We start from the raw sequence: 286,710 nt of genomic DNA on the forward strand, positions 1-286,710 counted from the left end.
GATAGGTACAAACAGTTTGTTTTTATCTAGAGTTACTTAGCTTGGCCAAAGGAAATAAGAATTAAAAAATGTCCATGCCTTCTCTTTTACCTGAATTTATCTGCTAAATATTTCTGCTGTTGTGCCAATCCAGATTCTGGTCCAAGCCATGAAGATATTCAAGCACTTTCTAGGGGCCTTAGAGCAGATTTCAGTGGAGGAAAGGGAAGGAAATGTGTGAGGAAAAGAGTGATGATGAAGGTTGGCACAATGTTTTGAATGTAAGTTCATGCTTCTGTATGACTGGCCTTTGGTGGAAGTGTCCTGGAGCCTTAAACTTCTCCTTTCCACCCCCTTTGTTCCATCATTCCAGACTCAGATTGCATGTGAGGTACCTCAGTCTGGAGCACCCTCAGCTTCCTTAGGCATGAGCTTTTCCAAATGGCACAGATTCCTTTGCATATGTCCTCTTCTTTTGGTGTCTCAGGTACATGCTGGTAGTTAGGTGAGCCATGTGCTGGCTGCTGAGACCAGCTGCTGCCAGATGTGCAATGTCGTAGTTCAGCTTTCTGAGGAAAACATCTTTTAGCTTTAGTCCATGAAAATGAAATCAAAATGTGTATTTGTGCTTAAAAAAGCAGGAAAATGGTTCACTGAGTTTCCTGCAGATGCAACCCTGGTAAGTGGTAGGGTAAAAATAGTGAAGTGTTGCTATAAGAAAAAGCAGCTGCTGAATGTGATTTGGGGTATTTATGTACCATTTTAAAAGACTAGAATGTCCTGTCACCTGGTTAGAATTGAAGAATGGAATCAGAGAAGTTCCATAAAAGTGTCTCACACAGATATGATGGCATAAAGCAGCAGTTCAGAGACACTGTGACTGAGATATCACCTTGCCTTGCCTCATGCTGCCCCTCTTTTTCATCATCTAAAGCCTGGGACTGAGTAGCTCTGACCACTCCTTTGCAGGATGTTTCAGGAAAACAGGTTGCACAGGATGCCAGGCCGGCCTCCTGCCCAAAGCAGGGCTTAGCACCAGCCCAGGAGCAGAGCAGTGGTTTTCACTTTTTGGAAGCCACTTCTGTTGCAGTTCCCACTGGTTCACTGCCAGTGTGAGGGTCATGGGTGTAAACAAGGCTCCAGTGTGTGAGCTGACACTCCAAGCACTGTCACAAACAATTTTTAAACTTTTTTTGACAAAAACATGATATTTGAGACAAAAACATCCCCACAACCCCAAATGAAGTTCTAGTTTCAGCTGGCAGTCCTTCAGTAAGTGTGAACTTCTCTCAGCACAACCCCCTGGCTTTGTTGCTTCATACCATGGCCAAGCCTCTTGTCTGTCCATGTGAAGCAGCTCAACTCCTTTGCCTCTGCTTTTTCTGGGACTACAGCCTCCCTATTTTTCACATGCAGTGAATAGACTACTTTTCTTTTTTTTTTCCCTACAGTTGATTTTAAGATAAAAATAAAGCATTTTATTTCCTGAATGCTAAGTAATTTTGTGCAGGTCCAGTTTTAATCTGGCTTTTGAATGTACACCTGATCAAGGAGATCCATATACCTTCCTATTGCTAGGAGCAGTAAGTGACACAGTGAGGGAGGAAAGAAATAAATGTCCCCGTGACAATACCTTTGAAGTTATGCAGTTGCTTGTCTTTCATGGGAAGTTTAATTTCTTCATGTTTTTAGTTAAAAGCTTCTAATAATTTTAACTGCAGCAAATACACTCCTATACTTTGCTATTCAAATAAATCCTTTTTCAGCTCCAAGTCCTTGGAGTTTGAATCCTGTCCAGCCATATTCTGCTATCTGCCAATTCCTTGCTAAGTGCAAACCTGACACACTTGCCAATAAATCCACCTCTGTGCCATTTAAAGTCATCTGCTCTCTTTTCTCTGGAGCTAATCAAAGTTTGCAAGAAGACTTTTTTTAAGGGAAACCAGCTCTAGGATTCAATCAATTTAAATTGCAAGGTAATTAAAAGAAATTGCAGTGAACTATAAAATAGAGAAATGGTACAGACTGTTTGAAAGCTCACTTATTTTCAATCTCTTTTATGAATATTTGGATACAAAGTTTTCTAGGGTAGAATTTTGGGGGTTTATGCTGTTTTACGTGCTACTTTCCTAATCCACTTTTTAGACTCCCAAGCCCAGTACAGCAGAGTCCAGCCCTGCTCCCTAAGTTGATTGCAACCTGTTAAACTGAAAGCCCCATTTTTGGGACACCAGCACTCCAGGAGACAACTGCAATGTCTGCACAGGTTAATAGTCTCATGTCTTTCAAGAGCAGCATTTCCAGTGTCTATACAGGCATGCACACACAATCACACACAAAATTATAAAAGGATTAAATCTATGGAACACTTCTAACCTGTGTGTTAATGTCACACTGGACAGGATATTCTAATTATTTTTATTAAGATGCAGTAGCAGTGTTATTATTGTATTGCTAATATATGTATGGCTGATCTGAACCCTGAAAGAGACAGAGGTCACACAAGTTCTTCCAGGAAATTGGATTAATTGTTGCATTGTTGGAATTTCTTCTTAAAAATGTGCCACTCCTGCTGGTTAACACCACTTGTAAGGTTGAAATGATATTTCTGAGAGTGATTTACTGGTCCAGCAGAAAAGCCTGGTGCTAAACCTTTCCACTGGGATTTGCTTACATTAGGAAGCAATGCAGGTGGCAGTCAATTTCAACACGGAATGGATTTTTCCTTCTTTCTTTCTGATAAATGAAGTGCTTATGTAAGGTGAGAGATTGAAAAAAATGAGAAAGCTGCAGGCCTTGGAGGATCCATCTGAAAGCTCCCCATGCAGGCAGAGGACACAGGGAAAGTCTGCTGCAATTCCTGTTCCTGCTCCCCTCAGGTGTGATGGAAGCCCTGGGTGAGGCTTGGCCAGTCTGGAAATGCTGCTCAACAAAAACTCCTCCTTGCAGCCAAGGGTTTGGGTTTGGAAACACTGAGCACTGTGTGCAGCAGGAGAGGGTTTGCTGACAACAAACTCATTTCATCCATCACTTGGTAATAAACTGTTCCCACACCTTCATGGTAGGAACTCTTCACCTTTTGAGCTTTTGTCTTGTGTTCATTTTGTGCATAATAGATAGGATCTGGGTTTGAGGTAGTGCTCAGCAAATTCCCTATTCTGAAGCCTCATTGTATGCCAGACTGCTGCCTTGGCTCCTGCTGGTGCCATCTTCCAAATGATTCATTTGGTGTCAATGACAAACATTTGATGGTTTTTACTGTCAAGTATCATATGCAGATTTCCTAACAGTGCCATATTCTTAAGTTATTGTAGCATTTGATCAAATTAGCCCTTTTAAAAGGGATCTGAGTACACTGATAGTGGTTGCTCTAGTACACATCTCTGGGGAAAACTTGAGATCTGACTTTAATAGTCAGAACCAATTAGGCTCATCCTTTTTTCTGCCTTCTCTCTGCATTGTTCAGATGAATTGCATTTTTCAGGCATTTTTCAGGCAGTTCAAGAAGACTGTCAGGTCTCTGGGGCTCTCTGACTCCTGGCTCTGCATTCCCACTGTCAGCTGTGAAAAATAATTCCACTTTTGCAGTTGTGTCCAAGGAAAGTAAGATGATAAATCAACAGGTTAGATTTAAGAGGGGAAGTACATTATTGTTTACTCAGCACTGAATAAGGTTTTGTTCTAGGAGATATGGTTGACATGAGGCATAGGGGAAGCATTTTCTGTTTTAAAGCTTTCCAGCTCATGAAGGTTTTTAGGATTCATTCTCATTCAAAAGAAAATTTAGGGGTTCTTTACTCAATATCTTTTCAGGGTCCCTGAAATATGGTAGTGATTTTGAAAAACACCAGGCTGAAAAAATTAAGACAGGAAAAAGAAAGTAAACTGTAAGCAGAGAGAAACAAAGGTTCAAGAAAAACTCAACAGAAATCCCCAACTCATGCAGGGCCTCTGAGTGCGAGTAACTACTTTCAGATAAAATTCATTGTGGAGTGGTCTTGCTGTTCAGCCACTCTCATGAAATTGCAATATAATTGAGAACAACTTTTGAACCAAAAAGAAAACATTAGATCTTTTTGTGTTAAGGGGAGCTGAGAAGTTCTCCCTGAGGCAAGGGAGAGGTGCAGGTATGAAGTTAACTTGGAACCACTGTTCAGTTCTCTGTGCAGTGTCTGATTGCAACCTCCTTTCTTTGCCATAATGCCATAGTAGTACTTTTCCATGGAGAATAGATGGTAGAACTTTAATCACTTCTAAGTCTGAAAATTGATTGAACTTTCAGTGTTTGGCAACAGGAGTCTTCAGTAAAAGAAAAGGCATTATAATGAAGCTCCAAGACTCTCATCATTCACCTTTTCCCCTTTCAAGATTTCTGCCTGTTATATCACTCATATATATGATGTTACCCAGCATCCTGCTCTGAACAGGCAAACCCTATTCTAATAAACCTCTAAATGTCTCCAAATGCTGCAGAAGACTCAGACAACAGAGCAGATAGTGCCTTGTTTGCTGTCAAGTGATTTGTTTGTTTCTAAACACCAAGCTTCTGAGAAATAGTGTGGCAAATCCAGCCCCTTTCCCTCTTTGACTTGGCTTTAATAACCTGCTGCATTAATGGCCAGAGCTGTAATTGGGTGGCAGAACTTTGAGCTGCTCCATAACTCAACTGGTGGAATATTAATAAAATACATTGGAAACATTTTCACAGCCTCAAAGGCAGATGTGTCTCAAGAGCAAGATCCACTCAGGAGGGGCCAAGGCCACCGTGCCTGTGGGCTTGCCAGCTCCAGGTAAGCCAGGCACAGCCTCCCTGTGCAGCCCTTGCCTTTGCCTGGTTCGGGCTGCTGTGGCTGCCCAGGGCTGGGTTTGCTCTGCTGTTCAGCTGGCACGGGGTGCAGCGTGAGCAGGGACTGGTGCTGCCCCAGCCAGGGCTGCCTGAGAGGGGAGCCGTGCAGCAGGGGCCCGGGAGGCAGCAGATCCTGCAAACACTAGAAGTTAGATATTTTGGGAATTTCTGGCAGCTAATAGTATTCTAACTGCAAGCCTCTGCAGGACAGACACTCGTGATGTGACATGTGACAACCAGCCCCTGCTGGCACGGGTTGTTGCCTGCTGGCCAACAGCCACAGCACTGGGCAAGGTTATGGGAGGATATGATGAGAAGGGAGAATTAAGTGAATTATGGAGAGACGTATCTTATCTCTTCTAATTAATTCATGAGAAAATTGAGTGTGAACCAAAAAAAGTCCTGTTCCTCGTGCTGATTACAGCAATCAAAACAAAAGACAAATATCAGTACAAGACCCTTGCTTGGATTTCAGTGAATGTCCTCACTGGCAGGTTATAAGTAATTATGGGACAAAGAGTGAGTCTGACAGGAAGGCTAAAATGAGGAAATACAAAGAACAGTTTTATTTACTTAGTTATGGAGAAAGATGTTAATTGCTGTATACAATTACAATATAAGCTGGAATAGACTGGTCTGAACTTACCCACCAAATTGCATTTTGTAGAAGGTACCAAACCAGGGCAATAAAAGTATGAGAGGACCTGAAGAAATTTAAAAATATTTCTAGAGCTAGATATTAATTAAGAGTGAAGGCAAGATAATTAAAAAGGTATTTTACAAATAATTTTTAAATGTATTTTTAAAATCACTGTAAGGGATTAAAAGGAAAAGAGTATTTTAGAAGGAAATTTAAAGGAAAGTGTTTAAAATTACTTTAACCCTATTTCAGGTTAAAGTCAGTGAGAAGCTTTCCACCCTTGCTGTGTTCTCTTTCAGACATGGCACCATCCCCTCATCAAGACCCTCACCAAGAGCAGGTTCACTGTGCTCCCTGGGCTCCTGTTGACTGCAGTGGGGGTTGGCTGCTCAGGCAGAGGGCAGAAAAATTTCCTTATTATCATTTGTGTAAAAAATCTCAGTCTCGGCAAAGAACAGCAGCATCTAATGCCAAATAGAAATTAATAAGTGAAAACTGACTAGCCACGGGTGGCCCCAGTGATTTCTCTCTTTGAAACTCAAGGACCACATGGTTTGCTTCAGTTTTTCCTCCCTCACACAGAGTTTCTCATCTGTAGCACTGGTTATTGATTGATGTTTTATAGACAGTGTAAGAAAATTAATGAAGACAAGCAGGTCTGGAGGTGTTTTCGGGGATTTCAAAAAGAATAGGATTGTAATGTACTTTCAGAAATAGCCATGAAAATGTAACAGCAGTTTGGTACTCTCAGGTGGGCTGTGTTAAGCAGTATTTTTTGTTGTCCTTCTATCTGTACCCTCCTCTTCTGTGCATATAGAAGTCCTTTCCAGCAAAATCCCTTCTAGTCATTCATTGTGTAAGAAACTTTCAAAAGGTATTAGAAATTAACAAAAACCTGTATATTTTTTTACCAAGTGGTGAGCATCACAGTTGAGTGAAGTGCAGCCATGGACAAAGAGTGGAATTCCTTTTCCTTTGGGGAGATATGTGTCTAGGGAAGGGGAGAGGTACAAGCACACTGAGCCTCTCACTCTTGCTTCAGCACTTCCATCACAGGCTCTATCAGTGCCCAAATAAGAAAAACATGACTCAGTGCTGGAAACAGAATATTTGTGTCTCACATGAAATGCTTTGCTAGTGAAATCTGGTACAGGCTTCATGTTAAAATAATTGATGTGAAGCTCAGCTTGGTGCATTGTGATACTTCAACCCTCGAGCAGTGGGGCTGAGGAGCAGGAGCAAGGAGCACACAGATCTCTCCTTCTCCACTGAGCCTTGGGCCAGCTGCAGCAGGGAGGAAGGATTCTGCAGAGGGTGGCAAGCTAGGAAGAGCAGAGTATCTCTTTCACTGCCCAGCTGCAAGGATGGCTTACAGTCTTGGCCAAGTTCTGGAGACAGTCCCAGGGTTCACATTATTTCATTTCTCTGTCTCCGTTCACCATGTTAGGTGTGAGTGCCCTGAGCTGGCACTCAAGGAGAGAGTGGCTGCCCCTGCAAACATCCCTGGGAGCTCTGCCATGCTGGGAGGGCTATGGCAGCTCCCACAGGAGCTGCAGGCAGCAGGGAACTATGAGGCTTTTCCAGCCCCTTGCAGAAGAAAGCATGAGTGGCTGTGCATGAAATCCAGAGCAATAGGAATAAACCTTTCAGGTCCTAGAGTTTGATCTCCTTCCATACTGCCTCACTGTGCTGGTAGCTCTTAATCCTCTTGTGAGCTAAAGCTCTCCCCTTTTGATGTCAAACCAAGTAAGTCCCCATGTGAAAGCTTCAGTTCCACTTAGGAATCTCCAGGTGTGTATAACAGTTGGTGCAGTCAAGTTTTATCTGTTTCTAATACTCGAACACACAAAGTCATCTAGGTCTCATGCATGGTATTCCAATCTCCCTTATTAAACCAATTAACTTCTTATTAAACCAATTAACTTCTGTCAGATCCACAGATTTCACTGGGATTCTCCTACCTCATTAATAAAAGGTATTAAATAAAATAATTTGAAATTCTGATCCTTCAGAAATGGTGGTACCTTGTCTTTCCTGGTGGCTCCTCTCTCAGCACAGCCCAAGGCTGTTTTCCTCTGGGCCTGTTCCTGCCCACGACAGAAGTGCCTGGTTCAGTGCCCTGTTCCTGTATGGCACCTCTTCATGAGGTGCAGGTTGTTTACACCCAGTGCACCCCACTCACAAAAGATCACTCATCTCACTGAGGAATGGTGGGAGATGAGGTTGAGGGTTGACAGCTTTGGGGTGTATATACCAACCTTCATGTCTTTTTTTTTCTTTTGACTTCATAAATGCTTTCAAATCACAGTTCAATATTGAGAATGGACCAAACCAGCTATAATCATGGAGATTATAGCTTGGGTTTCCCTCTGTATGATGTAGTTCTGGCTCACATATCGATGCTCTTCGTTTGATAGATGTTTGGAAGCAGAAACAAGGGGGTCATTCCCAGTTTCTGTGCAACAAAATCTTTTCCAGGTGGTTTTTCAGGCACTTACAGTTTTGCATTGCCATTCCCATTTCTCAGTTTTCTTTTCATGGCCCAGCTGGGTTTGTTCACATTCCTGCACTTTCTTTCCTGTACCAGTGAACTTTGCATTTTCGATCAGTTTTGTTTTCAGTAACTCATTCAGTGTTTACTCTTGCTGAGGTGACAGGATGAGGCATTTTCCCTATAAGTTGCTTCTCCTTGTTTGGGGTGCTGTTTTTTTTAAACAGCATTTTTATGTTTATGGAGAGAAATATTAAACTTGTCCCACACTCAAGTTCTTCAGTTCAGAGCTGATGCCATTAAACTGTTCCACCAGTATCTTAAAGCCTGGCATTAGAAACTGAAAATCTGATTCAAGTACTTACCTCAATTGCTTCTTTTCCCAGACTAATTTAAAATAAATCATATTATAAGGAAGTGGGTTCAATGTCTTATCTAGACAGGCATCAGCTAAGACAATTTAGCTCCATTCCACAACAGTTTTTGGCATATGGAGCAAAACTCTTCCAGGCTCAGTATCAGGTGGGTGCAGAGATCCCACTGCGGGCAGTGAAACCACAGAGCAGAAGGAAAACATTAAATGTTTTGAAACAGTTGTGAGAGACCCTGCAGGATTTATGGCCTTCGGGGGCCTGTGAGAGGTTTATGAGGCTGGAAGGTTTCTGGGGAGCATTTTTGTGTGGGCTTTTGCAGGTGGCTCCCCGAGATCACACAGCTCTGCTGGCTGGAACTAACGTGCTGCTGGAACAGGTGCTGCTGTGGGTCTCTGAATGGCAGCTCACATCTTTCTGGGGCACTGGGCAATTCTGCTGCAGGGCAGCAACCACGTCCTGTGATCCTCTGCACCGCCAGAGGACAGGCAGGGCCCTGGCACACAGTGTCAGTGTTGCTGAAGATGGATACACTGTTGTGGAAAACAACTGTTTGCAAAATGTCTGTGCAAGGCCAGAAAGGAAAAAAACCCCTTTTATTCTGGTCAGCCTCAAGTGAACAAATTTATTCCTCCAGGTGGTTTTATTTTTCAGTAGAGCTACTTGCAGCGGTACAGAAGGCAGTGAGTGATGTGCTGCAAAAGTCTTGTTTCATGTATGATCTCTTTGATTCTTCAGGCCTGTTGGATTTTTTCTGATGATCAGTTGTTACAAATGTTTAAATACCAACCACCTAATTTTAAGTGGTTTATTTAGCATAAGGCACAAAGACTGTAATGAGCCAGAAACATCTGCAGGAATGGTGGCCATGACAGAGCCTCCTTTACTGAGATGATCTTTGCAGTCCTTAGGAGCTTGCTAAAGCTATTGAGCACAGCTGCAAACAAGTGTCCTTGCCAATATTTTGTGTGCTTTTCACCCATTGCCCACAAAGGCTACAACTGCCCATCTGCCCTGCCTCTCCCTGTGATTCCAGTGGGAAAGCAGCACGTGAGCCTGCAGCTCCACACTTGCTGCCCACAGGTGACTGCAGAGTCACCCCATGTGTGACCTGTGCCACACAGGAGAAGATGCAGCCACACAGGCACCTGACTGCTGTAACAAACCAGGGACAGGTCAGTTCTTCTCACAGACTGCTGGGTCTCCCCCTCACAGGACTGGAGGCACCACTTCCAGGGAGAGTGAATCTCCTGGTGTCTCTCCCCAGCCTGCCTTGGCAGCACCAGGTCCCTGTGCTTTGTCTCTGCCCAGGCTGGAGAAGTTGGGAAATTCCCACCCTGGTCCTGGAGGATGGAGGTAGCTCTGATATCTCCAGGCTTGCTTCATTGGCCACCCCTGCCTCTCAGACACTTTGATCTTCTGTCTTCTTGGTCTATATTTAATATGTGCTAGCTTAAAACCCATTTTAATAGCATTGGCTGCAAAGGAAAATGAAGGAGAGCGAAGCCTCAGCTGATATGCTACAGGCCATGGAGGGTTCCCCAATGCTTCTCAGACAAAAGCATCTCCTAATGCATGCTCCACCTGCAAGATGCCTGCTGGTGAGGTGAGCCCAAACATTTTCTCTGCTTCCAAAAAATCCCTGCTGAGGCTGAGTCATGAGGATCTATAGCATTTCACAGACTCCTTTATTTACACAATTGGTGCAAGTATAAGAGAAAGACTACTGCAGAGGCGTGGATGAGGATTTTCTGAAGTGGATTTCAGAAAGAATATAGAAATTGATAATTCAGCTTTCTGAACCACAAGAACCTGGCAGCTAAAACTTAAACAAAGAGCTATTTGGTCACTTGTAGCATAACCTGCCCTCCTATAAAGGTATCCATCCTTGGAGAGGTTGTGCTACCTGTGTTTTAAGGGATATCCCTGAACATGGCTATTTCTTGGGTTTTGTTCCCCATATAGTGTTAGCAGCTGGAGAGCATGATTTATGATCATATTTTGGTCTTATTTCTAATTCATTTCCTCCACCTTAAAGTATTTATCAGCTGCCGTAACCTGTTGTTTCAGACAGCTGCTGGATCCTAGCTGATGGAGTTTATTGATTTCTGACTCTGATCCTGCAAATCTCATTTCAGATTCATGGCCTGGCAGAGCCGTGCCGGGAGCCGCAGTTCTGGATCAGGGCGCTCCCCGGTGCCAGCTGCTGTAAGGCCGCTCTGCCTGCCCGCCCCGGAGCAGCCCTGCCCAAAGCTCGGAGAGGTCCCGGAGCAGCCCGAGGGCGAGCCCCGGCCCTGCCCCGCCTGCAGCCCGGCCGTGGCTGTGCTGACAGCCCGGGCTCCGGACCGGCCGTGTGCGCCTCGCTGCCCGGGCAGGGAGCCCCGAGGGGCTGGCACAGCGCAGGTCAGCAGCGCGCTGGTGGCCCAGCTCGATAGGTGGCGAACCCCCCTCCCCGTCCCAGCCACCTCCAGCCCGGCTCTCCTCACACACGAATTATGATCCCGTCCTCCCCACCGCAACGGAAAGGCTGAAAACCTGAACCAGATGCGCGGCTTCACCTGAGTCTGCAGGCAGGCTGGAAGCAGTAACTCTGGGAGGTATAAACTGCGCCTTTCATCCTAATAAGATGTTAATGGGGGGAAAGCCCTGCTGCTCCAGGCAGTCGTCTGTTAACGCTGCCGCAGCAGCTGGGAAAATTGGATCTTCTGGATCGGTTTCAGCAATGCCCACACCTGTGCATCCCCCATGCCCGTTGCTCAGGGCATTGCAAATGTCCCCACGATGTGGTCCCCATCCCAGAGGCAGAGGGTGCCTGCTCGTGTCTTCCCACCCAGCTCAGGTGGGTCCCCAGGTGTTTGGTGAGGGCTGTGGGCAGCAGCACACAGGGCTCCTCCTCAGGGGGCTCAGCTAAACATCTGTTTGCCATTGCTTTGCGTTGTTAATAGCATTTTGATGCTCTCTTCTGCAACATTTTATTTTAAAGGGCCTTGTGATGCTCCCACGCAGAGTGCATTGGAAGTGCAGCTTGCTCCTGGTTTATCCATTTCATCTTAGGTCATCTACAATTTGGGATCTTCCCTGGGCATGTGCCCCTCTGATGCAAGACCACATACAAGAGCATCACTCACAGCTCTCACAAACTGGGATGCTCTGCTTTCCCCTTGTTTTCCATGGGAAGGAATGTTTGGGCCAAACCAAACTTCCCCTTCTTTGATTTAAAGTGACAAATGACTTTGGAAGTCAGGCTGCAATTTCTCAGCATGCAGCATGGGATTGAAGAAGGAAATCCAGCCAGTGCCACCCTCTGCAGTGCTCTGTACTTGTTTTTTGATCATGGGAAGTCCACAAACACAGCACAGGGCTCAGGTTGTGTTGAGGTGAGGAGGAACAGAGGGGTGATGTGTTTTTTGCTGGGCATCCTCATCTGCTCTGATTGGCTGGATTTTCAGCTGAGGGGAGCTGTGAAGGATAATTACCATCATGGGTTACCTGAGATTACAGGGCTGCTTTCCAGCTAATGACACTAGGAGAACCAAGCTGTTGTTAATATTTAATCAGACTCCTGGCTTAACAATTGGATAAATGAGCTGTGTAATTACACAATTATAGAAGACATTTCAGGTAGGAACTGCGCTGTTATTAATAGTGAAGGTGAAAGCTGGTGAACACGCACCGTTCAGTCCCGTCAAGCATGTCATTAAAAAAGGTCTTCAGCACGAGACTGTAACAACATGTCCTGTGAGATGGTAAACAAAGGTTTCAGCTGCTTTTGAGATAAAGATTCCAACTGGCCAAGAGGTTTCAATGTAAGAAAAATATCAGACCAGGTGTTTTGTTGATGTGGCAAGCTGTAATCAGGGGTAACGAGGGAACATTTAAATACATACACAGAGTATATAATGCCTTTATGACTTTGCTTTATGTATCATTTCTCAGCAGTCAGGCAATTATTCTCCCTAGGTTATTAATTTTAAATCATATAGGAAATGAGAGGCACCTTTTAATTCAATGTAGCGCTTACCTGCTCAGTGGAACTTTTCTTTAAAATTGTGTTGTCACATACCGCACACAAGGTGTTGTGTTTGACTGCAAAATGCTGGTCAGAATGAAAATGCAGATCCTGTCTATAATAATTTTATTAGCCTGTTCCTTTAATCTTGTGCTTTATCTCAGCTCCTTAAAGCCTTTTTTTTAAAAGGTTGAAACAGTTGTGATTTTTCATTGTTCCACTACACTGACCAGTAACTGTAATTCTCTCCACTGAGTTAATTAGTGGGACACTGGCAGTTAACATCAGAATCAAAGAACTCATTGACCAGCATGATTGCAGTAGTGATATGAATCAGAATAATGAAATTGAGTCTTAGAAATGCTTTCCACAATGAGATATTGTGAGGTGTTAATGTGTTTTCCAAACGTGAGATGGCAAAAATAAGAAGCAGGTTTGTTGGCAGGTGCTATGGGCAACAATCTTTTGATTCCCTCCTCTTCCCATCTAACATTCCTGAAAAGATTGCAGTGATTCAGTTCTGGATGGACAGACATTGCTGAATTTCTGTGTCCAGTTCTAACTGTGACTAGATACCACCACCTCCGGAGAGCATTTTGAAACCAGGGGAAGAAATGTCCTGTTGAAGGCACTTTTTTTCCCCCAGAGATATTGGCATTAAGAAGTCATGTAATGAGAAGTGGTGTGCGTGCTCCCTGCTCCCTGAGAGCTGGTTCTGTGCCAGTGGCTGCGCTGCCCCACGCGCTGTCAGGTCCTCCCAGCGTGTGCTCACACATCAGCTCCTCTGGAAGAGCAATTTGTTCTCGGTGAGCTCATGCTGAGAGAAGAGCAGAACCCTTTAATTATAATGATGCAGAGCCAGCAGGAATAATTGGGAAAATAAGATTTACCTATATGATACGCTGGCATAGAATTATAAAGGAGACATAAAGAAATGCACAAGCAGAATAATTTCTTGTAGAATGTTACCTCGTGATCCAGTTTAGTACAACCTGTTTCTCCATCTTCTTTCTTCTCTGCCTCACCTTGAGTCTGCCAATCCTCTAACCAAAACTGGTCCCACTGAAAATAATTTTCCTCTGCTCTGACTTTGTCATGCACCTTTCTATGGATGCACCTCTGTGGCTCCCAGTCTCACTCCTGAGTTTTGAACAGCCACAGACTCTGCCCTCCCTCATTGTTGGCAGACCTCTCTTGCTTGCATGTGATACCCATGTCTTTGTGGGTGAGCAACTGGCCTGTGGGTTGGGCACAAGGGATAACAGAGAATGGGGTGACATCAGGCCAGTGACCTGTCACTAGTGGGGTTCCACAGGGCTCCATCCTTGTTGTGCTCTTGAACATCTTCATAAATGACTTGGACACAGGACTGGAAGTTTGCAGTTTACACAAAACTGGGAGGAGCTGTTGACTCCCTTTAGGCAGGGAGGCCCTGCAGAGAGAACTCCACAGATCAGAGGTTTGGGCACTCACAAACCACATGAAGGTCAGCAAGGCAAAGTTCTGGATTCTGTTCCTGGGATGGAGCAACCCTGGATTGCCTAGAGACTGGGCAAGGAGAGGCTGGAAAGCAGCTCCTTGGCAAGGACCTGGAGGTCCTGGTGGACAGAAAGTTGAACCTGAGCCAGCAGTGCCCTGGCACCAGGAGGGCCAACCCTGCCCTGGGGGGCATCAGGCACAGCATGGCCAGCAGGGCAAGGGAGAGCACTGTCCTGCTCTGCTCTGCACTGGGGTGGCCTCACCTCGAGTGCTGGGGGCAGTTCTGGGTGCCACAGTGTAAGAAAGATATAAAGCTGTGAGAAAGCATCCAGAGGAGGGCAATGAAGATGGTGCAAAGCCTTGAGGGCAAGCCGTGTGAGGAGAGCTGAGATCACTTGGTCTGTTCAGCCTGGGGGAGAGGAGACTGAGGGGAGCCCTCACTGCAGTTACAACTTCCTTGTGAGGGGAAGAGAAGGAACAGACACTGCTCTCTTCTCTTTCCTCTCTGGTGACCAGTGACAGGATCAAAGGGAATGGCCTGAAGTTTCACAGGAGGTTTAGGTTGGATATTATAAAAAAGTCCTTTACTCAGATGGTGGTTGAGCATTGGAACAGCTCCCCAGAGAAGTTGTCACAGCACTGAGCCTGCCATAGCTCAAGAAGCTTTTGGACAATTCTCTCAGGCACATTGAGAGGGTGTCATTCTTGGGGCTGTTCTGTGCAAGGCCAGGAGTTGGACTTTGATGATCCTTCTGGGTCTCTTCCAACTCAGCTTATTCTGTGATTTTGATTCCTTCTAGTCTTTCATTACATTTTCACCAAGAATATCTTTGATAAATAAGGTATTTAAAGCTCTCATTTCTTTTCAAGACATGATTCCTGTACTTTGCTGTCCCCATAGGATACCTCAGAATTACTGAAGAAGCATAGAGACCGAGGAACTGGGAGCTGTTGCATTAGAGCATTGCACAGACAAGCTGAAATACATTGAACCTGTTTGTTTGAGAACCCCCTTCACAGCAGCTCCATCCCATGAATTTTCCAGGCTGTATATTCCCCAAGCAAAGACCACCTATGGCACTTGGCTGTGAAGCACTCCAAGCCTTTATATCCTTGGGTAAGCAGATTCAGGGTATGGAAATCAGCAGCGTGCAAGGCTTTCAACTCCCACCCTGCAGGCCCATGCCAGCAACCCACTGAGGAGCAGGAGCCCACATGGTGAAATCCCTTTGGGATTTTTCAGTGGGCAGCATGGAAGCTGCCTGGGTTTGTGCAGAAAGCTGCCTGTGAGGTGCTGCCTGCTGGAAGCATGGGCTAGGTCATGCATAACTTCCCTAACAGTGTCCAGTCTCCTCTCAATGGACTGCTTTAGGGAGATGGTTTCATTATCTATAAAGCTTTTTATTGCATCATGTCCCCTTAGCACTGTGCCCAGTGCTGCTGCAGCAGTTATGATAAAGGCCTTTGCTGTTGGCTTTGGGGGAAAGTCCAAGACTGACAGGGGACATTTCTAGCTAAGGCAAGCAAAATTCACTTGTTAATTAACATTTGTGGCACCTTGAAAACAGAAAATGCTGCATATGTACCTAAGTATTTTTCTAATGCCAAAGTGGCTTACATTTAAACTTTTTGAAGCCATAATGACTTGGTCTGTCAATTCCTGATCAATTCTATCTATAAAACGAAAAATAAACCAGAAAAATATTGAGTCCTGTCATCTGAAGAAGACTCTCCTTCTCCTGTATGTGGGGTGTTCCCTTTTCTACATTTTTGAGGTCTGAAGTCCAGAAGACTGCAGAGTCAGTGATCACAAAGTACTTACAGCATGAATACATAAAACATCTACTAAATTAAAATGTTAAAATATCAGCAACGTTTCAAGCACGCTGCTTTGAAGGTTTCTGCAGATTCGGCTCTTCAGTAATTGTAATTTATGCACTGTCTGGCTTTGCATGTTGCACTGGGCTACCTCCCCTTGTCCTCACCTGAAGCATGGACCATGGCAGCCTTTCCACCCTGTGCCTACCCTGGTGAGACAGGACCCTCTGCAAAGGGAACACAAGTGCTGCAGAGATACACATGGACAAGCAATTCCCAAAGAAATTTTAGTTGCTGTCATTGTGGAGCTTGGGAGTAAATTTAGCTTTCTGCCAAACTGGTACCTCTGTTTCTCCAGTCATCGTCTGCAAAGGCAGCTTTCATGGAATTTGTAAAATCATTTTGTTTCTGTCTTTTCCTTTGAAGAAAGTCAGCGTCACCCAGACCTCACAGAGCTCACAGCTGGATGCACATGCTGGCTGCCCTGTTGGATCCCACTGAGTTAAATGTGTTTGTTTGCATTTAACCTACTTTGAAGGGAGAGAGAGCCTCGCAGTGTACAATCTCACTGCACAGCCAGGGGAACCCTTCCATGGGTTCATCCCACAGCCCTCAGAAGTGGTATTCAGGGCACTTAATAAAAAGTTAGAGTCACCAGCTATTCCTCTGTTTAACAACTCCCAAAAGAAAGAAATAGACAGAGGCTGCACAGAATATGGATAAAATTCAGGGCACATCCTAGCTTTTAACAAAACTCTAAATATCAAAAGTAAATCTGCTAATGTGGGTGACACAGTCAGTGGAGAGTGACCAAAAGGCTTACTGAACTTGCTTTGAAGGTTGCTTTGAATAAAGAAGGATTTCTTTGGATGCTTCTGGTCAATGGGCATGTTAAGTCAAATGCAGTCATTGAGTGCAGAGAAGCAGGATGGCTGAGGAAGCCCAGGCACAGGGAAGATGAGCAACAAGCTTGTATTTTGGCAGGGAGGTGACTGCAAGCCTGAACTCATTTCAGCATAAAGAGACAAGTGATATAAGGCAGTGTTGGGTTCTGCATGATCCACTTACCTTTTATCTGTAGATTTTAATTTCTGTTTGTAAAAGAATAGATGGATGCTTGTGGTTATGCAACATTTTTCTAATACTCCAGCTGTGGAAAACAAACCACATCTGGCACATAAAGTAACAATGAAGTTATCTGAAAGCTGTACTGTTCTCAAAACCAGCTACAAGTATGTGTTCAAATAACTTGGTGGAAAAGAACAGATCCAATTTGTCAGATGATAATTCATAAGCTTAGAAGGAGGGAAAAATTAAGCCAAGAGAAATATTGCACTTCAGAGAGTTCAAATAAAGAAGTTCCTTTCCACCAAACTTCTGTGGGCTTGCAAGGCATAAATTACACAAACAGCATTTAAAAACAGGAATGCAAAAATCAAAGAGCAAAATTAAAAGCTCTGTTCATGTTCCAGCCATGTAACAAGTGTGCAGCAGATGTCAGAGGCCTATGGTTAAGAAATCCTCTGGCCTGGATGCACAATTTCCAGTATGTCCTGCTGGCACACATCTGAAGGTAGGCTGTAACAAATGCACTGTCAGCTGTGTAAAATACACAGTCTGTGAGAGAGGGAAATAGTGCAAACCTGGCAATAATACTTTCCCTTGTATTTCACTAGCAAAGCTGTTATTTCATAGAACAGGGAGGCACCAGTGGCCTGAGGGCTGTCACAATCCATCTCTGTGAAGAACCACCTCCTTTCCCAGTTCCTCTCTCCCACTAGTGCTGAGGTTTCCAGTGAAGCACAAGGTAACTCACTGCACCTTAGAATGAAGCAGTTCACTTTAACTGCTGCTGACATTTGGGTTCTGAGGATGTATCCTGCTTTCATGGTCCATTATAACCTATCTGGTTGAAAAGACCTGTGCTGCCAAAGGCTGAAGGAAATAATAAAAGTAAAAATAGCATATTGGAATAGTTTAGCTGAGGGAAATTGTCAAAAGACTATAGATTTATTTCTTTGTTTTTGTTATGTGTAAAGTGATAAAGTCTCTAAAGCTGCAGTTTGATCATGTTCTTAAAATATGTCAGACTTTACATGTTAAGTGGCAGAAAACTACCCTGCCTCCTACACTCACAGCAGCAGCAGAAGCATGTTGTGATGACTATATAAAACCCTTCCCACAACTAGTTGTTCTTAAGTTAAGTATTTTTATCTACCAAACAGTAATAAAACATCAATCAATACCATACACAGATCCCAGATGAATGCAAGACTGAATGCACATTAAAGGCTTTGCTGACAGCCCAGACCAGGGTTTTCCCATGCAGGTCTGCAGGCTTAACACTGTTTAAACAAACTCTCCTTTACATCACCTCCACAACTGCAATGGACCTCACTGTGGGAGTAAATTACATGCCTGCTTAATCTGAGAGGGTTTAGATTAAACCTGAAGTGTCATCTGGGGGGTGGAGGGGATGGGCTGGCTGGGGAGAGGGAGGTGGCACGGGGAGATGCTGCATTTGAGCCCAACATGGAATCAAATTAACAAGTTCTGCTCTGTGTACATTTTATTCCCCAGAATAGCTGTGAGTCTGAGCTGAATCCTGTGATGGGAAATGATGTTTGTCAGCACCCTCCTCTTCCTACTACTGAACAGATTAGGAAAAAGTATGTTCACATTCAAGTTTCCAATATGTTTATTATAAGAAAAGCACAGAGGTTTTGGAGTTTTGCACTGCAAGAGCAAAGCACAGGAAGGCAGGTGTAAAATGTACTGTTTCATGTTGGCAGCTGCAGTTTAATTTTTGTGGCAGAGTGATAAATGACAGAAATTCACAACCTTCTCCCGACTCCCTTGAGGATGTATTCTATAGAATGAAAATAGAAGCCCTGAATTATTAAGAATCATCCCATTTACATATGAAAATGGTATGGTGTCATGTTAAATACACCACATTAAGAGGTCAATTAGAGACCTATTTTGAGTTAATGGAATTAGTTCTTATTTTTATTTTACATTTTAAATGCAATATTTCAAGGTGTAGTGGAGATCAAAGGTGTAGTGGGATAGAAAGAAGAGTAATCCAGTAAAAGGCTGTTAATGCTTGTGGAGTGACTGAGAGCAATGCCAGCAGGTGAAATGGTGCAATGGGGCAAGGGCTGAGCAGGCAGTGACCTTTTCTTCCCACCTACGCTGTCTCCCCTGTGCATGGGAGTGAGAAATTCTATTTTTTCAAGTGTGTTCCCTATATCTGAATAGACCGTAAAAGAAGGGAAAACACTTGAGCCCTGGCTCCAAACACAATCCTCATTTCACTAAATCTTACAGCACTTCTTTAAATCCTATTTGGTTCAGTGAAAACAGAATATAAAAAATTCCTGAGTGCAATATTGCAAGTGGTCAAGGTACAATTCCTGCATTAGTCGCTGAACAGTTGTTCAGATGCAGATTTGCGTTGGAATTGGTTCCAAAGGGAAATAGCTAGAAAGAGCTTCTCTACCCTTCAAAGGATTTGCTGCTCCTGTGATGCCCCTGGAATGTTAATGCATGTGGAAATTGGCCCTCTCTATGTTAGAAGTGAGAAGATGGCTGCAAAAGGGGAAGCCTCTGGACTGAACAAGTCAATAAATGAGGTACTAGGAGCCTTTGGACGCCCAAAGACAGTTCTTGCCCACAACACCCAGGACCCTTGCTAACACACTCCTTCCACAGTGCCCAAGCATACATCTATTAGCAATTGCACTGGTGACCTGGATTCAGCTGGAGTGGAAAGTGGAAAAAGCCAATAGGATGGCTTTCCTACAACTGGCATATTCTTGCCCATGTGGCATAAATTGCTGCCCAAATATACTATACTCTTCTTTTTGCCTGTTCTCTAGATAAAGTGCAGACTTAAATATTCGGCATGGTGTTTATGGTACATGCACGCAGGAAGACAGTTCTGTCCCCAGAGGTGCTACTATGCTAAAGAAATGACACATCCAGTGCACAAAAGAGGACACATCATGCTGTCCAGAAGAGCCTGGTGGCAGTTTAGCTCACACACATCCCCATGCACAGACACAGCACTGCTGTACCAGTGAGGGGTCACGGCTTCATTTCTGTAGCAGACCAGGCACAAATTCCTCTTGATTCATCTTGTCTGGTCACAGTTCCAAAAAGTTTCCAAAAGTCTCAAAAATAGTTTGGGTCAAGAGTTTTTTTAATTTGAGTGATTTGCTCCCTGCAGAGCTGATTATTGGTACCCACCAGAGAAAACCACCATATCCTAAGGACTCCAATGCTTGTATAATGATAATTTGGAAATTGTATTGGGTGTAAGATTAAGAAGGTTGGATTTCCAGTTGGTTGAACCATGTAACTGGGTAGAACTCTTCTCTCTGCACCTATGGGACTAAAGGGTGGATGTCAATTTTAACATTAGGAGGAAACTTTTCATCCAGTGCTTTGCCACAGAGCCCACATCGCTACCTCCTTCTACTGCAGCAGCCAGATCCTGGCACTAGAAAGATGTCAGCAACCAAGGCAGCTATCCCAGCTTGGGAATATGAGCCACTCACTTTCCTGTAAGCTGGGCCACAAGACCACTCATTTCCTGGCACTTTATGACTCTTGATCTTGTTCCACAGATCTTTCCTTTACAAACAACAGGGGGAAAGCTGTGGAAAACAGAAAGGAGAAATAGGTCACACTAGAAATTCTGAAACCTCAGCAAATCTCTTGTTTAAAGTGATTAATTCAGTGACCTCTGACCACAAGGCAGACCTTCAATTTGCCAGCAGAGGATAAAAGAATCAAGATCTGAATGAGTAAAGAGGGAATGAAGGGTGAGTTAATCCAGTAACTGTGAAGGAACACTGGAAATAAAAATACTTAACATATATGCTTCTTCACTTTAGTCCTTCTATTGCATGCAGTTTATTTCTGGATATGATGGAACATCAAGTACATTTATATTCTTTTTGATCTCTACTGTTTGATCCAGATCCAGCCAGTAGAGCAGACTGATGCTGTTAATGCTATTAAGTAGCACAGTCTGCATGTATTTATTTTTTGGAATAGGAACTGCAAAGGTGCTTGCAAAACAATACAAGGTTAAAAGAAAATTAGGTACTCCAGTAGATGTTAAAATTTCCAGCTTTCTTTGCTGATGTTTTGTGTACTAAAATATATTTTTTTTTTTTGTACTGGAAAGAAGCAAACTGGCTAGTGACATTGAACACTTTTGCCTGAGTTCCCTGTAAAACTCCCACACAGAATATAATCTTTCATCTATAGTTATAATCCTGTAAGCTGCTTATACTATTTTTAGTCTAAATTCACCTTCCATTTGGTTAGTCTCCAGAAATCCAGACCAAATTTGCACTTGGAAATTTCCTAGTCATTTCCAGTTAACACCATTAAAAAGTGAGAAAGGAGTCTTGCAGTAAATTGTCTCAGCAATGCACATATTTTTGCAGCTGTATAGTAAGCAGCCACCTCACCTTTGTATGACAGCTTTAATTGTACTGTTTTCTCCCAAGTAGAAAGGAAGACTTGTGGGAAGCTCATTTTGAAAATGCTACTGTCCAGCAATGCCAATGGCATGAAGACTTCCCCATAATTGTTTATGCCAGTAGCTAGCACTTTAAAATGAGAGAAAGAGTCCTTGGAGTAAGATAAAATGCCCAAGGGGCACCTCCTGTAGTCCATTACTTGGTTAAGGCTCAATCACTGAAGGTTCACATATCGCTTGAATGATTCTCCATTTCTGTGTGTGGTTTAGGTTCCATTTGACACCAAAATATCAGCTTATTACTGATGACTTGATTTTATTGTAAGAATAAATAAAGAGGTGAAGATGAAATGTATAATAAAACCCTGTCTTCCCATCATCATAAATGTTTTAAGATTCAGCCAATAATGTATTAGACTTCAGTCATTTCCTCAACTAGATAAACACTTCTTAAAATGTGTATTAACTCTTATTTCTTAAGTGTTGGGATTTTATGGTTCTCAAAAAGGAGTCCTGAGAGAACCATTAACTCTGTTTATGTCCTCACAGCAAAACTGCCATTTGAGTTGTCTTTGATTAAATCATTATCTTCTTTTTTTTATGCTTTGTTCTTTCTGGAGACATAAGAAGCCATTAGTGGCAGAGATAAAGCCGTTGAAAGTCTAAGAGACAAAAATGGGAGATTATTTATATTCAGCTGTCCGGTAAAAGATTAGAAATATGAATCATTATTTTATAATATTATAATAAAGGATGAGGTAAAGTTTTGGCTTTTGACAGGTACAGTGTGATAAAACCAGAACTGCCTATAATTAATATTTATTATTATTTACTGACCGTGCTAAAGTGCATACTGATTTACAGGAAAATACACAGATAGAGCTCTCCAGACAGGAAATTTATGCAACAAAATTAATTGTGACAAAGCTGATGATGACAAGGGGGGTCCACATGCCTACCTCACTTCCCAAGCACGAGTCTTGCAACTTCAGGGAGGGTAAAATTTTCTCACCTTGTAGTAATTAAGCCTATTGGTGATTTAGTGTTTGCTCTGCTAGATCATCAGCTACATTTTAATGCTACTGCATTACACCTGCAAAAAATAATCTACTTAGATTGAGAAAAAAGACACCAATATTAAGTGTAACATACAACATTCTCCAGATGCAGTAGCAGGAATTACACTGACAATAGCTGCAAATTTGAGTAACAGAAAAACATTGACTCTATCAATCACAACAGAGCCACGGTGGCAGTTAAAATTTATGATGTCAACCTTCTAATATAGACCTGTTACTGAAAATCAAAGATTGAAACAATACTGATTTATTGGGGAAGGCTCATGAAGGCTTTAATGAGAGCATCTTCCTTATTGAATGGCTACTTGGAACAATACTGTTCCAGTGTTACAGGACCTTCAGTAGTTACAGCCCTTGCACATTGCCACTGCTAGAATTTTAAACGGAATTTTGAAAAGTTTTGGTTTTCCTCCACAAAGGATATGAGACTGGTGATCTTATAATATTAGTTTTGTGGTCCTAAAATTAATAGAAAAAATTACAGATAAGAGGCATAGAAGGTCCATTAATGTCTAAAATGTGTGGTGTTTAGGACCAAATTTAGCATGAAAAAAACTGGGGGGAAAATTAATCTAACAATAAAGAAGCATTTACTTGTTTTTGCCAGTGACAGAATCACTAATGTCTGTCATTGCATGGGGCTCTATTCCCCTCCATACCCTTAATGAAGGAACAAAAGTCAAAATTCCAAAGCCAAAATATGAAAATGTCCTTTTCTTTCCTTAAAAACTGTCCATCTCCTGGAAGCTCATGACCAGTTAAGACCACTGCCTGCCATGCAGGTCACTTTTCCCTGGCCATCTCCCAGACTGCCTATTTGAATCCACAGGTGGCTTCTGGCCAGCTCACACCTTGGCAGCTCAGGTACCCTCAGCCACTGCCAAGGACCAAGGAACAGCCTACAGGAAGGGCAGGCGACTGTAGGAGGGTATCACACACCCCCAAGCCTTGTGCTTGAAAGATTGTTTTTAAAGGAAAGTCTACCTGGATCAAGGACTGAAATCTTTCACCATTCCTCCCATTTGTTACGGGCACTGCAATCATGTGCCAGCAGACTGGACCCTGTTATGGTTGGCACATAAAAAGAGATATATTTCCCCAATTCCTGGTCCCCATCTCAGATTTGAAATATTTCTTCATGATTCCTCTCGTACCTTTAAAAGGGTTGTGGCCAATCCCATTTTCTGGATGTTGGCTGTAGCTCTACATGAAATGTGATGCTACCTTTGTAAGTAGATGCACCACAGTTAATGACTCCTCACAAAACTGGTGCAACATGCAGGTGTCAGTGGTATGATCTGCATTTAACAGCTACAGGGTCAGAGCTGCAAGGGAAACTGGAAGGGCACATGTGAAGGACATGGAGAAACAGTAGATGGGATTAAACTTCAGGAATTCCTTCTTTCCCAGCCTTAAAATTAGTTGTTGGATCAGGCACTACTCTCCAACATGGCTTTCAATTTCTTCATAAATACACAAATTTTCCAACTGATAAGCCAATAATTCATCCTCTAAGATGTGAGCCCAAGTTTAGGCTGTGCGACTTGGGGATTGAGGTGGATTGATTCCTCCTTGTCAGCAGTATTTACAAAACTGACTTTGGTTTCAAGGCACACACCTAGTAACAGCAAAGTCAAAGGGTGGTCATAGCTAGGAAAAAAGTGTTTCACATTTCAGGGCTGTAAGTACTTCTATTTTAGTTATATTATACCTTAGTTTGTTTTTTCAAATTCCCTTTATGTTAATATAAAAAGGAATTCAAGCTGAAATAGTTACCATCTGTCTGAAAGAGGGCAGGAAAACATGGTTACTAAAGAATGTTTAAAGTGTGGAGCAAAATACAGTCCTGCTGATGGTAAAATTTCTGTCGTTAACATTAAAGATTAAAGGCTGTAATTTACAGGAAAATATATTGCATGGCTTATCACATTTTTAATGAAGGGTTCAGAATTATAGGAGGCAAGTGCTGAGAAGAAAAATGTACCTCTTGGATTTTATTTGCTCTCTTGGGACACTATCCTATCATGATTGTAGCCCGTAAGATCAGCCAAATGAACATTAGGCAGTCAGTCAGTCAGCAGCCCCCAAAAGGTTACCAGAGCTTCTTCCTAATGTTACAGCAATGATTTGAAAAATTAGCTCACATTAACGTTTCACCTTTCGGTGGATGGTTCAAACCCAGTATGGGTTGGTAGGGACTGAGGACGGTTCCTATGAGTTTAATGGTGTTTTGGTGGTTTATGCAATGCGAGTGGGTGGTCCCATGCTGTGCCCCAGGGGAGGTGAGTCTGCACAAAGAAAACCCCCAATAACTTGCCTCAATTGGTGCTAATTGGAAACCTCCCTGACAATTTCAGCAGGGACTTCCCACCCTGTGGGCATAGGCACTGAACAAGCTGCTACAGACCATGGCTGCAGCAGAGGCTGCTCTTAGACACTTTGGCTTCATCAGCAAGACTCTGAATATCTTAATTAACTTTAATAAAGCAGTTTTGCTCATCTTTTGTGCTGAGTCTTCCAGGACCTGCTCTAGCTTTAGCCCCTTCACCCCTTTCCTTCCCCACATTTCCCAGGGAAGATCCTCTCAAGGGTGCTTCCTAACTCCTAATTCCCTCACCATAGAACTGACTAGACTTACATGTGTGTGTCTTTACTGGACTAAGTCCAGGGACAAGGCCCTGTTAAATTAGGGTCTGCTCTCTTCAGGTAATGTAATTTAGGGTGTAGGTGACTTTTGCCCTAGAGTCATTGGCAATTAATCCATTCACCCCCTGCCTTTGTGTACTTGATCCACCTCCAGACTGTGCCCCTTGCCCACTGCCCCAAACCAAGATCTACATAGTGAGTATCTGAGGTGAGAGACTGCAAACAAGTGCTTGCCATAAGGCATGGTGTCATGGTTTAGGAATGGTATTCTCCAATTTATTCCTCTCTCTTAAAAGATCATGAGCCATTCCCCTTGTACCCTCTGATGGGAAGTCTAAAAGGCAGAGATTACAGGTTGAGATAAGAACAATTTACTGGAAACAGCAATGAGGTAAGAAAACCAACAACGGTGGACAACACTGCCATGTTCTTATGACCAGAAACCACCCCTTTCTTTTTGGAAGCCAGAGTTCCTTTCCCCCAATCCTGGCAAGGGTGTGAGGTGATGATCCAAACTAGGACACACAGAATGGCCCAAGAGCATGGAGGTCTGGCCAAGTGATGTGGGCTCAGAAACACAAGGTCCAGTGCACTCCCTAAGGTTCACCATGATGACTATGACAACATCAGCACAACCCCAGGATGTCCTGGTTTCCTGTGTGCCTTCAAACCTTGTACCAATGGTAAACATTTGTCACATGCACAAACACAGCTTTCTGCAAATCCTGCTTGTTTTCTGTGAAAAATCCTTTACCTGGTCTAACAAACTACTCCCCTTCCCACTCTGTGGTATTTTGCAGCTCGAAAAAATTGTCAGGCTCTGGCTGTGTGTATTTCTTGGGTGAGAGAGAAAGCAATCAGCACTCATGATTTTTTTTTCTTTCTTGGGTAAATAGTTCTGGTTAAATCAACCTAAGTAAGGTGATTTGCAGTATGGATTTTTCCCATCTAAGTTATTAGAATAAGTTCAGTCAGCACATTCAACCCTAGTCTCTAGTGGTCCATAAATTTACTGCAACACTCAACTCTCCTTCAGTGTTTTTGGTGTATACTTGAGTTTTTCTTGGCACAGAAAGAAGTGGCAGGTGGAGTGATCAGAGACTTTTTTTCCCGTCAAAGTGAGATTAGGGGTTTTTTTAAGTTCCTTTGTTCTGTAAAAGCCCTGGTATAATTCACTACAAGCTATCTACAACTGAGAATGCTATTTCTTTACTAATTTATATGTTTGGTTTAAAGCTGTTCACCAATCTCAGTGGATTTTCTCTACTTATAGTATGCTTCTAAGAATTTTTTACCAAAGGGTTTTATGGACAAGAAGGGAAGGTTTTACAGGGATTTCTTTATTTTTGCATTACACTATCAAAGGCAAACAGTTTCTTCTTTCTTTGCCTTAATAACTTATCTCAGCAAGAGAAAGTGGGACACCCAGGCTACCTTGAGGCAATGGAAACCCACTGGCATCTGCTCAGGACAACACTGATTGACTTGAGCCAGGGCTAAGCTGGGTATGTAAAAGTTAAAATCCCTGGAGTGAGTGAGCAAGTGTGCTTGGGAAGGAGAAACAGGAGAAAGAGGATTTGCAATGAGCTGTCTTCTCCAGGAATATACCAAATAGAATTCACCTAGCAAAGAAAATCAGAGAAGGCATGCAGCTTTCTTGGCAGGTGCAGAGGCAGCCTGTGACATGATTTAATGGTATTTTAAAAGGCAAGCACTAGAAACAAATGGGAGTGCACTGGGATGAATTAGATGGATTAAGATTCAATGCGATAACCTAATGACCTCAGGAATAACTAATGACCCATCCTAACAGAAATGTCTGCTGGGTAGGGAACAAGGCAAACCTGTTCACTTTAATGATTTTGCTGGCACTGAAACCCCTCATTTGGGACATTCAGCAGGAACAGCTTATAAAAAGTATTGGCTGAAGTCCTCAATTTGTGCAAATTGTCTTGGTGCCTTTGGCATTGGATATGTGACCCTCTGCCCTGCTGAAGCATCTGCCTTATTCTGGTAACAAGACAGAAATCAATGCAAGCCTAAATGTGAATGATATATTGATGGCTGCTGAGACACTCTGGTTTATAGAAATGCTTTCATAGTACCAGGAACAGGACGGCTTTAATTTACACCCAGAGGTGCTAGGGACTACCCCAAATGTTTTATGTGTGAAGAAGTGACAGCAATGGTTAAAACATCTAAAAGGGTTACTGTGGTGTACAGGCATCGGTCTGGCACCCAGCAAGACTCCCTTCCCCAGAAAAAGTGAAGCTTTGCTCCTGTGACCTTTGAAATAAGAAATGAATGATAGTCTACCCAAAACTCTCCTTAAAATTAGTACTTTGCCTCAACTTCTTTTCAGTCTGATAATTATTTTCACTGCATCAGTTCAATAGGAAAATTATCATGATCTTGGCTGAACAAACTAAAAAATCTCCTGGTGAATCAATTAAGAGATTGTGTAGAACATTGCAATTAATTTGTTTAATTGAAGTCCCTATTTCTTAGCAGTGTCAGGCTGATTTAGTGCCTTGAAGGACACAGACACTCTTCAGAAATGAAGAGAATGCGCTGGTCACTGGAATGGAAATCCCCTTTCTGCAGTCATTTATGAGATGAGAACACTGAGACAAGTGTCCATAAATCTCAGCTTAGCCACTTGACTTGTCAGCAAGTGAGAGCTACAGAGAGCCACCTGAAGGCTTCAGTCTGTTAACTCTGCAGTGCATTCAGTGCAGCTTGGAGGGGCGGCGGGTGCCCTGTCTAGGGAAAACACACATCTGCACATCCACACTGCCTGGTGTATGTCACAATGGATGACATGGCCTAACTCTCAGCTTTCCATGGGATTAGAGCAGCTCTGAGAAGGCTTTGAGAAGCAGTAGACACCACTCCCAAAGGACCATGCACATAATTCCAAATTCAGGTGGGATGAGTTGAGATCAGTTCCTCTTGTCTTATGTTCTTGCCATGTATATGTTTTGTATCAGCACTGGCTCGTATTCCCTTGCACAACTCGTTCTTTCTCATGGGAAAAGGTGTTACTGAGCAAAAAAGAGCTGCACAGCCATGAAGCCCTTGAGGGTGAAACAGTGCATACATGTGGGTGTGGGTGTGTGGCCAGCTGACTGCAAAGTGTTACTGTGTGCAGCTCAGGGAATTTAACCCAGTTGGAAGTTCAGAGCCTGACCTTCACAATGGCTACATAAAAATGCTTCCCTTGATCAAACTCAGCTCATGATTTCATCTGTGGCACCTCTGGGGCACTGCCCTGGGTGTGGAAGATGTCTCTGTCCCACCACAAGGCCCTGGGGGACGTTGCACTCCAACAGCTGTTATCAGCTCCTTTAATTACTAACAGGTATGTTAGAAAGCATCCAAATTGTAATCAGACTGAAATAGAGTTACAACAATATCTGATCTGGGAATTGAGTCCAAAGCTTTCCTTTTCCATGATGGTTTTCATTTCCTGTAATTTAGAGCTGGAAGCATTTATGGAATATCACATGGTTTTAGTTTACACAGGAAATCAGCTGCAGTTGTGGGAAGATACTGACTTAGGGGTTTTAAGGTTTGTTTTGTTGGTTTTTTTAAGAAACAAAGATTGCTTCAGAAGAAAACATTGCAGACTTCTACCTCTGCTGTTTGAAGCCTGTGTTCTGCAAAGCTATCTATGATTATATAGGAACAAGCAGTTTATTTCTGTTACATGATGATCACTTAATATGAATGGAGCAATAAATGCCTTTCCTTTTTAGAGTGAAGAGATAAACCAAATGCAGGACAAGATATGGAGGAGGGTGAGGGAAAAGGATGCTAGGCAGCTGCAGCAAGAAAAACCTTTGAAGAAGGAAGTATCAAATAGAATGTGCTTGAAAAGCCCAAGATGACCAAAACACAATAAAATGGGAAAAGGTGGCTACGTTTCCTGAGTCACAGCCTGCCCATTTAATTACTGTCTGTGTGACTCCTGAGGAGGGGATGTGGAATAACACTGCATGATGCTGCACCACCCAGACCATGCCACAAAAGCTTTCTCTACTCCTAGTTGAGAAAAACTAGGAGTTCTCCCAATGGTGCTGGACATGCTTCTCTTTTGGACTGAGGCACAAGTGCGGAATTTTCAGTGTAGGAAGGGAGAAATCTCTTTTGAACTGCATTTCCACTGGTAACACTTCTTCTCAACAAACTACTCCTCTGAAAGTGCCAGCAGAGCAGCTTGGTGTGCTCTGGCTAGAAGGTCTGGACAGGGTGGGCTGACATCCCTCAGGAGGCAGGCTGTGAAATGCCAGCTGGGAAATATCAAAGTGTAAGAAAGATGTCAGGAAGGGGGGTGGAAGCCAGCAAACTGCAATAAAAATTCATTCCTTCCCAAAGGCAGCCCCGTCTGCTCCATGGGTCCCTATGGTGCCAGAGCAGAGGGAGAGGGCAGACTGTGAGAAGAAAGAGATGGACCGTGTAAGTCAATAGTGACTAATGAACCATGTTGGAAACACTGTCACAAGCAAAGGGCTGGATTTGCAGGACAGCAAGAGCAGAGCAGCGCTGGCTGCTTGCTTTTAGCACACAGAGGTACAGTACGATTTTAAATGAATCCAGAACAGCTGAGGCATTTGTGGACTAAAAGCCAACATAACCATGACCATCTTAATCATCCTCTTGTAAAACGAGCAGCCATATGCATGAAATCAGCCCGTACATTTTATGGAATATCTGTTGTATGCTGGACAAGTACTTGGACTGAGGTTTATTTTCTCAGGACTTCAACTTCTGAAATATACACTATGTAACCTTTCTCTTCATAAAACCAGAATTCAGAGAGGGGAGGGGGAATTCCCCTAAGCTGTGCACCGTATGGCACTGCCTCTCACGTTGCTACATTTGAGTGTGCTATTGTGGATGCTACAAACAAGGATTCCTTTACCATCTTGCATGAACAGCCCTTGCCATGACAAAGGAAGGCATTTAAACAAAGGTGACATGGCTTACAATATTTGTTAGTGAGATATCAAAACATTCATGGGGACAGTATTTCTTTGCTACACTTCTCAAAAGTCTGAGGTTAGTCAAAAGGAACCTGTTCCTTGTCTTAAGCAAAATCCTATCCCAAGATTTCTGCTCCTTAATCCCCAGAAAGGAATATTGTATTTCCTTACTGATTGCTTTGCAGCCAATTCAACGAGAGGCATTGTTATGCTGTGTTAGGACTCCTCAGGGCAGAAAAGATCCTCCTTGACCATACCTGTCCTGGGCTCTGGCTTTGCAAGGTTTTGTGTAAGTGTTCAGCCATCTGCACCAGAGTAATTCCTCAGCCCTCAGCACGACCATCCATGTACCTAGTCTTGCACATGCATTGGTCTTTGCAGGACTGTGGTCTCATTGTATTTTATGTTGCATCATATCCTGTAAAGTATTACATTGTCACTGGCTTACATTTTACACCTTTCTTCAGCTCCTGGAGCAAACAGGATGGTTCATGATGGCCAGAGAGCATTACTTGTGCTCATGGTCTCATTTTGGACTTTTCCACTCATTCCTCTTTAATCTTGTTCTATTCTGATTTTTCAGTATTTCTGAAGGCTTCAGGCTCATTTTGCTCTCTTCTCCTCTCTGAGATCTGTATAAAAGGAAAGGGGAGAATTCCACATTGTCTTAGTTGCTGTGTTTATAGCTTCCAGCTATAAGCAAGACAGACCTAGAGGTCTGCACAAGGTGGAGGCCAGGGTGGTGTGTGGGAGGTCATAGTGAGGTGGGGTCAGTCTCTTCTTCCAGGTAAGAAGTGACAGAATAAGAAATGTCCTCAAGTTGTCCCAGAGAAGGTTCACGTTAGATATTAGGAACTTTTTTTTTTCACAGGAAGTGTTGTAACACATTGGAACAGACTGCTTAGAGAAGTGGTGGAACACATCCAAGGCAGTGTTCAAACAACATACAGATATGGCACTTAAGGATGTGGTTCAGTAGTGAGCCTGGTGGTGGTGCCAGGTTGATGGTTGGATGTAATGGTCTTATAGTTCTTTTCCAACCTTACTGATTCCATGATTCAGTGCTTCAGATGTGGGAAAAGAAAAGAAAAGAAAAGAAAAGAAAAGAAAAGAAAAGAAAAGAAAAGAAAAGAAAAGAAAAGAAAAGAAAAGAAAAGAAAAGAAAAGAAAAGAAAAGAAAAGAAAAGAAAGAAAGAAAGAAAGAAAGAAAGAAAGAAAGAAAGAAAGAAAGAAAAAGAAAGAAAGAAAGAAAGAAGAGAAAGAAAGAGAGAAAGAGAGAAAGAAAGAAAAAGAAAGGAAATAATATTTAGGCAGGAAAGTCAGTCTGTCTTCTTGATGGTTTTGGCTGAAAACCCAGAGGACTCCTCAGTGCTCCAGTTTTGCTAAGTTGTCTTCTGGAGCACATAAAAATCTCTGCTTCCAGTTGTATGGAACCATAGGCTATTTTCCCATGACTGCAAAGGATGAAGTGAAGGAGGTTGGAGTTTTCACAACACTTTCCTGACCTGCCTGTGAAGTGGTCTAAAAGCATGTACAGCCCAGAGCTGGGACAAGCAGGATTCTCTCACTGTGTGAAGGAAGGTCAGCCCAGCAAGCATGGTCCTGTGGGAGGAATGAGGCAAAATGCAGTCTACACCATCCCATGAATTGTACTGGAAGGGAAATGTAGCCAGAGTGGACCTCACACTGCATGTGTGGGAGAAGATGGGATTCAGCATCAGTTATTTGGAGAAAGGGTTGTTTTTCCACAGAAGCTATGAGCAGCTGTCTACATGGGAACAGGACTTGGGGAGCAGGCTGATTTAGGAGAACAGGTGCTGACTTTGGTTATCAGGAGAGGAATGATTTCAAACTTGTGGATGGTGCAGGCAGGCAGCCAGAAGGGCAAGGAAGCCACTGACAGACCCACCTGCCTCTTCCAGAGAAGAGATCTTTCCTCTTAGGGACGTCAGCAAGAAAAATCCCGCTGAAATAAAGATTTGCTTTTGGGCAACAAGCAAAAAATGATTTGATCAAGAGAGAGAAGAGCTGACCCAGATATTATGTAACTTAACTATTGGGGGATTTTTGATGTTGGGGATGTTGGGGCTTCCAGAGAATCCCTCACTGAACTTTTGCACTGGATATGTGCTTGCAGCAGCTGCTGCCTGTAGCACTGGGTATTCCTTGTCTGCAACAGCCCAGTGAAGAGCCTGGGGACAGAGGCTCCTGCACAAACAGTTATGCTGGGGAACAGGTCATGGACCTAGGATGGAGATCAATATTCTTTTGTGGCTGTTCTCAATTTCAGTTTTTCTTCATCTAAGGGAGATTTCCTGGATGCTGCAAATAAAAATAGACTCATTGGAAGTTTAATCACACTTCTAAAACATGAATTAGCTCCCAGTTTGGTCCTCTCTTCCTCTCCTCTTGGGATCAACCTGAAAGCTGGAGCCAGGAGTACAGGCAGGACCTCTGTGCTCTTGCCTCTTCAGGTCCTTTCAGAGCACCTTATCTTGAAATAGTCTGCGTGCAAACAGTGTCTGTTGGAACATGATGAATTTGTGCAGATGTATTTACCATCCTGAACTAGATTTTAAACAAATTGACATTTTAATATGCATTTATTCCTGTCGCATTAGAAGAACCTGCTGGTATTATGCCAGAATGTGATATATAATGATGCTGTTTAGCAGCAACTCTGTCATTTGCTGTTGTTGACAGTAAAATAAATTAACATAATAAACATAATTTGTTCAAAAACAGCTAAGTAAAAACAGATGGTTAAAATATTTTGGCAGGACCCGTTAGCCCAGGTTTGCATGTGTGTTTAGACATTAGTTCTGTTTGCAACATATGTTACATATTTTCTTGATCCCATTTAATATGCAAATACACACCCTCTTCCACAGTTGTGTAAACAGGTCCTTTACAGTGTGAGTGATGGGGACGGTGGGGGGAATGAGAGGGTTTTCTTTTTTTTCTGTGTCAGGACCAATTCTCAGCTACGTCAGTGGGAGAGGAAAGTAGCCATAGTACTGTAAGAAACAAACAGGACAGAAGGTGGAGCATAGCAACATATTTGTGTACTGACACAATGGCTCTATTAGTGGCTCCTGAGACCTCCTTGTGTAAGATGCTGCTTTGTTGCTTGTGCTCCTGACCCCGCCAGAACGTGCTGTCCCCACTAGGCTCCACAGCCTCCTGCTTACCTAATTCTCACTGCACTGGCCTGAACCCCAGCAGGATTAATGGTCACATCTAGTCCCGTCCTTCCCTCCCTCCTGTTTGTGAGAGCAAATGTGGAAAAAAAAAAAAAAAGAAAGAGAAAGCAAGCTGCTCTTTTAAAGAGAAACTGGCATTGGAATGGAACAAGCTGGGATGAAGTTCATCTTTTTAACTAATTTTTTTTCTAAGCTGTGGCTAGACTCATATAGGAATGTGAATACTAAGAAATTCTTGTTAAGAATTGTTGTTGTTAGTGTTCATGTTTAACATTTGTATTACTGTTAATGTTTACCCCTAAAGGTTGCATGTCTGTGAGTCATTTTCAAGGTATAGGGACATGGTTTAGTGGTCGACTCGGCAGTGTTGAATTAACAGTTGGACTCAGTGAGGTTTTTTCAACCTAAATGATTCTATGATTCTATAGAAATTAAAGTAATCTTGTGTTACAAGAGAAACTAAGGACATCATACCTGTAACCAGCTGTATATTTTATATAAATTGTATTTACATGTACATGTGCACTTAATATGCCTGTAAGATGCACCTTTTAAATCACAGCTCCAGAACAGAAGCAGCATGGACACACATGAAAAACAGGGACCATGAGTGCCTCTCAGTGCACAGCTGCTTCTAGAGAGCCTCGAGCCAGAAGGCAAAGGTTACCTTCAGTGCCCTCCTGAGAGGGCCCAGCATGTGCTCATACCAGATTGCACCAACCACACGAGGTGAGCTTTGTTAATACACGGACTAGAGAAAGAGATGGCAGGGCAGGAAGTGCCAGTGGTGTGAGCTCTCTCCTTGAAGCCAGTAGAAAACTATGCACACTTTGGGGTTAAGTGCATATGCACACCTCAATGCTAAGTGGCCTCAAGTTGTCCATTTCCCCAGTTCAGTAACCCTCTTTCTCACACACCTCACACTTCCAGAGGGAGAATGGCTGTTCATATCCCCTTCTCTGCTCATCGTCCCCGATCTGCTTCTGTACCCCTCTGGAGATCTTCCTCTCCAAACTCCAGTAAATGTTGGTGTCTGTTTCTCTCTCCCCACACTGGCAGCTATCCCCTCCTGCCCCACATTCCTGCCTGCTGCAGCACTACCCAGCACCCTGGAGGGGAATGCTGGGGAGGGCCTGGGACAGCTTTCTGCCCCTAGAGCAGAAGGGCACGAGGGAGAGTGCGAATAATGCCATTACCTCACATACTGTTCATGCTGCGCCTTAAAGCAGTGAATTACAGCATCTACATCATAACTGCCCAGGGCCTCATCATGCAGGGATGTCCAGGAAGCAAGGGATGCTCTCCAGGGAGGTATGCAGTCCATTATTGCAGAAATACGTGGCACAAGGGAGCATTTCCAGAAGGTCCTCAAAATGTCACTGTCCCTTCCTTGCCTGGCTCTACAACATATCTAATATAAAATATTATTTGTGAAACTTCCTTTTAATTGCTGTTTAATGGCTCCTAATATATTTTGAATAGGCATCTGCAAGTTCATTTTGACATTTATTAGAAGCCGTTAGATATCCATTTAATGGTGATTTTATGACAAATGTCTGACATAGTTAAAAATGTGATGGTTGATAAATTATAACGTGTTGTGCTTTTGAGCATCAGGAAATTAGACTATTTCCAAATGTGACTGTTTTTGATGTTGTAAATTAAATTTCATTTCTAACTGAATTATGTTTGTGGCCTCTGAAAGTGAAGATAATCAGAAGTTGAAGAGGTAGTGGGGAAGCAGATTCTGATGACAGAAAGTGTGGTCAGTCAGTGACCAGTGTAAGTCCTGATCCTTGATTTGGGTAAAGGAAGTTGATATTTGGAATAACTTGCTTTTTAGAGGAATTACTTGATCTTTCTTACCAGGATTCTAGCAAGGACTTCCCCCTGCATTAGTCTGTTTATTTGTTTATCACTTTTATTATTGTCTCACAGAACATCACTCATTCTGGACCACCATCCCCTTGCGCCAAAGACAGAACAAGTGTTTGTCTTGTCCAGGCACTTTACAGCACAGGCAGGCCTGGGTCTGAGGGAACTGATAGAGAATTAGCATTATAAACAGCAAAGAGTACTTTTTAGAAGGCTTCTCCTTGGCACCATGGCAGAAGAGGTATTTAGACCCAAATGACAAACGTTTATGGGAGGATGAGATGGTGAGTGGTAGAGGAAAGATCTGTGCAAATGAACAATGAGTGATACAGGCTGCCAGGAGAACACTAAGCTACAGGGTTAAGGCAGATCATGGCTGTGGTTACCAAAGGAAATCTCTGTCTCAAGCTGTATGGAATTCCCACATTCATATTAATATGTGCACAAAGCAGAGGAGCAGAACTCATTTCAAAGTGAGTACAAAACATGCAGATGTGGGACGAGATGCTTTCTCACAGACAGCCTCTGGCTATAAGGAGAGAAAAAATAGCTAAAACCATGCATGGCCTGATAGAAAGCAGGACTTTTTGGAGATGAAGATACAAGTCAAATGACATGATGTCAGGCAAGGTCACCTCAATCCCCAGAGGCAATAAAAAGTCTGGTTATGGTGGAGGAGAGGGTGTCTTTGGAATTTGTGGTGTTTGGGATCAAAAAGATGAAGCAGACCTGGGCTCTGATGCAACTCTGGGGTCTCCTGGCCTCCCCCACCTCCTAAAGTAGAGTCAAATGCTGACAATCCTGAACTACTCTGCTGCTGGAGGGCTGAACCATCTCTGTCTGATGGCCTTGTGCTTAAAGCACTCATCCTGGCTGTCTAGTGACTGTGCCCATTGCCAAGTTCATTACACTCTCATGCAGTGGCACAGGTACCATGAAGAGCTGCCTAAAAGAAGTACCTGGGAGCTGACAGATTACATTTCACAGTCTGTGTTTGGGAGGAATGAAGAATGCCCTGAAAAGACACCCATTTGGGGGCCAAACTCCTTGGAGAGCCTAATTTTTGTCTGGCATGATCCAATAGCTTGAGAGCCTGGTAGGACTGCCAGGCATATCTGAGTGAGTAAAAATGCTGATGGTGTGACAGCATCTGGTTTGTCACCTGTGTCTGCAGCCACCTGGGGATGCTGGGTATGGTCTTGGGGGGGGGAGCTTTGCCTTGTTGAAGGCCATGGCACATCTTCAGTGGTCCCTGTCTGTGTCTGCCAGATGAAGGCAGCTTTTCACAATGCCACCATCACACCATGGTCTATCTGACAGCTCTGCACAGAGCATACCATGGCTTCCATCAGGACATCAGGCGTGGCTTCATTTTATTCCTCAAGTGTGGCTGAAGGCAGTGGTCACAACACTTTGCAAGGCAGACAGGAAGACGAGCAGAGTGTGACATCCACAGTTCCTAAATCCAGTATGCTGCCTGCTCCTGCACAGGCTTACTGCTCCTAGAGGATGCAGCCCTGCAGCAATTTGGGGTGAGGGGGCTCATCAGGTCCTTCCCTGCACTGTGGAGGCAGTCATTTTCCAAGCCTGGAATGTGAGCTCTGCTCAGCTATCCCACAGCACAGTGCACGCTGTACTTGCATTTTAGTGCTTCTTACACAGGTCTGGAGTAATAAAACAGTGTCCTCAGTAAAACTGTGCATCTTCCCAGCTCTAATATTTGGCCACTGGCTGCAAGCATGAACGAGAAGAGCTCTGTGAAGTAAATATACAGGGTCAAAAGCTCTCCTAATTTTTTTCAAATCTTCCCAGGTGGTTTTTTTCTAACACACTGAATGGGATCTATTTTTCAAGTCTTCAAAGTTTTTAAAGTATTTCTATTACTAAATGTCATTTTGCCATTGCTATAAGGGCCAGTGTACTTAATACAGGTCATTCTGGAATTACAAAGGCTTGAAAAAAGAATACTTTGCATTTCTGCCACCCCAGTGCATGTGAGGGTCTTCAGGTTTAATAAAGCTGAGCTTTGCTCCTCTTGCCTAAGGGCTTATGTCTGTAAGGACCATTGTATGCAGTACTAAGGTGGGACTTCACAGCATATTCATCATAACACATATGGATGGAAAGCTGGACATGAGACAACAGTGTGCACCTGCAGGCCAGAATGCCAATCCTGAGCTGCATTAAAAGAAGTGTGGCCAGCAGGTCAATGGGGGTGTTCTCCCCCTCTACTTGCCCTTGTGTACCTGGATATACTGGAGCACATGGAGTACTGCACCCAGGTTTGGGGATGGATCCAGCTCCTCAACAGAAGAAAGATGTGGACCTATTAGAGCAGGTCCAGGGGAAGGCCATAAAGGCCATAAAGATGGTCAGAGGGCTGGAGCACTGTCCTGGTTACAGGTAGGGTACAATTAGTTTCTTCTCAGTAGCTGTTACAGTGCTCTTTGCACTGTGTTTTGGACTCAGAATGAGAATGGCATTGATCAGTCACTGATGTTTTGGTTTTTGTTAAGTCCTGTTTATCCTAGGTCAAAAACTCTTTTTTCCTCCATGTCTCATGCTCTGCCAGTGAGGAGGTATGCAAAAGAAACTGGGAAGGAGCACAGCTGGGACAGGTGATCTGAACTGACCTAAGGGGTATTCCACTCTAGGAGCACAGCTGGGACAGGTGATCTGAACAGACCTAAGGGGTATTCCACTCTACAGAACATCATGCCCAGTATTTGAACTGTGGGGAGCTACCTGGAAGTGGGGTTAATCTGGAATCAGGAAGGGGGTCTGGCACTGGTCAGCGAGCGGTGAGCAGTTGCACTGAGCATCACTTGTTACTTCCTTTTTATTACCATTATTTACCATTATATTGTATTTTATTTAATTTTCAATTCTTGAACTATTCTTATCTCAACATATCAGTTTTACTTCAGTCCTCTTTGTTCCACTGGGGCAGGATGCAGAGAGAAGGGAGGGCTGAATAAGTGTCTGAGTGGTGCTTAATTTTCATCTGGGCTTAAACCATGACAAAGCATCTCTCCTACAAAGAAGAGACTGACAAAGTTGGAACTTTTCAGCCTGAAGAAGGGAAAGCTTCAGGAAGACCTTATACAACTTCTAGTACCTAAAGAGGGTTTCTAAAAGGGAGGGAGAGGGACATTTATATGGGCAGATTGTGCCAAGACAAGGGACAAACAAAATTCAGTTTTAAATTAAAGAAGGCATGTTTAGATCAAATGTAAGGAAAAAATTCCTTACTCACAGGATGGTGAAGCACTGGAACAGGATCCCAAAGAGGTCATGGATGCCCCATCCCTCCATCTCTGAAAGTGTTCCATGCCAGGTTGGATGATGCTCCAAGCAACCTGATCTAGTGAGTGGCATTCCTGCCCATGGCAGGGGGTTTGGAAAGTGCCTTACAACTCAAACAATTCTATAATTCTATGTATTCATGATACTGTCACAAACTACCTGTAAGCAAGAGGTCTAAGAGCACCTTTGGAATAGCCACTCATGAGTGTTCTGCCTTGCATTTGGACTGACCTGGGAGTTAGCTCAAGGCAGCTGGCATATGTTTAACTTGCATTGTAAAACATCCTGCCAAAGTTCCCCCCAGTCTGGTAGACAAGCCCTTAAGTGTTAAATGGCTTACTGCAGAACAGAGAAAAAGAAGAAACAGACCCAAGCTGACCCCAAATTCCATCACCAAGCCCTCTTAGCATGTGGTTGGGTGAAGCCCAGCCCCATGCTGCCAGCCTGCTGGTCTGCCTGCTGTTCCACCAGGCACAGAGCACCTCACAGTCCTCTACAGGCTCCTGTGCCTCTTCCTTGCCTTGTATGGAGATCCTCTGCACAAGGGAACCTGCCTTGGCTGTGCTTCTCTGGTCTTTTTCTCCTTCTCTCTATCTGACTTCTGAGAGAGAGATGCTGGCCAAAGTCGAACACACCATTCCAGGAGAGGAAATACCATTATACTGGCATCATGAGTGAGAGGGATCCTAGTGCTGTATTAAAATGAAGCATGAGCCTGGGTACATCTGAGTTCTGTTCTCAGTCATGCTCCAGGTTTTCTCTGAAGTTTGGCCTACTTAATCAAAGGCTCTATGCTACAGCCTCTCTCCCTGTGAAAATGGCTGTAATATTTTCCCTGCATCTTAAAACTGTTGGGGTTGTGAAAGACTTGGCTATTTAAGTGCAGACATAATTAAAAATGCAAGATAAGGTGGATTAATTATACCCCAAGCAAGCCAAATATCTTGTTCTACGTTTTTATAAGGAAGAAATATGTGTTTGAACCATGCTGTGTATCAGACTCTGCTCCCCAGTGCTGATACAAGGGGGCTGAAGCAGGGCTAGAGCTGAGAAAGTCATGCTGGGGAGAGCAGGGACGGGAGCTCCCCCCAGCCTGTGCTGGGGTTGCTGGTGCTGCTGCTGTGCTTTAGTTAAACACGGGGGTCTGATTTGTCAAGTTGCTGAATGTTGGAGCTGCTGAGAGAGCAGGGTGGTGATTCCAGTCTGGCTTTAGAACCAGCTCAGCACCAAACACCCTGCTCTGGTGTATGGGGCAGGTTTGGATTTTTTGTTATATAGCCATACACAGCAATCATGTTCTCTCACACATGGATGAGTCTGCATGACTGCAACATGCATGCCCTTCTTGGCCTTGGGGGGAAGGATGAAGCCTGTTGCAGATTTGATATGTTGGGGTTAACCTCTGACTCACTGGCAGCTGATGCAGCTCCAGCCCTATTTCTTGTTTTGAGTAAAGAGAACAGAAAAAAAAATCAGCCCTGTTTGATTTGTTTCTGTAGTAGCAGCTGATCTGGATTGGATTTTATCCAAGTCTTCACATTATTATACAGGCCAATCCCCACAAAGCTATTAAAAAAAGATGAGACCCTTTAAAATATTGTAAAAACACGGTATGAAGGCCTGCTTAAAATGTAAGAAATATTGAACTTCTGCCAGGGATTTTGGTATTTGAGCAAAAATTCAGGTCCCATTACAAGATTTGTTACATAATTGAGCAATTAAAGTATCCTTAGTTAAATGACTGAAAATTCCCCAGTTTTACTGTTTTGATAGTGAGTTTTCAAGCAAAAATAAAACAAAATATGCCAGTATATGAGCAGTTGAGCAGAGTTCCTGCAGGAGGGAAAAGCCCACAAGCAGACTGATGGTGGTGGTGTATCTCTCTCTCATAGTAACGTGACAATGTAAGGAAAGGAGAGGATAGGGGAGCTCACTAGTGGTGTGTGTAAGAATTGGCTAAGCAGCAAAGCCCTTATTTTCTCTGGATAATTTTTTCCTAAGTGAGCAAATGCCTGCTATAGAAATGTCAAATATTTTCCAAGCAAGGTTCCAGGTAGAGAGTGTTTGCTTGCATATCTGAGAAATCACTTAAACTTCAAACTTCACAAACAGATGTCAGTGTTTTGAAGCTGCTTGGCATTATTAAAGATGCAGGTGGCCCATTGGCACTACTGACCTAACTTTGGGCAGTGATGGGTGTTGCCTGGAGGTGCAGTATCTCATCACTCTTCCCAAAACTCTAGTCACGCTCAATGAGAAGAACGAGGCTAAGATGAACTATAAATCTTAAAATACATATTTTTAGTAAAAATTATGTGTGAAGTCCGATTAAAAAAATTATAATAATATTGATGTTACTGGAGTGTATGTCATTTTTCATGTTTAACAGGAAACACAGCAGATCTTTCATATCAACTTAGGCCAAATCCAGCAGACTGTGAAACTCTAGAGAAGAAAGGGATTTAAAAATTGCAGTTTTGTCTCCAGCCTCCTGTTTTCCTGCTGCTCTCAGATTTCCCCAGGTGTCTTCTCATTTTCATCAGCTTCCAGCCGCCAGGACCTTGACATCTAATACGTTTTTAGAGTGCATTGCATCCAAATGACCAGCACTCAATGACCAAAACATGCCTGATCAAGACTGCCTTGCAGGGTCTTGTCTCTATGTCTGGTCCAATCCTGCAATGTGTCCAGCACCCTCAGTTCCCCTCTCACTGGCACTCTGATGCAGTGGCTGTAAGAATCACAGCACAGTTTAAGTTGGAAGGACCTTTGGAAATCAACTAGTCCAACCCTCCTGCCATGCCATGGGCAAGGACATCTTTCTCTAGATCAGGTTGCTCAAAGCCTCATCCAACCTGACCTTGTACACTCCCAGGGACAGAGCATCTACAACTACTCTGGACAACCTGTTCCACCCTCATCATAAAAATTTTCATCCTGATGTCCAGCCTAAACCCTCCCTCTCACTGTTCAAAACTGCTGCCCCTTGTGTTGTCACTATAGGTCCCTGTTCTTTGTTTTTGGCTGCCACTCCACAATACTGGGAAAGGGAGCATGATGGAACATAAAGTCCAAAGGAGCATTAATTCCCTTCCCCTGGGCCTCTGGAGCACCTACCCATGAGGATGCCCTCCTGCTCCCCCAATCAGTGATGCTCTGACAGACTGCTGGCGGAGAAGGTCTTTACAATTCCTACACCCATGGTTACACTTAACTCCTGGTGGGTCTAAAACCAGACTTGGTGGGGTGAGGGGTTTGTTTGAATTTTTTTGGTTTTCTTGTGTTTTGTTTTTTTTTTCAAGTGTGAGTCCTTTATGTCCCAGCCACAAATGCTTGTAGGGCAGCAGAAGCTGCAGTGGCACCATGCCTGTGTCTAGCTGATATAAGGTGAGGTAGATACCTGCTTGCCCTCTGCTGCCTGCACAGGACATTGCTGCTTGGCCTGCAAGTAAAGGTGGCCCAAAAGAGAGAAATAAGCGGGTGTGTGCTGGGCCAGCTTCACACCAGGTGACAGCTAAGGGGCTGGAACTTAATGTGACTACGGAGGCACTTTCCTTAGAATTTATTTTGTTAGGCTTTTGGGCCAATGGAACTGGAAGGGATTGTTACAGGAATAATGCCAGGAGAAGCTCTGGAAAGCACAGTCAGGTCCCATAGATTTAATGTGAACTTTCTCAAACTGTGCGAATTTGGCAAGTTGGGTTTCCAAGTTCATCTGGCTGAGTTGCTGACAAATCAAAGAGAGAAATCTCTGTTTCACTTGGGTCCAGGTGAAGCAAGGGAACTTGTTCTGGCAGAATTCAGTGTCCCAGAAATCTGCAATGATGCATGCTGAAGTGTGTGCCCCTACCCTGCGGGCAGAGTGCAGTATCTGCAATAAACTTGTATAGGCTAAACCATGCCCAGAACAAGACAGTGCTTTTCAAAAGAAGCTGGCAAGTTCATACCATGGCCTTCAGCAGTTGCAGTATAGCCAGCTGATTTAATAAAGGACTTCAATGTATGTTCTGCTTCCAAAAAAACCAGATTTCCCTTTACTGTCCAAAAAACAACAGTCAGCTTAGGGGGAAAAAAAAAGTTTGCAAATATGAGTGTTTCCTTCAAACTGTGTGTTGGCTGCTCAGCTGGCACTGCTTTGAAACACACATGTGATTATTTAACATGCTAATTAAATGTCTTATGTCACACATGCACTACCCCTTTTACCACTTATTTGACAGCTCTCTAAGGATCCTGTGTCCATGCCTGCACTGAAGCAGCACTGCTGCCCATGCCAGCCCCAACCTCAGATATGTCTGCTGCAGCAGAAAATGAGAAATGAAGCAGAAACATTGCCACTTTGCTTTTCTTCTGGGAAAACGCAGCTCCTCGGCAGTACCCTGGAAAAGTAGTTTATGTTTGGGATACACAGAAATGCTGAGCAGCTCTTTCACACACAATAAAATATTATAAGGATTTATTACATGAGAAACCTTTTGACTGTATTTCATGAGCTTCTATTATATTGGTTTATTAGAAGAGAGACAGTCCTCCTGAAAAGAATTTCCAGAATTAAACTAGAAACATTATTAGACATATTTGGGGCCATAAAAGTTTCATCTACAGGCAAGGCATGTATTGTTCCAAATGTGAATGTACAAAAATCCTTTTAAATGTGAGGAAGGTGACAGACCATAGTAAAATTTTCCAAACTGTAATTTAGCTCTTATCAAATCTTATTTTCAGGCTGTGCATTATTTCTGTGAGCAGTCTTACATATAAGAAGTATCTTAGATAAGGTTTGGAAGCAACTAGGTAAAAGACAACTGAGTTTGGAGTAGCTGCCTGCTCAATTCTGCAGTCTGAAAATAAGGGAAGGAAGGGTTTTATCTTGGAGAAGCTGAGTGACAGCTTTGTTGTGCTTGGCTTTCAGATCACCTCAGGCTTCTCTCAGAACGATTTATTTTCCACTTTACTCTGTATTTATTAAATGGTTTGTGTGATGCATTATGAAACCTGGAAACACAGCAGCAAAATGCATTTTCCTCATGTTTTACCCATCACCAACAACACAAAAGCTTTGGCACAGCTCGTCAGCAGAGCACAGGTGACTGTCAGACACATTTTCTTCCCAAGTCACACAAGAAAACTTCCTGAAATGTTGTGTACTTGTGTTAGACTGGACAGCCCGACAACTCTGCTTAATGACACTAGAGTTTAACATAATTTAAAGCTACTTTCATCACTAATCTCACCATAAAGAAAGTTGTGGGTTTTTTCTACTTCCCCAACTCCCACTGATTTCATTGTCTATTGATGTCAATAGGAATGAGCATCCTGGGTATGCAGTGGCAAGTCTGACATTTTAATGAGCCAAAATACAGCACTGAATACCCTGGCCTCTATAGATTACACAGATTTAGAGAAATGGGAGAGGAAGAGAGTGACAGAGTGGGAAAAAAAGGCCCTTTTCTGCCTACCTTTCTACTGACTGGAATGGAGAGAGCAATTGGAAGGTGATAGGATTGCATCCAAGTCCTGATTTTTTTCCTTTAAAATGCCTGTACAAGAGAGAGCCTCCAAAGGTTCTGAATAAACATGAGGTAAAAAATTATGCCTCACTTCTACTGTGAAGAAAAATTAACTGTAGAACAGGAGTGACCCTTCCCTGGTTTGATTTTCACTGCAATCCCAGGAAGTAATTACAGCTTGGTCACCAGGTACCTGGCCAACAAACACTCCCAGTATGTTGTAGGTTAATTTCCATGAAGAATGCGATGTGGGATGAAGTCACCTCAGCACTGCCAGCATGCTGCCAGTGACATAGGTGACAGCTGACTGCAGTTAACTATCCCTTTTTATGTCCTCTGGGCCATCCTCCACAAAACCCACACAAAGCAGGATGTCACACCTCCTTCGTTGTGCAAGCAAAGAAAGTTCCAGACTATGATGAGCAATGTTCTTCACCACTTCAGAAAAAGAGTCCTGATACCTATTTTTGTACTCAGCTCGGTTCTGGTAGGGATTTTAAGCAACATGATGAATATAAGTTTTTCTTTTCTACAGAACAACCAGCCTCACAGCAAAAGAACCTGAAGGTAAAGGCTACTTTATCCCCTTCTTCTTTGCTGAACTATCCCAGCAGCACATGGCCTTGTTTCCTTTTTCTACCTGGAGCAGTTTTGTGTACACCAATCAGATTTCTCCTTTGGGAAACCACCTTCTATTAATTTGTGCCTCTGTCCTTGCATAAAACACATTTTACCCTGCTCACACATTTATCCCATTACATCTAATCTCACATGAGCCTCACTTGGTGTTCATAGCCTTCAAATACTTGCAGAGGGTTATTAGATCCTCCTCCTTTACACACTATTTAGAAAAGTTGTTTATGCCAAATTCTTTCAGGCTTTCCTCATCCAGCTGTTCCCTCCCACCTTTCATCTGATGTGGTGCTCTCTGAAAGCCTTCAGCCTGTCTGCATCACCCCGGTGTGGGGTGTACAGTAACGACGGCAGCAGCCCTGCTGCAGCCCCAGCACACCCCACTCTGCACTAAGATACCTCAGTGGGCAGCCCCAAATCACATGGACCTCCCCTGGGCCATAGTGCAGCAGTGTCTGCTTCTTGATGTTCCTGCTTTCCAGACTTCTCTGTCCTATTGAGCAGTAGTGTTTCAGTGTCCCAGAAATCTGCAATTTTCCCAAATATATCAACTTTGGTTTTCCCAGGCACAGTCTAATTCGATTACTTCCTGCACATATTTCCAACATCTCCAGCTTCCCCCATATCATTGCTACATCCTCCCTCATTTGCTTTTCACTGCTTGGGCCAAATTACAGTGAAAGCAGATATGAGCCAGGATGAGTATCCAGGCTCTCTGCCAGCTATTTTGCAAAGAAATCACCCGGGCCACCAGATCTCGCCTCTCACAAGTCACAGTGACAAACCGTGAGTTAGCAAATAGCTTCATTTTTTCCAGCTCACCTGGTTATGTGGGCAGAACCAGCAGCAGTCGCCAGCTGACCCATGCAGTCACAGGGGCTTGAAGGTTTCCATCTCCTACAGTGACTTGCAAGGTGCCCTTAGGTCCTCAGGGGAGATCATCAGGTATTATTTCCAAACAATTATTTGAGGTTAGACACAAAAATGGACACGTCTTGATTTTCAGATGCCAAGCATTTATAGTTTCAATTAGGGGTTTTGGCCACTGTGCTACCTAAGGAATGAAGTTCTTTGCATGATGTGACCAAGAGTGGAAAGGTCCACCACCTTTGAAATTGCTTTTGTGTTGGTGAATGAATCTTAGCAATTTGGGAATTGTTTGCACGTGTGTGTGTATTTTAGCTTTGGAAGCAGAGATCAAGCAGAGGATCATTAGTATTCCCAGAGAGCACAGGGCCTGAAGGAGTGACGACACGTCACTGAAAGTCTGTGGCCTTACTTGGGAGTGGGGTGGCCTGTGCTTTAGCCAGGAAGCTGTTGCATATTTTCCCTCTTCAGAAATAGCCTGAATCATCTCACACCTCTATAAGCTGCTTTCCAGGAGGTGACCTGCTTTCCTGAATCCAACCATTTAATCAAACCGGGCTTTATTTCTGTTTTAGTTCTTTATGTAAAGTTACTCCTGGTTCATGAACACTTTCAGCAGCTGTTCATGGCCTTTTATCATTGCACTGCTCAAATTCCTTGGGACTTTTTCCCACTTAATGACTGAGGCATTGTGTCTGCTGGGGCAAAGTGAGTGTTCCTAACTTCACCACCCCAGCTTTTAGAAAAGGGGCTCTTAGCAGGAAACTGCTTACATTTCACTAGATCACACATGACGCTGAAAACTAATATTTACTAAGTCAGACTCCATCCATGCAGCATTCCTGGTACCCAGCTGCCTGATACTGGGCAGGCAGGGCCAGCTCCATGGAGTGGCTGATGGGATGTGGCTCACAGACCCAGCACTGAAGTGCCTGGTAAGTGACACAGGAGTCACCTGCCCAACTTCCCCTGCATGAGCCTGGTTCCCTCCAGTCTCCCCCTGCACCAGCAGACTGACATCAGATGGTCAGGAAGATGGCTGGAAGGTAAATACTCCATAGCCTGTCAGTTCAGACATCACCCATAAATCTCTCCTTAGCTGCAATAACGGTGTTAAAGGGCAAAGGCAAGACAGTGCTGCCTCCACCAGTCTAATCACGGCCAGATCTGATGCTACTAGTGCAGAAGACATTAGTGGGGACCCCTGTGCCTTGGGGTCCCTCAGGGAGGGCAGGAGGACATCCTGCACAGCTCTAGGCAAGAATCTGAGGAGTCCTGCTGCAATGGCAAGGGCTTAGGGTAGACATCCAGTGCAGAGCCCTGGGTTACTGAGAAAACTTAAACACCTGTGGATTCCAATGATGGCATTCCTCTTTCCTCACTCTCAAGTGGAGCCACGGGCTCCTTTATTTAGTGGTGTAAGGGAAAAACCTTTTGGATACAATTCACCTGATGATATGCCTGCTGTCTTTTGGATGAGGTGACTCCAGTCCTGGAATCCAGCAGGTGAAACAAACAGAGTTAGATCTGCTGACATTTCATGTGTGATCTGAGCAGAGGTGATTGATTTCCCAGACCTTCCCTTAGCTGCTGTGTGGAGCCTTGAGATGGACTCAGGTGCAAGATGCTCTGCAAGTCTGATGGCTGAAAATGGATAAAAGGAAGAATGGGCACGCAGGGCACTGCAGTGGGCACAGAGACAAAGTCATTTATAGTTGCTCCCATGCCCTCCCTTAGCTTCCTCATTCCTGTCCATCTCCTCTTGAGATGGAGGCAAGAGCAAAAGCTGAAGAACTGCTGGGGCTTCAGCTTTACTAAGTATTGGAAAAAGTAAGGAAGGGGGACTTTGAATGATGTAACTTTCTTGGCCCTTTAATTGTCTGTGCTTACCCAGCACCAGAATCAGGAAAAACAGCCCAGAGGCATCCCAGCTGGTGGGCTGGGGCCCAGTGCAGGTCCCCTGATGTCAGTGCAGTGCTGTGCCCAAGCTAACAAACCCAAGGCTTATTAGCTCAGGTGTAATGCCAGGCAGGTGTAATGTCAGTACTGCCATCAGACCCACTGCTAAGCCTGTGTGACACCAGGCTGCACCTTGTGCTGTTACCAGCTCTCTGCACACGGGCAGCCCTTGGCTGCTGCCTGGCTTGGGGTGTGCACGGCTCATAACCATTACCTTGCTTCAGGCCAAATGTGCTGGACCCACCACTCTCCCTATGAAAAAGTCATAGAAGTGAGAGGGAGGAAAGTTCAAGTTTGTTTTGGTCACTCATTTGGATCTATGCTTTGGAAGTGAGCAAGGAAACTGACAACAACTATCTGACACAAGTAGTTCACCCTCACTCCATTAGTTCCCATGCCTTGGAAAAATGTCCTTTCCTTCCCACTTGATGTTAGAGACCGCCTGACTCCACCTAGGTATCCAAATGCGTCTTACAAGTTGAAATTTTGTGGTCCCAAAATGCTTTCAAGAGACACGATGTATGCAGGTAACTAACACGTGCTGTCACTGTGCAGTGGGGCAAGAAGTCTGCTGTTGGTTATTCCATTTAGCCCATCCTAACAGTGTTCCACTTGTAGGGTAAAAGACACTTGAGCACTCAGCACATAAAGTGCTTAAAAATAACAGGGTTTTTTGGAACAGTGGTGGTGTGAGGATGGGAGAGGTGGTCTCTGCAAACTGCTGCACTGGGATCTGGCTGAACATTTCAGCAGCTGAAGAAAAGCCCCCCTCCAACTCTTCTCCATCTGAGCACGCAAATAACGGTGTATGTATTCAGCACAAGCACAGCTCTAAACTCAAGCCCCAAACATGAGCAGGTGCTTCTGCCTCTCTTTTCATCATCTGAGCATAGCTGATGTCTCCAACCAATTTCAAAGGCAAGTGAATACAATGGTGATGGGGGCGAAGCAGCTGGGGGGTGGCAGGAAGGGGGCATGGAGGGTGCCCTGCTTGGCAAGGTGAGTGGTGTCCGCTGGGGTGGTGGGCAGTCCTGCCAGCTCTCTTTGTGCAGCTCTGTGAGAAAAGGGGGGAAGGAAGAGGTGACAACAAATGAGCAAGTTCAAAGTCACTGAGGCCAGCGAGTCATGGCTGATCTGTGCCAGCTGCAAGCTGCTGCTTCTCTAGTCAGTGCGCCAACTATTTTGCTGGAGTAGGGAAGAACCACTGAAAGTGTGTGGGTTTGTGGTTGGTGGAGCTGGAGGAGGAGTGATGAGGATCTTCCTTGCTGACACATAGCAATCACAAATTCCCTAGCACCTGGCATTTCGGATGTGCCTCGGTGCACAGCCACAGCCTAGTTGGCCTAAACAACTGGGTCCTGAGGGAGAAGGAAAGAGCAGCTATGCTTTTCACAATTACTCCAGAGCAAGGAATGCCACAAAACCCCGGATATGCCAGGAAGTCATTCCTAGAGCTGTCACATGAAACAGGACCTCAGTGCCGGCTTGCTTAGACCATCTACCAGATATTCAGCCGCCAGGAAAAATGCTTGTCTTTAAAACTGCCCCTGCTGAAGTGCTGGTGACAGCCCGGATTCAGGCTTCTTCCCTCTCCTTTGTGCCCTGTGCCACGGCCCCCAAAGGGCCACTACAGCTCTCACGGCCAAAATACAGTTTTGCTTTTTCACGAGCTTCTGGATGGAGCAATGTGGTTCATGCCAGCCACAGCTCTCCTCCCCAGGCTGGGATACGCATGCATGGGGAGAAAGTTTGGTCAAGGTAGGTCTGACACCCCGGTGGAATGTCAGAGGGGCCAATGTCGCTGCTGACATTGCAGCCATTTCGTAGTGCAGTGCCAGGGTCACACGGCGGCCAAAGCCGGGCAGTGGCACTGCCCTGCCACCCCGCCGGCCTGGGGGCGAGCCAGGCACGGAGCCCCGGGCACGCAGCCGTGACCGGGTACGGGAGAAGGGCCCTTGGGAAGGCAGGGGCAGCCGGCAGCCCCTGTTTGTGTCGCTGCTGCGAGCCCCTCCGCAGGGCAGAGCTGTGACCGGGGCTGGTCATACCAAGCTCTTCCCGGGCCGTGTGGCAATGGCCGGGGCTGGTCACACCAAGCTCTCCCGAGGCCTTGTGCCGATGGCCGGGGCTGGTCACACCAAGCTCTCCCAGGGCCGTGTGGCAATGGCCGGGGCTGGCCACACCAAGCTCTTCCAGGGCCGTGTGCCGATGGCCGGGGCTGGCCACACCAAACTCTCCCCGGGCCGTGTGGCGTGGCCGGGGCTGCCGGGCCCGCCGGGCCCCGGAGCACACAGCCAGGGCAGCCCAGGCCCGCGAGCGGCGGTGCGGCGCCCCCTGCCGCCCGCGGGGCCACATGGCGGCGGCGCCCGGGACGGAAGGAGGACAGCGGGAGAAGGGGAGAGCGGCGGCCAGGCGGAGGCGGCGTGCGGGGCGTAACGCCGACGCAGAAGTTACTTCGAGGGCCCACGGGGCGGCCTGAGGGGAAAAAGCGGCCGGCAGCGCAGAGCCCGAGCGATCGGCTGCAACACGGACCCCTCGCTGCGGCGAGAGGCGCTCGGTCCGCCAGAGGAGCGGGCGGCTGCGTGTTCCCGTCCCAGCCCCGCACCGGCGCTTGGAAACGCCTGGCCAGATGGGGGGCACCCGGTGCAGTGCCCCGCGGCAACACAACAACCTGTGTCCAGCTCAGGCTCGGCCAGAGGAGGGGGAGAGCCCCGCCGGGGGTGATGCTCTCTCAGCAGTCAGGCACCAGGCAGCCCCGAGCGGGCAGAGGTGGGAGCGGGGCAGCAGCACAGCGTCCTGCCTGCCTCCCTGCCTTACCTGGGCGGCACAGGAGGCACCGTGTGCCCGCTGCGTGCGGGGCAGCAGCCGCTCATCCGCCCAGCAGGCACCTGCTCTCGCAGGACCCGACGGCTGTGGCTCATGTGACGCAGCATGAACGCGGGTCAAGGACAAGCTCCCATTAAGATCAAACAAGGCTGGCAGCCTTCAGCCACTTCGTAATATAAAGTGAAAGGACTTTTAATCACTCTTTTCTGGCACTTTTCCAATGGTTTTTCCTCTTCTCTTCCCTCCTAAGAAGGCTCAATCATTATCCCATCTATCAGGACAGTTTACTCATTAGCATGCATCCTCTGACCAGCCTTTCCTGAGCTCTGGCTGCTTTCCCACACATGGTTCAGTCCCTTCTTTGGAAAATGGTGTTTTAAAGATTTTGCTAACTCTTCTGGAAGAGTTTGGCTAAAAACAGGGAGGGCTTCAGAACGAACCAACCTGTAAGAGATCCTTCATAACAGAGTGGGGAGGCCACATGTGCATGTGCTTCCAGAAGCTCCACATCCACACTTGGTGTTTGATAAGGACCATCTCGTTCTAGAGACAGAACATGGAAGCAAATCTGCTGCTACCAAGCTTTCACAGACCACTGCCTCTTTTGTGTCATCAGAAATGAGGCAGATGTGGTAAGATCCCTAAAATACAAAACCACATATTCTTCTAGCACTTGGTCCTATGGTGTATGAACATCAACAAGCGAGGTGTGTTGGGACAGGTGGTATCTTGTTTGTCCAACCAATATGGACTCTTCATAAACCTCACCTTATGAAGTCTTTGCATATATTTTAAAGACAAACTGTAGATATTCTACAGTGGCATCTGTCCAAACTGGTACCAAGACTGGCAGTGGTTCCAGAGGATCTCATCTTCACAGGTCATTCCTGAAGGGCACCAGGTTGTCCCTCTATTGCTCTGACTCAGGATTTTCAAAGTTCATTCCTGTTGCTGCCCTGAGTAATTTTCGTTGGACCTTCTATGCTTCATGTCACTTCCAGCCTTCAGTCCTGTATCTGCTGTTGCAGAGACTGTCCTGGAAGACTTTGCTCATCCAGCAACCATGTCTTGGCAGAATGCATAGCTCTATTGAAAATAAAAAGCATTGCAAAAATTAAGTCTCTTTTGCTGGAAATTTTAGTTGTAAACCAGAGGCTTCTGGATGAAGTCAAAACGTCAAACTCTTTCTGGTAGTTTTCCTTTTGTGAAATGTTCAACCTTCCTTAGTATTTATTGCCCTGGTGCGGTGCAGTATGGTTCTGTTTCTGGTTTGCAGGCAAATTTTGAAAATCTTTTCTGAAATAGAGAATCATATTACGAACATTAATAAACCACTTGGAAAGAACTGGGGTGGTGGCGGTGGGGTGGGGTGTAGGGCGAAATACACCGTCTACAACTATACAGAAAGGTACCAGCAATCATATTCCTCAAATATGAAAGTTAGAATTGTTTAAAAAAACAGCCATATATTTAAAGTGTAAAACTTCGATGAAATGAGGGTAACAGTCAGGGTTGGAAAAAGAAAAAGCAAGAGAACCAGCCGAGATTTTACTTGGAAATGACTTACATAAATGACTTGAGTTCAAAAACAACTTTCAAAGTGGAGTGATAAAATATTGCCTGGGCCCCTGTAGATAAACCAAGCCAAATCAATTACTATTCTCTCTATAAGTCATGACCACTTTATAAAGTATAGAGTGAGCAAACAGAGGCACTAATCATAAAGTGTTACCACTTCAACAACATTATTATATACAGCATCTGATTTGGGGAGTAGGAAGCAGGTGCCTTTCCTCACTAACTGCCTAGTTGCCATGACCAAGGGTAGGGATTGTATTGAGATTACATGTTTACTGGCTGCTTAAAGACAATTAATAGTCACATGTGCAAGCAGTTAACAGTTTATATAGCACATTTCTAAATTAAAGGAATTAAACATCAGTGTTCTGCTATGATGCACAAGTGGCTCAGCAATTGCCAGTGTAAAATGAATGTGCTGGTTAGCACAGCCTGGAACACAGGCTGCAGAGGGAGATAGGGGAGCGTAAAATTGAGGCTGAGCAGGTATCAATTAGTAAAATAGCAAATGGGGTCACTACAAATTGCTTTCTCCTGACTTCCCTTGCTCTTTCAGCAGTGCATGCATGCGCTCTAAGGCTTTTCTCTGGTTGAGTAACTTGGGAATTCCATGGGCAGGTACCTGCAGAGGAGAGAGCAGAACTTTGGGGTGGTTTAGGTAACATTTGCAGCTGTGGTGCAGGCAGCCCCTCATGGCCCTGTCCAGCTTGGCTGACTTGGTAGAGCCAGAAGTGTAGAAATGCACAACTGCAAGGGTTTGCCAGCACAGGGCCTGGATTGTGTAGGCAGCATATGTAGCAGAGCCAAGGATCTCAGGTGCACAATCACTACCTTTTACCATGAATCTCTACAACTGACTCTGTCTTCTGTTTGAATAGATAAAGGAGAGTTTTATTCACATACCCCAGTTCCTTACTGCAATGAGAAACCAGAAAATGAATGTTTCTTTTACATAAATATTGTATATTTTAGCAACAGAATGTAAGAAATTTGCCCAGGGTCTGGTCCTTGCTGTGAAAATATATTCTGTGCTAGTCCAAGAGGCTACACTGAGCAGGAGTGATTTACAAAGCTTTATAAAAGTGGGACTCTGTTGTCAAGAGGGAATTGTCAGTGGAACAGGACTGCATGTGAACATGTCATAGGGCTGCCCTTGTGACAGTGGCTGTAGAAACAGGATGGGGACAGCTTTGCCCCTTAGGTTGTATATCCTTGTGAAGAACACAAGATTTGACATGAAAATGTGGAGATGCAGTCCCTGTTGCTGATCTCCTGTGCCTGCTGCCCGGGCACTTGGGCATACTGCACCAATTCTCCAAGGAATAAAGGACAGGGAGCACCCAAAGGCAAAGTACCAGCAGCAGAAAACATGGTGGTGAGTCAAGTGTATGGTACTGCCTCTTTTTCACCATTTCTATGAAATATGCTGCACTTTAGGCAGAACACAAACAGAGATGATTATTTACTTAGCTTCAGCTCTAGAGCATGCAGCATTATGGCTGTTTGGGTTTGCTTCTTCGGGGGCTTTCCAGCTCTTGGAATAATCTCCACATGACTGGCTCCCAGCCCACACTGCTCTCAGTGACCCCAGAGCACAGAAGCACGTGGAAGAGGACTGTCCTACCCATGGGAAAGGGCTGCCAGGTGAAACCCTGCCATATAGCTGTGCATTTCCTACATATACCCCTGAGTCTCACAAACTGGAAAATCCCACATGAAACATTCTTAATACAGAGCAGGGCTTGGGGCTGCTAAACAGAGTTTAGGATGACCTGTGAGTCACAAAACAAGTGGCTGCATCTCTTTTCTGCTGGGATTGGTTGTACTTACCACTCAGTTATTTGGGCTGTGCCTTTGCTCACGGACAGGTTTTGCTCTTGTTCATCTCCAAGATCAGAAATCAGTGCCCAGAAAAATATTGCTAGCAAGAAGCCAGTACAACACACACAGAGCTTATTGTGAAAAAAGAAATATTATTAAAATATTTTATTATTATTATAGGATCAGGGTTGTTGAATTAAGATAGAGGAAAACTAACACTGTGACAGCACCATCTCGCAGTCACAGGTTTCAACAAAGCTTACCCACAGAGCCAGTATGAATGAGGAAACTGCACTGATTCTCTAGACTGTTCTTTGGGCAGTTTCAGCTACTACCTCACCTTGATAGCAGCAGGAGTTACAATTAGCTGTTACTCTCAGATAAGCTGTTCTTCCAGGTTCTCCTCTTACTCCACCAATCAAATCGCATGAAAACAACATATCAGCCTTAATCTTACAGGGTATATACATATGAGAGAGAGGAGAGAAAACAAACCTGGCATTTCAAGCACTGCAGCCCAAATCCCTTCATCCCCATCAATTCACCAGTCCAGTTTCAGGAGGAAAGCTAAAACTGTTCGTCTACCTGGGGCAGCATCTCCCATGCTGCTGCCCTGTGAGAAGGAAAGTGTCCTTAGAGCCAGCACTGCCTGGCTGAGCACAGTCCTTACTTACCCTGTGCCCAAAAGGGAATTCCCTGCAGCATCAGGTGTTGGCATCACATCATACTGAGAGAGAACTGGAGCCTCAGTGGAAAGCAGGCCCTTTGGAGAATTTTATTGAGCTATTTCTCCTCATCTACTACTTGATCCAAAAGGGAAACATTGACTGGAAGTTAGGAGCAGACTGGTCTAACTGTTCTTCCCCATAGTGCAGCCAAGCAGGGCTGATGCTGTGAGGAGCCTGTCCCACCAGCAGATACCTCTATCCCAGCAGGGCTGGACAAACAGTGGGACTCACCACATCAACCTGCCACTGCCCCTTTCCACAAAAGCACCACAGGCTTTCAGAGAAGCTCAGAATCACCTTTCACCAGTTCTGCCCAACTCCTCCTGAGCCAAGTACCTATTTGGGAGTCTGTTGGGACAGTGGCAGAAAGAAGAAAGTTCTCCCAAATGATTAAAGATTAGTTTTGTTTTTTTCTCCTTTTACCTATCTCCCATTTTCTCTCCTCTTCTGGCTGCTGCATACAGATAGCAGATTTTTCATACATAATATTTTGTTTTCTGTTTTGGCATACTAATGTATTCACATTTTCAGCCCATTTCACTGCTAACAAAACCTTATGTGGGCAGGAATAATTGTGTAATCAAAGAACAATACTTTTAAGAGTCAGGATGGTACAGTTTAAAACCATAGGAAATAAAATCATGACTCAATGCCTGAAAGCTATGGAATTTACAGAAAACACAGAATACCATGTTTAATGTACTACCCTTTTAATGTGCAGACTTCCTCCACCAGAAACTTTGCCTAAACATGGAGTTCTTGGGTGTCTATTTAAAACAAGCAAGAGAACACCAGGTAACTCAGGCAAGAAACCAAACTAACCCTGTCCCCCTAGCCATACAGGACATGTGTCAGCTCTGTTTCCCAAGCAGGGCTCTAAAACCAGTTCAAGAATATTTTAATGCCCTTTGTAATTTCCAACCATAAATGGCATCCCTATAGTGGAGAGGGAAGGTAGCAGAAAGTTAAAGCACAATCTACAGGTCTGTCTAAAGCCTTACACTGATTTGCTTTCTGTTGTCAGTTTCACATTTCAGGAAAGCATTTTGATAAGTAACAAGTATATAATGGATAATAAAGTATTTTCTGCAAAACCTTAAAGTTTTCCTAGGCAATGTTATGGTCAAAGCACCCAGGTAGAAAGTTGGGTTCTGTGTCCTGGTTCATGGAACAGGGCCATTAGATACAAAATAGTGTAAAATTTACAGGAACCCTGAGCAAATTGTTTCAGTGTCTGTGGCCCCCTTGCTGGCTCTTCTTGTCTTTCAGCTGAGATTCTAAAGGCTTTAGAGATGGGTGAATGTTGCCCTTCAGCAGCACTTGAAGGACTGACAATGCTTTCAAGAAACAAAAGCAAATGATACTACCCTGCCAGAGGGAAAAACAAGGTCAATCACACTATGCAAATCAGCTCTCTGTTGGAGAGAAAAATCAAAACAGAAGAACCTGCTACCTTCATGGTACAGACTGAACATGAATAATCAAAACCTAATTCCTGCTTGATTTTATCACCAGGGAGGGTGAAAGAGGAAAATATATGGGTGCAAAAATGCTTAGATTAATACAGCAGTGCCTTTAGAAACCTCTCAGTGATTGAAAAATAAACTTGTCGCTATAAAGCCCTGCATTTTCAAACTAACAGTGTATCACATGCAGCTGAGGACCTCTGAGGAACTGGCATGTAAACAGCTTTTTGTTGGCATGTATGTAAGGAGCATTCTGGCTCTGAATACTGCTCCTAACATTTTCTTGGGTTATTTAATTTCAGTTCTTGACAAAAACCCATACATGAAAGGAAATACTCCACTGCTGAAAATTCACCTGTAATGTCTCATGTCAGGTGAATAGTACTTGCATATTTCTACATTTTTAATTTATTTACTTAAAGGCTTGGTTACAACTTACCAGTCCATCTGTCAAAACAAGATTCACTTTAACTATGAAGCAATATTTATTGCAGATCTTGCAGAAATCCACATCTCACACATTCAAAAATCCCACTTCAAGTCCCTTGGCCTAGAAGAATGACAAGAGCAGCAACAAGCACCACCCAAAGAAAAGCTAAAACCTGAGATATCACCATGAGCAGCTCTAAATGGTTGCAGGGTAGAAGGAAAGCTATGCAGACAGGAATGAAAATGTGAAACCCACTAGGATACAGAGGAGAACCACGCAGCTTATTATAGAAATGCCAAATGCCTGAAAAACATTTCAAACCATAAGCAAATATTTACTCGAAGATTCTATTCAATGTCCTAATTAATTGAGTAAAAACAATTTTATCTTCAGTGCTTATTGAAAGAATAGACACAACACTCATTTTCAATTCAAATTTTACTCCCAATTGCACAAAGGTTGAAAAGATTTTTTCAAATTTTGAAAACCAGCATAATAATTTCGGTTTCGTATATAAAACAGGGAAACCCAAAGAATACAGAGTTGTGTGACTGACAGGATTCAACATTCAGCATTAAAGTTTTGCCCAACTTTATCTCATACATTGATTATTTTCTACATTATCTGCTTCTCAAATTATAACTCTGTACAATACCCACAGACATCAAAGGTTAAAATATTTTGAGAAAATACTATGTTAGGGAAGGTTTCAATGCTAGTACAGATTACAGATTACAGTACAAATTAATGACAAGTCAGAGCATCACTAAGAGTTTATTCAGAAGCTTTTACTTTTGGTTCTTATATCACAAAAGACATGTTTAATGTTTACAACAAGGATTAGAAACTGAGATGTTTTTATTTCTACTATTATAAAAGTAACATAGGAGACCGTTCTAAGCCATCTTCAAAATTCAGACCAATCTTTTTTTTTTTGTATATAAACTGTACACAAAAAACAAGGCACTATACATTTTTGGATAATAAAGTATAAAGGTTGATTCGCATAGTTTCTCAAGAAATCCATGCTATAAATACAAACGCTTTGTTCAGTTTAGCACCTGAAGCAGCACTGAGAACAATTCATTAACTATTGCAAAGAGAAACTTTTCAGAATGCAAAGGAGATACATATTGGTGGTATAGCTAATTCAGTACAAGCAACTGCCATCCAGCTACTTTTCTGTAGTTTTGACATGGATGTCTTGAAAGTGAATACATATTGCATTGTTAAATACATACTTGTTCTATGTGTTTATATAAATATAAATTCTTTGTAATCCACAAACTAACAAAATAACACTTTACAAAGAGAACTTCTTTAAAAACAAAAATGGCAAGTATTGGATATAGCCAAAGGACACCTGCAGCAGTAGCTCAAGAAACTACTGTTTAAGTGCATAGAAGAATGGAGCTTAAAAACATTACCTTTAAGAGTCAAAACTGAATTCCATTTTCAAGAGTTCTCTTGGCCTTTTATTATAATATTACACACCTCCAGATAGGTAGTCACTAATAACTTTGGATTATTTTTATTTGTTCTGTAAATGTAGGGTACAATTCTTCTAAAGGACATAGAAAGTGAGAGTGGACATCCCTTTAGTGCTCACTTCCATAAACACAGCTTAGAAAAGTCCTTTTGCCTTTTTCAGGTTAACTTGCTTCCAAGATGGCAGTGCATTGTACTCCTCTCTTGTCATCTCTAATGCAACCTGCATTTAAAATGAAAGGATGTACTATTAGCAAAAACAACTGATGAGTAGCACAACCAGCAAATTACTTTCTTGCATGGTTAGGCATAGATGCACAGAGTAACAGTGCACCTATTCTCTCCTTACCTCAAAGTCCTCATCTGAAAGGTAAATTTCAAGCTTCAGTGGATCAACTCCCTCAGGCAGAGGCCTAGCTAAGAGATCTGCTAATGGATACACTGTTTTGCACAGCTTGGCCAGCACGTCCTCCACAAGTATTATCTGATTAGAAACGTCAGCGTCCTGAAAGGAGAAAACAGAGAACAGGATCACAATGCTGAAAGCATCAGCTGTGCCCATGGCCATCTGCAGATGGCATGGGATAAACTGCCTGCCTGAGCACAAAGCTGTACGTCCAGGTGTGCACACAGGCAGCAGACCTGTCCTACAACAATTTCACAGCCAAAAACAGGTCTGCACTTAGCAGAACTATATCCTGTATTCCCAGAATCTCAGTTTAAGACTGAAATCTGTGTTTAGTCATGAAGCCAGCATTTTCTGCTAAAGGATGTCTGCAGAAGACTTACAAAACAGAAAATGTCATTGGTGTTGAGATGCCCTTTGACTGAAAGATTTTAAAGCAGCCACATGTAATTTGGCTGTGATTCTGAATCCCAGGTGAGGAAGTCAGTAACAAAGCCCTTGGAGCCGGCTGATCCTTTGAAAGGTGATTTGTTCCCCTGCACTTCAAATCTGGGGAACAGACCAGAGCTGCATATTGCTGCATGACTGAAACAGCCATTCTGTTAAGCTCAAACTCCAGCACATCTCTTTCTAAGAGATGATTCAGGTAACACTTTCCTTCTGTTTTTAACAAAAAAAGAATATGAGAAGTTACATGAAAAATAAAAAAAGCAGTGCCTCTGATATACACATTCGCAGTCAGAATTTAACTGTGATGTTGGGTTTTTTTCCCCTGAGCAGACTCCTGAACTGTGCTTTCTAAGTTTCTCTTCTGGATCTTGGGGCTTGACAGTGGAAACAACCAATGTTGCTGACAACACAAGGCACAATTACTAGCAATAGGAAACAGATGATGCAATGAAAAGATTTACCATTTCTGTGATCTCTGCGATGTCTTCCCTGTGCTCCCAACTTGGGAACATATTAGTGAATGTCAGAGGCTCTAGGCCAGCATGAATTAGATAGGATTTGGGGGGCTTCTTTATATTTTTTCCTAAAAACAGTCAAAATACAAAAAAAGGAGGGAGAAATGACAAAAGGTACAGTATTTTGCAATCTCACACACTATTCAAAGTTACCTCCTAAGGGTATTTCATTTTTCCTGAAAAGCTGAAGCAGCTCAAGGCAGAAAGAATAAATTTTCCAGAATTTCTTTTTAATTAATATGGGACCTTTTAACATGCTTTTCAGTATTTTTACACCCATCTTTTACTGTATCTGACTGCAAAGATTAAAACATATATGCTGAAAATCCCCAACAGCTACTTCTAACTCAATGCCTTTTCTATCTTACAAAAACAGACTTGGAATAGAGTAAGCAGAGTGCGATGTTCTGAAATAAGCCAAATTCAGGTAAACAAAACCTTCTGGTATGCTCAGCAGAAGAGTCCTGCCAAGAATCAACTTAGCTTAAGCTTGGAGGCTTAAGTGAGAATGTTTAAACTGGTAACTTGTGATTCTGAGGTGTAACACAATAAATAAAGCCTTTCCACTGAGAGCGGAGTCAGTAGAGTATCTTGGCAATTTGGAACAACGCTGTTACTAGACAAATGGTTTGCTAAGCAAGAGTGGGGAATGTATCTTCAAATGAACTGATGTTTATTGATAACATTGGGGGAGCACCTTTCAGCTCAGGATAGAAGGGCAGGTGTGACACACTCAGAGCAGGCACAGCAGTCTGTTACCTTTGCAGTACCGGAGCACCGTCTCCATGGCACATTTCCTGTCTGTAGCCCACCTGATTCGAGCTGATCCAGTGATTTTGTTCTCCACAGGCCACCAGCCTTGCCACAGGTACACTTCATGGTGATTGTCAACAAGGAAGAGGGCTACACAGTCAGAAAAAATCAAATCCATCATTAGCCACTTACTAGTTTTTGTAATCCCCTAAACAACCCCAGTCTTATGTGCTTGCCAGCATCACAACAGGATCACTTCAAATCTTACCAATTCCTTTGTTAATTATCCAGCTAAACTTCAACTGGACTTTGATTCTCTGATATAAACAATGTATTTTTACAGCAAGCTTCTGGGATACATACATACACTTGATTATTTCTCAGAATCTTCATCATGAAAGAATTACTGTTATTGCTTAGTACTGTATAAGCATCATGTGCACACATTTTCCTGTGATATATGAGGTTAAAAGTGCTTACGGAGAGTGCCCGATGCAGGATACAGTCATCTGGTTTTTTGTTACTTAAGTATTTTAAAGCACATACCTGGCTGTGGGGCAGTGTAAAGATCCTCTTGCAAGAATGGCATGGAATTGATGACAGCGGGGTCTCTTGAAGGGTAAACATACTCAGTGGCCGAGAATTCTCCTGATGAACTACTGAGGCTGAACAGGCGGGGTGTGAAATTAAACTTTCCAGGATCTTTAAAGAAAAACAATTAAGAAGAGTCAAAACAAAAAATGTTAGACTTAATTGTAAAAACTAATATACTTTAAAAGTGACTGTAATTTTCTGGGTTTTGAAAAATCAGGAAAGACAACCAGATGTCTTGAGGGACTAGCAACAGCTGTAAAGAAGTCGAGCTGAGCGGCTGGCTGCCATCAGTCTGAATCTGATCCTGGTTAGTCACTATCAGCCATTTCATAACCCGCTGTTCTGCAGCTTAAGTGAAGCAAGCCCATCGCAGAGTTAGCTGAGAAATTTTCCACTTGGTAAATCAATTCCCCTGCTACCTTTGTTGGCAGTTTCAAAGCAAAGGCTGGACTGGAATGTGAGCAGAACTGCCTCTTAAATCCCTTTAGAAGAGAAGCAAAATATATTTGTAACAGTGTTAACTATTGCTCTGTGCTGCATAAATACAGAGGGGCAGAAGAAGTGGGAGAGAACAAAATGAAACACTTGGTTTTCCAGTACTTTCCTTCTAGAACAGTATTACTTAACTCAGTAAGATTTTTGAAAGCATTTCTCTACTCAACTACCAAAAAATTCTTCAAACACTTTACATTAAATCTGACAACACTGTAGACTAGTAGAGTAAAATGTGAATGCCAGATCCAGGAAGGCAGATGTACCTTGCAACATGCAGTCATAGGCCTTCCGATCTCTCCTCCCCAAGGCGTCCCAGAATCCCAAGGGCTCTGACCCTTCATCACATTCATGAATCGTCACCTTGCTGCTGCTGTGCAGCCCTGCCTCCAGTGGACACCTATAACACACAAAGAAAGAGAGGACTCATGTTGTTTGTGCCGCAAACACAGCTAACACAAACCCGCTGGCCACTCGCATTAGTGGACCCCAAAAGTACCCTACAGGCTTGTTGCACACTTCAGGCCAACACAAGCACTTTGAAAAATTATCCTAGAACAAGACAGGGAGTTTCAACAGCTATTCTTGTAGCATTTGGATCCCATTTCCAGAGTGAAAGAGATGCTCACAGGAGTTCTCAGTACGGATTGCCACTGCCTGCTTTTGTAATGGCTGCTGTCCTCCTTGCACGCTTTCCCAAGTTAATTTCCTCTTCCTTACTCACAAGGCTGGATTCTAATCCTCCTATCAAATACACATTAATTTGCTATTCAGATGTTTAGCATCTCACTCAAAATGGAAAATTACTTTGTTTTAACTGTAATTAGTACAGTAGGAAGAATTTGAGTGCCCAATCCCTGGAAAGGCTCAAGGCTAGGCTGCATGGGGCTTTGAGCAATCTGGTCTAGTGGGAGGTATCTCTGCCCATGGCAGGGCGATTGGAGTTAGATGATTTTTAAGGTCCCTTCCAACCATTCTTGGGGTTTATTAATAAATGCATTTGACCTCCAGTGAAAGCAATTACAGGATTCGAGTTTTCTCCACTCTACCAAACCAACTTCACTCCTCCTCCTGACGAAGCATGTACATGCTGCATTTATACTTAGAGGACAGCTTTATTTATTTCAAATTTTCTTTGAGTAAGACTACTTCAAGTAAATTGGCAGTCTATATAGTCATCTCCAAAATATAGACCAGACACTCACTGTTCTTTTATTTTATTGGCTGCTGTTCTTCCTACATCCTTGGTGTGAGCCTGTGCTTTGCAGCCATGCCACAGGTAGATGAGAGCTTTGTTGATATTGAGGACAATCATGGATGTCCTGGACCGCAGGCTGCTGCAGTGGCACGCTACTTCAAGTAAGTTTCCTTCATTGGGAACTTCTCCTCGCACGCAATAAAGCCTCCAATCACCTGGAGCAGACAGGAAGAGAACAGCACTATTATAAAATCACATGGGACTGAAAATGCAAAACCTCTGCTCTTGAACAGCTGTTCTCATACTGGATGAATTTCACCTACTGCATGCCTACGTTGTGACAGAATGAACTAGCTAAGCACCAGGTTTGGCTAACATTACTTCAGAAACCCTGTGCAGAAGAGATGCCTTCTAAAACCTTGCTACGAGAGCACAAGTATTGAGATCTGAAGAACTTAACAGAGCAGAAGAGTCAAGTTCTGCTGTTTCATATGGTGAAGAAGGGAAACAAACACAGTATTCCTCTTATTCAGCTCCTCTTCCCCTCTGCACCTTAGGAACATAAGGTCACAGTCAAGTGAAAACTTGAAAACAACTCCAAGCTATACTTCCATTGAAATTCTCCTACCGCATTCAAGGAATATGTTACAAAAAGCAATGATTGGGTAATAAAAGCTTAGAGCTTTCTTTGGAGCAGAAGAACTGCTCATAAAAACACTCTTCCTCTCCAGACTGTGTAGAAAAGAACATACTTTAAAGCAAATGGGCACTAGGCTTAAGTAAAATCCAACTAAAAAAAATTATATGTGCATCAATACAATCAAGTCAGCATGCTCTAGGGTGACAAAATCCATTCTCTGCTCAAAGAAGAAAAAGGCTACCTTGAAACAAAGTATTGCAAAGCTGTCTCAAGAGTTTCTTGGCATTCATTTTTCTTTTCTACAGAGTAGGGTAGTTGAGACTGAATACAAAGCTGTCCACAACAGCTAAAAAAGGATTTTGGGGCAGAAACTCTTAACTAACAATAATTTACTTTGTGCATTTTCTTCTTCCTCTTCCCTTCTTCCAGCATGCACAATCATTCCTCCTTGGAAACACTGCAAGAAGCATGGTGGTTCTTTCCCTTGAAGCACTTGTACCTGGAAATTGAAAGCACCACTCTTCATTAAAAAAAACAAAGGAAGTATACAGACTCAGTAAAACTGGTCTCTATGGATTTTTAAAAATTATATAGTTATGGCCACCCACAAAGATGGCTTTCCTTCTACTTTACAACTGCTGACTATTGTTTAAATTACCATATATCAGCATGCAATGGGTTCCATATGTGGCCTGCATATTAAAAAAAAACTCTAGCTAGAATCCAACAATTGAGTTTCAGAGGATAATAGAATACCAAATGAACTTTAATTTAAATTGGTTTAAACTAGCCATTTTTTGAATTTTATGAATATTTACAGAATCTGTCCACCTTGACCGATTTTGACTGAAACCATTATGGAGATAACATAGGAACTGAAGTAGGTTCAAAATTTGCTATAAAACTGGTTTCTATGATAACATGCATGCTCTTTCTTCACTAAACATTGCATTTGGAGTATGAAACTGATATAGCCAATTCCTAAATCAGCTATGTTGCAGAGACTCTTGATCAAGGGCCCTTATATTTCTTCTCTATGAACTCCTGTCTTTATGCTGCTGTTAAAAAACTAATTAAAGCAGGATCAAGGTACAGAAACTAACTTTAAACTATCCATCTTGTATGCTGGTAACAGTGAAGCCACAGCAAAGCCCAAGTCTGCCTAAAGACAAAGCAAATTAGCTGGTCCTCTCAGCTTCAAACAGCATTTGCTAGAATCTCTCCAAACAATGCAATTAGTATGTAATTACAGAGTAAGCAAATTCAAAATTACCAATGTATTTTTTTGCCTTGGCCTGCAAAAAGTGCTTCTCCTTAGCACTAGGTAGACAGTCCTGCTATCTGAACATGCACTTGAAAGAATGGCATGAATCTGTGCAACTGTGCTTCACCTATTCCTGCAGGGAAGGGAGAAAAGACCTTCTCCTTCAGCCTTTTTCAGAAATATCCTTAGAAACAGCATTTGGAATGACAATCCATAAAGGAGCTTATGTGTCTCTGGCAATTGAAATAATATCAAAAGCAATTTTGAGGTCTGACTATTTGTAATGGCAAGAACACATTTACAGAAAGGGTGTAGGCAAAGAAGATAATTTCTATTTACTGTTCATGGCTACCCAGACAGGCAGATCTTACCAGGTCTGCCATCTAGGAAGCTCACCTGTGCTCCTCTCTCTTCATCAAGTTCCACTGTCATGAGTGCTGATGTTCCTTTCTCACTCACTGTGGAGTGCCTTCCTTGCCAAAAGAAATACACACATTTCTCTTTTCCAACAGCCCGTACTTGTTGCTCTCCTTTTTGTCTGCTTCCAACTGTGAAACAGAGAGCACATGCTGAAGAAAGTATTCTGGCTATAGGTTTAAACAGCACATGGTTTCATCTCATCTGCCAGCTCAGCACTATCCCATCCAGAACAGGAAAGAAAAAATGTGCAATTGGAGGAACATTAGGTCTCCAAGCCAGAGCGTCCCCATGCAGAGCTGGCATTGTCTCCTCAGGTGGATGTAAGCCCACAGGCAGAGATGCCTGTGTTGGCTGGAGAAAGAGATGTAGAAAGACCTGTTACTATCTGGAGAAAAATAACTGACAGCATTTGAGCCAATTTGCATGTGAAATGGCATGTCCAGTAATGTTACCAGAAGAGTGCATTATGGCTGATTTTCCACATTACACCCTGTTCTTTGGCAGCAGGAGAGGAGCTGCTTTTTTTCTTTTCCTTAAGAATCGGCATTTACTTGTTATGAAAAGCAAATAATGCTTACAGCAAGTGAAATTCACAACACAACCACTTACAGAATATTGCAGTCTTTACAGTAAATAGAGAATAAACAGTTAGAATGAAATCAAAGCTTTTAAAAAACCCAAGAGTTTTAAAACAGGTTTGAAAAAAAATAGTTAAAACATCTGCCTTGATTCCAGCAGTGCTGAGCAGCATCCAAGTGAAACACTTAGGAGAAAGCATCCTGTTTTTTTTCAAGTTGAGAATACTCAAAAAACTACTTACTTTAAAATTTATGGGTTTTATTCTTATCTGTACATTCAGCCCATAAAAGTACTGCCTCCTACATAAAAATTTATTCTGTTTTGGAGTGATGGAATATGTTTTCATCCATTTGGATCAGAAGTCTGTTTACAGTTCAGTACTAGTGTTACCCACTTCTCCCAAGACTTACAAGCTTTTGTATTTTTCTTGGATTTGCCAGTATCTGATCTCAGCGATCCTGACTAAGACCTACCTATATTTTTTTGGCTAAAAGCATGAAGCTGTATAACTGTTATGGTGCTTTCAACCGACTTTATAAACTCTATTTGGAACAATCAGTTTTAGACTATTTGTTTTTAACCTACCACAAAAACCACCTATTCTTAGTTTAGTGCCAGAAGGGAGAGTTCCAATGGGCTTATGGAGCTGACTCGTTCTCAGGCTTTACCTGCTGCTCTCAGGCTCTTTGTCAGAACACTGCTGAGCCTCAAATTCAGATCAAAGGGTTTCCAGCAACAGCAGAAATGAGGGCAATGAGCTGGCAAGGGCTTTTCCTGTCATTGTTATTGATCTCCATAACCAGCAAAGGTTTTCCTTGTTGCTAAGCCTACCTCTTTTGCGAGGCATGCAGACCACTGCCATTAGTCCAGCTGCCTAATTATTTTGGTGTTAAGCTGTGGGCATACTTCTGGCCTAATGAACTGTCCTGTGAACATGTACACCACCAATGGTGGGTAAAAGCAGAGATGGACAGCATTACATCTCATATATCAAAAATAACAACTTCTTTATTTTCTACTGCTTTCTTTTGAACAAAATATGAAACTTTACATTTTAATGACCTAGAAAGGCGAAATTAGCATCCCAAACCTTTCAAACTGTCTCACATCCATGGAAATCTGGGTCTGGATCTCACCACTAACAGTAGGAGTTTTAGCTGCACTTCTGCTTGTTTCAGCAGGATGAAATGGAATTGTTCACTAACCTGTAGTGCTCACCATGTACTTCCACTTCACCACATATGTGTCTCCCTCATGGAACTGCCCTATGCTTTGCTTAGGCAGTCTACTATAATCGAATTCCAGGATATGCCAGACATCCACCGAGGCAGTGATAATTTCAAACTGCCTTCCATCTTCTCCTTCCACCAGTCCATAACCCCGGCCAATATTCATTCCATCCAAGACCGTGCCCACAGTTGTTTGAGGCACAGCTACCATTAGCATGACATCATATGGTTTAGAGTCAGATCTGGATTCTTCCTGTCAGAAAACACAGAGAAGGGATTTCTTTGAGCACAGCAATTTTTTTTCCTTTCCCCACAATTCCAGTCAAACATTTTGACTCCTGCATATTTCAGTACTTTAGTATCTTGTCATTGTTTGAAGCCTTGTCAAAGCCGCCTCAGCAGTATTCATTGAGCTTCCTGGCTCATATATTAATAATAATAACAACAATATATAGATATAGATATATATATAATATAAAATATATAGACAACATATAAGCTATAATTATATTATAATATATAAATAATAATAATATTAATTATATAAACCAACTCTGTGGGTTCACTGTAGGAGGTGATGTTCTGACCCATAGGTCAAAGCCCACAAGATAAAAAACACGCTCTTGATCATTGAGCACAAGCTTCCCTGGCTGCCATCCCAACTAAGTCATCTAGTTTGAAATACCTAGCATGCTTATTATATGCACCTTCTGGTGAAGGGATTCACTAGAATTCTTCTCATTGAGTTTCTTCAGTTCTGTCCAATCAAGAAATTTTTCTTTGAACAGTATCGTCTCATTATGTTCTGTGAGTCTGCCAAATACAGCCCAGTCTGGGCGTCCTTGTCCCTTTCTGTGCAAGGGAAGAAAAGATATAGAATCAAATTAAACACTGTGAAAAGAGGGCAAGAAAACTATGTATCTGCAATGAGACTAATTTGAGTTACAATACCTGGGTATGAGGGGATTACATTCTCCGGGATCCAGAGGATTTATATCGCAATTGGAGTAGTCAAAGGTGCCATTCCACAAGTGTTTTGCCAGCTGGAATGCTACTTTTCTTTGTGCTAAAGTAACTTCTTTTCCATGCCATACATATACTTCACTGCCAAAATCAAACACCAGCACCTAAAATCAAAACCAAACAACAAAAAATTCAAAACCAAACAACAAAAAAATCAGGGTATCACCTAACTATTAGGTTAGGTGATACCCTGATCCTCTAGTTTCCTTGTGCTGAACAGAAAATCCTCCAAATACGAGTTTCTGCAGTGACAGTAACAAGGACCACTGCAATGCAACTAAGGACAGGCCAGTGGTCTGCATTGTGATGTCCAGTTTTTGAGGATGACTGGAAGCAAGTAGGGCGAATGCTGTGAGGCGCATTAGGTGGCTGAAGTCACTAGCAGATTAGAGAGCTCTTACTGCTAAAAGTCTGTTTGTGTTGCATGACTGATAGCTGTCCAGTTTCAGCAGCTTTCTCTGACATTTAGACCTATGCCTTGTTCTACAGCCAGGGAAGGCTGACAGAGCACACAATATAGGCAAAAAGGCAGTGACTTCAATGCTTTCAAGAAAATGCATCATATCCTCATTTTAGAAACCTGCTCTCATTCTGACTTAGATGAGTGAAATGGTTGTTGGAAGAGGAAAAGTCAGCTAGGGATAAAAATAAAAGCAGGGTTTGTTTTTTTTTTTTCCCCAAAGTGCTTCTTGTTTTGCAATTCATGACTCTGGGGTAAGCCACTATTGACAAAAAATATTTACACTTCCTAAAATGGTATTTTATTTTGACGATAATGTGAACTAATTTCTTGAGACCTTGCAGCACACTCTGGACAGCAAAATGTGCAGAAGCCTTTCAGAAACACAGTGGACCCAGCTTTCAGCAGTCCTCTCCACGAGCATTTGCAGTTACTGCAAGTCATTACCAGCTGCATGTTCCTGCACTTACCACAGGAGCAGTTAGTGGCACAATACCTCTTTTGGTTGTAGCAGGGTACATTTTGGCACCTTTCCCCAGTAGTCATCCTCAGGAATGAGTTTATCCTCTACAAGGCGGTAAATGCAATTTGTTTCTATTATTGCAGCTTCGTACATTTCGTCTTCTTCGGGACTTCCAGCGGCTTAAGGGAAAGATTGTCAAAAACAACAAAAAAAAAATTAACTCCAACTACCTTTACTAAAGAGAACCAACTCTACTATTTTATTGTGGTAGAGCATCAGATACTGTAACTATAACAATGCTTACACTGGTAATTTGTCTGTCCACCAAGGAGTTTCCAGAAGTCTTTGGCTGCGTGGGTATGGGTATTTATTCCTTCTTCTATAGTCTGTATATAAGAAGCTCTACAGCCAAGTTCCCTCTTTGTCTGAATTAAAGTTGCAAGTTCTGAAGCCTAAGAGATTAACAGTTATCTGAACAGGATTGCTTAAGTCTTTGGAATACTTGTGCAATATTCTTGCTCAGTGAGAAGGCAAATGAGATATAATACAGCAAATAGCAGAAGAAATTGTTATTATTTACTGCACTAAATAAACAGACACTAGAAAAAATGTTACATAAATGCATTCATTCTTTCATTTGCCTTAAAGCAAGACAGATCTCAGTGGACATGGGATGAAAAGGACATCCTGCAATTCAGACTATTTTTTTTTTTTAGTTTAGTCTGTATCCTGAGGATATCCTTTTTTCTCTTGCAGCTTCACAAACTACACGCTCCTTCACAAATGCCAGCTTTCATTCAGTGCATGACCTAAAACATATTTTCAGGAATCCTGCGTATCTCCCTGTCGCAGACTATCAGTTACATGCCACTTTTTGAGAGAACTGGCACTAAGGCTCAATTTTATCAGACATATACTGCAAAGATTCTAAAAATAAATAATAAATAAAACCTTACAACAGTACTGACCTTTGCTTTTTCTATGACATTTGCAAACTCTCCTACCCACAAGAAACACAAATGTGGAGTTAACAACAGGAAACAGTCTCCGCTGTTCAGTGATGAGGCCCTTGGTTCAACTAATCTTGTTTGAACATGTCTTCTTCCTAAAGAGAAAACAAAGCTAATTATATTCCTTCAACTACTACTATCAAATGCCACAATCTAATTTCTTTTGAATGAAACACAAACAATCTCAGCGCATTTAGCAAAATATGTGGAAACAGACTGTTTAAGAATAATTAAAAGACTACTACTGTGGAAAAAGAGTTTACTCACAGGAAACAAAATAAATGTTGTCTCCTATCAACTAATATTTCTATTATTTCCTGTTCTTGCTTTAACAACTCTGTGTCCTTCTGGAAAGAAATGAATTAAGTAAATGGCAGACAGCAGCAAAATTCCAGAACCTTGTACGTTTGCTTAAGTGAAGTCTTAGCACAATTTCTGTAGGCAATAAAAAGTTTTAAGAATTTAAGAATTTTAAGAATTTTGCTTTCCAAAACCTAGCTATTTGCAGAATCAGCTATGTTACTATGCACTGTAGGGAAGTGGAGCAAGAACACTGTCACATCATTTCCAAACTATATTGAGCACTGGAAGAATGGGAGAGTTAAAAAATTTCCACAGGGGATAGCCAGAATTTGTGAAATATTCTGTTTTCTCTTTGGGAAACTCACACCAGTGGACCAATGCAAATCTATTTGTAAGGTTTAACTTTTTTTGCACAATTACTTATTTTTTTCAGGTTTTGGGATCCTGAAGATTTAGAACAAGCTAAGCATCTAGATGTGGTAGCAACTCCCACATGTTACATTCAGCCCATTATTTATGGAAAGTAAAAGCAGTTCCAGCATACCTTTAATTTGCAGGAGCATTAGCTTCTTGTATGGCACAGCACTGTTGTTAGAGTTTTGCTCTGTTAGATTAACACTCCGCAGGCTAATGTTGCTGAAGTTCTCTTTGCTTGCCAGGCCAGCAAGTGCTACTTCTGAGAAATTTGAATTTGTAGACACTTGTATATAAAAAGAAATTGGAGGAAAGACAGACAGATGAAAAAAAAAAAAATTGTTATTGCATTAAGAAAATAATTTCTGGCCATTATTTCCAGTTTTTCTTCTTCTCCATAGCAACAGTAAAGGCAGATTAACCACTACCCCAAAAGATTTGTGGGTTTAGGATTATCTCAATTTCTAGATATCCAAGAGTACACTGTCAGTGTCAGAATTATGCTATGTGGCATGAATACCAGCTTTGCTAGGAACTATCCTACCCAATGTTTTGTGAAGTACTGCGCAGATCTTCAATGCCTTTTAAGTAATTAATAATAAAAGACAGCACAGAGACAAGGCTAATTCCCTTAAAATTTGGCTGAGAAAGCAACACCCATTTACATTTCAAAGTCTTAGCCATGTTTTACTGTAAACTTACAGCCCAGATTCTTGGTTACTTTTGTTTATTGCTCAACCAAAGACAAGACACTTTATGAATTTATAACTCAGGGAAATCCTTCTCAAGAGATGGCAAGAAAGTATTACATATATAGTTAGTGTTTTCGTCAATACAATCAGTAGTTAAAGATGATCTTTTCTTTACTCAAGTTTAGTAAGGAAAACTTGTACCCCAAAATGTAAGAGTGGTTGGATAAATCTTTGAATAAATTTTACAATGATGTCTTTGCTGTCTGTCTGGTTGTCAGGAAAAAGCAAATTCACAAGTGAAACTCCTTGTCAGCCCTGCCACAAAGCACTGATCCTTTATGGAAATTAACCAGAAGGAGTCAAGAAGGCTAATTCCACTTTCTGAGAGAAAATTAGGACCCAAAATTGAGGACAGTGTATCTGAACAAAAATTAATCTACTCTTGCCAGCTCTCACCCCAGCATGACGAGGTTGGATGTGCTTTCCTTGATCTCCTGTCCTCACCCTGCCCACCCTGCAGGCATCGTGGCTCTCTCTCTCTCTCTCTCTGCTCAAGGTGACTGTGCTAAAAATAAATAAATAAATCTGTGTACAGGAGGTGGCTGTAGGTAGCTTTCCCTGAGGAAATCACACATGCCCTTCTCTCCAGGTCTCCTACACAGTCTACATTTCACCTTATACCTCAATCAATTTATTGCCACTCAGAGAATACATTCCATTCCCTCAGTTTAGTTTTTTGCATTGGGATTTTTTTTTCTTTTTTAATTACAAAGGCAAGATGGTGTCTTGTACAAATCATCCTGCTAACTTACTTTTTTCTACTTTCATTCGCTTTGACTCCATGAAGGCAACATTCAGTCTTTGTTCAGTATATTCATGAAGAATATCTTGTCTTGCTGCAAGCATTTTCAGGGGGTTTCTTGAGGACTGGACTCTGCGCGTGGGCCTAACTGCACGTTTGTGCTCTGCTACAGAAGATGTCAACCTGAAAAACAAGTAGTGTTTATAATCATCAGGTAATTTTTCTAGTCAGAATCATCTAGTGACAAGAAATCAGGCTCAGTTCCTCAATTCAGGCAGAGGCACAATTTCAGAAGAGATGGATGTGCCCAGTACTAAGATACCTACAGGATGACTTAGAACTGAACATTGAACACTGCCCTTGTGTCAGCATTCAAAACAATGGGGAAAAAATAATTCTTACTTTGGTGCATAAGGATCAAAGATGGCATCAAAGTCCTCATCAAGGTCCAAAGGCACTGAGGAGGAAGGGAAATCCACATGGCGATAAAATTTGGAAAATGTTTCATCATCATCCAGCTTCATCACTTCTTTCACAGATCTTCCTGTAACTGTCAGCACTGTCTCTTGCATCCCAGCAACTGCAGGAAGAAAACACCTCACCCAGTAAATAACCATACTAGAGTTTCTAGCTCTAGAAAAGGTACACATGGCTTGTTTGGTAGTTGCCTGGGTAATTTTTATTTTTTTTTGGTGTGGTGGTAGTATTTTGGTTTTTGTTGGGGTTTTTTTGTGTTAGATTTTTTTTAATTGACAGTAGAAAAGTGTGTTGATAAAGAATATTCAAACAGTGTAACTGCAACTCATATGCAATAATCATTATACAAAATGGTAGAGAAATAAGGCTAAATGAAAACTTGGACACTATAAATAAGTTGCTATAGTATGATGATGTAAGCATTTTAGGGGTTTGTATATTCCCTCTTGCCTCCAACTGTGTAATTCCTGCCTTTGAAAAGATCTAGAATCACAAGGGGAAAAGTCACTACTTCAGACTAGTGTGTGTGGCACAGTCATTATCCTATGCTAGTGCCTCCTATACTGAAATGTGAATACATTTGTTTATGGTATTACACTACAAATTACATAAAGATGCAATACAGATTTTTGTCTTACAAATGGAGGACAGACATATGAGATGAAAACACCAGACAGCTCTAGAAAGCTCCAAAAATAGCCAACAGGTTGTACAGGGATGTGTACATCCCTGTTTCCAGAGAATTTAGAAAGTTATTTAGGCATCTGTGATTTATTCTACTGTACACTTGTAATACATTTGTGAAAGGCTTTTCTTAAAATTTAGCAAAGACTGAATGACAAAAATAAAATTATCAGTAACTGCAGTCTGAGCAAAGAAATATTCACTTTCTGCTACCAGATATTTTAACTAAGGGGCACTTTAATCAATTTACTAAAGTCAGAGGGTGGATACACTGCCACGCTTTGTAATTCTACCAACCTTTGTTATTCAGCCTTCCCAAAAATGACTCCAACTTGTCAAGCTTCATATCTGATTCCAACTGCATATCAGGCCTGGCTTCAATTTCTAAGCAAACCAGAAAGTGAAACCTGTTAATTGACAGGAAGTAAACAAGCCTGAACATATTTCAGCCATTCTTATTCCTTACCTTCCAAGGGCTTTGTAACTGGAGTGGTAGACTTCTGCCGGAAAGGGGATGCTGCTGGTGTTAGTGCACTCGGAGAAGCCAGGCCTGCACAGGGACACAGAACATAGGAAATGCAGCCATGGGTCAGCTTGTGTTTCCAACAGTGATGACAGAGAAGCTATTTGGGGAAAGCAGATGAGCCTGGCAACTTCCTACAGGTCAGCACACTTCCCCAGCCATTGTATTAGAGATGGCAAAGGGCCCTGCCTGCTCCTTTAATCAACAGTAGCCTCAGAAACCACCCCATTCACAAGAACAAAGCTTCATTTCCAAGTGTCTCTCAGCAAGCTAACACACGATATAGGCTGTCTCTGGATTATATTAATTTTGCTCCTTTTCAAGGTAGCAGCAGTTCATTTGTTCTACCTTTTGGGCTCCAGCTGTACCACAAGCTACAATGTAAAAATATGGAAGTGTTCTGAAAAAAAAAAAGTTTAGCAGGGAAGTTGCCATGATCTTGCTAGGCACCTTCACCTCTACCACCCTCTTACTCCCTTTTTTAAATTTAAGCACATCTCTATTAATACATGACGCATCTGACTTGTGAACGCTGTCCCTGGATTTCACAGTAATTCTTCGGCCCTGTTGGGTTTTCAAGTACACATGGAAATTGAAGTAGAAATATCAAGCACTACCCTCTCCTTTTGTTGTACTGTCCTCCATCCTTTTCAGTAACTATCATAAAGCAATTCATTCTGGACCCAGTGGGTAAAATAAGGATGGATTTTTTAGTTTTAGTTTTCATGTGAATCTACACTGCTCTAGTAAGAGAACTGCACTCTATGGGAGTCATGGGTTTTATTAGGTAGAAAAGCATACTGAGGCAAAGAATTGCACCTATTAACTTTTGCTGCCTAGACTTTCAGTAAATGGACAAACAGACATTTACACTGTTCTCTATTTTCCACTTAGCCACAGTTTACTAATTACTGAGCCATGTAAGTTTAAGCCTTTAGTTATTTCGATCAGATTAAACCAATATTGTGCTGGGAGAACATATACTAAACATGTTTCCACCATCTTTACTGCAAGTCGTAGCAATATAATTGTCATAATCGTTAAACTCCAAGTTAAATTTGGAATATAACTAGGCAGCTTTTCCACAAGCAATTTTTCCCCTGCTACTGAAGATACTCAAAATTCCAGCAGGTTTTAAGTCAATGGGTAAAGCCTTCCTCAAGACACACTCAAAAGGACACAACTCTTAAGAAGCTCTACCAGCACATAATCCACAAGACCACACTGAGAACTGCTTAGGAAAGGATCACCTTCCAATTAGGACTGGATAATTTTCAGCCATAAGAAGCAATTAAAATACAGCATCTGTGCATATGCATATAACAAAGATGTTATTTTGCATTGCTTTCTCATAATCTCTTAAATTAAAAACTCATAATGATAGTTTATTCTTTCAGGATATAAATCAGTACACATCTAACTAAAATCCCACTTGGGCTACTTTTATTGATTGCACCCTCATTGCATTACCTTGCTTCTTCAAAAGAATCATCATAGCACCTAAAGAGATCCTTGCAAGATAATTTTTTTTCTTATTCAGAAGAGCAAATGCTCTTCTTTTCCTTCTTTTCCTTTCCAAAGACCAATCTCTTTGCAAAAAAAAAAAAAAAAAAACAACCAAAGCCCAAAACTCAAAGAGCAGGTCTGTGGACAACTAAACAGTTTTTTTTGTGACCCTCCAAAAAGGGTTACTCTTTAAGTAGTGACCAGCTGTCATTTTTAGCAGCAAAACTATGTAAAATGTAAGCAGCAGGTAAAATATGTTACTAACAGAGGTAATTCCTAATACGGTTTATCTGTTTGTCTGCCAACAGATTGTGTCTTGGATTGCAAGCATTTACTCCTGTTGCAGTATTGCCCTTGCCCTACAATGATTTTTTTTCATGGTTGAAATTTAATTCAAAGTTCATTGTTGTTGTGTTTAATAGCCAAGTCCTTGTAACAACCCAAAACCTAGTAGTCATTAAGCACAAAAGATCAGTTTAGGTGCCTTCTTCCCAATGCTGTCATCTTCCCAGGCATATTGTGTGAACAGCTGCATTCCTACCATGTACAGCCTTCAGAGACTCCTGTCCACTTTAGAAGAATTATTAGATCTGGAAACAGTGACTGAATTCAAGAGATCCCAAAAAAGTCAACATTGCTCCCTTGTCATTTCTACTTTGTGGTTTTATGCAGAACCAGGGAATCTTCAGCCAAACATAACACTTCAAGCTGTTGTCCAAGACAGCATCCACAAAAACAATACTTGTTTGCTAAATATTCCCAGCGATCCTAGGAGTGGGGGAAATGCCAGCAACAGAAACAACTCGATTTCACAACTATTCTCTAGATAGTGCAGCTGGGTTTTCAAAGGATGAATAAGTAAAAAAGAATAATCTATGTCCTGTGGGTTGTATTAGAAGGAAAACCAGAACATATATCCCTATTCAAATGGAAGATTTCCACCAGCCAGACAGAGTCCGGTGATAAGTGGATGGCAGTGCAACAGTGCAGAATAAAATGGATCAATACCACGCCCACAAGAAACTAAAGCGAACAGCCTCACGACACAATTATTCAGTTGAAGATAAACAGTCTTCCTCTAGCTAAATACAGATGCTGTTTCTGCATTGCTTTAGTTTGACTTTATTTTGACTAGACAGATAAGGGGTGTCTTATTTATATTGGGATCATTTCATCACTGACCTTTTTTTACCATTCGGCCAGCCACAGTGAACTGTGTGGAGTCATTGGCTGCTCCTTTACCCTTGGACTTCCAGGCTTCTTCTCGAGCTGTAATCAGGTGTTTCCTCTCCTCGATGGTCATCTGACTCTCTTGGTTCTCTGCCATTCTTTGCTTTTTGGGGGAAAGAAAGAAAGAAAGAGAGGTTAAAAAAAAACCTGCTAGAGACATAGGTAAAGACTGGTGGAACACTTCAGCTGCCAGATGCAGAGGGAAGGGAGCAGGGAACAAGCTACTGCAGTGAAGTCACACACAGCTTAGTGACCCTGCAGTGCTTCATTGTCTTGCTGCCCATTACACCGTGAGCACAAGGTGTTGGTCTGTGCTCTTTGACCTTCTCTTGAGACTACCAGCCAGGGCAGATGGCACTCCTCTATGCAAAGCAAACTATCCACTCTGTGTAAGAAATAATTTTCCAGGCCTTGTTCTTTTGAACCATGACTTGCTACACAGGTGACATCCCTACTGACTATGAGCAGATGTTTCCAAGTGTGCAAACCTGCAGGTGGCACAGGGAAAAACAGAGAAGTGGTGTAACTTCAGTGGGTGATTCCTAATCAGTCTCTCACAGTAACTCAGCTCCCCAGGCAGGATTAGCAGTGTCTCCAGAGGCTGCTTGTTTTAGTTCTTAAGTCAGCTTGCTCTACTAAATATTTTTCCAAGGACTGATCATGTCTACCACTCCCTCTTCCTCCCCCCACTCCAGGTCATCCTTAGCTTTCTTTTCTTGCTTTAGAGGTTGCTAGCCAACAGCTGGAGAGATTAGAAGCAGAAGGTGTACTATCTCAGTGCCCTTCTCACACAGACAGATTGATGATGGTACTTTAAGTAGCAGAAAAACTGAATTTACATACTCTGCTGTAGCTAGGTCAGGCCAAAGGACTGTTACTTTAATATAGTTATCTCTAAAAACTATCAACATTTCAGGGATTACACTGCATAGAAGTCAAACATAGAAGTATTTTTAGTGCATGGGACTGTCAGCTCTAGAATTACTTCCAAGTTGTGCTATTCATCATTTTTCTTCACAACCTAGCTGCTAGAATTGAAAAAAACAAATTAAAATCTCAAGCTTTAATACCACTCTAGGTCAGAGAACCACAGAAGGAAAATGCAAAAGTATGCACCAGCTTGTGAACATAAACATTCTTCTCTTTTCAAGATACAAAGAAGATATTGTTATTTTTTATTTTCTTAAAAATCAATCAGACTAAATAAATTAGTTATTTTATACAAAAACTATTGTCACTGCAGGGGACACTCTAATATAGGGACTTTGTAGCTTTCAGCATTTACCAGGATCAGCAGACATCAGCCAGAAGAATGAAGATAAACCAAGAAAAGGTTTGTACAAGGACTAGGACCATGAGAGCTTCCCACTACTTCCCTCTAGTTCCATATATTTCTGCAGCCTTCTGCAGAAATATTTATCAGGGAAGAGGGCTGAACAGCCAGACAATAGGACTACAAGCCATGATAATCAAGATTAAATACTCTCATCTTCCCCTAGAACTCCAAAATGTTCAATAGAAATAACAACATACAAGTCTATTCAGTACCATTTCCTCATCTGTCAAAGCCTTTGAATGCTGTAAAGAAAAACACAGAAGAAGTCTCTTTCATTTCTTCTGGTCTCTACCCATTCCAGGGTCAGCACAGCCACCTCTGGGACAAAAAGTTGGTAGAAAATACCACAACAATGTATTAAAGGAGACCTGGGCAGGAAATTAATAAAGACCTAATGAAGCTACAAGTAAAATTTAATAAAAAAACCAAATATTTTAAACTTAATAAGGATGCTGACTTCCATTATGATATGAGGGAAGTGAGGGAGAGGCAGAAAGAAGTAAAATAATGTGGATTTGGTTTTGGGTTTTTAACCTTACAGGAATCTTAATTTTGGATTTTGTCTCCAGCAAATACCTGGAGCTTCAGAGCCTACAAAGCTACTGAAAATTCTGAAAATGCAGACCTAGATAGTATGTGAGTTAATCACTACACACATGAATTGCCAGAAAGATTGTCAGTCATTCTGGAGCTGTGTCAAAGGATAAAAGAAAACAGCTGTCAGACAGGAGAAACAGACTTTTTTTTTTTTTTGAATGGAAGAATTCAAGCTGTTCCATTGGGCAAAACATCTTTGGAGTTCCTAACAAAAAAAAAAAAAAACAAACTAGATTGGGTACATATGTTACACAATTTGGAGAAATTCCATACTAGATCTCTTCCTAATGCATGAAGACTCCTACCTTAATCTATTAATGAACAAATGAACTAAAAAATTATAAACTAAATAGACACCAAGAAATTCTCCATCAACTTAATTTCCCTTAACAGTTCTGCTGAAAGCCAGAAGTCTATTCCATGATTAAATAAATAATAATTTTATATTGCTAGAAAGCTAATATGAGCCAATGCAACTGTCAAAAGAAACTTCAGAAAAAATCCACCTGCTAGCTGGGAACAGTTTAGAAAGCTTTCAGAATTGTCACATGGAGCATTTGTGGAGGAATTAACTGGTCAAAGCACATTCTAATTGGGAGAAAATATGTTAAGAAAGCTAAAACTCAAGAAGCTTCTAAGTTTAAAAACCCAGATTATGATATGAAATAAGAACATCAAATTTGCAACTGTAAAAATGTCAAATCAAAAATTAGTATATCAAGAATAAATAAAAATAACATATAAAAACTTGGGAATAAAACAGCTCCAATCCATTTTTTTTCATTAAAAAAGTGGCTACTTTCAATGAAATATTCTAATTTATTGTGTAAAATAGATGGATGTGTTCATTGATACCTTATACAAAAAACAAATGGAAAAAGAGATGCCCCAAAACACAAGAACAGATTTTAAAAAGGCCTTTGAAAATGGGAAAATACATAGGATAAAAGCTCAGATGTGGACAATATTTAGAAGTAAAACTAAAGCATGTCACACAAGCTGTTGGTTCTTCCAGATACCCATGGAAAGGCTGCTCCAAAGACAATCAATGAAGATTCAAATCACCAGCATGTAATAATTGCCATTCCACATGGCATTATGGAAAACAGGTTTAATCAAAAGGGTAAGTTTGATGAGCTGAAGTGTGATTAAATATATTAACACTGTTACCTCTGATTTCTTTAATATATTTGAGTTAATCACAGATGACATTCTGGGGCAGGTTTTTTTGAGTAACATAAAAATATCAGAGCAGCTTACAGGCTGTAAACTGGTTAACTGACCAAACAGGGAAGAGCCATGCAGTGAACTGATTCATCCCAAATTTAATCAAAATGTTTTCATGAACATGGAAAACAAAGGATGCAGTCTCATCCCCTGAGAAGACCCTCATGGTGACACCAAAATTAAGGAGAATGATGAAGGTAAAGAAGAGATAATCACATAGATGGTTGGGGAAAAAAAAAAAAAAAAGGACACCAGAAAAGTCTGGTAAACCAGGCTTTTAAGAGAAATGTTATTAAAAAAACCCCAACCCAGTCAATTAGGAAGACAGAAAAAGGAGACAAAAACTCTTATGGAAAGTTGTTTGGAACAGATAATCTGTACTGGAATAACTCATCCATTTCCAGGCTCCATGCTTTTACCCAGGGTGCTGACAATTTTGAAAGGTTTGAAATATTTATTTTCTTTTTAAATTAACATTAGATTATATCAGATAAGTATGTATTTTCACTGAAGAAAGGGTTAAGAGTTACATTTAACACAGCAAGAAAAATAACATATGAAGAATTACTTAATATTGCCAAGAATTTTCTGTAGGCTGACAGTTTAGAATTAAGACTGTGTGTTTTTCTAAAAGATCCTGTTTTTAGTCTGGGAAGGATTTACAGACTCAATGCAAGAACAGTTGGAAACAGGGATTACTTTCTCCCACAGCTTGGCTAGGTTGGATGATGGAATTGGTAATTTCTAGCACATTTCTTGAGGGTATGGCAGGCACTGCCCTGTTTATGCTAAGGAAAGGGCCACATCTAGGCAATGCTCCTACAATTTTGCAGTCCAAGAAGTGTCCCCTTTAGGTCACAAGTACTGAGAAAGAGTGGTCTGCTAGCATGCTGGTGTGCTGTTTGGTTTTGTTGCCTTTGTTGGTGGTTTTTTAATACAAGAAATAAGATAATTCAAGTTTTTCTATGTAGAAGATCAAGACTGCCCCTGCCTGGGGGAGCCCAAACCAAGAATGAACACAAAAACCCATCTGTTTTGCAAAAGGGGGTTCTATTAAAACAAATACTATAAATTACATAAAAGAAGAATTCAAAAAGTGTCTGTTTGTTTTTTAATACAAGTAACTTCTCTAGTGTAAGCTCCTAAGACAAAAAAGCATAAAGAATCCAACAGTTGTACAAGTATGGTAAAAAGTCTCTGTGTTGTTTTGCTCTGCAACTTTATATGGGCCTTCATGTAAGAGAACATGGAGGGAAAACTCCATGCAAATGTATGCCTTTCTGTTCAGAACTGCTTTGAGGAAAACAGAACACACTCAACTCATGTTTGGTGCAAATAACAAAGTGATTAACTGTGCCAGAAAAAAAACCCCAAGCAAATCTGCATGTACCTTGACAGTGTGCTAGAAGGAAGCAGCTTGCTAAGGGAGAAGGATGTAGCTCACTAGAGTCAATGGAAAGATGAACACTATTTTTGCTGTTACCCTTTTAAGACAGATGGAATGAACAACTCATTAAAGGGCCTCCTGTCATTACTGGAGGGTTATTAATGATTTAGAATATGTTGTTCTCTTCTAGATACATAAAGCTGGTGAACTCTGTCACAACTGAAGTAAATAAGCTATATTAAATCCACAGCTTATAGGAAAGAGGTAACCCTAACACATTTCAAAACAATCCATAATTTAATGTTTAATTTAAAAAACTCACAGTAAAAGATCATATTCAAAACCAGCTACGAAAGTGAATGTGGAAATGGTAAATATCAGTTGCCTAAATGTTTGTAATATATCCAGTAGCCTCTTCTGTATTCATCATCCCAACCCAGCAGTATCTGCTCCTTGAATTCACTGCCATAACCCATGCTGGTCAGAAAGCTCCCTGCATGCAGCACAGACTGTGGGAATGAAGAACCCAATGGATTCCTTGTTGCATAGGAGCCACAAGAGTGAGCTGGGAGGCAAGGGACTAGGAAGCATAATATAGCAGAATTTGATTTACATAGATCTGTTGAGACCTTCCAGTGAGCTCTCCTTGTTTTCTTGTGGTTTTCTGCAGCTTGTTTCTTTGCCCACTTCTGCCTTTGCATTTTTTACCTCTAATCATGTGAACCAGGTATGATTTGCTCAGATCAAGGTCTAGTACTCTATTGCTCAAAGATAACTTTGCTATGTTGCTCTGGGTGTAGGAAGTTTATTATTCTCATTATCTATTAATTCTTCAAATTGTCTGTGATGGAATTGCAGAGGTACAGACATGATGTCGAGGAACATTTTACATGAAGCTTCTCTAACATTTACTGGAGCAGCAGCAGAACTCTGTTCCCAAGCAAACACAAATTAGGAATGTGCATCATCAATCTGAGTGTAATTTTCTGTCTCACTCCTCCCTCCAAAAATGAAATAGAAATTTTATATAGCATTTCACCTTCCATCTCCAAGGATGACGGTCATCAGAAATCAGAGAGCTTGATTCTTTCAAACTAGTACTACAGACCTTAAAGGAAGAAAGAAAGAGAAGCAGGAAGATGGGATAGTCAGAGAATAGAAGCAGGATGTGCAAGACAAAAATCCTTTACACAGGGACTAGGGAAAAGCACTATGGGAAAGTCACCTCTCAACAAAAGCAGTTTTTTTACAGTCAGTAAGTTAGATGATGTTATGTCTTACATTGTACATGCACATTACTTACAAGGAGGTCAGAGTACACAGAATTTTATTCTAAAATAAATGCTGTGTAGTTCCATACCACTCTTTTTATACACCCTTTTTAGCAACTTACAAGTTTTCAGTATTATAATGAATGCAATAATGTTTTCTTCCTTTACTTTCTCACCTATACAGTCTAAAACAGATACAGAACTTTCAGAAAAGCAACAATAAGAGAAACAGTAGCACAATGTATATTGAAGAAGAGTACACAGGATAGTGGCATAACATTATGTTCCTTTAAAGCTACATTTACTAGGCTGGTTAATCAGTTAAGAGGATTATTAATTTTGTACGTTAAAAAACACTGGTAAAATGTCCTTACTTGAAATTGTTGAGCATTTAAATTGTGCAGACTTTTGCTCACCTGATTAATAGGTAGAAAAGGATGGAATTTATGGAGAGCAGGTATAACAGGAGAGTAAGTAGAAGCATATACAGGTTCCTATGACAAGGACAGAATCAGAGCAAAGGAATTAGAAAAGAACTGGACTACCAGAAATAGAAATGGGGGAGAAATAACTCCTCTTTCCCTTATTTCTTACTAAATCTTTTGATCTTCTAGAAATGTTTTCCCTATTGGAAAGCAGAGATCAAAAAATGCTGTCGTAATACAACAGCATGTTTACCAAAGGCATTAAATGCAGGAATTATCCAAGTTAGTAACAATATCACTACAACCCAGCACGGAACAAAACAGCACAGCTGGAAGATACACTTTTTGTATGCTGATAATTTTTATATGTCTCTGGTTTCATGCACCATTAAATTGATGAACCATGTCAACCATAATGGGAATAATTCTGCTGCAAGTTTAATCAGACCCTGCTAAACAGCAAATCATCTATTCTCTGGATGAAAGGAAAGAATGCTTGCTGAAACTGGGAGACTCAAAAGCCATCTGGAAGGATTTGCTAAGCCCAGAGTACTCAGTGAAGGTGAGTTCACCATTCCAAACACAGCCTACAAATAAACCCTGCACCAGAGCTGGGCTTACCCAAAGCTGATTAGACATGGCTTTATCAGCTTTAATTCTTCTCCTTTTCTGTAGGTTAAAGCAAATGGGGAATATGGCACAGTGGATGGATAAATGCAGTTTATTAGAGTGGCTCAAAATGAAGCCTAATAATGAGTTTCAGCTTTGATGAGAATGTGATACAAGCACTTGGTGGATGCCATATATGAAATGGATAAAACTCTTACCACAGCAAAAGACTAATACTTTAGTGTCTAGAAGTCACTTTTCAAGGGCTTACCCTCTCTAAGATTTTTACACACTTCATCTCTGAGTAATTTTGAAATGACTGCTCAGCCCTAGCCTTTAACACCAGTGCTGAGCTGCAATTTAAACATAGTGTAAGAATTAAGTGTTTCAAATGTCAGTCACTGCTTTAATGCAACTGCAATGCAGCTGGTAATCACATTAATCAGGGACTGTTAAAAGAGGTTCACTATAAACCAGAAATTTTTATTCCAGTAAATCTTCCTGTTTTGATATTATGGAAAGATTTTGAAGTTAATTAATTTTTCTACTCATGAAGAAATCCAACAAACTGCAAGTGTTCCATCCAGCCTAAGATGATGAAAACAAAGATACTGAATCCAAAATATTTTTCCTAAATAAGAGATTTTTTTTCCAGTAGACATTCATCCAGTAAGACAGTTGTTCCCCTGATGTTAGAGCTATTATTTGACTTGCCCAAATTTGTTTTACCATCTATATAAATAATTTAAGAAGTCTCACAGCTTCCAAAAATTTTTTCTCCTGTGTGCAGCAATCATCAAAACAGACGCTGGACCTCCAAGTAATTTCAGCTTCCCCCCTCATCTGTATCTGCTTGTGTTAATTCCTTAGTTTCTTTTTTTTTTTTCCCATTTGAGGTTGCTCTGTCAGATTTTCCATGAATTTTATGGTGTTTTTCTACAGTTTAGTCTACACACAAATGACTGTAACAACGTTTGGATAAATATTTCACCATGTAGACATCACGAAGAAGCATTTTGACTAGAAGTGATCAAACAGCACTATTTAATGTAGCTGTTTTGTTAAGAGTATGAATCTTTCCACTTTTGTTGTTTATATGAAATCTAAATGTACTCTAATAACTTCTAATTTCTGCAGGTATGCTTCAATAATCAAATCTCCACAATCATTTAGGTAACCTTTTAAGAGAGTGACGCACACAGACACACAAAAAAACCCTGAAAAGGTATCTGACTACATTAATAGGAGCACCATACTGCAATCAAAAACATCAGGCATTGTTTTGAAGCAGCAGGGCATGACAGGAGTTTACACACCCTTGCTGTTGATGCCATGGTGTTGATGACTGCCATGATGTTGATGACTGCCATGTGTGGAAATTGTCTAACTAGCTCAAAATTCAGTAATCAATACAATTCCTGCATTTTTACTGTAATCCAGCAAGAGAAAACACTTAAAATTCTCAAGTACAGCAGAGTCTCAAAGTTCTACAAACAGACCTCAATTGCACAGTGCTTCGCGGTCCTCAAAGGATAACAGCCACCACACTGATTGCTTATCAAAACCAGTACTTCTAGATTTAAGGGCAGCTGACATGGTGTCTTTTAAGTAGAGCACCCTCAGTAAGGGTTTACATATTTCTCATGTATCACATGAGAATCAGCATCCCAAACATCACTATAGATCATGGAATTGTGTATCTTTCACACCCAAGTCTTCATCCGTAGGCAGACATGAAAATCCTTTGATTTAGGCTCTAAATAGCCAAGAGCTAACATGAACTATCAGAGTGGGTGACCCAGTGTCACAGAAACTTCCCCTGCTAGCACTGTCACTTCAAAGCTTGTATCCCTCCAGCACTTCATGCTCCCTTACTTGCTTTAAAAGCCTGACTCGTGCTTGCTGCGCATGGTAACGCAGCAGGGAGGGTATGGGTGCTGAGGGGTGAGAAGAGAGAACAAAGGGTTTGTCTCTGCCTAAATCTTGGCAGCTGTTTAAAGCTTTTTCTCAACCCCACTGTCTTTAGCTAGAGTACATTTGTTATCTGATCTCAACAGTTGTCATTTTGGAGACTAGCCTGTTAAAAATGTGACCACAATTCTGCTTTCCTCCCTGGAACTATTTTTGCTTTAGGACGTCTTTCAAACTAGCAGCTGGATTTTTGAACAAGTCCACAGGGCAAAACCAAAACAAACCCCATAAACCAAACTGCAAAAATCAGCTTTTTTCTTCTCTGTCCAGTTAACACAACTGATGACTCCCACGTTCAAGCACAGATTTATCCTCAATAATGATAAACTATGTCCTTACTTGTAATGCACTGAAGGAACAGGAGACTTTTTGTTACTGTTTACCTATACCATTTAGGAGAAGTAAAGAACTAAATAATTGGATCCAAAGATTACCATCCCCACTAGCAAATTTTGTAACACAAATTTTATTTTCACCTGTCCTCTGTGAAGTACTCCTACAGAAATTAAAGGCTTTTGAGACAGCCTATTTCATCTGACTGAGAAGGGAAACAAGTCTCCACTGGTGTGGTACTTTGAGCCAGGGGACAGTCCATTTTGAAGCAAATCTCCCCCTCACTTTCTGCATTTTTGTTCACACTACAGACTGCAATGACTTTTGCATGAAACCAAGCCCTGAAGTGCACTCCAAGATCCTCATGTAGCATACTGCTGCTAAAGGCAGTCAGGACACAGGTCCAAGCTAAATTTAGTCTGAAACAAAATTTCACTGAACCAAAAAAGCAAGTATGGCACAGGTAGCACATCCTCAGTGGTAACTATTCCGATTTATAGATCCACTCTTGCTGGGCAACCTAATTTACTCATGTATAGACATAATCAGAGTGCTAACAATGTGTATCTCCCTTTCCTCCACACCTTTCTACCCATCTCCCTCTCCGTTCACTACCTGTTGTAAGACAGATAAAATCTTGGTCCTGCCAGTTCTGGCTATTCACAAACAGCAAAGATCATGTGAGATAACCAAAAGCCAAACGGCTCATGAATGCTCTAGTACATGCATTACCTCAGTAGCTCTAGGATCCAAAATTACCGGTTAAAAACCCAGTGTATGCACAGAAACAACATGGTGTTAGGAATGTGACATTTTTACAAACTCACCCGTACATAAGAAAACATCAGAACTAAGTATTAAGGCAATTTCAGTGTGGGGGCGTGGAAGGGGGAGAGGGAAGAGGGCAGGAGAAAGGGTTTAAATCCTTATATCTGTACATGCTGCAGGAGCCTTACAGACCCACTTACTAGTTCATTATCTTCTGATGTGAAGACACTGTAAGCACTATTACACATCCCAGGACAGTGAAGACCTCCTCATTAAATAATCTCTCCCTTTGGGAGAATCGGTTTTTAAACAAACCTGACAACAAGAGGAGCAGCAGGAGCTAGCAGCTAATATTAGGCATGCCTGTCTAGCTGGATGGATGTTCAAAAAGCAAAAGCATTTCAAGCAAGATGTTTTTCCCAAATAGGGACAGAGTTACCTTCTTCAACAGCTGCTCAACTTCTTGCATCTGCGCACTGCGATCAGCAACAGGCACCTTTGCATACTCCTGCTTTTTGCTGAGCCTGCTCTTCCAATCTTCTTCACCACTCTTCTTCAGCAATGCCAACCTACCAGGAAAAGCACGCCAACAGGCAGCTTTAAGCACTGTACTTCCCATTATCTTCAAAAGATAACCTTATTGTTTCACTAATGCTGCATTCAAGATAATCTGAAATTAGGTTTTCTAGCATTAACTTAATTATTCACATTTCATACACATATACAAGGCTCACAAACAAACACCAAGCCTTATACTGTACATGTTGAATGACAATCATCTGTCAAAACACAGACATCCAGACCTGAGACAGACACTCCAATTAATTTGTACCATCACTGGAAGTTGCCAATACAGTCAAGTGAGACCAAGGTACAACACAGATCCTCCTACAGTAGGTGTATAAAAAGGTCTGATTAATAACTGCTTTTTTTCTCTCCACTGTCACTAAGGCACAGCATTTGAGTAGCTTGGCTATGGATACTTATCCTGTAGATGTGCAAAGTTAAGAATATGTATCCTACCTTCAGTCTTCATTGCACTCATTAAAAAATACTTAAAAATTTATTTCCTTTAAAGCCTAAGAAGAAAGAGGTCTGTTCAGCAGGCACACACCAATTAGGTCTCATCGGGCACATCAAAGGACAACTTTGCAGTTCCTGCTTTCACTCCAACTCCAGGGGCTGAGGTTACTTATCAGACTCCCTGGGATCACTTTGTATCTGCTTGCTTAGCCCAGGCATTGCTGTGACACAAATCAGCAGCACCAATGCACTAATAACCTGGCGCTAACTACCCTGCAGCTGTGAAATCTATCAGCAAGATTCAACTTGTTTAAAGGAGGACTTATATTTAAAATGTGGATTACCATTAATCTCAGTAAGTGGGATCTTTTCACAGCACAGTTTTCTAATCAGGAGCAAAATTCTGAAAGTAGTACAAAGTGCTGACTGGCTGCAGTGGGGACAACATGTAGATTAGTTTTGCTAGAATTATACTTGTCCATACAAACCCTGAGGTGACTCCTTTTGGGGACAGGGGAAGTCAGTCAGGAATATGAGGTCTATAGTAGCATGATGATCTTCAGTTTACCTTCCTCAGAAATCAACATTTATATGAGTTTTCTATCCTTCAGAAATCATCCTTAGTAATCCATAAAATGTGTATCTGCAGCACTTTTGCAAACAGTTGCATTGACCTAATAAATTTTTTAGTTTAATTAGGTCTTATGACATACCTTTCTCAAATCTACAGCATTTCAGTAAGAATTATACAAAACCCTTAACCCTATCAATGTTTGAACAGGTTGAGTAGTTAAACCTATTCTGACCACAAGATATGGAAATTCTTTTTCAGAGATGTGATTATTGTTACCCGCACAGCAAATCTTGTCTGGAAACTCTGAGGAGAAGGAAAGGCTAGAACCAAAGAGGTCTAGCCAGAAGCCAAGTTTCAGGCAGCTGCCTCCTGCAAAAATCCAGGGGATGCAGCCATGCTACTGACCTATTTGGGGATGATCAAATGGGCCTAAGGCAGTCACTTGAGAAAAACTAAGAATGCAGAAAACAGTAAATCTAAAGAATACAATGGCAGCAAGAATGTTAGTATTCAAGAAAGCAGTTATTTCCTCTCTTCCTGCCCAGGCAGGCAGTGCTGGCAGGCTTCACATTGCCTGGTTGCTTCATACCTCACAGCACGGGATGAGTAGGGGTGAGAAGGACTCACAATAAGGAGTTGAGGTCATGGTCATTGTTTGCAGAAAGGACACAAGATTTCACTGCCCAGAACTAATCTTCTGGAGTGCATCCATGCATGTGTAAAACTGTGGAGGAGACCAAGATGGGACTGAATTGCCACCATGCAAAGAGTTACCTTCAGTAGCTATGTTCTCTCAAGTCAGTTTTGCTTAGAAATGATCTGTGATAATTGAAGCTGGAAGGCATATTGATCAGCTTTGGTCTAAGCTGGGTTTGTTTTAAAAATGTTTACAGCTACTCAGCACAGCAGGCAGGGGAAAAAAAGTGGGTTTTTTATTTCTTGGGTTTTGGGGTTTTTTAAGCTAACATTACTGCAGGATATTTGCTCTAGACCTTTGACCCAACCAGCCTGCTTGATCAGGAGGAGAAAAATCTATAATTCTAAGAATACTTCTGTGTCTTTGGAGATTTTGTTTTCTTCTCTGCCATAAGGATGGTTTCATAGCAGCCCTCCATCCTTCACTGGTATGCGTAATGAAACAACTGACTCCTACAAGTGAGAACACACATTTGCCTGTTTTGAGCAATGAAATCACCACCTAAAAGAAACAAGTATGCTCTGTATGCCAAGAAAAACTTCACTGCTGTCTAAAACCTAAAGCCATGCATTTCTTCTGGACAATGAAAGTGGCAGTAATGTCAGACTGCCCTGACTCAGCAACAACAGAATGGAGGACACCCTTTTGGATGAACACAGATGCAAGAACTACTGAATTGGTTCTTAAAAGTAAACCCACAAGCTCAGCACTACAGAGCAGCTTATTCTTTGGAAAGTCTTAGAAAATAAGGCAAATATTAGGTCTAACCCTTACATTTGTTTAAGGCCTGCTGCTTACTAGTTTCATTGAATACCTCTAGTTTTCCACTTTTTATAAATAATGAATAATCATTCATTAGTGACTTTCACAGCGACTAATGAATGATTATTCATTATTTATTCACTTTATATGAATGCATTAATATATTCACTTTATATGAATTATTCATTTATTTATTCACTTTCACAGTAGACACACAACCTTTGCCTCCAAAAGCTCCTTTTCCAATATGAAGAAAATAAGTTCTACTCTTTTCTTGAAAGAAAAAGCTTTTAGTATGTCTGCCCATCTTTGACAGCTTGTTCTGCAAACTTCTTTCACCTGCTACTGAGATAGACTATGTGACATCAAGACAGAATGATCCTCATCCCAGAGGTGTCAGGGTGGCCTCAAAGCAAAAGCTTTCAGAGCTGAAAGCAAAATGCTGGATAGTGAATACTGAAGGAAAACAGAAATGAGATCTGAACAATGGTTTTGCCTAAACAAAGAGAGTTGCATGGAAGGCCTTGGCAAAAAATGTCCTAAATGACACGTCTTTCTTCTGTGGCAATATTTTAGTATCTTAGTTGCTAGCTGTCTCCTTGAGCTAGAATAAACTGGACATAGGCTTGGTTTTCACATGTTCTCCCTTGGCTGCACTTGACCAGCTCTTTTTGGATAAATCGTAAATCCTGGAGGGCAATATGAGATATATAGCTACAGAAAGGAAGTTGACTGCTAAAAGAGTGCATAAATTCAGTATAGTGGGAACCAGACTATCTAAAAAAGTATTGCTCAGGCATCCACACATCAAAAAAGGTTGAAAACTAAGTTTAGGCTAGATTTTTCCTGAGAAAGTGAGAATGATGGCAAGAGGTTCACCAGAAATTAATCAGATGTAGCTTTTTAAAATGGTGATCATGGCATGCAGCTGACTTCTACAGTTGAGCTGACAGGGCAGCCTTTGGTCTCAATAAATGCACAGAGACAGGAGAAGAGAGTATAGGTGTCTTTCCTCCTTAAAAAATCATTATTTTCATTCTTCTATATAATATAGGCAATTCTGAAAACGCCAGCCATACATTCACTCTGCGAGGATGGTATTAGTTCAGTGAAGCAAGCCGTTGTGGAAAATCACTTTCATCCAGACCAGCATTCATGAATCCTGCCCAAATACTATTTCATGTGTGGAAAAGTTGTTCTTCCATAAGGTGAAAGAATGTCTGACACAGCCAGAAAAATCCACTGGATGGGAAGATGAAGTTAGTGAATGTAAGAGGAAAAAGAAATCCAAGTGTAATGGTTAATCTTTAGCAGAAATGTTCTTTGATGTTTATGAATACTTGGCATGACCTGCAGCCAAGCAAAAGAAACTTAGTGGTTGTAGTCTTTTTATTCTGGGACAAGAAGTAGACTACTGTGGTATTTTGGTAGGCTAAAACATTTTGATACAAGCTCAGTCATTTACAGATGCTTGTGGAATCAGGGTATACAAACTCCTGACAAGACAGCAAGTATTTCTTTTTGTCAGCTCTGGGACTGAGTACACAGTCTTGGAGTTCTAACAAAAGTGGTTCCTGATTGTGTGACTGATAGGCTTCAGTTCCTCCAGAGATCAACTCAGCTGAGGCATTGAAGTTAGGACTGAAACAGCAACTAAAACTTGGATCTTCCCTCCAACCTCTTTCACTCCACCAGGATCAGGGATGGTAGATCATTTACCACCTATAAACCAGAAGTTATTGGTCTTAAACCTCATCTGCCAAGACAATTGACATATTTATAGGAGGGGGATGGGGAAAGGGGATGAAAGTTGCTTTAAACAAAACAATAGTAAACTGAAAAAGGTAAGTACAGCCTTCAGAAAGGGCACTAAGAGTGCACAGCTGCTGTAGCTGCCCCTGCAGCCCCTTGTTTAAAGGGGTTGACAGGGAGTGGGGATCCTTGTAAGCCAGAATGACTCACATACCTCCTAGAAACACATGAATTTGAGAAGCAAACTTTGGAATTACATTTAAAAAAAAAGGTTCAGAATGCCCAATATCACACTCCCCTCATTAAGAGAGGGAATACTTTTACACAGTGAAAGTTTAATCAGGCAGTTATTTTCATTAATTGGCTCTGCTTTCAGCAGGAAAGCTGAAGCAAAGATAGGCCAAATAATCGTAATTCACTCACTGGACTGCTACCAGTTTGGGACTGAGTTTATACTCTCAAAGTTTTAACTAAGTTAGGAAAACTTTTACAAGTACTACAGCAGCTATTGGCACTTCAATCCTGGACTCCCACTCTCTGCACAAGTGCAGGACTTAACATTTTGCTTCAGATCAGAATGATCTTGGGTTGGAAAAAGTATTTCTAGTACTCCTATAAACCTGTCCAACTTACTATCCTTTTAAAATCCCTACAGTAAATTCCAAGAAGTCAAAATGGCAACCAGGCACTTCTGAAGTAGTGGGGCAATATCAGAGTCTATCTGTGACTCCCTCTAGTCAGCTTATTTAAGGGACTCCTGTAGACTCCAAGAAGAAAGAGTTATTAAAATAAAACAGAATCACACTATATCTGTTGTGTAGCTGAAAGCAGAACCTGGAGAAGTATATGGAGTATATAAGTGTAGTTAGAACATGTATACTTTACAACTTTAATTTTCTGAAATATTCATTGATTATTCAGGTAGCTCTTCCAAAATCAGGTTATTATGTTCTCTTGAATGGTAATTCTCATTCACCATCATCTGCTTTATAAGCATGTCAGGCAGATTAGCTGCATGTTTCTGCTGTTAGTAATAATAAAGCCTAGTAATTACTACTTAGCTTTTTTAGAAACATTTTTAAAACTTTTTATACCATTATCAATATAATAACTGAATTTAGAGGGATCATTAAAAAAAGAAAGAGAAATGTAAGTACCTTTCCTTAATTGACATCGTTTTGCTGGCATTATCGAGGACATCCTCAGCTGTTTGTGCTTTGCTCTCTCCCATGGAATACATCTCACAGGAATTCTTATAAAATTTGCCTTCCAATTGTTCAGAGAGCTCCTGCAGTCTACAGGATGCTGCAGCTGCTGTTTGTGAAACTGTCCTCATGGCTGATGTGCTGGTGAGTTCAGAGGAAGGCTCAGCGTGGTCTGACCATTCAAAAGAGAAGTGCTGAATTAGTTCTATTCTCAAAGACACTTTACATTACTAACATGAAGAAGCAAATCTGTATTTTAAACATTCATATCACATACTATTCTTACAGGGAGAGCTAGAGCACAAAGATTAATTGGCTGAGCTAGAGCACAAAGATTAATTGTGCAGCATTACTTGCTACAGGGACTAGCCATTTGTGACTGAAGTTCACATGAAGCCACAGAACATCATGTTCAATACACAATTCTGAACTTCACGTGGGTGAGGCACAAACTGCTGCTCGCCTCATCACACCAACAGGAAAACGAACACATGAAAGTGACTGGGAACAAAGAGCAGGGGGAAGAGAAGCAGACAAAATTTAAACAAGAAAATGAACTATTTGGTAAAGCAGTTTAATGCTTGAGTAGCATACTAGGACATTTAATAGCTTAATAGAGGTATTATTTTCTAGGAGGGTGTTGGGGGGTCTTTTGGGTTTTGTTTTTTCAAGTAGCAATTAGACCACAGCAAAAAACTGCCTTGAAGAAAGATAAATGCACTATTACAGTTATCTTTAAAGAAATAGAAGTGATCTCCATTTTTCTTTTTGAAATGTTATAAGCACAACACCCCTCTGATATATGACTGCTCCTATTATATCCCAGTCTCCATCTCCCCTGCAGTCATCAAAGGCTAATTGGACAGAATGGATACTGCTTTAGAGGCATACAGGCAGAACTGTACCTTCCTTTCTAGGCCTGTGTGAAGACCATTAAATTCAAAATATATTAACTTCATAGGATGAACACAGAAATGCTTTAAGTGCTACAGGGTAGTGTGATGCTGTCACCCATCACAATAAAACAGAAAAGGAACACAAAATCCTTCTAAATTCAGCAGAATAGAACTTATGAAATGACCAAATTCACAGTTTATTTCCTAAGTACTTTACTTAAAGATAGGCAAGTTTATTTTTTAAGTTTAAATTATGCTGTGCATATAAAGATGTAATTGCTCTGAGAATTTCCTGGTTTGTATTTCATCACCATATCAAAGAGAAAATAATACTACTTTTGCAAAATTAATTATCTGAAAATTATCCACTCCTAGTTATGTATGCACTTGTGTAAGTAATTCATAACTCTATATGCACAGTAAGGCAAAAATTAAGGGCAGATAATTGACTCAGAGCAGCAAGTTTAGTCTGCTCTGAATTTTGGAGGGCAGGAGAAAGGGCAAAACCAGAAAGAATAAATCTTAGCTTCAGCATATAATACCACTTCTTTTAAAGTAAATACATCTGAGTAAAACTGAGCCATCTTTAAAGACTGAAAAATTGAAAGAATTAAAAAAACAAACCTCTATTTTTAAAATTTAACACTTCACAGATATTTCTGTACTTCTAAGCAGTTTTAGAAAAAGGAAACAACCAGCCTTGATAAAGCTTGAAACACCATTTGCTGAATGAGACTACACCAACAGCAAGCAATTACCACACCTCTTTGCCAAGTCTTGCTTTTCATAACACTTTCCAAATCCACCTTTTCTTCAAAGGACTGGCCTTTTTTGTCTTCCCATTTACCTTGCATGCCAGTATCGATTTCCTTCTGTTCCAGAGGCTGAAAAAGTGCTTGTGAACCAAACAGTTCCAAGCTGCCCTTCCTCAGGAAGCTGTATGTTGTCTCTTTATGGTGGTCTCCTGTTTTTTCAGGAACAGGATGTGTGGTTTCATCCTCAAAGGAGCTGTACTTTTTAATTTCATTAGCTTCATGTGCTAGAAACCTCTTTCTTTCTTCTTCATGTTTCTTTGATGCTTTTCTGCTTTCTAGTGCTTTCATTGAGGGTTGCCACTGCTCTGACTTGTGTGTGTGTTTTCCTGATGAATCCAAGTTTTCTGCTGCAGGGTGGAACCTGGTGGCAGCACTGCCTCTACCATCAGTGCCCGGCTTCCCGGGCAGGTCCCCAAACAAGGGAGCCAGGGCAGAGGCCATGGCTGAAATCGATGTTGCAACTGCAGATGACAGGGGAGCGATCTTTCCACTTTCACTCTGTACCTATGAAGGGAAAAAACAAACAAACCAAAATCCACAAAAGCCAAATAGGACTTACAAGCTCTGAAATTATCAATTTCAAAACCCAGCCTTATCACAGCAGTTCATCCAAGGAATGTTTTCATGTAAGTCTTGTAATCTATCAGTACAGACTAGAACAGGTAAGGAAAGCAACAATGTCCCTGTAATTTGTCTGCAGATGGGTTATTCCACTCAAGGTAAAAACAACTGCATGTGAACAGCAACATCTTTAGTAACAAGAGGCGTGTGTGGAACATGCAACCTGATGTTGTGTTGGAGCTCAGGACCTGCAGCAGCGCAGGAAGGAATTAGTTCAGGTTCCAGATGCCAGCTGACATGCCATGTGCCCAGGCTAATCACCTCTGCATCTCAGCAGGACTCATTAGCTTTGGCACAGCTCCGCTCTTACACAGCTCTGCAGCTCCCAGCTCTGGTGACCACTGAGTGCCAGGGAGAGACTTTTCCGTGCTTTCCTAACCCAGAGCAGACATTCCTGATGCTCCCTCCACATAAATCACCTTCATGCAGGACTTTTTCAAATATAAACATTGGCTGTCATGAGCAAAGTATTTGAGCCTAAGAAGCACATTAAAAACACTTCCAAGCTTATTCTGCCAGCCCTCATGATGGGACAACTATCTTTTCTACTCTTCTAACATAATAATTTTGTAAAATTTTCCTAGATGCAGTTAAGATGCATTTTTTTTCTGACATGCAGAGCTTTATCTTCTCCAAAGGAGAAGCTAGGAAAGCTATGAAAGAGAGTGACAAACACATATCTATCTGGAGAGGGTTTTTTTTGTTGTTTACTTAAACTGCAGAGTTAGCGAACAGTGTGTAAAAGGACAGACAAGATCACACCAGTAGGAAAAGATCAGCTCAGAACCTAAAAAGTGCATGCAGATTCCATAAAACACAGACAACAGCCATTCACTAAGAAAACTGGGAAACAGAGCAAAGACTATGTTAGCTCAAAGATTTCAAACAAGATTAAGAAAATATTTACCAGTTTATTTTTTTTCCATTGCATCTATCAGAATTAGAAATTTAGAGGAGATCAGAAAAGTGAATTCAGCTTTAACAACAAGACATTTACATTTTCAAATATGCATTTTGGGAATATAACCTCTAGTTATCTATTTCGAGAGCTCTCTTTTGCTTCTTCCTAGAAAAAACATAGCTGCATCTCAAAACCCCCCAACATACCAATGAACAGTTCACTGTTGAAAGTCTTTTTGAAAATACATTCCCATTGAGCTTGCTTCAGAGTCAACCCTGATTTCATTTGCTAGGTTCAGAAAGATGACACAACATGCTTCCCTTGATTTTCCTTGCTTGAAAAGCATGTTTGCTCTGTAAGGCTGACAAAGTAACGTGACTGTCACTTCTTCCCCATCTGCTTCAGCCCTTTTCCATTCACCACGGCACTGGCCCCAAACAAGTTGGTGACACAACCATGAAAGAGGCCATGCTGTGACAGTGATTGGCACAGGGAGAGTGAATGGAAAAAGGACTATGTAAGGTCTGGAAACCTTTCTTAAATAAATCTGTCAAGCATTTATTACGACTTCACGGGCAAACGAAGTAGGCATAAAGTACAATTATAATCTGTACAGCCTTGCACCAATATCTTTAGAGAAATCCTGATTCCTCACTATCCTGTTATTATAAAATGTGGAAAATGTATAATCATGAATGAAGCATATAGAAAGAAAAGGGTAGGAACTTTCTAACACTCAGATTTATCCAAACACATAGAAATATGACAAGCACAGGAGCTGTGCTTCACTGTTAAAGTGATTTCTTTCAAAGCTGTAATGCAAAGGGACTGCTGTTTCTGCTATTGTGAAGACATCTAAAAGACGACTTCTGGGCCACCTTATGCTGAGGCTTTACTAAAAAGGCATTCCTTTGCAATTCCAATTACATGAAGTATTCCAGAACAGGAAGCCAAATTTCACTGCAGATTAAATAATTTCTCTTTGACTTCCTGAATTTCAAAAGTATTCTGCTTTTAGGGAAAAAAAATACAGATAAAAATCAATGCCTCCTCCCCGAGGAAAATGACAGACTATGTCCTTACTAATAACAGAAATATATTGTGCTTTCAGGAAAGAGCCTGAAAACTGCATATGACAAAGCTCAAAAATGCCCTGAAAATACACCTAAAGCAAAATGATGCGTGTCTCAGTTTTTTACACCTTTGATCAGGAATTTACTTTTAGACAACATGTAATACTCTTGTGGAAGTGACACAGACTGTGAAAGGTACAGCTTGCACTAGGCAGGAAGTTGATATTTGCTCAAATTACTTAAAAAAGAAAACCATACCAAAAAATTTGAACACTTCAGGAAATGTTCGATGTCAGAAGGCAGCTTCCTGACAAACCTTTTCCTCTGTGTGTAGCTCAGAGCAAAGGAAAGGCCAGCCTTTATGGTATCTTACACTGAAGCTGTTTTCTCCAATAAAAAGAAATGCAAAGGAGCTACGATGGCACTTACCTGCTCAACTTCTCCAAGAGTGACTGGCTGAGTCTGGTAACGAGCATTCATTCTCCTGTGCCTCAGATCTCCCCGACTCCTTGTGGTGATGGCCCTGGATACTGGCTGAGACAGTTTGTTAAACAAAGCCATCTTTTCTGCCAAGCTTAAGGTAGAAGAATCTGGCTCCTCAGACTGATCTTGCCCCATCGCCTCTTTGGCTGCTCTTATCTCCTCTTTAGCTAAAATTTTTTGGTGTGCTGATGCCTGCAAGCTGAAGAAGCAGAACTGGAAATTAGTTTTGAAGAAGACATCGTGCAGTTTTAAAATCTCAACCTGACAGAAGCAGAAGATCTGCACGTGAAGCACAATAGCCAATGTAATGTAGCAGCCTAAGTGGGTATGCAGTGGTTCAACATTGGCATGATGAATTCTAATTCAACAGCTGAAGATTTAAAAAAAAGTTACATTTTCATTAATGAATTCATTTGATTAGGACACAACATTTTTTACGAGGGAACTCAAGATTGAAGAGAGATTTTCCAGACAATCTCTTTATACAGAGCATAGAGCTATGGAGAAACATTTAAGATGCCATTAAGGTCCTTCAGTGCAATTTATATAAAGTTCAATTTTATTGAAAGCAATTTGTGGACCGTATATGATAAAAAACATTTAAAAGACAGACTTAAACTCCAAGTTTGTGCTGCTTTTAAGTTAGAATAAATTGCAATGACTCTTCTAATCTGAAATGCAACAGATTTCAGACTGTCTTTTGTTTTGAATTATCTGGGATAAATCAACAATAAAAATTGCTTTTGAAACACAGTCCATTGATTTTGAAAATTGACCAATGCTGAAGGCAGACATATTGATCCATAAAAGCTGTAATTGCTTTTGTCTCTACAAAAATGTATTTTATTCACCTTTACTATGAAAGATTTTATTGTTCAACTTCTTTCACATTTATGGAATTAGTAGTATTCTCTAATTATTTTTTTTTTTCTGTCATGGTCTCTGCTAAAATTCTCTCATTCAGAACAGTATTCTGCAACTTTACCTATAGGTGGTGCAATTTCTTATATTTCCTTTAATTTTGTAAGCTAAAAAAATACATGTAGAGACAGACAAAGGACATGTACTGCTTGTGAAATCAAGCACTCAGCTGTGCTATTTTCATCTCAGGATGATATTACCATACAAAAAATTACAAGAGCAAAGAGGGTTCTGCAATGTTTGCTCACATGCAAATTAATTTCTTTCAGAAGAAGAATAAGCTTCTACAACAGGTTAAGTGTGGTTAGAAGGGTCCTGAAAACAGACACTTGACAAAAAAAAGCTGCATTGCTTTATCATGCAAACATAAATGAAGTTGATGAATGTTTTAAATATTCTTGAAACAAGTATTCACTTGACACATTGAAAAGGCATTCAAGACTTTAAAGATGCATCTGCTATTGAGGAATCTTGTGCTCCATGTAACATGCATGTTTACCCCCCAAGTACCTGGTAGGTTGTACAGTGCTCTTAACTACAGTGGGACTAGGTACTCTTGTCACTACTGTGTGGGTATTCACAGAACGTGAAGCAGGGGTAGTTTCACTTTAAAGAATTGCCAAGGAGGGAAAATTCACAGGGAGAGAGAAGAAAAAAGCATTAAGAAAAGCAATACATTAAGTGTTAACTACAGAAAAGACCAAACCAAAACAAAACAGAAAAAAACCAAACAGCAACCATTTTTAATTAACTGAGTTATCTGCTGTGCCATTTGCAAAGTAATTCCAAGTATCTCGAAAGAACTAAAGACCTAGAGGAGCAAACAGGCTGTCTCTTCAAGTTATTCTTAACCCATGAAGTAAGTTAACATCTGACCATTAGGTGAACATCCATTCAATTCACTGTTGTTTAATTTCCCCTCCCAAAATGATTTTTCCTTTTTCAGGAAAATGTCATGATATACGAGTACAGTGCAAGAAAAGCATTTCCAAAAAGTACCTTTGAGATTTCAGGGTGTAAAAAGTTTTCCCCAAGACACATACATTCCATAAGAAATTGTGCAGATTTCCCTCAGCACAAGCTATCTTATTCATTTGGGTTATGAAACAATGCTATGATTAATCTCATTTACCTAATCCACAGGTTCCTAAACTTCCTGCCAAATTACAGTTCATACAAGTAATGCTTTACTAGTCCCTCTACATTTAAAAAGGAATTTCAATAGTTTCCCCTGTGGCTCTCAAGGCCCTTAGCAATAAATGTTTTCCTCGCTACAAAGTTATAAGCACCACAGATATGGAGCTTATTTCCAGATTTGAAAGCAGGAGCCAGAGGTAGAGCCAACAGAGGCACCAGACTTACGTAGCTGCAATGACCACCTCCTCACTGGTGATGGGCTGTGTGTGAGACCTGTCCTGAAGGCGCCGCAGCCTCCTCTCTACTGCCGAACTTCTGCTAGGTGGTTTGGGAATATTTTTCATTTCAAATGATTTTTCCATTTCCTAACAGGACATATGTCATAATTAAAACCATGGAAGAAAAGTTCTGAAACAATTCTTTATTCTTAGCTTTCTTGCATGCACAGCAGTGAAGTTCCCAAATGCCCATCTCTGAATTAGAAGCAAGATGCAACCACACAGCATGCACCATGGAATTAAAACTAACTATACACTTCTCTCTAAATGACATTCTTAAAGCAGGCAACAGGTCTACTGTGTAGGTAGGGAATGAAGTAAAAAAACAAAAGTTATGCAGCTTGAACTTGGTTAACTGCATTGTATACTTCATTCTAATGCACTGTGGGTTCCTTCAGCATCTTCTATTTGAAATGTTTAATTCAATGCAATACTCACTCTAAAAAGGAGTCTCTTTGCAGCGACACTTAGTTTAGCTCGGTCATCCAATTTTTCTTCATCTACACAAAGAGAAAAAAAAGGAGGCTGAACATAATGAATCAATCTCATATTAAGAGTAATACTTTTTTAATATGAATAATTAAAAACCAGCAAATAAGCTGGCTGTTTCTCACATTTAACAAAAAACTTATTGTGAACACAGCTGTGTAAACTTTACTGGTTTTTACATGTATTGCATCAAATGAGCAATACAGTCTGACACGTAGTCTGACATGATTTGCAAACAAAAGACTTGTCTTTAGGACAGTTGAAGTCCTTTCAAACTATCAAAACAAATTTGATGAATAATCAAACTTATTGCATCAGTCTATGAGAACACATGGACTAAGAAAATAAAGACTGCCTTAAGGTGAGTGAAGAGTACTGAACATCTATCTTCTACTAGCTGGCCATTCTGATCACCACCTTGTGTCCACATTTCTCAGAGGCTAAATTGGTATCCTCAGGAGCTGAAATCAGCATCCTCCAGATCCAAGAGCCAGCATCTCAGAGCTGCAAGGAATATCAGCTTTCAAATAGCATAAGGCATTAAATCTAAATATAGCTACTCATGAGATTACCTACTTAATTTGTGCCAGACTTGCCAAGGGTGACAAGAGGGAAAGAGAGTAAGATGGCAGACTGAATTCTGTAATTTAATAACCTGCATTTTGCAACTTCCTTAGCCAAAAAACAAGTTAACAACATCAGTTTCACAATATACTACAGGCTTTCTTTAAATTATAAGTCCTAGACCAGTGATTCAAACTGACCAATGATTAATTTTTTTTCCCAACAGCTAGCTTATTTATTGTCTAAATGAGGATAAAACCCAACCCCAACTATATAGAAAAGTTTCAAGCAATTCTCCGCTTGACTCCCATTTGAAGTTTGGTGTCCAAAGACAGACTTTTGGACTGAAAATGAGATTGAAATCAAGTCTGTAGTAGATATGGCCCAAGGAAAAGGGGCATTTCAACTATATATCATAGGTAAAGATATTTTCAAGTGGATTTTGTTTTTATTATCAAACAGTTCTTTAGTTAAAACAAAATAAAACACATCAAAGCCCATTTCTTCCTTGGAAAACAGTACAGCAACATACCGTCAGCAGTTGGTATTTCTGCATACAAAATTGACCTAGTGGAAAATTATCAAACAGAAAAAAGTTAGCTGGAAACAAGACATCAAAAATGAAATTCAAATTCAATCTGAAGTAGCAGGAGAATTTATCTGTTTTTCAAGTTTCAGCAGTGTCCACTTGGGAACATCCTTTAATAAAGCATAAATGCAAGCAATTGCAACCAAACTTAAGGAAAATTATTTCTAGCCCACCTTGCAGAAAATAAAAGTCTATGATTTGCTACCAGCTTTTTAACATAAAAAGGTATCTTTGGTGGTTTACAATGAGAGTAAATGATAGAGCAGAGTAGATGGAAAGGAAACCCTTCATATGAAGCCAAAAGCATTTAACATTGGAACCAGACAGCTACAGTACTTTATGATGATTCACTGTTCATTATTTCAAATGGGAGGAATTTGCAACAAAATTGGTTTTGGTGGGGGGAGAGGTTTGGATTTAATTTTGTAAGAAGCTACAATAAATTGTTTTTAAAGACAAACATTAACCTTGCAAACATTTATTCTAACATATGGACAAATCTTGTCCCAACCTTGTTAATATCCACCTGCTCCAGAATGCTACACAGAGCTACGCACGTGCCTACCTATCTGTCTCCTTTCGTTCTGCTGATGTTATAGGCTGAGTTTTAAATCTCTCAGAAGTCTTTCTATTTTCACCAGGAGTAAAATAGCGCCTCGCCTTTCGTGGCCCACGGTCCCCATTGGCAGACACAGTACTACCTGCTGCCGACAGCTCAAACCGAGATTCACTTTCAAATCGCACGAGAGAGAGCGCATAGGAAAGAAAATAGGAGAGAGAAGTAAAACATAGATGTAAGCATCTCAACAACTCCCCAGAGACCACTCTGCATGCTCCTCCGGGTCCATGCGCAGACGAACACATTCCAGCTACCCCACATCACAACTCGCACTAGCAAGCAGAAGCACAAAAGCAGGGTTCAAACCATCTCAGCCTCCGGTACACACTGGTGAGAGCTAAGCTGTGTGCTTTAAGTGCCGAACAACAACTGCTGTTGAGTGGGTGTAATTTTGCCAAGGACGTGCAAGTTTCACACGAAAATACGAGTGAAATGTCACCTACAGTTCCGTTTTCTTGTTGGCATTAGCAGACTCCAGAAAGACATTACGGAGCTGGGCAACAGAGACTTTTGTGTCAACCATGCCAATCTCACCATTTGGTGGATTTGCTTCCATGCTCTCCTTACTTTTAAAAGGTTCTAGCTTAGTAGTCACAGTATAGTCAGACATGGAGCGAGTCAGGACCTTATGCTTTGTTGACACTTTCCAAACAGGAGCCTTTGCCTTGTCAGGCTGCAGTACAGATCCGCTCTGTATGTACATAACAGCTTCACTCCTTTCTACGTTCTCAGGGGTCTTAAACTGCTGCTCTGGGGCCTGCCTCTTATTGCATTCCAGCTCCCTCTGAACTTCTGAGTTAACTTTCGGCTTGCTTGCAAAGGAGGAGCTCCCCACAGGGGTCTCCAATTCTCCTCCACCAAAGAGGCCTTCATGGTTCTTCCCTTGCTTGCGAATCTCGGATGGCAGAATGGGCCTTCTGCCTTTGGAGGCCTGTTCACCCTCCAAGGAATCTTCTTCAGCAGGTTTCGCTCCGTAACCGGGTGCTTCCTTCCTTTCACTCTCTGAGGCAGTGGCTGCTGAGGACTTTGTTCCGAGGCTGGCGCTGTCTGTCGGGAGCAGGCTGCCAGCAGGGCTGTTTGCTGGTTCTTCTGCTGCCATCAGCTGAGCTGTGTGAGCAATGCCAGCAGGCTGGATATAGCCATGGATTGGCTGGCGGACAGAACTGACGGGCTGATTTATAACCCTATCAAAGGCAGACGTTTCTGTCTGAAGAGGCATGTAGTGGGCTGGCACTGGATGGGATTTTCTCTGAGATACTGTGTCTGTGACAAGTTCAGGGCTTCCACGAGCACTTTCCTCTTTCACCAATTTCTCTCTAACTTTTACTCTTTAAGAAAGAAAAAGGATTAAAGCTGTGAACAGCAATACCCAATCTGGAAAGGAACACAGACACCTACTGTGGGTACAGACAGCAACATTGTAGTAAAATAAAAAAAACGCATTAAAATAAAGCAATCTTATGATGCAACCCCTTCCTCCCCCCAAGTCTTAGCAGCAACACTGCTCAAAAACAGTCAAGTGATTCAGGGGCCATGGACATGCATGACTCCTGAGAAGGTAACTGTGCAAGCTCTGGGAACATACAGTATGTTCTCATGAGATCACAAGTGCGTTTGCCAAACAGCACATACCCATAGTCTCAAAAACACAAGATGATCAAAACTGCTTTTTTATATTATCAGAGTGTTGGGTTCAGCCTGAAATTGCCAATTCTACTGGCAGTTGTGTACGCAGCCAGATGTTTGAAGCTGGGAAGCTTAAGTCATACCAAGACGTTGTTGCATTGGGGAAAGGGGTGAAAAAACCATGTTATCTCCACCTAGCCCTTAAGATATTTTGCCAGAGACTGGTTTACTTGTGTTTTTGTATATCATTTAAGACACCTGAAAAATCACATGTAGTGTATCCTGTTTCAGTAAGTGAATAAACACATAGAAAGGGCAAGTCCTAAACCCAAAAGCAAAACTATGGCATGGCTGTTGTTCTTCAGAGAGCTTGCAGGGAAAAAGGCATTTAAAAACTGTAAAAGGAACTCTGTTTTAAAATGTTTCATTACATTCTGACATGCAAAACTTGCAAAAAAACCTTGTTCCCAAAAGTTACCTTACTTGAGTGTGTTTTCTAGAAACACCTCTGGACTTGTGCAACATCCATGCAAAACAGAGTTTTATTTAACCTTTCTAAATGGAATACAGCAGCACAGTGGGAGGCAAGCACGTGCAGCTGGGGGCAGCCTTTGCTCTGGGGCTACTGCTGCAGGTAAAGCTCTCCAGCACTTTCACAGCCTCACCAAGGCTCAGACACCTCACAGGGTGAGTGTCTGTAGATAACACACACAGTATTAAAAATGAAAGCCCTGTACTTCCTCCCTTCACAAATGGGTATGAAAAAATAATTTTAGTTTTGAGGAAAGAGAGAGAGTCAAGCTAGCAAACTACTGTTTGAAAGTAAGTAATCCAGCTCAAAGTATGTGCAATTCCAGGCTTGCTACCAACAGACTTTTTGGAGTTCACATCATTAAGAAAAAATAAAAAAGCAAGATTTAGAGGGAAAAAAGGCAAATTATCTAAGAGAACAATTCAGGATATCCAAAGTTATTTGAAACACCACTCTTTCTAACATTGTGGTGCTTCTTACCTCTGAAGATTGATGCACTTGTCAGGGAAAGTTGCTTAAGCACATAAAGTGTGTTAAGTCTGAAGAAGTATGCTTTGAACTACATGTACCAAGCATTCTCCAGAACAACCACACCAATGTTAGTACTGGGTTATAGGTATTACTTTAACCAGGAACATGAAAAACAGTCTTCCTGCAATGCTTTTCATGGTGGGCTTACTGTAAATGTTACCAAACCAGGAGAAAGCAGCTGCCTGTAGCTTTGACCATGATTTTGTTTTACTTTTCCATGTAATTTTTCTTTCACTTCTCTTGTACCATCTCCTTTGGAATTCAAGGAGTTACTTGTAGGGAATGCTAAGATGGGAGGGTGTACAGTAAAAAATATGCTGGTTTGCAGAGCACAAAATGAGATAAAATAAGAAGTTATAAAATCTAGTGGAAGCCAGGATGATAGTAGTTGTGGAAGAAAATTGGGGAATTTGTACTTCTTCACCAAAATACCAATTGGTTCTAAGTTAGAATAAAAGCAGATGCTTCAGAAAAGTTTCACAGGCTTTTTATTCACAAAAACCACCACTTTCTTACTTGCTGCTGTTAAAGGAAAATTAAAGGCAAGTGTTAAAAGTAGAGAGTAAAAGGAAAGAAGGGGGGGTTTGCAGTCTGATTGTTAGCCACACAGCTATGTTTTATGATACCTGGAGGGCCAGCTGATAAGTGAAGGTGTGTCCCCTTCCGAATCTTTCTGAAGAAACCATTCAGGTTTTGCTTTCCCTGCACTACTACAGAAAACAGAACTTCAGGTAATTTCTGAGATCTCAATACATACTCCCATTATTTCTCCCAATCTCCCTTCCCCACTGCTTTTTATTTTTGATTACTCAGTTGCAGAGGACGGTTCTAGAAAACAAAATCAATGCACACTAATCCAATTCAAAGGTGATAATCTGGGAAAAAAATTATTATACACAAACATATACAAAGTATGCTAAGTGGTAAAGATTCTGCAGAGGTAACTTTACCAAGTGCACATTGTCCAAAAATTGAGAAGTGAAAGCAACTACATAACCTGATTTTTGCATTTTTCATTGCGGGTCAGTTTGTGTAAGAACATCTGTAAAAGCTGTTAAAATAATTCCTTTAATTTATGAATTAAAGTGGTAAAGACTGCTGCAACGAAAACAAAGGAACAATAAGAATGAAGTGAAAAATTCACATGGCTACGTCATATTTCCTAAGAAATTCTCAGGAATATCTGAAATCCCTCTGTCCTCTTGTAACCCTGTATCACAGAGCTTCAGAAATGCCCAACTGGTTAGCACAAGCCAAAGACACTGTGTCACTGGGTGACTTGGCAAAGGAAAAACTTAAGGAAAAAAGTGACCCCTATTTTAATCTTGCCTTGACTTTACTCTGTTCTCATTTTGGAGTTGAAAGCATAAAAAAAGGAAGAGCTTTTAAAGCTCTGCAGCAGTGCAAGAAAGGCTGTTTGCAGGCTTCCTACATAAAGTTTCTCAAAAACTTTCCTAAAGCTCACATTCACCTACAATCCTCCAGCAACAGTAGAACACATCAAGTACTTTTGATCTTGCAAGCACAGCCTGTCCTGCCACATTAATGTTTACAAACTCACTCCCCAGAGGTGACAAGCATCCAGGATGCTTTCCATTACTTATGAGAGAACTTTTCCATTGGAGAAGAGACATTTGGGACAAAAACCTCAAATTAAGTACCAGTTCATATACTTCAATTTTTCTTAGCTACTCTTTTATGAAAAATAGTTGGAAAAGGTTAAATCAACAACTGTTCTGGAGATAACAGTGTATTTGACGCAAGTAAGTTTAAATTTGAGAACTCACCTACTATTGTCATTGAATCCAAATCTATCTTAGAACAGCAAACACCAACTGTTGAAACGCCTTCTGTTTTTCCAAATGTTTTTGAATCCCTAACGGAACTGACCAAATAGGAGGCAAAACATTTTCACAGAAGCTGACTAGAAGCAGCTAGCTGGAATTGTTTTGAAGCACAGGAACTTCCTTCTCTTTTAATGTGTACTTTGGCACAATTTTATAGTGGGCACGGCCCAAGCAGTAATTATTTGTACTTGATCATTCATCCTTTGAAGAGTGCAATCAGAAGAACGCAAGCCACATTTTGAATTTAATTAGCCATTTCAGGAGCCAAATGCAGGCAATGTCAAATGATACCTCCTCAATGATGAGTAACTGGATTAATTATTAAATCTTAGTACTGAAGGCACAAAAGCTTTCATATATATTCCAAAGTGAGGTGCACATTTTTCCAATTTAAACTCAGGAAATTTAAATTTAAGGAAACCGATTTTATAACCTGTATATAATGTGAAACTGACTTCAGAATAGCAGTCACCTGAAAAACTGGAGTTAGCCTTTTTTTCTCTTGTGCAAATAGCTTTATAGGAGAACATCACTGAGTGATTTTAAATGGACTGCATGGACTCAATTACTTTTTTACCACTCAGAATCAGGGACAAGAGTTTCAGAGAGGTTATTCTTACATCTCTGAATATCATACCAGGGAGTACACACTGGCACTGAAAGTGTCAGGGGTATTAAAGAATGGGCTTTTGGCAACATGGCCTTTAAAATACCAATACTGCCTACATGTGTATCCAAACAAGAGACCAAATCCCACACTTAAGCTCTTGGCTGCTTTAAGCACTATACCACACCTTGGTGGGTGCAGATGGTTTCCTTCAAAAGATAGACAATTAGGGGAAATTTGTTTTATGCAAATACTGACCCAAGCCTCATCTGGAAAAAAATCTGAAATTAGAGATAATGTAGTCAGCAATTTGTATTATATTTTTACTTACTCACAGAATCATAGAATAGTTTGAGTTGGATGGGACCTTTAAAGGTCATTTAGTCCAATCTCTCTGCAATGAGCAGGGACACTTCAACTAGATCAGGTTGCTCAGAGTCCCATTCAACATCACCGTGAATGCTTCCAGGGATGGGGCATCTATCTTCTCTCTGGACAACCTGTGCCAGTGTTTTACCAGCCTTCTTGTAAAAATTTTCTTCCTTATATCTAGTATCAATCTATCCCTCTTTTCGTTCAAACCACTCCTCCTTGTCCTATCAGAAAGGAGGAGTGTCCCTGTTAAAAAGTCTCTCCCAATCTTATAATCAGCACCTGCAGCACTGAAAGGCTGAAATCAGGTCTCCCTGGAGCCTTTTCTTTTCCAAGCTGAACAACCCCAACTCTCTCACCCTTTCCTCATAGGAAAGGTACCCCATTGCTCTGATTATTTTTGTGGCTCTCTTCTGGACTTTCTCCAAAACTCCATGTCTTTCCTGTGCTGAGGATTACAGATACAGTATTCCAGGTGGGATCTCAAGAGAGTGATTTAGTGGGGCAGAATCACCTCTCTCAACCTGCTGACCATGATCCTTTAGATGTGGTCCAGGACACATTTAGCTTTCTGGGCTGCAGGTGCACATTGTCAGCTCATGTGCAGCCCCTCATCCAGCAGCTCCCCAAAGTTCTTGGCAGAGCTGCTCTCAACCCCTTCAACCCCAGCCTGTACTGGTACTACTGGGGCTTGCCCCAGCCCAGGTGCAGGACTTTGCACTTGTCCTTATCAAAGCCCTCATGAGACTGATGAGCCCACTTCTCAAGCTTGTCTATGTCCCTCTGGGTGATTATCCCAACCTTCAGGAGTGTCAACCACACCACTCATCTTGGTGTCATCTGCAAAACTGCAGAGGGTGCACTCAACCCCCTTGTGTCATTGAGGAAGACATTAAATAACCCTGGTCCCCACAGAGACCCCTAAGGACACCACTTGTCACTGATGTCCATCAGGACTCTGAGTTGTTGACCACTACTCTCTGGATGCAGCTGTCCAACCAATTCCTCATCTACCGAACAATCTATCCATAGATCTTCAATTTAGAGAGAAGGATGCTGTGGGGCACTGTGTGCTCTTGCAGGAGCACAGATAGAGACATCTGTAGCCTTTCCCTTGTCCCCTTATGTAGTCACTCAACCATAGAAGGCCACTAGATGGGTGAGGCAGGACTTGCCTTGAAGAAGCTGTGCTGGCTGTCCCGAATCACCCCCCTGTTCTCCATGTACCTTAGCAGAGTTTCTGAGAGGATCTGTTCCATGATCTTCCCAGGCACAGAGGTGAGGCTGACAGGGCAGCAGTTTCCAGTATCCTCCTTTCTATCCTTTTTAAAGATGGGTGCAATGTTTCCCTTTTTCCAGACACTTGGGACTTCACCTGACTGCTCAGATATCATGGAGATATATCAGCCAATTCCCTCAAGATTCCAGGATAAATCTAATTGGGTCCTGCAGCCTTATTTTTGTTCAGTTTCCTCAGGCAGTCAGGAACATGATTTTTTTCTTATAGTGGGAGGGACTTTGCTTCCCCAGTCACCACCCAGCTGTCTACCCACTCATGAGGTGTGGAAAGAGAGGTTCCCATTGAAGGCTGAGGCAAAAAAGTAGCTGAGCCTTCTCCTCATCCGTTGTTACCGGTTTTGCTTTGACCTCTCATATCCAGCTAACATACATAGAAGTCCTTGCCAGGCTTTGCATTCCTTGCCAAATTCAGTTCCAGCTTCACCTTGCCCCTCCTAACCTCATCTCTACACAACTGGGCAGTGTCCTTAAACTCTTCCCAAAACACCTGTCTCTGCTCACTACTGTGCATTTACTTCTTTAATAATCCATGTTGGTGTCTTTCCTTTTTTTTCCTGATTTCTCACAATTGGGAATGGAAAAGCTCTTGTGCACTATAGAAAGCATAAATGGTTGAGTTTATACCAGTTACCTCCATTTCTTAAAAATAGTCAACACTGTTCAGCATCATGCACATATGTATAAAATTAAGTTCTCATTTACATAATTTTTAGTTGCAACATTTTAAGTTATTATTTTATATCTATCCTCCTACCAAGAAATTAAAGACTCACTCTTAGAGAAAATCATACTTCAAAAAATTCTTAGTCACACATTATTTTCAGTCAGCATAAGAATTTGACAGCATTTCTACACCATACTGAGAAATTGTAATGTAAAATTAGTGGAAACTAATTATTTTTTCCTTTTGGAAGAATCTGGTTACCCTATTACCACAGTAAATTTGTCAGGTCTAAAGCAATTCAGCATAGAATTTTAACCCTTCCCTATGCCCCTTCATGCACGTATATGCCTGATATTATCTGAAAAATCGACTACCACAGTTCAAAAGGGTTTTTATATTTTCACATCAGGAAAATAAATCAACTATTATTTCAACTGACCCTAGACACTCTTCAGCTTATAAGTTTGCACACTGTTCTATTTTGGCAGAAGCCATCATAAAGATAGTCAAATTTTCAATGAGAAGCAGCTTGCCTCTACTTGGAAGCTCCTAGCCAACAATTACAAGGTATAAAAGAAAGAAAGTTAAAGACTTCCTCTAACAGGTTATTAAAAAACCAAAAAACAAAACCCAAGGAGATTTAGAACCATAACTCCTTCAATTTCCATTTTGTATCTTCCCCACAAAGGGCCTAATTTTAGCAAAAATTCTATAAATAGAAAGTGAAACCAAGGACACAGCTAATTAGAGAAATACATAGCCACTTCCTTGTATCAGACACACACTGTGATACAATAAACCCAACTAATCCAGCCTGAGACATCCAAAGCAACTAAATACATTCTTGAAGGGTAATAAATACATTAATAGTGTAGATGCTGATGCAGAAGCTGATAAAGGAATCTACAGCAAAACAAAAAACAGAAATCATACTTACCTTTGTCTGCTGTTACTGTGCAAGGGCTGGTCATTCTGCAAGTGGGTGGGTGAGGCTGCCCGCTTTGGTGAAGAGAGGGACTCTCGGGGGGCTTGCTTTGGTGGCATTGGCACTTCGTTATAGCAGGAAGAGTCTCGTCCAGAAAGGGAAAGGGAGACAGAACTATCCAAGGTTGCTGAAGGCTCAGAAGCCTGTCTAATGGCACTGTCATCTGCTTTTCTAACACCCTTTTCATTTGAGAGGTCATCTTTATCTTCACGGCTGGAGTACTCTTTGGAGTCAGAAATCACACTCTTCGATGACTTTGTCTCAGTCCTGGAAAAATAGAGGGTGCCATAGTCCTTGTTTTCATCATCTTGCCTTTCACTTTTCACTCCCTTTCTTTCCGCGCTGTCAGGATCTTTCCTTGCCCGGGTATATCTGGACGAGTAGTCAGAATCCAAGTCAGATTCAAGAGCTAATCCATACTTTTCTGCCAGCTGGCGTCGCCTCTCTGCCTTGTACCTAGCTATTCTCTCTGCTTTTGACTCTAGCTCCTGGACATCCATGTTTGCTGTACTGTACAAGGGCTCTGTATTACCTCCTGTGGTTTCTGATCGGTATCTGGATGATCTGGGGTGTTTCTCTACAGAAGAGTCTGAAGTTTCCTCTTCTTCATTTGATCTTCCTGTCAAAAGTGCAACATATATGAGCAAGTCCTTCCCAAAACTCCAGGTACCCCACCCACCCCTCAAACTGATTGAACTAAAAGCTTTCCATTTTCTTACAAATAAAAGTGACTGCACAGACACATTATATTTTTGCAATTTTGCCTCCAGAAGCACATACAAACAATTAAGAAATATGTATTAGGAATAATTCTTTAATAAGTAATAGTTCTCAATTCAGTTATTTTAAAGCAGTAAGAACAATGAACATTTTTCAAGTAAGACAACTGGAGACTTAACAGGCAAATTAAAAAAAAAACCCACAAACAACCTGTCAGAGCTCTTCTGTAGAAGAGCTTCTAGGCTGATAGTGTAGCAAACATGAAGTAATTCAGCAGTGCAAGACCGACTGCCATGTGCCACTTACCTAAGTGGGGGCTGTATGGGTCAGTTGCTCGCATATATCTTGGTGTATCTTCCTCTAGCAAACGGTGTGTGACTGATCCTGGGCAGTTTTGTAGAAGCATAGGCTGTGTATCATTCTCAATTCCCTCTAAGCGCCTAGCTATTCTTTCTTTTCTGAAAAATATGTGAAAAATGTGAAAACAGGCATCTTGAAGATTCGCGGGCAGAGTTTCTACGAGGAGGTAACAAAACAAGCTGTGTGTTTTGTTTTATAGGCCAAACACTTTTTTCCTTTACCTTTTCATTTCCAAAAAATCTTGGTTGTTTGGTTCAAAGAGTTTTCTTAATTCTGAAACTGAGACAACAAAACATTATGTAGCTTATAAAACAATAAGTTTCAGAAACTTGCTAAAATGCTTTAGAATAAGAAGGAACAGTCAAAGTTCAGTGGATTGAAATAGCTTTTGTGAGGAAATGAGCATTTTCCTCTTGTTTTCCTAGTTTTATTAAGGTTGTGCTGTTAAAAGTGCATTAGGTGCAGAGGTGTGACCATCAAGTACTCCTCTCCTCCACGTACTTCCAGGCTAAGCCCAAATCTGCCATGCCCATCCCAGAAGTTTTCAAGATCTAGTATATACTGGACAAGTTGTATTTTGATAGCTAAAGTCAAACTTATGTGCCCTAGTAACCCATTTCAAAACCAGGCAGTATGGAAAGTCTGCTTACCCTGACTGCTCAAAGGTCAGGGACTGACCATGTTTAAAGAGAAGCAGTAAGGGAGAGGTCCCCTCTTCCTTACTTTCCTCCACACCCTTATATTGATCAAATCCCAAGAATCCCAGTGACTCACTGCTGAAGTGAAAATTACCATGCACCATCATGGTACTCTTGCATGCTTAATCACTTGCTACTTTGCTACCTTTCCCTTGTAGTTTTAATTGGACTTACTTTCCTTCTCTTCCCCTGAACCCTTTGCTGGTGTTAAGTGCTAGCAGACAGCTGCCACAGTCCACAAAATTGTAGTGAACCAAGGGGAGGCACGATAGATGAAGTAATCCCTATATATACACACATATGTGCATGTGCAGACCAAACTGGAGCAGTGAGTGCCTCACAAATAAGTGCAGTGAGACTTCTTACCACCAGGAAGAGAAACTCCCAGGCTGTCCAGGGAAGCAGTGGACTGGGGTGGGGTGTGCCTAACACACAGACATGCACATCCGCACATTGTGGCCTTGGCAAACACGGTGCTGAAAGCTGTGTGCACCTATTCTTGTGCCAGTGCACCTCTGGGGCTCTAACCCTGGTGACCCAGGGATCAAAAGTTAAAGCAAGTGAAAGTCTATGCCAGCTAAATTGGCAGAGATTGCCATCAGAAACACCTGATGAGTCAGGAGTATCTAGCTGACATTGTTCCACTGCAGAGGTAAACCAACCACCTTATTTTTCTTGCTACCAGACCTCATTGCTCTAGATACTTAGAAGATAAATATTATTGAAACACCGCCCTTTTATAGGTCAGATGCACCTTTTCTGCCTTCCCTCTACTGCAAGAACTTAACATGCACGGCTTGGTCAGGGTTCCAGCTCAGCTGACTCATCCAGGAAGTTTGCTGTACCCAATACCAGTGCTCACACCTCATAGATACTGTTGACATTGACTGTCACATCAACCTTACATGCTGAAAAGCCTAAAAGTAGGACTACAGATAAAATGTGCAGGATCAGCAAGAATTAACACAATCTGATCCTGAACCAACACCAAAGCAAAGATGAGCCTTTATATTGTGTTTTCACAGACTTTTCTCTCAATGCATGAGGAGTTTCCACTGTTGCCCTGTTTACTCAAGCTGTGCTGGGAATGGAACCAGCCATTTGAAACCAGCCTTCACTTCAGGAAGGCTGCTCTCCTTCACACCAAAGGAAATGATTTCTCATAAAGACTTTGCTCTCACCTCCCCAAATCTATTGTTTAATGATGTTCCACTAGCTATTAGAGTTTCTCTGTTCCATGTTTTGGCTATATACACATAACATTGTCAAAACAGAACCCATATTGTCTGTCTTCAGACAAGTCAAAGGCCTCCAGAGCTCAGAGTTACTAAAATCACATTCCATCCAAATCCTGATCCTTTTTTTTCCCCTAGTCACTAATTTACACAGTCACCAAAACCACCTTCAGAGAACAGGTCTTTTACAAGCTTTAGAAAATCTCTAAAGCACAGCTTCATTTATTAGTGAAAGTCCTCTCTCCCCCCACCTCCAGAAAAGGAAACTTGACCATAAGTTGTCCACATACAAGAAATGTGGAACATCCAAAGAACTCCTAAAGCATTAGCTCAACACTCTCTTGCTACATGCTAGCTGAAGTTCCAGAGATTCAACTACCACTCTGCAGTCCTAAAAAGAGCACTGGTCTCATGAAAACTGTCTCCCAACACCTCCCCAAACAACACGGGACAAAAATAGCATGGGACTACTCTATGCTGCCTTACACTTTTTCCAAGCTTGAGATCACAGAAGTAATTTCAGCTAGGTTGGACAACATCTGCAGAATTTTTCTGGGGAAAGCAGTTCCAGCAATATTCTTGTTTTGGCAAGGAGGGAAAAAAAAGCACAAATAAAGCAAAACCAAAAGAAGACAAAATGAAGAAAATCTTCTAGTCTATTGGGTTCTTTTTGATGAATAAAATATTTTAATTCAAAACATAAAAACTAGTTGGAGACATTTCACTCCCAAGGACACTGGTTGGCCCTTGCAAATTTAGGTGACCAGGTTTCTCCTTTTAAGTTTACAATTTGAGTATGTTGGTGCCAGCTCCCATCTGTCCATGGGATGTTTTCCCATGTGACCATCACAAGCAACAAAATGGGAGCACTAAAGAACAGCAACATTTCTACCTAAAAAGTAGCACAAAAATCTGATTCAGCACACAAGAAAAGACTAAGAAGCTTAAAATAATTAATTTCACAGTAAAAGCTCCTTATCTAGATTACTTCATGGCAACACATTTGTAAGAACCATTGGTCAGTTAAGTGGAAGAGGAACAACAGCCACAGCTCAGAAACAACTCTGAACTTGAGGGTTTATTTTAGGATGTTGAGCAGGATGCTGTGGTAGGACACCCTCTGAGGTAAACTGTCAAGAGGCATCTTAACTTTGGCAACTGTAGTCCTTCAAAACAAAATTTACTTTGGAATACCTTTATTTAGCAAAACCAGTATTGTTCCATATGTTGATCCAGATTGAAAAATCAAAAGTACATTTGGAGCACATCTTATATTTTAAAAACTCCTTAAATTAAGGTGGAATATTTCTTATAGAAATCTTTCAGAAACCTGCTGCAGAATATAAACATGCTTATGCTGAAAGCCCTTTTTGACAGCTGCAGAGGGGACATGTGAATAAAGTTGCAGCCATGTGACAGCAGTCTTCTTTTTACAATACAGAAGCTGTAAAAACTCAATTAAGCCTTCCAAAAGTACATAATAGAGGGGGAGCATTGTACACTTGTGAAGCCTGGATAGACTTCACAATGGATCAAAAGGTTACCTGCCAGAGGATTAATTTCTCAGAGATGGTGAATAGCCATTGCAAAACAGGTACCACACATTTTCATTTTGAGAAAAATTTAACAGAATAGCAAAGCCTACCAGCCTCATTCCTACTTCCTCCTCTCCACAACTGGAAAGATGATGGTCTTAAAACTAGGCTGGAAAAGCATTTATCTTCTGTTTATGCCATCAAAGGTGTATTGACATGTTCAATGCCCAACTGCAGGCCTCAGTTCAGTCTGTATCAGTTGAAAAGTAAACATATTCCTTCAATTTCTCAACATATGCAATCCTGGATCAAAATTAACTCTAGAAAGGCTCTAGAAAATAACCTGGATTTTCAAAAAGCCCTGGCCTTTAAGTAGTCCCGTTGCAATGCAACCAAAAGCTCCCAGTGCTGTTTCTTCAGTCACCAAATATGATACCTTCATTATGAGACTATTTCTTTGAAAAATAGAAACATCCTGGAATAGAAATTAGTTCACTGTGAAGCAACTTACAGATAAGGTTTCTCAAGTGAAGGCTCAGTTAAGTTCCTGCCCACATGACTGTAAGGCTAAGTGCAAGGAATAGTGAGGGACTATGGATTATTACTGTCTGGTGCTGTCAGAAGTCTGTATTGCATACATACACATCACTCTATTCCATCATTTTGCCAACTATGTTTCTTTCTGAACATCTGTAATGATCATATTTAAAAGCAAGCATGTCACTTATATAGCACTTAAATGTTATGCTGGAAGAAGTGCTCCTTTCCAGAGGAACTCTGCAACAAATGACATTAAAAGAGCAAGCCAGTTCCTTTATACTGGAATTGTTGCATTTAGTCTTGTAGCTTGTCTGAAAAGAGTAAATACCACCAGAACATATACACACACAATTTTAATCCAAGTGCTGATGTCCATAGCATCCTTGAATGAAAGGAATATCTTTGTGCCAGTTGCACATAGCTCTTCAGTCAAATGTCACCCTTTGGGGGTCAAGCACATTATGATTTTCTCTAAATAATTCAAGAGAATTAATTCTTGCCTCTACCTCTGCTGTGTCAAATGATAAAGATGGAACTGCTGTTTTCTTCAGAAAGTACTCAGACTAAGATAGAAGGAAAATATAAAATATCCCACAAACTAAGCTCCATATGTACTGCAGGCCTTTTAGCACGCAAGACAAAAATTCAAGTCAATAGGTCATGCAAGCACAGTGACTCCACCAACCACCAGGGGAGCCTGGAAGGAGATATGACTCTTTACAAGTCAAGTTAATACTTTTGAACTCAAGATTAATCTATTTGTTAAAAAAAAAAAATTAAACCTCTCTAAAGTTTTGGATTTCAACTACTAACTTATTGAAACAGGTAAACAAAGCTGAACTTTATAAAGCAGGGATGCAGGAAGGTCTTGTAAAAGAGCATTGTGGTTCATCCTGTTTCATCCTTCATGCATACTTCACAGGGAAAACTCATTTACAAAACATCTGTGCCTAAGTGATTTTAACTGTGCATTGCACTTGCATAGATGAAACTTCACATGCTGTTAAATTACCACTTGTGTTCACAGTATGTCTCCCTCACCTACCTTTGGGAAGTACTGCTAAGAGATTAGCATCAATATCCTTTGTGCTGTTTGCAAGTTCTTCTTTATCTTCAAGGGAGAACTCCTTCTGAAAACTGAAAGCAACATCTGGTTTACAGAACTGTGGATGTCTCTGCTACAAATCAAATAAACCCAAGACATAACCAATTTACTGCAAGATAGTCTAACAGAGATACCAAAGAAAATATTTTCCCTAACAATGAGCTAAGAAATAACCCAAAGAAACTCAGAAAGCCAAACCTAACATAATTTGAAACTTGTTTGGAACTGACTGTGACACATTTTTGCATTAGATTACTGACTGCCTTCAAAATGCTCTACTAAGCAAGTACATTTAATATAATCTATATTGAATGGTTCTTCATAAATATTAAAATGTCATCAAATGCAGTACTGCATGTACACTCCACCTAGAAACCTTCTGCACAACTACTCTGTTGCTGTTACTGCACTGTTCTCTGGATCTTACACAGTTTATAATATGCTAATAGGAGTACCAGATAATTTAATTTTACACCATGTCTTTTCAAAACAAGAAAACTACCCATTTAGATGAAACAAAATATTTCTTTAAAAATGCAAATTTTAACTGTAAGATGTAGGTGCCATAATCATCTAAAGTAGATCCCAACTGTCTACAGAGACTTTTCTGGAGGAAGTGTTCCTCCTTGTAAGCAAGATTTTTTTTCTCCAATCAATAAAAATAGAGAACAAATTATTGTATTCAGCCATTCTGACTATCCCAGTGGGGCATAAGAAAACTTATAATGGTCTTAAAGCCTTTAGTAAACTGTGCAGACAGGTGTAACACATATAAATCCTCACAGTGATCCCAGGTTCTTCATTTTGTCACAGCAGTGGTGTGCTGTATGATTTAATGTCATTCTGATAAGAAAAACTGCACAATCTTACTGTTGGAAAATCCTTCCTGAGGACAGATTTTAAATGGCTGCTTTTTTTTCAAGGGTATGAATTCTGTAGTCACTATTTCCAAAGAATAATTCTCACTGAAAAGAGTTTTAACATATATTGACTAATATGTTTCATAATTATTCCTGTTTATAAATATATTGTTTATAAATAACATATATTTTTAACATATTGAGGGGAGAATAAAATCCTTGAAATGACAATGAAGAAACTGGGCTGTGTCACAACCAGGCACCATGCCACCTGCTGCAAATTGTCTCCAACAACTGCACTTAGAGAAATTATTCCAGGTACTGCCAAGAAAAGCAATGTTAGCCACTACAGAAAATAACAAATAGAAGATGGAGAGCTGCAATAAGCTGTCCATTAGAGAGAACTGTGTGTCCTTACACAGCAAACACATGGTAATTGAGCTAAACAAAAATCAAAACACAATGAAAAAATGGCACACAGCAGCCACAAGCAGATGGATCCATGTGTCATCTGAGACTGGGCAGAGACTCAGACAGTTAACTGGATGTTTTTCTATGCCTGACCCCACACTACCAACACTTGTAATTCTTACTAGTCTCACAATATCTAATTTTCTTACAGACACACTTCTGGAGAACCCTCGATGGAGAGATACCCAGTTCCCATGTGAAAGCAGCTTCTACTCCTTTTAGCTGAGGATGAGTTTGAAAAATGCAAATGATATTGGCCTAATGCTATAAACCAAGCCCAAATTTATTTTGCCAAATCAACTTAATTACTTAAGACAAAAGTGCTGAAGGATCCAGCTCATTTGAATGAGCTTCAAAGTCATTCAGACTTTTGAATACCTTGGCTTTATTTAGCAGTATCTCCAGTTACTTTCATAATGCTTGGGACAGTGCAGCACCTTAAGCTTCCCTAAACAAGGGGCTTTGTACAGAAAAGCATTCACTGAACAGCAAAATCCTTGTTTAAATGAACTGTGTGTGAACATCCACCACTATGCTTATTTCCCAAGTGAATTTCCAAGGGTAAAATCACGAAATCAGGACTGGCATTAGCCTGATGGTTCTATAAACAACCATATTATTGGATTGCTTGTAAACTGGTTACATTCCCTCCTGCTCCTCCCCTCCAGGGAGTTCTAGTGACTTTGAAGGCAGAGCTCCTTTACACCCTGTTTAAATGTCTGTCACTGTGTTTCCATCCATTTGTTCTTGTGCCAGTGTTGTCAGTTACCTTGCTTATTTTTCTTAAAAGAGGTTATCTTCATGCATTCAGATTTCTCAGGACAGGCTCTCAGTCTCATTGATTATCTGTTACAATGTCCTCTACTTATTCCAGTCTTAAGTAATCTTTTTTTGTATATGGTGACCAGAATTGGGTAGTCTTGATTCCAGTCTTAGCAGTATCTTAAGAAAATACGATTTTTTAATAGAGAAAGCATTATTATATACCTAGCTGAATGCTGGGATCTATAACACATTTGCCTTTTTACATATACACTGTATTGGTTGCTCAATCCTGCATGAGAAACTAATATTCAAAGGCTTTGCTTTCATCAGTTGCAAGTGACAGAAAAATTTATCAGCCCCCAATGCACAACTGTGCACTTAGTATTATTACATTACATCCCTTTTCTATTACTCCTCAAGGTCATCCAGTTCTTCCTGTATGGGAGCTCCCTCCTTCCTTATACAGAGGGTGGCTTGCAGCCTTTGCTCACTGGCAGATTTCATTAAAATTCCTTAAATAACCACAAACTTCCTAAGCTTAACCCTCTCTGCACTAGACAGAATCACAGGTTATCTGCTTTGTGAAAGTCCCTTCACAGTTTCCCTTGTGCCCTCATTTTCCACTTCCCTCTGGATAGACTGTCAACTTTTACTGTCTATTTTTTAAAGATTAACAATTTTCATATACTATCTTATCCACAATTAAGGAGTTTTATCTCTTCAGACACTTTTTTTTGCTCTGTCTTGCTAAGCTGCAGGTGGAATTGCTTGTTTTAAATGTTTACACATGAGAAAACCCAAATGTTTTAATCCAATGCATAATTACATTGCTTTCCCATGCACAGAGGATTCAGAGACAGCACTGCTCTGAAGATGACAGAGTCAACCAAACAATTGAGTATTTATAGACACCTACATCAAATTAGTTCTAAAAATGAAAGTAGGCATATTTAGGACATGTCACAGTGTTCAATAAGAACATTCATTAGGAATCTAAATTGAGTTGGAATGATGTTAAGGCAATTCCAAATAGGAAAAAAAAAATTATAGGAGGCTACTCATCACCATTTATAAGTGTTTTTTTAAAAACAAACTCATAAGTAATTCCTTAAAAATACTTCCCTTTTTACTCAAAGGGATCTTTCCAGAGCTCTCCCTGCTTTGTTAGTTTTTCTGCTGGAGGAGCAGTCACAGCATCAATTCAGTTGCTTAAGCAGAGTGAGGTAGTCAGACTTGGATTGCCAAATATATTGTACCTTCAAACTCATCCAAAATCCTCTTCTAGAAATACCGTAACTCCATCTAGTCATGCTGTAAATTTAGGTGCAGATTCTGATCAGCAGCACTATGAATTTTTGCACTTAATAGCTAGGCTATGCACATTTATTATTAAAATAATTAGGGAATACATGGGTTTCTCTAAATAATAAAAAATTATTTAGACATTTGAAAGAATTCTTTCTTGAAGTCCCTGAAAAAATCTGGATATTGAAAGAGTAACTTATTGTCCTTTCCTTGCTTGAAATATAGATTTTGATCATGATTGCATTCATGAAATGCAATCACAGCATGAGGTTCTGCCAGTTTGTTTCACACAGGATTTGTGTGTGGCTTGGCCTCAGGTCCCCAACAAACTCATTATACTCTCCATTGTTCAGGAATTCAGATGATTCCTATTAAAACACAGGCAACAATATTTCACAATCTCAATAGTTTTTCTTTAAAAACAAAGTGTAATGCAGGATTAGTAGAGTACTTCACAGTCTCAGTAGTTGTACTGTTCTGGCACCTTCCAAGGCAAGTGTGAGCTGCATGCTGTACATCAGGGATTCCAGGCTGCAAACTTCATCTGCTGCTGCAGCAGCAGCATATGGGTTCTAAATAGCTGTCCCACTAACCTAGTTACATGCTCAAAAGCAACCAGAAGTTTGATCCAAATGCCACTGGTAACACTGACCTGCCATCCCAATTAAAGCTATGGCCGACACTGAGATTTTACGATTGAAGTACCAAACCCACTTGAACACCTGCCAGCCAGGTGCTGCTGTTCACTTTTCTTCTCTGTCTCTACCTCCAGGAGAGCTTCCTTCCCTGGACTCTTATGTAAAAGGTCCATTTTACAGCCACGTCCTTCTCTCCTGCTCTCACTGCTGCTTTCTCCTACCTGCTTTCATAGCACAGTGTGTCTTGTACACCATTCCCTCCATCCCTCTGCAGGACCTTAGAAACAACATGGCAGGGAACCAGGTGTGCTCTAGGTGTGTGTGCTGACTGAAAAGAAGCTCACAAAGATGTGCCTGTGCACCTGTGGCAGGTGGGTTCCTGTGCAGCTGAGCCAATGAAACAGCTGGTTCCTGGGGCAAGGGTCGATTCCCACCTCCTGACCTCGATTCCTCTGTGCCGTTGTGAATGAGTCCAGCAAGCACAAATGTAGACACCCAAGGCAGCTTGGATGGGAAGAGAGAGGGACTGTGACCTGCCTTCTTGCTTAACTGTTTAAGTGTATCCCCTTACTCAGCCTTGTGCAATGTGCCCTAAGAACACAGACCACGAGGCAGCCACAGCCCTGCATGGAAGCAACACCACCAGCCCACTCATCTGTGCAGTGTCCCCTTCTCTCTCCCCCAGACTGCTCTCTGCAAGGATGTATAATTAATTCACCCACTTCAGCCACCTGATTTACAGACAGTAAGTGTTCCAGGCTGGTTCACACTGGATGTCTGTACTTTGTCTATGCCATGCAAGGAAAAATGGACATTAAAATGGGCATTGCAATGGCAGGAAGCTTAGTGCAGAGTGGGACTTTCCCTTCAGCAATGTCAGCTAGAAAATTTAACATTACTTTAGAGGCAGCTGGTGTTTTCAATGCTTGATCAGAGCATCTGCTCTATGCAAAAGCTTGGTCCTGTGAGAGGTCCAATAATCACTTTTCCTGACAAAAGAATAAATAGAGATTCAAGCGATGAAAGTTACTGCAAACAGCCATCCTCACTGGGCAAGAAAAACTCAACTTACCTTAATGCTCTCTTCCTTAGGAGCAGTCGTGAAGGCTTAAATCTGATTGAGTTTCCTTTGGCAAAATCTGTGAAATAGAAAAAAATCACACAATTTTGAAGATGCTTTAATAAATGGGGAACTTTTGGTACACTGGGTTATAGTTTCCAAGCATAAGCTTTTTCCCCTGCAAAAGACTGTGCAGAGGCCTTCTCTCTAAGCAAAGGAGCACCAGCTGGCATGTCCGAGATGGTGAAAAACCAAAGCTTTGCAAAAATGAGTACAGACAGCAGACACATCAAAAGCATCAACACTTTATGGAACTGCCATGTTCTATTCCTAGTATTTGTGGTGTAGCAATACAGCCTGAGGTGATCATTTAAACTCACTCTTTCCCAGCTGATAAAATGGGCTATGGACATGTTTATGAAGCACTCTGCAAACGAGAAATGCTGCAAGCAGCAAGAGCCTTTTTGGCTGCAGCCTGGCAATACTATAAAAACTGCATATTCACTGCAGAAGCCAAGAGATGTCCAGCTGAGGATCTGTTGCAACAGTATTTCACCACCCATGACAGAAATGTTTCTGAAGATTGTCTACTGTTTGGAAGCTCCCTTTTTTTTTTTTTTTTCTGAATAGCCTTAGAACATACTATGAGCACAGAGGAACACATATTTACACTGAGAGCAAAACTGCAGACAGTAAGTGTTCCAGGCTGGTTCACACTGGATGTGTGTATGTTAAAAAAGCATGTATGATAAAACCTCTGGGTTCCAAAAACTGTGTGAACCACAACAAGCAATGGGCAATCTCTCCACCCTCTCCTAGATTAAACTTTTTCATTTCTGCAATCAAGTGCATCACCAGAGGGTCTAAATGATGACCAGTGGCAAGAGGGAACAGTGCTCCAAGCATCCTCTCCCTCCATTCAGTGAGGATGCAGCCAAGACACCTCAGAGCACTGCCAGCCAGGGAGCAGCTCCTGGTCTGAGACTGCTGTGCAAAAACACATGGAGCTACTGACAACTTACTCCCAATGAAAAATTACCTTCCATCCCCATCTGTATTAAATCTACTACCCAAGACCCTACATTAATAAACAGTTGGTCACTGACACAGCAATCATTTTATTTTTCAAAAACAGACACAGACTTTAGAACACAGTCCAGACTTTAGAACAATTCAGTTGCAGCTACACTCCTATTACTCTACCTCAGAGCTGAGGTTTAACTATTTCAAGGAAGACCTAACAGCAAAAAAAAAAATTTTTGGTTATGCACAGTATTTTAAGTCTGGGTGGAATGTCTCTTATTTCTGCAGAAAGGGTTTAATGAAACTTATTGTAGCTGACAATATGGGTCTTAATTTAGAGAAGGTACATTTTATCTAAGCATTTAGAAACTTCTTATCCTCTTCCATTTCCTTCTGCCACCTCTACAGGTATAAAGATTGAAAAAACTTTTAAAAAGTAATGGAAAAAAAGATGATTTTAACAACCTGATAAAGAAGCTAAAAATGTGCAAAAAAGGCATTTTCTAGGCATCTGCTACAAGTCAGTGAAGATTTCAAGCAGCTTTGATAATAGCAATCTTCAACTTTATTAGGCAACTTTTCCTGTTTTTGTTAACATTCATTTTCTCTTTCCATTAAGTGGAGAATAAAGCACATAGATTACACAAAAACATCTTGTTAGATCAAAACAGAATATCGTAAGAAAAACAGTGTGAATGGTATATAAATCATTTTCTTTTACACTACAGCATTAAAAAGAATACTCTGAGCCATATGGATCCTCTAAAAAGGCGAGATTTACATTACTTTGAGAGGACTATGCACGAACTTCCAAAGCCCAGCTCAGTATCAGCTTAGCTAATCAGAACCAGGCATACCTTAAATTTATAGCTGTTCTAACAGGATGCAACCCATCCTAGAATTATTGGCACTGGAACAGCTGTCCACCATGAAAACCACAAGCAGACCACAGAGAAATTCTGCCTAGCCCAGCCAAAACTGAGGAGGGAATATGAGAAGGGAAGAAAGGAGCCTGCATTGCTTCCCTGGGAGCAGAGAGGGAGAAGGGCTGCTAGGAGGGGCACATCAGCCAGTTTGGCTCTTGCACCCCTTAAACACATTCAGCAACATTCGTACACACCACATCTTTAATGCCTCAAAATCAATTAAAACTTTGCTGTGTTTCACAGGGGTGAGTCCTGATCTTCCCCCTCCTCCCAAAGACAGAAAAACTTAGCAGACAATTAAATTCCATTACAGAGTTTTGATATTTTATGTATTTCCTCCTGTTCAAATTAAACACCATGTGGGGGGGATTAAAGTCCAATAAAACTTACTTACCACAATATGGAAGTCTTAAATACAAACACAGGGGTAAAAAGTAAACAACTCTGCATCAAAAGACAGTAAATGTGCCCACAAAAGAAACATCAGTTTAGCAGAGTCTTATTCAATGGTTAATTTAAAGATAAAAAAAACACCCTCACTGTACTCTATAGACAGAAAAAAAATATTTACAACAGCATTTTGTTCTGCTTTTTACTGAAGAATTCTAAACATGCTCATAATCATATTATAGCAATTGAAAATATTTTTATTCAAAATTAGGAGAATCTTTACTGAAATGTAAATCAGATTTGCTCACAAGTTTAACCATTTGTTCAGTAGAGTTCCCTCTCTCCTAGGCACAAACTACCCGATAAAACCACTATCCATAATTTAATATGTAGGAAATTTAAAATGAACAATCTAAAAAGAAAAAGTAGCTATAACCTTCCAACGTTACTCAGTATATTTAAAGGCCCTAAGTCGGTGGCATGCTAAGCTAATTAAAAGATCCATCTAATCGGATCTTTCAAAAGTGTCCTTTAGGAAATAACAAAATAGCCTAGATGACTAACTGCATACTGATTGCTAAAGTACCTAATGCAGCTGCAGGAGAGCCAGTCAAACAATATTTACACATGCAGACATACATAGAGATTAAACACACACAAACTGCATTTTCTTTTATCTGCTTGGAACTCTTACCTTGCTCCTCAGAGTATTTAACATTTCCCAAATAGCTGGAGATCCAAGGATTTCTGAACATGGTTGCACAAACAAAGGATTCGGCAAAGAGAAACTACAATAGCAGCTAATTCTCAAGCAGGCACAGCCCTTAGGCCTGTCTTAGCAATATCGTGTAGAGATTTTTCATAGCACAGGACTGGAGCTGTCAGGCTCTGCGTCCCAGGGAGTACAGTAAATGCATAGCAATAGGCTGCAAGCCGGAGCAGCTCAAGCCAGTAATCAGATTACGAACAGAAATTAGGCACATGAATGCTAAAACAGATTGGGCAGTGGTGATTGGGAGATTTATAATATTACCACTTCAAAGATCCAGCCAAATCGCACATTATATTCCTGCAAAACGAATGTAGAACCCCTGAATCCTCATATTAGGAAACCAAACAAACAAAAAAACCCCCCAACAATAACAGAAAAAATGTCGAGAAGAGGAATAATTCCTTCATATCTCTAATCAGGATAAACTGCAGTGCTTATTTAAGAAAAACAGCACCCAGGCTGCCAAAAAATGGACTCTGATAATCATAGCATTATGCTTAAATATTTTGCCTAACTATTAGTTGGAACATTTAAAACAGACAAGATTTATGGATAACATATGAGCAAAATTACTGGTGGGGGTAGGGATTTAAGAACAGACACCACAGCTCCAAATATTTTAATTCAAGACAGAAGGTGAAAAATTGCTCTAAAGTACTGTCTAGCTACCTTTTTTTTTTTTTTTTTATTAAACAGATTTGATGGATTTTGGATTGAAGAGTTGGAACCCTTTTAGCTAATTTTGAAAGTCTGGAAATATTTGTTTGCAATGGTGCAATAACCCTGGCTCAGTCACTCACACTGAACTACCTGATGGTCTAACACAGACACAAAGAAGCATTAAATTTGTGATTGAAACAGGTCCATGCACATAACCCCATCCAAACAGACAGAGAAGTCTATCAGCTTCCCTCCAACAGACTTCTTCCCTTCCAAAAGATTTTAGCTACTATCAGTATCAGGCTGAGAGAGCTGGGGTGGTTCAGCAGGGAAAAGGTTCCAGGGAGACCTCAGAGCACCTTCCAGTACCTAAAGGTGGCTACAAGAGAGCAGGAAAAGGCCTTTACTGTAGATAGGCCAAGGTGTAATGGCTTTAACTTGAAGAGGGGTAAGTTTGGGTATTAGGAAGAAATTCTTTATTGTGGGGGTGGTGAGGCCCCTGGGACAGGTTGTTCAGAGAAGCTGTGAATTGCCCCATCCCTGGAAGTGTTGAAGGCCATGCTGGGTGGGGCTTTGAGCAACCTGGTCTGGTGAAAAGTGTCCCTGGCAGGGGTGTTGGAATGAGACGATCTTTAAGATCCCTTCCATTCTAAACCATTCCATGATTCTATGTGCAGAAAACTCTCCACAGGACTGGGGCTGTCAGGACCATGAAAAGGCAGACTTGAAACACAAGGCTGAAGTTATTGACTATTCTTACCTACAGAACCCTGATCTATGCTGGGAACTTAAATGTACAGATACGAGCAATGATGCTGTGAAAGAGACTGCAAAACCACAAGTGAAAAACATACTCTATCAAAAACCTATTAATGGCTGTTGGTTCATCATGAGGTTGTATTTAGCCTGTCTAGGTCATCAAAACACTGTTCTTCATGCTAACAAGTTATTGCAATGGATAGAAGAACATGCATTCCATCTTGTCTAATGCACCTGATATTTGTTTTAATCTATTTATTTTTAAAAACATAAATCATGCTGGAGTCAACCTAATCAAAGCACCTTTTCTTAGCTGATCTTTCAACAGTCCAGAGCTCCCTGGAACAGGAGTCACCCAACACAAGGAATACGGCCTTGAAGCCTCTGACTCATTAAGTAACCTTCTCTGTTCAGAAATATTTGATGGGACATACCATGTTTCTTTTCTTTGCCTGTAACCTTGCCACCTCTCACGTTTAATTCTAACCACTCCCAGCACTACCAACAGAACACAAACCAACACTGCTGTGCACTCCTGACCAGCTGTGAAGGCCTCCATGTACTTGAGCCTAATATATACAAAAAATGTAATCTGTTGGCACTAGTCCAAACCTGCAATTGACATGAAAATCTGGTGCTTTATGGCGTAGGCATAAGTGCAGGTGTGCTTAAAACACAGAAATAAGATGAGGCAGAACTTACTAAGGAGCTGCTGGTAACAGCTCATGGGGAAATTCTGGACCAGGATATGTGTTGGTATAGCAACAAGAGACACCCTCCCCCCAAAAAATCCCATCTTTCTCAACCCTGCCTGTCTGAAGACTGTTTACCTGATCTTGTGAATAGAGGTATTATTACTTGGAGCATTTTTAACCACCTGTAACTCATCTGATACACAGTAAGGGAAGTTTCTGATAAAGCTCAAGTAAACACCACTCATTTGATAAATATTGTGTCTGCAATCTTTAGCAAGGTTGAAGGAGAAGTTAGACTTGACAGCTGAGCTGATGCAATAGCTTAAGGCTGCCAATAAAGACAGTCCTAGCCATCATTCCTCCTGCTGCAGCACCTCTGCTAGGTCCTGCTCCCCTAGTGACCCAGCCTGACAGCCAAAGTGGTAGTAAGTACTCCCTTTAATTTTTGCTAGGTGTGCTTTTCAGGAGGTGCCAGAACAAAGAAAAAGGCACAAGATCTTATGATAAGGAAAGGGATCAACTCTTCCGGCTAACAAAGGAGGTGAGCTCAGCTCAAATGTCACCCCCCTGTTTGGCAATGTCCCCTACAACAAAAGGAGGGGTATGGTTGTTTTTGTGGAGATCAGGGTCAGGCTCCCCCATTCTTCTGCTATACATCATCCTCAGCATTTTGTCCTGGTGAATGAGGCGCAGAAGGGAAAGCACAGAGAGCTGCAGAAAGACAGGAAAACTCTGGAATGCTTTTCATAATTGTGTAATTTTTAAATGGGCTCTTGCTTGTGCTCTTCAGATTCTGCCTACAGTACACAGTAAGAAGCCAGTCTCTCCAAGTGGTCAGGCACTTCCCACCTGGGAAGAAATATCAGTGATAGGCTTTGGTGCAAATAGGACTCCTTTTCCTACTACATACAGCTGGCAGGTCAAGAATCCAGGGCCTACCTCATGGGTCCAAGGAGAGGTATTATAAGGGAAAGTAAAATATTCAATTAAAAAAAGAATCTCTATCAAGCTCTTCACAAAAATACCTAGAGTTTGGCTTCAAGATCTCTTCATGTTTGGTTGAAAGGTGATCACCAGCCATTGCTCTGTGCACAGCACCTACAATTTAACATTCCTGACACTGCTGTTGATACTAAAACTGTGCTGCTGGGCAGAATCTGCAATCCCAGAGTTCATTCAGTGTTGTTTCAAGATGAGGGGTATGTGCCAACACTGCTTCCAATATTAAAACTCTGAGATGTTGGAGCCTTTGGGTATTAGAGCAATGCTATGCACTTCACACAGATCATTTGGAATACTGAACTGTAGGTAAGTGACCACTTCTGTCCCTCCTTTCCACCAAAAAGGGATCACCGGTCACAAGAGGAGCCTCTGTGCTGACCCTTAACCAGCTTTGGAAGTGGAGAAAAACAGGGTACAAAACCAGTAAGCCAGCAGAGTCAACTAAGGGTATCAAGAAAAGAAGTCTTGGATTTAGCATTTTGCTGCTTGTTTGAAAACAGCAGGTTTAAGAGCAAATCTTTCCCAGAGGAAAAGAAGTTAATCTCCAAATACTTGATGAAGAAAGGAGGAAGAGCAGTTTGTCCTTAAAAAATGACCCAGTCTCCAGGACCTACAAGTGTGCTCAGCCAAACTATGTTATCAAGGCTGTGTTACAAATCGGTAGTAATGTTCTTGTCCCCCTCTGCCATCATTAATTCCTCAGCATTAGCGGCTTCCAACATAAGCAAACACAGAGAGAACAACAGTTCAGCCTTCAGAAAGGGGGGCAGCCCAGCGGGAAGCTAAGTTTGCAGTCATCTGGGCTTAGAGCTCGAGGTTAAGCATGTATACATTTCAAATCTGAGACCGCTCATGAAGGACCAGCTGGCAGTTAAATATTGTTCTGAAGCTTCCCACAGGAAGAGAAGGAAAATATCTTCCTTTTGTCTGGCAAAACTAATAGCTCTAATCAAAGCTGGAGTTTAAACAACTTGAAAAACACTTCCCAACTTACAGGCCTGCCAGCCCCAAAGCACTGAGGAGTTATGAACCAGGTCCCACCAAGATCAGGCCTTTTTTCCTCTTGAATTTTGATCACTTATGAATTTATATTTAGAAGTGTTTAGAAGTGATGAAGAGAGGTAGATACTTTGTTGTGACTCACAGTTATCATAAAAGCAAAAATCAAAGAAGCCCATGACAGCTGTTTGAAGAAAACCTAAAAATAAAATAAAATTTTAAAGAAATCAACAATGCAGAGGAAAGAAAACCCACAGTGACTGCATGAAACTTTCTGCAAATATGCTAGTTAGGTAAGCAGGAATCCGAGCAGCACAGAAAACTGAGGTGATCTGTTATTTAATCATTTATATGTAATGATGAAATCGTATTTTCATCCACTCTTCATGGGAAGAGATCTAAAGGCACTCATGAATTTTATTCAACTGCTCTTCTGGCCAAGGTGAGCACCCTTGGTTTAGCTAGTCAAAAAGAGCTGTGCCAAGATCTAAGATGCTGTGGATGATTGCAGGAATGAAGGTCAGAAGACTGGGCTAAATCAGACCACTCTTTTCCATCAGACCATCTGACCTCCCCTCTCAGGCTGCAGGCTTCTTGCCTACCCCACGCCACCCTGTCAGTTTTTGGTATTCAGGCATATCTTTCCAAAGGAATGTGGCAAGGCACTCCCTTTTCTTATTTCCCCTTCCTCTCAGCCTGCAGCAATCTCTGCCAAGTTGTTCAAGAAGTCAGCCCAAAGCTGAAGGACAGGTCAAAAATCTCCCAGAAGATAATTTCAGTAGTACAATCACTTAAAAGCTCAAGTCACGTCCCAGCAGCCCACCTTGCAACCACAGTACATATTCTGGGTTGGCAATGCCAGTCAGCTTTGTTCTTCTCCATCCAAACCCCATGTATGTGGGGAAGTGATATTTTCTCACTTCTTAAATTGAGGCCATTCTTATGAACTTTAAAAATAGGATAAAGTTTCCTGACATGGTGTCATCACTCCAGTGGAAAGCAAATATTAGCCTTTCCAAAAAATCATCCTGGTGAAACAATTTCTGTTTGGCCAGTGATTGTGTTTTGGACAAGTCTTCAGTTTAACTTCAGCACTGCATTGCTTGGGTAGTGTACTTCAAAACAGGTAATATGCAAAGAGATGAAAAAAGCTGATTAGAAAGCTATATAAAGGGGACTGAGGTTTTTAGTACAAAATGTGTTGAAACAACATGGATGGTCTTTTTGTACAGGCTATTTAGTAATGTGCTCTGGGAAAAGGGAGAAAAACAGGCATTTTTGTGCCTGCACTAGAAATCCCCTTCCAATCTCCAGATTACTGTTTCAGATTTCACTCCACTCATTAATATCAGCAATTAATTACCCCTCAAAGGAGATTTTGGTATCCTTCAGTTTTGGAACACATTTCAGAATAAGGAACATCCCTACCTCTCACATCACTGTTTGCAAAACTGCATGACAAGACTGTAGCATAATTAAAAGCTGTCCTAAGTTTTCCTCTTTAGGAGTAGGATCAGTCTAGAGGAGCTCTTTCAAGGAAGTTCAAAGGCCAGACGCCCTTTTCGCATGTGGTAATCAGATATATCAGTGGGGCACATTATCTGCATTCAGTCACACCTATTTGTCTCTGGGCCCAAAGCAGGAGCAGAAGATGTCAGGTGTGAACACATCCATTTCTGCACTGAGCAAATGGCTGGGAAGGAGGATAAGGCAGGAACTCCTCTCCCAGCAATACAGACAATCTCAATCATTAAACAGCTCAAGGACTTTGAGGAGACATGGCATTTTACCCAGTGAAACAGCACTGGAGAGTGTTTCACATCCTTCACTGGAGTCGTAAAGCCTCAGCTTCTTCTTTGCTGTTGCAGTGAATGAGAGCTTTGCTGCTGAGTTGGCCCTAGGCTTATACTGCTGCTGGGAGACTGCTGAATTTGTGTGCCTCAAAAACAAGCAGCCAAGGTTTCTAGGACGGGTTTCCCCATCTTCTGACACTTCTAGTGTCTGCAACCAGTACAAGGCTGTCTCCTTGCCTGGAGCAGCAAGTGGCCCCACGCAGTTAGGTGCCACAAAAAGCCCTGACACATTACTGAGTTTTCTCCTGGCTGCCCTTGAACACTTCTGCACGTGTGTAAAAGCCCAAAAAGGGAGCAGAGAGAGGCACGCATACCCCAAGGAAGAATTTATAACAAAGTTCTTTGGCTCTTTGTGATAGTCATCTAAGGAAAACACCAATTTTGTTTACCACTTGGATGTGACATTTCACAGGCCACATCCTATCCCTGCATACTTACCCTGAAATATAATTTTTCAAGCCTCAGGCAGACAGCAACCTTGCAGACAAGAAATCCATGACCCCAACTCCCATCCTGTTTATGGCATGTTGCAACGCTTTCTCAGAAAATTAAATATTTATTAAAAGAAATAAAGTAAAATGCATGCTTTATTCAAGAGCTGATGGTCAAGGTAGGACAGCTCGACTACAAGTACTGTCACTGCACTATGAAAAAGGCACATGTACCAGGCTTAATTTGCAAGCAGCACAGCTAAGCAAAAATTAAGAGGAAAAAAAATCTAACCCAGTGATGCTGCAGTTCTGGAGTCCGTTCTCTAGAGAGCAGGTTTAAATTCATGGCAGCTATGGCGTTTTTCTCTTTGTTGCCCTTATTCACTCCCAAGGCCCCTACAAAAATCACCAACATTCTTGGTGCTCAGGGGGGTACGAGGAAGTTAATCACAAGTCAGGTCTGAAGAGCCTTCCCAGAACTGCCTGGGAAAGTTTGCACAGCATCTGCTTGTCTAAATCTATGGAGATTACACGAAAGGAAAAATGTAAATACTTTTTTAAAGGCCTCTTCCATGTGAAAGTCAGATTTTATGAGGTGGGTATGAATCAACCTAGCTTAGTCCCGGTCTGTACCCAGACAGTGGGTGCCAATATATCCTTTCTCTGGGAGCGAGATAATTGTTTTAGCCAGTAAAAATCAGTTTTCCAATAAAAGGCACAAAACTGCATAATAAGAGAGGAGAAACAAGTCCCAAAGTCATTGAATAAATAAAAATTAGTTTCTCTTAGTCCAGTATTCCTCTGAAAGCAGGCAGTGCAAGGAGTGAAGACACACTTCCCCACAAAGGCCCACAGAATATTTCAGTATATGGACTGACAGTGTGAACTGCCGTCCTAAGGTTATAAAAACGTGCTAGGAACAGAACTACAGCCACTAACACTCACACAGAAGGATTTCACTTTTTAAAGCCACCTCTCGCATAACTGCTGCTATTTGCCAGGCAGGGAGCAGTGTCAGTGACAGCTGGGCTCAGGCACAGCAGCTCGCTGTCAGCGCCGCAGTTCTGGGTCGGATCTCCCGGGGTCTGCGCCGGATCCGTTCTGGGCTGCGCGTCTCATCCAGCATGTTCCGTCCCCAGACACGGCTCCGCAGCTTGCCTAATAAGGCCAGGCGTGAGTTGACTGGCTGGCTTAGAGGTCACCCAGTGTTTACCTTGCGAGCCGGCGGCAGCTGGAGCCTCCCGGCCCTGCTCTGCTCCATCCCCGCGCTGGCAGGGCCGCGGCAGCCGGGGCACATCGGCGCTGCCCGGCGGGCGAAGCCGCTCACAGCTGAGGGGGACGAGCTTTGGTTTCACCACTGTGAAACCAAACTGCAGGGAGTGCAGGTACAGTTTCCACCACAGCTCACTGCAGGACCACTAGACTGAAAAAATAATCAGGTTTTTCACTGCATGAATTGCTCGAAAGTAGGGCAGCGGTGTAGGTATGAACAGCCACCTTCACAGCTCCAAGGCAGCAGACAGGTACTTGTCAAACACCAGAACCAAGGGAACTAGATGAAAGCAAGGCAGAGATACTCATTTGAGCACTACTAGTTAATTATGCATTACTCTTGATCAGTTATGGTGAGATTCACTGCAATTCAGACAGACGGCTTCAAAAGTAATGATTTACCCTCCACAAAAATAGCTATCTGGCCAAATTAAAAAACCCTTCTTCTTCTGCTGCTTCCCTTGTGATTCAGTCTATTTTCTCCCTTACGCCACTCCTAAGGCAACTTCAAGATGCCACATTTGGACACTGTCACAGCCTCTTTCCCAGCACAGTCTGAGGAAGGCCAGGAGATGACTCTGTGGTTAGAGCTGGCAGGCAGAGGAGAGCGGCACAGGTCACCCGGTACCACGGCGCTGCCACGGGACCCCTGCGAGGGGACACACACAGTGGCTTTCCCTTCAGGTCAGTACAGACAATGCATTTCCATCCTTCATCAAAACCACCTGGTAAGGCTAAAATACCTACGTGGTACTATCAGATATAATGATGTATTTATCATATGATTCAGCTAGAAAATTGTCTTGAGCAGATGGAGTAAAACTAAACTATGATTATCACCCTGGTTATTGGTTTGTAGTAACCAAACTATCACAGTTATGTCCCGCTCCTGCTGTGAGCCTGGGGTTCACACTATAATAATTAAAAGAGATAAAATATGTGGCCAATTCACTCTTAAAACAGTAAATAAAAAAAAGAAATCAGCTGATAGTTTGTAAGCTTAGCCATTATTATTTTGGGCTGAAGCTGTGTCCAGGTGCACACACACAGATCTTGGCTCAGAATTGCTGACTTTCCCCTCACTCTGTTCTCGCCCAAAATATGTTTCACTTGTACAAAGAAATGGGGCACACACATTCAAAAAAAGGGCCAGTCAGACATGATTACACAAAGGTAAGTCCTAAAATAAGCCAACTCACTTTGTGTCCAATTTGCTTAGATCAGCAGCACAATATGCTCTTATGAATATCAATAATGAATGCTGGAGGAAACTAAACAGCACACAAGGAATGAGAAGAACTGCTGTGTGAACATTAGACCTGATAAGAGTTTTAGGAAGAAGTCAGGCTAGCTCTGAACTATGAAAATCAGTCACATTTCACAGACTTTCAGGCTGGGATGAGAGAAAAGCTAGAGGAAACTGCTTTGCTAGAGGAAATGGGTTCACCTATTCATTTCAAATCTCTCTGAATACACACTGACAAATTCAAAGTACCAGGGGAACACTACTTCTGCTCTTGGTTAAAAAGGAGAATCTCAATAAACTTAGGCACATCTGGAAGGTAACACTCTGACACCCTCACAGGTGATTGCTTATTTGTCACCAGTTAATTTAGTTTGTGTAACTGCACATGAGCAAAGGCTTTCCCATGCTTTTATGCTTTTATTAATTTCAAATGGGAGATAATGTTACACTTGACTTTTCTCCATTTTAACACTCTCATTTTTCATCTTTGCTCCTAGACATTATGAATTCTAAGACAGGCTTCAGGAAGGAATTTTGGAAATAGAGCATTATCTCCTCCCCTGTGCTAAAGATGGGGAAAAAGGTAGAATTAACATTTTTTTAAATCTGTATTTTGAATATTTTAAATGCAAAAGGTGGTAGGGAAGTGGTAGGGAAGTCACCCACACGAAGAAACCTGGCTTTTTTACTGCTCAGGACAAAGCACAGTTACTGTAGTCAGTTAAACCTGACTGGTGCAGGGCTAGAGAGTAAAATTCTCATTGAACTTTTCAAGAACAGGCCAGAAAGGCAATTTCAGCAAAATCTGTACATGCATAGCAAAGGTGATGCTGAAAGAGCAGAATAACGGCTCATGTAAGACCTCTGCTTAAATCAAGGCTGAAGAATACTTTCCACACTCAGTCCCCCAAAAAGGCCACCTCCTCCAGTGACCTTACAAGAATCAGCTGCCACCCCAGCTCTCGGTCACAGGAGAGGAAACACATCCACCATGTAATCACCAGTTATGTGCTGCAGGCACACATTCACTGAGAAGACAGATGGGGTTTCAGTGAGGTAATGGGGCAGTGTTCTTCCCCTGGTCTACAGATGGTCAGCTCAAGCTCAAAAGTAAAACATCATGACTTTGTTGAAATGAAGTGAGCAGAGAAAACAGCCTACAAATGAAAGAACAAGGGCACTTTCTTGGGGAGCCAAGAGGTTTGTTACAGTCCAGGTTCACAGAGCCACCTCCTGAGCATACAGGGAACAGCCCCCAGGGCTGGTGCAATATTGATGCCCATGTGACGGCTGAAGAGAAGTGCTCAGTCACACCCCAGCTTTTACTGACACATGGAGGAGCTCAGCTGCAGTTGTTCCAAATTTCCTCTTCCCAAGACTAGAACCACCATTCCCAGCTCTACTCCTTTTAGTCTCCCAGCTCTCATCTTTGTCAATCCCTCACTTCTGATTTTATTTCTGCTGACTTCTGTATACTTTGACCTTCCTCCTCTACCCCCTACTATGGGTAATCCCCCTGCATTTCATTCTTCAGTGTTTCCAAATGTACTTCCACTTCTCCCCTGGCTCTTCTGCTCTCACTGCAGATTCTCCCATTAGAGACTCAGTCCCCTCACTGGCCCTCTTAACCCACTTCATTTCACCTCCTGCAAAAACCCAGCCATTTTTTTGAGAAGGGTTTTGTTTTCCTTCTCCAGGAGATTTCAGTAAAGGTCTGTCCAATGTAGCACACTTTATTAGGAGAGAACTGATCACAGGAAACTAAGGAGCTGTTTTAGGGAGAGGTGAACCAACTGCAGTGCACAAAGCTTAACTTCAGCAGCACACTGTGGAGCAGCCAATAACCAGAAGGTCACAGTGTAAACATGCTGATACTCTTGGACATTTTTTTTCTTGCAGGTAAATTCCCTTCATCAGTCAACTTGTTTGTCCCATGAATAGCATCAAAGGAATGCTGCACTGTTTCAAGAGAGGCACTAAGCATGTGTAATGGAAAGAGACATCCCTTAAAAAAGAGAAAAGACAGGCAGCTTGAACAAATTAAGAGTTGGAAAGAAAGGACTGCCTTGATGTCTTCATGGCCATTGGTTGTTACAGTAATACACCAACAACCAGTTACAGAAAGGGTGCTGGACTGGATGCCTGCAAGGCAAAGAAAAAATACCTCGCCTTGCAAGGTATTTGTCTAAAAGTGGGGCAAAATCCCTGCTGAGAAATAGTGTATAATCATCAAAATCACAGACAAGCACAGAACAATGTCTTCTAGCACAGTGGAACACAGCCCTGTGCCAGGTGATGCTACAGAACACTCAGTCCCTAGGACCTCAGGAGGGGCTGCAAACCCCAGCAGGGAAATGGGGTATGTTCTGCAGTAAGACTTCTTTCTGCCACCACACCACACTGTCTCCAAACCCAGGACCTTCTCAGGGGACATGAGACATTGCAAGCCTTGGGGAATTTGGGGTACAGGGACCCTAGGAAGCTCCATTGTTAAATGCCCCATCATCCTCCCATGCACCATAAAGGCTGGGCCCACAGTTTGAGATTCAAGTAAGGAAAGGCAGCCATTCATGAGCCTCAGTACCTTGACAGAGCATGTACTGGACAGACCCACATGAAATTAATGCACTGAGTTTATTGTCAGCACAGAGTCCTGCCCACAGAGTCTACAGAAAGGCATTCTTATGGCATGAAGACAGTCCTTCCTACACCAGGGGGGCCTCTGGGAGCCATGTGGGAACTCACTTCAGCCCACCAGCACTACTGGCATATTTACTATTAAGTTCTATATCTACATTCCACACAAAGGATGTTGAAGTCCAAGCAAGATACTCATTTTCCTCATTGCCTTTCTGTACCTGGCCTGACTTGTAAGTGCTAATGGAAAAACTGAATAAAATACAGAAGAGTTAAGTAATCCAGCAGCTTCTGTAAATGATTTAACAATTTGTAGTGCAGTTGAGCATACACATAGATTGCTTTGACTTCAAAAAATCATGTTCATAAATAGTCAAGTAAACAAAAAGAAAAAAAAAAGGCTCAGTGAAGGCTACATTTTAGGACATTCAGACTATCTTGTAAAGATAGTGTTTGCCAATGGCTGTAAGTCAAACTGCAGCAGTATTTCAGACTGCCATGGAAAGTATGCCTGCATTAAAACCCAGCACAAGAAACTTTAAATTCCTGACAGCATGTGGCCATGCATGAGATCACTGTGAAAAGCTGCAACATTTTCTTGAGCTCTTTATTTTGTTTCCTGAGAAGTTTTAAGCCAGAATCAGCAGTTTATACCCAAAGTCAAGATGTAAAGTCAGCACAGGCTGGACTAAGTCCAGGAGTTGCATTAGTTTGCAATATACAGGAAAAGAACAAAATCCTATCCAAGGAGATCCAGAGCATTAGAAAGCTATTTAATGAAGGCTGAACAAAACTAGAGCACTGCTCTAGTGAGGGCACTATATAGGGATTTCACTGGGATACCATAATTTCATTTTTATAGTCAAATTCTCACTTTCTGCCCTCAAGGGTGTGTGTGCATATGTGTGAAAGTATCCTATTAAACAATTTGGCATATGTAAGTTCTCAACTGGTTCCTTTTTTGAGAGCTTTTTTGGCTAAGTAGTAATATCATTATTTCTTGCAAGTCATTATGAAGAGCAGTGCATGAGCATCCAGTTTCTAGTATTTCAAGGGTCTGTGGGTACATAAAACACACCTGCATAGAAACTGGGTTTTACAGGAAGAAATGTTTTGTTGGTTGGGGTTTTTTTAGATTTTTTTTTTCATCTATTGACTATTAGAACATTTTAAGTGAGAATAAACACACAAGTCACCTATTCTGTCATTTTGTCTTGCAATCAGAATACAAAGAACAGCAGAAGTCAGGTAACTCGGTAAATAATCTCAAAAAATTACTTTTGAAAACAGAAGGGCAGGGAGGAAAAAAAGGAGTAAACTGAGGGATGCCAAGTTGAATCAGCTCTAGGAATGCCAGAAATCTACATTTAGTGTGGACTGCTCTCATGTTTTGTTTCAGAAGTTGTTTCTCTGTGGAAGTCATACTGTTAGTTATGTTTCTTTTTTGAATCAGTGAAGCAAATGACTGAGTGTGTTCCAGATCACTACTTTGTGGAAAATACCTTAATGGGAACATCCAATAGCAAACATTGTTAAATACTGTAACAAATTTATCCTTCACTACACAAATATAAAACTAACATTGTATTTCTCTTTTCTTATCTACAGGGCTTAAGTGCTTCTGTTCATTGACTCTTTTTATCCTCTTTAATATCCTCTGTCATCAGAAAAACAAACAAATGTGGGCTCCATACAGAATTTTTCAGTTTTTAAATTTGGAGACTGCAGCAGGCCTTTTGCTTCCTTTCAGTTACCCCCATAAAGATATAGGAGTTGGGAAAAAATATCTCAGAACAGATTTGGGCTCCAATTGACTTGTAAGAATATACAGGTTAACCCATTTCTATAGACTGTTAACCCACTTCTACAGTTAACCCACTTCTATAGACTGAAATAATTAACTTTTTTCCCCTTTCCATTTATAATCCCATCAAATGTTATGCCAGGTAATTCTCTCTCTTTCCAAGCACAAGTATTATTAATTAATCAGGATGGAGTCCTATACTCATATTTCAACTTTATAGAGCATTCTGGTTACCTCTGCCATAAATAAAAGCTACTTCCACAGCATGCAGCCAATATACGAAGCCCCTATCTGTTAGAACTGAGCCATCACACTCCATTAAACTCCAGTCAGAATACAGATTTTCTGTAACTTGTTCCACACCACATATCAGTCTAATACTGCTACTCCTTTTTGGTCAAGTATTAAAACAATATATTAGTTTTAGTTTCTAATATTTCCTTTTCTGTGAACTTGCTACAGAGAGGCCACACTCAGTACTACCCATCCCTGGAGACCAGTGTAAGGGTGATCTGGTGTCCAGAGTAGGTGTTCAGGACATTTCCTGAGACTCATAAGACAGGTTACTAAAGCACTGGCAATACTGCTAAAGTGGTAGTGGTGGAGGGCATTCACAGCTAATTACAGGTAAATTCTTGACAAACTTGAGAGCAAACCACAAAAACCTTAGCTCCAACACTAGCCATGTGACCAAAGAGTTCTGTGACTCCAGTACCCCACAGAAGAGATATTTTTACATCCTTTAATCTTTAAAAGTTTCCATAAAACTACCTTCAAGTAAGCCAAGGCACAGCTATGCCATATCCTACAACATCAAGGATCATGGAAGATGATCCTTGATGTTGTAGTCTCTCCCACTTGCTCTGTAACTGCTCCCAATACCTGACAACATTGTTCAGATGGTTGGTTCAGCAGGTTGGAGGAAGCTGTCTTCTGGCAGAGAAAGACAAATGCTAGTACAGCTATACCCTTTCCTGGCAAGTAATTTATCTGAATTAGATTCAGCTTTTCTGACCTCCTCCACCTACCCAGGGCTTGGGTTAAATTCCAGGGTTACCTATCCAGCCCCTGCTGTACAAACGGGACACAGCTGAGTAAACAGCTCTGCCCTCCTAACATACAGCAGTGGGACCCAGAAAAATGAACAGCCTGGCTCCTGGGACTCCTGACACCGCTACAACAGCATCAATCGCTTTGACCATCATAACTGATACTGAAAGTCAGTCTAGCATGATAAAGGCAGATACTGTAACTTTAAAATGCACAGAGGTTAATTTAGAGAGCATTTGTACAGACAGCCCATCAAACACAACTAAGAAGTCAGATGAGCAAGCGAGAAGATTGTGACTTCTACTTGAACATATTTAATCTGTCATTGATTTAACTATAGTATTTATCAATTTAGGATACAGCACTACAGAAAAATACTGAAAAGCTTTTTCTAAAGAGTACCAAGTAGCCCTGCTCTGCTCTCCACAGTGTACAGTCCAATACATACTGACAGTGAGTGCATCATCAGATCTGTACTGAAACCGCATTGATAACACAAGCTAATTCAAATCTTAGCACATTGCCAACTCTGATAGCAGCACAAGTAAAGCAGCTGTTATTCTACAAAGCCTTGAAACGTATTTTTTTAAACATTTCAACTCTGGATTTGGCTTCTGCTTGAGTAAAAGAATAGATTTTTAAAAAGCTCACTAGCATTCAGGAGTTTTTGTTAGAATAGATTCGATCAGATTTAAGAAGTAAGTACTTTGTGCTTAAAAAAAACAATAAACAATAGAGGTTTAGTTGTTGAGGATTTTTCTTTCAGCCATTATCTCTACAAATATGAACCTGGTGTTAAGTAACTTCTTAAGTCAGCAGTGTAGGCTAAGGATGGCAACCAATTGACAAAGAATGCCTGAAATGAAATTTGTCTGATAAAGTTCCTTAAGGTAAAACCAACTATTTGTCTACAAATGACTGATGTGGCAGTCATGATTCTCAAAAATCCTACAAAATCAAAACCTTACAAAGACAGGACAAAGAACTAAAATTTCCTATCCCCAAAATTCTAAGAACAGTCATGAGCTTATCAGGCACTGGTTTTATAGCCTCCCCCTGTATAACAGGCTGTGAAGTCCTTATCTCTTTCTACAGTATAACAATCATCTTCCCACCCTCCCTCCTCCCCTGAAGGAATATCATACCAGCTAGCTCCTCTTTGGCAGTTCAATGAATGTCTGATTAAACAGAGCAGTTTTTCATAACTTCAGTTTAACCTTGAAATCTGCTGCTTCTATTTCAGACCTGATGAAGTGCTCGTGTGCCTGCAAGCTTGGCTCATTTTTTCCCCCCATACCAGCTGGTCTAATAAATTACCTCTTCCTAACAACCTCATGTTAGCTATGTCCTTAGATCATACACAGCTAAACACTATTATGCCACTTCAAACTTGTGTTAAACCATGATAAAGAGTACTGCTGGCATAGATATAATAAAAAACCCAAAATTACTCAAGCTACTACCTTGCATTACAGGTAGTCATTCACTTTGCCCACTCCTCACGTAGATGAGGAAACGATCACTTTTAATTGGTTGCCAGGAACATAAGCATTTTCTGTTTAAGCTGCTCTAAATGTATAACAAAATATATAGACTGGGCATTTTAGCAAGTCTGAGGTGACTCCAGGCCTGATGGTTAGGTTCCCTGTTTGCCACAGAGAATGAGTTTAAAACACACAGTTTGCATGATTTAAATTTTAAAGCAACTTTTTTGCCTAATTTGAGAAAGGAAAGGGGGTGGGGAAGGTGCATTTTGTTGCAGAAAAATCACTTCTTTTCAATCCATGGGTAATAGTCCTTTCCTTAAGGTCCAGCAGTGGGAGGCTTAACTCCCGTTTCAGACATGCCTTTATTTGGAAACAATGCAGGAGCAGGCAAGGCAGGGCTTTTTCAGAGATGCTGCCTGGCCACAGGCAAGCTAACAACAGCTTGGCAAAATGACAGGCAGCTCTGCACAATCAATACAGCCATGTGCTCCTTGAACAAAAAAAAAAACAAGTGTGGAGTTTACGGTTTGAAAAAGCAAACAAACAAAAAACCCCTCTGTAATTGCTTATTAATCTAGAGGAGAGAGGCCATACCAGAGCTCCATACAAATCCCACAAGGATCAGGCTCACCCAGCTGCACTCCTGGGACACATATTGCCTGGAGCTCAGTGCTGCCTTCAGGACTGCAGTGTACTTGCTCTGGAGCACAAGCAGCAGCTCCACAGCAGAGGCCACAGCCCTGCCAGGCACAGGCAGAGCTGGCCATGAACAGGAGCTGGCTGAAGTGCTGACAAAGGACTTGATGCAGAACTCCAACTGCACACCATCCATGTACCAAAATGCAGGAACTTGGGGCAGCTCCCACACGGGTGTTGGCACTCGGCTGTGCCCAGCAATACCTGCAAGATGGCTCCTTGAGATCACATCCCCCTTCTTCTCACAGACAGGGAGAAGAGACTATTTTTACACAGCCGCTGACCACTTTGACAAAAATAAATGGAAGGAAAACTTGAGGCCAGCCATCTTCCTGATACTCCTCTCTCCCAGGGACCTCGGGAACATTAGAAGCAGAGAAGACCAAGGGAGGAGAGCAGACCCCAAGAATTTAATTAAATAACCTGACCTCAAGTGAAAGATCACAATCTGCATTTTCTTTCTCAACCCTGCTTTCTCTCACACCAAGAAAAAACTCAGCTAGAAAAGCTGTCATATCTTTAGAAATTTTTCTTTTTCTTTTGGAAAAAGAGACTCCATCAAGCTCCATTCCGGTTTTCTTCCCTACTTTCTTCCTCCCTAGTATTGCCAAGGTCAGATACAGGAGCCACACAAAAAGGCATGAAAGCAAAACAGAAAGAGGAGGTATCTATTTAAAGGTACTTTCATCCTCTTCAGAAAAAAACCTTTTTCTTCCAGAAGTTAAAGTTCACACTCTGCACAATCTTTAGCTTGCGGTTTTCCCTACACTCCTGAAGCATTGGCTCAGTGCTGTTGAACGGAGGAAAAATTAGCCACTTCACTGGTGCTGGGTGGACCACCACCACAGTAAGCCAGCCTCTCACTTCCAACCTCTCTAGACTACAGTGTTCACAGAGACATCTGGCTTTTATGATAGGAACCACTCATATCCATCCTCTGATGGATGGTCGATATGAGAAAGAAGGGGAAATACTTATTGATATATTACTTTGCTAAGGAAAAGCTTAGCTTTCCAACTAACATGGTTTTCCTTTCCAGTGGACAGATTGGTGATGAAGGTTTGGCATCTGTTCACTTCTTCCCCTGTGACAAGTAACTTTCCTGTCTCCTGCATGGATGCAATCAGCACAGCTTTGGCTGCCAGCATGTGACATCCAAAAGCCTTTCATGCACAACAGTCCTAGCTTTGTTTTCTACCATGAAATATATCTTGCAGATGTATATTTTTATTTTTCCACCTGATCTCATGTGTAGAGGCCATGCTTGTTAAAGCATCTTTAGTAAGCAGGATGAAGGTGGGCAGGACCCAGTTTCTGTGGCACAAATCCCACTTGAAGCAAAAGGACTCAAGACTGAGCAGTGTGGAAGACCTCATGCTTACTCAGTCATGCAAACTGCAGCATCAGGCAAATGATAAATATGCTTTCCTCTCAGAGCATTCTGAAGGCCTCTGTCAAAAAGGCAGCCTGTATTTTACACTCAAAAGCAGACACTGCCTCTTTAGTCACCCTACAATAAGAGCTGTTGAAAGCTGAGGTTAAAAAATTATTTACCTTCTCTCAAGATTGCATCATATCTCACTAGACATTACCAATTTCCTGTTGCACTCCCAGAACTGATGAAAGTTCTTGGAAGCATTATTTCTGATAAAATGCATTTCAAAATGTAAGACTTTTTTCATATTTGTGGCCACAAAGCATCTCTATTAGACTTACTGACTGCTGAAGAGTTGCCTCTTAAGAAGAAAGATTTAAATTTCAAAGCAAGTCAGAATGATTTTCTAAATTATCCTAAACTTTCAGAATCAATTTAACCTGTTTTGAGATTCACAGTTGTTTTCAGGCCTTTTGCTTCGCTTTGAGAACTGCTTCATCAATGTTTGCAGTGCTTGTTTCAGGTGTTTCTTGACCAAACCAAATTAACTAGTTTGGTTTAGATTTTAACTTTATACAACATCTAAAAAAAAATAATAATTCCAAGAATTATTTTCTTCCTCTTCCTTCTATGGATTGTGCTAGTAAAATATAAATTTTGAGTTGAGAAACACAGTAATGTATTCTTCCTTTTCACCCTTTCTGTTTAAGAAAGGAAATATTATTAGAAGTGGAACAGTAACATTAATTTCAGTAAGATCCCAAAATTTAGAGCTTTAACCTCCTGATTCCAGGGTAGCTATAATTGTGTTCAGTAGTTTTGCCCATTGCACTACTACAATACCATAGGAAGAGCCACAGAATATTCTGAGTTGCAAATGATGCTCAAGGATCACCAAATCTGAATGGCCCACATGGGGTATGAACCCACAACCATGGCTATTAGCCCCATGCTCTAACCAAGTGAGCTAATAAATATGAAGGATTGGCACTGGCATTTCTCTTAGAGTTTTAATCAATGCTGTCAAAAATGCAGTAGCAACTGATTGCTGCCTTGAGTAAGTAAAGGTAGTGAAGTATTAGTATTCCCTGTAATAAGGCTTATGAGCACTACAGACTGCATATAACAATTGGCAACTTTCAACAGAGCCACCACAGCAGAGCAGCCCAACCCTGCAGGGCAATTTATGACAAGTGAATGAGCCAGAAACTAAAATCAATTCAGTGACAAAAATAAGTTCAAAAGACAAACAGCAACTCAACCACTAGAAGCTGATTTATTTTCACAGTAGCTGGATGTAAATACTTCCTCTTCCTTGCACTGCTAGACTTTCAATTCAAGGAATATATTAAGAGATTGAGAACCCACATCCAACATTGTGGCTCCCTCTGAGTGTTGTATTGTGTTAAAACTATTGTGAGAGTATGTTCAGCCTAGTTAGCCCAGAACTTTACCCCCTCTATAATTAACTCTGGAATCTGACATCATCATGCCCTCAAGGTTCTCTTTAAATTTTAATAGCCTGGTTTATGAATATTCATTTGCCAGCATTACGCTTCCAGGGATTTATGAAAACCCAATGGGTTGTCAGTATTCAAAGACGTTCTATTACTTCTGCTTCTTTCTTGACACATTTATTACAAGCCAGAAAGTGCATCAAGGCTGCAGTTGATCCAACCATCTGGGTCAATTCATAGAGATTAAGTGGCACAGCAGACACCTAGTGCTGCTGCTCAGGGTGCCCATTAATCCCTCCAGTGGACATGATGCTTCTTCATAGGCCTCATCAGTTCTAGGCTGTAAAAACTGTTTCTCCCTTATCTCCTCCTGTTTCTCTCCTCCTGCTTGCCACTGCAATTACAAGCCAAGCACACAAATCCAGCCCTTCAAAGGCTGCTCCTATGTAAGAGAACCGTTGCCCAAACCACAGAGTTTATCAGATGTGTACAGGCAATTATTCCCCATAGTGAGCAAGTGCTACAGCACAGATGGAGCTGGCACACTGCAACAGCTAAATAAAGTCTGTGACACTTTGATCCATTACCAAGAGGCATAAACATTTCTTCTGTATCACAAGTTGTAATTTGTTTGACAGTTTTTTTGTGTTTTCCAAATTGTGACAGTGCTGAAGTTTTAGGCCACTGGCTTGGACATTACTGTATGTCACAGACATGTGAACCAATCATCCCCAGATGTGAAGCATCTCCAGTCCTAAAAGGAGAGCTCAATAAAAGTTCACAATGCAGGTAGATCAAAAGCTCTTATGAATCTGAATAGCACAACAAATATTTAGAGTATAGCTTGTAAGGAATGGGAAATTCAATACATTTAATGCATTAAACCAAGTGTATTAAGCCAGAAGCTTCCTCCTAATAGTTATGCAAACTGTAAAGCAAAACTAGAAATCCAAATAGTGTCATTTCTCCTACATATTCCTTAGCTACATTTCTCCTTTGTCAGCAAAGAGGCAGCTCAGCAAAGCTCAGACTACTTTTGTCATTTCCTGACAAAACAAATTTAGTTAGAACTTTCTGAAGTTACTGTCAAGCCTTACCTTACAACAATTTATGCAATTATGTGATTTTCCCCTCAGCACCACTGCTTCAGAACAAACAAGGTAAGAGGTTTGATCTGTCATAAATGAACATTCCAAGCTTCTGTTTTCTGTTTCTGCTCTAAATATTTACAGAACAATGAAAAGCTCTAAATTTGGAAGAGTAACTTCCAACAGCACCGTTTGGCAAATGCAATATTTAAGGGCATCCCCAAAGAGAACCTCTAGACTATTCAGCAGGAAAAAAGAGAAGAGAAATGTAAATAAAGAATAACAAGTAATAAAAAGGATATAATTCCTGAAGGGAAAGAGAGGAGAAATTAGAGATCAGCAACTGAAACAGTGAAGAAAAAAGGTCAGAAGTCCTGAAGGATGTAATCATGATCCTATTTTAAAAAGGGAAAGGCTAAAATTGTGACTGATACAATGGCCTATGGGCCAATCCAGAAAGTCTGAAGTACCATAAATAAAATGGCTTTATAGAACATCATCACCTGATGCTTCCTCTAGCTCCCAGGTCACAGCTTTGGCCAGAGACTGGTTTGGGAAGGCTACTGAGAATTCTCACCAGTGCCCAGGGGAAAGCTCTGCACTGCAGGCAGTCCTGGACACTGGGCAGGGCACAGCAAGCACAATCACTGTGGCTGAATTACACTGTTTCTGCTTGGCTTCTGGAGAGAAACCAGCTTATTTGGACTTGTTTTTCAGCTTCCTAGCCTTCTTTGGGGAGGGAATAATTTATGCTATGTCTTCAGAACACAAAGACCTATTGTCAAAGTCACAAGCTGCCTGTCTGCCCTAACCTGGAGAGATCCTTTGTGGTGCAGGGGAAAGGGGAACCTTTCACTTTTATGGGATTTCCCTTTGAAGCAGAATGGGTTTTTTTAACTATTATGATTATTTTAAAAAGCAATGGAAGTTTAAAATAATTTACTTCAAGAATCTGACCCAAAATCTTGATTGTTGCTTTGCTAAGAGCTCCAAAAGTAGGTGAAAAAAATCCAAACTGATTCTGGCCTGCAAAATTCTTACAGCACCATCAACCCCCTTTATTTATTTATTTTTAGTGGCTTGCCAGTTAAATCTCTAGCCTGCAATCAAATCAGCTTTGGGTAGCTGTTAACCCTTAAAGCTGAACAGCTACAACACCTTGCAGGTGGTTTTAAGAAAGACTTTTAGCTGCAAACAAAAACACGATGGGCTGGATAAAGCTGAATGCCCAATTTTTTTTTGGCACTCAATACTGTTGTAGGACAGACAGCTATGTTGGCCAGCTTCAGGGTCCTGAATTGTGTACATATTTCCAAACATTTTGAGCCTCGTGTCTGCCTTGCTGGACCACCCACAGGGAGTACAGCTTGATGGCCATGGGAACAGTACCACCAACTACATTGTTTTTTACTGAACTCTGCTGAATACAGTTAACCTCCAGCGAGCTGAATAAATTACTCCTCTGTGGAGGAAGATCCACACATGTCTGCACAGCAGGAGATGCAGTGAGGCATCCTTTTGCAGGCAAAAGGGCACATCTCAGCTCAATAGGCTTTCATGGCAAGGTTTTGCCCACCAGTTTAGCAACATGCAAGGGACACACTTGTGCTTTGCTCCCCAGTTAACAGTGAAAGTGCTTAACACAAAAATCTGTGCTCGTGGAAGCAACATAGACACCAGAAAACATCATGGTAATTCAACTAATTGCTACATGTCACAAGAGAGAAGCAATTCAGAAGTGTTAATCAGCCTGAAGCTTGTTTGAGCTCAAATAATTCTTTAGACTCTGCAGTTGAGCAGAAGCTTGTGTTTTACAGACTGAGTCAAAGATATGGATAAGGAGTAAAACACCCCCAGGTACCTGATAAGGCATTGCCAGGGCACAGGTCATGGAAGTGAAACCATGTTGAGAAGGAGTCATTTACACCTCCTAGGGTGTAATCCCATGATGCAATATTTAGATTAAATCTTAGACTATTATCCCAGCATATCAACCCTGCCTGCTCCCAGCAGAGGTGTCTGAAGATCCTGTTTAAACTAGCTCATTTATCCAATCAAGACAGAAGAAACAAAAACATGGGAGAGCTCCTCTTGTGACTCTTGGGCATGGTGCTGTGCAGGGCCAGGAGTTGGACTCAATGATCCTTGCAGGACCCTTCTAATTCAGCTTATTCTGATTCTTTAAGTGCTTCCCTTGAAGACATCTCTACCTTTCCATCTCAATGTCTGGTCCCTAATCCTTGATTTCTCTCAACTCCTGCTTCTCTCCTCTCTGTCTTGCCAAAGTCTTGCACAGGGAGCAAGTGGCCTGCTGTGGAAGGCTACTCATGATACCAGGAAGTACAAGAGAGTGAGCCAAACAATTATTGATTTATCTGAAGCATTTGCTGAGAGGATTATGTGTGGAGTTACTTCTCTCCTGACAATTGATTTCCATGGAGTTGTGCTGTCATGACATTTCACTGTCTGCATTCAATCCCTCACAGGCACTTGAAGTCACTTATAAAATTCTACTCAATTACTGGGCCCTAGGTTTCAACCAAAAATATTTGTATATTTAATATTTCACTACAAATATGCTACTTCTGTGCTGGCTTTAAATTAAAATTTAATGTACTTGTGATATCAAATATTTTTTTTTTCATAGTTGCAATTCAAAACTATGCATAAATTATTTTACTTATACCTATTTTTATTTAAGACCGAACAAGCCAGCACAGGCAGTATATGAGCTTTGGTCATTCAAGAAAAGAGTTTACATATATCTGAAATCAAAGGTGCAAAACTAAATAATTTCAAGTAGAAGACTGTTCAAACTTAAGTCCTCATGACACTCTTCCAGAAGCATTCATTACACAGAGGCAAGTAGACTGTGGGCAGTTTTAATATTGGGCTAGAAGACACAGCAGTAGACTTGGTACAAGAATCAATACAGTGTCTTAAAATAAAGCAGAAGTTCTCTTTTGCATAAGAATATTAGCCCAACACTGGCACAACACATTTTGCTACATGTCTTACCAACATTTGCTTAAGTCTCAAAATCAAGCAAACAGGCTGTCACAAGACAGACCTCACATCACAAACATTTAAATGTTGACATCCCACCTGATGAGGTGAAAGCAAAACACTGAGGAAACTCACAGAGCTCACAGGCCCTCTGGTTTTTATCTCTTCTCTTGCCATCTCACCCAAGCCAACACTGTGCTCCCTCCTCACCTGTCCTACACGCTCACTCCCACACTGAGCAACCCTTTTCAAAGCCTGACTCTTCCTCTGCTGCTAATTCAGCCCCCACACTGACACAGCCATGGTGAGCAGGTCTGAACAACCCAGAGGACTTGAGAGAAGTGGAAAAAACTTCTGACAGAGCAGTTTGCTGATCTGTGGCCATGCATTCAACTCACGCTATTGGAGAGAATGGTTCCAGAGCAAATTGGGAATGGAAAGGCAAGTGGGAAGGATTCCTAAATTGGTATTTAAAGCAAGGTTGCCACTTTCATTATTCCTATCTGCCAATCCAAACCATCAGCTGCCTAAAGTAGTCAGAAGAACAAAATTGGTAACTCTGGCCTTAAACAAAAATTGAGGAGATCTCATTATGAAACTTACCCACCTGAAGCCTCAATCCGCTTCAAGACAGCCCTAAGCACCAGTCTACAAGCAAATGAATAGCAAGGCCACTCCTGGCCTCTCTGGTTTAAAGCAGGGCAGCTACAAAGAACACAAAGTCTCATAGATGATTTTATGTTTTCTTTCCTGCAATTAGTATTTGCTACAAGCCCTAACTAATATGTCTGGAACACATTAGTTACTCAGAGAACAAAATGTTGGACAGAAGTGTTGATGCCATGTTTTCTCCTTTGACTTAACACTTACAAATCCTTATAGCCAGCACATATACATAGTCCAAATATCCAGAAACATGATTAACACCAGAAAATCTAGGCCTCTATGACTCACTCTGAGTAAGTGCCAGGATGGATCATTTTCCTTTGCCCACCTAAACATAGCTCTTACATATAAAGGGTTGTGACTTCATCTAATGACTGAACAGCAAAGGCTGCCAGCCTCTGATCAGAAGAGAAATGCCAAACATTTGCATATACAGAGCTTTTTTTAACTTCACAGCTCTTTCAGTTCCTTTCAGAGCTCTCTGATCTGAACACTTATCTCTTATCTGACACACTATGCTGTAAATGAGCATGCAATAATCAAATCTGTCCTTTTGAGCTCTGATGTACTTCAAGACAACCATTTATTGGCTACTTTTTAAAATAATTTAACCTAGACAAGTTTTCTACATCTTAAACATGCCATTCCCACCACTGCAAGATCTCCATCTGGACAGGCCACTCTTCAGATGCACACAACAATCAGGAGCCCTGATGAAGACTTGGTATAGATTCCTACACTCCAAACCTGCTGGAACCAGCTCTGAGCCTGCCTGGCCCTCCACTGCACCACCCATAGCTGCTCAGGGCAGCAACATGTTTGTGTCTGTTTGCCCTTTAGAGATGTGTACACACACCTATCTACCTGCCTGATCCCCACTCCTCCAAAATCCTTGGCACATGTCAAGGGTAGATTTACATGTTATTTCATGAAATGCACCTTTGTCAGCATATGTGGAAAGTTCAATTAGTCCTTATTGCTCCAAATAAGCCAAAAGACCCTTATCCTTTCTAGAAATGTCAACAAGAGGGGAAAGAAAAAATAAAAGTTGTCCACACAGCAAATACAAACAATTTTTGCAAACAGATGTTTCTTCCACAAGTGTTTGGGTACAAAACTACTGTAGTCAGTTGAAACACAATTCTAGGGGATTGCTATGTAAGCAGAATTGACCACAAGAAAACTTCTAATGGTTTTGTTCATTCTCAGTACAGTTGGTTGACTTAAAATGCAATGTTGATTTTTTTTGCAGAGCTACAGTTTCCAATAATTCCACACACAAACTCACAATGCATTTTGACAATGTCAAAACTGCATCTGTCACAATTACATTTGCAGCATACCTTTACATATCTGTGTACTGATAAACAGAGTATTTTAGTATGCAGAGCTCTATAACCAAAACATATCCTGTGCTATTTTAAAGCTTAGTTTAAGGAAAGGAATTTAAAGAAATATGGGAAACTTCAACCTGAGAATTTGGGTTTTAAATCTGAAATGCAGCCTTTAAAGACCTGAGTTAATTCTACAGGTATGAAATTAAGTTTCCCATTCTAAAACTCAACCTTCATCTATAAATGTGAAGTTTCCTTACTTGCCAAGCCAATCCTTACTATCCAATCAGAATGAAAGGATGGGGGCTGAGCTGTGTTTTCAAAGTGTACAACTGTGTGCAACTCGCACAGCTTTTGCTGAGTGCAACTCAGGGAGCTGGCATATCTCTGTAGTTTGAAACAGGTTAGTAAAAACTAACTCTAGGGCATGCAGTAAGCTTTATTTGCCTCAGCTTCAAGTTGCTTAGAATTACCAACACGAAAGCCTTGAGTCTGCTTTTCAAATGATTTATATGCTCTGGATATCTGACTACAATAAGAAATATATCATTCAAGATTAGCTTTACTCACCACAAAAAATAGCTGCTTCTTTTCACAATGAAGAGGTGAAAAAGTGAAACCCAGTGCTGCTGGAGCAACAACTGTGTTGGTTGTTCAGCTCCAGTTGCCCGTGTTAAAACATCTGTCAGGTTTTCTTTATTGGAACTGAAGGCAGGCAGGTGTTACAGTGACTGACACCAAAGCCAAGTAAACCCAGGTCTCAACTCCCAGACCTAACTTGTGGCTGCAGAGTTAGCCTTACCCAACCCTAGACACCTCTGGAATGCCAACAGCTGCCTGGAATGCTGCTTTCAGTAGGATTTCCCCTCGTTTTCAGGGCCAGTTGCCACTTAATGGAAAATGACATTGACATACTGTCCATTTTTCACTCTAATATAAACAGTTGGGGCAATTATTTTCTAAGAGTTAAAGAGTTATTCTAGCTGTCTCTGAGGCTTAACTGGGCTTCTTGTCAGAAAGGGCAAGATTGAAAAAGTCACATGTGAAGCACATATGACTTGCATATTCTCTAGATCATTGGGTGCAACTGTTTTGAAACAGTGATCCACAGTCCTTCATCCTTCCACAGAGAGCTGATGGGAGACAGTGCTACCTTTGTTTTATTTTAGGGAATAGACAGTAATTTTGTCTAAATCTAAGGCTGATAGAACAGAGCAAGAATGAAATCCTGCACATCTTTGCTGACTGCCAAGAGTTTTACAGGTATAAGCCACAAGGAGCACATTTGGCAGTCATTAACTCCACAGAAATATCATTTACTTCTTACAGTACTTTGGCACACAATCTCTGGACTAACACCTGAATGCAGCCCCTTTGTAACAGACACTGGTAACAGCATGGCATTTTTTGGTGTCAAACAGCTCAGTTCTGGCAGGAAATTGCACACTTCCTTCCTAATGGTCTGATGGAGGCTCAAGTTGCTTTAGAAATTTATATGGCCTTAAATAAGGTGCTTGATGTCCAAGTTCCTTGTGAGGATTTTTTTTGTGTACATGAAGAGAGAGACATGGAAAGCCAAATAATTTTAATCTGGGTCTTTGACTTCACTTTTTTTTTTTTTAACTCCGAAACCTGGCATCATTAGAGCAAAGAGAGACCATTCCATCAACTAAATCCAAATAAATCACCAAAGAGTTAATGCATAATTTCTGTACCCTCTGTACTGAAAGACTCCCTTCAACACACCACCACGTGAACCAGTGACATCAGAAGCATTTTTACCAGCAGTTACCCAATGCATTCTTATCTGCTTAAGGCAGACTCCAAGTAGGACATGTTTTGCCCATTAAAAATCACGACCTTCCAATGTGTCCATTAACTCTCAAGTGTCCAGTTGGGAATAAAGCAAAAGGAGGGAATTAACAAGGTGAGACCATGGTGCACACTACTTCCTTTGCCAGCCCCCTGTTCCCCTGCAGTAACCAAATGGAGGCTTCTCCATGCAGAAGCAGAAGACAGAAGCTTTTGCATTCAGCAAGAAAAACACTGCAGACTGCAAGGCCTCTGCATAGTCAGTAATCTCAGCCACCCTGTTCCTGCAGACTATGCCACAGCTTCTGTCTCCTGAAAATTACTGTGAAATTTCCATCCACAACAGCCAACACACTGGGGAGCAAACATGAACTCAAACAATGGCAATTTAAACTAAATAAGCTTGTGCAATTTTCTCCTCTGTTCATGATGTTAAAGGTTTCATAGATACCTGACCTAGGGAACATGTTCTAAGAAAGTAAAATGACAATGCTGCATTTAAAAACCCCCAAAACCACAAACCACAAACTCCACACATTCTTAATCACCTTTTGCATAAACAAATGTACTAAACTACATACAGCTTTAAAACCACTTCATCAACACAGAGACAAGAGAAACCTCAGCTCATACAGTGTTGTAACGTGTAAGACAGACACTTTCCAAACAGAAAACTGGCTAAAGATTCCAGTGACCTGCCTAAATGTCTTGGTCACAAATGGCTCACCTCCACCCTCTCTGAGCCTACCTGGACTCACTGTGAAGGAGCAATGTGCACTACCTTTTTCATTTTCCTCTACTAGACAGTTCTGGGGAGTTCCATGTAGAGTTATAGTGTAATCTTTCTTCTCTGCATAATAAGTAAACATGGCATAGTTAGAGACAGATTAAAACTGTGTTATATCCCCCTACCTTTATCCCATAAAAAGTATCAAATACAAAGAATTTAGTGAAGAAATGTCAGTCCTGCTAAATAAAGCTCAGAGAAAATCTGAAATCCTCCTTCCTACTGGAATTTTTTTGCCAAAAATGTCATTTAGCAATGCAATCAAGACAAAACAACATGGGAGAGGCAGAATTAACTTTTAAATTGAGATTGGAAAGAAAATTTACCTGCTCTAACAAGTTTAAACCTTTGCTGCACAAAGAGAAGCTGATATTGTTACTTTTCATCAATCAAAATGTTTCCTTCATTCCACCCTTAGTGTGCCTAAGTTTTAAATTCAAGTTAAGAGCTACTGCACACTCTGTGTTATCTAACTTCCATATCTGAAGTCTCTGTGGTCTGTTTTAAGACTTTATGGCATAAGCACTTTCTAGCAGGTTTACAGGAACACAACAGGCATATTAAAATGGTGGAGCAATTTACAGCAACTTTCTTTTTAAAATATAATTAGGAAAGGAAAAGAAAATCAGACCATCTAAAAAAGGATCTTATTAAAAATACTCATTTTAATGGAAGCAATGTAAAAACATTTACAACTCAGTACCAGACTGAAGCACACATCTGTTATACAATACAAAAATTAAGAAGATGTCTGAAGGAGTATTTTTATCAGGCAGCTGCTTCCTAACCCTCACTGCTTCTGCAAGTAGAAGGATTCAATCTCCTATAAAATATGCTGATACAGGTGATTAGTTACATATATATCTAACAAAGTCTGTGGGAGAAAAATTCACTATATGGGGGAGTTTATTCCAATACAATATTCCTAACACTAAACTCGTAAAGTGGTTTTAAAATAGTAATGCTCCAGACATGTTCTGTCTTCTGGTATTCTCCAGGCTAAAACAAAGGTTTATATAATTCAGAATAAAAATTCTAGATCCATTTGAGAGAAATAAAGATTTATAATCCTAATAAAATAGAAGGTGGCCTTAAATTGCTAGTTTCTGAAAGGGAAATAGAGAAGCAGATTTTTTTTTGATTTTTTTTTTTTTTTTTGGTCAATCAAGGACATTTTTCTTGTGTTTCTAGTGATTAAAATACAACACCTGGAATATCCCTGAAGCAAGGAAACTTGCCGTTCAATCCCCCTGTCCTTTATGCTCCCCCCATTTAATCAGGCTGGAATAAACCCACTCACATTTCAACCTGACAATGCTGCAAGTTTTCTGAAACAAATGGCTGAAGGAACTGTGAGCAAAGATATTCCTGCAGGAGAAGAAGGTGAAACAGTGCCAGTAACTTCTACCTCTTCTACCTGCAGTGTCCTGGTAATGCTTAAAATTAAGAGAATGGAAAGTTGAAACAAGTCTTCCTCAGAATGCTCCAAGTCTCAAAATAGAGCACAGTTATCCAATTCAACAGTACTCCCATGTATTTATAGAACTTCTTAAACACAAGAGAAAAATACCACTGAAAGTTTTGTTATTATAGAAGTGTTCTTATAGCCGTTTGTAGTACTATGGCTAAGGTTAACATAATAAAACCTAAAAAGAAAAGAGAAACACATCACACAAACCAACCAGCAACAGGACTTTCCATTCATAGCAGAATGAACTCATCTTCTAAGCAAAACCACGAGAATAAAAAGACAAAATGCCTTAAGGAAGGCTGAAGGACTGGCATGCACAGGCTGGAATAAACCCACTTGCATTTCAACCTGACAATGCTGTGAATATTCACAAACTGGCTGGAGCAACGGCGTGCAAGCTGCCCGAGTGAGGTGCTACTTACTTCAGAATCCTGTAAAAAATCCACTTGTCTGTCTTTACACAAAGAGGGCAGAAAGAAGGTACAGATGCAGCAAAAGGGGTCAAAGTCTTCTCAAAATAGTTACTGATAACGCCTGTAGCTCTCTTTGGCCAAGTACTTCATTATTCTTGTTTTAAAGAAGTTTCTTGCGTCAGCTAAGATTCTTTTCCCAAGAACCTAACACTCACCCACTTAGAAAACAGAAAAGTGACTTCACAAAAGTTACCAAATATCAACATGCATGGCTGGCAAGTACATGTGCAGTCAAGATGATTCAGATAAGTCAGATAAATTTAGAACAGCGCTTTCCTAAAAGCATGCGTTCACCAAATGCAGTAAATATGCAGGAGCTATATCCAAGTGCTGATTCCAAACATCAGAGCAAAAAATTTATTAGTGAAAATCTCCTTTTAAGAGTTCGCTGCCATCTGAAGTCCTCAACAGTGTTATTCCTTGATCTGCCTTTAGTATTTCCATCCATCACTGGATTTATCCACATAAAAAGCTATAGGCTCTCCAACCTCTGAGGACTAAGCCAAATGCAGTGTGGCAACTTCACATACGACCAGCCTTTTATGGTTGGAACAGTAGAGCTTTGATACAGCTAATCTACCATAAATAGCTCTTGAAACTCAGAAGGATCAAATCAGCTGTTGCAACAGTCTCAGCCTGTAGCTGCTTCAAATCCAATTATACTGTCAACCCTGTCTTGCAGCTCTCCCTTTTATTCCCCCCATCCAAAACATTTTCAGTCCTCCTCCTGGCAGAAATTAGAAGCTGCTAAGGCAAACACAGCAGAATCAAACCCATTAAACAAATTCTGAAACAGATGCACAAGTATTCTTACAACTACCTTAAGGAAGACAAGTTCTCTTCTCTTAAAAACCAGCTTAAGTATTTGATGCTCATAAAAAAAGAAGTTATCAGCCCTGACTTATAAAGCAAACACATAATTTGAAAAAAGCAAACAGTTCCAAGAGCAGCGAGCACAGCTTTAAAAGATGGATGAAACTAAGCAGATAAACTTCATGGAGCACTATCCATGTCCCAGATTAAGGCATAAGGCACTGAATTGCTTGCATATTTTTTCTGTAACCTAAATATACTTGAGAAGTACTAGAATACCCTGTTATAAATCCTTGAATTACAATGTTTCCTTTCAGGTAGTTAGAACCATTTTCCCACAAAGAAGTTGAGAACTATAATTTAAGAATTCTCGCAGTATTAAAAGCTTGCAAAATATATGTTTACTAACCATATAAGTTGGTATAACTGAAAATTACCACTAGGACTACAGGAGCATAGTAATTACAGAGAAACCAGTGCAGTGACATTGTTCTGAGAAAAAAAGCAGGTTTGGATCCAACAAAACATAGATGAGCAGTATTATCTTCATGGTTCACCTCACAGTGCAAAGAAACAGTGCACAATGCAAGCATGTAGGTATATGTAAATAAAAGGTATTTTTTCAAACCTATATTATTAACATCCCACCAGTCTTTCCAAAACATTATATCCCAAAACATCAATTACTCCACTGCAGTACAGGAACTCTGGTACTTCAAAGGGGAAGAAGTGTCTTGTGGGCAAAGTCTGTATCTCTACCTCCCACAAGCACGTAAATTCCGAACATTGCCAGGGCATCCTCCCAAAGGACTGGGCAAGACAGCTACATCTAGGCATCCACCCCTCTTATTCAAGCAAGGGTAGAAGAGGATTGCCAGTTTCTGCTTTGCAAACTGCTTTAAGAGCCTCGAGAAGCTACTCTAATGGAAGGGCCAAAAAACAAAAATCATCAGCTTCCACTTAATGGAAAACTGTCAGCCATACACCATCTTATTCATCTTCGTGCTTGTGTTAAATTTTATCTCAGTTAAAGGGCCTGGGTTTTAACTGATTTGCAAAGCATGTAACATACTTTGAACACAAAAAAAGAGTCACTAGTCGCCTACAAAGACAATAACAAAACACATTCAATTAAGTGTGGGCGAGTGAAATCAAGTGGTTTGCAGTCTCCTCTAAATTGTGCATGAATAACCCAGTTGGGTCACCTTCTGGAAGTCTCAGTAAAATCAAAGAGCTATACAAAGGCACAGACATTTTTCTCCTTAGGACCTAGAAAATGCCCAGCTGAATCAATTCAGATACATGAGGGACAGTGAGCATTTCATTAGCATGGAGTAAACTCAGCATGTTACAAGTAGATAAAACAGACCAGCAATATCTGCCTAAGTTTATCATTTTATCATTTTGAATAGAGCTTGTAGAATATGTCACATTATACTTCTGCATTGTGGTGAAAAAAAAAGTGGCTGAACCAACTGCTGACAAAAGTTCAACAGAGCTCTTAAAAATGCAGCAGGCATGCTTGCAGCTGGTATGGAGAAAGAGCAGCCGAGAGCATGCTGCCACAGCACAATCACTGGTGCTTTATGCCCTATCCATAACCATTAAAATCCAAGGTCTTTTATTACTGTGGAATTTGAAGGATGCAAGTTATGACATGGAAACACACCCCCCTCTCTAGAAGCAAGACAGGGATTGCTTGTTTCTTTTATAGAAACCACTCTACATTCATTCTCCATATCACACAAGAAGCTATGTTGAAGATTTCATGTTTGTACCTAATTAAAAAAAATTAAAAATAAATATCCTGCATGTGCTTTTTCATAGAACATAGGCTTCCTTGACTACAAGCACATAAAAGAGAGCTGCCTACTACAGAAATACAGCAGCTTCTGCCTCTTCCTCCCCAGTACAAAACTTCTGTAAACACAGAGCAGAGGAAGCCACAGACAATACATTAGTTAACCACTGTCCCTTTACAACAAGCCTAACATCTAAAATGTATCTTCCAGACACCACCAGCTCTATCATCAAAGAGAGGGAGACATCAAGCACTTCTCAGGCCACAGGTTCTGTCCCAATGAAGACAGAAGTACAAATTAACAGACACACTTTTGATTCTGAGGTCTGGCTTTGCAGGAGGGGATATGTGCTTCAGTGAGTAACAGCCAAGAAATAACACCAGGGTAACACACACTGAAGTGCACACAGCGTGCAAAGTCTGGGTTCAGCATTCCCTTATTTAACAATTCAGCTTCCCAGTTTACAGATAGCTTCTTTTCAGCTGGTGGAGGGGGAGCAGGGGAGGGGAAGGAGAGACTTCCCAGGCAAAAAAACCCCAGACAAATTTAATAAAAAGCGACTTACCAGCATCCATTGTTAGAATCATGACCCCACTTGTGTGTCCCAGGAAGCAGGAAGCCTTACCCATCCAGTGCATGCGAATGACTCAGAAGGACAGCATGGCTTTGTTTCAGCTTATATCTTCTGGCTCATTCACCCCTCCTCCCTTTCGTGGGATAAAAGTGTTGCCTGTGCCTGGCCATCCCCATTGGCTCAGCTAGGGGAACCTACCCATTTAGCACATTCAAGGTTCTGTGAGAGCCTAAAATGACTCACAGAGGATTTTTTATTTGTCTTAAAAAAAACCCTACCAAACACCAACAACGTTACAAAAACAAAACCAAACCCAACACACACACTCTCTTTCTGGGAGAATAAATCCTTCATTCTTTCACTATCAGACACAAATTACGGTGATGTTATTGCCATGGGGAGGAACAATTCCCTGCACTCTGAATTGAGGAGAAGGTGGCAAGTTAGGGAGGACAGACCCACAGTCTTCAGTAATCCCCAGTTCTGCTGCATTGTCTGCCCATGGGAATAAAGCCACACATTTTGTGTCAAAGCCTATGCCCCCTAACCCAGCTTATCTTCAATGCAAACTGTATATAATCCCAAAATTGAGTATCTCCTGGTTTGCCAGGGAGGATTTGCTCTTCCATTTTATGTTTAAGTAGGTAGAACAGTAAAAGATTCTTGTCTTACAGAAGACACACACAGACTCCCAGACTCTACAGCTTTAACTCTGCAGTGAGGAAAATTAAGTGATATTTTCTTAATCTCCAGGATTCTCTAGGAGTAATAACTGGTACAATCTTGGCTCTGCCTGAAGAATTTGGAAAGCTGTTACAATCTGTTTGTGAGCATCCTCTCTAGTGAGATAATCATGTTTAAATAAGAAAAATCTATCTGATCAAGAGATATCACAACCCATTGTTAACTTTGATCAAACCACAGGACAGCTTAAAAAGTGCATTTGAGTGAGCAGCTGAAGGGGGAAAGGAATTTGTTTCTTTCCATATTGCAAAATCCTTAAGAACTTGCAGTCAGACCCCGAGAGGGAAGTGCTGTGCTTGGCACCATAAACTGTCAACAGATTTGGTATCTGTCCTTAGGCAAGCACAGAGAGTGGAACACCGGTGCTCCTTGCCTCTGATAAGAGCTACCTTTTCTAAATAAAGCATGGACACATCGGGCTCCTGCCTCACCACATTACTCACCACCAGATAACCTAAGATTCATAACTCTGCAATACAACCACAAGAGTATTTTGGAAGTGTTGCTTGTGGTTGTTGAAATAAACAGAGTACTCTCTCTCCTGCCTCCTTCTGTTTTTAGAAAAGGTATCAGTTGCAAGTCACAAACACCGAGGTTTGTAGACGCTACTGATGAAGTCAGAATCCACAATTCAAAGAAATCAGCAAAAGCAGCACAATTGAATCATCCCTTCTCAGATTTCTTGATCCTCTCTGGCTTTGCTGTGTGGCTTTACAGCAACACACCTGAGTCATTTCACTCTGGGGGGAAAACACATTCCTAAGGCTGAAAATTTCTGATGTTTTCTGTAGGGCACTGCAATAAAAGCCTTGGGGAGAGGTATGAGTAATCCAGATCTCAGAAACAAAAAATCTTTCAGTGAATGGAAATTAGGGACAAATGACCCAGGTGGACAGGCTGCTCCTCAAAAGCCATGCTACAGAAAGAAGTGCAGTGGCAGAACTGAACTGAATGGCTTCATCCAAAGTTTACTATTCTCAAATAGTCAGGACACTGTTTTGTCCATAAAAAATAACTAAGGACATTTGGCAACAGCCATGCAGAGGCCATGTGCAGAGATACATGTTAACTTTTGGGACTGACATCAGGCACAGCTTCTTTCTTAACAATAATAATATCTGAAGAAAAATGCAGCAGTAAGGAAGACACTTTTGCACTCTTCCTGTTCCACACTTTTTCACCTGACATCTTTATTAAAAATTTCCAATGATCTAATAAAATTCATGACAACTAAAATCAGTTTTGAGGATGCCTTCAAGAAATGCAATCCCAAAGACTGGGAGGAACTTATGGAGAAAATAGTATAACGCTTATCCTTACCAACAAGCTAGAAAGGGAAGAGCTGGTAGGGGGAAGAGCTTTAAGGACAATTAAAGACCTTGACTCTCTGCACAAGACACCAGGAAAATCCAACATTTACACTTCCATCCTCAGGTAAACTGAGAGTGAGTAACACTGCCAGAGAATACCAGGCACTACAGGTCTTATGCCAAACAAATACATTTTAAGACAAGCATTATCATATGCTGTGTAAGAACAAGCCACTTTTGACAGGATGACATTTCCTGTAAGCTTGGCTTTTGCAAGAAGTCCAGTACAATTGTCCTGGAACAGTAAAATGCAGAAGTTCAAGAAAACTGTTTCCAAAATAGCAAAAAAAAAAAAAAAAAAAAAAAAAAAAAAAAAAAAAAAAAATCCCCAACTGCTGGGTCAGCAATGGATTGTGAGGTACTGCATGCACTATTTTTTTTAAATGGTGCAAGCATTAATAATTCAGCTTACAAAGCATTTGGAAAGTGAAAGCCATGAAAATTGAAACCACACTAGAGAGGAACAATCTTACTGATATCGTAGAAAAAAGGGAAATACATCTATTTGCCTTTATTTTCAGAATGGAGAGGATGAAGTTTTCAGAGAGGCCAGCAAGAACATTAACTGGAAGGGGACTGTTGCACCACACAGGATTTACAAAAGCTGGGCATCTCCAGTGTTCCAGTTCTATTCTAGAAGGCAGAAATAAACCCACTCACTGTTTTTCAAGCTATATTAGCCAGCAAGGGTTGGCTGTAATTTATGTAATTAAAAATACACTGGTATTAGAAGGAACACTATGTTTTTTCACATATAAGCAAGGCTGTTAAAGTGTCCAGCAAAACAGCACACGAACTTGCACATGAAGCTTTGGCTTTGCTGACATTGTGGAAGCTATGAAATACAGACAGCACATGATAATTGGTGTGTTGCTAGCAAAGTTAGCATACTATAAATTAAAACAACAAACACCTGTCCATAAACTGTTTCTATTGCAATGATATGAAAAAAGAGGGTATAAGTGACTCATCTGATTGTGCACACTTCCCAGCCTCTCAAGTCAACTGGCCAGTCCTAGATGCAACTCCAGCAATGAAGTAGAAAGCTGGTCATGACCTCCAGAAATCACCAATTTTTCCCATAATTTTTCAGTCAGATATTCTGAAGTCCATGTAATTGCTTAATGAATATATAAGGCAGTAACAGGTACAGAAAATACTGCACAGAATTCCAAGATGCTGTGGAAAAACATGAACATGTTCATCTGAAGACTATATCCAAATAGCCCATGGCTTTGTTATCTGACATGCTCCAGCTATGTCACATCAAGTGTGTCAATTGCATACTGTTAACAAACTCTAGTTCTGTAAATTCTCTACTAAAATAAACCTCTTTTTTGTTGCTGATTTTTTAAAAATACAGCAGAATACTCATTCACATGGTCCAACAGCATCATCTTCTGAAGCTTACAACCATTTTATGACTGTATATACTAAGAAACAAGTTCAGCAAGAAATACTCTGAAGGCTTGACTTGAGTCTTTGCTGAAAGAAGTTAAGTCCATATTACCCTTAAAAAATTAAATTCTCATGACTGTTCATGTAATTTTAAGTATCTGCATTAGTCTTGCAAGAGCACACTACTTCTGCTCACCTTCATTAAATTATTCTCTGCATAAAAAGCATGCAGCTAAAAACTGTGATGTGATGTGGTTGCTGTAACATTTTTGGAGGAAGCTTTATTAATATGCTTTAATCTTGAATTGTCAAGATTCAGTTCATGTTTCCCATGATCCTGCTCCATGCTCAAATCTTCAGCAATCAAGGTTAGATTTTGCTTTTCTACTGCAAGGCCTTACAACTTTTCAGGCTTTCTAGCACATGCAAGAGTAAACACTGTTCCCAGTCCCACACGTTCCTTCTTTTTAAGTAAGATGTTAAAACCAGCAGAAGATGATTTCACTCAAACTTCCACTCTTTACACAGTGTTCTCTCCGACTCCAGAAGCTGTGACAAGTTGCAAGGAAAACAAGTCTTGCATAATTCTGGAGCAACAGCTGAAATGGTGCCTTCCATACCCCTGAGAGAAAACTCAGGCTACATGTGGCAAAAGAACTAATAGCATGGCAGCTCTTGCCTGGCAGTATGACCAGAATTAGGCATCAATTCTCTTTGGAATGTTATAAGATAGATCATCTACATACTAATTTTGCTGGTTCAAAACCACTGAGACATTTCTGATCACATCCAAGAAATCACATCTCTCCAGTACCCCAAATTACACAATTCTCCAAGACCAAGATTAATCCTGCACTTTAAAGAAATTTTGCAAGCTCTGCCTTAGTGGGACCAACAGAACCTGCTATGCACTTCCACACACAAAAAGGTCCCTTTTGTTCTTGGTTTGTGTTCAAATAGGGAAATGCTTTTCCACAGCCAAGAGCTGGAAAAAATCCTGAATCAAATAAACTGCAAACATTTAATCAAAAGTCTGCAACATGAAAAGTGGGCAACAGGAAAGAAAGTACAGATCTGTAATTCATCAAAATATTACATTTGAAGGAATATTGAAGTAATTTGAAGTACATGATCTAGAATGGTTGAAGCTACTCTGTTATACAATATTTGGAAGAAGGAATAATAGGAAGTCTGGAACAGGAGGTCCATCCTAGCTGCCTGCTGCCTCCCAGTGAATTCTTAGAAGTTGTTTTAGGAACCCTTACTGCTACTTCCTTATTAAATAATATTTCTTCCCACAGCAGCATTAGCATTTCCTAAGTTTTTAAAAACCAATCAGCTTTTCTGAAGGTCCTATGAGCTACTCTGGAATCTTAACTACTATATCACTGCATTTTGTTATGGTACTTATGCACTAGAAGGCACACACAGATCCTTCTCTAAATGTTTGATACTAACACCTCCAAAACAAAAAAAAAAAGGGAAAAAAGAAAAACCAACCAAACAACAACCCATAGTTCTTGGTTCAGATCTGTATGTATTTTTCAGCAAAGGTTTACCTTAAATCCCAGCCATCTAGGCCTGACCCTGTAGGTACAGCTGCATCACCTTGTCCAGGTGGCTCACAGTCCAAAGGCAGTCCTCCTACAAGAAATAAACACAACAAAGCATGGGTAAGAGCCACAATGGACCCCAGGCTATGGCAAACATTCCAGAACTAGCAGGCAGATGCACAAACTGATTGACTGCAAGGGCTGAGGCAGCTTAGAGCATACTGCCACCTTGTCCATTCATATAGACAAGAACTGAACTTCCCCTTAGCCTTTACTATTATATATGAAGCCTTTATTATTATAAATTCACAGGAAGCCTTTATTATTATAAATTCACAGGAAGCCTTTATTATTATATATTCAGTCTTTTTATAAGGTCAAGCAGCACTGGAGATAATGACAAAACCAGAAACATCTACCAAAATACTATTACCCTCAATATCCTATATTTTAAACATCTCTGGAAGCAACTGAAAGAGCCAATGCTCTTTCTAGAACCACAGCAACCAGGAGACAGACCCAAGACTTCTCCTAGTGTGGAGCACTTGACCTATCAAGCAGTTCTGCAAACAGCACTGCCACAAGGCCTGATTTCTGATCCCCCCCCTTGAACCACAACTGGCTTTATTTCATTCTTTGGCAAATACAAAACACCTCTGGCTGTGCCTGTAACATTATTTGCTGGCTGATTCAGCCCATGTGCATACTCATGTTAATTAAGTGTTCAAATTAGATTATTTCAAACCAGCTGAATTTTCTCAGCACTATGCTGTCCTTAAAGATGCCAATCCCTGAACATATAAAAACTTAAAATAACCAGCTGCTCTGGGCTTCTTACTCTATTCTGTACCATATGCAGTTGCTTCTTTCCACAGAGAGTGAAGAGTTCTCCAGAGCAGACCTGAACCACCTGAAGCAGTCTGTGCTGTTGCACAAATTACTGTCTCCCTCCTCTTTCAGCAGCTAAGTAAAATAACATTTTTACTCTTGCTCAGTTCAGACCCAGCTCACCTGCATATGTTTAGGTGCCAAATATACTGTTTTCACTTTCACAAGTGCTTTATTCAACTTTTTTTTTTTTCTTAATCTATTAGGAGGTACAAAATGAAGTCATACTATCCTATGTGACTAGAGCAACAACTTTCAAGAGCAGTCAGGTCACTGCTCTGCTTCCTGCAGCTGCTGAACATGTCAGACTCTAATAACAGCATCTAGAGAAGAGGTCAAAACAAAAATAATTCATTGAAAAGACAGATAAGACAGAAATTTTGCCTGAGTTGGGAGAAATTCTGATTTTGGAAGAGAAGCAGACTCCCAAACACAGACTGCCTTTGAATGTATAGGGACAGGTAAGGCAGCAAATCAGTCTTGTCCCTAATGTTATATAACTGCTTCAACAAGTGAACTAAGACAGTTTTTAAGATCTACCCACACTTATCTCTGTATTTCAGGGAGGAAACTCACTTAAAATTCCAAGCATATGGTAAACCACATGCCATTGTTTTTGCATTTCCAGCTTCCATTCCCCTCAAATGAGCACTCCTGCACTTTAGAAGGGTAAATGAGTGGGCACTTCGGTGTGGTAGAAAAGGTGAAGAAAAATGATGGTTAACAATGGATAGCTGGAAGAAAGATAAACTAAAGTTTTTCCACCATCACATAATGCTTGGTTCCAAATTCCTTCTTGCTACTTAACCAAAGGGTTGCCTGATTACTTCTGCTGTTCTTCTACTGCTTCCTCTTTAAGTATCAGTATTTAAAAAAAAAAAAAAAAAGAAACAAAACAAAACAAAACAAAAAAAAGAAACAGAAAATAAAGGATTTGAAATCCAGCTATCATTTTGGTCAACCACTTCGGAGACTTCCTGGAAGCAGCTGTGAGGTGGGAAGAGAGGACATTTATAATGCACAGAACACATTAAACCTAGTGCACACTGCCACTGTCCCATTACTACATTTTATTAATTCCTCCCTTTTTTGTCAGTTTCCTCCTTTTTTTGGCAAATGCTACACTTGTATATTGGAACAAGAGAGAAGTCTAGGGAGCTGCAGTTTTGAAGGCCTGCAGCTTTGAAGTCTACCCTTTTAAAGGAACCTTGAATAACTGGTGTGAGTTGAAATATCTTGACAGAGTGGTTTGGGGTTTTTTATATATCCATATATTTGCCTATGTCACTATGTGCTAGAGATCTTTGATAGTGTCAGGAGTCTTATGGGAAGTTTTGGCAGGAACACAATACAAACAGAAGACCTAACAAATACAGAGCACCTATCAGGAAACATTTGAGATTGAAATCAAAATGTGAGGGCTGGCAATTGAATTCTAATCTTTCCAAGACTGACCTTGGCTGCAACTTTTTGCGCTCTCTCTGCAGTTCATCTGAGAGATTCCTGGCAAGCCACTTGAACTGCACATCTGATAACTCCTGCATTTTGAGAGTTTAGAACAAAAGCAGGAAAATACACTCCAAATACTAATTCTTGCCATTTTCATGGACTCTCTATTACACAACAGATTCCAGAGTTAGTCAGTACATCATGAAGGAAAGAGACATGAAAATATCACTAGGATACTTCCTATTATGAACTAGAAAGAGGGGCTAGTGGGTAATCATCTCTGTTTAGCCAAGAGATCCATCATTTTTGATCCAAAAGAATAATCAAACTTACATTTCTTCTAGACAAATATTCTTCTAGGTGCAGAGAGCATCAACACTTGGACTGATTAAACACTTGACAGCTGAACCAAGAAAGAAAGTCACCATGTGCAGCAGTCAAATAGCTGCTCTGCAAGACTCTGCAGTGATCCATCAGGTTGTTCACTGGGTTGGCTACAGGACACCTACACCACCTTCTTTTCTTCAAGTTAAGCCTCCTAGCTCCTGAGCTCCTACATGCAGAACAGACTCTGGTGAGTTCCAGTGAAAAAAATTAAGGCTGCATGCCTCCAATCAGAAAAGGATAGGAAAAGAAAAGCAATTTTTAGGATGCTTTATTTGTTGCTTGATGACTTATAACACATCAGTTTTGCAAAGCCATCACCTTTTCAGGCTCTTGCCTAACACCACAAAGATGTTTTGATAAAGCTCCATTCTGCAAAACCTTGGTACATTTTCATTTCTTGCAGGAAAAACTTGGAAAAGAGGTAGAAGAGTGCAATATCTTTCCTTTGAAGCCAGGAATGCTCACAGAGAGTTCAATTAAACCAGAGTCCAGCAGCTCCTCCACACTATCTCAGTGTTATCCTTCTTCATGCTCCAGAGGCATGTAACACAACATACTGGGCAGCAGCCGGGGCAAAGGAGATTTTCAGACTGCTGGTTTTCCTTTTACTATGTCTCCTTCCACTCCCACCTCACCAAAAAGAAAAGCCACAAAGATGTTCATCAGTCCAAGTCTCTTGAACATTCAGAAAATCACTTAAAACCAGCAAAATTCCTCTCTGTGCCTGCACTTACACTCTACATCAGTGCAAGCCTGTAAACTCCAACATCCCATGTTATTTTATTTTTCTAAGGCATTTCAGAAGAACTCTAGACAAGAGTAACAGGATACAGGCACTTCTGTTTGTAGTCAGCTCTCACAGAAAACATCCAAGAGCTCAAATCCACCCTAATGGGGTATTTCCATCATCTTGCTTAAATTGTCATTTGTGATGCAGCCTGCCCCAGGCAGCAGGGCTCTCCTTCAGTGCATTTCCCTCCCATTTCACATCACATAACACTGCTGGAGTTCTGCTCTGGTGCCCCTGCCCAGTCCTGTCTGCAGGAACAAACTGCTTTTGCACATTCCAGATGTTTAAAGAAATTACTTATCTGCAGAACTGGAGAAGAGCTGCTGAGGAAAGAATCTCTGCAAGCACCATGACAGAATCATACTTGACTGTGCTTCCCTCAACCCCCAAAAGTGAAGCCACCCACCTGGAAGTCACCAGCTCAGTGTTCAGGAAGCTGACACCTACTCTAAAAATAATAGATGCATGTGCAATTCTCCCCCCATGCCCTTCAGAAGTACAGTGCACAAGATAAGGATGAACCTGTAAATACCCTGGCATACAGAATTATGAACCAAAAAGTCCTGGCTTTGCAGTGAAAGATGAATGTTTGAGGTGCACACTGGAGCAACTGAGTGTGCACATTCCTGCTGATACCACATCAAAGTACTCTTACTGATATTTGCCTTATATTTGCTAGGCAAGAAAAGTTAAAAGTAGGAAGCTCAAAAAACTCCTTTAGCCAAGAAAGTCACAAGACACTTCAATGTTAAGTTTTTTCCATAGTAACAGGCTACAGTTTCTCTTAGAATCTGGTTTCAAAGTTGATGAAATAGGATTCTGCAAGAAACTCTATACCACAGCACAGAAGCTCCCATCATACACTGACCTCTAGTGTAATAAAGACTCAAAACATCAGAAGTCTCTTTGAAGACTTAGAAAAATTATCTTTTTTTCCCCCAGCATTCAGAAGACTATTTTCATGCAATAAAACAGACTGAAGTCAGAAGGGCCTCCCCAGAATATTCTCAATTGTTTAAGAAAACTGGAGCATGGGTTAAAGAAGCTACAGAACTTAAATTGTTCAACGGATGTGAAGTTCCTGCTGTGTTTACACAAAGTAATTTACATCAAAGCAGTGTTTAACTTCTTTGAACCCAGCTGAATTTAACACCTACGCATTCTGAACGCGCAGAATTGTTTCCTAACTACAGTTTTACAAAGCTAAATTAAAAAACATTTAAAGTTGAAACACTCAGCTTGGGCAAGTCCTGTATCAGATAGATCACAATTAGACCACCCCAGATTCTGCACAACTCTCCAAGTGCCTGTGGACAGGGTGGCTGACTCAGATGTGCTTCCTGTAGCCAGCACTGAAGACATGGAGGTTGCTGGAAATGCAATATAGGAATCTGCATGAGTCCTCTCTCCCTGAAGACACAGGGCTCACAGAGGTATGTGAACATGGCCCTGAGCCCAGGCAGACTGGGATGAGAGAGGAGATGCTTGGTTTGGGTTAGCAGCTTTTTAAGAAGGTAAAAACACAACCTACCAACACCAAACAAAAAGCACAAACAAAAAAATTAAGTTAGTTTCAAAAACTGCTTCAAACAAAAATGTTTTTCCCACAACTTTTAAGATTAAAGAATCTGCATTTTTCTATGGGCTAACTGGTTTTATGACAAGAACTACTTAATTAGAGCATAGCCAAAGCTAAGAGAATAGAACAATTGAAATGGATACCCAAACTATTTAGGCATGTATGCCACTTGTATGCCACTTCTGCACACTCCCTATGCACCTGCCTCTGGACAACAAATCCCAGAGATGTTTCCTTTACTTCAGACCACTTCTCTCACCTCCTTAAAAAGCAAGGAATCATCCAGAGGCTGTGAAGTGATCTTTTCAACATGAGCAAGCTTTCCCAAGTCTGCCACATGTGGCTCTGTTGGAACAAGAGCTTTCACCTGCAGTCCAGAGAAGGAGCTCTTATAAACTATCTTTTGAACAAGGTGTTAAAAACCTCAGAAATATTAAATTTAGAAAGAGTTAAGCACAGCATGAAAGCAGCCATCATAATGTATGAATGAAGTATTCAGAAGTCATCTCAGAGGCAAATGTTTGAAACTAAATTCAGATCAACCAGAGGAGGTCCCTTACACTTGCAGTCCCAGACTTGAGTCCGTGAAGATAAACTAGGAAGTGAGGACCAAATTGTTAATATTGATTTCCAGCTGCGAGTATCAGAACTCAATAAACCCTTATCTGTAATAACAGTATCTAAAAGATAGCTTTAAATTACTTTAAAACCCCACTATTTAATGATGGGTTCAAAGCTACACAGTTTCAGACCACATCTGAAATACCTGCAAGTCACTAGGAAGACAACTGTTAACATCTGCCACTTGTCCTCTGCACATCAGTGAGCTTCTTACCAGACCAACCCTTGAGTTCCTGCTCAACTTCAGCTGTCACCTGGGTCCCGACTGGGATTTTTGGATATACTGTATCCTGCAATCTAAAACCGGCAGCCACTCTGTCAGAGCAAGGTGACAGCACCAAAGTACACAGGCTTTAATGAAGCACAGCACCCTTCATGCAATTTGGTAATCATTCCAGGAGAACAAGGACTTCCAGCTTCTGGCCCACAATGCTCAGGTCAAATCCTACCCACAAGAATTGCTTTTGTTTTCTTTATCACATTTATTTTATAAGCAAGAACTCTCACTGTAGCTTTAGCATGGAGACAAAACAGAAGCACTCAGGATTCACAGGGATACTGGTCACCAAGCTAGACCACTTCAGCCAGAGTTATGGATAAGATTCATGTTTTAATATGAGAGCTTCTGCTTTGAGCCACTTGGCCAGACTTTGCAATACTAGGAAGCCAACTCAGCCACCTACTTACCTCACATGCAGCCCAAACATCACTCAAACAAGAAACTACATTGAGAAATCCCTTTAGTTTATGAGAAATCCCTCTAGAGTTTAGCTTTGTGCTCAACTCTAATTTCTATCCAGAAAACAGCTCGCCACCAACTAGGAAAGCACAATTCCACTCTCCCAGCTCCAAGGAAGGGAGAGCTGAGGCACAGAGCACACCAGACCCCTGAATTAGTGACTGGAGAACTGTGTGAGCGAGCTCCAACAGCTTCACAACAGATCCTTCCCATTGTATTTGACAGAATGTGTCCTTCCAACTATTTTTTCTCTAAATTCTTGTGTTTAATTCAATGCATGTGGTGAGGGGAATGACTTTTAGAACAGTGATGTGCACAGTACACAGATGTTCCACATTTGTCATGTCACATGTTAGCCTTGTGGCTAACACCCAACCTTTAAAAGTCTAAAAAGCCTCCTACATAAAAATCCATATGATATATTTGTTCCTAGAAGAACACCAGACAATATATTAGATTGCTGGTTTAAAAAGGATAATACTGCACTCCAGTATTATCCTTCTTAAAAAACAAAACAAAATGAAAAAAAAAAAAAACCACCTGCAACAAGCTTACTTGGATTCCAAGAAGTTAAAAAAACCTCAAATAAATAAAACAAAAAACATAACCAGACATAGAAATTAAGTCAAGTGGTAGGTTGACAAGATTTGTCACAGCTAGAAGAAAGCCCTTCAAATTGAATTAACTGTAGTGAATTGTGCAAAGAAAATGCACATATGTAACATACAACCGCATCCAGAATATTTTTTGGCTAGCCCTTTTTCTAAAGAAACTTTAAAAAGACAGAAGCAACACAGACAGATTTATAACCAGCACACAGCTCCAAAATCTTCACTCAGAAAAGTTTCTTCCTTTCTTTCCTCCCAAAAGAATTCTAACAGAAAACTAGAGCATAGAAATTGATGCCAGAATTCATGACCTAAGCCCTCATACCCCTACTTTCAGCGCTGCTTTCATAATGTACACAGCTCAAAATGCTATACATCCAGAAATCTGTGTGCATCCAGTGATTTGTGTGCCCAGGATTGGTGAAAGGCTCCATTCTAAATTCTAATGAAACTATCAGGCCACTGATAAAATATCAGCTGCAGATTGTGTGAGATATCAAGGAACTGTGACCAACTGATTTTTTTACCAAATTGGCAACATAATACCATGCAATGATTTGTTGCAGGCACTAACTCCTGATCTATCTTTACTAAAGGACAGTAGTCCTTATTCAGAAATGTGCTGTACTTGACAGACCTGTACAAAAATCACATTTCTGCAGGAAAGTTAGCTCGAGTTCATTATGAATTCTTCTTGGAATGCACCCAGCTTACACCTGAAAATCTACAGTTATGACCAGTTCAGTATGTTTGGATTTTGGCATACACTAGAAAGCAACTATGAATTCATACATCAGTATTTGCAAACAAACAATAAATTCAAGTAGAATAAATCTAAAGCCACTTCCTGCCAGTTACTGCATTTGACAGACTGTGGTCAGCACCCTGTATAACACAGAGAGGTTTCAGTTTCCTGCTGACAGAAGCTTGTGTGACCTTGGCAAAGTCACCAGGGTTGGTCTGTGGCTCCATGGCAATCTCAGCCAGCTGCTGGCTGCCAGATTCCCACTCCTCCCCCTTCCCTGCTCCACAACATTTGACCCTGCACTGACTCATTTCAGACCAGCAACCGTAAAAATAATTCAATTGCTCTCGTAGGTATCAAACACGGATGAGTCAGTGCGGGGTCAGGAGAGCAGAGCGGGGCCAGGGGCAGCTGGCACATGTGGCTGAGAACGTGGCAGCCAGCCCCAGAACCCAGCTCCCAGTCCATCATTCAAGATAAAGGGAGCTCTTCAATTTCACAGGGGTCTGGTGAGCATAAATAACAAAAGGTTAAAAAAGCACTGAGATTCATATTAACTCACTGGAACAATTTTTTCGCTTATTTGTCCAAGGAAGGGATTTTTTTTCCTACAGAACACCCATTTTGGTGTAAGTCTTTGTCTTCCACCACTCAAATTTCTAAGCTCTGTAGGGACTTTGAGTCAGAGACTTAGTGAAGTAAAATAAAGCTTACAGAGGGATCCATGCTGATGCAGAGCCTCCAGGACAGGTCTGTTTTGCAGGAAGCTCCAGTACAAGGGATGTAAAAGGGAAAAGGCACAGAAGGGGCCTTTCCATACAAGATCACCATGTGCTGCTGTTTCTTTGTGTGATTCCTTCTGTGTCTGGGTATGGAGCATTACACAGATTTATCTGAACAGTTACAAATTCCTGTATCAGAAGTGTGCATAGTGCTTTATCTCAACTGGACAAACACCTAACACAACAAACAAACAAATAAAAGATAAGGCAGTCTTGAGGATGTTCCCTAGATAAGGTGCCCCCAAAAGATGGAACTCATTTCTCCTCTCTCAAAAAATGGGGGAGACACAATCCACTCTTAAAGCACCCCAGAAGGAAGCTACAATTTCCTGTGATCTCCAGAGTGCTGGCTGTATCTCTATGGCTCTTTGGGGCTGGCTGTCTCAAAGACCAGGCAGGACAAGCCATTAGGGTGAAGTTCATCAACTCCATGTATGGCACCCCAGCTATCTCTGCTCCAACACCCATGTTCTGGGGAGCATTTTCTTCTAGTGCATCTGTTGTATTCTTCCTACTGCTCTCGTTGGCACAGCTGGCTTAGAGGAAGAATTAGATGGGATAAATGGGATCAGAACAGAAATGTGTTAATAGTACCAAAGCAGAACAAAAAAGGTCACAGCAATGCTCACTTTATTACCACAATTAGAATACAGCAGAGAAAAAGTATTTAGCAATATATATTATCTAGCAGAACAGGTAGCAAAAAGCTCACTGAACATTTAAAGGCTATTTTGAATGGATTACTGAAGTGACCTGCTGGAAACACAGCTATATGGGTTAAGAAATTCAGCACATATCCAACAATAAGTGTATTTCTTAAGGCATACTTTGTACAATTTTGCCATGTATCACATCACACATACTTTAAACAATTAAGCATTAACATTTACCCCTCTGCAAAACCTTAAGTAGCCTCAGGAGCCTTTAGTCTCCTTGTTTATTTTATGAAATCACATCACAAATAATCCAGTTTTATTCATGAGCAAAGCTCTGGAATTCTTCTCACTTAGTAGTCTATATAATTATGGTAGAGATTATCTTGGCCTGGGGGTTCACATAGTTCCTTGCTAACTGTCTCTGCTGTTAAAAAGTTTACATTGCTTAACAGTTTATTTATGGACTTAGGCTCCTTTGGTTTAAGATAACTGTCTCAAATTCTAACCAAAGCCTTAGATCAGAGCAATTCTGTGGTGCACTTCTTTGTAGCCAAGAGCAGTCCTGTTAGTCAGTAACAGAGCTGTGAATACTGTATGTAGAATACAATAGTTGGAATTCACTGGAAGCAATGACATTACCTTTCAATTTGCCAGTTTTGCATAAACCTGTTCAGAAGATACCTGTGCTGTTGGCAGGGTGGTGAATAAACAGTGGGGAGAAAAAGCAAGCATGACATGCAGATCTTGAAAAGGAAAATTATGTATGTTTATTACAACAAAAGAAGCACTTATGGTAAGGTTTTACATTTTCAGAGTGAAATAGTCTGTGCTGACAAATTCAGTTTTGAAAACAGAACCATAAGTACCATAAGTCAGAACACCAGGAAGGCTGGAAGAGCCACAATTTGATTTGCATATTTAGTTGTTAGCAGCAAGAAGCTTCCAGCAGAACAAGTGACAGAAGAACATCTCTGCCTCATGTAACTCCTGGGGAAGCTGATTCTCACAGCACGTTTGCTGTGATCCCCACCTGGAGCCTTATCACTGCTGGCAAGCTCAGGCAGCACTCCTCTCCTCCACCACACCGCTGGGAAGGCATCCCAGCAAGCACAGCCCTCCCTGCTCCACACCCTGAGAAGCTGCAGAGCAGGGACACCAGAGCAGGGACACCAGAGCAGGGACACCAGGTCATCCTGCCCTGCACAGGGCTGTCCTCTCACTTTTCCCCAGCCCCATGGAAATTCCTAACCTCTCTGTCTAGGGCAGATGCTCAGCCTGCCAGTCAGCCAGCAGCAGGCAAGCGCTTTCTCTGAAACATACACAATGGATACATTTTATTTATTTTTAAAAATTGAATTTTAGACAACTATGTTTCACTCCAAATGAAGAGTGAGGTGTGTTTAAGGCTAGGAGTGAGCCACTGAAAAGCTAAACACTGTGTAAAAAGGCTCTAAAACAGGCAAGTTGCTGTGCTAATGCAAAAATTAACAATTTGCATCACCGTTGAAATGCATCAGAATTCAAATGAATTTCCCTACTTAAAAAAAAAAAAAAGAGCAGGAAAAGAAATTCCCTAAAAAAACCGACCCTCACAGCACAATACAAACAAACAGATTAAAATTTCAGGGTTTACAGCACATCTAGGAATCAACTCTTGTCTTCAGTATCTTCCTTGCAGTTTAGAGAGTATGTGTTCTAAAACACCCACTTTGTGTATCAGCCAAGGGGCAGACCCAAGGGGGCTGTGTTTATGTTATCTCAGCGACTTCTAAGCTGCACTTGCACAGCTCTGCTCAGCCAGGCTCGGTTACAAACTGGGGCTGTGCTATTTGCACTCCTTCTGAGAGAGTAACCTCTGCCATGGGCCAGTGTGCAAGCAACAGCATGGGAATGTCTCCTGACAGAGTGCCCCTGGACAGAAACAGGGACCAGAAACACAGACTGGAGTTAGAGCTTCAGTCATGAGTTCAGAGGGCAAATTACATTGCTTGAGCCCTCACAGGCACACTCACTCCTTAATCTGCAGCTTGAATTCCTTCTACATATCAATTAGATATGCCAGAATTAAAGCCAAGCACTAGCTGCATGAACTAGCTCATTCCACAAACCCAGTTTTTAAAAAGTGCTGCAGTTCCTACATGTTCTAGGCAGTATGAGAGTGGGTATCCCAGTGATAAACAGTCCAGGTTTCACCCAGATCCCTGTACACACTTGACTGTACATCGAAATAACTTCAGCAAAGTTGTCTAAGATACACCTGGCAAAGGGAAGATTCCTTTTATACCTGTAAAGAAGCAGCTGCCATCAATTCAAGTCAGTCATCCATGCTAACACAGGCAAATGTCTAATGAGACTTGCAGTCAATTGCCTGCTCAGCTGTTTATCTGAGCAAGAACAATTACAACTTTCAAAATTTTCCCATAAACCCCCTAAAAATGGAGCACAACTGTAATTAAATAAATGTCAATTTTAGCCAAAATGAAATATGATCTTAGGTTTAAAGGTTTCATTATTTAATAGCTCCTTAACAACTAAAATGTGACATCAGAGATGGTTCCATTACAATGCCTCTCTCAGCTCCTTTGGCAGGGGCATCAATTATGTAGGACATCTTCTGAAAGGGCTGCAAAACCAAATTATAATGTTCTCAGTCTTGTTGAGTAGCAATATTCATGAAAGCAATATTTTACTAGCATGTAAACCAATGTCTCCTGCCAACCTAATAGTACTATGGAGCAGATTTCCACACACACTTATTAGATTGTCTTCCAAGTCCTCAAAATGAATTTTTGAAACATTTCTTCAGACTCAGAGACATTCTGACTTCATAACAGTAGCAGTTTTTTCCTTTAGAACAAACATTCCATTAGGCAGATTACAGTTCTTAACCACTTCTTAAAAAAAAAACCCCATACTTTCAATAATTCATTATTACAAGGTAAATTTTATTTGATTTTCTTAGATTATCTCCTTTCTCTGACTCATTTTTCTGCCATGTTATCTCCTTATTGTAATTTAAGTCTATGGCATTCCTAGTACATAAGTTTCAGGGTTAATACCAAACACTGAGTCTAGAGAGCCTTTCTTTCAAGCCAGTCTGTTCTCTTCCTGCAAAACAAATCAATTTCACATCAATTTTGATACTTTACTGTCTCCCTGAAACACATGAGAAATACTGAAAATCAGATGCATCAATTACTTTTCAGAATGTTTACAAACACGATCTGGAGCGCATTTTAAGTAAGGAACTGCTGAGTTTCCACTTAAATCAGTTACTCCAAGCCATTAGCAGCATGAAGTATTCATTGCTTTAAAGATGCTGAACTTTCACATGCCAAGAAGTGGAGTGACCACAACTGTTTTCTACAGGACCACAGAGGAACAGAGTTGCTGCATTCAAGGACAGAGACAAGAGCTGACAGCAGAGTCACCTCTGAAACTCCAGGTGATGACAAAAACCACTTCCAGCTTTGAACCTGCCAGCATTAATCCAGAGACAGGCGTGCATTTCTGCAGTTCAAGAATTAAGGGGGAAAAAGTATTTTTAAAAGACAGTTCTAGATATAATATTTGTACAGTTTTGAACATAAATACTTCAGATTAGTCTGCTCTCAAAAACAAATTAGTCTGCTTTCAAAACTCTCAAAAAGAGTTTTGCTGGAGATTTTTTAACCCTCATTGGGACTTTACCTACACAAACAAAATTTGTTGAGACAATAAAATTCACATAACTCATGCCCTCCTTCCAAACACACACTGGCAAAATGACTGAGTGGTGCAAAAAAAAAAAAAAAAAAAAAAAGGCATATTATAATGTGCATGCCTCTCATTTTTTTGGCCAGAAAAGAAAGATACTGCCAATATGGCTAAAGGAGAAGATTTGGTGAGGTCAGGCAAAGGTTGAAGTGCTAAATGCGAATGCAAGCTGTGCAGACTCATAAAAAAATAGTCCCTTAAAATTTACCTGCCTTCCAGCAGCCCTTTCCCTAAAGCTAGTAAGAGGTCACATAATCAGGAATCCTGTTCTCCTCTTCTTTTTTCCACAGACATCTCTCTTGGTCAGGTTATTATGCATCATCCTAAAATGCACAAGCACATCATCCAACTCCAACAGAAACCTCAGCTCTTGGGACAATTTGGATCAACTGGATGTGCCTGGTGTCTGGCAGTGAAGTCTTTAGAGCAAGTTAAGGGGGAACACCCACCAAAGAAACTTCCCAAATATCCAAGAATCGACTAATGATAGAAAGAAGAGCATAAAATCCAAAATAGAAACAGCTGAATTTCTTACCAAAGGCAACAGTCACTGCTAACCACAGTCTCTAGGAAGATTCAGAAATGGAAGGAACATAAAACATTTGGTTTCTGACAAATGAGAAAGACATGACTAACCATGCATGATCCTTAACCAGCAGGTCCTGCACTAGTCCATTCAGGTCACCTCTTTACAATGTATTTAAGACAGGACATTCCCCCATGTGTAGATTTACCTCCTGGACTTAAGCATCTTGTGAAAGCACGACTGAAAACAACTCCCTTATTAATGGAGCTAATTTCACTAAAAATAAATTTAATAAGAATTCCTAAAGTTAAAAAAAAAAAACCCAACTATTTTTCAAGCAAAATAACAAAATGAGGGACATACTGGATTCATGTCACCCACTGCACTTCTGTTCACCCATGTGAATTTTCAAAAACACTCTGTTAGTGACCACGCTGGAAAACAGAGGAACTCTTACAGAACTACAGTGGTCTTCTGATCTGCAACACCTCAAAGCATCTCAGGCTTCCTTGACAACAGCTGAGATCTCTTCACTGAGCAATGATGGAACAAGGCAGAAGACTTGCCTATACATGAGGGAGAGAGCTGTAGTTCTAAGGTCTTGCAAATGGGCAGTACCACACAAGAAGGAAACAGAAATTGAGCAACAGCAGTACACAAGAAGAACCAAGACTCTGAAGACACCTGAAACATAACAGTGAATCTTGTTAAGCAGGTGCACACACAAATAAATCCTTGTTCTAAACAACAGCACTGAATACAGAAGATATTAAGAGGATTAAAAAAAACCAAAACCCAAACCAAAAACCAAACATAAAAGACAATACTCAGGTTGCCATGAACAACTAAATAAAATCAGCTCTTGTGCTCAAAGATCAAAGTAAGTATATTAATTAAATAGAATGAATCAAATCAATGGTGCAATTAGCCCTGGAGAAAATATAAAGTAGTATTTTTGAGCATAATCTGAACAGTCCCAACCACGTTCCAGAAGCACATTTCAGGATAAGGCTCCTCCAAGTCACATCAAGGAAGTTACACATGTTGGTGCTGTGAGACATCAAAAATAGCACTTAAACAACAGAGTGCTGCAAGCAGTGCTCAGCTAACAAACCCTGCAGCTCAGCTGAGCAGCGAGAGCACCTCTGTTAACAATTAACAGAACAAAATCTCTGAACAACATGGACTTTGCTATGGAGATATATTAACTTTGAATCTAAATCTCAGATCCAAATTATGCAGTATTTGGGATCATAAGCTCACCAGACAACAATGTAAAGACAAAAATTAAAAAATCTAATGAGAATCTTTTCAGGACACTCCTCAGCCTGTGAAGAGGTTTGTTTATACAAGTGAAGTTCAAAGCAGTCAAGCAGTTGCATTCTGCTCATTGCCAGATGGCTCTGTTTTTGTTTTTTTTTTTCATCTACCTGTAATGCAGAACATGCTCTCACATCTGAAGCTTAACACAGTCATGAGTCTTCCCTCCACACACTGGATGTGCATCTACTGCCAGAATGAAAATTTTGAGAAATCAAATTGTTTTGGTTTGGTGGTTTGTTGTTTGGGTTTTTTTTTTTTCCTTTTCCTCAAATAGTTCAATTCAATACTCTATAATGAGAAAAAGGTTTCTTATTATGTGAAAGCAGATAGGGCCTTCTTCTGTTTTGGTCAAATATACATATATGACTTAGCCTGGAGGATATACTGATAGTACAGCACAGCTCCTCTAAAACACTGGAGCAATTCAACACCCGCAGCAGGCACCAGAGCCAGCTCAGGTGTCCTTTCCAAAGGAAGCCCAGCCATAATCTAGAGATCTTGGTCTGGGAGATGCTGTCTTCAGTCACAAGACTCTTGCCCTGTGAGGAAGGTGTGCAGGGCCAGTGGCTGGCAGTGAGTTTACCAAGCTGCAGCTGGGATGCCATGCAGGCAGAAGCAATAGTTCTGATAAACTCAGCTGGCACTGCCTGGGAAGCTAGGGCACATGGAACTGACCTTCCACCAAGCTGTTCTGTTAAATCTGATTACTTTGTTTCAAGCCAGTGTTTATAAATGACCAGCTTGTATCCTATATTAAAGTGGTTTTGAGACATTAAAAAATCCTGGAGTTCATGCAAGTTGTCATAACTATTTTGTGGCCAAATATGCATTGGTGGCACTATTGGGCATTTACAGAAAGAAAGGGCTAGGAATCAGCTCATTGCTGGAAATGTTTCCAACCAGACACTTGTATTCTGCTAACTCAAGTAAGAAACTTACCTTCCTTGTGCCAAAGTAAATTCCCAGTTGCAAAACTAGGTGAAAAAGCAGGCCTTCACTGGTGATCACAAGCCAAAGCCATCAGGTTCAATAGCATGTTCTACTATCCAGTAAACATGTAAGTACTCAGCCCGAGTTTAACAAAGCTTCTGAAAACTTCCTATGTTGTTTGCACTGACCCATGTATAGTTATTTCAATTCTTCTTACTATTTATTCCCCACTCTCTTTAATTTTCTCCACCAGTACAAAGAAAAATGCTGTCACCATGGCCATTCTAACTCCAAAATGCTGTAACTCAGCCTAATTTTAAAAGCTGCTGGATGGTCTCATAGCATTTTTAGAATCTGACAAACAGCATCTACAATTTTAGGTTAGTAAGAGTCATACACAGCTACAATCGAACAGAGCCAAGCAACTGCAATCATTTCAGGCCTTTCCCAGCTGCAATTTTCCCTGGGAAGTGTAAAGCTTCCTTTAAACAAACAACATATAAAAACAGTGTGGTATAGGAGCTACAAACACAAAGGGAAAAAAATACAATTCCAACATTTTAAGCTTCAAATAAACAATATTTCAGGGTTCCATTTGAAGGCTTTTAGTTTGTCAAATCAGAACTGAGAGGTGCCATCAGAAAACTCATGCTCATCTACAGATCCATGCCAGGCAAACTGAACTGTGCAGAGAACATATTTTTTGTCCAGTCTGACACTGTCCCCACTGCACCAGCTCCCACATACCTTGGAGGTCTGAGACCTTCCTTGGTTCACTAACAGCAGACACTGATCTACTGATCCAGCAACCAAAACCTGAGATAAAGCAGCTTACAAAACTGAAGGAGTGGACTAGAACCACCCCAGAATAATCAGCACATGCACACAGCTGGGAGCAGGAAGGAAAGAGGGAAATGGGAGGAGAGCTGTTAAGAGTAATAAAATTTCAGCCCCAAAAATGGCATTATTGAAAGGCCACAGACATAAAGGGGTTGTTTTGAAAATTGTGATACAGGTTTCCAAGCTCATTAAAACTGTCCCTAGAACAAAGTTTTCAGAGTAGAGTTTCAGTGGGAAAAGGGGAATAATTTCTCTAGATTAAAAGAGTCTGCCATTCTACAGAAGAGTTCTGAGGCTCCACAGTTGCCTCATTATCCTGTGCACAGAACACTTGATAACACTGTAATAATATTGTACAAAGTATTTACAATAAAAGCCTGCAAACTGCACAGCTGTTGGGACATAAACCAGAGTTGAGAGAGCAGCTAACACTGAGGCTACTGGAAGGGAAAAGTCCCAAATCCCAAGGAAGTCAATGTAGAAGCCATGACTCCCAGAAGCAAGGGAGCTAGGGCAGGACACCAGGAGGATGCTGCTAGGGCTGGGTCCCAGAAGCCTCAGTGTGAGCTTGAGGCAGTGCTAACACTGTTGGTGAGAAACATGCATTTATTTCATGCACATCCTTGTGTACAGAAAGGTACACCTGACTAGAAAGAAAAGTTAATTTGCCCTAGTTTAGCAAATTATTGAAACTCTGCCAAAGCATTGTCCAGAAGACACAAGACATAGCTACTGGCAAGTTGCTGCTCTCAGAAATTACAGACTTGCAACGAGTTGTTTAACTTCTGTGTTATTTTTAGGTTGCAGAAAGAGCAAGGGCTACATAGGTAGAGCATAAAGGCAAGAATTGTTCAGGCTTGGGGAAATCAGACTCTAGACAAATCATGACAGATGTCCTGCCTTAAATAGCAGCAGTAACGTTCCAGTACTTGAGAACCCAGCTAACACCCCAAAATAGTAAAAACTATAAAACATTGATGAAGATATGATAAAGCTGTTTCAAACAAGTAGCCTGCACTGCAAAAAAAAAAAAAACCAAAAAAAACCTCAAAAAACCCCACTTTTATCACTGCTTGCTTATAGATTTGCTATATCCCCACCCATTGTCCTTTTTTCTGTCATTAAAAAATATAAAAAGAATGTGCCTGTGTAATTTGGGTTCTACTCTTGATAGTGTATTTGAAAGGAACAAAAACTAAGTAAAACTTAGTTAGAAAGGGTTTTACTTCACATGCAGTTTGATCATAGCTTACATATCAAATCCAGAACAGGGATTTGAAAAAAAAATAAAATAAAGAAGAATAGACTGAAAAGGACTAGCATAAAGAAAAAGAGGGATGCTCAGTGAAGTCACAGAAGTAATTTTTGCAGTCACCGGAAACTGAAGCTCCCAGCCTGTAGCACACATCACATCTAGAGGTGTACAAACCATGCTGACATTGCACACAAGTGTTCCAAGGAGTGCACACAAGCACAGGGTGTATGTGTGTGTCTGTGTCTGTGTTTGCACTGAGTGACTCTGCTCCAGGAGCTGCCCCACCACCAAAGGCAATTTCAACTGCACCAGTTTCAGAAACCCTAACAAAGCAACTCATCAAACACACTGCTGTATTTAATACAGGGATCATGTTCACTTGCTGCAACTGTCAGACTTGAGGGGGTAAAAATAATTGAGCAATAAAGATGGTCTCAGGCTTGAAGGCATTTGAGAAGTATTCAAGCCCCAGCAGCATGCACAGGGACTACAAGTGACTGGAAACATCTGAGCAAGTGATCTTCTGTTTATCAAAAGAGAAGCATTTCTTAGAGCAGCTCTCCAGAGGCCACACAAAAAAACCCAAAAACCTAGAACATCCTGCACATTTAAGACACAAAACCAATGACTGTTTTACAAGAGTTACAAGTTTCCCGCAGTAAGAATTTGTGGTTTCCTGTGCAAGGAAGAATGCCAATTCATACCAACATGTTCATGGAAAAAGTTTTTTCAGGGCTTCCTTAAGAAACAAACCTCTGTAACAGCAAGATTACTTGCTTTGTTTCAGAGGTGATTGGCTTGATTGTAAGTTCTCATATTGGTCTGTGCATAAGAAACATTCAATGAAGTAACATTCGTTTTATTGGCAGGGCACTGTCTTCATTTGTACATTACTCTAGGAGTCTCACAAGTCATCATAACTTTTGAAGGCAGTAATAAAGGTGCCCCATTTCTTTATTGCATTTGGAAAGATCTTTCTGAAGCTGAAGTTTAGCACAAAACCACTCTCATCCCCAGCTTCCTTATTTCACACACCTATATGGGCCTTTTGGGGTTTTGCTTTTTATGTCAGCAGCTCCTTGCTGGCAAACACCTCCTGGGAGTCCAGAAAAATCATGTTCAACCAAATATTGCTTTAAAGATTTCTTTTAAAGGCTACTAAGTCCTCTAAGAGTAGGTCAGATGAAACAAAATCACCGGTAACTTCTTTTTCCCAGCTCTCTATCTCTTACTGTAAGGCAGGTTGGGTTCCCAAACCAGGTCATGGAAATTTATATCTCACCTGGAATGTTTCATCTGCCTTCTCCCTGCTCACACAAATCCCTTGAAGTTATCTGTGGCTGCACCATCCCAGCAGGGTACACCACACAGTGCACTTCAGACATGAAGTTTATTACAGAAGTATAAGCTGAGCATAAGCTCTTCAACCACAAATTTAAAGAACCTGAAATGCATCCCTAGCAGTAGTTAGCTATGCCATAGTTTGCTTTTATTAACGTAAGCCCTAGAAAATTGTTTAACTGGGTTCAGTGCCACTTAAATTCAAAGTTAATTTTACTCAACACAATTTAGTTTCAAGCTGAAGAATTAAGCTTGCATTCCACACCCAGAATCCATATAAACAACTCGCTTTCATACACCAGGCCCTTCTTGCAGTAGGAAGCCACAATTACTTTGTTGCCAACCCACAAAAACAGTACAAAAATAGGCATTTGCATGCAAGTTGTCGAGTCAGGCATGCAACAAATATTATGGAGATGAGACAAACAAGTGTATTTCAGAAAAAAACAAATTCTTTGCCTGTCAACCATTGGCATTCTGCAGTACAGCAGGAAGGAAGAGGATGGGCCCAGGGGGAGCATCCAGGAGAGGTTTGGTGCAATCCCATGGTCAGGGTGTTTATAAGTTCTGGAGAGTCTTTACTCTCTGAGCTTTGCAAGGGTCAAGTTTTGTACAAACTCCTTTGAAGTAATATTTGTCACAGCATATACTTCAAACCACAAATGACAGAAGACTCTGACTGAAGTACTTAAAGCCTAAAGCCAAGAGCATGATCTAAACAGGAATACCTCAGCTAAGTGTTGTGGAGTGAGGTGGGAGAAGAAGCAGCAGTACTGGAGCTTTTCAGCAGTTTACAGCTAAATGCTGATTACAGATGAGAGCACAGCCTCACAAACAAGGCAAAGCATCCAGAACTCAAGCAGCTGTAACAGGCAACCCTAACAGCAGAGCCCAACGAAGCCAGATCCTTACTGACACACATTACCTGAGGAAATACATTGTTTTCTTTCTGTAATTTTGTTCTTTATTGCAACTTTTGCCCAAGCAACCTTCTTTCAAAGCCTTGAATCTTTTCAGCGATAGAGACAATCTTGGGTGGTCTCTAGGGAGCTGTGCACATGGCTGATAAGCTGCACATAGGGCAGAGACTTGAGCCCCACAGCCTGTGAGATAACAGGCACCCAAACTCACCAGTGTGCAGGACAACCCACACTAAGAGCTGCAATGACCACCCTGGAGAGAAATTACTTTAAGTGCCAAAGTTAAAGATCATAACTCTCAAAGCTTGCAGTTTAGTGAAGAAGCTGTATTAGAGCCACTGCTCTATTTCTGTCTTTAAATTGACACATACTATAATTTTTAGTCCCAGAGAGCAGTGGAAGAATCAGTACAGTGAGGCAGGGACAACAGCACTGAGCAAAGGAAATCATTAACAACAGCAAAAGGAAACAAAGGTGGAAGGGATTAATTCAAGTTACATTTTCAGAACAGCAATTTTTCTGCTGCTAGAAGTGCTGCTCTCTTGTGCAATCAACAAGGTCTCCTCCTTCATTAAGCCTTAGAGTTTTCAGCTTTCCTGGAGTTAAAAGGTATTACATAGACAGACATGTCTTTAAATTGGCTAGGAAGCCAATTTAAGTTTAGAGGAAACTTTAAAATAAATATTTTCCCCTGTAGAGGATGGAGCAAATTTAAGCCAAGTTAAAAACACTGGCAGAACCTTTCACTTGAAAGAAAGAAAGAAAAACACCTAACAAAAAGCTTTCTCAAATGCTTTATTTTTATGCCTTCCCAAAACATTCACCAACTTCATTAAAACCAGTCTCGGGAGGTGGGTGAGACTGTAATCCCTTCCTTTTCCCCCTCTATTATTTTAAACATGCTTAGCCAATTTAAGGCCATTTAAAAACTTTTCACTTCATTTCCCACCACGTTCTGAAAGAAATATTTCTTTCTCCTAAAGCCTTCAATAATTGAACACTAATCACTAATCAGATACTGTCTTCCACTTCTGTTCAACTGAGGACAGACCAACGCTTCCTTACTTTACTTCTCAAAATCCACTTCTCCCAATCTCCTCTATGTCCATTCCCTAAACTCATTCCAAAGGGGTTTATGAATTAATCAGCAGCACTTAAAAAAGTTAAAACATTGAGATGCTCTCCCTAACTTTCTGTGTGACAGAAGCTCCATCTCCATTCCCTACCCCTCTCCTCCTGCCCTCAGTATCACACTCAATTGTCTCCTTCTATTTTTGAAGTGTGGTCAATCTGCTGTTCTGAAAGAGAAACTCTCTTTTCTAAAGAACTGTTCCTACATGTAGTTATTAAATCCAGAACTCACGTTCATTTCTACATTTTCTGTGTTAGCTGGACATTTTAATCTAGTATTTATCACTCTGCTCAGCTAACATAACTATGTATCTAATATGATCACTTCAAACTCTAAGCCTGTATTTCTGCTATGATTTCAGACAAATAAAGATTTAATGCTCCAACACTGACTTTGAAAAATTAACTTTCCAGAGGACAAGTGCAAGCATCTAGCCAAATAGTGTTCCAACTTCTTTTAAGACACTTCCATTAGAATGGAAAAGTTCAAAGTCTGAGCTATTTGGAGATACGAAAAACAGATCCTGAAACATGCCACCTTAAATCAAGAGACTCTTTGTATGGTTTTGCTTTTGTTTTCACAGGTCAAGGCTCTATCATGAAGCCAGAGTCATCCTTGCATAATTTAGGTAGTGTTGATGTTTAACATGAACATGAAAGCTACAACCAGCAAGGATAGAGCAGGCCTGGTGACAGGGTGGGGAAAAAAAGAGGTAGAAAAAAAGAAATGTATTTACAGTCACCTGGAAATTTCCTCTCTGAATAATAGGGTATTCAGGCCAGTTACAATGGGTAACTTGCACCCTGGGGCAGAGCCAGTCGTGCAATCTTTTCTGCAATCAGGAGCAAGAATGCACAAGTCATTCCCTTCCAGTCTCCTTCACCATGAAACAAATAGCAAAACCATGAAAAAACAAATTTACATTTTTCAAATACAAACTTCATTTAAAAATATTTCAGGTGAATACCTGATTTATCCCCTTGTATGGGAGTAAGGAATATGGATCAATGGCATCATCTCAAGCCTCTGAAAACTTTGCTTTATCACTATCTTTAGCAGTCTCTTGCAGCAACCAAGGATACACTCCTCCTCACCCCAAGTTTCAAACTGACAAAACAGGTTAAGTGGTTAGAATGGTAACTTTAGTCAAGAACAGAATTATCTCCTTTTTCCAAAGGAGCTAGAATTTACTCTGACTTTCAACTTCTGTATCTCCAGGCAGATAGCTATGGATTCAAAGCTGCAGGAAAGAGGAGTTCAGTCAACAAAACATTTTCCAGACATTTCCTATCACGTTAATGGCAGGGAGAGCAGGCTGGAAAAGGCAGGTCTCAGCCTGTGGCTCCTCACCTGGACTCAGCTCTCACTGAGTTCAGATACAAGATATTGCAGAGCCCCTCTTCCTTCCTTGACATCCAGGCTGAGCAGTGCTGCCACTGAAACAAAAGTTCCCAGATTCAGTAAACAAAAGGGTTGGCTGACAAGAGAGCACAGGATGCCTTGTGCAACTGAACACTGTTCAGAGAAGTTGTTAAACAAATGAGCTGCTGACATGGCTTTAAGGCACACCTTTTTGTAACCCAGTTCTTTCGGATTAGTTACTGCTACAATCTGTGGCTGCATATGTAAACACAATTGGGTTTCGTATTTGTTTCAAATCTACAAAACAAAGATTTTTATGCAATCTATTCAACTAGTGACAAAGAAAGCTTCTAACAACTTCGATGTGGGAAGAGTAGCCTGCTTTTGTTTTAAATCCATTCGAAGCAGGAGAGGGGCTCGCAGCATCTAACATTTAACAAGTCAATTTTATCTCCACTAATACTTAACACCAGAGAGACAAATGCAGCTACAGTTGCCTGTATTAAGCAGCTGGCAAGCTCGGAGATGGAAAAGTTGCAGAACAGCTGGGGAATGCGAGACCCTTTTGAACAGGCTGCTATATGATCCAAAATAATGGTACATGTTTACACACAACACAATGGCAGCAACAGCCAAATGCAGGTCTGGTGAATGGTCTACAGCTGCTCCTTCCCTCAGACAAGCACAGCAAGCAGATAAAAAGGAGTTCATATTCACAAAATATGGCTTTCATCTTAAAAGGCAGCGATCTGAGCTCCAAAATAGACAGCTGACCCTCCAACTGGACCAAACTGTACAAGATTCTGTATTAGAAGTTGCCCTCTAAAATAAGTTGCCCTCTGGATTAGGGTCACAGGCTCTCCAAGCTGCTGCTACTTTACCACCAACAGTTTCCAACCATGTGTTACTCAGACTAACAGGTTGCCATCTAACCTACAAAAAAACTTCTCTTGTGACAGTATTTTCCAGCTAGAGTTAGGAAGACAGCCATTTACAAACTCTTAACATGGACTACACAGAAGTCAGCTTTCCACTTCAGAGGAAGACGCTGAGTATGCCAGAAAGGAGGGTTTGAATAAACACGAGATTTACATCTATTTATATCTTTTTTACACTGGTGTTGCACATCGTTGTAAAAGTGAGTTGGCACCTGAAGACAGCAGATCCCACTGCTCACCAAGACAGAGGGGTGGCCCTTATTTCCTGCCTACTTATGCAATGACTGATAGCATGTTGCAAGGAGCACCCGCTTGTTTCACAATTGCCATCTGAAGATGAAATTATTTTGTACGTGACCTTGTACAAAAATTGCATCACCTTATTTCAAGTGATCTTCCCAGTTTTCAAGCCTCAGAAGCACAGTATCAGTGGTACCATCTGTCTTGCTCAAGACAAACCATGATTAATTAGTGCTAAGGAACTGGCTTAATTAATATAATTAATGAATAAATATAATTAATATAATTAATTTATATTGTAACCATATCAGGCCTAATTATGACAGGCACCAAAACAGAGTTAGTAATGGAATGCTTTGACTCAGTGTAACTTGATTAAAACTATTGTAACTCAAAATAAATAGTTTTTGACTGAGAGAAGACAGCATTGAAAAACCTCCACTTCTACCTCTTCTGCCCATGGCCATTGAAGCTACAACCCCAGTTAGGAGCTACTCAGAGTAGGATGGTTAAAACTGGTCAAAGACAGCTGTGATGGCAACAATAACAAATGCAGACACAATTTTTAACTTCCTCTGCTTTTAGAAAGAAAAATGCCACTAACAGCCATCATAGAAAGCAGGATTTGGAAATATGGGTTGTAAGACTACCTCATAACTAATGGGACTCTGCTAATGGCAAACATATCTCTCAGCACACTTAAGCAACAAAATGCCACATCTGTACACTTCAATTTCAGACTTCAGATAAAGAAGTCTTTCTAGTGAAATTGATTTGTGAATTAAGCCACACTTATAAGGAAATTCCCCATATTAATAAAGAAGGAAAACAGGTTGAGCCTTGAATCATACTCACAGAAAAGATGGTTCCTGTACCAAAACAGTACTATGGAGGTGCCCCTCCTGCAGTCAAAGAAGTGACAGGCACACTACCTTCAAATCCTACCATCTGCAAAGGTAAGAGCACAGATTTGCTTTTCCTGCTGCACTGACAGTGCATGGATACAAGTGCCATGCTGTGGCACTGGGTGCAATGGTTTGTATTCCCAAGGGACCTCAGTGAGCTCCAGAGCCCCATTTGCACCAGGGGTTTTTTCTCCAGGGTTTGGAACCTCTCCTGCAACCCAGATGTACTCAGTTTTGAGCACATCCCACTGCTCCAGTGCCTCTAGAATCTTGTTCTCATAATAAAAAATTAAGAGTGGTTGCTTAAAACATTGCAGGATGTTGGATGAGTTATAACATCAGCGAAGCTGGGCACAGTTCAGCAAACAGATGATGTTTAACTGCTACAGGTAATGCACTGACAGCCCACCTGAGCAAGAGATATGGGAGTGACCTAGACCATCCATAAGATCACTGAACCTCTCCCAAACTACTCTGTACTTATCGTATTGGATCACTCTTTCAATCAAGCTCACAATAATAACCAAAAAATCAAACCCAAATTTTAAAACCCACAAAAGAACCAAAGAACTCCAGTTTCTTATCAACTAGTGTTCACTGAATGAATTACTGCTTTAAAGGAGAAGATATTTCTCTTAAAACTCCAATACTGTACTTAGCAGGTACAGACACAATAAGTACACTTAGAAATCATTCTTTGATTCCACTCTCTTCCTTTGTAGCCAAATCATACACTGTAACTTATTATTAATTAAAAGAATGAAAATTTTTGTGTGTGTGAATGGGTGTAAGTTTCTGTATTTCTGAGAATCTTTTTTTAACATGCATTTCAACCATGGATATAAACTTGGGTATTTCACAATTAATTACCTCTGGTATTGGCCAGAGAGGAACTAAGAAAACAAATATTCTAATAGTTTATTCCTGGTTTTACTATAACTGCCCACAGAGGTTGTTTTAGAAATTGTTGGGAGGTACATCTACACCAAAGTGTGCTTGCCATAACAAAGATTTCCTTCCATGTAGATCTCCTGACAGCCATGTCCCAACAGGCTCCAGATCGTTCATGCACATACCACGTATTGTTCAAAGCAGACTTGCTTTAAGCAAGAATAAATACCTGTTCAGTTTGAACTGTCCCAGTGCCAGGATAAACTACACTAAACTAGTTCAGATGATTATCCTGCTGGGCACCAATGGCCTTTGAAACTCCCAGAACCCCAGAATCTGCTGCTTCTGGGAATTATGCCAGGAGCTGTGGGATAGCTCTCCACAGAGGACATTACAAATTAAATATTTTAGAAGTGTGCCTGTGTTTACATGGAGCAAGGCTGCAGTTCAGCACATGAGTCAGCATGGTTTGCATCCACTCAGAACTGAGCAGTGCAGTTGGGAACCATAAATTTTCTAGCGAAACAAAGGGTGTGAAATGATTCCCCCAGGGGAATACAGTCAGGCCACACCTAGCAAGAGCTAACACTCACCTGAAGACAGGAATTTTGTTAAGAGCTTTGCTGTGAAAAAACCCATGACTTTCCTCTGGTGACTGCAGAAGTTTCTACACAGGACGGACACTTTGGTCCTGCCTGTATCAGAGAGGTTTGTAACGATACCATGGCCAGAAAAACTCACAGGCATGCACATCCATGCCAGGATCCAGGTAATGCTTAAGGCATTACAATGAACTACTTTAAAGCGAGAGCTGAAGCATATTTCCTATCAGGATAGCAAATCAAAATTTTAACTGCATCTCACTTGACACAGTAACATGTAACAAAGCCTCCACACAGATAAACAAAGCAGAACTGAAACTGAGCAAACTACTCTAAAGCATCTCACCATGCCATTACCTACAGCCAGATGCATTTAAGGACCCGACCAAAACCCTTTTATTGCAGCCTCAGGGGGCAGGGAGAAGAGAGTGACATCTCAAGCCTCTCACTGTCCCACCAGGGAAGAACATCTCTTGGCAGGGACAGCTGTCAAGCCTGTGCTTGAGGAGCGGGGCACATTACCACTATTCCTTCCCAGTCTCCAGAACAAGCACTTCTATCTCATGAAGGCTCCAAAAGGACTGTAAAGCAACCAGGACTGAAAACTCAGGCTGGACCTCTGCCACTGCTGGTTACACAGAGCCAGCAGACAGCCCTCAGCTTGAGCTGCACTTCCAGGTGTGGGGCAACAACACCTCAGTGTAGTAACACTGCACACAGTTCTGTTGTCATAAACCTCTTTAGCCACGTGCATTAGTCAAGAGTGGTTTCAGTTTTCCGGTGGCTGTTGTTTTCACTTTGAACAGATGAGATTAAGATATTACAGGCTGAGAACATTCTTCAGTATGATACAGTCTGGTTTACTCTTCCAGAAACACATTTGCCCATTATAAAAATAACCAGACTTGTTCAGAACATATTCCATATCAGAAGGACTGCTTCACAGCTAGAAGAAGTAGGTACCAACCAGGACAAGAGATCCTAGCTCAGATAGCATCTCATGTCTTTCAGTATCTGAGCTAGGATCAGTCTATGATGACACTTAAAACCGTCAAAGATACAATATCAAAACTAAATGAGTAATGTTCACTTCCTATTTTCATTCCCAGGCTTCATGCTGCTGCCCCCTGCCAAGTAATAAACTTGAGTACACTCAGCCTCCAAAAGACTACTTAAGTCTCTCTTTAAAAAGAGTCATAATCCATGATCATGATCCACCAGACTGCAAGAAGTGTTATTAGTAGAATGGATGCAAAGGTGTAATTAAGTAGTCAGCTCTGCAGCACTGGGTATCCATGCTCTATGTAAAACCCTACAAGCACTGCACTGATAACCATCGGCATACCCTACTCATTCTTCTCCTATTAATCACAATATCACATTGTTCCCCCCTCCTTTCTAAACGTCATATTGTTTTCTGGAGTTTGGACAAGTCGGGGCAAGCCAAAACCCCACTGCTGAGCCATTTAAGATGAGTACTCAGTCTCTCCAAACCAGCTCGGGGGCTCTGTGCCGAAGCGGCTCCGTGCACCACTCAACAAGCGCCCTGTTGATTCTGTCCGCCTTTCCCGGTTTTCTACTGAGCTGCAACGAGCCAGCATCATGAAGTCCCTCTTTCTCTACATCACACGTGCGCGCTGCTGCCGCCGCAGATGCCTTTCCTTTTCCAGCTGAAAGAAGAGACAAAACTCCTCCAAACATTTCTCAGCCCCGCTGAGAAGCGGCCCCGCGCCTCGGGCGGCCCCGGGAGCGGCCCCTGCGCCGCGCCCCCCGCTCGCTGCCCCCGCGGGCCGGGCCGTCCCCGCAGAGCCCCGCGCCGCCGGTGGCCCGGCTGCAGCCCGGCCCCGGAGCAGGTGCGGAGAGTGCGGGGCGAGCCCCGCATCCTCACGGGCTGCCGCGCCGGGAGAGCCCCGAGCCGGAGTGACAGCGCGGCACCGGCGGGAGCAGCGGGCGAGTTTCGCGCGGCGCCTCCGCCGCCAAAGGCGCTGCCCGGGCGCGCGGGGAGCCCGCGGCGCCTCCGCCACGGCGACAGCGGCCGTGCCCGGGGACAGCGGCCGTGCCCGGGGACAGCGGCCGTGCCCGGGGACAGCGGCCGTGCCCGGGGACAGCGGCCGTGCGGGCTCCCCGCCCGCGGAGAGCGGGGCGACAGCGCGGCTGCCGCCACTCACCTCGCACCCGGCGGCTCGGGGCAGCCGCTGCCTCCGGCGGCCTCGTCAGTCAGTCCGTCCGTCCGCCCGTGCCTCCGGCCGGTCGGCGGGGCGGGGCGGGGCGGGGGGAGCGGCGCGGCCGCGGGGGGCGGGGGGCGGCACCTCCTGCCGGCGGGCGGGGCCGGGCGGGGCGGGCCCGGGGCTCGGCGCCCCCCGGAGCGGGCGGAGCGGCGGGGCCGTGCGGAGCTCCCGGCCCCGCGCCGCACGGACCGGACCTGACCGGACCGAACGCGCTCCCGCTCCCGCTCCCGCTCCGAGCCTTAAAGGAGCCGCGCCCGGCGCGGAGGAGAGCGGCGTTTTTTGGTCCCATTCAGGGAGCGTAGCCAATAGAATCTTTAATTGTTCAAAGGAGAGCAGGCCCAGCGAGAGAGCTCCGGTGCAGCGAAGGGCTGGGAGGGCTGGGCGCCGTCACTCGCGCACACGGTTAGGGGTAGCTCCTGCATTAGCAGCGTTTCTGGACAGCGTTTTTCTGTAGTGTACATTCAGAGACACACGACTGTTCTCTTTATTAACTTGCACGACCTCTCCAGGCTGTCTCAACCTGATGGAAGAGTTTGCTCCTGCTGGGATGCAGCAGATCCTGGAAGACCTTGGGGAGAAGGCTGTCTAAAGGAGCAGTTCGATAAATGTCCTGCTCCTTCCCTACTACTGGGGCCACATGAGGTAGAAGTTGGAAAGTCATCACTGCATTTTATTTAAAGGGTGACACTTTTTCCCCTCGGATGTATTTATTTAAAATCAAGGCATCATTAGGAAGGTGGAGGAAATAGCACCTTACGGACTTCACCTCTGATGCAGCAAAGGTGTTTGTCCACACAGTAAAAGGAAAACATGGCATTGAAACTGACTAATATTAAACATCCCAGAGGGCAGAATCTTTTTATCTTCCTTTCACTTCAGTCTTTTATTTTAATCAAATATTTTGTAAGCGAATTACATGGATAATTCCAGACCTGCTTGATCAAGACTTACAAAGCAACCTGTAACCCAATCAACAACACAGAGAGAATAATCAAAAATCCAAAAATCGTTTGAAGAATGTGTTAAACCTCAGGTACAGGATGCCCAGAACCAAACACAATAACATGCTTCTGTTTCATTGAGCTGCAGAGAAGAGCTATCTTCTCTATATCTGTGTGAAGTCTGTGCAGAGAAGCAGGAGAAAATCTTAAGGTGTGGAAACGTGCTGAGATGAGGCAAACCCAAAAAATTTCCAATCAACACTCAACAAGTATTTTACAAGGCACGCTACAAAATTTCTCTGCAGCACCACAGCAGATTTGTGCCTTAGATGAATTCAGAATGAATATTGAGGGCTTAGCTTGAAACATCACTGGGCTTTATGGCTTTGTGGCAGGGAGAATTTTCTTAATTGCAGGATAATGATGTGGTGTGGGCACATGCCTTTTGCCAAGTGGTTATGAATTACTTTGTGCAGATACATGAAACCCACATCAAATAGAAAGCGCAGACGTGTCCTTCCCGTCTGAAGGAGAGAAGGAAGAAAACTACTGTGAAAAGGTGGTCAAACATAAATCATAGCAAGGTTTAAAGCCATGGATTAAACTGACCTTGAAAATACGGTTTATCCTGCTCCCTTTCAAGAAAAATGTCCTGTTGTTCAACACCCCTATTTGAAACTATCAAAGGCTTATCTTTCCTTATTAAAAAAAAAAAAAAAAAAAAAAAAAAAAAAAAAAAAAAGAGGCAGCACCATATCACTAGAATTGTCAAGGTGTAGAGATGGAATTCTGATTCTGAAAAAAATGCCCTTTAACACAGGCCTGAGAGAGTTGTCTGAGGGGACAAAAAAGTAATTGGAATGTTAAATTTGCTTTTCCTGTAGATGGCATGAGGCCATTCTTACTTGTTTTCAAATATCAGAATGGTTTCTTGATGGAACTTTTGTAACTGAAAACCTGCAACCCATTTAACCAGAACTCTGTTTTCACCCGAGCTCAGAGCTGATTTGTATGTCTGCATTTAGCTTTAGGCACAGTCCCTGCCATCTTCTGCCAGAGACTTTTCTCCTGCAATCTTAATCCATGATCCAGATACATGATTATTTCAAATTTACATTTCAAAAGGAGTAAAAGATTGATTTTAATTCCAAGGGAGAAAAGGGAATCACAATGATGTTGTCGAATCTTTTGTTCCCAGAAGAATCAGCAAAAAATTAACAGTATTGAAGAACTATAATTTGGGTCAGACTAACCATCTTAATCCATGTCTGCTATTTTCTACTCTTTTTTAATGTGTTAGACATAAGCATGTTTGATTTATGACAAGAGTCAAAAACATCTGTACTTTGGGGCACAAGCAAATACTTTTTTGAACAATGGGCTCCCTGGGGAGGGATATAGAAAAGAAATGACATTTTTTTGCAAATAATTCAGTGTTTTCCACTCCATAAAGTATTTTGCTTTGTTTTGAAAAGTGTTCTGCAGAAGACACAATGATTCAATCCATTATAAAGGAGTCCAGCAACTTTCACCGTTGTGTGCCTGTGTGCCTGTGAGCCAGGGTAGCACTGGGGAAATGTTGATACCATTTGCTGGCCTTGGAGTGACCCACGTGAAAAGAATTGGTCATCTTGGTCCCACTGGCAGCATACAAGCATTCACATCTTAAAAACATTTGGAACTAGTTGGCAGCCTGAGGCCTTGTCTGTATGGAGGATTAGTTCTGATTTCAGGAATTATTTTAGCTTCTGGTAAAAACCTACTGTAGATCAAGTGGTGCAAATTGTGATCTGTGCTGCCATCTGCATCAATGAATGCTGATGTGGGGATTAATTCTAATTGCAGATGAGGTTGAAGGAGAGGAACCGTGTTCTGAATAGTTACATATTCTGAATCAACTCTCATGATGTGCTTCAGTAGTTTATTTGACGTTTTTCAGGAAAAAAGTGTCAAAAATATCAGAAGATCAATATCTGTACCATTTCAGTTCAAGCCTGCAGTGGCCAGAGATTCAGTTCTGTAACCAGATGCTGTGCTCTATGTGCATTGACATGATTAGAAACAAGCTTGAAAGTAACATTTAAAGTCATTTAAACTTCTCAGACCTCAGTAAGCCAGGTCTGAGAATGAATGCTGTGCCCTCTCCTTTTAAACCATGATCTTGAATCCAGACATCTCTGCACTTGAGGGCCTTTCTTGCCAAGCCTTGGAGCTGACCTCTGTGGCTGAGCACAGTCGACACTCTGTGACAAAGATGTGCCTCACTGTAGAGCCCAGAGTAAACTCCTAATGTCAACAAAGAGGCCAGAGCAGAGAGATAGAAATGATGTCTGCTCCTGTGAAGTTCTCACATCTAGAGAAAGCAAAAAAAAAATTAAAAAGTAACAATCCACATTTCAGCTGCTTCTCTAAATGAACATATTCAACAGTGTGGCAGCCTAGTAGCTTTCTGTTCCTGTGGTAAAACTATGCCAAACTACAGTAAGAAAGCCTAGGGTCTTTTAAAATAAGGTGTGAAAAACTCTGTAGCAAGTGTAGAATTTTAGAAAAGAGCCAAAGCCTCTGTCCACCCTCAGAAGAGCAAAATGACAGAGCTCTGGCAACCGTAGCAGCCACCCCGATTTATTTACGAGTTCCTGGAGCTGGTCCAGTGTAATTATGGGCCTGAACTCCAGATCAGATTCACTTGACATTTGAGAAAGTCTGTGGAAAAGCAGTAATAATAAACTGATAATAACCATTCATCTCATAAGCAACAAAAAATAAAGAGAAGAGAGAGGGCAGGTGGGGAAGGGGGGTTGGCAACATAATCCCCAAAAAATCTCCTGTTTGTCAGGAGATACTTTCGGTACAAACTCCTATGTATTTTCCAAAAGGAGCTGTGGAGAATGTTGGAGTAAGTCCTGCCTTATGTCTGTGCTATTGCAATTATTGCACTGGAAAAAAATGAAAATAGGGGGTGCAAAGGAAGTTGGGATAAGTTAGGACAGCAGTTTCTACAGGTGGAGTACATATTTTGTGGCCCACATGGCATTTATACAAGCATGCTCATCACCTAAATCATCTTACCAAGAAGCTGTTGAGTTTGGAAAAAGATGTTTGAAGAAACTCTGCTGGAGCATATGATTTGTTTTAAATTTCATGCACGGTATAGAAATACATTTTTTGTGCTTTACTGTTGGTCTCTGATTCTGCTTGTTCATTTCACTGTATAATATGGATGAGTACCAGGGTTAAAAAAAAATCTTTGTATGTAAAAACATCTGAAGTCTTATATCAGGATTTATATTCCACTTTTCAGTCCTTTCTATTTGAATCACTTTATATGATTTTCAATTGAGGTTCTGTAAGATTGCTTTAAAAACCCAACTCTCTGGGTATTTTCCAAAAAGAAATAAAGTATTTTTAAAGTAAGGTAAGTTGGTTATTTCTACTGAATTAGAAAGGCAGCTTCTCTGGGAAGAAAGAGGGTTGACATTTAGTTTACAGTTGTCTCGAGTATTTTGTTACAGGTGATGGAATTGAATTGCAAGTTATGAGTGAGTGTTTAGCAAAGCAAGAGCAGTTATGCTGCATGCAAACAGCTTTTCTTTATGTAGGTTTCAGAATGCATCACCTACACATGCACAGGTACAAAAGACTCCACATTTGTAAAAGGTTTTCCTCAGAGGAAGCGCTCCAATTAGCTGCTTTCATCAAACAACAGCAAGCAAATGTCAAAGTTCCCTGGCAATCAATACCAAGGCCAGTAACACGAGACAGTGTCTGAGGGAAAAGGAATCCTGGGTGAATGAATGGGGTTACTGGCCCAGAACATGTTGCCTCCAAGTGACCTGCTTTGCTGTGCTCACCTCACTCCTCAGAAGCTTCTGCTCACAACTGGAGGGAGTGCCTTCAGTTCTGAAGGAGCAGGGATATTGGAAAAGGGTCCCAGCTGTATTTGGAACAAATGCAGTTCTCAGATACCAAGTGCATGTACACTTTCTCAGGTTAGCATGGATCCCATGCACTGAAGTGGTTTTTCCTGATCTCCCTGCTCTGACAATGGTGCCATGTACTTCTGCTTAGCAACTATAGGTAAAACTGGGGTTGGTTGGTTGGTTGATTTTGGTTTGGTTGGTTGATTTTTGGCTTTTTATTTAATTTCTTTATTTGGCATCTCTTTGACACATTAGGTTATTGAGTTATTTCTCATAGGTCTTGAGGAGGTGAATTAGTCTGAGGCACTGGAAAAAGGTCAATAATAAAAGTTTGATTTATAGAGTAGGATTTTTTTTTTTCTTACCTACCTTATATCTGGCTTTTACCAGACATATTTTTTTATGTTCTTGGCAATTTTGTTGGGGATGAATTTGAGAATGCTGACAATTGTCTGGAACAGTCTCACCAGAATAGCAACTCTGCCTGAGCTGCTGGATATCTGGAAATCCTAGACACATTCATGTGCATTGCAGATCAACTCTACAACGTCTGCAGTACTTCCAGTGTTAAACCTTCTGAGCATATGTTGCCCAGATGAACAGCACAACCCATACTAAACCCACTTACTGAGCAAAGTCAGATTAACTGTATAATTTATGCACTGCACCTCTGCTATTTGGACATGCCAGGCTTATGGTGATTTTCTGTTCTTCACATGCTCATGGAATTCTACAGAGTATTTCTTTGATACAAATAAATTGACTTTTATTTACTGGTTTGCATGTCTTCCCACAATGAGACACTGTTACCTGGAAAAAACTGGTTTTTGCTTGGAGTCAGTCATAACATTCAGCAAGACTGGTGTAGTTTGAGGATGCACCCAAACCACTGAACTCAGCAGAGTGTTGGAGCACAGGGTCATGCTGAATGAGGCTTTCAGCTGCTGGCAGCATCTGAAAAGCATCAAGAAAAAGCTGAAAGCCTCTGTACATGTCCTTCAGAAAATGGCTGGCACTGACATACAGATTTCAGAAAAGGCAGTGGGCCTGTCTGTCATGGAGTTTTCTTCCCATTATTTGGTATAACAGTCCTCATATGGCGATCACTGTTACAAAAATACCAAATTCTAGTGCTTCTAGAATAATATATTTTGGATTTTGATTGTCATTCCTCAGCTTGGACTTGTACTACCACCCAGCAGTCTTATAGCAGATATTAAAATGTAAAACAATTAACATGTAAGAGGAACAAAAATAGTAATTCCATAATGACAAGGAACACCACCATTAGCAATCTCATTTTGTTGTTCACCAGAATTTAGACAGCTCCTGGCATCAAATATTCATGGTCCATAGTGCTTAAAAGGAGCTAGACAGCACACAGGGGCACCCCAGTGACTGCACAAAGCTGTGTGTCCTCTGCACAGACACGGTGCAGTCATTTATTTATCTGACATGTGCCTGTGGCACAATGGAGATGATAATCTCTAATATTAATGGCTTTGAAATATGCATGGGACCTAACAGCAATTGCTCACAATTCCTCAGCCTTCCAGCCTTGGTGAGCTGTGTAATTGTGGCATTGCAGAATTTGGAGTCTGTGGTGGCTTTCTGTAATGGCACAGGCAACAAAGAGATGGAGCAAAGCCCATGTGGGTCCATTCACATGCAGGACTTCTCCACGTGGAAAAAACCCTGCAGGTTCCTTGTCTTAAGTCCCTGCACTTGTGTAACTGAGCTTACCACTTCATTTCCTCCAACTTCTGTTTCCACAGAGTTGGTGTTCTGCAAGGGTTGCACTTCTGTTTCCAACACTACAAGGGAATATTCAATTTATAAGAAATGATGTAAATAAAAATGACAGTACTTTAGGCAGTTCACTCACAAAGTCTCAACATACATTAGCCTTTCTTGAAAGCCTTGTATGAAAGCAAGGTCTTTACTTGCAAACATCTACAACTAGAGCTCTAGAGCTTTAGCTGCTTCAGTGTGCACAAACTTTGATTGCTCATATGGGAGGGCATGAGAGCAGAGCTCCCACTGGGAGCTTTTTTGCTGCAGAACTGCTTAGAGAAAGAACTGTTTAAAGAAAGGATTGTTTTGCACTACTTTGGAGTTACAAGGATTTTATTTCACATAGTTAAGTCATTAAACAAGTTGTATTCAAGGGGACAACAGTATTTGGGAATGTCAGTTTAATTTTCTTAATTGCTTCAGCTAGAAAAATAGAAGGAGGAGAATCAGAAACACTAAATGTTTAATGGTGATATTTTTAAGTTAAATTTTTTGACTTTTGATTTGAAAGTGTCAGGTCAATTTTATAGTTGGTTTACTTTTTAAAAGAGCTGCAAAACAGTTAAATAAATTTAGGCATAAAAAAAAACACCTTGGAAAAATCTTAATTTTGAAAGTTTTTCAATTTTCCCTTTTTTCAAAAATATTGTGTCTCACTGAATTAGAAGTCCATGACCCATTGTCTTTGTGGGGGAGCTCTGACCACTGCTCAGACATCCAGTAATCCTCCACATGAAGCTGTCTTTGTCTCACTAGCTGGAGCAAGAGTCATTGTGGCTGAAGGAGATGGAAATGTATGGTCCTGAATGATCCACTAGCAATAATAAGTTTTCTGGAGCGCTCTTGTGCTTAAACACAGACTTCCCACGATGTTCCACAACTGCAAATAGTTAGAAATATATGAAAAGCACAATCTTTTAAAATTAATCCCTCCCGAGTCTTATAGCTGCCAGTGCCATATAAACGTAAAGTGTGATTAATGTTTACACTCCCAAGGAAAGCCTGAGTTTGTTGCAATATTTCACTTGGATCCTGCAGTTTAATAGTGCATTCATTATTTATTTTCCATCTTAAAGTCATGTGTCAGCAGCAGCTATGAGGGACACAAAAATCCCCAGAAACAATGGAGACACTTCTTATGGGCAATCCACATCAAAGGGTAAAAGGCTGTAGGGGTGGAAACTGGAGCTTAGAGTGACTTCTGTCTACAAGAATGAAAATGTTTGCAATCTCACTTGCAGTGTTTGTCTCAGAAAAGCTACATCCTCCTCCAGGCTGAATCTCATCTGCGAAATAAAGATCTCACTTTTGGCTTGCTTGCAACAACTTTTCAGAAAAATAAAATAAGGTTATTTGAATAGGAAAGCCCTAATTTAAACAAGTAACACTCTGTACAACTCAGAGCTTTTCAGCAAACTGAATTAATGAAGGAACAAAAAGCTAAACAGAGAAGTTTTGTCTCATAATGAAATGCCCCAACTTCTTCTAGGCCTAAATGAAACTTTCAAGGCAGGAATTTTACAGAAAGACAGATTTCATGAAGCAGATTCCTGTTTACTATCAAGTGATATAGAGAGTACTTTGGTGACCTAGTAGTTTGTTGTATTGGGATATTTCAAAGACATCACCAATGTCACTGTGTTGAGGGATGTAAATATTGTCTTCATTATGAACTAATTTTGCTAATACTCTTCTATTTTCACTGGTTGTCTACAACATGACTCAGGTAGCAAAACTAAATTGAAAACAGTGTGGGCTATCAGCTACAACTCCCAGCCACAGAAATGAAGGACAGTGTGTCTTTCAGCAGAAAACTCAGTCTCTGGTTGTACACAGTTTGTGTGAGACCCACTGCACACATCTCCAGGGCAGTCCAGAATATTGTCACTGTATTGTAGGCAGTAAGGTAGAAGGTACAAAAAATGTTTTAAAAGACTTGCTTGTAAGTTCATTTGCAGTGCTGACAATTTCACACACTTTTCCTCTAGCCCTGGAGATTCTGTTGCCAAACATCTGTGTCTGGTAATAAGCTAAAGCAAAATGTGAAAACATAATCCCAGCAGTAACACTGTGTCAAGGAGTAATTTCCATAATGATGATAATTTTGTAAAAATCAGAAATCACTTAGCCATAAAATATATACTCCAAACGAACACTTCAAATACCTCAAATCAAGGACAAATTATTTTCTGCCTTCTATTTTTTTTAAATTTATTTATGTCCCAGTTGAACATATTTGTGCAGTATTTGAGAACTCTCAAAGAATACAGTAGTAATACTCAGAATTAAATAGTTGTAGTGGAAGACTTTAAGCTAAGCTGAAGTGATCTGCCAGTTTTATGCTGAACCCACAAGCTCTGATTGGTAGAGGTTTGTAGCAAAAGACATTAGTACTTGAAGCTCTGGGATTGCTTCTCGTTTTCTTCATTTGAGGTATTTGAGGATCTACCAAGGGCTGTAATAGCTGGAGGATGGGTAAAAATATTTAAAAAAAAAAAAAAAAAGGCTGGAATCAACATGATCTGGCAAGAAATCTCTCTTCATTGATATACTCCAAAGTCTGGGCAGTGGACTTGGTGATGAGGAGGGAGTGCCTTGGGAAAATCTGTGGACATCAGTTGCATTAACTCTGAACCCCATCATGTTGCTGTGGCAGTGTGGAAGAGCCAGAACAGAACCAGCCACACAGGAGGTTTTTAAAAGCTCAGCAGGCTTAATGTCATGGGAAGGTCATAAGCACTGAGCTGCCAAACTGCACTCTGAGACCTTTCTCCTGCTGTGAACTAATGGCTACATAAGGTACAAGGCAGTGGAAAATCAGGTTCTGAAGCTACCCCTCATTAACTGCAAAATGTTTGCATTTTAGCCAATTAAAATGTCTCAGTGTGTTCAAATAATCTGTAAATCCATGATCTTGAAGCCTGTCCAAAACCAATAAAGAAGGCCAGTACCTGCCACAAAGACGTCACAAGTCAAGGAACTTTAAATGTGCTGCACAGGTCTATATAATGAACACATTTGGGTGGGATTGCTTGTGGAGTCACAGATTTGGCCTGGCTTGAGCAGACTAAACTCTGTTTTGGAAACTGCATTCTCCTATAATAGGGTGGGATCTTCTTCCTGTGCTTCTCTGGGTTTCTGTGTCAGGTATCTTTACACCCAGGTCCAATTTCTTATATTCTTCTTAATGATCCTCTCTAAAGCAAATAACCTTCCCCAGTCTGATATAAGTGTAATTATATTTCATTACTGCACAAGCAAGCCATGAAGAAGCCATACAAATGTTATATTTTATGCTAGAAGCAGCGACAAAAAATAATAATACTACTCTTCCTTGACAGTGCTTGCACCTATGAATGGATGGAGTTTGTGGTGTTTCTTGTGTGCAGATCACATACAGATCAAATCAAATCAAATCAAATCAAATCTAGAATCATAAGTGGAGAAAATTCAGACCACTTAGGAGAAACTGAGTTACCATACTGAGAGTACTTCTGCAAGACTACCAAGTTATTTTTCGTAGTGGAAATAATGCCAATAAATATGGAAAGGTGAGAGAAAAGTGTGAGATAAATGAGATAAACATCTCATTGATGGGGACAATGAGTCAGTGAGTTTGTTCTTCAGATGTCCACTGCTGTCCTATCTTCTGCTCCTTTGTGACCATCGGGACCTGAGTGAAAATGAGCAGTTGTGAAAGTTGGTGGAGAGCTGAAGTTCTGTTTCCACTCTGGTCAGGCCTTTTAGTGCTGCAGAAAAAAGCACAAAGTGGCAAAGGAGCAGCCTGCTGCCAACAGTGTCTGAGATGTTCTGCTTGGTGCCAAGAAGGTGATTCCAGGGCAAACTTCTTCCCAGTCCCATTGAGGCAGACGATCATCAGGTGAGTGTGCTGCTACCTCACATGTAAAATATGCCAAGTACAAGATGTGGAGAGCACTTAAATAACATTTATGGTAATTTTTCATAAAATTTATTTGAAAAACAGAAACAAAAGAAGTCTTTGAAGCAATTTCCCAATCTATTCCTAGTGCTGGGAAAATATTTTCTAAATGTTCTCCATTTTGAAAATGCTGAATCATCCGTGGGAATACGTCAAGATGGAAATTTCATATTGGAAATGTTCATGCTCAGTAAAAGGAAATTTGGTTAAGGCTTATTGCAAAGGTCTTAGAAAAAATATTTTTCTTATTTATTCTTCTTTCAGAAGAGCTTTTATTCTTAAAAAAACCAAGCAAACAAACAAAAAACTAAATTGATTTTTCTTGAATTTTAACAAAGTTATATATTTCCATTGACATGACTTTTTTGGAACATATTCCTTTATAGAAATTTATTAATTCTCTGATCTTTTTCTCAGTCCAAACCTGGAGATGTTTCAAAATGTCAGAATTTCCTGTGAAACAGAAGTTCCAGTTCTGCCATAGTCTTGTCTGTGGAGCCTTTAGACTGGGAAATAGTGGTTAATTACCTTAACCCAAATAAATCCAAATTTGCAGGAAAGAAATAAAAGGGAAAAAAGAGTTGTGAGAAGAAATAACTTAGGCAGATTTTTTGGATGAGCATGTCCTCAGTAACTCCAGCATACCTGCAATAGTCCCTGTGACAGAAGTAGCTTTTAGAAACAAGAGCTTTCCAGTGCTAAACCTGTGTCTGCCCTCAGACACTGGTGTGTCAAGGAGACATCACTGGTATGGTACAAGCCACTCTTCTGGTCACTTTTTTCCTCAGGCTGAAATGAGAAGATGGATTTTGTTTAAATCTGTGGCAAAAATAATCACTCATAAAATCATGGAATCTGAATGTAACCATTTGGGACCTTTTAAAGCTGCCTCACTTTGCTTAGCTGTGCTAGTTCAACTGCTCATTACTGGCATACTTAAATACTCATCTACAAGCTTGGAAATCCATTCTCTCTCTGAACAATTTATTCACATAAAGCTTGAGACTTTCATTTTTCCAGTAAATTTAACTAGTGATTTCTCTCTCTCTTAAATGTCTTTTCAGAAGATTAAAAGACAGAATACATAAGAAGGGCATAACATCATAAGGCATTCACCTTACTGATCCTGCCTAGGAGGAGTATTGATATTTTGAGCCATCTGACCAAATCACTTCTCATTTCTAAAAATGCCTTGATCAGGTTTTATGCTGTAAGATGGACAAAGGGGAAGAGATTTGTAGGCAATGCTAAATACAGCTGGGTGACTTCTGTTACACCAAAGGCCAAGAGATAGAACTGCAAAGATTAGGAGGAAGGTTCTGTGCTACTGTAGCTTTTTTTTTTTTTTAAAAGTCAAAAAGGAAACAAAATAAAGTTCTTGAGTTTGTTTCTTCCAAGAATATGTAAATCTGGATGCATGAAGAAGTAACATACTATCTACATAAAGTATTTCCATTTCCTGGCTCCACCCATCTGAGTTTACTGGATTTTGGCCAAACAGTTGTAACTGCCAAATTTTTTTCTAAAAGAAAATCCATCTGAGCAGAATTTAGTATTGGCAGAGGATGTTTGGAGACATGTGTGAAAAATTACAGACCCTTTAAGGGAAGAAGTCACCCAATTAAAAATATGCAGAAAATAATCTATCATACATTCCCATCAAATCCCTTTTGATTTCAAGTACCAAAATAATGACTGGATCAGATCCCAGTTGAGTCTAGAGCTGGCTGAACTGTTTGTTATGGATTTACCATTATTTTTGGAAAGAAAAAAATGTGAATTGAGCTTTTTAATGTTTTAGTGTTGCTTTTCACCTACTTTCTTTGTGGAATACCTTGCACAAATAATTTTCAGTCCTTTGGCTCATTGAAACAGTTTCCTTTGAGCATTTCCACACATCTATCTGTGTTGTGTATTTGTACTCTCAACTATTGTTTTTCCTCGACTGGATGACTCTTAAATTTAAAATAGAATCATAAATCAGAGGATAAAAATATCAAACTTTAACATATTCTGCTTCTAGAGGATAATTACTTTTGTAAAATATATTAAAGTTAGTAACCACAAGCATTTGGAGGAAATGCTAAATAAGGCAACAGATTAATATTACTACAAATTAACAGAACACATTCTTCAGCTTATTAGCAACTCTATTTGCTTCTTAGGAATTTTTTTTGTCTTGCTCTGTAAATACTGACTCAACTCCACACACAATAGGTGTGATACTGGACTTGCAGAGCAAAAGCCAGTGCAGTAGATTTTTTTTTCTGTTTTTAAGATAAATAGAAAAGCTGAAAAATAATTCTTTGAAGTTTTTTTCCCCATTTCATTTTGTAATTATCATCAAAACGCTTTCTTATTTAAATAGCACCTTTTTTTTTAAGAGGAAAACAAAGGTCAAAATAATCTCCTTACTTCCAAACTCAGTATTTAATTTTCTGCTTTCTTGAACATAAACCTTTGTGTGGTTTGACCTGCTTTAAGCATCACCATTCTAAACACATATGTCTCTCTGAATAAAGTGATTTGACATTCATACATGTCTCTTTCTCCAAATTTTCTGTAAGAATGGAGTTAGACAAAATGCTTAACTCAGATTTGGCTACAGGCAATTATTTTCCCCCAAAAAAGCCCTCATCCAATCCTCCCAAACCTGTTTTTTGGAGTAGGTTTGAAATTACTTCACATATTGAACTCTTAAATTCATGATTACTTGACAGTTCAACCTGAGTTATTCCACATATTTGGTCCAACCCCACTTCTGAAGCATGCCCTAGAGAGAGAAGTGATCATATAGCACTCAATTCTCCATGTCCATAAAGGTTTGGGTTCTATTTTTTCATCCCAAATTATGTCTGCTTTATCATAGCTTCAGGGAATGTTACAGTTACCCTTTGCTCTGCTAACCAAGAAGAATGTGCCTATTATTCCCCACATTTCTTTCATGAAGCCAGTCCCTGTTTCTGGGTGGATGCAGGAAAAGTGTCCACCTCACCAGATGGATCACTGGAAGTCTGAACAGAAACAGCCCAATGAGTTTCCAGCCTTGTAACTTCTGTGATTGATTAAATACAGATCTGTGCATTCCAGAATGGAAAACAAACAAAAACACGTCCTCCAAGAGCATCTTCTCTAACCCCTGTGATACAGAGCTGAGAAATGATTCTTGCATATGGTAATGAGAAATTTGCAAAGATCTTGGCTTCATCAGGAAGCTGCTGGACCCCACAAGCCTCAGGCCCAGGCAGTGGCACATGGCAATCCAGATACAACCAGTAAAGATAAAAGGACTTTATAATAAGCATATTTTCTGTAGTTTATATTCCTATGTTGGCAGAACTAACTACTTCTTGAAACAATTAATTTTTTTTTTCCTTGCACAATTTGTGGTATACCTGTCCCCTTGTGTCTGATTTGGTAACTAGTTCAAATATTTTTCACAGAATCAAAGCACAATTTGGGTTGGAAAGAGCTCCTGGAAGTCATCTGGTCTGATCCCCTGCTTAAAACAGGACTAGCTTCACTGTTCAGTCAGGTTGCTCAGGGTCTCATCCAGTTGAGATCTGAGTATCTGCAAGGATCAGATCTCTGCAAGATCTTTGTACAGCTACAGCTTGTTCTGGTGTTTGGCTGCCCTCAAGGAATATTTCACTGATCGGAATTTCCTTCTTGCAGTTTGTCTCGGTTGCCTCTTTGACTGATGACCTCTAAGAAAAGTTTATCTTATCTTCTGTATTAAACCACCCAGTCTCTAGTTAGGACAGAATTTAGATCCCCACTTTCAGCCTTTTCTCCAGGCTGAACAAACTCAATTGCCTCAGCCTCTGCTTTTCAGCCACGTGCTCCAGCCTCCCAACAATTGTAGACCTGTACAAACAGATGTTATATTTTTCACATTTTCTGCAGTCTCTTAGTGTTGCCACTTTAAAAAATCCCAAGTAATTGAAATTAAAATGCATTTTTATTTGTGTAAATTCCAATGCCTTTGCAGTAATCTGATCATCCCCAAAAGGGAACTGCTTGAAAAATATGACCAGCTTTCCTAGTCATCTGGTCTGTGGAAAAGTGACTTACTCCAATGAGGCAGCCAAATTTAACAGGGACAAAAACCAGATTTAGCAACCATATCAAAAGCAGACATGCTTTCAAGAGACTTAAGACTCTTGATACCAGCCCAGGCATCAGCACAAGCAACTTCCTAACTCCTGGCTTGAAGGGGGATGGACAATGCATTTCTATCCTAAAACTGTTAGAATCAAAAAATAGGAATGAGTGTGTACATAGGGTTAAAATTACATATGCATTTCTGAAGCCATGCAATGAGGGAAGGGCAATGGCAGCATGAACAAAACTAGGGCACCGAGCCTCTTTTTGCCAGAAACTACAAAGAGTTAACACGGAGTATAAAAGACACGGCTGCAATTAAAATACTGATTCCTCTTGGATTTCAGTAGAATGGCACCAAGGCAGATTTTTCTCCATAGAGAATTCTTAACTGTACATTCAAACCAAAAGAGGATATTGGCTGAGCCCAGTCCTACTTCCATGATCATATGGAAGAGCAGAATCTGGCACCTGCCTTTATCCATGCCCACTCCCGCATGGGAAAACTGCAAATTTGGTGTCAATTGAACATCAAGTCAGCTATGAGCTGAAGTGAGGGGTGAGCACTGTCCTGAGGGCTGGGCTCACAGCCTGCTGTCCCACCAGTCCTTCTGCAAATAGGTCAGCAGCCAGTTTGTGCTCCTGCCCGGCTGAGAGCTCAGGCTGCCAGCGGGGAGTGAGTCAGCTGAGCCTGCCAAGCCTGCGGTCAGTGCTGAGCACTGGCTTCTCCTCCCAGTGCTTCCCCCTCTCCTCCCAGTGCTTCCTCCTCTCCTCCCAGTGCTTCCTCCTCCCAGTGCTTCCCCCCTCCCTGCAGCATGGACAAAGCTGACCGTGCTTTCCGGAGAGTCCCGGGATGGGGGCTCGTGTTTGAGGGACGCCTGGGAACCCACAGTCTCAGCTTCTGCTGGTCTCTGTTGTGCTCCTGGCAGGGAGGGCTGAGCAACTTCCCCAACCCCAACAATTTCAGCCATGTGCCAAGGCTGAGCCGGTGCCAACACTCTTCCTGTAGCTGATGTGTTTTTATTTTAGCCTCGTAATCAGTGACACCACCAACATCAGCTGCAGGGGAGAAGAGAATCTCTGCCAGGTATGGGGTTGTTTTTCACATGTAGCAGGATTTGAATTGTTGATTTAAGGAAATGATGTTGATTAGTTGTGTCACAGTCCTGCCCATCTGGGGACCAGTGGGAGTCCTTTCCCATCTATTTACACCAGATGTGACTACTGGGGCAATGGGCACAAGAGGAAGTCAACATTGAGCTGGCTTAGTATGGCTTAATCTGACTACATTTCTAGGTTTTCTGGATTTATGCCCGGAAAGCAAACCAAATATATAATATAAATTACTAAGAAAAATACTATTATCAAATAATAGATTATCTAAACTATAACAATATAAATTTATTTTATATTTTAGAACTAATAATATGTAGCTAGCTGGGCTGCTAATGCCCCAAACCTCTTCCCAGGTGCCCTGTACAAAGGCAGGACTTCTCTTCTGCTCTGGTGAGTGTGCAGCAAGTGTAGTTATGGTTAATATTTGCCCTGCCACATGTGCATTATGCTATTGAAGTGCATATGTGCAAAATGTCCATTATGTCCCAAACATTTCATATTTGCATGACCCATGCCCAAGAAAAAGACAAAGCAGTGCAGCTCCATCTGCTTAGTTTATTTGGAAAAAGACCCTCAAGTCTCTTCCTGCAGGATTCTGTTAGTTCCTTGCTGTCAAGATAGAAAACTTCTTTCTTTCTTTCTTTCTTTCTTTCTTTCTTTCTTTCTTTCTTTCTTTCTTTCTTTCTTTCTTTCTTTCTTTCTTTCTTTCTTTCTTTCTTTCTTTCTTTCTTTCTTTCTTTCTTTCTTTCTTTCTTTCTTTCTTTCTTTCTTTCTTTCTTTCTTTCTTTCTTTCTTCCTTCCTTCCTTCCTTCCTTCCTTCCTTCCTTTCTTCCTTTCTTCCTTTCTTCCTTTCTTCCTTTCTTCCTTTCTTCCTTTCTTCCTTTCTTTCTTTCTTTCTTTCTTTCTTTTCTCTCTCTCTTTCTCTCTTTCTCTCTTTTTTCTCCCTCTCTTTCTCTTTCTTTTTTCCTCTGTTTCTTTCTCTCTTTCTTTCTTTTCCTCTCTTTTTCCTAATTTCTCTCTCTTTCTCTCTTTCTTCCTCTTTATTTCCTTCTTTCCCTCTCTCCTTCTTTCTTTCTCTCTCCTGTTGGCCTTGTCACTCTGCCTGTTTTGATTTAAAAAAGAATTTATGCAGAAGTTTCCAAATGATAATTATCTGGGGAAATACTTGTGTTCTCTGGAAACCAGTATCGTTAAATACCTGTGGATTTACTTCAAAGGAGAGGAAAGTTAAAATACAGAAACACTGGCAAATTAGCTCATTTCTAATTTTCCTCTGCCTATTTTAGATTTGTAGCTACAGACAGACATTAATGTAGGACAAACTTTGGCTTAAGGAGACACCATTATTTCTCTGAGACAAGGGTCAGAAACAAGCTCTGGAAACCATTTGTCAATAAAACCCTGATAAAACTAGGAAACTATTCATGTGGTTTGTATTCCCACTAAGTCTTGTAAAGCTCTATTTATCATGGTGACAGCCACCAAATAAATCCTACAATTATAAAGGGACACCTCTAAAAAGTTTTGACATTGCAGTGTTGAGTTGGAACATCAAACACTCAGCTGAGACACATTCTGGGAAGACACTAGAAATATCTCATTACCACTTTGTGAGGGGCAGCATATGGACTCATGTAAATGAACTTTACTACACAAAAGTGAGGTACAGAGCAAAGCAACCAATGATGCTTGCCACCTGTTCAGCATGAAAGGATACCTTGAAATTAAAGGAGAGTGGGAGAAGGAGTCAGATGTAAAGGATACTTTCCCTGAAAATGGTTTGCAGTGGGTTGTTGTCTCTGGAGAAGGATAGATACATCTTACCCAGGCAGTGGCCCTGCACATAGACAGCAGTTGCAATGTTGCCACCATGTATGCAATTCCTGATAAGTTTAAAACATTAAACAGCTGGTCATGGGAAGAACAATGCCAACCACACTTGAGCTTAAACCTAGGGCTTTGAGACAGGAGAGCTTTCATCTGAGGCCTGAAAGGGTGACAGCAAGTCTTGAGATGGGTGGTTAAAGACTGAGAGAGAAGAAGGCTTTGGCCCTCTGATTCTCTCTGGCTTTTTCCTCGTTGAAAAGCTTTAGGGAAACTCAGGCTGCCTTGGATTTTGGGTTAGAGAAAGGCCTGGCTTCTCTGCCCAAAGATTGTGAATTGCCTGATTTTCCACAAGAATTTTCACCAAAAGAACCTGTGCCAGCTGCCATAGCACTTGCAGGGATTGTCTGTTCAAGGCTCTTCAGAGGCAAGCTGCACAGTTCCCTGGTGGATTCTTTTCCCAGGCCAGGAGAGGAGCCAGCACAGACCCCTTCTAACAACTGTGCAAAGAAAGAAACTGGAAAGGCTGATATCCAGCATTGTTTTAAGTAATGAACTCCAAGAAGAAAGGGAAGCCATCAGTTTGCTGCTCTGTTGCTGCTGGATGAGCAGGCTCAGCTTTTCCTCTTGCTCATCTTGTGCTTCCTTGTTTTCCCTCTTCCTACATCTCAGAGTCTTGAGTGCACTAAAAGGCTTGAATTGACCCCACCTTTCCCGTTATTCCAACAGCCCCCCTTGTCTCCTATTTCAATAATATTTTCCCCATGACATCCCCTGAAACCAGGTTTATGTAATATAAGTACAGCAAATGACTCAGAAAGAAATGGAGCTAACAAGCCATGCATCTATCATCACCCCCTCCCTTGATTTGTCTCTGGTACTATATCCCACAAACTTGACCAATGTTTGCTCTTTCAACTTGCAAGTTATTAAGGCCAGGAACTCTATCTCTGCATGCATTTGGACAGCACACCATTCAGCAGGGACCTAATTTCTGCTTGGGGCTTTGCTATTATATTAATTACAGTAACTGAGAGTCTCAGGTGTGCTTGGGCTGGAGTTGAACCAAAAGAAAAAGCAAGCCTCTGGACTATAAGAAAGGCAGAAGCTTACTCAGCCCTGACAATGGAGTTTTTCACTTTTGCCAAACTTGGAGTAGCCATTTGTATTATTTTCCTGAAACAGTATGGCAGATTCCTTGTAGGAAACCCTAGGCGTTCTAGCCCAAGGTTTTCCTCAGTGAGTTGGGTACAGAGCTGAGGAATGCCCTAGGGACACCTCCTAAGATCCCTCCTGACACACCTGGATGAAAGCCATCTGCTAAGAATTCCCTAACACCACATCCTAGTTGACCTGCAGTCAGAGTCAGAGTTTTGTTCAGTCCAGAGCTTCACCCTCCAGGCCGAGTACCTTGTCAAGTCCATTTTGTGCTCAGTTAGCTTCTGCAGAGAGCTTTTAACTCCAAACAGGGGTCTAGTGAATCCTTTGTGTTGTCACTGCACATCCAGGTATGACTGGAGTTGAGAGCCTTGCCTCCAAGGCAGTTAGATAGTCGCTATCAGCTTTTAGAGAAATAAATTCTTTTGTCCATACATCTGCATGTATTTTGTCAGGAGTGGTGCATCTATCGCTCTGCTAGGCAGTTACCTCATCCTTGTAGGCTGAGATATATTAGGTGCCACTTACCTTTGTACACAGGCATCAGTCCCTTGTGTCACGTGTGTGGTAGGGCTGCCCGAGCAGTGAGGGACAGCTCCTTTCAGTGTAGTGATAGGGAAGCACTTTAAGATTTGTTTAAAGCTCACAATCACTGGCTTCCCTTGGTTTCCAGTTTCTAGACTGGAGCTGTGGAGCTCTGTGTGTTTTGACACAGCAGAATGCATCAAGGCAGAGAGCTAAGATGATGAGAATGCACAAACAGTTGGCAGGTTCATTAACTCACTCTCTGGAAACCTGGAAATAAGGCTAAGGACTAACCTTGAGTTCAGGAGACCTGGCTTATTCCCATCCCTCTGCTGCTAACCCAGTTCAGCAGCCTGACAAGAGGTTTCCCTTCTCTGTTTTACCTCCTACTGTGTTTGTTCTGTAGATAAGCAGGTCTGGTTACTCAACCCCCACTGAATTCCTTTTTCAAATATGAAAACACATTCACTGAGAACTTGTAAAATGTTCTGTAAAGCTTGAATGGAAATGCCATCCCCACGCCTACCAGCCTAACTCAGAGGAGAACTGTTTCATAAAGCAACATGGCAAATCAAGTCAGACAATAGAAAGATGGAGATTTTAGTTTCTGGATGTGTTCTCAGAAGATCAGATCCTTTTCCTAATTCTGCTTTTGTAGCTGGCATTGTCTTGAGGAAAATTGACAGCTTGAAAACAAGAGGTGGGAGGAAAAAGGGGATCTTGCTGGCACTTGTTCTTGTGAACAGGGTCAGCACTCAGCTTGAGTAGGACCTGCTTTGACCTTTTGGGAAAGACAGCTGGGTAAAGGGAAGCAGCTTATTATAACTTTTGAGAGATTTCTCAAAAAATTGAAAATGTCACAAAACTAAGCTAACATGGGAAACTCTTGCACCTTACTCACACTGTATTTTCCAAATTTAGATAATGATTCATTCTATTTACTTTCTCCTTTGACAGTGGTTAATGGCAGATATTTCAGAAAAACGTGCAAGTAACTGTATAAGTAGATAGGGTGCCCAAGACAAATTTCTTTCTAAAGTTGGCTAGCTGGCTGATGGCCTGGTCCAAGAAGGTTTGTTTCCCCTCAGTAGTGTTTCAAAAAGGTGCAATGATACACTGATTCCCTAGATTGCCTAATCACCCACTGAATTATTTGTTATTCCAAAGCACAAGTTATTAGAAACAGAGCAGGAAGGAATGTTTTGAACCGTCTTGGTTTCTAACCTACTCAGATGAAACAAAGCACTGGAGAATTATTTTAAGTGTCCTTCAGATGGAGTAGTAAGAAAGTGTGATTCTTGAAAGTAATTTCAGTTACATCCATTTTGGGGGCCATGCCTCTATTCTCTATGTGCTCCCCCCTTAAAAACAACAAAAAAAAAAAAAGAGTAGTCAGAAGCAGATTTGGGTAGTTTTCATAGTTTTCAGAGTCTGGGCTCAGTCAAGTACCTGAAAGCTAATGTTTGTTTGGCATTTACATATACCCATATTTCACCAGATGAAGAATCAGTAAAACACTCTCTCACATAACAATGTTCAGCGCTCTGACTTCTGGCAGTGGCCAGAAACCCTGAAAAGTGAGCTTTTCCTTGTGATATTTCTGCTTTTTTGGTCCTCATCCCAGAAGGAAATAAGAAGCATAATAAATATCTAAAAACTTACTCATGGGAGAATTTCAGGTTCATTTCAGTTACAGTCTGCCTCCAAAGCAGGGTCCTCCTCTAGAAACATCCTTAGCTGATGACATTGACAGCCCATGGGATGGGGTAGCTCTCTGCAGGTAGTTGCTTCAACTGCTCGTGGCTGACTGGAGTGCCTCTCTGATAAAAGAGAAACATTCAATTTTAAACATTTTTCCTGTAACTATTAGAGGTTTTTTCTCATTCATAGTTTGCATCTATCTTAAAACAGATATTAGCCATAATATCTTCACAATCCTTCTAAAAAATTCCATAATAATAATAGTGTCCAACCTTCTGATAGTACTGCAGCCTTGAAAAGATCATCTATGGGGAGACCATGAAGCCAGAAATCCCTACTGGTCAGTAGCAGCAGCAGCATAACTGGTTGGTCACCCTTGCATATGTGTATGCTCTGGAGAGAACAGCTTGTCTCCTGTGAAGCCTTCTAAAGCCTACTTCTTCTCAGCTTTTCAAGGCATTTTCCATGCCTTGATGCTGTGGCAATCCCCATTTGTGTTATGTAAGTGCACTGTAACCTCACTGTAGTGACCTTCATGAAAGTTATTTCATGAGCTACACTTCGAGATCTAGTTGTCAAATTATTTGGATCTCACAAGTTAGTGCAGAGACAAACATAGCCCAGATAGGCTGAAAACTGAGCTAAAAGGATTAGCAAAGGTGGTTCATAGGCACCTTTCTGCCCCTGCCCTTTAGCTTGTGCAGAAGTTGCTGTTTCCTCAGAGGCACAGTAACATAGGCATTTAAGGTTCAGTGCCTTTGTAAGAAATGAAGAAAATGAAATTTTGGGAGGACACCAGGATATTTAATAGAGTCAGATGAATAACTGGTTCTAAAAGTGAATTTAAATTAATTTGTGGTGGAAGTTCACATCTTGAAAAGCTGCATCTGTCTACTCATAGGAGATCTTCCACTGCTAGATCATTTCTTTGTGTGAAGGAGATTTTTCCACATCTAATTCACCAGCCACACTGGACTGAAAAGGATTGGCAAATTACAAGCAAGGTGGTAGGGGTTTTGTTTCTACTCCAAATTCTGGTCAACTGTCTCAAGTTTCTCCTGCATTAAATATTTTGAAGCCTCAGACACCAGCTGGGAGTTGGGCAGAGGAAGAAAGCAGACACACAAAAGTTAATGAGATGCTGAGCTAAGAAGTTGATGTTCCCTGCCTAGGTAAGGAAAAGAGACCAACTCTTGCCATCACCCAGGGATTTTTTAGTGTAATACAGCCTTTGGAATTTATAATTCAGGCAGCTTGGGATAATGTTGTTCTGTCTTTTGCTATAATGATCTCCCAGTGTGACAGAGTTACAAAAAGGGCAGTACATAATGTCGTTCACATTCATGTTTTCCAGGCCAGTTAAACAGGCTTTCATTTGTTTTAGAAGGAATCTATTCAAACTTTGGCAGAGCAAGTCAATAATTGTGTGTTTCCTTTTTTCCTCCCATTTGGAATCCAGTCTGGATCACGCACAGAAATGATGGGGGGGAGGAGAAAAAGGGACCTCCAAGAAGTGAAATGCCTTCCACCATTAAATGAAGCAAAACGACCCCATTTCATGCACTGCCCTCCACAGCAAGGGTATTAACACAGCACCTCACCCTGTCACAACAGAACAGAGAGGCCCTTGCCCACCCTGCTGCAGTCCCAGCTCTGGCCCTTCTCTGAGCTGTTTTTTATCCACCCTCTCCAGACAGATGCTCAGGCTGTGGCCCCTGGAGCCATCTGTTCCAAGGCCTGATCCAGATTTCTGGCCCTACTGTGCCTCCTGCTTCTGACATCTGCTCTATCTCCAGCGTGTTCTGGGTGTCACTGCCACTCAGCTGTGCCTTTCACAAGACACTGGTTTGTTCTGCACTTGCACCAGCAGCTCACTGGACCTCTGCCTCGTAGCAGCCACCTTTTAGCACTGTATGACTGAAATGAGCTGAATTCTGAAGAAATTAGGCAGGCTGCATGTAAAACAGTGACTACATTTATATATACTTGTCAAGCAGCCTCCAGCTGGTAGGTGGTGAATGGAGACGAAGGATACAACCCTGGGAGTGCAGACTCAAGGAAATATGGAAAGTTGTGGAACTTTCAAAAGGCAGCATCTGCTCCCCAGACCCCAAATGAAGTCTAGCAGAAAAGAGGTGTGACAGAATCTTTATCAACTGGCCCAGTAAGGTGAGCAGTTCCCACGTGCAGAATGCATCATATGAGCCTGGTCTTTAGAGGATTTTGTGAATATAATGGTGAGCTCTGAATAAAAACCTGATAAATTCCTCGAGGATAAACTGTAGTTCATGGTCTAATCCTTCTCTCATTTTAGTCACTGAATGTTCACATTTTTTCTCAGTGGTAAGTTGAAAAGGTACACTCGGGTAGCATGCACAAAGGCAGGGTAGTTGCTGTTACCCATTTCACTCTGAAAGATTAACTATGAAAACTTAGCATCACTGACCATAGACTTCACCCTCAATGCTGGGAGAGAAAGGAAGAAAAACAGAAAGCCCAGTAACTAACAAAATTGTACTGCACCAATCCTCTCCTAAATTTGATCTCTTGCAGGTTGGATCCTCAATCCATCTCCTTTGTTTATGCCTCAAGTGTAAACCTCTTCAGCTCACATTGTTCTGCTTCAAGAGCTAATTCCATATGAGTCATAGTTCTGGAATGCCAATAAATATGGCTATAACCATGCTTTAGTTTGTTGCTGCAGATCATTTTGGCACAAAATTAGGCCTGTTCTTATCTTTGATTCTGTAACTCTTCTCAAAATTAAAAAAAAAAAGTAAATTAAAAAAAAAAAGGAGCTTCAGGCCTGGCTGTGGCCTTTGGGTGCAAAAATGGGAGAAAAATTTTAAACCAACAGAAATAGCTTGTTGAACCAATCCACAGAGAGAGATGTGTGTCCTTGCCTCTGAAGCCCCCTGAAGTGGGAAAGTCTGTGCCCTCTACGAGCACAACTCTGCTTCTGCTGAGCAGCCCAGTATTGCTATTTGCTAATTGTGGTAGGATCAGAAGGGGGCGGCCCCAGTAGGGCTGCTGTTAGGTAGGGGTGCATTTCCCAAAATCTGTTCCAATGACATTTTTATGGTTAAATTTGCTGTTCATGAGTTACTCATGGAAATAAACAGTGAATATCTAATAATCCTGTTTCCTCCCTCCTCACGTCCCTCCCTTTTTACCTTTTTCACTTTCTACCTTCCTCTCTCTTTGCCCTCCTCCCCTGCCTTGTCCTTTTTCTGTTTCAAGTACAAACATTTTTTTGCATTTGTTTCTCAAGATTAAGTTGTCAAAAAGTTCTTTAACTGAAGTGAAATCCCAATCAGAACGATGGCAAAACCTTTTCCTAATAGAGTGTTCTGTATCAGCAAGTTAAGGCTGTCCCTGGGGCCTGGAATGCAGTGCAGTAACTGAGATATCTATTTATAAACTGGTTGAGAGATAATTGTGTTTATCTAATATTTAATCATTTGTATGAAATTTTACAAATAAATCAGTCTGTTGGATATTGGCCTAGTACGAATAATTTCTAGCCAAAAATACAAAGCAGAAAACAGAAAATCACAGGCAGAGTGACATCCAGGCACAATTGGTCCTTTGCAGTTCCTGCTGGAATTCACTTTGGTTTACACCATGCTGAGAACAGCAGGGCTGTTTAGGCTGCAGCTTTCTAGGCCTGACTTGGAGGGCACTGCACCTCAGAACACCGTGGTGTTGTGCTGTCCCCTCCGACCAAGGGAGTGCAGCTGGTAGTGCTGAGCAGGGAGGCAGGATGTCCCCAGACCATGCCCTGGCCCAAAGCAGATTCTGACTCTTCACCTACAGCTTTGCTCTTGAGCAATGCTTCCTAATGAATGACCCTTTATCTCAAAATTGCTTCTGAGTGAGTGATGCTGGCTGGGAGCCAACACGTTTTCTCAGCTACTGGAAGGTGTTACTTTGTGAACATCACTCTTCTTAAATTTTTTTTTAATGACACCAAGTTCTTGTTTCTCACTGAAGTAACATGCATTCCCAAGGCCAGTTTTTAAGCCTAGGTTCCTAAACCTGCATTTATTCTCTTAGCAGGAGTGAGTATCATTCACAATTGCTTCCCAAAGAGTTGCAGGTTCACATCAGTGTTGATTCCTGAAGACAGATGAGTGTAGGAGGTCAGCTGCAGGGCAGAGCCATCCCACCAAATAAGGAAGGACACAGACTTGACTTTGCATGTTTCCTGGGAGAACAGAACTTCTTCATCCATGATTTCAACATGAACCTGCCACAGTTTCACTACAAGCTCCTTGAAAAGATTTAGGTAAATAGACTGCATTTTATTTACAGCACATGATGAAAGAGTGTGTATTCAGGCCAGGGGAAGATCCCCTTAAATCTACTTATACTGGGTTTATGCTTATGCAGTGCAATGCTTTTACAGTGTTCTCCAGGGACTTGTGCTGGGATTGTCATTGATGAGGACAGTGCCCTTCAACTTCCTGTGTCTGACAGAACCCCATCTCCAGCAACTGGGTGGGCCACAAAAGGCAGCTTAAACAAGCCTCCAAAAGATATTCAAATTTAAAGAAAATTACTTTTTCATCCTTCTGTTGTGAAAGTTAAAGCAAATGCAATGCAAAGAGCATTACCTTTTGCACTGAACTAGTCTAGTGGGAAAAGCCTTTTATAAATAACTGCAAACATATAACTAAGTACCACATATATAAAGTGTATTTTTATGCATGTGCATTAAGATACATATGTATGGATCTATAGTTATCTGTACTGAGATGGCACTGGAATTTCTGTCCAACATAAAGAAAACCATTGTTTTTTGAACATTCCCTGAAAATTTGTCACCAAAGTGGAGCCTTCCTTACAGTATAGCTTGTTACCAGCCTTGGCTTCATAAACAGTAACTACTTTCTCTGTCATCATGGAAAGCAGCAGCCTAAAGGGGTCTAAAATTTACTGACAAGAAAGAATTTAATTACCTTAACTGTTGTAACTTGCAGATCAGTCAGCACAGCACCCCAGGATAAGGTCCATATCTGGGGATGATAAAAGACAAGTCTCACTACAAGGCCACGCTGTGCCTGAGAGCTCCTTGACTCAAGTGCTTTGCCCAGCTGAGCTCAGGATGTTTGCTCCAGAGCTTGTCCATGTCCCTGCCCTGCCAGCAGCACAGCCCGAGAGCCCAGCACTGCAGCCCCAGTCCTGACTCCAGAGGCCCTTCCAGCCCTGACCTGCAGCAGCAGCAGCCAGGTGAGGACCAAGAGGTTTCTACATCACTCAAAGTCCAGCTCGAGACTGCTTTTGATCGATCTGTTTCTTGTGTGAAATTCCTCCTGGCATTTAACCTAAGTGATTCCAGAAATATGATCCTTCAGTATCCTACCACCTGTCATGTGATGTTTGGAGCCACTGTAATCCTGCATTCACCCTCAGGGGAACATTTTCAGGCATCCAAGCTTTGATCTGTACTTGGATTATGCAGATGTTTCAAAATGACTCTGAAAGTAATGGTGAGTGTTTCAGCTTTTTGTTTGGTCCTGGAATGAGTTGGGTTGCTGCTTTGAGCCTCCTCAAGAAAGGGCCTAATGTCAGATCAAAGATTGTTATAGCACACAAGGATCAACAGATCCAGGAACTGCTACAAATTAGCAACTGAGGTTAAAATAAAGACTGCAGGTATTTTTCTTAACCTCATTTGAAATTGGACTAATTATCCTGAAGTACATTGATAAAAATAAAAGTGCCTTAAAGGATGCCAGTTCTGTAGGAATCCCTTTTAAGCCATGTTGTTGTTGGATATCTGATGAGGACATGATGATGTGCTGGGGGCAGAATGGAGCTAAACTGATCTAACTGCTCGTAGAAGGACCACCTCTGCTGCCTCTGACAGCTGTAAAGAGCTTCAGTGGTGGCACCCATGGATTTCTTCTGGGTAATGAGGAGAGAGAATGCACCCCAGCTTGGTGCAGCACAGCCAGCCAGCCCTCCTCCTGCCTGGGGGGTGGCCTGGGCCTTTCTGGCCCTTGTGGGGCTGCCTTGTTGTGATGGCCCTCACACCACAGGAGCTGCAGGGAGCTCCGTGTCCCCAGGGCTGCTGAGCAGAGCTGGGGACACGGGACAAGAGGGGCTCTGAGGTTGTGTGCACAACCAGGACGTGAGCTGGGTAACTGGGCCTGGCTCCAGGAGAGGGAGAGGGTCAGGGACGCCTTGTGTTTCTGTATTTGTGGGAAGTGAATTAATGTCTGCAAAATTCCATCACGCTCACTTAACTTATTTGAGACAATATCACAAAGATTCAGTTCTGAATGCATCCAGAGCCCTGCTAGCCTTTATTCATGGTAACATGAAGTCTCATTCCAACCTTTGATGCACTTCCCAACTCCCTCATTATTTAGAATGTGGTTTTGCTCTAAAGACTGCCTGTATAAAATTGGCATCTGCTTCCTTAACAGATATATTCCATGTGTGAAATCAGAATACCAGTCTAGTGACTTCAATGGCAAGAATTTTTTTCACGTTCTCCTTTTGTTGTTGGTGGTAGAGAGGCTGAGTTGCACTCTTGAATCTCAGGCAATAGCAGCATTGCACTTCCCTTTTCACACTAAGCTTTTAGCCAAAGGAGGAACAGTGGAATATTTCCTTTAAAAGGAAAAGCGACAATGAAGAAAGTCCTTTTGGTACACATCTGTTAATGCACTAAGGGTATGCACTGGTCACAAATCACAGGAAAAATCAGACAAAAGGGGATAATCACTTGCTTTACACTTCTAACCCAGGCACACATCCTTTCTTTCTTGCAGAGCTTTTTATACTGCACTATTGGGATGGGGTTTTTTGAGGGCTTCTTTTACATCTTCTCTGCTAGCTCCCCTTGGCTGCACGGCCTCTTTCTCAAACACATAAGCCTTTGTGAAAGGGAGGCAGTAAAAACTCTCCCCCCTTCTATGCCTCATGTGTACTTTCATCTGGGGTAGTGACACATACTTGTGTTTGATGTGGAGGTTCCTGTAGGTTTAATTATATGGTTTCTTGTGGAATGTAATCGTTTCTTCAGCTATCAAGTGGTGGTCACTGTGTCTGGCCAAAGACAGTATTAAACTTCATTAATTCCTGCTCAGCCAGATTCTGCACTCATTCATCACTCTGCAATCACACAGAAGACAAAGGGGGTGCCTGGTGTGGAGGGATGGGGTACAATGACATGCACCACACAGGGGCAATGCAGCATAGCCTGGTCTCAGGCTGTTTGGGGCTGGGCATGGGACACAAGGAGGGGAACCTCAGCTTGACTTTCACATCTAAAGTGAATCTCTTTGCTTAACAAATCAGAAAAACCAGGACTGTCTGAAACAAAACTTGCCAAAAAAATCAGAATAATGGTATTAAATAATTCAGTGATCTTCCAATATTTCACTTGAGAAATCTAATCCAGGTTTTGTGAAATTGGAGGAAGATGATTGTTTTCTCTGGAAAGGTTTGTTGGGGGGCAGGTGAGTTTCAGGAAAGGTAAACTGGCTAACCAGGGAGCCTTTGTAAAATTCTTGCTTGACATACAAGCACCAGGGATGGTCCACATCTGCAGGCTGGTCACACAAGTAATGAAACATCTTTTTGGGTCTTACTCACAATTAAACAGAAAGCATGCAAAGAATACAAGAAATTTTCTCTGTGTAAAGACTTGAAGGCCTGGCAGCTACAAACCTGGGTTCAGCTCCATTCCTACTTCCCTGCCTGTTGTAGGGGAGCATCCTGTGCAACGCTGGAACCTCCATGTAGGTCACCTCCTCCCTATAAACCTGGTACTAAAATAGGTGCCCTCACCCTGAGCTGCCCTGTGCCCCTCTGAGCCATTAACATCTCCCTTACATGGTGTGGGGCTTAGAGCAGATGGGGCTCTGACTAATACCATCTACACTAAGTCCCCTCTTACAGTCCCTTCCATTTTATGACACACTTTATTACTGCAGCTGTGTGCTGGCCTCATGGTTTCAATGATTTTTCTGTAATACTCTCAATCCCTTCCCTGCTCATTGCTCTGACTGATTGGTTCCTTACTCTCACATTAAATTATGTTACATTTTTCTGCAGCAAACTGCATTATGCTGTATTACAAGCTGGTATTTACCATCTGCTGGTCCAATCTCACTAACAAGCCAAAGCCTTTTGAATAAAAGGTATTTTAGTTTGTACTGCCTCTAATTCCACTATTCTCTACAGACTTGAAACACATGATTATTTCATCAGGTATTCTGCAAATAGATCCAAGTTGATGCCAGGACATCCTACAGAATGTATCTGTGGTGAAATATTTGCTGGATTTGGCCTTTCCAAGGCAGAAAGGTAAGACAAGCAGCTATTACAGCCCTTTTGTTGCCCCCTTACAGTAATTAAAATCTCCTTTCACAAGTGCACTCTCCTTCCTTCTCATAATCTGGTTTTTGATGTTGCTCCCAGTTTGATCAGTTGTAGAAACCAATTACCACAGGCTTTCCCCCAGGGGGCTGTTAATTGCTGACTGCCTCAGAACCACTGGACCATTACAGTGACTGTAGTTTTTTAAAGATACTCAATACCACTGCCCACCAATTTGCTACATCTGAACCGGATGGAGTCCTGAGAACCCTAAATGTCCCATACCCAGAAGTCTCCAACTGTCCCCCCACTTCCCTCTGTAATGCCTGGGAGAGAAATAAACCTCCCAGCCAGGTTCCTCACAAGGAGAAAGGTAATGTCTTTGAGTGTCTGATTGTTCCACTGAGTCTGTTTTAGCTTCGTTGTTTTCATTGATCCAAATTTGAAATATAAATTGGCATAAAAGATAAACTCTAGCTCAGTCTTAGGCAATGGCAGTGGAAGGGAAGGAAGGGTGGTGATGACACTCAGAAATGGTGATGATGCTCAGAAATGCTCAAGAGTTTGGAAGCATCTTCTTATCCCCAGCTGAAATGAGTCTGCTGTGAGTTGGGACTTTGGGAGTAGATTAAGAAAGGGTAAAGGCAGCCCCAGGCCGGGAGGATAATGAGAAGGCCAAAGTAGAGCAGGTACCTCAGGCTTTGTCATGAATTCACATGCAAAAAGCCTACAGCGAGACACCTCATTTTAAAAGGAGCTAGCAGAAGCTGGCAGCCCAGGGAATTTGTGTCTGAGACTTGGTGCAGATTACTTCTTCATGCTGACAAATGTGCATTCTCTGCCGTAGATGGGAATGTGTAGCCCTTGAGCCCTGCTCTGCAGCTCCCTTACCAAGGGGGTGCCCCTGGCGGCAGCTGTGCACAGCAACGTCTGTGTGAGCCCCAGACTCGGCTGCATTCTCCTCACCCTGACTTCCACGCTGCTCTACACACCTTGACTCTGCTTGCAGTGTGGGTTTGAAGTGTTATTAAAGCAGGACTTGTAATGAAAGAAAGAGCTTCTGCAGACTGAGGAATACAGTGTCAGCAAAAGAAAGCTGTCTTTCAGCAGAATAACTGCATGTGTCAAATGATTCCTTATAAAAATGTCTGTGCCACAGACAAAGCACTACCACATTCATCTGATACATTTCAACTAGTTTAGGGCTTCAGTGCTTACACTTGTTGGCTAAACAATATAAGCTTACACATTTAAATATAAAAATACACCACTCTATGTAATAATAAAAAATATTCAAATATTTTACTATTATAATACCACATTATAAGATGTTGTTATTGTGTGTAATATAATTATAAACATGTAATTAAAAGCATGGGTGTGCTTTGAATTGTTCTGCATGCTTCTGTTCCAAAATATGGGCTCAGCCTTCCCCCTTCAGCTGTACAGAATATGATTAATAATAAGCACGTGATTTTTCTGCTCACTTGAGTCCCACCAGTGATTGTGAGCAGCCCAAGGGATAAGGAAATGAGGGAGAAGAGCCTGGAAAGAAACTGGGGAGCATGAAGGTGAAAGGGTTTATGTAGTGCTTCGGAAAGTTTGCAAAGCAGTTGTGGTTTCACATTAGTCCCCTTAATCATCCACAGGCTGGAAAATAGAGGGAAATATTGGAAACTGCAGTGGCACCAAGTGTGATATCGACTACAGGAACATGCAGTCAGTTTTACTAACAGAAGTAACATCTTCCAAAGGGCTTGGGAAATCAATTCCTAACCCTATTTCATGGGGAGGGTAACGTGTGGAATTATCAAGACTCAAATATCCTCTGACCAAGTTCTTTCAGATGTTTCACTCAAGAAGATTTTGATGTTTAGTACCAAATTTACTTATTAGTAGGTATTTGACATTGCATGCAATTCTGATATAACAGAGTGATACAGCAATGTCCTGAGATCACAAGGCAAACACAATAAAGCAAGTTGGATATACAGCTGGATTGTAAAACATGATTTCCATTACTGGCTGAGAGCAGCTCAGACCCATTGCTCTCTTCAGGGTCCATTTTGTTGGCTTTTAGACTCTATGTGGGGCCAAACCATGAACTGGTTTCCTCCATGCTGGTGTGGCTGGCTCAGGAAGACAATACTACCTACAATACTAATCATTTTAGGAAAGGCCATTCTTACAACCAGTTGACCCACTCAACAAATGCAGCTGTTTATCTAAATGTAGGCCACCCTCTGGACCTCTTTACGAGTTCAGCTTCCTGTACTACATCCGTGGTCACTTCCTGTGTGGTTTTCTGAGCTTCACGAGCACATCATCCTTGTCTATCTTCTTCGAGCCTTTTTCCATGGGTGAGTTTTGTGAATTGCCCACAGAAGTCCCCAGTGCCCCAGAGCAGGCAGTGGTTCCACCCACAAAGTGAGCGAGTTCATACATAAAGCATTCCTGTCAGCAAAGGACAAAATCCACACTCGTGTGTTTTAGAGAGAGGATCTCACCATCTAAACCTAACTTTTAGTTGTTTTTAACAAATAACACAGGCTAAACCCTTAGTTCTGGTGGTAATCAGCAGCACCAGTGCATAACCCAGCCTGACCCTGTGCCCTGGGCTCTGCTCTGCCTGCCAAGGCAGCGTGCTCAATCAGCAGCCTCGTCTGTAAACTGTGCCGTGCGCTGTGCAGCTTGAGTGCCTGCCATCAAAATAATAGTGTCCAGCATTTTTTTATGGGTGGTCATCTTTCTGGGTTTTGTAAGCCTTTTTCCCCGTCTGGAGACCATACATGGCTAAGATTTATATATATTTATTTTCAATGGCCTATTCACTAACCCTACAAGATTGTGCATGAAACACAGGGTATCCAAAGCTTCTTTATCCCAGGATGAGGGAGGAGCAGAGGAAAAGATTGAAGATTAAACAAGTGAGACCAATATTAAGAATCATTTTTTATTGCATTCTTTAGAGTGAATACACTTTTACAACACATTTTTCTCCTAAATGATGTGTTCAGGCAGAGGCCCAATGTTGTAAAAAGACACATAATTGGCACTCAAACAGGTCTGAGTTATTGCTTGGTTGGTGTAATTTTACACCTGTCACTGCCCATATATTTGGAAAGAGTGGAAAAGCCAGAGCTGGGGTTGTTTCCCTGCTGGTTGCCTTCAGGCCGTGCTGACAAGCTGGCTGAATTTACAGCACGCCTTTGCAGAAGGCAAACACAGAGCTCACCTACGACACAGCCTGGAGGGAGGGGCTCAGCAAGTGCCCCTGCTTGCAGCCCCACAGGAGCTGCATGGTTTTCAGGCTGGCCCAGCTTTCCTTGACATGCTGGTGCCAGTGTCCATCTCAGTGTGCCCTCCTTGCCCAAGGCCAGTGGGCAGCAGGCTGAGATAGCCATCTTCTAAGGGCACCTTTATTAGACAGTCCTGTGTTGCTTTTGGTTTGGTTTTGGTTTATTTTCTTCCCTGAGATTTGCTGAAAGTACCTAGCTTGTGAGCTCAGCTGTTTTTCTTGAGCTTAAAATATGCAAATATAGTAGAAATCCAAAAGAACTGCCAGCCAAGAGTGCCCAGATGTCAGTAGCATGTATCTAGAAGAATAACAGTGCAACCCCAATCCTCCCTAATTCACCTTCTGATGGCTGGGCACAAAAGGCTGGACAGAACCAGTTAAAAAGCTTGTCTTCCTCTCTGCTTTCAGTTTTAGGGTCTAAGTGAATTGCAGCTTGCCCCAGGATGGTGAGTTCCTCTGCACAGAGGCAGAAGCCCCCCTGGAGCCAGAGTACTTGACCACAGTGCTCCAGGAGCTCACTGCAGGTGTCCCAGCCTGGGGAGGCCAGAGATGGGGGAAGCAAAACAACTGGAAACTCAGCTTGTGAGCCCAGCTGTGCTAATCCCCTCTGCAGAAATATTTGTCCAGGTACCTCCAGGCCCTGGACACTGCATTGTAATCCTCCTTCATTTCACCCAGACAGATGATTACTTCTTAATTCTTCTTTTTCTAGTTACTAAGTGAGTCAGAAAAAAGGCAGTTTTCTGCAGAGCTCCAGCAATGATTTTCCTCAGAATCCCATGAATCACATCCTTTCCCATGCTGCAGCTGACCCCAGCAGTGGCTGTTTCTAATGCAGCTGTGGGTGGCAGGTTCAGCACAGGCAGCACAGCTCCTCCCCTGCCAGGCTCCTTGGAGTCCACCCAGCCCTCCTGCACTTCCCAGGCAGGCTGGGATCCCTCTCCTTCTTCTGTTATGGAGCTCTGGTTTGCATGGCAGAGAGATATGGAGCTCCAACACAACCAGCACCACTTTGCAGCTGTTTTCTCATCAGATTCATTCAACTGAAGCTGGCCAAGCAGCATTAATAGGTTGGAAAATTGGAATATCATCCATTTTTAATAGTTGTACAATGCTGAAAAAAGGCTGGCCTATCTGGCTATAGGGTTGATACACCTCTGAATACAGCCTGCTCAATCAGATGCAAACACTTTGATTTAAGCATCACAAGATTTTATACAATTACTTCTCATCCTTCCCCCTCTGAATTTCTGAGAGTCATTAATTATGTTAATTTCACGTTTTCCAAGTGTGTTTATTTTCCTGTTGTGCTGAAAGGAAGAAAATTGTGATCTGTGAATTGACATTTGCATTTCTTGCATGTCCAGATGGTAAAACTCCAAGAACACCTGAAATGGCAGGAACTTTGTGACAGTCAGGCTACCAACAGGTCCCCTGAAGCCAGAGGGGAGCAATGTAAGAAACAATATTACACAAACCCTATTTTGTCCCTTCTCAGCTTAAACTTTTCAATTTCCTGTGGCCCTAAGTCACATAAGAAAAGGTCTCACCCCCCACCTCAGCTGAGCATCGTTGCCTTAGTGTCATATTATAGTCACACTGGGGACAAATATTGAAGATGGAGACCTGGTTTTTACATTTTTATCTGTAAATTCTAGCCTAGAAATTTAGGGAGACCTGCAAGCCCAAACTACTCAAAGTCGAGGGGCCCTTTGAGAGGGAAAGATTTCCCAGAACAAGCTTTCTCATTGTAAAAGGCTAAAATTATTGCTCTCCTGTGATTTATAGTGCAAAGGCCTTCAGTCTTACAGAGCACCTGGAATATTCAGCATTAATTCAGAAACAAAGCTGTGTGTTGTTGATAAAGCATATCCCTGCAGAATCTGTACTATCAGGGTACCTGTACATATTTTACACATCAAGAGATTAGCCTGAATGTGCTACTAACGTAAATCTGTTTGCTGTTGTTGGCATAATTCACAAGCACAAAATGCATGTGGCTACAACAAAGCCCTCTGGCTGCTCCATCAATTACTCCTCATTTTCTAGCTCTGACTTGTATATGCTTATATCTTCCCAGAAAAGATGAATGGTGAGAGATGAGAAAAATTTAATTTATGGTTTCACCTCAAATTAAGTCTTAAGTGGCACGTATTTAATCTTTAGCATTGCAGTGCTAAAGATTAAATACAGTGGGGTTCTTCACCATGCAAAACTCCAGTGAGAGATCCCTGACCATCTTTACCCTCACCCAGATGTGCCCCAGTTCAAGCATTCCAAACTTAACTGCTCCTCTCCTTTCTCCCTGGCCCTCATTTCTGCCCTTGGGGCTCCCCTACCTCTCAAGCCCACAAACCAGTCCTGAGCAGTGTGTGCCCCTGGTCTGGGGGAAAGCTGCTGTCTGCTAGCAGAGCAGGCCAGCCCTGAGCCCTGCATCCCTCTGTCCATGAGTTTCCTTTCCTGTCTGACTGCACACTTCACTCCTCAACCCATGGCATGAACGATGGAGTCAGGTGAATAAAATGAGAGACCAAAGTTAGAGATATGGAAATGATTCCTCCTCTGCTCCTGGTCTACTTTAGACATGTGGACACTCTCTGGACCTGCAGTTTCTGTTTGGGTGCTCTTTAGTCCTTTAAATCTGTCCATTTGGCCTCCAGTTTATGACTGGGCCAAGATTCTGACACCTTCAGCTATAGGTGGGTACTTGTAGCTCTGGTGTCCTTAGCCCTGAGAGCTATCCTGAATTCCCTGTCCTTGAAAGTTAAAACCATTCTCCCCATTGTCTGACCTCATGGGGTTGTGGTTAATTTTTATTCTTTCAGGGGCAACTGGGCACTGAAGCAAATAAAGCCAAAGCTTTGTTGAATGATTTCCAAATGTAAGTGACAGACTTGCAATAGGAAGCAGCAAGGCACAATTCCCACCTGGGGCCTCACCATCTCTGGCACCTCTGCAGTCACTGTTTTGCATGTTTGAACTTATTTCTGGTGTGTAGCCTTCCCTCCTGTCACTCCTCTTCCATGTAACCTCTCAGTGTCCATTCTACCTGACCATGTTTCAGGGACCTCTGATAATGCCCTGCATTTCAGTTCTTCCTTTTTGCCTGTTCTTTTCTGCTGCTACCTGAGGGAAATTGTTTCACCCATTACAGACACATCACAGTCCTGGTGTGTGATTCATTGAGCTGTATATGGTCCTGTGCAACTGTCCATGCAGGAGGAGACCCAGGCTCCCATTCTCTTTCCCTTAAGAAAAGATTGCGATGAAAGCATACCAGAAAGACCACCAGAACAAGAGATAACAAGAGATGAAGTCCCTGTCATAAAAGCCCCTAGACAGATGTTCCTTATTCTGGCAGCTTGTGCAGAGAAAATGCAGCCATGGCCATTGGAGAGGGAAAGGTTAAATGAGGTGTACTGAATGTATTGCTGGGAGAGGCCAGGGAAGATTCGGGGTTTTATGCCTTTTTTTTTTTCCCTGACAATCTCATGCAGCATCTCAGCACTGTTAGTAAATACCTTGTGCTACTGCAGGAGGATTTAACAGCCCAGAGCCTGCTTTTGGGACAGGCTGCCTGCCCCTGGAGACAGCCCACGGCTCAGGCTGGCTGTCCCCAGCAGCACTCAGGATGCCACAGGACTGGGCTCTCCAGCTTAGATCAGCAGGAGCACTCCAGTGCAGCATGAAAGCCAAAACACGAAGCTGGAGGAATGTACACAAAGGAGAAAAGGCAAACCAGTGAATTTCGGGATAACTCCTGACTGAGGCCCACTGGAAATGTGGTCATGACCCAGGCTCATTTGCCAGCACTGGTAGCTGGGACAAGTGCTTGGTCTCATGTCTTTCTGTCACCAAATGAAGGCATGGAGCTCTGCATGGAATAATATTAAGGGTTGATTGATTGCAGATTAAGAGCCTGAATAAAAGCTCAATGACGTCAATGGAAAGATTCTCATTGGCTTGAGTCAGCCCCAAGATGCTGCTCGGCCGATGAAATGGGGTTTTTTTATTTTTTTAAATGCAATCATGACAATGTAAAAGCTCCTGTTGGACAGAAATATCTCACATAAGCAGCATTAAAAAGAGGTCTGGAACAAAAAGATGGATTTAGATGCCTAGGACTGGTATCTCAGCATAGATGTATGCTCACATGATGTTTCATCACAATGTACTTCACTTTGCATTGGAGAAGGAAAGCTCAGGTGTGCTCAGCTCTCTCTCATAAATGAGATGTTCTTTATAAAGTTTTTCTATGCTTCCAAGGACCTGCCTGTGTCTGGAGAGGTCTTTACCATCCCAGAATGATCCGTGCAGTTTGCATGCTCGCAGGAGTGTGTCATGCTTGGCACAGAGGCATCGGCTGCAGGAAAGGCAACAGCCCTGTGCCCTCTTGCTGTAGCATATGCTGCTCCTAGGAAACACACACACACACACACACACACACACACACACCCACACACACAGAGATATTCATACAGCTTTATGCTACAAGTTATTGTCCTCTTTCTTCAAACTAAGGAATTTTCATGAAGTGTGTATACATCTGGTATCAGATCAATTCAAGGTTATGATAAAGAGATTATTTATAGCTCCACGTTGACATTTGTTTATTGTATAGATGACATCAGCATGCCAGACATTGTTTTAACTCAATATTTCCCACTTTTATTGCATTTGTGATCCTTTATATGGCCACAGAACAAATCATTAAGGAAGATTCCATGAAGGATAATGAGTACCATAATACTTCTAAGCCTCACATGCACTCTTTAGCTGGACTCAAATTCTTTTCATCTGTCAAGCAAAGTTGCAAGAAACAGGAAATGGTGTATGTTGAATGACACATTTGCTTGTAATCTCAGATTTTGCAAATCCCCACGGTGTACCTGTGCTCCCCTTTTCTTCACTAATGAATTCTGACACTAAAACAGATGTTGCCCTCTAAATTCTCTTGCATTATTTTATTTCCCAGCAATGCTGGCTGCTCCAGATATATTCAGTAAGAGGTAAATGCTCTAATATGTGAACACCTTTGTAATGTCTTTCCCCTTCCCCTCCTTTGCTCTTTGCCAGATCATGGTGGATGTAATCCTGTATAATGCAAGGATGACAAGGGAATTACAGCTTTTTTATATAAAGCAGTGATCAAATTTCTATAATTTTCTACAAATAAAGCATTTCATTGAATAATTTGCTAAGGTGGGAAGGAAAATGTAACTTTTTTTTTTGTTAAATTCTGAATTTCTGCTATATTTGTAGTTTTACTACCAAAGCATGGAGCTGGACCTGAGCCTGAGCCCAGTCACAGATGCCAAATTGGGAAAGCAGCTTTGCACTGCCAGTTTGCCCAGTCCCCTGCGAGCCCTGCAGCAGTGCCTGTGCAGCCACAGTCCCCAAACCCACCAGGGACCACCCAGCATGGCACTGCCACCACAGTGGCTGCTGCTGACCCAGCCATCCCCCTCCACATGGATTTGCCATAGCCCAAGATCCAGCCAGCTCACCCCATTTTGTTTTTGGGGCTGGAGCCTTGTTTCACACAACTTTATAGATTTGCTCATAAAATATCTCTTTTGAGTAGCTGCAGAAAGCAGCCTTTCTACCAGGGGACTTGCTCTAGCCAATTTTCTTTCTGTGTGCAAAATTTTACAGAAGAGAGAGGTTTATTTGTGCAAAGAAGGAAATGGATTGCATGGGCTCTGAAGTGTTTATGTAAGAGACTTCACCAACCCTGATCTTAGAGTAATTGGCTAAATTAGGTTGCCTCAGATTTCTTTGCTACATGGCATGAAATGCACTTTTAATTAAAGCACAGATGTTGTGCCACAAACTCATTTAATGCCTCTGTACAGCAGATCTGACAGTGGAGTCAGAGGCTGCACAAACTGTGAGGGTGGCCCTGTGATTGTCATTCAGTCTGTCCAGATTTCTGAGAAAACACCCGTTTGCCAGATGAGAACCTATTGATCTTTTTTCCTTGAATAACCCTTGTTCTTCTCCCCACTCATCACTTTTCTTTTAATTTTCTTTCTGCCACTCTTTAATTTTTCAGAACTTCCACATTTTTACAATGTCTTGAAAGCTTAGGTTAAATTTTAAAAAGTGGGGAAAACTGCTGCTCTGTGGCCACCACTTAGTCTATTATATTTGGCAGCAAATAAGAAACTGAAAGCTAAACTACCAAAAAGATGAAATACTTCAAAAACATTCCACAAATTGCAAAAAGTGTAAAAAAAAATATTCACTTCAGACTTTGCAAAATGAAAATATTTTCTATTCCATTTTGGCTAGATTTTTTTCCATTCTGATTTCTTCTTGCAGCAACTAAAAGTCATGGCTGCTTAGGCCTGAGCTGTCCTTCAGCTATGTGGGCTGCAAGAGGAAGGTTCACAAGCATCCCTGTGGATTTTGCTGGAGATTTGTCACCCCTGGGAGGAGAGGCACGGCTGTTTGTCTCCCATGGGCATTGCCATGGCAGCCACATATGGAGGTTTCCCAGGAAAATGAATGAATTCAGAGCGATTCTTGGAGTTGTCCTTCCCTTTATCTCATGGCCAGCACAGGGTCTTTGCCCTATTCCTCTCCTCTGGCTCCCCTGACCACTGGCAGTGAACATGACCACCTGCAATGGTGGTGGCTGTCCCTCGATCCATCACTGTGGCATCACTGGGCAGCGCTGAGTGAAAGCTCTGTCACCTCAGGCTGGCACTCAGGAATGGCAGGAGGCCAAGGCTCTGCCCTGCCCTTGGGGACCTTGTTGCCATTTTAGTTTGATTGTGCAGAGGTGTGCAGCCCTGTGAGCAGATCCTGTTTGGGGACAGCTCTCCTGTTGAGCTGGGCCTCTCTGGGACCAGCTGTCCCCTGCCAGGACCTCTTTCCTCTCCAAACCAGAGATGCTGAGGGTGCAGCGTGTGAGGAGAGGCATGTGTCAGAACCCAGGACATTCCTCTGGCTGTCCTGGAGGACTTGAGACCCTGGCAGGGGGCTCAGAGACCTTGGCAAGGACTCAAAAACACCTGTGCCTTCGATCTTAGCCCATGGAAACAGTTACCAACTTGGTGCAAAGATTTACAAGCCACAAGGGTTTGAATAGAATGATAGTGAATTTATCACAGGGTGAAAAGTAGAATTTTGGGGTTCTTAGAATGGGGGTTCAAGAGGCAAGATGGAGGAACCTGCGCATGTCCAGTCCTCCTTCTTCTTGTCCTCCATCTTCTGCTGTGATGGTGGCACTTCTGGATTGGTTTAGGGTACAGACAGACTGCCTAACACAGGTGATAGGTATTGGAAAATTACTGTAAATAAAGTACATGTAGTTTTTAGTATGAAAAGATAACACTGTCCTGAGGGAGGTCAGTGTGCCTCAAGCCAACCTGCTGGACAAATCTCAGCAGGTCTGAAAAAGAGTGTGTTCGATAAGAGAAAACAAACAACCTTGAAAGCCAGAGCCGAGGAATCCCCACTTCTTTCTTGATTGCGGGGCTGGGAAAAAAAGACTCTTTAATACCTCGGGAGCCATTCCAACAACTGAGAACCCAAGAGGCATGCAGAGGGCTCTGCTCAGCACGGCTTTGCCCCATGGTGTGCAGTGTGAGTGTCACACAGCACAGGGCTCTGCTGAGGCTGGCACTGCTGGGCTGTGGGAGGTGGCCCTGCTGCTGGCTGTCCCCGACACCCCAGGGACTCTCACCTGCCCTGGCACAGGGCGCCTGCATTGCTTGGTGGGGTGAGAAGCAGCACAACCTGGTATTGGCCATCAATCATAAAGAAGTGGCACAGAGAGGATCTTTCCCCAGGGGTCATCTGCCTATAAGTGCTGCAAATCCACGCTCCAAAGCCTTCACTTCCCCAAAACAAATAAGAGTTTTGTCTGAGCAAAGGATTACCATAAAAACTGAATGAATGCTGCAGGATCTGCCCTTTTGGCATCTCCTCATTTTGTCTTTGCTGCTGCCTGCACATGCTCAAGGGACACCTCCAAAGCCCAGTTTTTGCTGTGTTTGGCTGCTAGCTGCCAGCTTTCCAGGCTAAGATAGTATGTGATTTGGCTTAGAGATACATTGCATGTAGCTTTACATCAGAAATGGTAGTTTGCCAATTTTAGGTATAATTACCAGACCGGAAAAAAACCCTAAACAATAGCTTCAAGTAGCCTCAAGCCAGCTTGTGGGTAGAATATTAAATAGACTACATTTTTCAGAGTGTATAGAGAAAATTAAGTCTGTGGCTGGGGAGTGGCTCCAGACAACCTGAGGGGAACTTTGAAAGGCTCATTAGCTTGCCATGCTGAGATGAAAACTTTGCATTCATTGGGATGTTGGAGCCTCAGGAGTAATTCCTGGGCTTTCACAATTAAGACTTAGCCCAATAGCTCCTGTACTCGCTTAGCTTGAGAAAGAGAGAAGATGGCAGCTGCTGGTGTGAGGCTCATCAGTGGCTCATGACAGCCTGTCCTGCCCCCATGATTAATAGGATAGTCATTCACATGAGATGCTCTCCAGGGATCCAGGAGATTTGGGTTCAGTTGTCAGCTTTGCTATGGATTCTGTGGAGTCTGGCTTCTCTTGTTTGCAATTCCCTCACTCTGCCTTGTCATGTCTCCTGTGTTATTGAATGTAATGACTTCAAAGAAGAAAGAAACTCCTCTGGCAAAAGAGGCTGTCAGATCTCGATGCCACTTGGAACTAAGAAACACTTGTGATATAATTCAGCAGGCACTGAACTCAGTGTCAATTACACAAGAAAAAACAGCAAGGGATTCAAAGCAGGACAAGAACAGAATGCAAAATATAATAGGAAATAATAATCATTTATGTGCATGTGAAGTCGCAGGAACACAGAAAAATAGAGGGGAAGATGCTCCAACAATCCCTTTTTACTTCTCTGGTCTGTAAAAGTTTCACCTGTAAAGTGTTCACAGTTATTTGTGTAGCTTGCTCTCAAAGATGTCCACTCCCTCCATCAACACCACATTTCCATGCCCTGCTTACGAAAATGGCAAAACATGGCATTCAGTGCCTGGCTAAAATGAAGCTGCTTGCCCTCCCCCACAAAGCCTGCTGTTTACCCCAGAGGGAAAATAACTTTATTTCTGACAATTCCATGGAGAGTGCTATTTATTTCCTTGCTAATGATTTTTTAAAAATTGAGACTATTAAAATTAGCTATTATAGACAAAGCCTTGACTCTTTTCCCCTAATATGTAATTAACTGGTTACCTGGTTGCAGCAAAGACTGATTAAAAAAAAAAAGTACAATAAATTTAAGTCTTTTGCCAACAGCTGCAACATCATTGAGCAGTGAAGCAGGGTGTTCCCTGGCCTTTTTCTTTCTACCAGTGCTTCTATCAAAGGGATTCCTCTCCCTCTAGATGTCACCTGGTAGCTACTGCTTGATGTGTGCTGTGACTTTCTTTGCTGTGTCCTCTAGAAGGACCTCTATGTCCCTCAAGCCTGGGCATTCTGTCAGCCATGTCAGCTTGTCAGATAAATATGCTGCTTCTCTGGGTGAATTCTGGGTCCTGGACATTGTAGGACACCACCAGATGCAAAGCTACCACAGTCCTGCCCCCTTGTTCCTGGTTTGTTCTCTCTTGCCTCAGCCCTGCCTCTCTTTTCATACTTAATTCACACAATGTAGTTTCCACAGCTTTTGTTTCCCTGTAGCTCCTGAAGCCACTGTTTTAGCCAGGCTAGTCACCACCCTAATCCTTTCACACTTACCATGACTTTCTTGAGGAAATGCCATCTCTCCTTGACCTCTTGTCTTTCTTTAGTCCCCTGAAACCTCTCAAGCAGTCATTTTCACCATTTTTTTATCATCAGATATCCAACCTCTGTTAGAGAAGTTCTGTGTAGGTCTTATGGGTGTACCTTTTCATTCCTATTCCCATAAAAAAAAAGAAATCCAGACAAACAAGTAAAAAAAGTAGATATTTTCCTTGTCTCCATGAAGGATTCCATACAGACTGGGGAAATTTTCAGCCTGACTCTTAGGGATGAACAAATAAAAGAAAAAATAAATGTAAATTCAATAAATAATATAATGGAGCTTTTCAAACTTTCTGGCAGAACTTAATAAATCTGAGTTACTTAGACACATGTTTATCATACAACTATTTCTATGAACATGGTATGTATCAAGGAATATAAAACTTGCTTGCATTCTTGTGCAGACATATTATAACGTGTGAGAAGAATATCCTCGTCAACAACTGTGCTTTTATTTCAAAAGCTGGAATATATTATAATATAAATATAAGAAAAGCCAGTAAGTAAAGATATTTCAAGAGGAACATAAACAGCTAATCCAAAAGATAGAGTTTTCACTGCAGAGGACATTTTACTTCTTTGAGGTTTTTTTTTTTTCATTCCAGAATGAGTATTGCAAATGAATCCTAATTGTGAAAAAATACAAGATGGTTAAAACATCTTCAAAGATCTTATATAACAAAAATGAGGACTTTGATTGAAATAAGCTTTTGGGAATAGGTTATAGCTCATAATACAAAGAAAAAGACTGATGATGTCCAAATAGAAAAATGTTCACTGTTATGAAAATTATATCTCCATTTTTCCCCCTTCAGTTGATTTTATTAATTGAAGGCCAAAAGTATCCTCAAGACAATTAACTACAGTCAATGTTTTGCAAGTAATTTTTTTCCATTGGAAGACTTCCAGCTAGGTTTCCATTTCAGTTCTGTAGAACACATAATTGATTTTTCCATCTAGTTCTATTCTATTTGATGCATTCAGATCTGTTTTAAGCTCTCTGTTTATTGTGGGTGACATGTTTTATTAATTTAAAGGACAACTTCTTTTTTCCATTTTTCTTTGTGCAGTTTTGCAGTTCCTACCCGCAACCTGAGCTCCAGATCTCAGTGCTCCCGTTCTTGCTCTTGCACTGTTGACATGACCTATCTGGTGCTTGTAACTGTGACTCTTCTGGGGGGTCAGCAGGCACATGGGCAGCTAACCTGGGCTGTGAGAGCATGGATGGACACTGTGTTGTGGCCAAGGTGTGTGCTCCAGCCTCTCTTGATGACGGCCCATGAAAGGCGGCAAGGTCCACCTGCAAATCCCAAGGTGGAATTTGGCCCTGAAAGCCAAACACCTAAAAGCAGGGGTCTCTACAGGTGAGGGTGTCTGCTATCTTCCTACTGTCAGTGGTGATCTGGTTGATGAAAAGTGTTGGAGAGCCTTTGGTGATCACATTTGGGAATCTGAAATGCCTGTTGACCCAGCTGGTGTATTGGCCTGATCACTAAGGACCACAGAGGGCCTTGGGCACCTAGAACACCCGTGGGCACAAGTGTCCTGAGCTGTCATCTGAATCCTGTCTCTAGTTGCTTAATTAAGCGGTCAAATCCAGGAGTCGTGGCTCTCATGTTTTACTGCAAACTTTCCCCTTGCACACAATGCAATGGCCCAAACCTTTCCAAGAACTTAAAAATAGGAGTAAACCCCCTTTTCCCATCCCCCTACTGGATATGTAAACCTAGATCAGAGCTGCAGAGCCACTGTGGTGTGCTGGTTTATCACAGTAGTACCCATAAAGGTACAAATTGGAACAGGGGACTGAAGAGCTAAAGCTCAAGGTAAGATACAGGGAAGTCCCAAACTTTTAATGGTATTAAAGATAATATTTCCACCCTTTTAAGGCTTAAGAATAATCTTCTCTCCTCATATCATATCACTGTTTCAGATAGATAGAAAGTAACAGTACAGCACAGGAGGGAACTTGGGTTGCCCCAGGACAGAAGTACCAGCAGCCATTAAACAGAGGACACAGCAGTATCTGTGCAGCAGGAGCTGCAAGAGGAAGGAATGGTCTCTTACTTCTTGTTCTCATTGGTTTGACTTTCTCTACCCTTACTGTGCTCTGCACCAGCAGTATGAGGGAAATGATAGCATCAAAATACCAAAATTCACATAGGCACAAGGTATTCATTTGGTATTTTCCACTGGCTCTCCAGAATTTTTAAGGGGCACTGGCTGAGGACATTTTTGATATTTCTCTAGTCTAAAGATGGACACAGGAAAATTTCTGAGCAATCTACAGCTGGAACCAGCAACAAGTAAGACAAGGGGAATATTTTCTTCCACTGCTGTTGTTAAACTCATGTGTGAACAGTCTGTCCTAGCAGCATAGAAGTACTTCAAGACAAATCAGTGCTGGTTGTATAACTATTGGCAAAGAGTCTCACTACACATCTGTCTGGCCCAGCTACAGGCCTGATCAGGAAACCTCAGTGAGCATCTCTTCAGCCTCTTTCACATCACACATACCTCTCCTAGTGCTGACAGCTGCAAAATAAACATGGGGTTTCAAGGAGTAAAGCATGTGAGTGTTCTTTTGGATAACAATTTAGTTCCAGTTAGAGGTCAATATTCCCTCTAATGTTCCCCTAATAATGTTAATATTTTTTTAACTAATAAATACCTCCATGAGGGAAATCTCTAAAGAAAATTGTCCTTTACTTTTTTAGTTGCTCAGGAATTGTGAGAAAAAGGGATCCCAGGACACCCAGTTCAAGCTGACTGCGTGGCATTTAACTCAATGTTTGGCTATCTGAACAAGCCTTTTTTCCAGCTTACTAAATGTCATGTAGTTTAAAACTTGCAACTGTCTCAGCTGCTTATTCAGCAGTAGCATTATTATTATTTTCATGTCATTCAGCTGTAACAATGAATGAAGGACAAATTGTTTAATCACTTTATCAGAAAGAATGGTTACAGTGCACCCAAAATCTGATGGCTGTTACTGTGTAGATTTGACTATGTAATGTCTGACAGAGGAAGAGGCAGGCAAGACAGCTGACAGCTCTCTGCACACACAACTTGCTGAACAATTCCCACATGAGCTTTGCTTGTTCTCAGCCAGTCCATGCTGCATCCTCTGATGGAAATGTCCAAGACCGAAGACATTGCAATTCAGTCTAGACTTTTGACTCTGTTAACATGTAAATACAGCACCAGTAGGAGTCTTCAACACATTTCAGAAAGGAATCCACTCATCAGCTTCTTGCTGTGAGTGCAAAACCAGGTAATTAGAAGACTACACCCCCATGGCAGATGGTGCACAAAGAAGATTGGTAGCAAAATCTGCTTCAGCTTCTGAAGAAGAGACAGATGACACTTCTGATACTGTGCCTGTACCAGCCACAGTCATCATCACAGAAGGAAATCAAGGAATGGGTGCACAGTGATGATGGAAACCTGATGTTCCCAAATGCAGTAAATCCAAATGAACTTGCAAACAGCAGGGAATTGTACATTTTTTAATGCTGCTACACTGTAAGACATAAAATAAGTGACACTTTTCTTTACTGTAGAAGACCTCATCTTTATTCTTGTGCCAATTTATGCTCATCCTGCTCTTTCAGACATGGTTGTACTTTGTTAGGCTACTCAGTGGCCTATATTATTATTCACAGTTTGTAAAGTGGCATATTTATGCATATTCCTGGGATTCATTTTTTGGAAGGAAGAATGCTAAATTTTCCTGGTTTAGACAAGGAAATATTTAGAAGGGGAAATGAAGCACAGCTTCCATTCTGTCTGAGAAAAAAGATTGTTCTGCAAATCATGTTTGTGCTTTTTGTGTACAGAAGCAGATTTGCCATCTCAGTAAAAGACAAGAAAAGCTGTTTTGTTAACGAGAGTTTCCACACATCACCTTCTGGAACTGAACAAGCCCTCCACCATGCAGAGGAGACAGGAAAAGGGTGTCTATCTTTTTGACCAGTTCAGCACTGGCTGTGTATCATTGCCCAGTGAGCAAATTGCTGAGTGGAAAGTGGAAGGTGTGTGTGTGGGGCCATACCTACACCCTGAGCATTTCAAGGAGGGGCTGCTTTGCTCTGTCTGGATGTGGTCCCATGTGCTGTCCAGTGAATGTATGGAGTGCATTCCCATTGTTTGAAAGATTATCCAGTTCACATCCTCCAAAACCTCTCTCTCACCACAAAACATGGCTCATAGAGACTTTTGCTTTGAAAGTCTCATTCTGGTCTGCACTAAGTTGTTAATGGAGACACAGACAGCTTATGAGTCCCTCACTGTCCATTTACCTGGCACAGCAGAGACACTCAGGGAGCTGAAGGGCACAGTGAAAACCCACTTTTTTAACCCATCTGGCAATACCTCCACACCCTCACTGTTGTAATACTGATGGCATACTTGTCCAGCTTTAATGATGATTGCCTCCAGGTCCATGAAGTCTGGCTCTTTTTATTTCCTTGAGCCCCACAAACCAACTGTGACTGCACAGAATACAAATTAAGGTTATTTAATGTCCTACATCCATGTAAGGGCATTTGTCATGAGGTCTCCCCTTGCAGAAACCAAGGGGATATTGGCACAGCCCCTGAGCAGAGCCAGCTGCCTGCCCCACCAGCACCTTGAGGCCCACCCATTCCCCTGCAGTGTTAAGACTTGTCAGTTGAGACCAGGCAGAGCAAGCACTCAGACAGTGACTGATTAAACAGGGGTGATGGAGTATCCAAGGAGGCTGCCAAAATGCCTCATGATTAATCAAAATCTTAAAAAAATTCAGGGAATCTGAGTGCTGCAAAACCTCACTCTGTTTTTCATCTCCTGAGAAGGTAAACACATGAGCTTACTCCACACCAGAAGTTAATCACCTTGGGAGAGAGACCCTGGAGCCAACAATCCTTGTAACCATACCAAAGCAGAATTCTGACTCTTTTCTAGTGCACTCTCTCCCTGGATCCTCCTAGGGCACATCCCTCAGCTTGGCCCCCTGACCCCTCTGCTCCTGGCCATCCCCACCACCTCCATGTGGCTCTCGGGGTCCCCTCCAAGGGCTGCCCTGGGAGGTGCATGGAAAAGTGCCCCCCATTCATTGCACAGGGACAACAGATACACAAACACCCAACAGCAGAGGAAGAGAACTCATGGAAGCACAGAGAGCACTCAGGCAGGGGAGATGATCTCCCTCTTTGGTGAGAGCAGCTGAGTTAGGTCAGTTTGCAACAGAGTACTTTAAGTGAAATCCAGCTCTTCTCATTTGGAGGTTCCTCCATGCTCTTTCCCTTCTCCCAAGTGAGGAAGCTTGAATTATTCCTCCCTCTGTCACCTGAAATGCACCCTGATGATTCCAACTATCTTGGAACAGGGCAGCTGTCTTCTCTGCTATTTATTCCAAGACACTAAGACCAGAGACCCAGCAGCCAGCATACCTCAAACACAGGCAAAGGACAGGCAGGAGCTGCCCTTAAATTAGGAACATAAAAGTTGTAATTTTGGACAGGAAGATGAGCTGGTAATACTAGTTTTATTTGTGGTGGGATTGACTAAAGGAGAATGCAAAGTCAGGATGTTTTGCCTGGGGTCTTGCACCCCTGACTGTTCCCCAGAGTACTTCAAGAAGCCTGTGCCATGCTGAGCAGTTTGCTAATGACTATCAACTGCTTCATTTTACATACACCTGACTTGAAATGTGCTGACTCTGCACATTTGCTTTTCTCCTGCCCAGCAATGTCAGTCACAGGATGCTGGAAGCAGCTGGGAAAGCAGCTGGAACGCCAGCCACCACCCAGGGCCAGGATTTTGTGGGGCTCATTTCTGCCCACAGCTGGCTAAAATAGCCCATGCTGCAGTGCAGGAAGACATGGAAAACTCTCTGGCACATGTGGGCTGTGATTCCTGCTTACCCAGACTGAATAAACAAGCACCAAGACAGAATATGGCATTTTTCTTTTAATAATTTAAATTTACTTGTCAATGCTTTGAAACTTAAAACAAACATAGGGGGAGGTAATTTTCTGCATGGCAAGAGATGTAAAATCTCTGGGCTTGGGTTTGTGAGCCAAAGGCAAATGCCATTCTGTAAGACCACAGACACTGACACATGCCTGCATGCTGCTGCTCTGTCTGGGCCCAGAAATGTGAGGGGCAGAGCTGCATTGCTCTGGCATCACAGCCATTCCTGTCTGCTTCTTCTGATCTCCTGTTTGCTCAGTTTCCCATGGCACTTTCTCAGCTACACTGTTTGTGACCACACTGCTTGGGGTGCATCTTTTCCCCATAGAACCAGAAAAATGGAATAAAATGACAATAAATTTTTTTTCAAAGACTTGCTAATTTCTAGAGGGAGACAGACAGGAAATTTGTATGTTGGTCCTCACTGACACTGCAGATAATGTAAACTCCTTATTTCCTCCACAGCTGGCTGGAAGCTTGGGTCGTTCCACACAATGAGGGGAAATGTAATTTTCTGTTTGTTGTATTGTTGGAAGTTTTAGTTTTTACAGCTGCTATTTGACTCCTTTTACTTTTTATAATAGGCTCTTTTTTCTCCTCATATGCAGGTTGCCTCCCTAAAAATAAACCTTTGGAGGTTCTGCATCTGCCTGGAGTCCCAGGCTCTCAGGTCCATGCTTGCAGAGGGACTTGCATCTGGAAAGAGCAGATGAATTGTCATTCTGGGGTGCACCTCATGGCCCAGCTCTCCTCCTGTCACTTCCCAGTGCAGGCAACCCTGAGGGACTCCTCTGAAAGATGATTGAAAACAATAACAATCAGTAATAGCTGATCTGGATGTGCCTCAAATATTTCCTCCATGATATAAATGCTTGTGGTTATCCCACGAATCATCCTTTGGACAAATGTTTTGAATTATCTGTTTCCAGGAACAGGCTCTGGTGAATGGTTTGGAGCAGCTTTCCCAAACATGTTTGCTACCTCAAGCCACACAGATATCTCTGCCACACAGGTATCCCCTGCCCTGCAAGCCTGGCTGGGCTGCAGCACAGTTTCTGATGGCACCCCACAGGATGGGCAACTTTCAGGTCTTGACAGTCCCCCAGCTCCATCCCCATGTTTTCCTCAGGATGCAGCAGCATCTTCTCACCAAATCTCTGCATATGAGAAAGTTCCCACACTGTGGAATTTGATCTGGCCCTCGGAGTGATCTCACCTTTGTTCCACTCTGCAGCCCCAGCTGTAACAAAGCCCTCAGCGCCCTACAGCACTAACCCTTAGTGCCTTACTGCACTAACCCTGGCTAATAAAAAGGGGAACTATTTGATCACAATAAGGCTGCTAGGTAGACACAAAGGCAAGATTAATAAACCATTGTTGAGCCCAGGCTAAGTCAATAAAGTGGAACTGATTGGAAGCCAGGACAGCAGCCAGGTAATGATTAATCTGTATGTGTGATACTGAGTTTAAAGACTAGCTGTCACTTAAAACCCTTGCAGATGCATGGGGTGTCTGGGAGGGCACCACAGACTGTTACCTTACACCCTGCATGGAAAGCAGGAAGAGCTGCATTCTTTGTGATTAACCCAGCTTGAACTTTGAAATCTGAGACCCAAATATTTGCAAGAAAATTACAACTAAGAAAAAGTGTTGGTGTTCAAAAGGTCCTTTAGTTCTACAGTGGGAGACAAGCTTCTTATGGGGCTTGGGGCAAGACCCTTCACCTTCTGGGACTTCCCTTTCCCATATTCAGAGTACAGTTCTTCCCCAAATGTCTTTCCTTTGCATATCTTATTTCCAGGGCAAATTGGTACTCAAATTTTAGAAGGAATAAAAAAAAAAAAAAAAAACACCAAAGCCAAAGCCTGAGCGAGTTTTCCTTTCTTTCAAAGAAGAGCACAGCTGGCCAGAGAAGTAGCAAACCTTTCCAAGCTCAAAATAAGTCTTCTCCTAAATACTAGGAGTGCTTTTTTACCCAGTCCACACAATTATTGTAGGAGAAGACACCAGTTTCCAGGAATCACAACTTCACAGCTCTGAACTTCATTTGTGGGGGAAGAAGGTCTTACATTCTGAGGGCTTTAATACAGCTGTTCTCCCTGGGACTGGCTGCCTGGTAAAATAATCCCCTTTCCCACTCCAGAGAGTCACCAGCGTCTCCAGAGGGCAGGGAGGGTGAGGGATGTGGTGCCCTGGGTGAGTTGAGGACCCAAAGGTGCAGCATTCCCACCTGGAGGCAGCCGTGGGGAAAGCCCTGGTGAGGCACTCACAGGATGATCCCACCCTGCATCCACAAGTTGCTGACAGAGCAGATGACTTTAGCCTTGTGAAAGTGTTTTAACTTTGGATAAAATATTGTTTTACCCTCTGCCCTGCTGCTCAGCCTAACTCCAGCATTAGCTTTCATAGCTACAACAAACCTCCTAAGCAAACAGCTTTTAAGCTCTGCTTCCAAATCAGGCTGGATAAGGAGTGAGCAAGCTCAAATTGGTGCAGTGGCCAATCCATTGTCCCTTCCTCTGCCTCTGCTCCCCTGCCCCTTAGGAGAGATAGGATTTAGTGCTTCCTCTTTACAGCTTCCCCTGAACTGAGTGGATATTAGTCCCTTATCCATTTGCATGGATACTTTAATTTCTTAGAGCCTAGACAAAGCCTCTGGAATGTTTAAATCTGTGGGGTCTGAGTGGAACTCTACCAGAGGAGGACAAATGCAGCCTTGCTGTGACTGCACGAGGCGTTCCCAGCTGTGTCACCCATGTGACAAACAGGGCTGAAGAAGTTGCTTTTTCAAGGTGGACACAGCTGGTCAGACTCCAGGTTGGGGATGATTCTCCCCACAATCCCTCCAAAGTGCACAGCTCCTGTAGCAAGCAGAGCTGGCAGGAGGGGAGGAAGGCAAGGGAGGCGATGGAAACTTCCCAGGGCAGAGTTATTAAAGAGCCTGAACAGTCTCTGGTACATCCAAGCACAAGTAAACTTAGCAATGAGAGCCCTGTTTTGTCTCATGACAGCACCTTCAAAAACATCTCAAACATTTGTTTTTCTTTGTGCAGCCTCACATGCCACCACCCAGCACCAACAAATATGAGCTACTCACTTTTTAAGCACAGCCTTATGAGGAAATATTGTCACAATGAGCCACAGCTCAAGCCTGGTGCAAGAGAAAAGCGAGCACAGGAATAGCAGATGAGTGAGAGTGTGTGCAGAAAATTGCAAGGAGAAGCAAGACAGGAGCAATTGCAATGGCTTCCAGGAGCCCCATGGGGAGAAGAGGCTTTCAGATACTGAAAAATTAAGGAGATCTCTTAGGAAGAACTTGTCAAGTTTGTAAAAGTTGTTTTATGACTCTTTAGACAGAGATGACCATCAAAAATGAGCAGGTACACTTTTTTATGTACAGTGACTGTTGTTGCTGCTGCAGCAGCACCTTCCCCAGAAGCTGTGCCCCAGCCATGGTCTGTCCAGTGGGGCAGAAGCTTTGCAGAGCTCATATGAAATGTGGAGCCAGCAAGCCTGGCCCTTGGATGAGTATCTGCTCTACTTGAACAGGTCTGACTCTGGAGAGCAGGTGCTCAGCGTGCTCCAGAGTTCACATCTCCTGGAAGAAATGGCCACTACTCACCCCAAACCTCTACTGGTTTTGCATGTCCTGGCTTCAAGTCCCAGGCTTCTCAGGAGACTCTAATGCCAAGGACAGCGACACTGGCTGAGAGAAGCAGCTGATGAGCACCTCACATAGACCCAAAGCCATAGATTTCATGGACCTTAAGGGCAGAGGATCAAACTACCTCAAAATTAGGTATTTAGGCAGTAAAATTTTGCCTTGTTGTCACTTGAACCCATAACCATGAATTGGACAAAGACACACAAATCCTCAGGGAATAGAGCTCCTAATTGCTACCAGCAAAAGATCAGGAATCACCCCTATAACATCCACACACAATTTCTCAATCAAATCTCCCTGCAGGGTAACCAGGCAATCTCATCTTTCTGTTGGGAAAAGGAGCTTCACTGTAGGCCCAAATTAGGCCCCAGGTATATAAACAGGGAGAAGGGGGAATTCTTTGCATATTTCACATCCTGTCTTCTCAACTCTAACAAGGTGTCTATCATGACAGCCCTGTGTCATGATGTGCATCCCTCCCAATGTCCCCCCCAGAGAAAGGAATTGTGTTGCCCTCATCCTGACAGAGATGCCTTAGAAAAGAACTTCCACATTCCACTCTAATGGACATCCACGGGACCCGAGTAGGTCCAAGTCCTCCTTAAGGCCCTATTTCTCTCCATCCTGATGTTGAGCTCCTGCTAAGGCCCCGTGAGCTGCCACTGGAGCCATGGCCTCAGTCCTTGTCAGAGCCACTGTTTGCCAAGACCATGCAGCCCTCCCTGGGACAGTCACCAGCATATACCTCCGTTTCCATTTGCAGAGAGAAACTGGTTGGAAGGGAGGAGAGGCTGAACCCTCCATGTTGCCAGCAGGACCATCCACCAGCTGTGAGGGTCACAGTCTTATATCTCCACAGGAGCAGGGGGTCTGTCCTGTGCCTGGCCACCAACAGGCACTTCCCTGGAGACCTCCACATGCCCTGGGACTCGAGTGGTTGCAGACTTGGCAGCTGGTACATGCTGGCTCCAACACACAACTTTCCCTAAATATTATGTTTTTCAGGGTGTTGGTTTTAGCTGTTATATTTGGCAGGTTTCCTTCATTGCCTTTAGCAGCAATGACTTACTGATAGGAGGGAAAATTTGAGGACATTAGTGGATTATTCCAGATCCCCTACTTTGTCTCCTACATAGACATGCCAGTCCCTTACTACCAAGACATGAACTGGAGCTGGGTGGTAAGAACTCATAGAAGTTTATATCTGTACTTTTCTCCTTGCAGAATATTTCCAGGATCAGATTTTCTCTCTGTGGTTTGCTTTGCTTTGATAACATTCACCAGCAGCTTGGTAGGATGAGATGTGGGGTAGATCAAGATCTTCATATTTCCTTGAGGGGACACATGTATGGAGTTTTGTCCTTCTTAAAAACTGCAGGCTGGCATTTCAAAACTTCCTCTTAGGTGCCAAAAAGGTAGCTACAGGCTCATCAGAGCTTAGATCCTGTGTGCTGTCCATGTGTAAGGATCTCGATGGACAGATGTTCCTTGCCAGTTTCTTAAAAACTTATTTCTATAGCTACTTTTGAATGTTTCACACACACAAATACAGGGTCAGAAGAAAGAGGAAATGGGAGATGGAGGGAGGTGGGGAGAGGAGAGAGAAGATTCATTTCTTCTTTCTAACACCATTCTTTGATCTCTGAATATGGACTGTTATCTCAGCATCAGGATTTGGGTTGAAGGTTTACAGGAAAGTCATGTAAAACCCTTTCCCTGCTCTGAGGAAACGATGCATGAGTGAAAATAAAAGCATAAATATCCAACTGGGACACAAGATGATTACCAAGGCCACCCAGTGAGTTGGCTTTTATTCTGGACCAACTCTGTTCTGAATTTGTGAATGTCTTTCGTCATGAGATCCTTGGCTCCAAGAGATACCATGACCTACCACTGCTATGCTGATGGCAAATTAAGGCCTCCCGTGCTTCATGTGCTGAGCTGTGCTGCACTCCCTTCACCAAGCCCCCTCCAGAAATAGTCAGGAAGTGCCTCAGGGTGGAAAACATAGGGCAGGAAAGTTCTTTGGCAGGACTAATTCCTGAACACAGCAGATTGACTTTATCTCACTCAGCACAAGCTGCTGGAAATAACTGCTGGGGAACAAGTCCTTCCCATTGCTATATCACTAGAGAAAGTGAAGGAAAATGGAAGAAGTACCCAGGGTCTTCATGACCTGTGGCCTCCTGGAAGGTAAAATGAACCCCACTCTTTGGAGCTTTGCAGGTTTTGGCCTAGTTTGCTGAGAGCAGGAGTTCACTGCCACCCTTTGTCTCTCTGCTTATTCTTCAAATCTTGACTTGCCTTTTGGGAGCTCCCAGTGTAGCCCAAACTAATGTCATCTGGGTTTTGCTCTGAAAATGGGTGTCTGTACAAGAGGGTTATCCCTAATTCCTGGTGGTTTGATACCAGCTGGTGCAGCTTTACAGGAGCAAGGGCTGAGTGCCCTCCCAGGGTCCCTGTGCACGCTCCGCAGTTCAGCTGCAGAGACGTGGAGCTCCCCAGTGCAGCTGCATCTGCCTCCCAAACACCACTTGAAGATCCAGGAGAGGCAGGAGCACTTCTTGGGCTACACACAATAGATGCAAGTTACAGGACAATTTCTGTCTCCAGGAACTCACAGTCCACATTGAGACAAGAGTGCAGTGAGAGGTGGCATGACAACTGGGGACAGGGAGAAAGGAGGCTGGGAAGCAGGAACTTTGCTTTGATGCTGACCTTTTAGCACACTGCTTTTTTGTTTAAAGCAAGCTTTCCTTTTTTTCTGTAATGATCTCCCAGCCCATCCCACTTCAGTCCTGTTTATCTCTGTCAATATCTGGTGCTTATATTGCATTTCTAGATACATAATTCATCAGCTTCACATACGGTTTTAATAAGCAATGGGTATCTGCACAGAGTGGTTGCAAAGAGCATCTGACTGATTGCATTGCAGAAGGATGCCTGGAAATAGGGTTGTTTTCCCAGATCAACATAGGCAGGACATATTTGAGACCATTTTTTTCTCCACTCCTCATCACATGCGTATTTTCAGGACTCAAAAGTCTGGACGAGCAGAACATCACAATGTCAAACAAGGGAAGATGTAAGTCTCCTTAAGTAATTTTTAATGAAAAAAAATATTGAGTTTCTCTGAGTGCCATAGTTTCTGGGTGGCTGGTTTTGACTTTAGCAACCCACACTTTAAGGGAAATTTTACAGTCTTAATATATTCCAGATGCTCTTCTAGTCCCAGATGAAAGCTCTGTCGTCGTTTGCTGCTAATATTTTTGTCAGCAGTAGAATTTTATTGTAATACCCCATCTTATTTGTAGTCACTATTAGTCATGAGAGAAACTTCCTCTACAAGTAATCCTTGGGTCACTCCTTGAGTGTCCTGTCTCACTCTATTTAATTAAAAACCATTAACTGCTTGTTGTGTCCAGGACATGTCCAAATAATGCATTTATACAATGACTTTTTACCTGATAAAAACCATTTGCTTGAGTAGTTGGACTTAAAAAAATAAAGTTTTACTCTACAATAACAATAGCTGGCTTTATAACAACTCTCTGGTGAAAGGAAAACAAGAGATTTGCTTTGAAAATAAACCTCCATGAACTTGGATCGACAACAAGGGACATGCAGGTTTACTGCAAAAACAAGTAACATATTTCATGCTGTTAATCTTTGATCAGAGGGTAGTTTCTCACAAGAAGAATAGTATTTAAATGTGGCAATTTTGATCCTTTGTAGTGACTGATGGTCTGATTAGAGAGGGAAGGGGATTTGGGGAAACAGTTGAGCAGATTTATCAAAACACAGGTCTTCTGGATGGAAAGCTGAGGACCTTCATTATTAAATGAGAGGCAGCTAGAGTAAAAAAAAAAAGTCACTATATGATGGGCTCTACATGATATTGAGTTTGTACGCAATTTGGAAGCCATTCTGCTATTTTTTCCTCACCACTTTCTCTCAAGATTACCATGAATTTTGAAAAATCAAGTCATGTTGCTCCTGCTCTCACCTCACCTCCTTCCCTGAAGGCTGAGAGGAGCCATGGAGATGCAGGCTTTTCCAAGGCTGAGGCCAACTCCTGGGCCAGAAACTCAGTGCCAGCAGCAGGGTTTTGCTCTTTGGAAAAGGAGCCTTGTGCAGTCTCTTGGCAGTTCAAGGTGCAAACAGAGCCTTTTTTAACAGAAGTTTCTCTCTAAGTTTACAAACACGGAGACAGCAAGATTCAAAGAGCAAGCTAAAGCATTATTAGGGGATAATTATTATCCAGAGACAGCAACTCAGATGACAGCCATAATGAGATCAGGATTTGACATGTTTCTTCTGTCCTGTAGCTGCAGCTGTGTTTGTATCTTCATGAAGGGGTGAGCAAAAAAATCACTCTCAGTACAGCTGAGCTCTTCCCTGTGTGAAGCTCTTCAGAAGAACACAATGGAAAAGAAGGAAAGAGGGTGATATTCAGTAGCTACAGTGGAGGTAATGAGCCTGCATATCACAGAGGCCTGAAGAGGTCACCACTCATCCAACTGTCATTGAGACACAAATGCACTGCTTCTGAATTCCTTTTGTACAGTGGTGCTGGGCACTGCTGGCCATGTCAGTAACCACATCTAATTAGGGACAGTGCAGGTGTTCAGCAGCTGAGAGAATTTCACAGACTTACATTGGAAGGAAATAGACCTCATTAAGTGGACTATATCTTATCTATATCACCTCCTTTCACTTTGGCATCATTAAAATTATCCATGGCTTGTTATCACACGAGCAGAAAATCTCCTGCAATGCCTGCACTGAGAGATGAATGATGACTGACAGCACCAAGCAGGCTTGGCAACAATTTATGAAGCTCTGCTCTTTTTTGACACTTGTGGTTAAGATGGTCATTGGGAAAACTCATCTCTAGCTACAGTGAAATTGCACATCAGTGTTACTACTGACTTAAAATACAGCAGACTACTGAGCTATCCTCTGACAATGAACAGATTATATCATCACTGGATACTATGTACTGCACCATCTTTGTACCCTTTATGGCTTGAGTTGCTCTGATATTTTTGAAGACAGAAACCTTCTAGGTAGTTGAAACCTGTATGATAATCTGCCTTTTCTTTGTTACTTTTACAAGCCCCATGTCTGTAAGCTATAGGCTGATAGCCTCTATGTGCTCGGCTCTGTGGTTGTCACACACTGTGAGCTGCACTGTATTAGGAGTGAGCCAGGAGAAATGTCAGATTTTGCTGGATGCAGTTCAGCTAATGGGCTGAATTGCACATGATCTGATGGTTAGCATCACCTCATGGTACGTTCATGGGCCATTTCTCAGCAGCCCCACATTTCTCACAACATACCACATTTCTCTTGTGGTCTCAATTCACTCTTATTCCTTCATATTTCATTTTTTGAATTTTACTCTTTCTACCATGCTTGTCACTCCAGCCCTGTAGACCACCACCCTCTGGAGCACCCCCGAGCCCCTCACTTTCTACTTGTTTTCCCCATATACAAGCTGGGGTGATGGTGTCTTTCAGCAAGTAAATAACTTTTGTAGTTTCTGCAGATATTCCCATTTGGCAACACAGTGGTTGTGTACCACAGCCTGTATTGGTTGGAAATAAGGCACAAATGTGGAACAACTCTTTGTTCAATGGGATAGTCAGAGGCACTGTATTTCTATTAGAGATGATTCATTTCCTTCCTAAGTATGCATTGCTACTGCCCTTCAATATAATTCAATATAATTTTAAGGATGTTGAAGATGTAATAGACAATTTTAGTCTCTATTATTTTTTTTCAATTCATAAAAATCTATCTGCGGAGCTCTGCTGCATCCCATTTAGACAAAGAAAATATTATTTCTGTTCCTGCACATGAAGAGAGAAAGGGCATAAAAAACTTTAAGTATTTTAATAAATTGAAGAATATGACTGAAAATAGAGCTTAGACCAGCCCCTAGTACAATTTCCTTAAACATGGATAAGCTTCTTGGTAATTTTTTTCAATCTTTTGTCAAAAATTTTTCCATGAAAGTGATTGAAATGATTAATGAAATTTTGTTTGCTGCAATAAAAATGTGAAGTCAGGTATTTAAAAATACTAATGTATACATGGAATGATACTGCTTTACACCTTTACTGCTTTGCCATTATGCTTTTAAAGTACGACTTGAAGACAAAAGAATTTGCTATTTTTGTTCTTTCTTCTTTTGTTTGTTCTTCACAAGTTGTGTGAAAACTGCAAGTTCACTAAGAGCTCTTCAAGAGCCTCTCCTGTAATGTTTACAGTAAGTCAAATAACAATTGTTATTCCCCTCAATTATCCACACAAAATGTTTTTTTCTCTTGCTTTCAGCAGTGCAAAGCTCTTTTGTCTATCTTTGAGGGCATGTCTCTTGAGCCAGTACCCACTGTCATGGAAGCAATTTACCTGAGAGGTAAAGTGATTTTCTCGAGTAACCAAAGTGCTCAGACCCAGTTTTAGCTGTGCAGCTTTCTCTCCTCTGCACTGCCTGCATGAGTGGCATCACAAGCCCAAGTGCCTGGGCCAGACTGCCATTTGCCTTTGGTGTTTTGGGACACCAAAATGTCCCCATGTTGCACACAGTAAAAAGACAACCCCCTGCATATAGTATTCATTGAACGTTTGCAAGAAAACCTGACATCAAATGCAGGAGGGGATTATTTGCTCTTTATATACCCAGCCAGAAATTTTCTTCCATGAATGCCATTCTTTTACCTGGCTTCCCTCTCAAAACAAAGGTCTGCAGCATTATCATGTTGTAACTAGCAAAGCCTCAAGACCCAGTGATTCTCATTTCAGGTATGAAAAACATGATGAAAAATGGAGACCCTCATTTTGTGCTTTGTTTGCTCTGCAATTAAAGTCTGTAAAAATCCCTGTTGAACTCTGAACACAGAAAATCCAGCTTAATCAGCAGTTGAGCAGCCTGGTGTCACCATGTGAAGTTTAGCCAGTTCTTCCTTTCTTTCTCATGACCCATTAATGAAATAAATGTTTTCAGATATAACTATCTGGTGTCCCCTGCACAGACAGTCATGAACTGCTCTGCCAGCAGGCAATCTAACGGGACTGGGTAACTCTGAACACCCACTGGGGCTTTTCCCCCAGGGCAGGCACTGATCTGGGTCCTAGTCCATTGAGCAGCCCCCAGGTCTCATGAGACAGGGAGAAAAAGCCTCTTTGGGACTCTCATCCTGCTCCAACCTGTCTGAGCTGGCACATGAGCTGGAAAGGTGCTGGCTGGAGGAAGGAAAGGAGTCAGACAGGCAGAGTGCAACTATACCAGCGTCATTTCCTTTGGAAAGCAGGCTTGTCAAAAAGCGTACAGGCCTTCTTTTTGTAGAAGGATTTCTTTCTGCAGCTGCCTATAGAAAAACTTCATCCCTCTTGGGTTCTCTTATTTTACCATATGGGCATGTATGTGACTTACATTTGTCTTATTATACATTAGCATAAGTGATGGGTTGAACTGGGAGCTCAGGATACAAGCATGGAATTGTGCTGTGCCAGAAGAGCAGCTGTGAAGGTGTCTCTGGGGAGCAATGGACTCCCTCCTCACGGGTGCACCCCAGGTGGGGCTGTGCTCCGGGGCCAGCCAGCCATCCTGCTCATGGATGGAGATGTGGGAAATGCTGCTGCTCCAAGAGAAAACTGGAAGTGGTTGCCACAAATGCCAGGGTAAGGCACACTGCTTGCAAAAGCCTCTGCCAGAGGAGCCAGGGGGAAGGGACTGTGTTGTGTTTGTAATTCAAAATTATTTTTGTTCATACATATGCAAGAAAAACCAGAAACTTGCTGTTATTTTATCAGCTTTAGGCTGTACAGAATGGGTACAGCACACACAGCACAAACCCACAGGCCATATAGCACGTAGGAAATTAAGGCTATGGGACTGAGAGATGCAGAGAGGTGGTGCCACTGCAGATGGGGTGAGCAGTGACCCTTGGTGGGCTCAGAGTCAAAGCTGCCTAAGGAGCTGCACAGATTTCACATTGAGCATGGCTGTCCATCCAGCTCTGCCAAACAGCCTTCAGAGCAATCAGTCCAGGTGCACTCTGCAGAGCTTCTCTCATTTTTCCTGCCCAGTAGACCCATTCTGTTTCTGCGCCAACCACAGACAAAAAATGGAGTTTCAGCACAAGCTCTTTGGTGAAATGAAGCCAATCACCCCGAGTTCATGGCATACAGTACACTCTCCCTGCCAAAGTGAAATGCAGTTTGGAAGGGCAGAACCTTATCATAAACAAGCTATTGTTTTCTGTGTTTAAGTACAAGTAGATTAGTGATGAATCAGCTTTTCATGAATGCCCCTCTTCATCCCTTCTCTATCTCTCACCTGTGTTTGGCTTTCAAGACAGATGGTGTAACTTCCTATGCAACTTCAGTTCCCATTGCTCACTTCTTGTATTGCCACTGGGGAGCACTCCCAGGTAGGGCAGCTCATAAATAATTTTTTTTTAACAATTGCTCAGTGACATATGCAGCCTATTAACAATCCCTCAATGTTGAATAAGGTTCTAATTCAAGCTGGTGACCCTTAAGCATGAACAGAATACACTGAATAAAGACAGCTGGGTTATAGGTTCTGCTACTTTTGTAAAACATTCTTTATATTAAAATAAATACATTAAATGTGAACTTAGATATGATCCAAAACAAAACCAATGCAAAGTACGAATTGCCAGACACACAAAACTATCAGTCAGCTGCATAAATGGCTAAGTGAATCAACATGCAATTGCCATTTCAGGTTTAAAATGTATAATGTAATGAAATCAGAGGCATTACAGAAGATTCTGCTTCAGCCTTACTCTGCTCCAAATTCATTGTTCTGAAATAGTTCAAAGTTTCTTTATCTGGAAGTAAAGACCAGTGTAATCAGCAATATGTTTCTGCAAATGGCATATGCAGTTCCTCAGGACTTGCATCATTAGGATTGTGTTAAAAAAACCTGGATACTGCAGATTAAGGACTTTTTTTTACAGAATGGGACCCTATTAAAAGACAAACATTTCTTTCCCCCTGAAGGTCATGGGAACTGTTTCCCATAGAGCTTTGCCCAGGAGTTTCTAGTTAAATGGCAGCCATTTTATTAAAATGTCTGTTTTCTGTCAAGGAAACTTAGCACATCCTTAACTGTCAGAAAAAGCTACACAAACATGTGCTATAGAAAAACACAGAATCATTACATACATTTTCTATATACATTTGCTAATAACATGCTGTGACTCCACTGATAAAGACAAGTTTATCAAGCCCTGGAGTTACCACTGTCATCATTAGGGAGCCTTGCACTTGAGTGGAGCTGAAGACCAGGAAGAAATGCTTCAGGAATAAAGTTATCTCCACCCTCACCTTAAGGTTAAACTGTGGTAAATGACATTGTGTTTGTTATTAATATCTTATTTTGAATAGTGCCTGTTATAGTAGGAAGATAGGGGATTTCTTTTCTTAATTACAAAATCTGGTCAAGGAAAGAGCCTGGAGTCAGACCTTGTGGGGTCCCTTCCCACATCAGTACAAAGTCACTTCATCCTGGCAAGCCACTCAGCTGCTCCATCCTTCCCACACTGAAACTTATACACTCCATCACCACATCTCAGCTCCTTCCTGAGCTCCCCACTGGGATTAGCTTCTCACATGCTTGCTCTCTTTTACTCTCTCTTCCAGTATATACAATTATTTGAATTTTCTAACAACACACACATGTTATTATATATTTAAAAGAGGTAACATCAAAGAAACAGAGTTTATACTGAGGGCAGAAGGTGATGAGGTATTTCCTGGGGAAGTTCATGCTACAGTCTTAGAGATGTGAGGTACTGTTGTTTTGGAGAGATAAATCTTTGGTAACCTTAGTGGTTTATGTAAGTTCATGTAATGTGTGATGTTCTTTAACCAGTGCTTAGTATGCAGTGTGAATTATTTGGCTGGGATTTGTATGGCAACACAGTGACAGGAGAGCAGAACACAGGCTGTAAACTAATGGTACACAAAAGTCTCTCAAGTTCCCACTTGAAAAGACAGAGTTCTCCAGCACAGCACGAACACCATTTGATACACCTGCCCTGAGGCACTGCTGAATCCACCTTCAGCAGCTTTTGCTGACAGGCCAAAGATTGCTTCCCTTTGAGTTTGTGCAATAATTCAGTAATAACTGAGTACCAGTTAAAATGCTAACGCAGTACAAATATTTATTGCTGTTACTGATTTTGAGAGACAACAGCTATGGATAGATAGCTGGAATTGGAAGAAGATGTCCTGTGACTGCTGAGAGGCCCAAGAAGTGGCAAAAGAGAAGGCAGGAAAGATGGGAGAGATCCTGTACTTCAGCAAAGGTCTGGAGAGAAGGGAGTCACTTGGTTTGTACAAACTGCCAAGAGCCAGGACCTGACCAAGGGACATAGGATTAATGAACAGGCAGAGAAAGGGAGGTCAGGCTCAAAGCATGGAAAATTCTGTGGAGAAGAGAGAGAGGCAGGAGTAGGCAGAAGCAAAACTGATGCAATACTGAAGCAAAGAGCACTCAAGCACTGTCCTATAAATGGACAGTTTCCAGGTAGTTCCTTTATTACAGGATGAAGCCATTTGTGAGGAGGGGAATGCAGGGACGTACAGCCTGAGGGGGAGTGAGAGCATTCTAGCACCACAACAGAGAGAGCTTTGTAATCCTGCAAGAAATTTCATATAAAAGGGCCATATAATACTCCCTTTCTTATTATTGCAAACAATAAGAGAGCTGTCCTGTATGCTCCCAGCTGGCACACTGCGAGGGACACACGAGGAAACCATGAGACAGAATAAGCACTAGAAGGAGCCAGATGGAGCTGCTTTGTTAGAGAGCAAAAAGAAGGAGCCCTAAGAATAACAGAGAGAAAAAGCAAAAGGAAGCAGAAAGCCAGGAGGAGTTGGAAGTCACATCCAAACTGGGATGCAGACAGCTTGGAGAGCAAGCCAGGCACAGCACTGCCATGAAGCCTAATGACTCATCACCAGTGTGTCTGGGATATTTCCATGGAACTTATTTCTTCTGTGAGGGACCAAGGAACTGCTGGTCTGGATCACACTCGCAGCCAGAGCTCCTATGGAATGACAGCTAAGGTCACAGAGGAAGGAACATTAGGGAGGCTGACATTAGAGAAATGATGTTGCAAGGAAAGGTTTCCCCAGGAGTGAGGAGACATTCTGCCCTATGGCCTCAAAGCTGGGATCCATCCCACTGTTTAACTCTAGAATGCAAGTGGTCATTACTTGTTTTCAAACCAATACTTGTTGGCTGGAAAAATATCTTCGAAAATATATTTTTGAAAATATAGAACATTCCCTCTAATTCCAAAGTATAGAAAATACAAAGTATTTCTTCTGTGTCAGGAATTCTCACTTTCCCCCGGCTTCTCATCTCAAAGTTGCGTTGTTTTAGCTGAAGAAGAAGTTATTTCAGGATTAGCTGTAAGAAATATCTGAGATGATCCCTGACTGAGCCATAACCCAGCCCTGTTTCCACAGAAGTTCCTGCTGACTTTGCATGTCATGCTTTCCTTTTATTATTTAATTTTTTTTTTTTCTAGTACGAAACATTCTTATATTTTATGCTGAAATTAAATTGTCTTGGAGATATTTTCTAATGCTCTGCATGGAGATTTTTGATTCTCTAATTCTAAGGAAGATTTTAATCTGTTGTTATTATTTTTGTTATTTAATCTGTAGCTTTCTTTTTGTTTCATTTGGCATCTACATTTGGGAAAGAGCCAAGGGAGGAAGTGACAAATCCATCAACCTAAGACAGGAAACACTGATTTCAGGGCTGTGCCTATCTTGTTAGAAGTTCTTTTTCCTTTGGCTATTTTATATTAACATCCTTTCATGGGATAGTTTCTCCACGTCATTAAGATGCACCATCACAATATTTATTCATCAAAAAACTGACTGGAATAAGTCTAATCTTGCCTGTTATATTCCTCACCATGTTTACACATCACCCAAGACAGCAGGCCTTCATGGGACATGGGGGCATGACTGTGGGTTAAACATAACACACTAATGCAGCCTTACTAAAAGAATGAATCATTTGTCTAATTGCTATCCTTCTTATTAACTATTTTGCCTGGAAGACACTAACTCATTCACAAATACTACCTCGTCTGTGTATGTTTCTAATATATTTCTGTAGAATCTTTCCTCCTTTGCCTGAGGCACGGTGCAAACAAGCAGCAGTCACTCACTCCAGCACCTTTCCCATGAAAAAACCTGTGCATTTCAGCATTAGAGAAAGGGAAGTTTTTAGTTGGCTTCTCTTAGTAGCAACTGTCAGTGTCTTGAGATCCTTATTACAGAAAAAAATCAAGTGAGAATAACAGCATTAAGTTATTAAATTGTGCCTAGCAAAACAGAGACTCTTTGCCCTGAACAGAGACTCAGAATAGCAATAAAAACATTGCAAAACAATATAAATACCAGTGTGATTAAAAAGTCTCCCTCTAAAGCAAACAAGTCAGAGCACACAGAAGGAGTGTCACATCTAATATCTGCCCTGAGTTGCACAATATCTAACATCTCTTACTAGGAGCTCTCACCATGCCCCAGAACAGCTTCCACCAAGCAAAAGGCACTTTAGTCCCTAGTTACTGGTCCCAAGAGGGCTTGGTGCCTCTGTGTGTGTCCTCTGAGTCTTCCTGCTGCCTTGCAATGCTGGCAGGGGAACCACAAGGCTGTGGGCGATCAGCAGCAAAGTCTGGAACAAGGCTGTCAGAAAGAAAAGGAAGATTAGGATGAGAGCTGCATTGAACCAGAGCCAGCAGTCCAACCATGGTACTTACACAGTAAATAACCCTGATGATAACTTTGCTCACCTTTCAGCACTTGCCCCTTTTAAACAATTGTGTAATATCTTGTGCCCTCACTATTAACAACATATCATTGTGGGTGTTGACATTTAACCTGTTTGTCAACAGATCCATTTACATCTCATTTTGCTGGCACCCCATGCAAGAGGCAGTAAGTGAAGAGCATTTTAGCACAAGTGATGAAAGATGTCATTGCTGGTGCCCTTTTGTGCTGCCTGCACTGCCATGAAGTATAGCAACCATTAGTAACAGGGATTGGAGTGTAATGTCTGCTTTCACCCAGCAAGGTCAAAAATTTATGGTTCTGACCTTTTCTCTCTCTTCTGATGGTGGAGTGGGCTTGGGTCATGTTCACAAGAAATGACATAAAATCAAATGGAGTTGATGCAGATTCAGTGTGAAGTGATGAGGAGAAAGGATTCCACCTTTCCCTGATAAAAATGACTTCAATATCTTTAATAAAGAGGGTCATGAAGTTCCACAAGCTTTACAGAAAAGGTTGTAAGGGTGTTGAGTGTTTCAAAGGTGCACACAAGACAAGGTAATTATTCCAAGGAGATCTACATTTATTCTTATTCTCTAGTTTCTCAGATGTGTTGCTCAAGGTCTCAAATATTTGTTTCAAGAAAATCAAGTCTTGTTATGGCATAAAGATCTGTGTTAATTAAACCAGCCTAACTCCTAAGTACTGTGTTCTTAGCAGGCTATAAACAACTTTGATTTTGTTTGGGTTGGTCACTTCGCACACACAAGCTAGAGAGACTCACAAGCCCTCCTGCTGCATTCCCCTGATCTGTCAGACTGCTGTCTGTGCTGACAAGCCTTGGAGGTTCAATGTGCTCCTCATACTTTTCCCTCATTCTTATTTTCAAGGCCAACCAGAGCTGAACTATTCAGTTGAGTCTCTTTTCAGCACTTCCAGGGTGCTGTGATGTGCACAGCTGCTGCTCAGTCTCCAGCACGCTCCTCTCAGCCTGTCACCAGCAGCTCAGCACGCAAGGAGCAGGAGTGCTGCTCACACCAGTGATGGAGGGCAACTGCCCAGCCACGGGGAGAAAGGGTATTTTAGGGACTGTTGGCTCCTCTTTCACTGAGCATGACAGACAAGAGTCACAAAGTTCAGCCAAGATCAATCCTTCTAGTGCTTATGACTGGGGATTAGCTCAGCCCATTGCAGACACAGCGGCTCAGTGAGAAACCAATTTCCAAATAACAAGTTGCCCTGCAGTCTCATTATCTGGAATAAGTTTTTTTCTTTTTTTTTCCTCCCTCTTTGGTGAGTCTTTTTGGTTATTTTGGGTGTGTTTTTTTCTGCAAAGAAGTTCAATGCCTGTCCAGCACAGATACATGACAGCTATGCAGAGATTCAAACATATATTGTCTGTGAGCTGAAGTACAGCTGACATTTAATTTTGGTACATCTTGGTTTACTTGTAATTTATTTTCTAGCTGTTCTCCACAACAGTGAGACTTCACTTTGACAAGGAAAGATTTAGAGCAGCTCTGGACACTCATAAAACATTTATATGAGAGAGCTGCAGATTTCCTGAAAATTTTTTGTGCTGGTGCTTTTTTGGCTTTGTATCTGTACATGCTCCCCCTGGCTGCAGCACCACCAGCCGAAGCAAAAGTAGCCTTCCTTGAAGAGAATATTTTCCAAACTTTCTGCTGAGGATGCATAACTCTTGTCTTAGATAGCATGAGTTCTAACATCATTGTAGTGCAAGGATTTCATATCACCAGAGCTTCATATCTCCTCCATGTTTCTCACAGGCAGCTCCTCTAAGCACTGACTGTTCCTGGTCCTTGCAGCAGTCATCTGACTCCTGATCCCACCAATCCACTCTTTTATACCGCTTGTTCTTATTGGCTACAGGTGTGGCCTGTTAAAATCAAGCCTGCTTCTAATCTTTAATAATTGGTCCAGCTGCAACTCATTGGGGGATAAGATTACCTTCTATACCACCTTCATTTACCCATACTGTATCCCCCTACACATAACTTCATCAAGTTCCAAAGTTTTAGATCTGAGTTTGGAACTTCTACCCAAAAATATAATGTCTATTTGGGTAAAACCTATCTATTTTAATGGGCATACAAGCTGTCCTCACTTCCAGAGACTCCAGCAAGCCCTGTTGTTTAGCAGTGTCTTTGGAAATACCAAGTCATACGTAAGCTATGAAATAGTTTATTACTGTTATATAAATATTTCTAACACATTTGAGCACTAAGCAATTAATACAAACACATTTTGTCTCCTGTTAACTGAATCCCTTGGTATCCCATGTTCCCTCTGCGGTTCTTGTAGTCTGACACAAGATACAATTTTTACCAGCCTGCCCAGGATAAGGAAGCAAGAATTAAGCTAAATGTTGCATATATTTTTCTTGCTGCTTGTTACTTCTACAGAGAACTTTCTCTGCTGTGCAATTTCATGTCCAAATTTCCTCCCCAATACCACAGGATGCTGCAAGTGCTAACTAAGAGAAATTCAGGGTTAAACACAAAGAGAGGAGACAAATAGGGGTTAGCAAGGATAACAAGACAAAAAGGAATAGCTGTTACAACAAAGGTTCTAATCCCAGCAAGACCACTAGGAAACAATATTGTATCCAGTGATGTTCCTTGTCAAATCTAATGGATTATACATACCTCAGCTTCTCCTTATATAGATACTCCAAATTCACTTTGTAAATCCATGAGACAGATACACTAAACACCTACCACTGGCCATCTGACTGTCCTAGTTGCAGCTCGTGACCCGCCTTGCATTCCACTGTGATCCTCTATATCCATACTCAGCCCTTCCTCTCTGGCCAGGAATGCAGAGGCATGGAAACCCTCCTGACTATGGGGCACATTCAGCTTTGCAGGTACATCCCCAGGATTGGCTCAGCAGCATGTTTTTGTTACTGTGGTGGCCAACCCTTTTCCATGCAGTCTAACTCCTCCATGAAAACTGCATTTTTAGAGCCACTCAGTTTTCAGAATGTTGGCTTTATATGGAACAAGTGGAATCCTAGAAACCATAAGAAACCAGAATCTTTTAAGTTTTGCCATTCCTAGATTACCATTAGATTGAGCTCCTTGCTTCTCTTCCTTGGGGTCTTCCCCAGCCTGCTGAGCCCCTTGGGCTTAGGGGACACCGATGCCTGGGACACCATGTGAGGCTTGGTCTGGCATGAGAGCTACATCCTGGCAGTGGAATGGGCCTGTGAGCTGCTGCTGTGAAACACACTTACCCAAATGTCTGGTTTTCAGCAAAAGTAAGAATAAATTTTGGTTAGTTTTTTGATGGATTTCTTTTCCATGTAAAAAAAATTAGTTTTTACATAATTTTATAGTTCTTTATCTGCTAACTGGATATGAGCATTGCAAACCTCACCACTACAGGAGCAGCAGGGCATTACCACTCATATTAGAATGTGACACAATGCTCAGAAATACAATATTTAAAGCATGGGTTACCCCACTGAATATTTTATGGTTTTTGTTTCTCTTTTTGCTTAGCAATTAGAAAGTGCCCTTTATTTGTGTTTTGACAGAATTATTGAAGTAGGACACACTACCAAAAAAGGCAAGAAAAGAGCTTTCATGCCAGTCAGAGTTCTCTTTTTAATTTTCTAGCAATGACAGAGTTAGAAAATAGGACTATTTTAGAGGCAGGCTGTCTGGAGTTTGGTTAATCAGGAATGAAAAAAAAACCTACAAGTGATAACTTGCTTTTGTAACAAAGATTACCTCAAAGCCAGGAAACATTACGCAGTAAACCTCTCTTTGTTTACATTTCAGAACAGTTGCTAAAATTTCTTCTCTGTACTTGAAAATAACCAGTGCATGTCTTCCTCTCCTGCCATCCTCAGGATGACTTCAACAACAGATCAGCTTCCCTGGCTTAGACCTGAGCTGCCATGCACGTTTGTCAGTGGTTTGTGCCTCTTTTGCTGTAGGTCTGGAAAGGAAAGGTGGAAGAGCTGGGGGAAAACCAGCTCCATCCCACTCTCCCAGCCACCAACAACACAGCCCCCAGAGCAGATTATTTTCTTGTCATTGCATGACTAATACAACCACAGGCACTTGAAGTGATTGGGAATTTTTCCAGCCAGTGTTCAGAGAAACCTTTCTTCTGGGGAGGGTCTTATGACATATGGAAATATTTTTTTTCCTTTCAGTGAAGAGTTGGCTGGCACCATCGGTGCAGCATGATGGGCCCCAAATCTGGCATCAGTGGAAATGATTCTCCTTGGAATCTTCATATAGCTTGTATTTCCCACCAAACAGTCTACACTGATGACAGTGACAGTCCATGCATTTCTGCATTTTCTCAGGCATGTCCTCTAGTTAAGTTTTGCCAAAAATGGCAGAACTGATCATTTCAGGGTTGCTCCACAAGAACTCACAAGACAGAAGCCTAGCTAGGCTGTGCAATACATGCCACAGCACAATACCAGCAGCATGTGGTGGCAGCTTATGAGGTTGGAAAGAGCCATTTTAACTTTTGCACATGCTGACATTGCATTTTCAGGTTCTTCTCTGGTTGGCCAGGAGCCTGCAAGTCCCTGAGCAGGGTTAACCAGCTCCCTGCTGGGACCCTCATTAGGAGCAGCTGAGGCATTGCTGTTTCTTCTGTGCCTCTTTTTACATCTGTTTCTATGTTTCTGAGAAGTCTTGCCAAGAACCCCCCAATCTATTTAGCTCTCACATCTGATTTGATTTGAACCTTCTCAGCCCCTCACTCTTGGGTCTGGTCAGATCACTGGAGCAGAAGTCACAAGATTTCTTAAAAAGAAAACAGCAATAAAAAAGCTGATTAGACAAAACTACTGAAAATCTTCAAGAATTAATTTACAGACTATATGTGATAGCTTCCCAGAATGGCATCCTTCCAACTGCAGTGTTCCTATCACTCCAGTCAATGATGGGACAGATTAGGCACTGAATTCCTGGCAGCTGATACATTGGAGCATTTATATTTATGAGAAATGTTGCAATTTGGTAGGCTTTGACCATTTCTTTGAACTTTGGAAGTTCATATTGCCTGGAAAGTTTGCACCTTGGTGAAGGGCTGGGTGCTGTTCAAGTTCTACATGACCCCAGCAATGATACTTTTTATCTATAAATGTGACCCATGTGTGCTTCAACTACACGAGCTTGATAAAAATCCTATCCCAACCACAAAAACTGAACAGCAAATTAATTACTAACATCATCTCAATTGAATTCTAAATAAAGGACACTGTGGTTGTCTTCAAGGGTGATATTTTTGGTATGAAACTCAGTTTCGTGTTGGAAATCCTGTACTCTGTGGGGCCAGACAGGCTGCTGGCACACAGCCTTGCCAGCCCAGTGGGAATTCAGTTCTGCAAAAGCCTCTGAATGATGCTACCAGCACCAGCCCACAGCTGATGTGTGAGCAGGGAGCATCGCTGGCTAGTCCATAAGATAAATATGTCAGTGAGCCTTACAGAAACACTGCAAAGTCTCCACAGGATGGAGTGGCAGTGTGTGGCTACAAACCCAGCTACTGGTTGGTGAAGACATGGTCCAAAATCAGCCTTTATGATTTGAAATAAGGGGGATTTGTATCTAAACTGAGGCCTAATTCCTGCAGACTTACTTTCTAACTAGCTTCACAATGTCCAGTCCAAGTTAAGGAAAAAAAAAAGTATTCGATGAGTGAGGAAAAAATTTCTTGTGTCTGACTCTCCAAGTTTTGCAGAATAACTTATGAAAATTATAGTCAGTAATTGTTCAGGTTGTAAACTGAACCTTTGGTTCAGTTTGTAAGTGGATCCCTGGTATTAAAATACAGATTTAGGACCCAACTTGCAAGAGAGGAGATTGTTTTGTTTGACTTGTTTCCTACAGAGGTCAAAGACGGGCAGTTATTTTTTTTTTACAAATCTAAATATGTATCAAGTGATGGTTAAAATAGGAAAATACCCCAGGAGCTCTGACCTCTCTGCATAGGTGCAAATCTGTAATTCGGCTGGATTCATAGCGGAGCTGTGTGAACCTGAGTTCAGGTCAGCAGGTGGCAGGCGGGACTCAAGGGCAGAGCGGGGCAGGACAGGAGGCTCCCTAAGCCCGAGCTTGGAACCGATCTCTGCCCGCGGCTGTCCAAAGCGGAACCGCCGGGGCAGGCTGGGCTCCGCGCTGGCACCGACGGCCGCTGAAACAGGGCCTCGTGCACCGATTTATTTTAGAAAGTCCAGGGCACAGTTACTGGGCAGCCTAAATATAGCCCTACCGAAATGGAAAAACAATCTGGGATCGGTCGAGCACAATCAACAGACGTCCCTGCACCTCGGAAGTCGGGCGGGACGTGCCGACCAGCGCGCCAAGCGCGCTCCGGGCGGGGCGGCCGAGCCAGGGACAGACCCCGAGAACGAGCCGGGTGTCCCCTGGGAACAGCAACAGGTACATGCAGGAGTCTGCAAAGCAAGCTGGCTTCGATCAGAGTAATGCCGTAAAGACGAAAAAAAAAAAAAAAATCAGTAGAGAAAGCAAATGGTAATTACATGTTTCTAGAGCTCCCATTCTCCAAAAACTCTGAAGCAAGATGTGGAGGAAATATGGTTTTTACTAGTGTAAGCAGTTCTTAGCCAAATGTCTTCTCTTTCCTCCCCCTTCACTACTTCTCGATAAATCCCTTTCCTTACTCACACACAAACAAGGCTGTTGCCATAGAAGTTTTCTTGACTCGGTTAAAAAGCAATTCAAGAGGATCACCCGGTGGCTGAACGGGCTTATGCTGAGAGTAAGGCAGCAGAAAGCAGGCTCTCTGCTAGCTGGGGCTGGGGGAGAACCCCAGCTCTCCTGTTACAGCTTGCCAATCTTGGTCTCTGCTTTTGCTCAGAAAGTGAAGCTGAACAGGAAATTATTGTGCTGCGTGACACAGAGAAGTACATTATGGAGTATTAGGAAGATTATGTTTATAAAATCTTATTTTACCACTTTAACAGTTAAAACCTTTGGACTTGTTTTCTTAACATCATTTTCATTTTCTGCAGTTATTGATGTTTTAATGCTCTCCTCCTTGCATTAGTGCAAGAGGAGGATCCCCTCCTCTTGCACTAATGCATAACCTCTGTGTCTCCACAGCAGCCCTGGGGCTGAGGGAAGGGAAGGCAAGTCCTGGCACAGGCCAAGCATGTGGGGGAACCATCCCCTTGTGCCTCTTCCCTCCTGAGCCCATGGCAGAGCAGAGAGCTGGGGCACATGAGAGGCTTTGTGGGCCACAAAGAGCAGGTGGGGAGGCTTGTAAAGCAGGGGGCTAAGTGGGCCCTTCCTCCAGTGGGAGCAAATGTGCTCTCACCTTCTTCATCTTTCAGAAATGGTCTGTAGCAAAGTGCTGGTACTTTAAGAGGCCCTCTGACACTGGGAGTGCAGTTTAAAGCAGTTCATCCATTTCCAAGAGTAAGGCTAAAATAAAACACAAGCTGCTCAGCCCACTGTAAACATTATCAGCCTCCTTTGCAGCCTGTCTGACGAGCCTCCTCCAGCTACCCCTGCGCTGCAGCAGCGGTTTGGCATTCCCATTACAGATGTATGTCCTTCCAAGAACGTTCCCCAAGTTAAGGATAACTCTTGCCTCAGAGAATTTGCACTTCTCACATGCTGTATGGAGACAGAAGCTGCCCAGCTCTCGAGGTGCCCCAGCAGTGAGCTTGCCCCACTGCCCTTTGCTGCTGCATGGCACTGGCCCAGACATGTGCCACCAGAAACCATGCTCCTGCTGCTGCAGGCACTGAGCAGCTGTGGGCTGCCCCATGGTCCCCCTGGGCCAGGCACAAGTTCCCTCACAGGCTCCCTAATGTCCCTTTGCCAATAGAGTGGCAAAGGGCAGGATTCAACATCTGCATTTAGCTGGAAGTAAAAGAGAGAGGAACCAGTGGGATCTGCCCAAAGGGAGAAGGGGAGGATGATGAAGAGGAAGGGGCCATGTCTGTTGGGGTGGATGGGATATCTGGAGAAGGCAGAGGACAGCCACATCCTCACCAGCTCTACTGGGTGCTGGTGATGGGCTGCTGAGCTCCAGCTGTGGGGTCTGGGGTCTGAGTTCTGACCCTGCCCTGGGCCACAGGACCCAGGGTCCTGGATTACCTGATGAGGAACAGGATGAAACCCACCTCTTGACTGGCTGTTGGTTAACTAGGCTGCTGTACCCTGGGTGGGACAAAGGTCCTGTAGGAGATGGAGCATCTGGCTGTGAAGGACGTGACACAAGGCAGTACAGCAGGGTTACACTGGGGTGGGTACTGGCCTCTCCTAGCCCAGGGGCTTCATTTGGGAGCTTCAATATTTAGCTGACATATTTTTGTGCTATTTTAAAACACACCCTGAAGTTCAACACAAGCCACTGTCACAGGCCTGAGGCTGAAAGGCAAGACAGGGCTCATGGTGTATTCTGTGTGCATGTGGATCTAATTATCGGGAGGGCATTAACAAAATTATCTCTGCCAAGGCCTATAGAAGACATTGTCTGAGAGAACTATCCGACATTTTTAGAGTGTTAAGGCTATGGATTTTTCATATTTTTTTAGAGTTAAACATGTGGAATGCATACAATATATTTCTCCAACCTAATTAGCATTTTCATTGGCCTAACTGTGCCAGGCCCTAATAGTTCTAAGAGGCCCACTGATTCCACACACCAGGAGGGCCCCACAGAAAACAGATACACAAAGACAATGCAATTATGCAGGATTTTAAGCAGCTTCCACTTAACCAGTGAGCGGTGTAATACAAGTCTAAAAGCTTCAACCAGCCTTTGAAGCAAAATTTGACTGCTGAAAGATCAAGACAGAGAGAGGGAGAGGGAGAAGAAAAAGCCCAGAACAGACTGTGCAGATTGGAGCTGCATAAAAACTGCTGATCAAACACTTTGATTAGCTGAGTGCCATGATTTGAACTGAAGGAGAGCTGAACCTCAGTTTGAAAGTTGTTTCCTTCCCAGATGCAAACTCAAAAGATCACCTATCTGCTTGGTATTTAATTTGCAATATTGATGTGCCAAGCTGCTCCCACAGACAGTAAATCAAGGAGCAAGGAGTTGAAGATAACTGCCAGCCCATACGGACAGTGACCTGCTTCATTTGTTACCCAATGAAGTGTGTCCATTTTGCAGATAGAAATGACATTTTCCTTGCTTGGTGGCACTAAGTATCTTATTACAGCAGGACTGTCAGGGTCAGAGACCTACTGACAGCTCAGGATAAAAGTGCCCAGTGCCTCATGGCTCTAATTCAGTGAAAACCAGATCGATGCAGACGTGGACACTCATATCTCCTTAAAGAACAGAATATACTGCAGTGATGCCAAAAATTCTTAGGTGCTATTTATCTGTGAAACAATGTGTCTGAAAGGGAAAAGAGTTTTGACATGCTGCCCATGACAAATGTGAAGATTTTTGCTGTCCTCTGGAAGCAAGCAGGGTAATCCTGGGGAGGTGCACCTTCCCAGGCCTGCTGGGATGCAGCAGAGTTGTCAGACCCAGCCTTTGCCTCTGTTAAGACAGGCCAGAAGCTCAAGAGATGAAAAGCAGGAGATACCTGTTCCATCACCCAAAGCAACACTTCCCCACTAGCAGCTGTTCAACAGCTAATCAAAAAAAGCAAGCACAGACTGGTCTAAGACTTGAAACATGGTGTTGCCTTCATGTGTCACTGTCATCCATCCTTGCATGCTCCAATGCCTGCAATCTTATTTTCAGGTGAGACACTGGAAAAACTATTGCCTGTGAAGCTGAGCAGGGCATCATGTGGTGAGGTAGCCCTGTAGTGTAGCACTGCCTTTCTCAGGCCAGAAGCTTTGCACTGGATTTCAAAATACTCAGGACTGAGATTTTTGGGCTCTACTCGAACTCTTCTTGATCTGCTTGCAGTTTTGTTTTGTTTTATTTTCTTTGCTTTGCTTCATTTAGATGTGGCAGTTAAGTTTTCTAAGTGACCATGTGTGCAAAATTAGTTGGTTTTACTTTTGCACATCTTTGCATGCTATGGCCATAATTTTACAGAGACTGAAGTTATTCTATGTAGAATAAGCTATTTTTGATCAATACATATATACAATAATGCAGCGTAGGGGTGGACAAGTTGGCCACCACATCTATGGAGAAGTGGATCTCCATAGCACAGGATGCACAGGCATGGGATGGCAAGAGATGTGGCACAGGCAGGCACTGGTGATTCCACAGCTATAAATATCCCTCCCTTCAATAAAGTTCAAGAGTTAGCTCAATGAATTTTGGAACTGGACAAACCTGGTTTTAGAGTAAAATTAGAAAAAGAAACAGTACTAAACATATGTAAAAGGCATTACATATAGTAAATTCCAGAGCTCATGGAGCTACAGACCAGTGCAGAAAGAGAAAGGTGTGAAAAAAGCAAGTTAGAAAACTTATGAAAACTACTCCAAGTGGATCCTAGATCAAGAAAGGGAATACCAACCTGAACATCAGCCTGAACATCAGCCTGAACTTCAGGATGCTCCTTGCTTGTCCCTGACTAGCTGCAATGCCCCAGCCCTACCAGACTGAGACTACCCACCTCAGGGCATGGAGGAGCAGCCTGACATCAGGAAAAGGGGTAGAAACAGGTGTGTGTGAAAGAATTTTAACTGCACTGTTATTCTTTTCTTTCTTTCTTTTCCTTTCTTTCTTTCTTTCTTTCTTTCTTTCTTTCTTTCTTTCTTTCTTTCTTTCTTTCTTTCTCTCTTTCTCTCTTTCTCTCTTTCTCTCTTTCTCTCTTTCTCTCTTTCTTTCTCTCTTTTTTTCTTTCTCTGTTTCAATTAGATCTAGACCAGCAGTGATTTTCAAATTACTGTTCAAGTTTCCAATGTATATGGTGAGCTTCTCCTTCACCTGCAAACAAGATTTTTAACATAAGAGTTTCTGGAATTAATTACATGTGGTAGCATTAAAATGATGGAGAGGCCATGGATAGGAAAGGGTCTACTGATCTCTGATCTTCTGTGGGTTTGCTCTGGCTGTCACAATTCCCATGACTGAGATGTGGTATGGGCTGGCTTCTGGAGGTCAGATGAGGCACGGATGGGAGCTGCACAGCACAGCATGTTCCTGGGTGAGGGAGAGCTATTTCAGCAGAGAGTGGCAAACTTTCATCCACCATGAGGAAATCACTGCCTTTCCCAGGAAAGGGAATATGAATTTCCTCAGATCCCACCAAGGAAACAAAAATCCTGGGACAGATGAACTGCAACACACATTATTAGTGTTAAAATACTGAAGATCAGGCCAGAAAATGCTATAGCCAAATTGATTTGGAAGGGCTAAGCTGGATTCATGAGAGGGAGTCTAGGCGGGGTTGGTATGTGTCTAATTTGTAACTTAACCCAGGCTTCAGTGATATGGAGACACTAGCTGTCGAGCCCTTCATGGATGCATAGAAAACATTTAACATGACTTAACAGGACTTTTTGAATCAAGTGATTTTGAAGTTTGTTTTCACAAGCTTTTCTTTATGGACCTTCCCCTGTGAAATTGTTGCCAAAACTCAGCGGGATGAAATTTCTTCTTCATGTACCCTGAGAATGTTCCCACTGCAGTTCTGTGGGGCTAATCTAATACTAGCAGGTATCTAGTCTTTAACAGTCTTTAATCAAGTCCCTTTTTTTCCCCCTATAAATGAGGAATGAGGTATTTGCAGTTTCTGAGTTAAGGCACTTAGGAAACAGCAATTGCAAAAAACCAGAGGCTTGGGAAATCTAGGGGCCAGTGTTTGATGCATTATCATGCAAGCTGCATCACATAGAGCACTGACTCCAAGTTCTGTAATCACAGCTTTTATGAACTCCAGGAGCTGCAGTGTGCTTTGAAAACCTACCTGGATGCCAGATCCAAGTTAGCCTAACCAGCTCAGTGGAATGAAACATATGGATATCATCCAGCTTCAATAGAAACACAAGTCTTCAAATGTGCAAACATTTTTGAAGGCCATTGCTAGTTTTTCAATATCACAACTTTTAGTCTAATGCTCAGACCTCTTCCACCTGCTTTACAGCTACACAGAAACTCTGGTCTTTGCTCCAAAGACTTTATTTTCTGTACATATGGATCTCATGCAGGCAAGTTTGATGCTAGAATTAATAGTCTACTAATCATGTTAGCTTTTACTTTTCAGCATATGCTTATGCCATATTTCTGCAGCCAAGTTATCTATAGCATAATGGACAATTTTGTCTGCTTCTTGTTTTCAAGTAATACTGGGAACATTTTAGATTTAACCAAAAGAACCTGACATAATTCTATGGTTTTGTTTTTGGCATTGCTTTTGTGGTTTAAAAACATTCCCAGTGCCCAGCTTTAAAACTTTTAATAGAGATTGGTTTGGGTGTACCCAAAGTTTCCAGTCTCCATCATTATGTGTCAGCCTCACTCAAGGGATAGGCTAGTTTCCCATGACTTGCTGCAGAGCCTGGACCTTCTGTGCTGCCAGCCCAGCACCAGGATTACTCTCACAGTGTCCAACCTGTTGCCTTGTACAGGGAATACTGGGGAGGACAGAGGAAGAGGGAATGTCCCTCATTGAATCTTTCTGGGAAGCAGACTAACTGTAGGATGCACTGCACTGCTGAACTGCCCTCCCAAAGCAACTGTGTGGAGAAGAGCAGGCCCAGTGGTTCACCTGTGCTGGCAGACAGAGGAGCTTGCACATGCAGCATCTTGTGGCCCTCTCCTGGTCCTTGCACGAGTTGGACTGTGTGCTGTCAAAGGAAAGTGCTGTAGAATGTTTTGTGGTGGTATGTTCCCCCTCCCATCCTGGCAAGATAAGTCACAGAGCAGGGGGAGTTCATTAAGTTCCATGTTTGTTGATCCAAGCAAGACAGAATGAACTAAGACTGATTTTATTTGGCTGGAAGGGGCTGAACAGCAGCTAATATTAATCACCACTCATGTGAAGCAGAGACATTGGTACTGAAAGAATTATAATTTAATGTGAACAGTAATAAAGTGTTCATGAATAATACATTTTAAATTATTACCTAGATATTGGCTGGCTGGAGCTCCAACCTTAGCCCATATTTCTCTGGCAGTATTTAACCTTGTCACTAATTTAGGGAATTAGAGGCACTTGAAATCCTAGCTGGAGGGGAAATATGGGTAGACTTCAAATACAACCCTTGTCCCATTCAGTCACTGTTTTCCTTTTGCTCGTATAAAGGAGAGTAACAGATAAAATTAAGTCTGTGAAAGAAGTCCGTAAAATTAAGTCTACACTGAGTCTAAGTCCTTTCCACACATTGAGATGGGCCTTCCACCAGGCCAGGCCATGCTGTGTCCAGAGGAGCTCGTCAGAAGTGCAGGAGCTGTTTTCCTGTGATGCTGAAGTACCTACAGCAGCACTTCTGCACTTCATTGTGTCCAATGCAGCAGACAGCAAATTCAGCCCACCTCCTTTTAATTGTGAGAGTTTAGATTGGGATTCACATAGAAAACATCCCACTAGCCAGAATTTTCCAGGCAATGGATGGAGGAGGCAGATAACACTGTAACTCATAGGCATGTAAAGAGACTCACTTCCCTTTTCCCATTGAAAGCACAAGTATCTGTATCCATTTCCAACACCCCTAGCACTTTGCAGGTACCTTCTGCACAGCTGCTTCTTGCAGCACTGCACCTCTAACAAGTGCTTTAGTAACATAGGATACAGCTACAGATATTTCTGAATGGAGGTGTGGGTTTGCAGTGTCAGTGTAGCTGCTAGTGGCAACTTCTTCCTCTTGCCTTGGAGCAAATTTCCCTTAATGGTTAGGGAACTTTTCACTTACCATAGGCCATGAATGGGATCTTGCTGTGGAAAACATGATGTGATGTACATGCATCTCCCCACAGTCACTTGTTTGTATAGCTGTACCTTTAGAAATAAGAGCTGCAACCCAAGTAGGGTTTGACAAGAGACCTGCTGCTGCTCAAACAATGCTTTCAAAGGATTTTCAAACAGCATGTCATGAGGGATTTGTAATTTGTTTTGTCATACAAACCTCTGTGGCACCCATTTCAGCCTGGGTCTGAAGCAGAGTTTGTGGTTAAAAACACTGTGCAGCTGTAATACAACAACAAAGCAGTTCCTCTGACTAATGCTGGCCACAGTCCTAGGGTCTTTTCTCTTGCTTTCTCAGCCACACCCTTCCCTGAAATCTCCTTCTGGGTTATGCAGCTGACTGCAAGTCCATGGGGTTAGTCTATAACGGCAAAATGATTTTCCAGACCAGAACATTTACAGTTTGATATCTAGATAAAGAGTGACTAATTTTTGACTCATGAGTAATGCCTGACCTTACTGATGCGCCCCCAGCTGGTTTTGAACTATCAGGGGAAATACTCATCCTCAAATTCCCAAGTGCCATAGATGTCATGTGGCTGTCACCAGAATGACAAATGTGCACCCACACATCCCTCCCCTGATGCACCCCGAAATGCTGTGGCCTTTCAGAAGCTGAGACATCTGCAGCCTTTCTCCTGAGCTTGGGTGCACACATAGGTGAAAGCTGTTACCTTTCTTGCAGCAGCTGTACACACAGCTCCCGTACGGCCACCCCTCCCCTGCCAAGCCATGCTGTGCAGGACTGTGCATGAACTCAGGATTGCATTAGGGTTAAGAACAGACATTGTGTGCAGGATGTGTTCTGTTTTCATCACAATATTTTGAAAGTAAGGGAATGCATGAGAATACATATTTGCTGCAACCCAATAAATTCCCTCTTTTTTTTCTTTTAATAAGAAAACCACAAAGTCTGCAGCTAAATATTCCCCAAAGTTTTTGAAATTTCCCCCAAACTGAAGCTAGTGTACAAGCCAGGCACTTTCACAAAACTAAGGCAATAAAAAGTTGAATCATTAACATTGTGCAGAATCCAAGTTTCAGATGAATGTGTTGAAAATGTTCATACTTTAGACATCTTTTCCTCCTTACTGGTAGGAAACCATGTAACTTAAGGAAAGAAGGTGGAACAGCAAACATGGAAAAACTTCAGTAGTTCTCCTCACTTTTCAGAGATCTCCCTTTAGCAAACTTGCAGTCCACCTTGCAGTCCACAAGAGTGCCTATGTGCTGCAATTAAAGTGATGAAAATCCACAGGAACAGGTGTCTCTTGGCCAAGCATTCCAGTAAGTAAAATTTATTGTTTTAATATTCCCTTCTCCAATTTCTCAACCAAGGAATCTTCCAAATCAACATGACCCAGACTGGTGCAGGAAGACAGAGAACAGGACAAGTGCAGACTTTCAAAAATTAAAATAGAGTCAAAGAGGTCCTCTGCAATACTGAGTTTTACTATGGTACCAAGATGACTCAAGACAGCTACCCTGGGAGGTCAACAGAAGAAGGAGGTAACAAGAAAAGCTTATTACTGGTATCATTACGACAAGAATGGGTGAAAATCATCCTAGACTTGAAACAATCTGATCCTTCCACAGCAGTGCCTTCATCATCACATTGGTCACAGATGAGGGCAGGAGGGTTTGAGGGTGAACATAGGTTTGTGCTTTGCTGCTTTCTCTGTTTCCAGGGCCAGAAAGGATAAGAGCATCACCTATGACGTGTCAGTCCACTGGCAATTTCTCAGTGCTAAAGAGAAAACTGGGCTTGGCAACACCATGTGTCTTATGGATGGCCCAAATGTCCTTCCCAAGGGAGAGGACAGAAATAGTACCTTCATCCTTCCCACATCACCTATCCATGTGGGATTCCCTAGATCTGCTCCTCCCTGTGAGTGGCCATCCAGCTTCTACAGGATACCTGGAAGGGCTTTATTCCTGGTAATGCTAAAGGAGAGTAGTGTCTTATGGTTTGTAGTGCACAGAAACAGGGCAAGAAAATGAACCAGAGGGTTTACAATGTAATTAAAGGGTTTAATTCTTTACATACACTGTAAAACTAAAAATCCAAGCCAGGTGCATTTGAAAACAAAGCAAACTAGATAAACATGAGCTGTTTCATGCTAGACTATGGGTATATTTATGTAGAAGACTGAACAAATAAATTAATGGTTTTTTTCTTATAATGTCAATACTCCCAAGAACACTGGAGATCCCAGCAAAGTCATCTGGATAGGGATATAATGCAGTGCAGATGTGAAAGTGCTTGAAGGGAAAGAGGGAGCATCCAAACCTTTCCCAAGACTCTCCTAACACCCTTATGACAGTGATCTGCCTCAGTGTTGTTGTTGGCATGGTTCACTTAGCAGCCGTCACATCCCAGCTTCATAATTGAAGCTACAGTCCCAATTCATTAAAAGAAGATTTACTGGTGTTAGGAGGGTTTTGTCATAGATTTTGTTTTCATAAATGAGGCTCTCTAGTGTATGTGATTTACAGAGGAAAGAAAAATCTGAATTATGGGGAGAATTGCCTGTGAGCAAGGTTCTTGGAGTGAGAATAGTTTGGTATGGAAATGTGACACAGATCTGGAGAAGGAATTAAATCTCTCCTCTTACCTGCTGACATCCCAGGAGATGTCTCAGTGAGACAAAACCACACTGGGCTTGTTGTGCTGCTCTGTACAACGCTGGGCTTGTTGTGCTGCTCTATACAGCACTATGTTCCTTCTACTCTCCAGGGAAGCTCACAAGGAACAAGGGAGTCCCAGGTCCCACTGCTCACTGCCTCCCCAGAGTAGCTCTCCTGTCTCTGAGAACCACTCAGCTAAATGCTGAGGCCCTGTAGACATCTTCTACACTTGGAGTGGCTTTCCAGCCAGACTGGCAAGTACAGCCCAGCAAGATTAGCAAGGGGAGCTGCAGCTCTAGTGTGAGTGGCTGTGGGAGCCACAGTGCAAGAGACGTGTGTGATGTCTGGGTATGGCATAATAATTGACAATGGCAATAATAAATAATGGCATAATAAATAATAATAGCAAGCAGGGACCTGGTCAGTGCAAGCAGCTGAGTCTTGAGCATGTCTCATCCTAAATGGGTGTCTAAAACAACAGGATCTCCAATAACCCCCCTCTTTTCATTGCCTACCAAGGGAGCCAGAGTGTTGACTGGACCCAGTTGAGGTGAAGTCCCTCCATGGGTCCTGATTCAAGCCTAATTGCAACCTTGCTGCTGCCCATGGGGCACTATACAAACAGCACAGCTAGGTACAGTGCTGTCTGTGCTGGCAGAAGCAATGCAATGACTCAATCAATCCAGGTGGGGAAATCCTGAGGACAGACCAAAACTTTTCTAGTCCCCTTCCCTCTTCTCTCTCCCCTAAAAACAGTTTATGGCTATTAGCCTTTATGTCTAGAGTGCAAAGCAATTGAGTAAAACTTCCCTTCCTTTCACTGAACCTTTTATATTTGTTATTAAAAGACAAGTAAATTATTTTACAAAAAAATTTGGAAGTTTCTAATTTTTATGAGTTTTTTTCTCTCAAAATTCATAAAAGGCTATAATGTGATTAACAAAGCCAATGAGTAATTGTATAAGGAGCCATTGTAAAACTTAGTATCAGACATGTTGGAGCTGGTCAAAATCCACAACAGCCAGGAGTTAACAGACCTATAGAAGTGAACAAGGGAAACTGTTACTTGTTTTGATTATGATGTGATGTTATAAGCATTTTGCTCTTGCTGATCTGATATGATGCAAGGTGTCCTGTATACAACCAAGCAATTTCCCTGGCCAGATTTTGTATGTACAAATGATTATCTGGAAACGTTCTTTCACATCTTTACTTAGTGATATCATATAGACCAAAAAAGTTTGTTGACTTTTTAATAAAAAGGAAGTGTGAAGTGAAGCATTTACTGCCTTTGAGTCGTTCATACTTGTCTAGGAATCAGGAGCTGTTTTACAGAGGCCCTGCAGGTGTCCAAGAATACATTGAATTTGACATCTATTGTTTGTGCCAAGCAGTAGGTTTTTGAGGAACAATTGGAAACATTCACAGAAAAGGGAAATTTTGGACTTGTGCAGTGGGAGTGATCTCGCACAAAACCTGAAGCTAAATTTTACTTGCCCAGTGGGAGAACAAGGTGCAAAACCACCCTTATGAGTCATGAATTCATTCCTCATTCAGTGCCTAAATAGTGCATATTAGATATAGGTTGCTCTTAAATTGCTTTTGACCAGGGAGTTATCTACTGAGTAATTTTGATTAAGCAAAAATGTTGTAAATAGTCATAACTTCTTTGTGGTCAATTCAAAAAGAAAAAAAAAAAGTTAAACTGCCCAAATATTATCTTTATTCCAAAAAGTTTATTCTGTTCTAATCACATGGCAACATTCAGGTAAATTTAGTTAAACCCCACTGGCAAGCCATCAGCGTTAGAACACTAGGAAAATCAGCCTTGATGCTTCAAATCCATATTTTTCATTTGCAAACCAAGAACCATGTAGTAGAGGGGAAGAACCTGAATTTCAAATGCAAGCTGATGGACAACAAGCAGTTACCTTGGACAAACTCCACAGCAGTTGTTCCAGGGATCTGATGACTGAAAACTGTAGTTTTAGGTCAATCATATTTCATAACCCAGTTTCAAGGCTGGGCTTTTGCTGTGTGGAACAGTAAAACTAGGAAGAGATTAAGAAGCCTGCCTAATAATTAGCAGTCCAGCCTGTCAGAGTCATATTATGGCACATAAAACTTCGATTAGATGAACAAACCAAAGGTTGCCAAGATAAGGATTCAAAAGCCAGGCGATACCAGAAATAAGGTCATTATGCTCAGTTTCAGAACTTTGAATGACACATCCATGTTATCCTTCTGGGGGAGTCATCACTCTCCTCCACAGAAAACACATGGTCTGTGTAATTAGCATGTCCGTGAATGAAGATCCCATCTGTACTCACCAAGATAAATCATGACAGCCAGAGCTTGCAAGAAAATTGATTTTTCTGTTTGACGTGTGTCTTTCCTGATTTTTCAGGATTTTTAAGCCTGGCACATCATCTACCCAAAGTACAGCTACCACTGGCTTTCAGTGGTACCTCCCACTTCTTCAAAGACTGCTTGAATGAAGCGCCCTGCATCACCTGGGACAGAGGGACAAGGACAGTCCATCTTCTTGGGGCACTACTGTTCATTCTATCCCTGTCCTTCCTGGCTGCAATATGTGCTTCCCTTCTGTTTGTGCTCAGAGAAGATGGACTCTGTAAGTTTTTAAAATCACAGTCTAAATGTACCTTGAAAATTGCTCTGGTCTTTCAAAGGCTGTTCTTTTTTCTCCATGTTCTGCACTATAGTCAGTTCTTTTGCCACATTGCAAGCCTTTTCCAAAGAATGGAAGAACTCAGTCATTCCATCACTCATATAAGAAAGACCATTCAAGAGTTTCAGGGCATGAAAAAACCAGCATTTTTTGATCCTTGATGTGGATGTTGAAAGTAACTTAAGCTGAAAATCTCCTGCTGAAACATTTTTAAAAAGATTGTCAAAATCACAAACAGAAAGACTGGGGATTTATAAAAGAGAAAACTCTTCAACCCAAATAATGAGTAGTCTTGCTAGATCTCTCCAAAATAGCACTTTATGTAAGACCTGAAAGCATTTCTCCACACAGGGTTCAAAACTAATAAGCTAAGGACTGGTGTATTTTACAGACATAGGACTGTGGAGAATGCTCTACATCTTCCTCTAGACATTCACTGAGATTAGACTGACACCAAGAGTTGTACTGAACTAAATCCACAGCCAAAAAGTGATAGAGTCTCTTACTTAATGTGAGTATCAAGATTCTTCAGACTGAAGAGTTGCTAGATTTCTGTTCTACACTAACAATCTGTAGGACTAGTTCACAGACCATAACTGGTTACTTATTAGATTAAGGTGAAAACAAATACTCATATAAATCACCTTCTTTCTTCCTATAGATAGCTTCTTCAAAATATTACTGTTTGTTTGTAGAAAGCCCTGTTTGGAAGAGAAAGGAAAAGCATTACTTTGACACTATCTGTATGAGCATTGCCTCTCTTTACCTATTTTTCTGAGGGCTAAAATGTGGGAACTGAAACAGGAACTCCAAAAGGGTTCTGATTTAGATACCTAATGTAAGGTATGCTTGAATATTTATCATTGTACATTAAGTTTCAGGGTTTTGGCATTATGCTCATGTCTATTCTTTTGAATTTAGTTTTCCCTGATACAAGTTTTCCCCTAAAGTCTCTTGCACTGCAGGCAAAAGAGCCCCTCAAAGCTGGTTTGTGTAGACTTTTAAAACTGGCTTACATGCTAAGCTACACACACAGCTGTGGTAAAGGGCGCTAGGCTTTTGATCTTAAAAAGAAAAAAAAGGAATCTAAGTTTGAAGAACACTCATTTTATGCAAATAAATCTGTGCAGAAAAACAGTTTAAGAAAAATCTGTGCCCTTTAGAGGCCTGAGAAAGCAGCTGGCGTGGCTCTGCAGGAAGCAGCCTGCAGGTGCTGGGAACTGGCCAGAAGGTCAGACTTGCAGCTGCTGGACTCAGACCTGGCCTTTAGTACAGTGAGAGCAGGAAGATGTGCCTGAGGAAGCAGTAGTTGTCCCTGAAGAGGGTTCCCTGGCTCCAAGCAGAAGGGGGCTGTTTGGCACTTTCCATCACATGCAGATTTCTACCAGGCTGGATTTTGTGTTTCTCTTGTAAAAAAAAAAAATATTTAATTTGAGAAATATTTATTTGAAGGTTGTGTCTGTCAGGCATTTCCCTCTAGGGCAGCCTGTGTTCTGATTTTGGTCAGTCTAGTAAAAAAAATTCAGATAAATGCTTCTGGAAACCTGCAGAGGAGAGACTGATACATTTCTCATTTGAAACAATAGTAGCTTCTTTTTGCAGAACTTGTTCCTTTTTCAGTTTCTTTTCTTTTCCCCCTGCTATCATGACCATGGATTTTCTCCCTCTTCAATACCTTTCATATGAATATCCTACCTTATCAAAGGAAGTATTGGAAGCTCAGGGGAGAAGGGGAGACAAATAAATGCAGTTGCCATGTTTCGTACCACCCAGGTAGATCTGGATTTCTTGCCCTTCATCTCCTTAGTCTGAAACTCCAAAGGGATTAGCATAGGTATAAAAATTTATGCCATGCTGTGTGATTTGCTGCATGAATTCCAAGGGCTGTGTAACAAGCCAAGGCTGACACAGTGCAAACAATGTGATGGCACTGCCTGCCTTTTGTGTCACTACAGAGAGGGAGCAAGGCACTTGCACATCTCCCAGGAAAGAGAGGATGGGTAGACAGCTGGAAAAACAAACACTTTAAGAAAAACAGATGACAAACAACAGAGAATACAGTCATGAATATGTAGTGCTAGTACAACATTTTCCTACCTTCAGATCTCAGAAGAGATCCACCACTTTATAAGATGGGAAGCACACAGAACACATTGCCATGATCATCAAATGTGTTTACATCAGAATCAAGGGTGAAAAATTACCTCCATGCTACTGTACTCTTGAAACATTCCTTTTTCTTTCTCCCAGCCCATGTTGTGACATTTCAATATAAATGTCCCTGTCCCCATAACCGAGGTTCACTGAGTTCAAAGGTTGGAGAAAATCTAAGTTAGACTTGGAATTGAGATGGATTTCAGGAAAAAATGGCGTTGACTTGGCAGCAGCTCTTTCAAACTTAGACAAAAAATGTGTAAGTGATGGGTGAGGTTGATGAGCAGCTGAACCATTAATTATTCTATTCCGTGGGTGATCCCAGTCATCCTGGAACACAGCTCCTCATGAAAGAAATGCCAAGACACAGCTTTCCTCATCCAGCAGGAAGCTACCATGCCTAATCCCTTCCCAGTTATTCTTCAGCCATCTCCACCCAATCAACAACGAAGAACAAAGCCAACCTCCACAGACTTTTTAGCCCTCAAGCTATTTTCCATACAAGTGTGAAATGTCAAATTTGCTGGGTCTGAAACCACAGGATTGGAATGGGGCAAGTCAGTTGTAGTATTGAAGTTAAATAGGATTATGAGTTACATGTTTGTGACTGGAATATAGGATGGTTGGCATGAAAAGAGCTGTAGAGCTCTGGCTGCTAGGGTTTGGCAAGTGGGAAGAAACTGTTCTTGAAGCAATTTTAAAAACAGTATCTTATTGCTCTGCTCCCATGAAAACCATAATTGGAATAAACCCTATGTCTTTTAAGTATTCATTAAAAAGAAAAGATTCTCCCTTGCCAGAAGAGTCCAGTAGCCTGAAGTATCTAAGTCCAAACTCACAATTTGGGTTTGTACCAGACAGAGAAAATTGTGGCTGCCATGCATTGACTTTTTCTCCTTTTTATTAAAATTTCAGGGAATGTCTCCAGCTTTCCTTCTAAAAGAATCCTATCTTGTATTAAAAAAATTGAAATTCAGTAGGACTAGGAGAAAGTGTCTGTATAGACTATCAGTTGGTATAGACTGAAGACTGATTACTGGCATTCCAGTTCAAAAAGAGGAAAGGGTTTTGGCCAGAGTGCAAGGTGTGAATGAGATCAAGCCAGGTATGACACCAAGGGCAGGGAGGGATGGCTGTGGGAGGGATGGCAAGTAGGATGCTCTTAAGGGGTTTACTGAAGAGTCAAATGTTGCTGGTGTTGTTTTGGCCGAAGTGAGAGTAGAGGTGTTTTGTTCAGACCCAAGAGCACATGTCAGTGAAGCAGACACAGAAGGTTTCAAAGGTCAGTGGTAGCTGGTGAATGTGGTGACACTGCTGAGTAATTTTGTTCATGGTGTGATCACTTCCTAATCCTGGAAAATCCTCTTACAATGAAGTTGTGGGTCCCCCTGCCTTTGGGGAACCTGCTGAAGCAGAACTCACGTGGCTCAGGGATGCTGAAAGGATAATCTGGTTGATGGCAGTAGATGGACTGGCCACCTAGAAGCAGGACAGCAGGTGCTGCAATGGATGCCTCTGCAGATCTGACCAGAGTGCTGCAGTCAGCTACAGCATCCCAGGTAGGCCTATCCTAAGGAGACTTAAAATGGAAGTGGTTTAGCACAGGCGTAATTGCTACCTGGTGTAATTCTTGGGGGGTTTGTGCAAGGCCAGGAGAGACTTCAATGATACTTGTGAGTCCCTTACAACTCAGGGTTTCCTATGATTCTATAACACATGCCTCACAGGTAAATCCCAAGAAGTGTGAGCTCTGTTGAAAGGTTTTCTGAAACTTTTGTCCCTATCCAGGTCTGCCAAATGATGCTTCTAACAGTATGTCACAGCTAGACCAAAAGGCTGACACCCCTTATATACCTGCCCTCCCTACCCTCACCTCCCACTCTCCAGCTTCTTCTGTCCCTTGTCCAGGCTCCAGTTCAACAGCGCTTGGACCCAACAAGTCCTGCCTGTCCCACCTGCTTGCCACCCTCCCCACCCTATCTCTGAATGCTCCCGCTAATCTTCCCTGCCTCAGCCTGTTTCCATGCCGGCTCCCCGCAGCCCGTGTCCCTCGGTGAGGGTGTCCGGCCGGGCACGGCCTCCCCCCGCCGCTCCCTGAGGCCGCGGGCAGCGCCCCCGGCGCCATTTCCCGGCCCGCAGGTGGCGCTGCTGCGCCGGGCGCGCGCCGGTCGCCTTTTGCCTCAGAGCAGAGCACCAATATGAACAGAACAAAAGCGAAGTAAGTTTTCACTGACCAACAGTCTATGGCGGAAAAGAAACAAACAGGTAGCCAGGCGCGGTGGCAACCTTCCCCACACGGGAGCGGCTTGTGGCCTCCCGGACGGCACGGCTTTTCCCCGCGGTGTGGGCAGCACGGGCTTTTCCCCGCGGGTTGTGGCCTAGGGTCGGGACACACCTGAGGGGTCAGGGCAGCGGCGCATGACAAAGGTGACACGAAGTTAAGACAGACACACATCAGAACCATGACTTTTGTCTCTGCTGACGTGAGGAGATTGAAAGGTGCCTTGAAAGGTGAGGAGGACGTGGAGAAGGAGATCTGCTGCTGCCTTCCCAGCAATTTCTGCTGAGGAGTGCCGTGGCACCCGGCTGTCAGAGGGACCGTGCCCAGTGCAAGGGGGACACAACAGCCGCGCTCGGGTGGGTTTGTGGCTGGTGGGAGACCCGAGCTCAGCTGCAGGCATTCCAAACAAGGCGCTCCCCTGAAAGCAGCCTGTTTCTTTACTGCCCTGCCTGCACATTATTGAGGTGCTTTTACCCCCATCTCTATCTTTTTGCATCACCACCCTACAGCTATTATGAACTTCAGTTATTTATATCGTTCAAATTTACTGACACTGCCTAAAAAAATCCTCAGGGCAGAGTTTTAGGAAATTGGTCAGAAATCTCAGAAACTGAGTCATTTGGGATGGGTTGAACTTTGCTTTTTTTTCCTCCAGCTGCCTGCTGTGTGTTTGTCAGATAGGGATTGAACTGAGGAAGGGTCTTGGAGTTCAAACGCCTTCCCTGCTGCAGCGAGGTGGAGCATGGCACAGGATGCAGCTTATCACAGATAGCAGCTGTGTGTATCAGGGGTCTCCACTTCCCTCTCCCATGCTGTTTGCTCGGCTCCCTGCCTCTCCCGTGCACGCTGTGTGAGAGGCTGGGGTAGGGGATGGATTTCAGACCCATTAACAGCTTTCCAGACAGCTAAAGCCAGTGTCACGGGGCACATCCTGCTGATTTAGCAGCAGAGGGCAGTTCCTATCTCAGGGGGAAGGAGAATAAAAAAGAAATAAATCTGCTTTGCCTCAGGAACCATGAGTTGCACCTTTCAACCCTGTCTGGGTGAAATGTGTACTTAGAAAACTATACTGCTTCACTTGCATAGCTAGAGCAGTGTAATTTCAAAGCCATTAACAAAACTGTACAGATATAAATGCAGTCCCAAGCATTTACCAACCATTGAACTTCAGCTGGAATAGACACTCCAAAGAGCTGTGTCCACACCAGGATTTCATGGTTTGAAAGGCTGAGGGTGGGGGGAATAAACCATGAATAACTGCTTTTGGGGGGAAAAGGGGGTTTGCAAAGACCATTTCTGAAAGTTTGAAATCAGTCCACCATTGTTTTGTTATTCCCACTCCTCCCAAATACTCTTTCTAAATCTTAGCAAAACATTACCCCAGGATTATTAAAACACCAACGACATACCCAATAATATTTTGATAATAAAACTGCAGTAAAAGGCACAATGTTCTCAATGAACATCCTCTTATTGCATGAGTTGACAAAATTCCTGAATTTTGTTTTTAACTTCTCCAGGAGAATAAAGGATGATTTTTACATAAGGAATGTTTCTGTTTAAAATCTATCTCAGGAACCTGGTGGCCTCTGTTTGCCTGTCCTGAATCACAGGCCACCTCCCTGTTGTGCCTGTGACCCCTGGGGGCAGGGAAAAGGGCTCTGTATTTTTGGCACGGTGCTGATATCCTTCAGGGGACTGTTGGCTGAAGTGTGAGAATTCTATGAGAGCTGCGTAGGTTAAGGAAGATGTTGCAGGAACACAGAGGTGTGTCTGCAGTGAGAGGGAAAAGGAGCTGGAAAGTAATGCAGGAGGCAAAAAATGGTTTGTGGATACTTTTCAACCCCAGGCACTCAAGAGGAGGCTGAGAAGGGAAGGAAATAAGAAAAGCAGCATATCATGAACTGAAGAGAGCAGTCACATTTTACAGCAGCCGAAGATCCCCTCCACAGTGTTTGTACTCCTTTCATGTGGTGTTATCAGAGCTCTTTGGAAGAGTTTATTATCATGTTCCCTCAGACAGCAAGCAGACAGCCATCCTGTGACCCACATCCTGAGTTTTACAGCCCTCCTTGTCCTGTGCCATCTGGGATATTTATAGTGTGACCCACCACTGGGAGAGCAGAGAACTTCCTTTATACTCTAAACATTATGCTACAATAATAATGAGAAAATAGGACAAATGACAAGCTTTCCTGCCCGAAAAATGTCATAACCCCCTGCCACTTCAAATGACGTGAGCTGGCCAGGTTGCCATGCTCATGGCTCTGTGGGTTTCAGAGTACTGATGTTGTTGTGACTATGCTGAAAGGCTGAAGGTTGTACCTGGGGCAGTACATGGAAGAAAAGCCTAAATAGGGTGCAGACTAAATCACATAGGGAAGGGGTAAGAGAAGCTGAAGCTCTCTGGTTAGGGCAACATCTGCTCACCCCTTCCCAAGGACTGGCTGTCGATGGCAAACTGAGCTACAGCTGGCCTGTAAATACACTACAGACTGTATGCTACAGAGCCATGGTACAGCACCTCAAAGAGATTTTAGAGTTTTTTCCTTTTATTTTTCCCCAGGAATTTGCCTTGATCTTAATTATTGTTACAATAAGTGATCTTCTTTTAAGGGATAAAAGGAAGGAGTTGGCTTCCTTCCTTTCTGCATCATCTCCTGAGGTATCACACTTCTGCAGGCTGGTGCTAGCACCTAACCGCATAAATAGTGCAAAGGGATTCCCCAGGGGGCTGTTTTTCTTTCCCCCAAGAGAGGGACGATTTTGAGAGATAAAATAGCTTTAACTGAACGTGGTAACATACCATTGTTGCCCAGAAAGGTCAAACAAAGGGGCTGTGAGAGGTCAGTGGGAGAGATAAAGACGATGAGGTGTGTGGAGAGTAAGATAAGAGCTGAGGGTCTTATGTGATTATCAAGGGTCAGGCATGCGTGGGCTAGAGTGGCAAAGGGTGAGTGAGCTTCTGGCTCTCCCAATTAGAGCTGGAGAGGGGGTGAAGGGAAGCAGTGCATCTGGGAGGGTTTTTGATTGACTTAGCAAGGAAACTTCTGAGTGAGAGCTGAGCAACCTCTGCTCATCCTTAGCCATCACTACACTTTCCCACTGATGTGCTTTGCAGGCCAGGGTGGGCCTGAGCACAGACAGATTTGCTTGGCAGAAGTTCAGGCTGTGTTGGCCAGCCCCAGTCCCTGCCTGGTAGCAGCAAGCAGAACATGTGCCCCCTGAAGCATGCCATGAGAGTGCTGGCCAGGTGACATCCAGGAGCAAAAGTGAGAGATGGCTCCCTGCTGGAGGGGCTGGCATCAGCCTTGATACAGCAGAGAGGGTGGGTGGTAGCAAGTGCAGAAATGTCTCTGCTCGTATGCTTTCACCTTTCCTACAGGGCTGTGTGTGGTTCCCGAACATACGACCAGCCCCTTTCTTCGAAATGTTGGGTCTCAATGTAACAGGAGAGTTTGGACCCTGGGCTTCTGCCTTCTGTAGCTAATAGCAAATGGGCCCATTCTGTTAGGTACATATGCAAAAAGTAATGAACAACATGCTTGGATCGATTCAGGGATCAAAACTAAGGTAAAGAGTAGAAACAAAAAACCCCATATATCAGCAATAGAAAAGAACTGCAAGCATTCTCCTACCAGCAGAAGAAATGTAGGAAAATTGGTTTCTAGACTCAAATTGGGTAGAAGGTAGGATTATGCTGGACTAGAGATTTTTATACTTCAAGCCAGTGGGAAAGGAGAGGGTATAGTGAGATCACATTAGCTGGATGATGAAGAGGAGAGCAAAACTGCCACAATGATTCCTATCTTCAGCCTCCCCAGATCTGTTGGGTCTTTTGTTCCACAGGTTTGTTGGCTACATGTGAGAGGTGCTGGGATGAATCCACTGTTTCTACACAGCAATACATGTGAGTGTGACAGTAAGGTCTAACCTGCTTGTGAGCCAGTGACAAAAGACAGAGCTGCACGTTCTAGCCATGAGCAACCTACAGTTTTGCCTGGGGAAAAAAAAAATTGTATTAACTTGATAACTTAGCTCTCTTGAAGTCCTATCAACACAGATACAGAACATGCCATTCTTTATGGCAACACAGCCAAAGTAAACTATCCCAATGCCATATCAACTTTTGCAAAGGGAGGGGAAAACACTGACATGGAGTGGAAAATGCTCTGGTGGCGTAAGTTTGGCCGCTGCACATGGCTGGTTGCCAGGAAGTAAAGGAGGAATCTGCCCTCGCACAGAGGCAGAACACGCCCTACAGGTAGCAAACAAACGGAACACAGCCTGGAAATGATTGTCTGTGCTGGTCTGAGACAGTGTGGATGTGGAAAGAAATTCTTTAAAATAAAAAAAGAAATCTGTACCTCATTCTGTAGACACCAGGTTTGGAAGTATCAGACCCCTAGAGAATACTGCAGCCTTTTAACACTTCACCAATACATTTAACTTTTGTGAAGGCAGTGCTAAAATCAGAGCACATGCTCCATTTTACCGCATGATAACAACATCAACAACATCATTGAGTAGTGTACTCATGCAAAGTCTTTATTTGGAAAATGTCTTGAATTAAAGCACTCCTCTAGTTTACTTTTAAGCCCAGAAACAGTATTTGCATTGTGCAGGAAAAAAATACAAAGAAAATTCTTAAAACACATTCATCTTCTGATATCATATAAATAGTATTATAATTGCTTACATCTATTTCCTCTATTTTTGTCCCACTAAATCTGCCTGTGGACTAGTGAGAGAAGAAGAAAACCAAGGCAATGACATAGTATTAGTTTTGGAGAAAGACCACAGTATCTTAAAGACAGTGTGGAGAATTATCTGTATTGTATAAGGACAAAGACACATGGATACTGATTCATTGTCTAGCGCACATATCTCCTTGTTTTCCAGGTCGGGAATGGCTTTCAGAATGGTTCTGATTATTTTCTCTGCTGATCCAGAGCTCTAAAGAAAGCTGAGATTGTGGCTGTTAAGGGTAGAAAGTTCCTCCTTCATTTTATAATAAGTATGTTATTGTGGTTTCTCTTGGCTGGGAAATTTCATTTCTATTTCTAATCTCAGCCATGTGTCGGTCAATTCTGATTTAAGTTCCCTTCACCCTCTCCCTGCTGTGCAGCTCTGCATGCCATATTGCAAACATATTTTTCAGCATGGGTGGGAGGTAGCACTGTGGTTTGGGCTTTGCTATGGATATCAGGATTTCCCTTTTTCTTTGTTTGAAATATTTCTTTTTCTTTGAAAATAGAATTGATGGTAAACAGGTTTCATTTAGTCCACAGGGGAGGGACAGTGAACATTTTCATGCAAATTTGAATAAGAAATCACAATTTTCCAATTTTTCTAATTAATTCAGTGATATATTCATCATCTCATGAAATCTTCAGCTTGAACCTTTATTTAGATTATGTAGAAGAATAGAAGTCTAAATTTTTTAGACTCCACTTGTAATTAAAATCCACTCCAGTAAATTAGGGCTGCAGAACTGTGGCTTATTGCCAGTGGAGGGAAATTTAGGGGATTGTTTGATCCTCAACCAAGAAAATACCAATGTCTTCCAAAAGGACAGCTTCACACAAAACATTCAAAAGTCTAACAAGCTGTCAGTTCTCTCCATTCTTTTTAGCACTGTTTTGTCTGTCTTCTTTGAGCTGAAGCCTCCTGCCAAGTAAAGATTCATTTCTCACATATACTTGCCTATCAGATTTTGAAGCTGGACAAAAGGACCCACTTAGCAATTGCGAGAACTTTTATCATTTAAAATGCAAGAACATTTGATTTCTGCATTTCTCCCAATCACTCCACTGTTCTTCTTTTCCTTAGAAAAGAGGCAGTGAAGAACATATCAACATTTTAACCCAAAGAAAAGGTAGAGCATTATAAAACTAATCTTCAGCTGGCTGTCCCTGTGGCAGAGGCAACAGAATGTTGATTCTAGATATTTATGTTGATTTGTGATACTAAACAGAAATATTTTGCAAAATTTCAATATTTATCCTTAAATAAGCTTTGATAGGAATGATTATTTTTCAAGGGTGAGAGGTTAATTCTGAGACTTTAAAAATTTAAGCATTGCTGTCCTTCCTGTTTTCCCAGAATCATTGGATGTTTCAGTGCAAAGACTTGCTCCCCACATCAGGAGCTGAGTCAAGGAAACTTGATGGTTTTGATACATGGTGCTGGTGTTTTCAATAAAGACAAACCTGTGGTATGAAGTACAGCAGCCCTTCTTATGCCTGGGGAAAGCTTCTTGAGTTAATATCTGATGAGTGATGCTTGGTCAGGTGCACTGTATCACTGAGCATTTCTGTCACCGAGGGTCTCAGCTCATTTAGAGGCATTTCCCTCCTTTGCCTTCTCATTCCCTTCTGTAGCTGTGGTGGTGGGGGCATCTCAAACACTGAAGAGCTCTGCTCAGACCGCACTTTGTCTAGTTCCAGACGACTCTAGCAAGGAGGTTCTTCAGGGAAACCAACGTCCCTCTGGCGCTCGGGAACCGCAGGAGGGAGCGCGCTGCCCTCCCCAGATGCACCGCCCCCGGCAGAACCCGCCCGTCCCCCGCTCCCCATCCCAGACCCGCTCCCCATCCCAGCCCAGATCCCAGACCCGCTCCCCAACCCAGCCCCGCTCCCCCTGCCTCTGCCGCACCAGGAGAGGCCGTCCTGCCCCGTCCGACAGCCCCGGAGTTCACGGGTGGCTTCTCTTCCTCATGTAGGAAATAGAAGCCTGGAATGTCGTGTTCGATTTTATCTCCCTGCCACCAGCCGCTGTTACTGGTACCAGCCCCTCAGGATGTGACTGTTCCTTCTGGATTTCAACAGGGTAAAGGGAAGGAGATGGCAGGTCCTCTGTAGCCATCCAGGTCCCGAGTGTACCCATTAAACATTTTTTTAAATGTATGGATCAGTCAGGTTTGGGGGGTTTTTGCATGAATTTCTGAGAATGCTCATGAAACCAGGATCTTTCCCCGACCTCAGCTTCCTCAGCTATAACAGCATAACAGCAGCATGAGCTGGATACACAACACATTGTAAAAACAATAGCTCTGCTCTTCCCCCTAGAATAAAGGCAGAGTTCCTCACTTTTCACTGTGCTTGCATTGCACGAAGCACTGGAAGCAGCCTGCTGCATCCTCCACCTCTGCACCCGCTCAGCCCTGAGCCCCTGCTGTTGCCATTACCAGGGATGGCAATTGCCAAGACAGTTTTATGTACCTACTGAGACAGGCACTGGCAATCCCCATTTGCTGGTTTTTAACCATGTCTGGCATAAAAGGAGCTCTCTGTTGACTGCAAACTGACAAAAGGCTTCTGGAAAGGTGGTTCAGCTATGGTACAATCCAGTCCATTCCAACAGCTGACCCATGGCATTGACGCTATAGAAACTCTGAGGCAGAATTGTTGAGAAAGCTGTACCCTATGGATTTCTAAGTTGTCTGTATCATAGTATCAAATTAAACTACCAATGCTGTTAGAGGAATTCACCATTTTTAAAAGAGTACTAACTCTGCTCCTTCATCCACTGGTCAGTCACATACTACTGCAAAACAAAGCTTACCCACTTTTTAGGTTTTCATTCTTTGGTTTTGGTCAATAAAACTTTCTCTGCAATATT

At 41.8% G+C, this 286,710-nt stretch overlaps 1 protein-coding gene across 26 annotated transcripts; it reads right to left on the reverse strand.

Annotated features, from left to right (window-relative positions):
- Positions 1-56,462: 56,462 nt before the first annotated feature.
- SVIL (supervillin) lies at positions 56,463-190,630 on the reverse strand. Of its 26 annotated transcripts, XM_059840779.1 has the most exons (42): positions 190,531-190,630; positions 162,164-162,248; positions 120,745-120,811; positions 115,574-115,665; positions 110,742-110,799; positions 110,467-110,618; positions 109,393-110,059; positions 104,293-104,376; positions 101,421-102,305; positions 100,924-101,088; positions 100,302-100,336; positions 99,155-99,216; positions 98,664-98,803; positions 97,812-97,907; positions 96,327-96,579; positions 94,831-94,854; positions 93,251-93,806; positions 91,544-91,763; positions 86,018-86,147; positions 81,889-81,966; positions 81,241-81,309; positions 75,607-75,757; positions 72,862-72,945; positions 72,693-72,779; positions 71,637-71,814; positions 71,245-71,417; positions 69,871-70,026; positions 68,982-69,118; positions 68,318-68,465; positions 68,047-68,192; positions 67,019-67,194; positions 66,775-66,919; positions 66,044-66,320; positions 64,236-64,387; positions 62,969-63,074; positions 61,943-62,150; positions 61,004-61,137; positions 60,198-60,353; positions 59,658-59,801; positions 58,845-58,966; positions 57,877-58,032; positions 56,463-57,750 (listed from the first exon to the last, which is right to left on the reverse strand). In XM_059840779.1, the coding sequence occupies exons 5-42, from the start codon at positions 110,747-110,749 to the stop codon at positions 57,664-57,666; spliced, it is 6,747 nt and encodes a 2,248-aa protein (XP_059696762.1). In that variant the 5' UTR covers positions 110,750-110,799; positions 115,574-115,665; positions 120,745-120,811; positions 162,164-162,248; positions 190,531-190,630; the 3' UTR covers positions 56,463-57,663. The 26 variants fall into 26 exon arrangements, with proteins under 26 accessions (XP_059696762.1, XP_059696775.1, XP_059696793.1 ...); XM_059840792.1 differs by lacking the exon at positions 115,574-115,665; XM_059840810.1 differs by lacking the exon at positions 110,742-110,799.
- Between the last annotated feature and the right edge of the window lie 96,080 nt (positions 190,631-286,710).

The sequence above is a fragment of the Haemorhous mexicanus genome, chromosome 1 (assembly GCF_027477595.1).
Source record: "Haemorhous mexicanus isolate bHaeMex1 chromosome 1, bHaeMex1.pri, whole genome shotgun sequence".
NCBI classification, from domain to species: Eukaryota; Metazoa; Chordata; class Aves; order Passeriformes; family Fringillidae; genus Haemorhous; species Haemorhous mexicanus.

Coding starts and splice junctions, on each gene's coding strand:
- SVIL (XM_059840717.1), bottom strand. CDS start 157,156: ATGCACTGGATGGGTAAGGCTTCCTGCTTCCTGGGACACACAAGTGGG. Junction 110,619..110,741: donor GATTTTTTGGAAATGAAAAG/GTAAAGGAAAAA, acceptor CATATTTTTCAG/AAAAGAAAGAATAGCTAGGC. Junction 72,780..72,861: donor AGTTACAAAGCCCTTGGAAG/GTAAGGAATAAG, acceptor TGGTTTGCTTAG/AAATTGAAGCCAGGCCTGAT.